The 288,358-nt window shown below is 40.7% G+C and overlaps 5 protein-coding genes and 1 long non-coding RNA gene across 6 annotated transcripts; 3 read left to right on the forward strand and 3 right to left on the reverse strand.

Moving 5' to 3' along the window:
• Window positions 1-10,020: 10,020 nt before the first annotated feature.
• Window positions 10,021-13,240, reverse strand: LOC132228680 (uncharacterized). The gene is made up of 3 exons (XR_009451402.1): window positions 12,498-13,240; window positions 11,671-12,374; window positions 10,021-11,531 (listed from the first exon to the last, which is right to left on the reverse strand). It is a non-coding gene; the product is annotated as an uncharacterized LOC132228680 (long non-coding RNA).
• Window positions 13,241-16,937: 3,697 nt separating this feature from the next.
• DUSP4 (dual specificity phosphatase 4) lies at window positions 16,938-32,869 on the forward strand. Its single transcript, XM_059685509.1, has 4 exons — window positions 16,938-17,802; window positions 26,817-26,962; window positions 28,158-28,377; window positions 29,025-32,869. The coding sequence occupies exons 1-4, from the start codon at window positions 17,394-17,396 to the stop codon at window positions 29,408-29,410; spliced, it is 1,161 nt and encodes a 386-aa protein (XP_059541492.1). The 5' UTR covers window positions 16,938-17,393; the 3' UTR covers window positions 29,411-32,869.
• Window positions 32,870-38,344: 5,475 nt separating this feature from the next.
• TNKS (tankyrase) lies at window positions 38,345-188,565 on the reverse strand. Its single transcript, XM_059685511.1, has 27 exons — window positions 187,844-188,565; window positions 170,008-170,232; window positions 144,943-145,038; window positions 113,042-113,078; window positions 112,208-112,283; window positions 91,306-91,400; window positions 89,771-89,837; window positions 89,322-89,508; window positions 87,566-87,687; window positions 86,089-86,180; window positions 85,921-85,999; window positions 77,620-77,791; window positions 73,155-73,234; window positions 69,972-70,117; window positions 67,664-67,829; window positions 66,053-66,272; window positions 65,662-65,771; window positions 60,926-61,114; window positions 58,693-58,930; window positions 58,013-58,095; window positions 55,920-56,040; window positions 54,611-54,708; window positions 52,282-52,356; window positions 50,702-50,807; window positions 49,721-49,907; window positions 46,908-47,064; window positions 38,345-43,870 (listed from the first exon to the last, which is right to left on the reverse strand). Exons 1-27 carry the CDS (start codon window positions 188,514-188,516, stop codon window positions 43,784-43,786), a joined length of 3,984 nt encoding a protein of 1,327 aa, XP_059541494.1. The 5' UTR covers window positions 188,517-188,565; the 3' UTR covers window positions 38,345-43,783.
• Window positions 134,929-135,644, forward strand: GARIN6 (golgi associated RAB2 interactor family member 6). Its single transcript, XM_059680861.1, is given in 2 exon segments — window positions 134,929-135,406; window positions 135,409-135,644. Coding segments are annotated over 2 exon segments (714 nt in total).
• Window positions 188,566-252,812: 64,247 nt separating the features above from the next.
• On the forward strand, window positions 252,813-255,585 carry LOC132228683 (zinc finger CCCH domain-containing protein 11A-like). Its single transcript, XM_059685512.1, has one exon. The coding sequence runs from the start codon at window positions 253,078-253,080 to the stop codon at window positions 255,547-255,549; it is 2,472 nt and encodes an 823-aa protein (XP_059541495.1). The 5' UTR covers window positions 252,813-253,077; the 3' UTR covers window positions 255,550-255,585.
• A 28,917-nt stretch (window positions 255,586-284,502) lies between these two features.
• LOC132226457 (HIG1 domain family member 1A, mitochondrial-like) lies at window positions 284,503-284,988 on the reverse strand. Its single transcript, XM_059681103.1, has 2 exons — window positions 284,707-284,988; window positions 284,503-284,552 (listed from the first exon to the last, which is right to left on the reverse strand). Exons 1-2 carry the CDS (start codon window positions 284,936-284,938, stop codon window positions 284,503-284,505), a joined length of 282 nt encoding a protein of 93 aa, XP_059537086.1. The 5' UTR covers window positions 284,939-284,988.
• Window positions 284,989-288,358: the final 3,370 nt, after the last annotated feature.

Genomic DNA, 288,358 nt, shown 5'->3' on the forward strand with positions numbered 1-288,358 from the left:
TTCCTACACTTAGGGTTCCGAGGTTGCCAGCAACAGAAAACAACTCTGGAAAATCTAGGCAAGAAAACAAACATCTTGGACAGACACAGGGAGTTCCAGGAATGAGAAAGAGAAATGAATAATCAAACTCTAAACGGACAGGAGCCGGGGCCACCTGGGACCTGAGTGGCAAAATCCTATCAGCAGGCCCAGTGGGACAAATCAGTTCCAGCGACCTCATGTCTGGAGGGAGTCTGATAGGCCAGCTTGGTGGCTGTATCCATTGCAAGCAGGCTGCTTGTTTGACAGTCCCACCAGAACGGAGGGAAATCATGGCGCTGTGGCCAAAGAAGGAATACTGGATAGATGAAATGCCTGGCATGATTCCACTGCCCTCAGTTTGTGGTCTGTATCCTCGTCTGCCATCAGGCACTGTCCAGGTAACGCGATATTATGGAGCACGTGGCACTCTGCACCTGAGTGCACCAGCTGCGCGCAGCTTCCTCCAGGTCCTCTCCCCTGCAGTCTGCCAGCTTGGATTTCAAACAGGAAGCAGGGGAACTGGAGAATGTAGGTTCCAGAATATAATTGTCTCCAAAGCCACCAGCCAAGTTATGCTCATAATTGTGTGTCCCAAGTCCTGCAGTTTGAACCTAAACTGAAATTGAGTAGGGGTTGTCCCTGAGCAATCACTGGAGGACTTGCCTCTGTCTCCATGGGGCTGAGCAATTCTCAAGTCTTCCCTTGCAAGGCCTGCCCCAAGCGGGGCTTTAGGGAAGGCAGTCATGTGTCTTCTGCAGGCCGGGCTGGGGGTGTATGCAGGTAGGAGAAGAGGGCCTCGGGACTGAAACTAATCTGAGCCTCGCCTGTAATCTGTGCCAACTCCCAAGGTGACCAGGACCAGGAGGCAGGACCAGGTTGGGGGAGGAGGCGGGGGTGGGGACCACACTCACAGGATGATGGAATGCCCATCAGCACCATCTTCAGGCTGGAACGCTTAGGAATCTGGTTAACGAAACTCATTCACCCAGCAGAAGGCGAGCCCCTGGAGTGCAGGGTTGCTCCTTGGTTTTGTTTACGGCTGCGCCTCCACTGCCTAGAGCAGAGCTGACCCATCTGGGAGTCATGAAGTGTTTGCAGCACGCGTGGGTAGCACTGCTGTGTGTTTACTTCAACGCTAGTTGGGGGTCTTCTCACCCAGCAGCAGGGCCTGCTGTGAAGAGCGGCTGGACAGGCACCTCTGCCATTCGGTCCTGGCCATCGGAGGCGGCTGGGAGACCGGGCCAGGCAGCTGGCCAGCTGCTCTGCAGAGCTCAGGGCTGGGGTGAGTCAGGCGCTCCGCCTTCAGCGCTCAGCTGCAGAGGCCGTGACGCAGGCCGGTGGCCCCTCTGGGCAGCCGCTTGCAGCAGAAACACACAGACAGACACACAGAGCCCTGAGCTGAAGAGGCCGGAAGCCGAGCGAGCAGGATGGTTATGTAAGAGACAGAAGATGGGGCATCAAAGGCCTGCTCAGTGCTCCCCCACACTGACTATTCCTGGGCGCCTCGTCTTCCTTCAGCTCCAGAGGATGTGATGAAAAGGAGGGAAAGAACCTGCCCTGCATGGAGCTTCATTCACCGAGCTTGGGAGACAAACTCACACCCTGAAGAACTCAGGCCCCTCAGGGGCTGAGAGGGAGCCCCTTCCCACACCACCAGGCCCCTGGAGCCCTCTTTGCAGGGGTGGCTTCCACCCCAGCCTCCTGCCCCTAACCTGTTTGCTAAGCCCATGGTCAGATCTCACCCTGCTCCCCACTCCTCACCCCGGGTTTTAGGTGTGTCTGGTGATTATGGTCCCTTAGCTGCAGCCCTTCTCAGCTCCTGCTTTCTCCCACCCCACCCTGCCCCCCAGAGCTTCCTTGCTGTGCTCTGAAAGCACCTCCCTTTGACCGTCAACTGTCCCGGGGTGTTGAGAGCTGGTGTCAAAGCTGTCCCCCATGAGCCTGGCAAAGCTCATCTTCCTCTTTGCCCGGCACAGCCACTCGGGGCCAGTGGAGGACGTTCACTGCACCCCAGACGGACACCTGAATCCCCTTTAGTGCCATTTCCATCCCCCTCCACCTGTACCCACCAGGGAGGGGGCTCAGAAGTAGGACCCTGGACCAGACACCTGAGTCACAATCCTGGAATATCCTTTGGAGTTCCTACCAGGGAACCTTGAGAAGGGTGCCCTCAGCTGTCCTCCTCTGTGAATTGGGCGCATTCGCAGGACCCACCTCACAGACCTGCTGGGAGGTGAACTGGGTTACTATAGCACCCAAAACAGCTCATGGCATGCAGCAAATGCTTGATAAATATTTTTAACTATTACCACACCTGTCCTCATCCTGCCTACCCTTCAGGGCCTAACGGGAAGTCTCATGAGTTCTCTCTCTTCTTTGAACTCCCATTGCAGTCTCCTCCGAATCACACAGAATGCTTTGTGTCGCACATCGCCAGTAGCTTTTACTCCATGTGGTTGCCTTTGCTCCTCAGGGAGATGTGAGGAGCAGCGTGAGCAGCTCAGTGTACGGCCTCTCTCAGTTGCCAGTCACACTGCACACCACCAAGATGTGTGTGGGGGGCGGGGGGGCGGGTGGGGGGAGGTTGGAGGGCTGATTTCTTACAAACTGATTTCAAAACTCTTTTAGGCTTTTCATATTTGAGTTCAAACAACCAAAGGAATATTTTTCACAATCTATTATGTGTAAAGTACCATGGAGACAAAAAGAGTAATCAACCCATCTGCTCAGATTGAGCCAGAAACCTTTGAGTCATTCGTGCCTGGCTCTCCCCAGTCCCCATCTCAAGAGCACTCACTCGGTCCTGTGGCTTTCACCGCTTCCTTCCCCTCCTGACTTCTTCACGGCATTGCCCTCCTCTGGGCCCCTCTGCTTCTTGTCTAGACTGCTGTGAAGGCTCCTGGCAGGCCTCGCCTGCTGCCTCCGGCCTCTACCTACAACCCCAGGCATCTCCTACCAAAATACAAACCAACCCTGTCACTCCAAGAGTTAGAAACGGTCAGTGTTTCCTATTACCCATGGAATAAAAGTTCCAGTTCCACACAAAGTCACTATCAGTGTGGTCTACCACCTTAACACACTCAGCTCCTACCATCCTCACTGCACACCTCCCAGATATCTCATGCTCACACCTTGACAACTCTCTTCCTTCTTCTGAGAACAGCTCTCTTCCCCCCTCTGCTTGGCAACCACCACCCTTCCTTCAAGGCCCGATCAGATGCCCTTCCCTCAACTTCCCCAAAGTTTGTCTCTGCCTCTTTCTGCTCCCACAAACTTGGTGCTTTCCATTATGAGAATGCCTGCCACTGTTTGTAAATGAACTTCTTCTACTGGGTGGATACTCCCAGGGGAAGGCATGGCTCCAGCTTTGTTCTTTTGACACCCTTCCCTGGCCTGAATTAGATGATCAAGAAATATGGGATTGCCCTAGCTAGTTTGCTCAGTGGATAGAGCATTGGCCTGTGGACTGAAGGGTCCCAGGTTCGACTGTGGTCAAGGACACATGCTGGGTTGTGGTCTCGATCTCCCTCCCTCATTGACTCAGCTTTAGCCACACTGGCCTCCTTGCTGTTCCTCACCCAGGCCAGGCACATGCCTGCCACAAGGATGTTCACTTACTCTTTCTTCAGCCTGCAATGCTTCCCAAAGGATGCGTGGTTCACCCCTCTACCACTTTCAAGCCTTCCAATAGGTCATTCTTCCTGTGAGGTCTTCCCTCAGAACCTGTTATGATATTAGCAATTTACTTTAAAATACTTCGGTATGGTCAGCATGTGCCAGCTCATTTGAGTTTTAATTCTAGAGACAGTCTGCAACCAAGAGTGCTCGGCTGGCCTCTACCAGAAGAGCTGTACTCTGAAACTGCTGTTCTGGGAGCTTCTGTTATCCACCCACATCTCAAGCAACAACCAACACTTCAATTAGCACACTAAACTAAAAAATAGGTCTTTATCGGTGAAACTAGAAACATGTTAAGTAGTGTAGCCAGAATGAAGAATTTGCTTTCTTTGGTAAAATTAAAAAATGATTTCTGTGAATGGCCGCCAGTAGTCGGCTATTATCATTTAGAGACTCTGGGCCATTCCCTGCTCTTACTATATGTAAATGGGGTGTATGAAGCACTGAATATGAAAGGGACAGATAGAATGTAGGAAGGAAGTTTTGTTCAGAAGGCTTGTAACCTGACTCTGCGTCCATCAGGAGAGACTTGTCCCATAACCAGATGTTGATTTGAAAGGATTTGTGGTGCATGATTCCAACATGGAGGCACAGAACCTCAGAAATGTGGACAGGTCCATGGGAATTCAGAATAGGCTACATGAACAATTTGGGACCTGCTTCAATAACATTTATCCTACATAATAAAAGGCTAATATACAAGTTGTCCCCTTGACCAGGAGTTCGACCAGCCTGCCAACTACCTGCATCCCCTCCCCCTGGCCCTGACCCAATCGGCCCCCCCACCCCACCCCTATTGGGGCGGGCTGGCTGGACCTTACCTGTGCACGAATTCATGCACCCGGCCTCTAGTTTGGTTAATAAACCTCATAAGAGAATCTGGTTTGAGATGTGTTTTGATTATTCCCTGATAGTGACATTATGCGGGAGTGGCAACCCTCACTACCTCAAACTTAGTAGCTTCCATTATTTACCCCAAAGGTCTTAAGAATCAAGCATATCCAAAACAGCTTGGGTCAAATTTTAGATGGTCTTATTTTAAATGTTTACCATCCTCCCAGGCTCTGTATCTCTCTCTATTCCTGTGTTATTTTTGTCCATGACCTATACTCAACATCTAACATGCTATATATGTTACTTTTTTTGTGTTTGTTGTCTGTCTCTACCTGCAGATGATGTAAACTCCATGAGGGCAAGGTTTTTTTATCTTTTCTTGTCTGTTTTGTTCATGACCATAACCCAGTGTAAATAACAGTGCTTGGTATAATAACAATGCCTGGATGTCTGTTTAATAAATGAATAAAAAAAGATAAGGGAGTACTTTGAGAGAATAGACAAAATGATGACAAAGTTCAAAAGGAAGAGGATTATTTTGGGCTGGAAAATCAAGGAAACATGAATTTGATTGTGCCATGGGACAAGGAGAACCAGTGTGGTCTAAATGCATAGAGATGAATTTATTGCTTGCCAGGGAAAGAGAATCGCATCGTTTCAGAAAGGTCAGTGAGTCTCCGTGAACTGAAAGTGAAAGGGACAGAGCTAATGTGGAAAAGAAGTTTTGTCTAAATTTCCAACTGATTCAAAAGTGAAGTTTGAAGTCTCCCCTGAGATGGGCTATTATTCTGGTTTTGCATCACTCGGACATGGGGCAATTCTCAAGCAGATCCAGGATGGGTTGCCTAAGGGCCTGCTGGGAGTGAGCTGGGGATTGCACAGAGGGCACATTCACATGTGCACGCTCAAAGCTTGGCGAGATCTTTCTCAGACTGTCTCAGGAGACCCAGGAGCAGGGCATTTGGGGCAGAGAGAACAGTGTGAGCGGAAGCACTCAGGAAAGAAAAGAGAGAGCTGATCTGGGGAAGACACAGGCCAAAGGGTGATTGCAGACGAAGGGTCAGAGATGTTGGGGGAGGAGGTAGAGGTTCCACTGTGGAGCCCTTGAATGTGGCCGCCAATAGAGTCATCAAACATTTGTAATCAGAAAATATGCCCAGCTGTGTTTAAGACGATCGATCCAGCAGCAGCGTGCAGCAAGAAGAGGCGGGGGTCAAGTTAGGAGGCTGGTGTAATATCCAGATGAGAGGTAGTAAAGGCAGAAAGACTAGAGCAGGCTGTCAGGGAGGTGGTCAGAGAAGAGGGCACGAGAAGTCACAGCCAGCTCTAGGTGAGGCCATGGTCAGTCTAATGCCCACTGCTGTGTATATCTCCTGTGTTGACACTCTCCCAGATCCTAAGGCTTGGGGGCTCAGCCAGGAGGCCACCAGCCTGTCATTGTGGTTTGGCTGGCCAATGGGTGGAGGTGGAGGGAAAGGCAGGAAAGTACAAATTCCAGTTGTCAGTGGATAATGTAGCTGCTCCAACACCCCCGCCCCCCAGCCCTGGCCACCCCCCAAGCCCGCACTGACATGCAGAGGTGGTCACGCTGGGAGTTCAAGGTCTTTAGGGCCAGCAGGTGGAACAACCTTCCATCTAGGAGGTGAGGGTTCAGTGAGCAGCATCTAGCCCTACCACCAGACCCAGCCAAGGGAAACAAGATTCAGCCAGCAAGAGCCCAGGCCCAGGAGAGGTTTGGAGCTGAAATCATGGTGAGAGGCCAGACCCAAGGTGAGGCTACCGAACGAACCACAGGGCCTGCCAGCTGGTAGGGAAGGGTGCCAGTCACAAAGCCAGGATTGGTGGAGGGACAGTGGGGCTCAGAGACATGTGTGTCTTAATGAATATGCTGGGGGAGGCTGGGAAGCCCTCTTTTTACTCAATCTTTCCTTCCCCACTCCTCAGCAAAGCTTCTGGCAGACACTCAGCTATGGAATGGGCAGCGCTTATTTAACCTGTGTCGTTTTCTGTTGCATTGGGAAGAAAGGGGGTGCTTCTGAGTCCACGATACCCAAATAAGCCTAACACAGCTTCCCCTGCCAAGCAAAACAGGCTGGCTTCTCTGTAACCTCGTCCCCTTTCGCACCTTCTGGAGAAGATGGGAATTCGCAGTGAGAGGACAGGGAAAGGCACCCAAGGGCCAGCTGCCTCCACGCAAAGCCCTTCGCATGACTGACCTCTTCTTTCTCTTCATTCATCTGCCAGAGGGTGCTGCCCACCAGAGCCCCGACCTCAGTGGATGGTGAGCGTGGGAGAGACGTGGGGGTGGCCCTTGGAAGGCACTGACTCCGGCAGCTCTGTAACAATCTTCTGATTGAGAAACTCCGTCCCTGTCCTCAGGGACGTCCTCCACACACTGCCATCTAGAGCAAGGAGAGCCAAGCTCTCCCAGCGAATCTGGCCCTCTCCCATCTTCTTCCCCTTCTTCGCTCTCCACAACTGCTCTTAGCAATTGCTTCTGACTCTCCTGACACGCCATCAGTCATCCCGAGCCTGGGAAACTGCTCATCACTGGAAGCTAACATCTAGTGCAAGAGGCTTTTGCCTTGGTCCCACTCCCCTGTCCCTCCCCGTGATTGTTAGGGCAATGCCCTTAGAGATGAGGCGCCCTAGACCTCCCCGACCCTCAGCCCAGCAGGAGAAGGAGCTGTTGTGGGGAGGGTCCAGGAGTACAAAGCAGGCTCAGCTGTGCATGAGGGGACCAGGAAGGGCCCCAGGAGAACAAGATCCTGTCCTGGAGGTTCTGAGATGCCATGAGGTGGGCACAAGGGATTGACCCATCAATGCATCCATCTGATCTCTGGATTGGCATGTCTTTGGGGACTTAAGAGAAGTGAATGACTCAAGAGACAAGACAGGGGAGCTGGGTATTGAGTCAGGTACCACGCCAGGCTCTTTCATGTCATCTCACTGAATCCTCGGGCTTGCCCTGAGGTGTGTGCATTTCATCTTTGTTTCACAGCCAGGGAAACCAGGGCTCAGAGATATTAAGAAACCCACCTACGGTCACACTGCTAGAAAGGGCCAAGCTGGGGTCCAAATCCAGCTCTGGCTGACTCCAGAACCTAAGCTCTGTCCATTCCCTGAAACCAGCCCCTGAGGACAGAATGTCAGGAAGAACAATGGTGAGGGGTTCAGGTCTCTTTCTGGGGAAAGCTCTGGTATGTCACCAAAATTCATATCTTAAAGTTCTAACTCACCCGTTCCTCAGAATATGCAGAATAGGATGCAAAGCCATTGTCTTTAAAGAAGTAGTTAAGTTAAAATTAAGACTTTAGGGTGGGCCCTAATCCAATATGACTGGTGCCCTGAGGAAATTAGGACACAGAAGAGAAGAAGGGCATTGAGGACACAGAGAGAAGGCCACGATCTACAAACCAAGGAGAGAGGCCTCAGGAGAAAGCACTCTTGCCAACCCCTTGATCTCAGACTCTGGCCTTCAGAACTGTGAGACAAGACATTTCTGTTGTTTCATCCACTCCGTCTATGATCCTTTGCCATGGCAGCCTGAGCAAACTAAGACCAGCCCCCATTCACTAAGCGGCCTTTGTTTTCTAGACCTTCTGCAGGAATTTCACACTGAGTTATCTTCAGAGTGGAGGCTGGCAGGGAGGCTGAGCAGGAGGCTGGCAGGGAGGCTGAGCAATTGCTGGTGTCCACAGAACCCCTTCACTAATCGTATACTTGGGCTACAAAACTCAGCACATGACATATGCCTTTGTCAACTATCTTTCCGTTGTGATGATCATGGCAACCACCACCTCCGCCTCCCCTCAAAGCAGGACCTGTGAGAGTGTAGGAGAGTGTCAGGTGGACAGATGCTGACCTCCCTGACTGCAGGCGTAGCTGACCTTCAGGCACTAGCTGGGTGGGGGGCCAGGCACTTCCCCTGTGGCCTAATTTGAGCAACTACTTTTCTTCTGTAATGAGCACAGGGAAACAAAAGATGCCTCACTCCCGGGTGCTCCCTGGTCCTCTCCATTCCTGCCTGTCAATCATCACTGCTGCCGCCCTTCCAAACTGATAAGTAACTGATGATGCACTGATGGCAAGAAAACCCAGACTGGAGGTGGAAGAAAATCCGTCTCTGAATTTTTTGAACATTTAATTTGAATACATCCTGTCACAAGTGAAGATGAGTTAACACTCAACCAAAGAGAGTGTGGGGGAGGGAGAGAAAGCCCCTTTGAATTGCAAGGGCTGGGAGAGGAATAAAGTGGGTTTACAAAAATGAGCCCAAGTATAGAGGGGGAGGGTGGAAATAGATGTTTCAAGAAGAAAACATATATGTTATACACAGATGTATGTGTATGTGTATGCATGTATATGTGTACATGCATTTATGCATGTAAGTGTATGTGTGTGTGTGTGCACACGCGCACACACACACACACACACACACCACACATCTCTGCAGTTCAAGGCCTTGGGGAATCCCATACAGGAAAGGGCCTTTACCAGCTGTCCCCCAGGGGAGGTTTAACCCGCCTCCAACATTTTTCTTAATTCTTCTGTCCATTGGAAAAAAGGCACAACAACAGGAGCCCTCATAAATAAGACCGAAAAAAACCCTACATTTTTAGCATTCTGTGGTTTATTATTCTTCAAATTTGATAACTTCCAAGTGGAAATCCTGATCATTTTTAGAAACGATTTCTTCTGTGTTTTTCATAACCCTTAAACCCACCACAAACACCCCCAAAGCAGTCTGCTCTAGAATTGCATCTCTGACATATGTGTAAAATATTGAACAGCAGGCTTTGTTTACTCTATTTTTATGCACATGTATAAAACACGAGAAGGACAAACCTCTGCCTGACTGACCTAAGATTCTAGACGAGAATACATTCTGACCACACTTCATTTCAAGCGTGAAAAATAGCCCTCCGAAAGGGAAAATATATGCGGTGTTTATGCCTCAGGCCAGGAAGTGTACCCTTTCGCTTGGGTTCTGCTCTGAATAGTCATCTAGACACATCAGCGCCTCTCAGTGTGACCGCCCTTGTGAGTTTCAGTTGGGCGGAAGCAGTTAGTTTGGTCAGAAGTTCCTCTCAAAGAACATAAGAAGATGAGATCTGCGGGTTTGGGACAGGGCTGGAAAGCGCCTGGTGCTCCTGGACTGTGCACCGAGCAGAGGAAGCCTCGGGGCAGTTGTGGGGGTGGGGGGCAGACTAGTCAGCGGCTGAGGCTCTGGATGGGTCTCTCCAAAGAAGCGAGCTGCAGCCCTGGGTACCAGCAGCAAACATCAAAACCACATAAAAGGAGCAGGAAACGGTGGCCAGAGGAGCCGGCAGCAGTGGTGGTGTGGTAGAGCAGGTAGTGTTTGCAACAACGTGAAGAGCACAGATGGAACAGAGGCTGGGGCGTGCAGGGTGGAGAGATGGGAGGGCTTGTGGTGTTTTTTCTGCGCACAGTCAGAACAATTAATAAATGAACTGATCATCGACTCTGGCCTGAGGACTGTAGAAGTTTTGTCAAGATCCAAGAGCAGATCTTACAGTGTTGCTAGGCAGATAATATGAACAGGGGTTATAATGTGAATTATACAAGTATACAAGACTAGTGTGGATGGGAGAGTTGGAAGGGGTCGACCTCAGCGAGTGTACCTCAATCAGATCGAGGACGTTTTTACCAAAGGCCAGCTTAGGAGTACCCTAATTAAGTTAATAACAATGTACCTACCTATATAGTTTAAGTTTTAAAAATGTGGCTCTCAAAAGAAATTTCAATCGTTGTACTGTTGATATTTGGCTCTGTTGACTAATGAGTTTGCTGATCACTGGTCTAGGTGTTAGTGACATTCCCATTGGAAAGATGTGGAAAGTGAAGAGCAGAACTTACCCAAAGTTCCCCAGCTGCTAGATGGCAGAGCCCACATTGAAAACCACATTCGTCAGCCCCAAAGCATGTGTCCGTTCTCATTGCACCAAATGACACCCAGGTCTGGAGAGGACGCGGCTCAGACTCAGGGTGGCATCCAAAGGGGCCCTGAAAAAAAGGGCGTTGGTGGCCTAGAGGACAGACCTCGTCACCTAGTTACTTGGTGGGGAGGTTCAAGACTGTGGCATAAAGGACACAGGGCACCGGGAGTTAGGGTTGGGGTGGGGGTTGGGGGAGAAATAGATTAAAAATAGAGTTGGCAGGGTGCTAATTAGTTAAGCCCTAATACATGGGATAAATAGCAGGATGTAATTAACCACTGCTTAAAGAGGACCCTAGGTATTCCCCTCCGAGAATAAATCGTGTGGATTGTTATGCTAATTCCTGTTCCTTCTGACGCTGGTAATCTGAGAATTCCATCCAGCTGAGAGAGGCTGTTCAGACCCTGACTTCAGAAAACCATTCTTCAACTGAAGTGAATTGATCAGTCTCACGGGGTGTCAAAGGCCTTGGGGTTTTTGCTAAAATAGTTAGAGATGACTATTTAGGAATTGTTGGTTCTAGGCCCCTTCCTTCTGTCTACCAGAACATGCAGAAGTAAGGACTCTCGGGTTTCTAAAGGACTAGTTTCTAGAGCCACTGTTGGCGGAATGGGACCTGCTCCTCATTCAAGCAAAGTTCTAGTTGAAATTCTGACACCTTTTTTTGCACTGCCGACCACCTGGTCAAGCTGTGATATGGCTGTAACGAGGATAGAATATGCCATTCTGGCATACGGGTTATTTTGAACTAAAGGCAACTGGAAAAAGCAGACATAAAAAGAGCTCTCCGTCACCCTTCCCATCTGCCTAAAAGCAGGCCGTAAATTGCCCGTGTGCAGGTGTCTCCTTCTGCCCCACCAGGAAGCGATCAATCTTTATCACCAGAGGCAGTGATGGAACCAAGATGAGTCTGCACAAATAACCTTACTAAATAGCCCTTATGTACCATTACTTCCCCCCATTTATTCCTACTCACCTTCCCACAACTTATCAGCTCCAGAAGCCCAAAGCCCCTTTCTTTTGTCTAGTCCAGTGGTTCTCAACCTTGGCTGCACATTAGAATCACCTGGGAATCGTTTTAAAATCCTGATTTCTGGGCCTCATCCTCCAGAATTTTAAAAAGATTCCCAAGTGATTCTAATGTGCAGCCAAGGTTGAGAACCACTCGTCTAGTCACTTCTTGACAATTTATTGTCCTTTGTTAAAATGGCGTGTAAGCCCCTGGGTCTAACTACTTCTTTGGATTTTCATTTCTTTTCTGGGAAGTCCCTGTGCACCTGTAAAAAAAAAAATTAACATCAATTAACATTGTTTGCTTTTCCTCCTGTTAACCTGTCTTTGTGAGTTTAATTTGCAGGTTCCGGGTACAAACCTAAGAGGACAGAGAAAGATTATTTTCCTCCCCTACAGGTATGATGAGAATTAACCAGCCATCACAGAAGAAGACCTCACGGAGGCCAAGATGTGGAGGTGAAGGACAGCTGAAACATCGGAAAGGCTCAGGTCATACTCTCCTCACACTTGTGAGGCAGGAAGGACTGTGTGCAGGACGAGCCAGCAGCGGATAATGATGACCTGGGGCTGCGGTAGCAGGCAGGCAGCACCACAGGGGTTTCCTATACATTTGTTTTACAGTTCCATCAATGAAGAAATCATGCCCCAAAGCCCAAGATTTTCTTTGATCATCTTAATTTTGGGTTGTTTCATTGCTTTCAATAACAGTTTTGGAATATGCATGAACAATGTGATTTAATGTTTACTTCTCAATGAGAATTTTTATTTAATAAGTTCACAAGTCCAAAACTCTTTTCTGACCTCATACTCCAACACATTTGGAAAATATGTTTATTGCTGGAACAATGATTCAGACATTTTGTTGTCCTGAAAAAAAAAACACCAAAATAATTACATTATTTTTTTCTAGCTTGACAAATGGTAAAATTAAGGTATAGAACAGCTGACCTGCTTAAGGAGACAATGAAAGTTATAGAATTGGGCCCACACCTAGGTCATCTTGCATCTAGGTCAGCTCACAGCTCATGGTCCATGGCATAGATTTTCTACAGCCTTTGCATCATCTTGGCTCCCTTGCAGCTTCAGACCAATTGTTCATCTATTTTTAGCAGGCAAAACCACTGGGGAAGAAAGAAGCTAACAAATGAAAGGAAAAGATATAAGGCACAAGGGCAGAATGAATATCAGAGGTGGGATAAAAGTTAAAAAAAAAAAAAGTACCCTAAAATAAATCCAGGGTAACATGTAAGTAGATGAGATGTATGTTATGCGCAATGGAATTTTTCTTTCATTCCCCTAATCCCACAACAGGGCTCAATTCCTTTCTTGACTGAATCCCCCTCACATTTTGTTTGTTCTCCCCCAAGGACATTTATTAGATCCTGCCTCCCATAACATACCGTGACAATCACACCCTGACCAGACCAACTAGGTTATAAACTATTTGAAGGCATAGACAAATTTCTTCCCCCCATTGAATTTAACATGTTTGTTGGATAACCAGGAAAGTATTCACAGCTAGAGTGATTAACAGCAACAACAAAACTGCTGGGTCCATTTTTATCTTCTATTTGGAAAAGCATTTGTTTCCAAAATGTGATTTTGCCGAAACCAGTTTGGCTCAGTGGATAGAGCGTCTGCCTGCGGACTGAGAGGTCCCGGGTTCGATTCCGGTCAAGGGCATGTACCTGGGTTGCGGGCACATTCCCGGTGGGGGATGTGCAGGAGGCAGCTGATCGATGTTTCTCTCTCATCGATGTTTCTAACTCTCTCTATCTCTCTCCCTTCCTCTCTGTGAAAAATCAATAAAATATATTAAAAAAAACAACAAAAAACAAAATGTGATTTTGAAAAGCTGAAGAACTGGCGTGGGACATTACCGCTTGCTTGACTATACAGATAAATAAAAACCACCAACTTTGCTCTCCGTGAGCACAGGAGGGACAGAAAGAGAGAGGAGTTTGAGCCTGTGCTTTGTGTTGTGGCATTTGAGTGCGCCTGGCGTGGGGGAGGGAGGGGGGAAGGCTGCTGAAGCTTGGCTTGGGGTTGACAGGGGGCTCTCCTGCTCAGATCACACCGGGTTGGCAACAGACCAGACATGAGGAACCCACAGGACCTCTCTTAAACCTTTGTCACCTTCATTAATTCAATAATGATTTTTCAGGCAAGTTTCATTCAGGCACTTTGGGACAGGGCAGTGAGTCAGAGGTTGGCATTAAAACCAGAATAGAAGCCATTGTCCTCTCTGGGGAGCGTCCTCTGGGCTTTAAATTCCCAGATCACACAACTTCCTAATTGGTAAGAAATGTTCTTAAACAAGAACGTAGATTTCACCAGGCCTGACAGTGACTCACCAGGTGCTCCAAGGACTGTCTGATGAGAAAGAAGTTGGATGCACATGTCACAGTAAATTTCTAAAGTATTTTCCACCCGGAGGTTTATTGCTAAATATAAATAAAATATCTCTCCTTGGGCAATCCCATTCCAGCTCCAGCAGATATGCCTTCGTTAATTAAATTAACTTTGAAATGACATTCAGACAATGTCTTCCTTCCAAATGCCTTTGTTTTCTCCAAGATCTTACTGTCAAGCTGTTTCACAAGTTCCCGTGTCCACCGATTAAGCGCCCCACCCCCAGCCCGCATACTAATTGAGACGTTTTATCCTCTCTGTGTTCGGTAGGGGTAGAGCAGTCCCCACATTGCATTCATTTAACTGTGTTCCCAAAGGCCCACACACTTACAATACCAAAAATTTAAAAAAAAGGAAAAAAAAGATCCAGGGTGCTTAAAAAGGATCCGGATAAATGCAAAATTTAAATCTCATTTACTGAAACGCACACAACTGACAGCAAATTCCTGAGTTGAGGAGAGAGGATTTTTTTTAAAAAGTAGTCTCTTTCCAAAATCAGGCATTCGCGTCCTTATTACAGGGGCTCTCCGCTTAAATCCTTTCAGTCCGAAGCTGATCCCCGCCCCCCGCCGGCCCCCCCGGGCGCGGGCGCGCAGGCGCGGGCACGCACACGTGGACACACAATCACTCGCACGCGCCCGCCCACACCCCCTTCCCTGCGAATCTCCCGCGGGATTTACAGGTTTCGCCGCCGCGGATTACTGTCAGGTGCAGAAAGCAAGCCTTTGTTCCGTGAGCATCCTGCCCCCCACCCCCCGGATTTGACTTATTTACTTGCCACGTGAGCTCTGAGCCGGGGCCGGTCCGGCGGGGAGGCCACCCCAGCGCAGGGGAGACAAAGGCTGGAAGCGCGCGGCCAGTGCGGCCCGGGGACGTCCCCCCAGCTCCGGCGACACGTGCGAAATTGGCCTGACCTGCCTGCGACTGAGCGGCTCTGGCACCAGACGTTCTGTGCCAGCCCGCGGGAAGGCGTCGGTGTTCCGTTGCGCGGGGAGAGGGCCCGGCGGGGGCCAGAGGATCCCTGGATGGTCGGGGCAGGGGGACTCCGCAGAGAGGCGCGCTCCCGGGGTACCAGGTAGAGCGAGGCTTTTAGACGGAGCCTCGCAGCCACCGCGGTCTAAGAGAGACCGACAGTGGCCCCCTTTGTCCTCGGGAGGGAGTACGACCCCCTCCATTCCCGAGAGGCCAAGCTCGGAGAGCCTTGGACCGCTCTCCTCACACAGTGCCCGGCGTGAGCGACGCGCCTCGGGCGCAGAAGTTAAGGGCACCAAAAAGTCAGTGGTCAAAATACGTATCCTAATGCAATGCTTTCTGAAGCGATTAAAATTAATGCCAAAAAAGTATGTTGAACAAAACAAACACTAAATTCTAAATAGAGACAGGATCAGTGCAGTGCCCTGCTGAGCCAGTTTGTAGCCACAGGTCAAGGGAAGATTCCCCGGGTGTCGGGAATTTGTGGTGCAAGGGGAGCGGAGCGCGGGCCACAGGCGTCGGAAGTGGAGGCCCTGAGAGCCCGGTAGGGGAGTGGCGGGGTGGCCCCGGGGGCCGGAGGTGAGAGATCAGGAGGGGAACAAAGGCGGGGCGGAAGGCCAGTCGGGGGTGGGAGAAACGGGAAGGGTGCCGTCCTTCGTTGCCGGGGTCGGGCTTCCACTTGGACCTGGAGTGTAAGGCTCCGCGCCGCCAGCGAGTCCTGCAGGGTTCCCGCTCGCTGGTTAATTCTCACTAACAAGACTTGGCAAGATGTCGGGCGAATAATTTTTGGCTTTTGTTGTGTCCGCATCGCGATGCACACAAACCCCCTGACAAAAGCGGCTTCTGGGAAATTAAATGCATAAGTAAAAAACGGGGGGTAGCGGGAAAAATGCTACCTGACCCGGAAAGGGGACGCTGAGACCTGAGTCTGCCCCAGAGCTTATTAAGCCCTGGACGGTAAATTTCTCAGGGTCTAGCTTCGCACCAGATGTGGGCCCTCATTGTTATTTCCTGAGAAGACAATTTGCACATGTGCAATACGGGGTGAGGACTTTTCCAAGTCACATAAATAAATAAAAAAATAAAAATCGGATTTTTTTTTTTTTTTTTTTGGTCTACTAGGGTTAAACAAACATCTTTAGGAAGCGTGGACGCGAGTAGCACCCTGCCTTCCTCCAGAGGAGCAACGTTCCGGCAATGAATGCCTCCCTCTGGATCTTAAAGCAACTGCCCCAACACCCCGCTCCCATTACGGGACTTCGGGGCGGGAGGGCTTTTCCTTTCATCTTCTAAGTTGGGGCTTGCCCACGTCCTCGGGAAGCTATAAAGCTGATTTAATGGCGCAAGATGAAAATCGATCACGCTAATGCATAAGCTAACGTCAGAGGAAACGCACTTGAAAAAAACGGCTAGCCGGGCCCAACGCACTCGGTAAATCTGGAGCGAGGAGGTTCCGGGCCCTGTCGGGTGGACGGCGGCATCACGGTCCCCACTCTGCTTGGATGCGGGGAAGGGGACTAGCGAGGCTGGGAGGGGGGAGGGGGAGGAGCAAGGAGGTAAAAAGGATCAAACCCGATCCCTCGCCTCCGTTAGGCCGGGCTCTCAGCCGGCTACTTTCTTCCTGCCAGCGCCGCAGCCCGGGTGGAGTGCCGGCACCGCCGCTCGCGTTGGGTAGATCGCGGATGGCGGAGGCTCGCGCCCGCGGGCTGACGACGAGAGGCGCCGCCGCGCTCCATTCACAAAGTCCCTGCGCGCAGCTTGCCTGCGGGTCGGCGGCCTCCTCCCTCTTCCTCTAGGTCCGGGTTTTATGAATGGGCCGGGCGACTAGCGCCCAGCGGCCTGTTTACTCCGCTCTTTGTGACGTCGCGGCCTCGTGACTGAGCGCGAGCGGCCCGCACTCCATTCACCCGCAAGGGAGGGGGCGGGAGGAGAGGCCGGCGGGGCGGGCGGAGGGGGCGGGGATGGGGCGGGGAGCCCGAGCTGGGGGCGGGAGGCGGGAGGCCCCGAATGGAAAGGGGCGGGGCTTCGCCAGGTAGTACTGAAGCTGCCCTCTCCCGGGGGAGAGCAGAGGAGCCTTAATAAATCTCTAAGCCGAGGAGGAAACTCTGGCTGGGGCAGCGCGCCGAGCTCCGGCTGCTCCTGGGGTGCGGCGACCGAGCGGCGGCGCCGGCGGCGGCAGGAGCAACACAGCGGGCAAAATACAAAGAGGCCACGACAGAAGGGAGCCCTCGGCCCACTCGCGTAAACACAGCCCCCTTCACCGTCGCCTCCCCCTCGCACCGCGCGGTGCTGCCGGGTGCCCGAGGCCTCTCGGACTGTTCTGTGCCTGCGAGACTGCGGAAGGAAGGCTACTGGGGACCAGACGGTCTCCAGTGCGAGTCCCTGAGGGCCAAGTTTCTGGCCACTTTTGCACGCGCCCTCCTTCAGCCCTCGCCCGCCCCTTCCAGCCGCCCAGCTGTTGTTCGCCGCCTCGTGTGCCAGCGGCCCCGGTTCCCAGCCACCATGGTGACGGTGGAGGAGCTGCGGGAGATGGACTGCAGCGTGCTCAAAAGGCTGATGAACCGGGACGAGAACGGCGGCGGCGCCCTGGGGCTGCTGAGCGGCGGCAAGTGCCTGCTGCTGGACTGCAGACCGTTCCTGGCGCATAGCGCGGGCTACATCCGAGGCTCGGTCAACGTGCGCTGCAACACCATCGTGCGTCGGCGGGCCAAAGGCTCCGTGAGCCTGGAGCAGATCCTGCCCGCCGAGGAGGAGGTGCGCTCCCGCCTGCGATCCGGCCTCTATTCGGCCGTCATCGTCTACGACGAGCGCAGCCCGCGCGCCGAGAGCCTCCGCGAGGACAGCACGGTGTCTCTGGTCGTGCAGGCGCTGCGCCGGAACGCCGAGCGCACCGACATCTGCCTGCTCAAAGGTAAACGCGGGCGCCGGGGTGCGGGCTCCAAGGGCGGTGTATCGGGGCTGAGTGTCCAGGGGAGGAAGTGCCGGGGCGGGGGGGGGACTCGTGGCGGCGGGGATCCCCGCGAACTCCTTTGTGCGCGTCGGTGTGCACGGGTCTGCCCGGGGTTGGGGCGCTCGTGTGCAGTGCGAGCTCCTGGAGTCCTCGGGACGGTGAGCGCGCGTTTCCTCCGTCACCTGCCATGCTGCACCCTTCCTGGCAGTTCTGCGTTTGTTTACACTCACTAACGGTCTGGCCTCGCGGGCGAGGCGCCTCTTCCGCGTTGCTCACCTTCCAGGGAAGCGCTCCTAAGTGTCACTGTGCGGGTGGGGACAGGTTAGGCCTGTTAGTTTGGCGCGCCGAGGCCCTGTACCGAGGTCCGACCCCGAGAAGCCAAGAGGCGGGGAACGGGTGAAAGACGGGGAGCGCCAGTTCGATGGTACACCTGCCCCTCGGAAATGCGCCGGGAAGGTCGGGTTGTGGACGTTGCGTGGAGCGGTCTGTACCCCCGCCCCCCTTCCCCCGCTGCCGCCCAACTCGAGAACCTCCCGGGAGAGGTGGTCCACTCCTCCGGTGCCGAGCTAGAGCCCGCCGGGGCGGGAGGCGGGAGGAGTAGGTGTTTGGGGAACGCGAGGCGGGACAGTGCCTCCCTAATATTCCGGCAGCGGAGTAGTACGACCTTTTGTTCAGGCGCGATTCTGAAGGATCAGACGGAAGGCTTGATGTAGAGAACCCTGGTGCAACTCTTCGGGGGAGGAGAGTCTTGTCAAAGCTGGAAGCCGGTTGCCGACCTCATACCGTCCAAGTAGCTGGAGGGAGGGTGCGCTGGCCGCACCTGCGGACCCGGCCGCGCCGCTGGCCCTGTCGGCCCTCGCGCGGGAGGAGCCGCAGGACGCGGGAAGGGAGGGCGCCCCTGGCCGCGATGCGCCCCTGCGCCCCTGCCTCCGGCCGCCGCATTCCGCGCATTCTTCCGCCCCGTCCGGTCCTCGCTGCCGCAGCCGGGAGGCGGTTCGGACTCCAGCCTTCAAAGAGCCGCTCGGTTCCTCCTGCCGGCGCCGCTCGCCTCCTCCCTCCTTTCCCTTCCTCTCCCGACCGGCTCACCCGGGAGGAAGGGAGACGGTGGGGGGAGGAGGGCGGAAACCTCTCCCCGCCGCCCTGTCCGAAAGGCTGCGCAGAACTGCCCAGCGGCGACGGGCCGGGCTGGCCCCGGTGAACAGCGGGGGGCTTTGTTCTCCGCAGTTGTTTCCTGGCCATTTGACCTGTCAGCTGCTGGGGAAACGCTGCCGTTGACCTGTGGTTGAACCGCTCAGGCGATTTTGCTGATGCTTCTTTCCGTGGGAGGCTGCCTCCTGCACCTCCGGCGGAGCCCCGTCCTCCTCCCTCCTTCTCAAAGCGCTTTCAGAGAAAGTGCCAGGAAGGGGCCGGCGCCGCAGGGACCGCGCGCGGAGCTGTGTCCGGTCCGGGTCTCGGTTAGACCGTCCGCGTGGGGCCAGGCGGCGGCATACGCCCGCCTTTCCGTGCCTGGCGCTGGAGGGAACAATAAGAGAAGCTGCTTTGGGGCGAAAGTCCCTTCGCGTGGCCGGGGGTGGACGGGTGTGCTCCTTGCTGCGCTGCCCTGGGGCTCCTCCTGATTTAGAGGCGCAGCGCGTGCCTCCCTCGGGGGCTTCTGAACCCAGAACCCTTCTCGGGGGGAGGGCAGACCCACGTGGAGTCTGGGTTCGTTTTGTTTTATTTTTCTTCCTGGAAGAAATCCGGAGGGGACCGCCCTAGAGCGGCAGCTGGGGACCTTGGCCCTTGGGCTTCCGGGCGGGCGCGCAGACACTCAGGCCCCCCTCCCAGGGAGGGAAGCATATTTTTAAGGTTTCCTCCTCCGGCTTGGGGCACCTCCCTGGGTCCCCCAACCCCATCGGGAGAGCCCAGAGCCAGATCGATTCCGAGAGATGCCTCCCGGACCAGCCACTCTGCAGGAGGCAAATGCTGATGTAAAGGCTGGGTAGGACCCGAGCTTCTGGGTAAAATGACAGTCCCCTGGCGGTTGGTGAGGTGCCTGGCCCACTGAAAAGCAGTGTTCCAGGGGCTGCTGCCTCCCAGGTCTGCACTGCCTCCTGTTGTCGGACCTGGTGCGGCCGGGAGGACGACCCTGTGCATCTGAGTCCACAGACATCCTCCCTCTGAGATGGAGAGTGTCTGGGCCAGGGTCTCAGGTTCAGCTTGTCTCTTCAGGAGCAGGCCATGGGCGTAGCCAGGAAGGGCCTGGGCTGCATGAGCAGAGGAAGCCTGCCTTTGGCAGCCAGGCCTGACATTCATTCTCAGGGCAGCCTGACTCTTCCAGCTGGTTCTGTGGGCTGGCAGGCTGTCTTGGAGGTTGTTACCTGGGTCATAATCTGTTCAACTGAGCTTATTGTCATATATGTGCTAAGCTGAGGCCCTCTTAACACAGTTCCTCTCCCTTCTCTTTGCCTTTTCCTGGAAAAGGCTTTCACCCTGAGGACAGAAAGAAATTGGGCAGCCTCTGCTCCCACACCCCTGGGGAAGGTGCTGTATGGGGGAGGCAAGCAATGGATGCCTCCTGCACCCCCAGTTGAAGGCAGCGGAGTGGAGGCCATGCGGGTTGTGGGGTGGGATAGGGAATGAAATAAAGGGAAACACCAGAAACAGCCTTAGATGATCTTTAGTCAATCCCTGAATTGATTAGGGGTTGGGTCATTTGGTTCCCAGTGGAGCAGTTCATCTTATTTTGTAGCTCATGGGCTTTTCTGTGTGTCTCGCGTCATGTGTGGTGCTGGGTGTGGAGTACACGTGGTTAGACATGAAGCCAGTCATCCAGTTGTTGGTGTCCGCCATCTGGAGGGACCATAAAAACAGCAGGGTATATGTTCACAAGTTATATTATCCTTCCTGGCCAAAGGCTATTTAATTCTACCAATTATAATTATGTTTAAAATTTTGATTTTTCTATTTCTGTCTCTTTGACCCGGCAGTTGCAGGTGGTTCATAACTAATACCACAGGTAAGAATTCAGAGTTAAGAGTAAACTTTACTTAATACCAATAAAATGCTGTCAAGTTTTGCTAAAAGCAATAACCCAAATCACTACATTTCTCTGGTCTTTTTTTGCGATTAAAATTCCCATTGGGGTAAACTTTTTTAAAAAGCGAAGTTTATTTAAAATCCTATGAGGCATTTTTAGGGACAGTTTAGAAGTTTCAGTTTTTCAGCTTTTATTACAATACACCTCTCCTTTCAAATCCCTTTCTCCTTCATAAATCCTTGGATTAGGGTTTTAGACCCCCCCCCCCCCGTCCCCCCAACACACACCTTGGTCATTAGAGAAAGACAAAAAGAGAATTTTTTTTATCCTAATGGAAGTCATTCCTTACCTCCCATCTTCCCCAAATAACAAATCAGCCTGTTAAAACATTATCTTTCCCTTTTCCTGTCCAAAATTCATCTGAGCTCATGACCGTTGTCAGTTCTTCAGGTTCTGAAATAAAAGCTGAGAAAGTGGGAGGATCCACCAGATATTCCAGCTTCTCACTCCCAGTTGGAACTCATGGGCCCCTTGGGCCCCAGGCCTGGCCAACCATTCAGAGGCTGATATCACACTTTATGCAGAAAACAGCCACCGAGGGAAAAAGAGAAATGGTTTGGGGGCGTGATGGGGCTCAGCCAGCAGCCCTGGCAACTCTGGTGACTGTCTCCTGCCTGGTCTCACTCTGTCCCCACTTGTCCAGCCCATCTCAGGTCCCCAGGAGGTGAATAGCATAGCCCCGGTGTGTGTGTGTGTGGGGGGGTGGTGAGGAGGGGAGGAGGATGCTGAGTGAGGTCACATACCTCCTCCACCCAAAGGGACTGGCTTTTCTCCTTACAAATAAGACTCAGAGCCTGTGACAGCCAAGGATTTTAGAATTAAAAAAAAAAAAAAAAGGGTAGGCCCTAAAGATAATTTCTACCCCCTATTTAATTTGTTACAGAGTTACAAAGAAGGAAGCAAACTCACTACTTTTTGCATCATTTGAACCAGATGCTTCTAACACACCAGTAACCACAGACAGAGTGTCCCCGTAAATGGAGAGTGAAAACATCATCCTTACTAAGCCCATCGCAGCTCCCTGGGGCTTGTCCCTGGTGCTTATAAGAGAGCTGGGCTGCACCCACCAAGATGGGCTGCACAGACGCTGAGGGGCGGAGAGAGGAGGGCGGCCTTTTTTAAGGAGCCAAGACATTTCTTTAAAAAGGCAGGACATCTGAAACCAGATAGCTGGTTTCCTTACTGGGAGGCAGTTCCCGCCTAACAAAGAGGAAGTTTGACAGGAAGGAAAGTTCCCTGAAACGGAAGCCAGCTTGCTGAACGCAGCAGACAAAACAGGACTGGGAAGGACTTGCAGACAAAATCCAGCCGAGTGGGGCCTCAGGTGTCAGCCAGCTGTCCCAGGACAGGCAGCTTTGTGGTGGGAAGCCCACTTAAGTAAACTTTAATAACTGAAAACTGCTCAGCATTCCGTGGGTGCTTACTAAGTCAACACCCACCTCAAGGGAAGTGCTCAAAGCCAAATGACCTTCAAATGACCTCAGACTTTCTTGCTGGCAACATATGCCTTGTATTGATAGGATGTCTCTGGAGAGCCGGGCTGGGAGCCCTGACTGTGAACGGGTGATATGCTGAGTGTTAGGGGGGAAAGCAGCAGCCACATTAACATTGGCGAACTCGGTCCCACCAGTGCCAGCCTTCCCCATCACAGACCCCATTAAGGGCCCTATTATGGTGATGGGATCAGCACCGCATCAGCCTGTCCTTTCTGAAGCGCCCTACACACACTCTCCCAGCCCTGCATGGACGGGAGGCCAGTCGGCCGTCATTGCCAGTAAACTCGAAACGTTCATTGCTGTGCGAGTGTGAGGAAAAGGGGAGCACAGAGTTGAACTAGAAATGTTCCCGAAGGAAGTTGGCTGAGAAATTATATTCCCCCCCCACCCCGCCCCCCAAAAACCCAACCATTCCAGTTTTAAACGTAAGATGAGAAAACCAGAACTTTAAGACTAGGAAGCGTATTATTAAATAAGAACATGGAAGACACAAACAGGTCAAAATGAGTCAGAGTCTATTATGGGATGACATTTACTAGGGCATAGAGAAAGCAGGTGGAATCAGTAATGAAATTGTTTTGAGATAACAATGAAGATCTTGAGCACGTAATGTCAGTTTGTAGTTCGAAAATAATTAAATTGGGGAATTTAGAGGTGATATAGTCTGAAATCCTTCCGTTCTGAGGGCGGGAACACAAGGGTGAGGAGAGAGTGTGCTTGCTCAAGCTCCCACTGGCGCCCGCACCCTGCCCTCTCTGTGCACCTCCAGGAGGCATGGGCTCCAGCCCGGCCCACGGTGTCCTTTTGGAATAAGCCTTCCTCTCCTAAGTTCTGGATAAAACTTGGTCATTTAAATTGAGCCCTGACAGGGCTGTGGCTCTGGTGTTTGCATGGATTTGGGAGTGTGGAGGGGAGGCGCTGGGACGCTTGGGAGCATATTTTGACCCTCCCCACCCCGCCACAGTAAGAATTCATTTTCATTTCCATCCTGACCCAGTACAGGGATACAGACACACCTGAAACCAGAGTTCCGTGAAATTATAGCGTCTTTAAATGCCAGTGCATTCTAGCAGTTTCTATTTTATTGCGTTAAATTTAAAAGGCTGGTCACAGCTCCTCATGACAACCTGGAGGTAGGAAAGCACTGGGAAGAAGTGGGGTTCGGTGAAATGCCAGCAGTGTTCTGCCGTGGAGTTTTGCATGAAAAAGGTGTCTTTGCATGTTGCAACCAGCAAGCAGGCCGTGCCCTGGAGGAGGACCACCAGGAGGGCAGAGCTGGGTGAGCAGCAGGGTGGGCCCCAGACAGCTTGTTAGAAGCCGCCTTTGAGGCCAGTGGTCTGAATGCTGGCTCTGCCCTTTCCTGGGGCTGCCCTGCACCTCAGCTTCCTCTTCTGTAAAATTGGAACTAGCCACACCTTCCTCAAGGGCTGCTGGCTGGACACATGTATGGGAAGAGCCTGGCATGGTGAGCATTTCCTCTCAAGAGTGCCCATCATTTTAATTAACACGGATCTGATACCCAGAGGCGGCTTCCTGCGATGTGGCCTGGTAGGGTAGACTTGGAGGTTCCTAACGTGCACGATTCCATGTACCCCGCTCGCCTGCATGCTTCCGGCCTGAGGGCAGCCACTGGCCCCCCAGAAGGCCCTCCTTTGTAACAACCAGCCGGACCCCCAAAAGCCACAGCTCCGGAGTGAAAACCCCTTTCATTGCTGCCGCCATCACAGATGTGGCCCTTCTGTGCTCCTGTCCCTCCGGCTGATCTGCTTTCTTCACTTACGTCCCTTTCTGCTTGTTCTTTAAAGATCCGCCAGAGGGCACTGACTGTTCAGCATGTTTCTGTTCTGTTCCAATAGTGTCTTTTACTGACCATTTCGGGTCTGGCCTCTGGGTCACCTCTGTCTTGTCCCCCCACCGGCCACTCCCCCGGGGTCAGCCTCTGACTCGGGTTCTCTGCACCTCCCGGTTGACGGAGCCTGGGAGGCAGTGGATGTCCCAGGCCCGGGAGGGTCTCCAGCCCAGAAGTGCAGGACCTGTCCTTCTGCTGGCTGAGTGTCGGGTCTGAAGACTCCAGCTGGAAAACACAATGAAGCCCAGGAGGAGAAGGGGGCCCAAAGTCTGGGAAGGCCAGGAATGCTGGGGTCCCCTGGTAGGTGCCCAGAAAGGAACCTGCCTTATGCGTCTCCCTGAGGCCAGGCGCGCACTGGCCGTCCCAGTCAGTCCTGCGAGGACTGCTGGCGTGGGTGCTCCATCCCATTATATGGACGAGGAAGCAGCTCAGAGCGGCTGAGTGCCGGCCCCAGACCCGTGAGTCTGACTGCAAAGGCTGTGTCCCCTCCAGAACTTCAGTCTGGTGCCCTTCCTGTACCTTCTCGGCAGTGGGAAGAACATTCTTTTTTAAAAATATATTTTTTATTGATTTCAGAGAGGAAGGGAAGGGAGAGGGAAAGAGAGAGAGGAACATCAATGATGAGAGGGAATCATTGATCAGCTGCCTCCTGCACGCCCCACACTGGGAATGGAGCCTGCAACCCGGGCATGTGCCCCGACCGGGAATTGAACCGTGACCTCTTGGTTCATAGGTGGATGCTCAACCACTGAGCAACACCGGCCGAGCCACGTGCTGACTTTTTGTGTAGGTGTTCAACGTGGTCTGTTGACTGATCCATTTCCCTTTCTACTTTCTCCGAAGGGGAGGAAGCATTTACAAGGTTTCCCGTCTCAGATGTTTGGGGGGCAGTGGTGTCGGCAGCTTTATAAGGAAAGAGGGAGCAGATGGGGGTGATAATGGGAGGGAGAGCTGCCCTGTGCTGAGGTCACCGCTCAGGCCACCGACCGCTGAAACTGGCAGCACGGGTGGGCCCCTCCGCAGGTTGTCTGTCCAGGGAGGCTGGTCATTATGACTCAGCAGGAGCAGGTGCCTGTGACTGGAGAGATAGCCATTTATTATCCCGGTGAGGGAGGGAAGCAGTGGAGGGGAACAGAGCCTCCGGTCAGGGAGGAAGAAGTGCAGGCCCTGTTTCTGTAAGCCTTATGATGTGGCAAAGAATCATGTCCCTTCCTTTCTGAAGCAGCTTCTAGGGCTGGAATTCTGGGCAAGAAATTGACTAACCATCACATGTCAGCATATTGGAAGGTTACGATGAATGTTACAGGGAACAGTGGCACCAGGTCACTGAGTCACCAGGACTTAAAGGTACTAGCTACACACGTGACCATCAGTTCAAGGGGTCCATTAGAATACTTGTTCCACAACATGCAGGCCCTACTGAATTATTTTTAAGTAAATTTATGGTTTAAAAAATTAGATATAATTGACATGTAACATTAGTTTCAGGTGGAAAACATAATGATTCGATATTGACTCTCTTGCTAAATGATCACCACAATAAGTCTGCTTAACATCTGTCACTGTCTAGGGCTTAAAATTTTTTTTCTTGCGATGAGAACTTTAAGATCTAGTCTCTTATCGAGTTTCAAATATGCAATACAATATTAATAGCGATAGTCACTAAGCAGTACATTACATCCCAGGACTCATTTATCTTACAACCGGAAGTTTTGATCCCCTTCATCTATTGAATTAATTTATAATCCATCTTTGGTCCTACAGAAACTGCCAAGTGAAAACACAAGCGGGGCCAAACATTGACAGTAGTTGGCAAGTTACTGCAGGGCCACGTCCAGAAGTCACAGGATCTGAGTGGAGGCTCGGAGTGGTTTCCTGCCTGCCTCTGCCCAGCCAGGCCTTTCTGCTTGGCACGGACACCATCCCACGTTTAGCTCTTTTCACGGAAAAGATCTCCCTTCCCCGGAAGGTGATCTCACAGATACCCATCCCAGGGCTTAGCAACGCTCAGGTCAGGAAATCCTCCCTCGCCCCAAACCTGTGTGTGTAGCAAGAGGGTTTATTTAGATTGAGGCCCATTTCCTCTTGTTCTGGCCCCTTGTCGACGGAACAGCTGTTCGCAAGGCTGGTCGACTGGCATCGGCTTTGTTGCCGAGATCCAGAAGGGCTCGTGCCAGAGTAACATTTTCCTTCTCCCCCAACTGCCCCTCTCCAAGGGAAGGGCTAAACTGGGGAAAGACAGACATCGTTGCAGGTTTCTTGTGCTTATGGACACCCACAGCAGCCTTGGCCTGCCCTCACCCTACGGGGCTCCTCTGGAAAGGGGCCCTTCTGCATGCCCCCTGCACATCTTCCTCTGTGTGTCTGTATCCCTGAACGTGGACTCGGCATCTCTGGAAAAGGCTCCGTAGCCATTTTCTCTGGGCCCACAGCGCCACCCAGTGGTAAATGCAGGGACAGCTCGCCTCACTCAGTGCAGGGATAGGATTCACGTTCTTTGTGGTTCCTGGCTGGCTTAGCGACTCCATTAACCTGAACTTCTTTCTCCTCGCAGGTGGCTATGAGAGGTTTTCCTCCGAGTATCCAGAATTCTGTTCCAAAACCAAGGCCCTGGCAGCCATGCCGCCCGCAGGGCCCCCCAGCACGGCCGAGTCCTTGGACCTGGGCTGCAGCTCCTGTGGAACCCCACTGCACGACCAGGTGTGTGGGGGCTTCTTTTCAGAGCTCTGCTTTCAGAGGCTTTGGATATTGGGATGGGTTGTAAGGTAGGTTAGGAATAGGTTATTCCTTGGAATTCTTCCTCTTCCCTCTTACTCCCCTAACTTAAGAAAAAAATAGAAAGACATAACTCCTGCCCTAGCCACTTTGGCTCAATGGATAGAGCATCGGCCTACAGACTGAAAGGTCCTGGGTTTGATTCCGGTCAAGGGCATGTATTTTGGTTGCAGGTTCCCCAGCTCTGGGGTGCATGCAGGAGCCAACCAGTTGATGTGTCTCTCACATCAGTGTTTCTCTCTGTCTCTCCCTCTCCCTTCCAATCTCTAAAAATCAATGGAAAAATATCCTTGGGTGAGGATTAGCAAGAACAACATTTAAAAAGACGTTACCTCCCTGATTAGTCTCTAGAGTTACGTGTAGACAAACAAGGAGGCTGCTGAGGCTGGACGTGTGACCTGCCCTGCAGGAAGCTGAGCGAACACCCTTCTTTGAAGGAGTGGCCTGTGGACCCCACCCTGTCCAGAACACTCAGGCTGCCCCCACTTATAAATGACATAAATGGCCAGCCAGCTCTCCCCCAAGAGAACCGGCATAAGCCATTCCATTTCTTACAAGCCCATCCCTTCCAGCCCTTTTCATGTAGATGGACAGGGGTGCACTTATGGAACCCAGCAACTCTGCTCCCCAAATCTCAGATTGCTTAGGAAACCGTCCTTCATTTAAGCCAAGGTTACCTAATTTTGCCAAGATCCCTCCTTTTGTCTGTGAGGCCGGCATGGCATCTATTTTTGACGTAACAAGTGAAGAAGTATCCAACCTAAGAAGTCCTAAACCACCCAACAGATAGCTTGGTGATGGGCAGGTGTAAGCTCTTAAAGTCACAAATGGTGGACAAGCCAGCACCGTGTCTGTCTCCCTTTATCACGGGGGAGCTGCTTGAACAAGGCTTTCCTGTCCTGGCTTCTCTGCAGAGGGCAATGTAAAGGCGAGAGGAGTCCCACTGGGCCACTGCTCCCTTCAGGAGCCTCCTCAGGATGAGGGGAAGCCTAGAAGGGCTGTGTCCAGGCATCCTCCCCAGGGCGGTGAAAGCCCCTCTCCCTGTCCCAAGCACCCCAGCCCTCTTCCTGCCTGCTTTGCACTCATGATGTTGGGGGTCTGTTTTCCCTCTCTGGTGCAGGGGGGTCCGGTGGAGATCCTCCCCTTCCTCTACCTCGGCAGTGCCTATCATGCTGCCCGGAGGGACATGCTGGACGCCCTGGGGATCACGGCCCTGCTGAACGTCTCCTCTGACTGCCCGAACCACTTCGAAGGACACTATCAGTACAAGTGCATCCCCGTGGAGGACAACCACAAGGCCGACATCAGCTCCTGGTTCATGGAAGCCATCGAGTACATTGGTAGGTAGCCTGGCCCTGGTGGGGACCGGGCCCAAGGCAGGGTGGTAGGGACCGTTTGTAACTCCTGTGGGGGAAGGAGGGATGGAGAGGTGGTTGCCAGGGTGTACTCTGCCCCCCCGCCCCCCTTCCATAGGAAGGCCTGCCTGTTGCATGGTGTGTTGGGCAGGGATGGGAAACCTGATCCTAGCCCGCGCTGTAAGCCTGCAGAGCCAATAGCCTTTCCCTTCCATGTCCCCAGGTTATATTGATGATAAGGCTCCTGGGATGGGGAGGAGGACAAAGAAAGGGAGAATTGAGTGATTATTTTTATTTCTGCAGAGGAAATCCTTGAATGTATTGGGGTTTAGCATGTGTTTTTTCCCCAACTCAATGCATGGGTTAGGTTGTCTCAAAAACAGCCTAGAATGGTGGGGATTCGACAGCCCCTCCATGTAGGTATCCTCCCTGCCCCCCTTCCGTGGGAGTGCCCTTCCTCTGACACCTGTCCAGCCCCCTCGCCCTCCCTCTCACCCCCACTGCTGGTCCGGCCGCCTGCCTAGGCATTTGGGGTGGCCTGTGTGGGGTGGGGCGGCCTGTGTGGGGTGGGGTGGCCTGTGTGGGGTGGGACGCGGCCGCGCAGGCGGGGCACTGACGGTCGCTCCCCGCAGACGCCGTGAAGGAGTGCCGCGGCCGCGTGCTGGTGCACTGCCAGGCGGGCATCTCGCGCTCGGCCACCATCTGCCTGGCCTACCTGATGATGAAGAAGCGCGTGAGGCTGGAGGAGGCCTTCGAGTTTGTCAAGCAGCGGCGCAGTGTCATCTCGCCCAACTTCAGCTTCATGGGGCAGCTGCTGCAGTTCGAGTCGCAGGTGCTGGCCACGTCCTGCGCCGCCGAGGCCGCCAGCCCGTCGGGGCCCCTGCGCGAGCGCGGCCAGGCCACCCCGACGCCCACCTCGCAGTTCGTCTTCAGCTTCCCGGTGTCGGTGGGCGTGCACGCGGCCCCCAGCAGCCTGCCCTACCTGCACAGCCCCATCACCACCTCCCCCAGCTGCTAGGGCCGCGCGCGCGGGGAGCCCCCGAACCAGGGGCCTTCAGCGACAGCCCGCCCCAGGCCCCTGCCGTCACTTGTCCCCGGCCGGCCGCCGGGCCGCCAGATGGCAATAAGGACTCTGCAGACCTTTCACAGCCGGCAGAGCAGCCCTCCGACTTCCAGCAATAACGCCGCCCCCGGGCCGGGAAGACCTGGGCGTGGTGTGTGAGTCCCTGTGACGTGGCGGATGGGAATCTCTTACCTCATTTTTCTAAGCAGTAAGGCTTGAAGTTCGGAAACCCACAGGTCCTGGCCAATGTGCCCACGCAGTTTTACGAAAGGGCAGGGGAGGGGGGAGGCGGGACAAGACAACGACGAGTTGCCCGAAGTGCCTGGTTCTGTGTGCTTGGCCCTTTTTGTGGTTGAGGTTACAGGGACTTTCCTCTAAAGGAGTCTTCGAGGACCCGGTTTTCCCTTCTAAGTCACAAACAGGTGAAAATTCTGCTTCATAATAAATAAAAGTATTTATTAAGAGCTTCCGCGAGAATCTAAGTACAGGGGGTCTAGCGCAGTGACTGAAGGATATGCTTTTGTGACGGCATAGCGGCGGCTGACGTCACAGTGGGCACAAGAGGCGGCTGACGTCATAGCGGCCAGGAGGTCCGTGGCCCCCGCGACGGGGCCAGGCTTGCATCTGGTCCGCCCGGACTGGCGCTGAGGCAGGCAGGGTGCGGTGGAGGAGGAAGAAAGGGACTGCTTTTTAACAACTTTCCAAGCTGGTTCCTGGGCACGTGGACCCCGAATGACTTCAAACCACAACAGCACAGCCTTTTCTCTCTGATGCTCAATAATTCAGTTCGGCAGGTGGGAGCATTTTTCTCAGCCACCTGCCTGAGGACTTGCAGACCATCTGTGACAAATGCCATATCCTATCAGGTGCTCTAGACACGCTGGGTGCAGTTCAGCTTGTCCCGGGCCCTCGGGGAGGCCAGCCAGCTAGAGGCACACGGAAACGAATCCTTTTGGACATGGAAATACCACCTTTTCTCCTTTGCATACGTACGCTGGAGATTTTCATGTTCGGGGGTTACTTGGCATGAAGTGCAACCCACAAGTTTAAATTCCTGGTTTAGGGGAATGTCTTCAATGGGGCGCTTTTGAATAAAAAGGGGAGTGGACCCCGCATTTCAGGTCTCCCTGAAGTCCAGGATGGCAAAAGCGTGAGAAGGGAGCTGGGGTAGAGACTTTGCTTAGGAGGTGGCTGTGGGCTCCGATGAAGGGCACCATGGGCATTTGGGTGCCGTTTCAGGGTCCTGCCTTGAGATACTGCCACGGGAAGGGGCCTCCCAAACAGGGGAAGGACTTCTGGAGGGAGAAGGGGCTTTCTGTGGGTTGGGCTTGCGGGGAGGGAGAGGGAAAGCAGCTACGTGTTACTTTGTAGTTGTGTGGAACAGTGTTGTTTCGGAGTGCTGGATTAGAGGTAATTGCAAACTTGTCTAGAAATGAGAGCATTTTTTTTTAGTCCCTGGAGAGTCTAGATCTAAATGGACATTCTTGCTCGCCTGTAGATAACGTCCAGCCTGTGTCTGGGCGGTGTTGGGATGCACTTCTCAGCCTGGCGGTCCAGACAGGGCCTGGTTCCTACATTTCCTTCGCGAACGTGAACCCGTGTTGGCATTATTCATCCTGCCTCTGTCAGGCCCTGTCCTTGGGTGGTGATGGCCGAGATTCCCTCCTTCCCCGGGAGCTGCCCAGCTGAATAGTCAGGGGCGAGGGGTGGTGGGGCTGGGGTTCCTGGACAGTGGAACTGTTCAGACACAGCACAATTGGACGTTCCCCCCTTTTCCTTGATTCCTGGAAGTCCCTTCGTGTTTTGTGGTAAATGAGGTCAGGTGGGTTCTGCAGCTGAAAAAGCTATGGATTCCAACAGTGGGTAGGCCTGGAGGAGGGCTGCTCGAGGGGGGAGGGAAAGTATACATTTGCCAAAACCTATGTATCCTGCTTCCCCAGACGATCCCAGCCCCATGGATGTCAGAGCTCGGGTCCAGCCCATTCAGGCCTTCCCCCGCCTTGCAATGCGAGTCTTCTAGCGCAGTGTCAACTGCTATTTATAAAGCCATCTTCTGGGTACTGGTAACAGCGTGAGTCCCCAGACTCTCAGAAATAAAGTAGAGAATTGGCTTGATTGGAAAAGGGGGTTTGGGGTTATTCTCTCATCATCAGAAGCCACTCGGATGACTTGGAGTAGCTCCATGAAGATATCACCACAGGGTCAGTCCAAATGGCCAGTGGCTTTCAGTCGCCATCCCTCCCATGAAGTGGCTCCTGGTGATGAGGCATTTCTGTGATGGCCGCTTCCACTGATGACCAGCTGTGCTGTGGGCTACTAAAGTCAGTGGACCCTGTCTTCTGTAGAGACCAAGGTGTGCTGCCAGTTGCCTTTCAGAACCGGTGCGGCGTAAGGGTGTTTTTTATGGGATGTCAGTTATACAACCAATAAGATGTTCACTACCAAAAATTCAAACAACACAAATACATGAGTAAGGGAGCAGCAAGGGAAATGGACCTGGCTTCCCCACGGAGCAGCATCCTGCTGAAGTCACCGTGAGCAGGTGGCCTGGAGCGCCCAGCTCAGTCCTCTCCTGAGGCCCTTGTCCTCAGGTGCTCATTCCAGGTGGATTCCAGATGGATTTCAACAAGGTCGGGAAGCCACGAGGCCATTTTTAAAATCCTTGGAAGGTGGACAGAGGGAGGTGGGATGGTTGATTCAAATGTGAGGGGGAGGGGCTGTTGGCCACCAAGCCCACCTTAAAGCAGTGGTGACCTTGCCCACTCCCGTCAGTTGGGGAGCTTAGAAAACCCTGCTGCCAGGCTATCCCAGACCAATTCAGCCAGGATTTCTGGAAGAGGGCCCCAGGCATCAGCATGTTTCAAAGCCCTCCACGCCACCACCAGGGGCTTGTCACTGGTTCAGCCTGGTCTCACTTGCAGTCCCAGCCTGGCTGAGGATCAAGGCGGTTTCTCTCAGGAGCTCAAGGAGCATGTGACCTGAAGGGGCCACCATTTCATGCTTGAAAGCTGATCTGGGGAGTATTGTTAGGGAACTGAATAGTGTCTGCATGTTGATGTTTTTCCTGGGAAGTCTCCTTGTCTGTCAAGATGGAGAGTTTCACCTCTTTGAAGATGCCCCTCCCGCCTCCCAGGAGCACAGGGGCGGCCAGCGTTCCTCAGAGTTTGAGTCATCCCAGGGCGAGGCTTCTTCACCACCGAGCAATGCAATACTTGTAACTTGTGTAAATAGCCCCACCTTCCGGAGCGATGTCATTTCTACATTTGATATGCTTGTATCTCTGTGGGATGCATATAGTGTAGGGGATTTTTTTTGTTTTGTTTGATTTCGTTTTTTTAGAAAAGTCAACATGTCTGTTTTTATTTATTGCTTGAAAAAGATCATTTGACAAAAAAATAAATGCATTTTCAACCACCTTTGGCTCAGGTTATCCTTTCCTTGGAAACTGCTGCTATGATGACTTGGAAGGGGAGGAAAGATTTGGGCTATTTAATACTCTTGTGCCCTTGGCAATATCTACAGTGGAGCCCGGCTCAGCGAGCCCACTTCTGCTCTCTGACCACCACTCGAGGATGGTGACAGGAGAAGACCGATAGAAATCTCCAACAATCTGATTTCTCTAGGCAGAGAGACCGCCAAGAATTGAATGATAAGAGACAGGGAGTGTCTTCCATCTGAGAAGGTACTGTGCCCGCACAGGATGGCGCGATAAGGATGGCTCCCCAGTGGCAGACGTCAGTCTTAAACAGCCCAAGCACCAGTGACTAGGGCTGTGACAAGAACGTAGAAGGCAGTCGCACTACCGGGACACCCCTCCCCACGGATAACATTCCCACGCTGACTCTATGTCACCACTTTGGTTGGCTGTATACAGCTTAAATTTAGTAAATTTACTAAAAATCACTGAATCGCTTCAAATGGGTAAATTTTATGGGATGTAAATTATACACCAATAAGATGGTCACTACCAAAAATTCAAATACAAATAAATGAGTAAAAAGTGAAAGTTCCTCTGCCATATCTCCACCTTACATCCCACTCCTTTTATTTTTAGTAACCGAAAGGAACATTTGGTGTAATGACTTTGAGACATTTATTTATGCATTTTATAGCTATGTGTCTGACAGGATACTATTCGAGGCATCAGCCAGGATCTTTCCCCTGGGCGTTCCCTGCCCTCAGTCTGATCAGCCATTTACTCTTACTGCCCCACGTTAGGGATGGCGCTGGAGAACACAGACATGGAAGACTGATCTTGTCTCTTGTGCTGCCAAGGCACAAAGCAATAGAGTTGGGCAAAGGTGCTTGCTCAGTCAGGCCCTCCTGCGCAGGTGACGGTGGTGCACGCACACACGCACGCACACACGCACGCACGGGAATCCCAGCCGGCTTTCCCATTTCAGGATGCACGGCTGGCCTGTGTCTCACACAGTTATGCTTCACCCTTTTTAATGGCTGCATAATATATATTTATATATCAAATATATACCAAATATATAACAATTATACCAAATATATATACCAAAATATATATTTGTTGCCGATCTGACAAAAAAAAGTATAATTAAAAATACTATATATTTTTATTGATTTCAGAGAAGAAGGGAGAGGGAGAGAGAGAAACATCAATGAGAGAGACTCATTGATCGGCTGCCTCCTGTACGCCCCCCACTGGGGATCTGAGCCCACAACCCGGGCATGTGCCCTGACCAGGAATTGAACCATGACCTCCTGGTTCATAGGTCGACACTCAACCACTGAGCCACGGCAGCCGGATTTCCACATCTTTTCCTGGCTTGATAGCTCATTGCTTTTTAGACTGAATATTATTCCATTGTGTGGATGCAGCAGTTTATTTATCCTTTAACCTAATGAAGGAAAGGACCTCTTGGTTGCTTCCAAGATTGGCAATTATAAGTAAAGCTGCTATAAACATTTGTGTACACAGGTTTTCAAATATCGAGAAGCATGCTTGCTGGATGGTATAGGAAGAATATATGTTGAGTTTTGTAAGAAACTTCCAAACTGTCTTCCATTGTGCATTCCCACCAGCAATGAATGACAGTTCCCACTGCTCTACGTCCTCACCAGCACTCGGTGGCGTCCATCTTCCACAGTTTGGTCCTAATAGGCGTGTAATGGCATCTCATTGTTTTAATTCGCATTTCTCTGATGACATATGGTATTAAACATCTTTTCATTTGCTATTCACCATCTGTTTATTTTCTTTGGTGAGGTGTCCATGTTTGGGGCTATTTTTCACTTGAGTTGTTCATTTTCTTTTCTTTTTCTTTTTTTTATTATTAATATATTTTATTGATATTTTTATAGAGAGGAAGGGAGAGGAATAGAGAGTTAGAAACATCGATGAGAGAGAAACATCGATCAGCCGCCTCCTGCACATCTCCTACTGGGGATGTGCCCGCAACCAAGGTACATGCCCTTGACCGGAATCGAACCTGGGACCCTTGAGTCCGCAGGCTGATGCTCTATCCACTGAGCCAAACCGGTTTCGGCAGAGTTGTTCATTTTCTTAATACTGAATCTTAAAGAGTTCTTTGCATGTCTTGATAATAGTTTTCAATCAGATGTCTTTTGAAAATATTTTCTCCCAGTACGTGGCTTGTCTTCTGATCCTCTCCAGTCTTTCACGGAAGTTTAACTTCAATGAAGTTCAGCTTATCAATGTCTTCTTTTCGCAGCTCATGCCTTTGGTGGAGTGTTCTAAAGTCATTGTGGTGTGGGGTTTCCAGTTCTGCAGCTAAGCAGCTTGCAAGCTGCCCACCCTGTCTTAACAACATGTAAAAGGCTGAACAGACTGAAAAGTCAACTCTCCTCAGATGCATAAGAGAGGTAAGGACACAGGGAAAATGACTGTCCCCCAGATGGAGAGACTGACAGGAGAATACGGAATATAACAATTTACTGGACACGAGACACAAGTGGAAACCGCTGTGGGAACCAGGGCTGGGTAGGAAAAGAAGGCCATACTTAACGAATTGCTGGAGGCTCAGGGTGGACAATTCTGGGAGTTAAAAACTCCAGGGGGACCCAGTCAGAGGGGCCACTGTAATTTTGTGAGATTTATTTCTAGGAGCTCTAACAGATTCCCACAGTAAATACTGGAGAAAAATCTCCTTGTGCTTCTGGCAGGGGGAGAAGAAACTAGCTTGAAATATGCCTGAGCATCGCTCCGAACAAGTCCTGCCCTTAGCTCTATTCATTCTCTTAGTAACTCTACGAAATAGCCGGGGCAACTACGGCCCAGGGCAGATGAGGAGCTTCCTAAGGTCACGGGGCCAGTAAGTGGCCGAGCCAGGCTAAGAGCCAGACAGGCTGATGGCGGAGCCGGTGGTCACCCCATACGGTTCTTTGGCAAACCTGCTGCACTAAAGGGACTGTCCCGTCACCTAAACTTCTTGCTCCACTTCCATTTTCTTCTGGGACCCCAATAGCATTTGATTGGCATCACCTTGTACATCTTCCAAATACTCCTGTTAAATAACTATTTGGCAGACAGTATTCCTACTTGGTAGACATAAGAGTAGAGACAGAGCCGTCACAGAATTTCCTCGGAGTTGTGAAGCAATTTAGTGGCATACGTCATGGTTTCCTGACAGCTTCAGCCCCTACATATGGCCAATGATTCACATCCATGCTTTGTATCACGTACTCCTGACATGTAAGCAGGATCAGGACAGTCAAGATGAACAGACTTACTTTACAAGTCAGTTTCTGGCCAGGAAAAGTATGTGAAGAATCATATTAACAAAATGAAAATGTTACCTACATGTTGTCTTACTTAAGCTGAGCTGTTTTATTAGCCAGACGACAGGTGGAAATTAGTCACAAATGAAGACATAAACTCACCTCCCCTCCACTTCTGTTGCTCAGTCCAGGTCTTCAGGGTAGATGCCAACACAGAAAACCTGGCAGCTAGTCCCGACTTAATGGGAACAGATGACCTTTTATTATTCCTAATGTAGCACCATATGCCCCTTCTGCCTGGAGGCCTATTGGACTGCCTGATGACCCTAAAATCATGAGGAGAAGTGAACAGTGCAATATGGTAAAGGTTCACAAGTGCCATCACAATATGGTGGGCGGGCCCTAACCTGAGAACTGGGCCACAACAACCAGGTACTCAGTGTGGACAGTATCATTCAAAACCAGTTCTTCAGCTGGCCAGTGTAGCGCAGTGGGCGAGCATCGACCCATAAACCAGGAGGTCATGGTTCGATTCCTGGTCAGGGTACATGCCCAGGTTGCAGGCTCAATCCCCGGTAGGGGGTGTGCAGGAGGCGGCTGATCAATGATTCTCTTTCATCACTGATGTTTCTCTCTCTCTCTCTCCCTCTCCCTTCTTCTCTCCGAAATCAATAAAAATATATTAAACACACGCACGCGCGCGCGCGCACACACACACACACACACACACACACACACACACAAAACCAGTTCTTCAAAATTTGCTGCCCAGGAAGCACCGCCCCTTTATAGTAATAGGACTTAGTTTCCTAGGAATTTCCTGTAGAAAATACATCCAATCCAGCAAGTGATTTATAACCATTCCCCCCGCCCCCTATAAACACTTCCCCCAGTGCCTCTAACCCAGCCATGGGCAAACTACGGCCCGCGGGCCGGATCCGGCCCGTTTGAAATGAATAAAACTAAAAAAAAAAAAAAAAAAAAAGACCATACCCTTTTATGTAATGATGTTTACTTTGAATTTATATTAGTTCACACAAACACTCCATCCATGCTTTTGTTCCGGCCCTCCGGTCCAGTTTAAGAACCCATTGTGGCCCTCGAGTCAAAAAGTTTGCCCACCCCTGCTCTAACCCATAGGAGTTCAGCTATAAAAGCAGGCCCTTGGAATCCTTCTGTATCAATGATCAAACCAAGTTGCTGATATTCCAAGTTGTTTATTCATATTCCACTTGCTTTTAATGCACAATTCAGACCATTTCTATTTCTAACACAGCAGTAACCAAAGGGGAGGAACTGAGTCCAATGGCATTCAGAATCTGACCTCACTAGACACAGATGATAGAAAACCTTGCAGTAGCAGCACCTCGCTGTCCTCATTCCTGCTTCAACACTCACACTCCATACAGTCAGGGTTTGGTGGTGAGTATCACTCAGAACCATAGTCTATAGTGGGAAGAATTCTGGGATATAAAAGAAATTATTTCACAATTTAGTGTCAGTTTCTTCATCTATACAATGGGGATTAAAATACCCGCTTCTGCAGGGTTGGTAGGAATGCATACGACACACCTGGTTCACTGTATGGGCTCAGGGAGAGCTACTGTTATTTGCAGGGCTGTCAGTGCTTCCAAGAACTGAATTTATGTCTCCTGGCGGCTCTGACAATCCCTCTGGCAAAGAAATCTGATAAAATTCTAGCTTCCAATTTGCTATCTAGTGAATCACTAGGTGTGGAGAAAGGAGAGGGGGAGGAAAGAAACCATTTTCTCAGTGCTATGTGCCAGGCACTGTGCGAGGCATTTCATGGTCACCATCACAGGAGGCAAGCATCCCCTCTCCCGCCTCCAACAGGACAGGTGGAGCCAGGGGCTCTCTGAGCACCAGAGGTGGGCAGGGCCTCCGATCCGCCCTGCTAACTGGTGCGAGGTCTGGCCTTCCCCCTCTGTTGCAGAGACATTTCTAAAAGCAACCTGCGCTCACTGACCTTCTGTAACTCTCGCATGAGCTTAGAGGTGAGGACAAGGCACTCCCAGCACAGACCACACTGGAAAGTCAGGAGGGAGAACGGTTGTTTGGGTTCTGACAGTTTTAGGTCAGTTGTGTTAAGGTTGGTCAGGTTGAAATGAGCAAAAAGGGAAATGAAAACACTTCAGAGCTAACTGCTGTCCACATACAGGATATTTGAAAAATGTTTTTATTGAATATTAAACAATTACAAGTACTGTAAGTTAGACATTTAGCCAAAGCACGATTACAGGTTAAATACAATCATAAAGATGCCTTAAATAGGAACCCACCACGCAGGCAGGTTAGCTCCTTGCTGCCCTCTTTTGGAAAGTAGAGGGGGACGGAGAAAAGGTCTTCCATTCCACGTGAAAGAAAGTGAAGGCTAGAATTACATGCTGTAAGCCATCTTCCATGACCAAATCGATAGGGTTGCCAGATTTAGTAAAAGAAAACACAACAAAGCAAAAAAACCAGGATGCTCAGTTAAATTTGAATTTCAAATAAATAATAAAGAATATTTTTACTGTAAATATATGGCAAGTAACGCACCAAACATAGGTAAGCTAAAAAATTATTTACCTGAAATATAAATTTAACTGGGTGTCTTGTATTCTCTCTGGCAATCCTACAGATAGACAAATGCAGAGAAGAAAGGGGAGGGGACCGAAACCCTTGCCACAGTGGGTCACACAGACAAAATAAAACTACACCAACAGGGAACCAGAGTGACTCCACTGGCACCACACAGAGCACGACACCAGGAGAAAACACAAGCACTTCGCTAAATGCGGTCGCCGGGAAATATTGTCGATTTCCTCCCGGCTGGTTTTGTAAATGTTTTTGAGAAACCTTGTTGAAAAAGTACCTTTTAGTCTGTAGGTATCAAAGACAAACACTACTATCACAAAGACAGGATGAACTTGAAACAATGGCAGCAGAAGCAGGCATATATGCACATGAAGAGTTTAAATATTTCGTATAATGAATAAAAGGGTTATATAGTCAAGGTCATCTTCTAGCTCTAGGCTGTTAGCCTTGCAGATTTGGGTTCCTTTCTAATTTTTACTGTTGTGTTTTCCAGCTTTTTTATCCTGAACCATGGGAGGGGCAAGGAGTGTGTAAGGGACCCCACTGTCAGAGTTTAACTGCATTTCTCTGCAAATGCTTTCAGGGTTGTCTGCAGAAATAGGCAGACAGATAAAAAAAATAACAAAACCATCTGAATTCTGGAGAATGAGAAATCCGTTGGAAAAGATGGGTAGCAGGGTGGGGTGTGGAGATGTGAAAGTGTAAAACAGAAAATAGAGCCGAAATGCAGCCATCTCTCCAGTGTGAATGCTGTTTCAAAGGAGGCAGGCCCATGGCGGATGCACAGAACCATCACACACAAGCATATCTGGTCTTAGAAAGTATAGGGAATCTTTAGCTTCCTACTGCTCTTCACGTGTCACCATGGTTTATGTTTTAAAATGACTGAAAAACAGCTTGTGCAACACTGAAATTCTACAGGGTATCGCTTTGTGAGTTGTTGCTGTATTTCCCACATACACAAAACTCAGCAAGTTCTGAAATCTTTCTACATTTCTCCAAACCAGATGATTTGGCAACTGGAGGATTTCCGACATAAAGAAACTGAAATGGGCTGATTGTATTAGCTCTCTGCATGGAAGGGAGCATGACCTATGAAATATACCCTCATCACATAAGCCTAACAGGTGTGAGATACACAGAGACATAGCCACTCACTGACACCTTTCAAACACCAAGAAATGAATTCCAACTTTTTATTAGGATATAAAAGGTTTAAAAGTTTCTGCCATAGTTAAGGCTTTCGTAAGAAATATTTAATTGTATATTAATTTCAGAATCCACAAAGTGTCTGAAGAAGCCTCACCTTGAAGGGTGGTTTTTAAAAAAATGCATTTCCTTGTTGCTCACTAGATGTGCCCAACCAAAGCTCAAACATTGTCTTCACAATTACTTTCTTTTCGTTCCTCTGTCACTGATTTGACATCAAACAAGTTTAACTTTAGTCTTGAAATAAATTTTTGACACATGAAACCCTGTATTAATGTCGGTTTTTAGTGTTCCCTGAATGACTAAAAATCTCTTTCACTATGCAATATATCAGCCCAAAAGAAAACTGTCACGCCATGGGCATTTTTGGTAAGAAGGCAGTTTATCACAGATTATCATACAAATGGGGTCTGGACACACTGGGAAAAGGTGCTTAAAATACACACCATTCCTGTTTCAAAGAGTTTACAGAAATCTAGAGAGTGCACATGTTTAAAAAGAAGGTGCGTGACATCCAATAAAACCATTGTGCAATTGGGAGATGTATGAAACAGAAAAACCCAGGCAGCTCACTGCATTCTCACGCTGTTCTTCCAGAGTACGCCAAGTTTTGTTTGTTTTTGTATAAAGGCTGTAATAATAGAATATTAATCGGTGTTACTCTATTTGCCACATTCAGGCATTTCTCAGTGTCTTATCAATGCACTGAGAGCAAGGAGAAATTAGTCTAGCCTCCAACATCAAGCTCAAATGAACACGAGGACGCTGTTTCATGGAAACATCCCAATGATGTTTATTCTATTTATGTTATTGAAAAGCTAGAAACTCTACATTCCAAGTAGGAAAAGGTCAGTAAAAATCCTGGTTGTACTGCTGTTATTTTGCAGGCATAGAATTAAAACTCTGGGTTCCATACTGTCATTTGTTTAACGAAGTAGCAGGCCGAACACCTGGGTCTGGGTGTGATATGGAGACAGAAAGGTACAGTCTCCTTTTGCAAGATTCAAAATGAAGACAGGAAGAAAATGAGTGGAGTCAAAGGTAACTGCTGGCGCTATCTATAATTCCAGACGAGCAGCCTGGGGAAAAGGGGAGGCCAAGCAGAGGGAGAAAGAGTCCAGTCCAGAGCACTTAACCTGTCTGCCTCCAGCATCCAGGCTGGCCATGCCTCGTACCGTCAGCACTGCAACAGAGCTGATGGTGTCCAGATTCTCCCTCTCATTGTTTGCGTAACAGAGCGGCCAGTTCAGGGGAGGCCATGCTGGAAGTCCTCAGCTTGCTAGTGTTTCTGTAGAGCAGGTACGTATACAAGAACCTAAGTGGACTTCAGCCTAGTTCAACGCCATGCTTTTACATCCCAGAGGGTTTTCACAGTTCTAGATGGGAAGCCCAAATGTAACTGACTTTTGCTAATTTGAGTTCACTCATGATGACCTTTGGTTTTCAAGTTGTGAAGACATGTATTTGGTTCCTGTGAGATGTTAATGAACCCATTCTCTTTAGCAGATGAATAATATGTACACCTTCTTCCAAGAACTACTATATACTTGAATCATTACAAGACAAGAAGCACTGCAAATGTCTCCCTTACATGGTACCTTTACTTGGCACACGGAACAGACGATACATAACATCGGCAGTTTAAATACTGAACCACAGTTTAACTTCTTAAGTGTAAGGCTGAAGTTTAAAACTGGCACATCCATTAATCCAGTTAGCATGATGGAAACGACATACAACCACAGTCGGGTAATGGCCTTTTTTTCAAAGCTATAAAGCTTTCGATATCTATACCATATTAACCCTTTTACTTAACTAAAGATCACAGCTGTGTTTACCATTTTAAACTATGTCTAAGTGGGGAGGTAATATACACTTTCACAGCTACTGAAAACTACACGGATGCCAATTTCACCAACCCACTGTTACACAGAAAAACAGAAGGAAAAGGGGGCAGGGGGAGAAAGCCCTCTTAATGAATATCGAACTTCAAAGCTCCATATGGAATTCTAGGGCTATTAAATAAGGAGCCAAGACACACACTGAAACTTGATCAGTAGCAAAAACGGAGGCTAATTCTTGATTTAATTTTGAGCTAGAAAATTCAAACTAATGCCCAGTGCCTAGTTCTAGCAATGGACTCAAGCCAGAGAGAAAGTGAAATGTATATTTTAAGCGCCATTCTAGGAATTTTGCATGTAACTATTTTATTTTTCTTTAGGCAATTAAATGAGGTCACAGCTTAATCAGCCTGCATTAAAAAACAAATTAGTTTTCAGGACTTTAAGTTGAAATGGCAAGTCTGTGCCACCCTGTTTTTCCTTTTCTTTACCACATATTACTTTGCTTCAAAGCTGAGTAGGTGCACAGCATGTGAAAGTAATAAACCAATGCACTCATTCGATGTTCAGTTAAGTGAAAAGGGCGAGCGTAAGAACTATAATGTCTAATTTTTCATAAATGTCTATGTGCACTTAGCAAATGTTGATTAAACAAGCTAAACAAAGTAGTAATTTCATGAAGTAACAGTATGGTATTTCTCCATCTTCATTAAGAAAATAACTGAAAGAGCTTTGGTTTCAAGTTTTTGTTCTCCTTGTCTATAAGATGTTTGAAGAAACCACTCTAAAATTTAGTGCAGGGACCTATCTAAACTATCTGAAGAACATCACTCAAAATAAGCGCCAAATCTTGAGTAAACAAAAAAGTCCTTGCATTTGTGCCTATTTATCTGCTAAATAGGATTTAAACCCTAGCTTTCTAACATAGAGAAACAATAAGTGATATTTCTGTGACTCCAATGAAGCACAATATTTTGACAGAATTTGGATAAGGCAGCTGTCTGGAGCAACGATTCTGGTGGTGCGGATTAAATGAGGATTTTTTCTCTGAGGCGTCCCCGCAGTCCCTTTCTGCTTCAACAGCCCAGAACCACAGGCTCCCCGTACGGAAGGAAGCGGCTTCTCCTTCCCAGCCCTCCCTGGTTGTCTCACCTCCAGGCTTGATGGCAGCGCCCCTTCCCTGGCTGCGCTCCGGTGGGTCCCAGCAGGTCCTGAGGCCTCTGAAGCTGGTACTGGAGACAGCAGGCTCTCACCCTCTGCTTCTCACCTTGGGAGCTCCAAGCCAGGCTGATGTTTGTGCCTTTCCCTTGTAAGACTGGCCAATCAATAAAAGGACTGAAATCTGATGTTTTCCCTTTCCATCTCAATTTATGTTTATAAGCAGTACACATATAAAATAAATCAGAGTGAGAAAAGTGGAGACTAGTCTTGTTCAGCCAGAAGCTTAGGGTGCATTGCTAATGATTTTAGTCAGTGTGACTTTGTGCAAGACATCATCAAGAGGCTCCAGCTTATGATCAAAGTAAGAAAAAAAAAAAAAGCCAATGACGCCTGTTTAGAAAAAACTAAGAATGAGCCAGGGTGTGCGTACTTGTTATATAAATGCCATATATAACAAAGCAAATGTAGTGTGTGAATTGTGAACATTTGGGAACATACTGGTTATGTTTTCTTCTTTTCCATTTCCAAGTCTAGATCAAAGCAATCTTATTTTAGAAATGGATAACTGCAATGAAAGTGAGCCTGAGATATATTAAAAGGCCGCCCCTGTAAACATTTCCTCAAAGGGAACAGCAGCAGTTGAGTATGTATCAGTTACTCATACTATATCCATCACTATAGCAATGCTTCGTAACGACAAACAGCTTTTCTAGGCTGTCAGGGATTTATAGAATGTTGGTTTTGTTGGAAACAGTCCATTCGAGTCCAGTCCTAGGTTTCAATCTGATCTGGCTTTCCCAGGGGGCATTCACTAGGTCTTCTGCTCCGCGGCGGTTGCAGTCTGTGAAGGAGCTTCCGGCTTCATGATCTGGTACGTGATGAGATACTCGGGGTATGCCTGGGGGACAGGAAGGAGAAAGGTCACCCTTTTGGCAGCTACAGTAGTAAAGCCTTACTTGATGTGAAAGCCTCAGAAGCCGTTGATCCAAACCAATATTCTACTCCATATGCTCAAAGTCTACAAAGGCCATCCCATTAACAGGTGCCCGAAAGAGGAGATGCACCTATATGTCTGCATATACACTTACAAATCCTACAGTCTAGTCATTGTTAAAATGTTATGTGTACTTTGAATACTGTACATTGGTTACACTGCATTCCTCCCTCATTAGAGAGCCAGGTGCCTTAAATAAGAAAACCAAGGCAAGAGAACAACTCTCCCTTGTTCACCTCACCTAGCACAGTGCTCAATATAGCATGTGTTCAATACAAGTGTGTTAGATGAAAGAATAACTCTGCTGAATCAATTTTAAATTCATCACAAATGATGATGTAACCCACTGATCTATAAGAAGAAAGGAGGAGATATGTTGAGTCACCAATAATGTAGAGGCAACAGTTTGAAGATACTTTTTAAAGCCATCCAAATATGAAAGAAATGATCTTTACACTAACATAAAATATTGGAAAGTATATGGTAAAATAAAACTGAAATTACTGTCACACAAATGCATTTTTTAAAGTCATAGGCATAAAAATATACTCAGTTATGAAATCACTAGAGGCCTGGTGCACGAAATTCATACACTGGGGGAGGGGGCGTCCCTCAGCTCGGCCTGCACCCTCTCGCAGTCCGGGAGCCCTTGGGGGATGTCTGACTGCAGGAAGCGGGCCTAAGCCAGCAGTCGTATTTCCTTAGCACTGTCACTGCGCTCACCAGCCATGAGCCCGGCTTCTGGCTGAGTGGCACTCCCCCTGTAGGAGCGCACTGACCAACTGACCACCAGGGGACATCTCCCGCATTGAGCGTCTGCCCCCTGGTGGTCAGTGCGCATCATAGCGACTGATCGTTCTGCCATTCAGTCAATTTGCATATTAGCCTTTTATTATATAGGATTTTATTTTTGTTGAATGTTTAGGTTTACATTTTCCATTGTGATTAGACAGTGATGGGCCCTACAGGTTTTTTTTGTCACCATCACTGATTATATTAATACAAATTTCTAGAAGTGGAATTATTGAGTCAAAGTGAAAGTATTTTCTCTAGAAGTCTAGAGTTTCTAATTTAAACAAAAATTTGACAAATTTATTCTTTGGTAGCTCTTAAACCTTTTTATTTAGAAACAACTGCAAAGACTATACTTTCAGGGATCATTTCTATAGTTCGTTAGAAACAACTGCAAACTTACACATTAAGTTGCAAAAGTGAAAATGGTACCCCAAACAACTGTATACCCTTTACCCATTTCCATTTATTGTCAAGGTTTTATGTCTTATTTGCTTAATTATGTACACTTCCTCCTACCTCTATATATACCAAGCAGACAGATAGACAGATACACAGACACTTTTTTTTCTGAACCATCTGAGAGTAAGTTATATATATTTTCACAGTTCTTTATCCCTAAATACGCCAGTATTTATTCCCTAAGAAGAGAGATATTCTCTTACATAGCTAGGGGTGGGTGGGAAGAATTAACCAAAGAACTTGCATGCATATATGCCTAACCCATGGACACAGACAATGGTGTGGTGAAGGCCTGGGGCAGGGGGCTGGCTAGAGGGATCAATGAAGAAAAGAGCGACATCTGTAATACTTTTAATAATAAAGATAAACTAAAAAAACCACACAATTTCATAATGCTAGACTTCTATCTATCTACCACTCACATTCCAATTTTGTTTGCTGATTTAATTTGGGGGCAGAACATTAAGTTAGTTGTCCTGTCTCTTGGGTTTCATTTAATCTGGAAAGTTTTCAAAGCCTTTCTTTGTTTTTTATAACATTGATGTTTTTGAAGAATCCAGTCTTCCCACATTTTTTATTAATAGAACACTCCTCATTTTGATTGGATGAGATTATGCATTTTTGGCTGGAATACTACACGGATGATGTGCCCATCTCAGAATGTCACACCTAGAAGCACAAACTGTCTATCTGTCCCTCCTTGGTGATGTTAATTCTGATCTGGTATGCCCCCCCCCCTCCAATGTATAATTACTATGATTTTTTCCCCTCTTTTCTAACTAATATAAAGACCATGTAAATATCCTTTTCCTTGTTAAAAATCCCCTTGATTTAGCATCCATCAATGATTCTTCTTCCCTGGTCAAATTTTTACCACAATGGTTGCAAGATGATTGTTTTCCCAAGCTGGTACTCCCTCCACATACACCCATCTATCTGCCCATGGCTTTCTACTGTAAGCAAAAGCAAAAGCCTTCTTTTCCCCTTCACTTATTTATCTATTTGTTATCAGTAAAGCATTATGAATTCCCATTTTTTTCCCAATGGTTTAAAATTTATTACTGTGCTTATTTGGTGTTTAAGTTGTCGCAGATCTGGCCAGTGGGATTGCCTTCACGCTGGCTCAGTGTCCTTGTAACCAGCCCCCATGATTTTTTTTAAATTATTTCTTTTTTAAAAATATATTTTTATTGATTTCAAAGAGGAAGGGAGAGGGAGAGAGAGAAATATCAATGATGAGAGAGAATCATTGATTGGCTGCCTCCTGCATGCCCCCCTACTGGGGATCAAGCCTGCAACCCGGGTTTGTGCCTGTGACAGGAATTGAACCCGGGACCCTTCAGTCCACAGGCTGACCCTCTATCCACTGAGCCAAACTGGCTAGGGCCCCATGATTTTTTTTTTTTGAGCACTTCATTACTTTCTGGCATTCCAGATGTTCCAGGCTCACCTTGTTCCTATTCTGCCCTCTTGTTCACAATGTTACTTGGTTGACAGGTGACTAATGGGTTTTGTGTGTAAAGTTGATGCAAAGAATTTTGTTATCTTCATTCACAACCTGAAGCAACTAATGCTATCAGACTATGAGGTAGGTATTTTATTAAATGGCTTTCTTTAACTCTTACCTGGTATAAGTATACTGTATTGTGTTTAGTAACTGTGTATGCTCATCTGATGAGTAACATACCTGTTCTCCTCTGTAGATGACGTATTCGGCGTACGCCAGCCCATTCACACTTGGTCTCCCAATCACTGAGTGATGTCCTGGAGGGGCATGAGCCATTTTCATGGTGCTGAATTGCAGAAAGGATTTTCCAAGGGTCACTCGACAGAAAAGCATTTGTCTAAAGGAAAGAGGAAAGCAATGCCTTGAAGGAAGCTTTAAGTCTCAAAATATAATGCTTAGGTTTGATTAAAAAAAAAAAAAAACTTAACACAAGGCAAGCTAACTTAAATGTCCCTTTCATATTTATGAGTAGAAAGGATGAGATTTGACATACTGATTTATCATAAACAGTAGGCGCAACAGTTACCCTTGAAGTTTAAAGTCGTTTTGGTGTGGTTTAGAAATCAATCATAAAAAATACCTGGCATGTTTTGACCAGTGGAAAAGGAAAAATACTTGTGAAAACCGTGCGCTTCTATGGAATAGTAGGAATAAAGTGAAGAAAATAAGCAAATGGCAGCAGCAGCTGAAGTTAAGATTTGGCTTTACTCATTGTGAAAAGTAAAAACTGGGATGAGATAATAACAGTAAGAGTGGCTCATATAAAAAAAATACTTGCTTAATCACAAGGCTGACAATTACACTACCTGGGCAAAACATGAATTGGAGCAGGTGTTAAATATTATAGAGGAGAAGAAAGGTTGGCAAACTATGACTCATGAGCCAAATCCAGTCTGCCACCTGTTTTTGTAAATAAAATTTTATTGGATCACAGCCACACACTCATTTACATATTGTCTATGGCTGCTTTTGCACTGTAAGGGCAGAGTTGAGTCATTGTGATAGGAATCATATGTGGCCCATTAAAGTTCACCAACACTTAATATAAACAACGTTTAAACTAAACAGTAAGGTTGGTCACACTGTTAAATGTAAGTAGTTATTGAGACAGTTTGTTTTTAGGAAAGGAGTCTGATCTTTGCAATCTGACTGATGGGAGATATTATTTTCAGTCAATTAAACACTGTGCCATACTTAGTATAACTGGGTCCTTTCTAGGCTGGCTGTTTTAATGATGCTACTGATGACCCTCTGGGACGCTGGCTTGGTTGCAACTGCATTCTCTTGGACCCAGAGGAAAGGGTTTTGATCACCACAAGAGGGAGGCTTTCTGAGCTCCATACCCACATTGTGGCAGCATCATGGTATCATTGGCCTCTGCCCACTAGGCCAGCTGGGCCCAGTGCCATGGCCACTCCCAGTCCATATGTCACACGAAGCCTGACCTGACAGGCTTGCCTCCTACCTTCTGCTTCCTGCCCCAGGGCTTCACTTTGCTGCGGAGGTGGGAGAAGCAGCAGGATCTGCCCAGCGGCCCATTGGGCTGCAGGGTGTAGTGCACAGGTGGGGAGTACTAGTAATGGCTCCGGCCTGCTCACCCGCTTGCCTCGTGCATTGTCCTGCATTCCAGAGATGCAGCAACCCAAAATGGGGCTTGAAGGGATTACCAAAGGCCTGTGGAGCAAATGTTGACCAGCGCAAGACAGGAGCCAGCAGATAAATTCGTCTCTCTTCTCCCACGATGTTCTGTTCTGAGAGGCTTTCGTTCATACGGCTTCTCTGAAGATGACTCCTGGCCTGAGCAACCAATTGCACTCATCCTGAAACTGCCCAGCTCCCGATGAGCCTGTCTATCCTGCCTCCCCCTGGACCTCACTTCTTTTTATGCTCTCATTCCTGCTTCCCTGGGATTGCACTCCCAAGAAAGCGCTGGTGAATAAACTTTCGCTTCAGGCTGTTTCTAGGGAATCCTGGCTAAGACAAAAACCATGGTTCTAATTTTAATGAATGACTGTTCATCCTCATCTAGGTTCACTTTTATTGTTTATTTTGGTTCCAGACGAGTTAATTTGAAGCAACAAAGAGAAACTTTTGCATGTTACCAATCACAGTAGACTTAATGAAATTTCTTTCTGTATATGGCATCCATCTTAGAACTGCTGACCGCTGCAATTTGTTTCAATGTAACTGAGAGTGGTACGTTTTAAGGTCAACAATTACAATGAATTTCAAGGTTATTTGGGTCTTTTTTGAGGTTTTAACTGAATTATAAGATTTCTTATTAACCCAACTTTGCAAAAATAAATATATTTGATTAATTTAAAGAGAAATGTAATAAATTGCAATCTCTGTAAAGTACAATTCCTTGTATTTTTTTCTATTGGCAAGGAAGGGGGGGGAGGGAAGGGAATGGAGAAGGAAATTCTTTTTTCACTGACTTTAGAGAGAGTATACTATTATTCTCTCCAATTTGAGCTTTAAAGTCCTATTTAAAAAACTAATATTCAATTGTTTAATAGTTCCAGTTAATATTCTGAAGTTGGACTTTTTAAGGCCTATTATATATCCTGCCTTAAGACATTACTAGCAATATCAGAAGCACATTAAAGATTCTACTTGTTTATAGAGTTGTGTGTCTTAGTTCAACATGACTCTCTAGTCAGAGCTAAAGGTTCTTTGTTCTAAAGAAATAATTCTAACCCTTTTCTTGTTGATTCTGAAGCAAGAAATGTGAAGCCCAGGGAAGAAGCCAAAATGGAGGGAGGTTCATTGTAATCTATGATTGGTTGACATATATTTGGTTTTATCACCACTAATATCAGCCCTGTTATCATTGCTCCTGTTAGGGTTGGCTTATCAACTATTCCTACCCAATTTCCAACCTGTGTGATTCATTAGGACTAAGACTGAGAACAACTGTGGCTTCTGCATAGCCTGAGAAACTGTTCATCACCTGAGGACAGCAACCATTCCATGAAAACCAAGATGCTCACCTGTGGCATATATAACATGACCGATCTTTGTGCGTGGGGCAACCTGTTCCTCCTCCAATCCCATAAACATACTGGTTGCTTTTAGAGGAGTTTTCAGCAAAATAAATCCCAGCACCAAACATTCCTCCTATATATGCATGTCGCTCATCAAATCCTTTATGAATAATGGCATTAATGAAAGGAGAACCTAAAAATATAAAGATAGTAAAATTAGTTTTTGGACACTTTTCTAGAGTATCAATTAGTTACATACTATTTAAACTTGGTAGGTTAATACTAAGCAATTAATATTACATAACTGAAAAGTTTATTTTGTAAGATGTCTATTATACATAATTTATAATGTACTAGAACAGCGGTTCTCAACCTGTGGGTCGCGACCCCTTTGGGGGTCGCCTAAGACCATCGGAAAACACATATATAATTACATATTGTTTTTGTGATTAATCACTATGCTTTAATTATGTTCAATTTGTAACAATGAAATTGGGGGTCACCACACCATGAGGAACTGTATTAAAGGGCCGCAGCATTAGGAAGGTAGAGAAACACTGTACTAGAATCTTATCAGGACCCCTAGTGCTCACCAAGCTATTATTTTGCAAATGGCATCAGATTTTTAGGCAGCAAAGTATAATGTGGCTTTGAAAATACAGATTATTTTATACCCAATCTTTAAGCAAACACAGATAATCTGATAAACTAAAACAATTATGCTAAACTATAATAAAAAATATTTCGTTTTCTACGTGGCTCAACTTGTAATATAAGTTCTGAAACAATTTCAGATCATTTGTTTTCACTTTAAAAAGCCCATATAAGAATGTAATGCATTAGAAAACTGGAATTGACTGTAATTATTTGGGAAAAAACCAACCCATTTTTAATGTAAGATGAATATAGTCAGTAACACAGGCTTTTTATTCTGCTGGAATTTGTGAAAGCCTGAGAGATGTCTGTAATTACTGGCATGACACTCACCATGAAATAACATGCGCTCATTGTGATGGTTGTGATTCTCTTCAGACACTTCCTTTTGTCTGTGACAGAATCGTTCCCTCAACTTCTTGTTGACAACTTTTTGAATCTTTAAGGATGAGGAAGAAAGAAGCCATTGAGTGTAATGTACGTTAATTGGCAGTTTATGATTTAAATTAAAAGTATGTTAGAGGAAGGTCCAATTTTTGTTTTGTTTGCTTAAAACATTACTAAAAAACTAGAGGCCCGATGCACAAAATCTGTGCAAGGGCCTCGGCCCTCGCAACCCCAGCTTCGTCCGGAAGGTCTTCCAGACAGTTGTTCTGCTGTTTAGTCTAATTAGCATATTAGCTCTTTATTATATAGGATAATAAAGATGCCAGGTTAGTGTAATTCAGTTGATACTCTGGTTTTTAGTGACGTACTTTTTTAAAAAAAATCTTTATTGTTGTAAGTATTACATTGGTCCTCCCCCCCACCCCACCCCCGCCCCATTAACCTCTTAAGCTTGCTCCTGCCATACCCTTCCCCCGTAGGCCCTTAATGCCCCACTGTCTGTGTCCATGGGTTATGCATACAAATTCATTGGTTGATTTCTTCCCATCCACCCTCCTCTGCCTTCCCTCTGAGGTTCAACGGTCTGTTCATGCCTCTATGACTCTGGGTCTATTTAGTGACATAATTTTTAGGTATGGTTTTTATTTGTATTCTGCACTAGACCTTGCTATACTTCAGAGCTACCTGAGGAAGAGAAGGAAGAGGTGGAGGAAAGAAAGGTGGAAGAAGATGGAGAAAAGAAGAAGAAAAAAAAGCAGGAGGAGGAGGAGGAGGAAAAAAGAAAGGAAAAATGAAAGAAGAGGGAAAAGGGGATATCTGTAATATTTTCAAAAATAAAGATATATTTTTTAAAAATTAAAATAAAAGAGGAGGAGGAGGGAAGAGATTATTTCTAGGCTCCTCCCCAGACTTATTGAATTTTAGGATACAGGGGCCTGTCAATCTGTATTTTGCAAAAAGCTCCCTGGGTAATTCTGATGAGCACTGGTATAACTTCCACAGGTCTATTAACCCAAAGGATTAAATTAATTCTCAATAGGCTTTATTCATCTTCATGATATCCCTTTGGAAAAAAGCATACAGCAGTCATCTATTCCATATTATTAATTAAGGCACTGAGATGAGGAGATATATGCATTCTGATATAATCACTGACTCAATTAGATGGAAAAATCCAGGCCTTTATTGCTACTTTGAAATGGTGATAAAAATGAGTGTCAGCTATGGTCTGAATTGATGGATGAGCAGGGAGTCTCATCACCATATCTGCATCACCAATACCAGCTGACCTGGCCTGTGTGTGTAGCTTTGATGTTTCCTGGGTGTCTCGACTTCTAATGAAGTACGATCATGAGGGTTAAGACTGTATCGTAGTGAGGAGGGTGACACGTGACTGCAGGGCAATGGGTGAATGATCATCCTTGATTTGAAAACATGACTTTAAAAACCAATTTTAATCACTGTTTATAATTGCTTTTCAGAAAGCCTTGCAATCCAATTTTCGTCCTGAAATTTTAAAAACTTACTCGAATGACATTGTATCTGTTGAAGATGCCGCCGGCATTACCACCATCTCTGTGTTCTCGAATCGTACTTTGCATCTACAGAATAAAATAAAATAACTTTTGAAAATATGCCAGTGTATATTCTAAAGATACTCTTTCTGTTGTTAACATTTCAATTCTATTATACTGCTTCACTGATTAGTCTAAAATTTAGCACTTATAAAAAATAAATATGAGTCCACTATAAATTGATCAATAAGTTTAGTAGGTAAGTATTTCTGGTGAGAAAATAATCATAAACATAAATATTAAACAGCTGCATTTTCTTTTCCTTTTTTAATAAAAGCTTTGAAAGATTTTTCAGTAAACACAATGGGGAAACATAAAACATCACATTAAGTCACCTACATGACTATTTTATGTTATTGAGAATGGAAGCAACATTGTGACTAAGTCAAACTAAAACTCCTCATATTCTATTAATATCTCACTGGACAAATGCTAAAAATAAACAAAGAATTTTAAAGAAATCCATAATTTTTGTTTCCTAGGTGAAATATTCCATATTCTATAGACCAGGGAAAGTTGAACATCACATGTAACTAAGTGGAATAACTTTCTTCTCAACACTACTCATCCTTCTTCCACTTTCCAAATTAAAAAGAATTATTATAGAAAAGTAAAATGTTTTGAAGACCTAAATTTCTCATAGAATTGACTCAAAGAGTTAATTCTCTAACTTACCACTCCATTTCTGAAGTTATTTACCACATTTTGACATTATTATCAGAATTTATTAACTACTAGGAGATTAGGCAATAAGACATTAGGAAACATGATGCTTTCCTGAAAAACTGGTTCAGGATGAGCTGAAATACTAGCCTAAGGTAACTGTCCTGAGTTTCCAGAATGGGAATAACAGGAGCACTATTTAAAAAAAAGAAAAAAACAAAAATGTAGGCATGTCTTTCCATGCAAAATAATGCCATTAGGCACCTTGCTTATTCTGTGTCAGAGCGAGGCAGAAGCCATTGGTAGAGAGGGATCTCTATGGCACCCTTCTACCAGCAGGTTCTGACAAACTGCCTTACTATGGTGCTTTTAAAAGCATTGTGACTGAAGAAATGAAAGGTGACTCCAGTCATGAGGCATACTGTCTAAGCATATGTGAAAATTAGGCATATTATTTTATAATCATGTTCTGTAACACTCCATAAAAATATCAAGATGAAAATATATTTGCTATCTAGGAAGCAAGATCCTTACTCCACATCATTTTTATGTAGCATTTCAGCAATATAAAAAAAATAGTCCTAATATGCCGGGGTCCAGCCCCAGCGGGTCCAGGGGTCCCCAAAGGCGTGGACAGAGTCGGCGAAGAAGGAATGACACGGAGACAGCGTTCAGTTGATCAGCAGCCCAGCCAGGATCTCTAGCCAGGATCTCCAGCCAAGTTCTGGTCTGGATCTCCAGCGAGGTTCTGCTTAGGATCTCCAGTCAGGTTCTGTGTCCATGTTCTCTTGCTAGGTTCTCCAGGTTCTCCAGCCAGGTTCTGTAGCCATGTTCCCTCGCTAGGTTCTCCAGCCAAGTTCAGTCACCAGGTTCTAGTCAGGTTCTCTTGCCAATTTCTGTAGTCAGGTTCAGTTCAGGATCTTTTGCCATGTTCTCTCCAGCGAAGTTCTTCTGTCTTCTAAGTTCTGTGTAGGTTCTGTCTTCTGAATTCTGTCTGTTGTTGTCTTGTTGCATCTGTATTTATACCAGTTGATTCCAATCCTATCAATCTCTATTCCAAAGGTTAGGGCGTTTCTTATCTCCATTCCAGGGAGTAAAGATTATGTAGCTTAAGCATGATTGTTCTTAGTTAAAATGATTAATTACCCACCTGGCACTTAGTTAAGAGGTTTTATTCCCTCCCTAACTTCAGGGGAAAATCCCTACCTGGGGATTCAACCTTTCTCGGAGAGGTGACCTTGGTTAAAACACAGCGCCAAGAAGGTGAGCAAACATATTAAGAACCGTATGCCATATATGCCAGGTCCCTTGAAACAGCAAGGATGGACCGGCTCCCGGCACTAATAGGGTCCTTACTTACATGGTTTTCAAGAAAGTCTACAGAATAAAGACAGATCTGAACCATCCAATGGAAACCCTAGGCTCACGATGAGAAGCCATGTGGCAGAGTTCTAGTCCGCAGTCCTATTCTAATTTTGGCAATACTCCACCACAATGGCTAAGGGAGACAGAATACTACACAGGCAAATGTAAGTAAGTCAAAGTGAGACAAGCTTACCTAATCTCCTGGAAAAATAGGTTTCAGGAAAAGATAACTAAAAATTCTGATGTACATTACCTCTTCTTCTACTGACTGATATTCCTTATCCTCTGGAGCAAGATCCAGCAAAATAGTTCCCTGATTAACACAGTGAAAAGTCAAATAAGGGTTGGTGCCTGTAGGAAAGAAAAGGTAACACAGTTAACAGGAGTCCACATTATGCAGGTTCTATTTTAGGGAAAACTTTGTCAAAAGTAATTGATATTTTGGAAGAAGTCTAAACTATTTGTAATTTGAGCCTAATTATGTACAATTATATAAATCAAGTAAATCCAAAGACATGTGAAATAATGGAGATATGTTTGGGGATCAATTTTATCTGTTCTTAAAGAGTTCCTTGTACACACAGCAGGGTTCAACAATTACTTGTCTAACTAAATTTGATCATAAACATTCATGAAGTTATGCTTGATACAAAAGAAAAACACATTGTAATTATAATGTATTCAGGTCTAAAATATAAGAAGTATCCTTTTCTAAGAACTCTGTGAGATGGCTTGAAATGGTCACTCATAATAAGTTTAAAATACATTATTATTGTTAATTTCATTATCCTTGTTCCTTTAATACAGATAAATAAAAAGACTCAAGATCAAAACCACTAACATTTAGTTTCATGTCATTCCTGAAATTGTATTAGCTCTGCAGACTAATTGACTAAGTCCAGTTATTTCTTTCCTCTCCTCTTGCTTTCCTACAGTGAAAGCACTTCTAACAAATAGAGAAATGATAAACACGGAGGCATACAAAGAACAAAGATAGGAGGCTTGCAACAGCAAAGTGTGATGGCAAAAGACAGAGCTGACAGGTGTAAGGGAGGGAGAAAGGTTCAAGGTGAGGTAAGAGAGGAGGTCAGATTATGAAAAGCCATGTTGTGAATGTCCGACTTTATCCTAAAAGTAACAGGATTCTGTTGAAGGGTTATTAGCAATGAAATGAAATGATATGATCCCAATCATGTTGAAACGAGTCTTCTGGTAACATTGCAGGAAAGGTACGGAAGGGAGGAGAAGGCGAAGGCCGAAGATAAGCTGGAAGGTGGTTGTGATATTCCAGAAGAGAGATGATGGTGACCTGGATTAGGTGACAGCAGTGGAAAAGGACGGAAGTGTAGATTCGGAGACATTTAAGGTATAAAGTGTGTGAGAGAGGAAAAACTGACTCAATCCCAGCTAGAGCAATTAGAGGAGAGCAAAGCCAGTAAGTGGGATGGGGAAGGCAGTCGAGCACATGAGCTCTGGGGTCAGACCACCTGAGTTCAGATGCCAGCCCTGACGTTTATCTTGCACCACAAATATCTGAAATTTATTTTTTCTGAATAGCTTACCTTGTTGTCCACCTAAGAGTCTTTCTACTCCTTTGATTAGTTTATGGCGGTGTCCATATGCATTGATGCCTATTTCTTTCAACTCTTCATGACCCATATCAGCCAATACATCTAGGGTAATCTGAAAAGTGAAACAAAATTAATTGATTAATCTTTAATAGTTCCTCAGATGATGAAAATTCTTCCATTTGTCTTCAATGCTATCTATGTATCTATTCAAATTAAGAAAATTCTGTTTCCATTATAAGCATGAACTTAAAATTTTCTTAAAGTTTTCTTGATAATTTTATCAGCTTTCTGCTCACTTTAAATACTCCTTAATTGCGTTTAGTAAATGGAGAATTAAAATGGGACAAACAATGCTAAAGAAATAAAAGATGATCATTGCTGTATTTCCTTTTCATTTTTAAAAACCAGCACCTTTTGCTTGCTTCAAGATACAAGAGGGAACAAACGTAGGCCTGAAAATGGGGAAATACCAGACACTAGTATCCAGCAGGTAGCCACTGTGAATGGTGAGGAAATGGAGAGGTGTTTAGCACAATGAAACAGAATGTGGCAAAAAGGAGTAAGTGTATTAGGTAGTGAGGACTTATATAAAAGTAAGGAGGTATTCCCAGAGCTAAGAAATATTCAAGCACACAAAAAAAGACTGCCTTACAAAGTAGTGAAATTTATATCATAAATATGTAGTTACCTTATAGACCATTTTATATAGAAGCTATGTAAAGAATTCCAATTTGAAGATGAGAGTTGATGGATTTTAAGTTCTCTTATAAATTCTCAGATTTAACAATTCCTGAAGCCTAACATACATTCTATATTTGTACAAAATAGTTATTGTTAATTTTTGGTTATTCATCCTTATAAATGCAGATGATTCAAAATTATCTAATTCTTTGGTTGGCTAAGAGTAACTGTGACTGACTCCACAGCCACTGAGTGGCAGTGCTCTGAATGCACAGGGTGAAATCATGGCTGACCACATTTCTTGAGGGCTGAACATGCAATTTTCCAGCTCAGAAGAAACTGGTTCTGTGACCATCCAAATACTACTTCACAAGATTAGCCTTTGATTTTTTCTTTCCTTGGAAAACTGAGAAATCTTTTTACAGATACCCCTTTTTGAACTCAAATGAGATACTTTTTATCTATCCATAGCTTCTCTACCTTTACACTTGTATATAATATTTAAAAGACTGATAAGTTAGGCCTGGAGCTCTTCTGATTTTTATTGTTAGAATGAAGTATTATATAATGAGTCTGATCTTCTCAGTACAACAAGCATTCATCACTCAGTCTTTGGAAATAATTTGCTATATTGCTCCTAAATGGCCATTTAAGAAATAATTGCTCCACTGCACAAAATGGGCAATTTACTTCCCATCACCCAAAGGAAGTTTTCAGCAGCCTTTAAAAAGCAACAGTTCTGAAATATACATCTTTGAGACAAATAGTTCATTATATAGTAGGAACCTTTATATGTTTAGCTAGATGGGATTTTAATATAATTTGGAACCATGCACAAGGTTTTCATTATTAACATCCCACTGTTTTCCTTCTAAATATTCTAAACTTCAGTTCAAATAAGGATTGATGCAAAAACAGGACTTAATATCTATGTGGTAGCTTTAATTCATACAATGCTTAAGCTTTTCTGAATTAATACATATAGTACATATCTGGAAGCAGAAACCAGGTCAGCAAATTACAGTATTTGTCCATTATATAGCTCCAATCATAAAATAATTACCTCATTTATTCCTCAAAATAACCCATCAATAATGAGATGAATAAGTGCCAACAATTTTTGGAAAGAAAATAATGATTTTTAAAAAATTCTTTTGAGGCAGTTTCATAGCCTAAGTTCTGACTTGTAATCAAACATATTAAACCAGACTGCTTATATAGATGTGACAAATAACAATGAAAGACTCCCATTATCTGTTAGACTATTTGGGGGAGAGATATAAAATACTGGATTTCTCCTGGCTTCTTTAGAAATTTGTTGTGGGTATAAAAATAGCAGTTTAGAAGAAGAAGGAGAAAAAAGTGAAAAATAACTCAATATTAAATGACTCAAGAGAGCTTACCTGTTCTGTTTCAAAGATGTCCCGAAGGTGTTCAAGACCAAGGCTTTTTAGAAATTGGCTGATATTCATGTCAAGACCCGCAACTAAAACAGACATAAAGTTTCAGAAAAAAGTTTATCAATCTAAAGGAAGTTCCAGTATTTTTTAAAGCCATGGCTCTCTAACACCTGTGGCTGTGCAGATGACTTTACATAGCATAAAATAATCCTAAGTTTCATTTAGACACTTCAAGTTTTTTCTGAATTTGGTTGAGAAGTAAAAGCAGTTATCTTTATCAAGTCAGTAGTATTTATATTAATTTTAATATTATAGTGCATAACATAATTCTTTTAGTGTAATATTCAACTGTAGATATAAAATTCCAAACTTATTCAGCTACCATTTTAGTTTTCATTCCTTAAATAATCTGTTTTTCCTGATATATTTCAGTAATAAGACCCAATTTCCAATGGTTGGAAATTAATGTACTGAGATATACACAAGTAAGGACAATGTAGATGCCAAGACATTTATTCTATGAAGACATATTTCTCATAAGCTGCTATATATATGAAAACCTACAGAGAGTTAAGATATCTGTAAGTGAGGAGTTCAATTATTACCAATAGAAAAAAAGGGAATCTGTTAATTAAAACAAACAAAAGACAAGAACCAAATAAGTATCCCCAGGGCATACTCACCTTCTCCTTCCTTCCTTTCTGTGCCTGCTGCACCATCCCCCGTGTTGGATGCCCCTCCTACTGCCAATTCCGCTAAAGGGACAGTGAGGTTATCTATGCTGCTGGCAGCGGACAGGCAGGAGGGGGTGGATGCTGGTGAGATGAGAGAGGCACTCACTACGGTGGCCTGAGGTTTAAAACAGGTAGGTAAGGCCTCTGGGGGCATGGCATCTATCAGCAAAGCTCTGATATCATCAGCCTAAAAATGATACAAAAACACAAAAATACCACATTTTAAAGTGGTAAGCTTTTCACTAAAGACCAAGTGCTTTGTGAATTTTTTTCTCCTGTTTGTTTCTAGTCATTTCTTCCTCTTCCCTTCCCTTATCCACAGCTCTGGAGACTATAGTAGTTTCGGTAGGTAGAACTGGAGAAACTATTAATTAAAAAAGTATTTCATTTTTTGAGCACTGAATGTACAGTTTGAAGGCTATAGTTAAGAACACTATTAAACCTATACTTGAAATATGCTGAGAGCAGAGTAAGTGTCCTGGCCAGACTACAAAAAAAGAGTTAACTATGAGAAAAAAATCTACGAATGTGAACTATGTTGACTCCTGAAAACACTTTTAACATTAATTGAAAAGTGTACACATAATTGTTCAGATTACACGTGTATTTAAAGGATATGCAAGTTAATAAATATGTGAAGAGTTAAAAATATTTCATCTTTCATTTTAAAAAGCACATTTCAGAGTGTTAATTTTTAATCTTTGCTTTAGAAGTAGTTTCCATATTTATTTACTGTATTTTGTTTATTCTTAAGCAACTATAATAGTTTTTGTTCAGCTACTTAGTGCACATGATTTAATGCACAATTAAAATCTGCTGAACTTTTAGAGGAACAGTACTTTAATTTGGCTAGCTACTCATGAACTTCATAGTTTGTTAGCCATAACTGGTGTCAGAGGATGTGCGAGACAGCTTCCAAAGACAGCCAGACACCCATCCATCCCTCTGTATGCATGTCTGTTTCCCTTCTCTAGAATCTGGCTTGCCCATCAGTTGCTGTGACCAATAGAATGCAGAGGAAGTGATGGTCTGAGGCTTTTGAGCCAGGATTTAAAAGGACTGACAGCTTCTACTTTTCCTTCCTTAGAAGCTATCCTCCATGCTGTAAAGAAGTTTGGGGTAGACTTCTGAGTGATGCATACCATGCAGAGAGGCCCTTAGGATGAAAGGCCATCCTGGACACTGCAGCTTCAGCTGAGGTCCAAGTAAGGTAAGTGCACAGACAAGCAGAACTACATCGCTGAATCCAGTCAACCCAAAGAATCACTGTATTAAGCCACTCACTCAATTTTGGTTAAGCTACTAAGTGTTTTGGAAATCATTTGTTACTTAGCAATAGATACATGAAACAGAATGTGTCTTGGAAATGTATTTCTGGCTTAAAAATATGGTTAGTTAAGGTGACCATTATTAACTCACTGATTTTCAGAAAGTTCAGGAAGATAATGCGTGCTTTAACTTTGCAATTAAATAATATTTAACCACAAAAACTAAATTCTTAGTTTTGAAAATATTTCTATAGTATATCAGTTTATTTTTCCATCTTCAGATGAATAATATACTGCCCAGAAGTAAATTTTTTCTAACTATCCCAAAGCCTCAGGTAAATTATCATGAACAGCAGTTGCTCTAGAGCAGCGGTTCTCAGCCTGTGGGTCGCGACCCCTTTGGCGGTCAAACGATCCTTTCACAGGGGTCGCCTAAGACCATCCTGCATATCAGATATTTACATTACGATTCATAACAGTAGCAACATTACAGTTATGAAGTAGCAATGAAAATAATTTTATGGTTGGGTCACAACATGAGAAACTGTATTTAAAGGGCCAGAAGGTTGAGAACCACTGCTCTAGAGTAATACACCTAATATAGAAGGGATAAGATATTTTGTGAGTATAATTCTTTGAGAATACACTCTACGTATTTTTCTATGATTTATCTTTTCCCTCCAAGTTAAACATGGAAAAAAGAATTACATTAGCTTACACTACTTAGTTTTTCTTAACAGAGTTTTAAAGTATATTTAAAAAGCAAATTAAAAAAATTTCAGAAGGAAGGAAGTCTGTTCTTATTCTAAGTGAAAAATGCATTTTAATACTAAAGGCCCTGGTAGGCCCTGCAATGTAATATCATCTCTGAAAGTATAAAAAGCAAGTGTGAGGATTTTGAAATGAGGACTTACTGTTGCCAAATCTAAAGGTGTCTGACCTTCTTGGTTCTTCATAGTTGGATCTGCTCCATGTGCTAGGAGGAGGGCACATAACTGGGTCCTTCCTTTTTGGGCTGCTTCATGAAGAGGAGTAAAAGCCCACTTATCTGTTGCATTTACACATGTGTTGTATTTTATCAATAATGCTGCTATGTCCACATGCTGAAGAAAAGAAAGGGATGTGAAGAGTTAAGAAAGATTACCTGGTAAAGCTCCATCACAGACACTTCCTTTATTTCACATTTCATTCCCTCTAGATCTCTATGAAGAAGCTTATTCTATAAAAGGAGTATTTACCCTACCCGCCTCCCCTGTATTCTGGACTACATCCTGCCTTGCCTCCTCCAGGACATCAGTTCCAAAATTATTATTTTGTCCTGTAATCCTAACTCTTCATGGGAAAATTTAACATTTTTATTTAGCCTTCTAACATATTCAGGCCTATCTTAAAAACAAACATTTCTCTTCTGACCCATTACTAGTATAATCTGGTTTATTTATTAAAATAGTCATCTCAAAGCTTCTTAGCCTTTGGGAACGTAACATAACACAACAAAACCGTATTTTACAAAAACTAGTCTGTCACGTCCAAAATGACTTGGGGGGTGAGGTTATTAGCAGCAGACACATTACTAATAACCTGGGCATGAGATGATGAGATCCTGAACTGTGGACTGTGCCGGTTGGAGAAGGAAAAAGAAGAGCTAAATCTGAGATATTTTGAAGGGGAAAAAATATTGGCATTTAGGAAGACAAATTAACTACAGAGGAAGGAAAGAAGAAAAGTCCTTTGTAGGAAAAGTTTAAGTAGGAATCCTATCTAATAAAACACAAAAAGGGTCATTGACCGTACCTTTGCTATGCTTCCCATTGGCTAATCAGGGCGATATGCAAATTAACCGCCAACAAAGATGGCGGTTAATTGTCATATGTAGGCTCCAAGCGGTGGAGCGAAGCCAAACGGCCCCGAAGCCGGCTGAGCAGCAAGGCCTCACGGCCCGGGAATCAGCGGAGCTGCGAGGCCTCATGGCCCCGGGATCAGCGGAGCTGCGAGGCTCATGGCCCCGGGATCAGCGGAGCTGCGAGGCCTCATGGCCCCGGGATCAGCGGAGCTGCGAGGCCTCATGGCCCCGGGATCAGCGGAGCTGCGAGGCCTCACAGCCCCAGGGCCAAGCAGAGCTGCGAGGCCTCACGGCCGGGGGGGGGGGGGGGGAGGGCCCTGGCCGGAGCCCAGCCAGAGCGAAGGCCTGGGTCCCGGAGGAAAACTGGTGCCAGCAGCCAAAGGAAGGGAGGGCCTATTGCATGAATCTCTTCATGCAACAGGCTTCTAGTCTATTATAATAAAAGTGGAATATGCTAATTAGACCAGACAGCACAACAATCTTCTGGGAGTCCTTCCAGATGACCTTCGGGACGAAGCTGCGGCTGTGAGGGCTGAGGCAAGCTGCCGCTGCTGCGAGGGCCAAGCCCCTTGCACGAATTTCGTGCATCAGGCCTCTAGTGAAACTATAAGAACAGTAAGGTTCACTTGGGCTATACAGTTTTTGGGATAAAATATCAAAGCCATGATGTTCTGTAAATGGTCAGACACAAAAGGTTGAAGCACAGATAAGAAGGCATCGGTTATTCATTCAATTACCCACTCACCCATCAACCAAATATTTATTGAACACCTACTAAGTGCTTGGCACTAGAGGTAGGAACTCCAGGGGAATGACAAATTGGAACACTGAGCTGAAAGCTATAGCTACTTGATAAATGAGCTCATTAAGAAAAGGAAACAGAAAGATAATCACAAGGGGGATAAAGCCTTAAGAACAACAATATTTTGGGAAAGGAGAGTGGAAGACAAAAGGGACAATAATAACAGCAGAACTAAAAAGAGGCAGGACTATGAAAAACAATGTAGGAGAAAGTTTCAGGAGAGTAGGTTCTCTCAAATAATACCAAAGATTTCAGCTTCTTTAGAAAGTCCTTATAAAACAAGCTTAAGACAATGGATTATGCAAAGGTGATACTGATGCATGATTAGGCTTTTGAGAATAATAAAAATTAACTTTATTCTTATATACACATTTAAGGATGCTAGTTTGGTTACCACTAAAGTACGTCTGAAACCCTTTTCAACACCAATATTCTATAATCTTTGTGCAATTGGCACATTGGTGTTCTTTATGGATACATTTCCTGGAATAACTTGATTACTTTAAAAAAATATATCTCTTTTTATTGATTTTTAGAGAGAGAGGAAGGAAGAGGGATAGAGAGAGAGAGAGAAACAATGATGAGAGAGAAACATCATCAAATGACTGCTTCCTGCACATGCCCCACTGGGACCTGAGCCCGCAAACTGGGCATGTGCCCTGACGGGGAATTGAACTGGTAACCTCTTGTTTCCTGGGTTGACGCTCAACTGCTGAGCCACACCAGCCAGGCTGACTTGATTACTTTTGATAATTACTCAGAAGATTATCTGTTGAGAATAAATTTCTAACTCTCGCTATTGCTCAACTTCAATATATTGAGTTATCTAAACTGAATTTCATGAGAATGGGAAGAGATGGTGAAAGGGAAGACAAAAATCCCAAGATGGGATTTTGGACATGTTTTTTCCTATTTTCCTTAAGACAATTTTGGCTCTCTTAAAGGTACCTATTTCAAAAAGAAAAGGCACTTTTTTTTCCCTGAGGTATCATTAAAGTTTTGTTTGTTTTTTTTTAACATAATACAACTACTTATTCATTTTAAGAAAGGTAATTTGATAATACAAAGAGAAGGAAACTTATTAGAAAATACAAATCAGATTTGTATAGATTTCTAATAAAGATTCCATATTTACTTTGACAATATAAAGATTTAAAAAAAGCATAATCAGGGGAGAATTACTGAGAATAGGATGTTTTGTGATATTTTTGGGATTTTGAATGATATCATCATTATAAAGCTAATCTTATCACAAAGATAAAAATAGGCACCATCTATACTACTATGTCAAAATCACTTAAAACAAAACAAAACCTAGTCATTTATCTCCCTTATTAGAAGAATACATCTTAGTTATTTTGTTTAGTTAACCCAAAAGCATGGGATAATTTCAAGCTTCTTCACAGTAAAGTTACAACTTGAATTGTGTTTCTGATATTAATTTTACTCTACTCCCATGGGTACTGAAAGAATAATACAATTTGGTAGACTAATTTTCACAGGCTTCCAAAATTAGGTAGTCCAAGGAAAATTATGTGTATGTATATAAAGTGTATTACATATATGGTGTGTATTATTAAACTTTCTTTAAATTTATAGTTTATGTTTGGGGAAACCAGTTAGAGGCTTTAAAAACTTGCTGACAAAAGTCTGACTGAAAGAGTGATAAATAAAAAGGAGTATATTACTACCTACGTACACTAAAAACACAATTATTAAGTTTTTTAAATATCTACACCACTGAGGCAAAAATAGAAACTGAAATTTAAGGCTGACACATGCTATAAATAAGCTACAGGTCAGTTCTATACCACAGATAAGAGCAAAGTCCTGAAAAGTGAAATGGTGAAGATACTAAGTACTGGCAGGCCTAGAAAAGGAACTGAACCCTTAGAATGTTTCCAGGAGAAACAGTCCATTTAATATGGTTTCAGAATCCAGCTTTCAAATGTTTTAAATGACAAATACAATGTAAAAAGGGCCCTAATTTAACGTAGGTGGGAAGCAGAAGAAAAACATGCTTGGTTTTTGCAGGGGGCCTGAGGGAGTCAGGATATTCTCATTCTGAAGGGCACGGAAATCACAGAGAATATGAAAATCACAGTGACTAGTTTTTATTTATAGTTTGTCAGGCGTTGGTAAACCTGGAAACTGTCCTCATCAGTAGTGATCCCAACTGTGAGACCCCTGGTACGCACAATCTGGCATCTGTGAGTTTTATAGCCCAATCGGGACTAAGTGGATGAGCAGACAAGCAGCAGCGTTCATGCTCTCCCTGTGTGATTCCCTGGGCCTGAAGCGGCCGTGGTGACTCCGTGAGTTCCAACATATGGCACCAAGGCAGCCGATACATTCCTCTTCCTCTTTTGGCTGATGATTAGTTACAGTGTTTTGAGAGCATGGCTGGACTTTCACTGTATGGTTTTAGCTAGTCAATCCAAATTCTATGAAACTATATATACCAATAGCTCAACAATTTACTTGGTTATTTTAAAAATGTGGATGATAAACATAAGCAACCACAATTTCCATGTCTACAAAGGATTCCTGGCTTTTATAATTTCTAAAATCTACTTGCAGTAGAGTATTAGCTGTATCAATAAGTATTAACTGAGCTGCTATTATATATTTATGATTTTTTTATAATAATAAAAGCATAATATGCTAATTAGACTGAATGTCCTTCTGGACATCCTTCCTTCTGGACAAAGCCGCAGCGGGCAGGGGCCACAGCAGAGGTGGCAGAGGTCCCCAGCCATGGCAGTGGCAGGCAGGGGCCAGGCCAAGGCTCTTGCACAAATTTTGTGCACTGGGCTTCTAGTTGTACTATAAAAAGTGAGGTCCTTGGCCAAAAAGAGAGTTGAGCTTAATTGGGGAGGCTAGAAACACTCGGAATAGAAAATTATAATTGTGCTAAATTATCTATTTATTTCATATACAGTATACATTTAACAAAACAGTAAATGTCAGTAAAGTTTTCTAGACTTGAACTTTAGCATGCTCACCCCATAGGATGCTGCATTATGAAGAGGAATTAAGCCACCTTTGTCTTGGGCATTAACATCTGCTCCATGCTCTAGAAGATATTCTGCTACTTCCAGGTTATTGTAGCCGGCTATTAAAGTAAAAAAAGGCAAACATGTCAGTTTAAAGGGAAAAAAATTGTATATAAATAATAAGGATCGAAAAGATGCTGAAGTTGTAGTACTTTTTGCTTTAAAAGCTAATACTATTATCACATAATTAAGAGACTTTACAGTAAGAAATTATATAAAACTTTGTCAATCCAAAGCATTTACTAAGTAGTACTCTTTATGCTCAGCATTCATCTCCCAATAATCTGTCGTAGGTACCAGAGAAGGGACAGTGAGGCTTTGGCATGCTCATGATGCTGACCTGCCAGGTGCAGAGGGGTTGAGTTTCTACCCTGGGTGTCCCTGCAGTTGATATTCTCTGGGGTGCAGAGCTTTTGCACTCTTGCCAGGCAGCCCTTCTTGGCAGCATCCAACAAGGCAGCATCTCCTCTCAGTAAGTCCTGAATATCCGTGTCTCCTTCTTTAACCAAATCTAAAGGTGTATTTCCATCTCTGTTCTTTTTAGTTGGATCTGCTCCATGCTACAAAGAAAAAACAAATGGGTTTGTATTTTCTGTTGTATCTTTCTTTAAGTTTGTTTATTTAACTTCACCTTCACTCCTCCAAGGAAAGTTATCTATTCTTCATGCATTTTGAACAACAGAGGAAGTATCCTGTTTTATTTTTCAAATTCCCTACTTAGCAGTTTACTGGATCAACTTTCTAACTACTACTAAACCAAAGCCATAAGTCTAAGGATGGTGAAATGGCGAAGATACTAAGTATCTTTTACTTTTTATCCAATATACTTTCGCAGACTCAAAACTGTCTTTAGAAACACCGTTTCCTTTTAAGAATAGTCTGGATGTTAAATTTTGATCAGATTTCAATTACACAAAGATATTCAATGAATAGCATGAAAAAGAAGTAAAAAGAGGAGCACATACAGGTAGAAAAAGTACTTAATTCTAAATGCAGAAGAAAATTTGGTGATTTTAAAATATTTTTATTATAAGTCTTAACATCTATCATGAAATGAGGTATAAATATATTAACAATTAATTTGCTTTTAAGAGTTTAATCATATATACTATGAAATAAAGTAAATAAAAGTCAAGAATCTTTATTACGACAGTCTGCTATTGGCCCACTGGAGAAATTTGAAAGATACAAGCTAGACAATGAATTCAGTGACTTACTAACCAGTGATAATAGAAATGTGCATCAAATACAGTGTTATTCTCAATATTCATGATAATATATTTGATGCCATAAGAATGGTGGAAGAAGAATTTTATTTATATTTAACCAAGGACAAGTTTTTCTCTAGTTAAAAAGAGAGAGAGAGGGAGGGAGAATGAACTACATGTCCGGACATTTTTCACATCCTTTAAAAAGAACACAAAATTATTTAGTTTCACATAACTACTAATTTCTACTATTTCATGTATATACCAAAAATTTATATAAATAACTTTGTTTAGAGATTACCTTACATTTTAATTAAAATCTGATATTAAAATAAAGTTTTTATAAGATATATTAAATAACGTTTAATAATGAGGAGTTTAACAATAAAATAGCCAGTAAAAAAAATCAAACTTGATAAAAAAACTTGTTTTTCTTTGTACAAATGTTTTCTGATATCAATACTATAAGTATTAGATAAGCAATGCAAACTAATTCAACTCTTTCCAAAACCTACCTTGATGAGCTATAATTATCTGAACTTAATCAAATCAGTTCAGAAGGCACTTCAGACACTACTCAAAGCTATGTAAGTATCATGATACCACACTTAAACATCCTCCTAAAAAGGAAAGTGGAAGCGGCTCTGTAGCACTTATTGTACATAACAGAATTTACCTTGAGGTAATTTTATATACTAACCAAAAATAAATATAATTACTTTATAATTTTTAAAATTACGTACTTTTAAAAGGAGCTTGCAGATTTCATATTTTCCTTTAGCTGCTGCTTCATGGAGAGGGGTAAATTTCCATAAGTCCGCCACATTGACAGAAGCCCCATGCCTTACTAAAAGCTCAGCTACTTCATAGTGTCCATATGAACAAGCATTATGAAGGGGCACCAGGCCACTAAACAGAAAAAAATTATTTTTAAGACATATGACAAATCTTTTGAGTTAAAATGATAATTATGAAAATAATAATGAAATTCTTCTATGGCATTGACCATACTACAGACTCACTTAGAAAATTCTCCTCTGGTCTTGAAGATATAGTCATCCATTTCCAAGTGAGGCTTAATAATTTTTAAAATGTCCCTTTCAATATAAGGACTTTCCATAGTTTCTTAGTGAAGGATATAAATTCAGTAATCCTTATCCTTAAAATACATATATCCTTGAAATACACACGCGCGCGCGTGCACACACACGCACACACACACAGAGAAAGGTTGCATCACAATACTTTCTTTTTATTTTATTGAGTTAGAGAAAGAGAGAATCAATGTATGTGCCCTGAGTGGGGATGGAACTGGCAACCTTGGTGTATTGGGATGATGCTCTAACCAACTGAGCTAACTGGCCAGGGCCTCCATCACAACACTTTTCATTTAGGTTTCATCCCCTGGCAATATAAAGCAACACTACAAAGTGATTTTAGGAATAACTACTTAATAATTTGGTTTATCCTCTCTCAAATTTTCTTCCATTTGGGTTTTCCTAACGATAACACTGCAATCTTATAAAATGTACAATGCAATTTAGGTTATTTATTTAGGCAAATTCTACCTTTAGGTTTTGGTTTTTATTTTTATGTTTTCTGTGTAACAGTTTAAATATTTAGGTGCCAAGCAATGAAAACTCAAAATCTTAAGTGACAGAGAAACTTAAGTATTTGTTAAAGAAAATAATGGTGTGAACCATAAACTCCAGTCAGATGAGAAAATCTAGCCGCCTTATTATGAGCAAACTATTCTGAGATGACTCTAAGTTCTGCTGAGAAGGCAGCTGATAGTCTAAAGGGACCAAAAATGTTCCCATAAAAAAGGGTGCATCAAACGGGTAAGTTTAATTTGCACTTAAGACATGGAACAAACTAGGTACAAGTGCCTTTTTATTTAGAGATCATGCTTTTTTTTTCTTTTTAATGTTTTGAGATCAAAATTCTAAGTGCTAAAATGGGCAATATTAACAAATGTTGCTCTCCGTACACTGTAATACTTTGAAAGAGCTAGTGGTACTATTACTGAAAATTATGTCTGATGTGTCCCATAACAGTTAATTGAAGTTTGAGTTGTATGGTTTAATTCTATAGTATTGCATAGAAATGTGCTTACTTATATTTTGAGATGACGTGAAATTAACTCAGAAGAAGCTCATTTCAATTAAAACTTCCTCTTGCATTTCTAAATAGCTTTCATGGTTGCTTTAAAAACTCTGTCTAGCCCTAGTTGGTTTGGCTCAGTAGACACAGTGTCAGCCTGGGGACTGAAAGGTCCCAGGGTCTATTCCGGTCAAGGGCACATGCCCGGGGTTGCGGGATCAATCCCCAGTAGGGAGCATGCAAGAGGCAGCCAATCAATGATTCTCATCATTGACGTTTCTATCTTTCTCTCGCTCCCTCTCCTTTCCTCTCTGAAATCAATAAAAATATATTTAAAAAATAACACAACTCTGTCTAGATAAACAGACATAATTTAGCAAACTAATATAAAAATATAGATGTGAATTAGTAAAAAAATAAAATGTTTCTATTTTAATACTGATGACTTTGGGATGGATGGCTTCTTTTTGGAAGAGATTATACATTTTTTATGGCAAAACAAGGGTTAAACAATAAATTACAAACTATATAAACACATTCATACTATATATAGGCATTAAAAGGATGAGATAAACTATTAAATACTGATATGGAAAGATATTCAAGATATACTACTAGATGAAAAAAGGAAATTGCAAAGCAAATTGTCTGGAATGACATTATTTATGTTAGAAACAACCACAACCCCCACAGCAGCATACACACTAGTACATGCATTTAAAAAATTGGGAGGATTACAACAAAATTTTAATGTTGTAATTAATCTCTAAGAGGTGAATTTTCACTTTCTATACTATACATTTCTATGTTTTAGTTTATACTTTAAACTTTAAACACTTGCATTACTTTTTTTAAATAGGAAAAACAATCAAAGACCTAAAAAATATTAAAATACTTTTTTTAAGTCTCAAAAGAATGAATCCCAAACAGTTGGATTCTAACACATACCCTTTGTCTTTGGCATGGACGTCGGCACCGTGGTGTAGAAGGTACTCCACAACAGACACACGATTATAGCCTGCCGCAAAGTGTAAGGGTGTAGAATGCCGACCCTCTAAATCTCGGCAATTCACATTTTGAGGGCTGCAAAGTTGCTTTTATGGCACATACACACAGACAAACATAAGAGGAACATTAACATTTAGTCACAGACTTTGCTCCAAAATACTACAGGTATCTGGATAACTTGTAATTTTCCAATATTTATTTCCAAAGATTAGATAATACAAGTGATGTTTAAAAATCAGTACTATGTCTAAAAATATTCTTACTATTTACAGAGCAATTGACTCTCACAAAATCCTAATAAAAAGGAAAAACCCATAATAAAGCAAGCATTTGCAAGGCAACTGATGCCTTACTTTTTCATCTTTTAAGGCGTTTGCTCCCCAAGACTGCTAGTCACAGCATTTTTGCATGCTCTTAGCCATTCTTCTCTCAAATAAGAGCAACCCCACTTGACTGCAGAGTTACCCAGAGTTCTTGTCTCCTCTGTTGGGGCAAGAAAAAGGCTCTGGAAAAACTGTATTAATTCTGCTTGGGCCACACACTTGGCCCTTTGATCCAAAATACAGTTTGCTTATTAATAAGTGACAAAGTTTAGTTTGAAAAAAATAATCTGGTATGACTGCCAATAACAATATTGCAATTGGCCTTTCTTAAAAAACAAAACAAAAATATAATAAAACCAACAAAGCCATGCAGTCCACAGTGCTTTACTTGGTCTTTGGGGGATGTTTGTCTAACTCTACAAGTCGAACTGATTCTAATCGTATTCTAGTTTTTGGTTTTACTTCCACCTCTTTCAGCTATGCCCTCCAAACCTCTCCTCTATCTCCTTTTCTCCTTTTGAATGTTACCATTTCAGTACCAACGCCACTCTCCTTGATTACAAGCAGTAGAAGCAAAGTAAGGGCTGACAGGCTGCATCACCAGTGGTGACAGACGAAATACAATGATATTGGAACAATCATTTACACTTTGTAAAAAATGTCATATTCTTTCAGTAAATTGCTATCTGTGAAGTTGGTAATTATCTCCATTTTATAAATAAACCAAGGCTCAGTGAGGCTAAGTGAATTCCTTTTTCATGGGGTTGGTAAGGAGTAGTAAAGACTCAGACCCTGTTCTGATCTTTTTGGTGCATGGCTGGTTAAAAATGAAGAACCTGTTTCTATTGATATACTCAGTAGGGGCTTTCACACTGGTAGGGTGAAAACAGGACTTTTCAGACGGTACAATTTTTACATGACGGAAACAAGTCTGGGCAGTATTAGGGAGAGCCTACAATCGTATTGACTCTATGTGGAAAAGCACCAGACTCTAACTTCTGAAGAACATTATCATCTGATCAGGTCAAACATCTTATCTTTTCATGGTGAGTCTGTGGCAACATTAACACAAAAATTAGAGAGTAAAAATATACAATTAAATAAAAACGAATAAATTAATACATAAACTAAAAAGAAAGGATGCAAAAATTGCTAGTAAACACCAGTGGTGTCTTACATGACTGAAGCACTTACTCTTCTGGTTCTTATTTTTTAATTTAACTTTTTTTTCTCCCCAGAGAAGACTGGCAAAATCGGAATGAGGGAGGAAATGAAGAAACACAACTCATTTTACCAGGTTACAAAAATAAAACCCCTTTCTGCTTATTAAATACTTGCTTTTCGATATTTGGATTTTTTAAAATCTCTAGTCTGTTTTACTTTCTTTTTGAATGACAAAGCAATTTCACATCCTTTCTAGTTGCTTTATATAATGTCAAATATGTTACTCAGCAAACAGCTTTTCTTCTAATATCTAATTTCTAATACTTTCTAAAACCTCTACGGAAAGAAATTTATGCAGCCTAATTCTCACTTAATTTGTGCTTTTTCTTCCACCATTTTGATTCCATTCAAAAAAACATAGTTGGTCCTTTATTGTGAATAGACTGTTTAGAAACCAGAAAGGTGCAGTATATTTACACACAAAAGATAATGGAATTTTGTTAATTTATTACATTAAAAAAGTTTTAATTTCATTATAATGGGTACATCTAGCAATTCTAGTGCTGAGATTACCATGCTGTGACACAGGAGTCCTAATCATTTTTTATATTTAAAAATTTTCCTTTATTAGGATACACTTCAAATTACAGAGTATTTTTAAGAAAAAAAGAAAAACACACTGTAATTTTAGATCTAAGAGAACTTGAAATTTTCTCTCCAGTGGCTATTTATTTACTATTTTCTTTAAGTAACTTAGATATTATTATATGATGAAAGAAAGACTGAAAGTGACCACATATTAAAACAAAAATAAAATTTCTAGGCCACAGAGCTTAAAAAGTGTGTACCGTCACTTTCAAATAGTATACGTCATCAAGAGTGCTATAATTAGTTTACTAAAAGTCACAAAAATAGAGTTGGCTTATTAATAAGTGACAAAGTTCAATTTGAAATAAAATCTGGTATGACTGGCAAGAACAATATTGCAATCGGCCTTTCTTAAAAACAAAACATAACGAAACCAAAAACTGTATCCCTTTCTTCTATCTTAATCTCTACATGAATGATTGTAGATGGGAAGTGTGTATGTTTTTAAAAGTATATTTGATATTAGAATATACTTTTCATTTGAGAAACATTAAATTTATAACCATTGTTTATACCACAAATAAAGGTTGATTAAAATTTTCTTAGCAAGCAGAGTTACATAAAGAGGAAAACCCATCTTCTGCATATAAATAATTCCTAATGGTTGCAGGATCATTCTTTCCCAGAGCCAATGTGAGAATCTCATGGAAAACTTTAAGAAACAATGTTTTAAACATTATTGTACTACTACATGGGCTTGAACTAGCTTAGAAATTTATGAACGCAGCCAAAAGTAACAATTTAATTAATGTAAGTGAAAATAAAAGAGCTATCACATAACCACAAAAAAAGTGACTAAAAAAGAGTTTAATGAAGGTAAGGCACATACTAGGAAACTTTTTGTGGTTAGAGATCTCTCTTGTTTATGCACCTATTCTGCTCATTCCTTTCATTGTTTGGATTTGAGTAGTTTCACTTACAAGCTTAAAGTGAAATGGTTAGCAAAGCTTCAATAGTGCTACTCAAGACATTAAAAGCATTAACTTACCTTCACAGTTTCCAAGTCTCCAGCTTTAGATGCCTCTAAGAGTCGATAGTCAACATCAGAAGTACGCATAGGTGTACTTTCTGCATAAAAGGAAAGACTAGTGTTGACTTTCAAGGAATCACAGAGTAGTTAAAGAGGGTAAATTATTTGGTGAAAACAAAGATTAAAGGATCAGATTCTGAGACCTATCTTTTTCAAACAAAAGATAAGTGGTTTCTTACTTCAATCTATATCCATCTCATCCTAAGCCAAATTTAAATAAATTCTAAGACACATAAATCCGTCTCCAACCCTGCTACTCTATTCTTCAAACTTTCTGGTCAATACTTGGCATAGGGGAATGAAGATACAAAGCACCACAAGACCACGATCACCTTCATGACAGATTGGTTTTACAAAGTGTTGTAGCAAAGCTTTGCCATGGATTTTGTTATGCAAACCTAAGGAAGCCACTCAGCTTTCAGTACTTAATGTTCAGCCCTTCTTTTGGGCCTCAGTTTCCTCAATATGAAACAGAAGTACTACTCCTTAAATCAGTGATCTTAGAAAACATAATCAGTGTACAAAAAAAGGCCTACTAAAAAAAAAGAAATTTAATTCACATTTATTGAATGGCTTTAAGGAAATACAATTCAAAATGTCTGTAAAATGGAAGGCATTATGCTAATTGAAATAAGTCAGTCAAAGAAAGATAAATATCACATGATCTCACTCATTTGTGGATTATAATGAACAATATAAACTGATGAACCAAAACAGATCCAGAGACAGAGAAGCATCAATCAGATGCTCAAACCTCAGAGAGAAAGTATAGGAGGGTGGGGGTAAGGGGGAGAGATCAACCAAAGGACTTGTATGCATGCATATAAGCCTAACCAATGGACACAGACACCAGGCGGGTGAAGGCATGAATGTGAAGGGGGAGGGGGGGGGAATAGGGGGATAAGGACATATATGTAATACCTTAATCAATAAAGAAAGGGAAAAAATGTCTGTAAAATGAGAGGTGTGATATAAATACTAAGTAGAATATAATTAAATTGGGCTGTTAAGTCTATAAGTATGAGGCTAACAAATGGAGTCTTTTGATTAATCCAATATAAACAAAACAAAAATGCATTATACATTGGCCTCAATGAAAACGTTTTTTTTAAAAAAATGAATGTACTATATCACTCAAAATACATTTATGAACAATAAGTGCAACTTTTATAATGTGTACGCACATTCAGATAATAGAAATAAAGGACTGAAGTCCAGGAGAATGGGTTTAGACTGGGCTCTATTAACTGTGACAGACAAATCACCTAACAGCTTAGTTTTTGCGCCTATTAAGTGATTGCTGGTTTCCCTTAAATTCCTTTCAGATTTAAGATTGCATTACTTTATGATTAGAGACATCTTTATTCAGTCCACTGTGCAAATGGGAAGATCTACTGATGCTAAAAAAAGGTTTTAGATTTCAGAAGAAATACTTCTCTTTCTACTCTAAAGTGCTTCGTTCAGGAAAAAGATTTTTACAGAGTGAGTTATGAGAACTCTTTAACGGAAGACAAACTGCATTTATTTAGTCATAATAATAATAGCAAATAAAATGTTAAGATTAAAGGGAGGAAAGAATAGAGTATTTCATCTAATAAAGTACATTTTTGAGATATCAAAAATTATTTTTCTTTGAGCGAGATTATTACATTTGTTAGTTAGGAAGCGTTGAGGAAGGGAATTAGGTTTTGCTCATTTTTATATTCCTTTTTACATGGAGATCATTCAGAAGGCATCTGCTGAATTGACTTCCATGCTATTCTATGTTGGGTCAATGATGTCAAATCTTAACTCATTGGCTTCCCTTATTCTGTCTTTCACATCTCATTTGCCTCCATTCTAACTGTGCATGGCATTACTGCATATAAGGTGTGCATATTATGTCCCAATGATAGTGATTCTGGTAGTTGGTAAAACTCATTGAAATAGCCTTAGGGAATCTATAGATGATATTTTTAGTTTATCATTTCAACAGAATAAAATGACAACTGTTTATGTACATAGAGTTAGAACTTCAGATATTTTCAGATTCTAGCATTTGAAGGATACAATTACTATGGTTGAATTTTTAAATTCTAAAAATGATTTGAAATTGGCACACCTGTCTATGCAGACTGATTTATAAAAGATATAATTTTACAATCACACAAAAATTGTTATCCTATATAATAAATAAAACCCTAATATGCAAATTGACCAAACAGCAAAACAACCGGTCTCTGACGTGCACTGACCACCAGGGGGCAGATACTCAATGCAGGAAGTCGGGCTCATGGCTGGCGAGCACAGTGGCAGTAAGGAGCGAGGGGTGTCCCGGACTGTGAGAGGGTGCAGGCCAGCCAGGTTGAGGGACACCCCCACCAACCCCCCCCCCCACGCCCAGTGCATGAAATTTCGTGTACCGGGCCTCAGATGCTTCTGAAAACTATGAGAAAGACTTAGTCCTAATCAAAGAATAGAGTTATTTAAAGATATTGGTTAATTACTATACAAATAATGCATCCATTATAAATCCTGAACAGGCTTAGATTCATTTTTAGAAATAATGTGAACGAAGTATTAGCTGAAAGGACACACACACAGCCCAGGACCATTTATACAAAGAGATGCACAATTAAAAAAACACACATAAAAATGAAGTTAAAAAGGAAATACAGTCAAAAGAAGACTAGCTGATATGCAAAACACTGTATTAATAGAATTCTTTATAAGCACACTGACTTCAAAGAGGATGAAAATAAATATTTCACCTAGGGTCAAAGGCTAGAGATTGGTTTCTAATTTTTTTTAGAAACCCTAATTCTTTCTGTCTCACCAAAATGAAAAAACAAACAAACAAAAAGCTAAATAAGGACACACACAAAAAATGTCAAATATCCACTATACTATGTTAAAAAAAGCTAGAGTTTCAAAGCCTGAAAGGCCGTTGGTTATTTTAAAAAATCTCCTGTAGACTTGTTTAGTATTGGACTACAAAACTGGCAATAGGTCTGAACGGCTTATTTCAAAATGCAAATAAATGCAAATGGGGATTTCAATTGTAATTTAGCTATGATTAATTCCCCAAATCCTTACTTCTGTAAAGGATTAGGTAAAAGCGATGCAATAACCACAATGGAATATATAATCAGAAGAATTCAAGTTAAGATCTGTTCAAAAGAACTGTCTGTGATGCTAGTAATACTCTATCTGTGCTGTTTAATACAGTAGCCACCAGCCACGTGTGGCTATTGAGTGTCTGAAATGTGGTTAGTACAACTGATAAATGATTTAAAATTCTAATTTTAATTTTAGCTAAATTTAGCCACATGTAGCTAGTGACTCACAATTGGATAAAGTATGTTTAGAAAGAAAGGTCCAATCTTCTAAAACAATTTTAAAATGCTCATTTATAAAAAACTGCTTATTTTCTTTAATCTGACATTAATTTTGACATAAATATTGCCAGTAGTTTATAATTAAGACTTACCGTCATTTTTTTTTTAATGTTATAGTTAGGACATTTAATGTAGATTTTTGGAAGGTATCCATATAGTTAGACCATATTATTTATGAATTAACTTCTGGATAGTAAAAGGGATATTACAAAATATTCATTATAAAAAGGGGGTCCTGCACCTGATGGAGTAAAGGACTGGGCTACAGGTAAGAACAAGAACTAGGACTTCTGAGTTGTAGTCTGTTGCTTTCCCCATTTTACTCTTCCACTTTGTTATGTTATTCTGGAGCAGATAAACTCCACAGTCAAAATTAAAGAAATGAGAAATAAGGGTCAGGTATAGGAAATTTCTGTTGTAGCAATTTCATCATTTTTCAGTAGGTGGACTGTGTTATTTTGTCTGATTTTGGGGTTTTGGGAACTAGTGTCTATTTTTGTATCAGTCTTATGTATATTCTTCCTCAATAAACTAAGCACTTAAAGTATCAAACACTGTACTAGGTGGGCACTGTTAATACTCAGCCAGGTTTTATAATTATATTTAAGCCAGGAAAACACAAGATAATTTCAGAAAAGTGCAATGAAGTTAAATTACAAAACACAGGTCAGAATATAACATTTGTAAGAACAATTAATTAAAGATCCTAACCAAATGAATGACCTGAAATTTTCTCTATTGACAGATTTTAGAGCTACCATAATTCCACACTGTTTATATGAGCTTTAACTAACCTTTGATTGTAACACACAAGTCAGGTTTTTAATTTAAACCTTTTTCTCATGATACCTACTTCACCTCACCAAAAAAGCTGACAGAGAGAGCCACTGGCTAAACTATAAGGAAGGAAAGGCAGCAAAAATATTCAAACAAACAAACATTCCAAGGAGTTGCTAAAAACAGGAGGTACAAAGTTTGTCTGTGTTAATTAGTGGATGGGACATGGGAGAGAGAGAATAATGCAATGGTTAGCGATTTGAACTCACCACTCAGGATCTGCTGCACTGCTTCGTTTCCCATCTGCGCTGCAGTAAAGCCTTGTAAGGAGATGATGGAGGGGTCAGAGCCATAACTCAGCAGGAGGCGGCAGGTCTGCAGGTGACCTGCGAGGGCAGCTCTATGCAAAGCAGTCTGACCAAGAGTGTCCAGCGCATTCATCTGTAAAATCATTGATGGGCACATGAAATCGAGTATCTAATTTTGTTCCCTTTTATACTCAAGCAAATAATTTCAAATGAGAAAATGCAATTGACATAGCTTTTGAAAAATGCCAAAGATAATTCATTATTAATTTCGCTCACTGATTCTGTAGAAATATCATCTTAAGTTAGCTTTCTCTGATCACCTTACTGAAAATCATAACAAACCTATTCTTTCCCTAAATGACCATCTTTCTGTCCATCTTCTACTCCCTGCCATTCCCCTCAACACTAGAATATGGCCAGGACTTTGTCCGATATCCACTGCCTATCACATTAAATACTTCTGGATGAATATGTTTTATCAAACTTGTTCTCAGATATAAAAACAACAGAATATGTAAACAAAGACAGTTAAAGTGATTCATTACGTTTTTTTCTAATTTTAGTAAATAATTATAATAACATGCCCTAGTTGAATTACAAACACATTTAACAAAAAGAATAATAATTCGAAGATTCACATGTTCCATTTTTAAAGGTTTGAAGAGTTGTAAAGAATAATAATTTAGTTAGTTTTAAAGCTAGGATATTAAACTTCTGGACCATGCTCATGATTTGATCAAACCTTACTGATCCTAAGCTGTTTTCCAGGATGCCATGTAAATACCTTCTACTCCAGTCAGCCCAAGTCCATGTTCATTGTACATATTGCTACTTCAGAGAAAAGCCCTTCTTTCTGCTGCTCTGGATTATGAGATCCAGTGAAAGTCCCACTCTTCTAAGAAGCCCTCCTTGAGTATTTGAAGCCTCGATAATTTCTTTCTGAACACCTATGTCAAGTCAGTGCTATCTGAAATATTATAACATCGTGATAGTTTGCTTCCCAAGTAAAACTAAGGTTATTGACAATATGGACTATATTAGGTTTTCTGGATCCTCTATAAATTCCTGTTAATGGTACATAGTAAATTATCAAATATCTGCTTGCTGGTTATTCAAAACATTTGTGCACACCTACCAAATGCATGAGTAAGAAAAAAAGGATTTAAGACAATGAGTCTCCCTGTCTCCAGTCTTGCATCGTTACAAGTAAGGCCGTCACACTTGGTTAAGCAAGGGTTCATCTAGATTCTTAATGGTGGTTTACAAATTTGCCATGAAATACTGACATATTTAATTACAGCAACTTTGCCATCAGAAAAATGACTGATTATACATAGACAGCATAAAAGCACAGCCATTAGCATGTACTGATGGAAAACACAAGCTGCCAAAGTAAACTTCTTGATTTTTTTCCTATGAATATTTCTTTATTATTTCTTCACCACAGGAGAAAAACTTAAATTTGAGAATATTCTAATCACTAATATTTTTCTGGAAATTAGATAAGAAACCCACTAAATTCTTCAATTATAGTTATGAAAATCCTCAATGCAGCTTATTAAATCATGGGAACATGGTTTGAGAATTATTACTCCAAAATACTGATCTTACCAAGTTATTCCTCAGCTTAGTGACTTATTCAAATAAACCTGAATGAACCCCTCAGCATCATTTAAGGCAACCCACAATTTACTTGTGTACCACCTTGCTTTCTGTATTTTTCCATCAGCGTCTGATATGGCTATGCTCCAGCTTTATCAGATTATGAGAAGCCCTATCTGCTTTATGAAAGTTAGTTTCTAAAGTCACTGCCAAAAGTAAAATATGCCTTTGGTCAAGATTATCCTTGAAAACACCGTAGCAGTACAATAGGAGAGACGGATGTAAAGTTTCCCGGTAAATCTAACACTAGCTAGCTTACCTCCAGTGTCTGAGCAGATTGACTAAATAGCAGATGAAGTATAGAAAGTATCTTAAACATTAAAAACAGTCTATGTGTAATAAGAGGTCCTCTCTATAAATATGTATCTCACTTCTTCATGGGCATGCACTCATGGAGTGAAACACTAGCCAAAAATCACCACTTATTAAAATTCTTTAAATTAATATTTCTTGTTCCTCTTCTTTCTCTCCATGTTTTGAAAGGGGTGGCCCTGAGTGCAACTCTACTGTGAATTCTGTGTTCTCATTTCTCTACTATGCTCTTCTCTCTGCTTCACATTCCTTCCCTTCATATATACCTGTCAAAATCAGAACTAAGAATTCACTTAAGAAAAGGATGCAACTAACACAACTACTAGGCTCTGTGTTAGATGCTTTTTGTAAATTGTCAGCTATTTAGAAGCAATGATTATGACAATCTGCAATGTTACTTTTCCTGCACTTTCATCCTCCCTAAGAACATAGCTGGAGCTTCAGAAATGCCTTCTGAGTGAATGAAAAATAAAAATAGAATAATATGTAAATGGTTACTAGAATTAACTTATAAAAAGAACTTTTTAGCTAAAACAATTCCAACCATTTGAGGAGAACTGATTTGTAACCCTAAGCTAAAAACTTGACCATATATTGAAGCTCTATGTCCTCGTTCCTATATTTATATATAAGGCATTTACTAATTTCTATAAGTAGAATTATATTCTAATATTTCAGAAAGCCCAATTTTCTTAGACAAAGTACACGTCAGACCAGAATAACACAAATTCTTCGCTTTAGTAAATGTATGCATTTTTTGTTATGAAAGAATATTATACTTCTTCCCTCAAATTCTAAATGGTACTAGTAACAAAAGAATATCTGTGGAGTGCTTTATCAGACAACATAGTGGAGGCACTATAAGAAGTCACTGAAAGGTATTAGCGAGTAATGTAATAGAGGCACTCATTCCATAGAAACAAGTAGAACAACAAAGCTAGAACAATTTGGTGATACTTAGTACAACCCACTTAGAAAGAATAACAATGGAAAACGGGAAAATATTAAACATTCTATAAGGGTTTTTGTGAGGAAGAATTATTTCTCACTAGGTACAAATGTCAAATTTCTCAGGTCCACCAATCTTAGGACTCCAGGCTTACCCCTCTATTGTCAAAATATGACTGGCAGCTCCATGCATCCATCACTCCATATATTCTCATCCAAGGCCAAAAGGCAAGTTTTTTACATCTATTTTAAAAGAGAAGAAACCTTTCCCAGCAGACTTCTCTTTATGGTTGGGGCCAGAAATGTTCCCTAAACTCATGTCTACACCAGCCACTAGCTAAGAGAATGAAATTACTAAAATTGTTTCAGATCCAGCCTTCCCTGAAGCTTCCATATACATGCAAAAAAAAAAGTTCTATAGGATCCGCAGGTCAATTTCCACCAGTGGCTATTTTATACTGCCTGCAAACTAAGAATGGTTTTCACATTTTTTTAATGATTATATTTTAAGTGGCTATATAAATATCTACATAAAATCATCAATTTTGTCTCTTGGTTTACAAAGCCTAAATATTTGCTATTTGGACTTTTAAAAAAATGTTTGCTGACCCCTGTTCTGAAGCAAGGAAGAAAGGGAAAAATAACCACTGGGTGAAAAATCGACTATCTGCTTGAGCCATTACAGATCTTTAAATTGATTCAAAATTGAAAAAAGTTTAAGGTTCCCAACTTCCTCTTATATTTAACTTTATCAAAACTGCTAATGTGCTACATTTGTTTATCCTTTTATTCAGTCATGGGATATAATCAGGGATCTCTAAAAAGTGGCCAACCTCATTTTTTATTCCATATTTTCTGAAGTGGCCCAACACACAGAAGAGCAAAACGTGCTTGCCATCCACAGTAAGTGTACGTTGTTTTCAGAGGGCAGCAGTAACTGTTCTACGTGGCTACAGATCAATCTCCATCCCCCGATTTTTAAAAGGACAATCTGGAAGGATTTGTGTTACTGCTCTAACTCCATTTCCCAGTGAAGAAGAGTGATATTTTGGAGCTAGTGTAACTTTATTTCACTGTGATCCCAGAAAACTGTTTAAAGGAGGCTCTCCTAAGTCTGGATTTATTATTCTAATCTCTTATCATTCTATAAGATAAATGATAAGTGATAGTAATTCACTCGATTGTTGGAGAAATATAGAAGATTAAATGACTCATGCATGCCACCCACAATAGCAATAGCAATACTGGAAGCACTAAAAGAAGGCCAACTCAAGGACAGAATATAGCCTATGACCTGGAAGATCTCTGAGACAACACTGTGTTTTATATTCTTGGCTTTGACAATTCTGACTCACACACTGACAATTATTCACTGAGGCAAAAAACTTGGGCTTAATTACATTTAAAATATTCTTTATATATAAAAATCAAACTCTGAAAGAAACAAAGAAATACAGTCTAGTATCTACACTAATAAAAGAGAAACATGGTAATTGGCGTACGACCGCTACCCTTTTCATTGGCTAATCAGCGAGATATGCAAATTAACTGTCAGCCAAGATGGCGGCTGACAGCCAGGCAGCTTGAAACTAACATGAGGCTTGGTTGCCTCAGTGACGGAGGAAACCAACGTTCCCCGCCTGTGGCTGCAGGCCTCTGAGCCTGCAGTTTCAAACATTGTAACAAATACCGCTGGACTTCAGCCAGCAGATTCTCAACATTGTATGAAAAGGACAGAAACCTACTTTCAGGAGCGGCGGCCTAAGAGCTGGAGCCAAGCCTCAAGCTAAAGCTGGCCCAGAATAAAAAAGAAAAGGAAAAAAGGAGCGTTTGGGAGTTCAGTCACCCCCAGCCTGAAAAGAGTCCTCAGCCCCTCACCCAGACTGGCCAGGCACCCCAGTGGGGACCCCCACCCTGAAGAGTGTGTGACCAGCTGCAAACAGCCATCATCCCCTCACCCAGGCTGGCCAGGCACCCCAGTGGGGACCCCCACCCTGATCCAGGATACCCTTCAGGGCAAACGAGCTGGCACCCACCCATGCACCAGGCCTCTACCCTATATAGTAAAAGGGTAATATGCCTCCCAGCACCTGGATCAGCGGAGCCGAGAGGCCTACCGGCACCGGGATCAGGGCCCAAACATCCTGATCGGCCCTGCTCTGTGTGTGACAGGGTGCGGCACCCCAACCCCACCCCCCTGCCCCCGGGCCCTGCTCTGTGTGTGACGGGGTAGAGCCATAACCTCCCCATCGGCCCTGCCCTGAGTGTGAGAGTGGCGGCACCCCAACCCCACCCCCCTGCCCCCGGGCCCTGCTCTGTGTGTGACGGGGTAGAGCCATAACCTCCCCATCGGCCCTGCCCTGAGTGTGAGAGTGGCGGCACCCCAACCCCCTGATCGGCTCTGCTCTGTGGGTGATAGAGGGTGACGCCCCAACTCCCCCCCCGCCCCCCCACAGGCCCTGCTCTGTGTGTGACGGGGTAGAGCCATAACCTCCCCATCAGCCCTGCCCTGAGTGTGACAGTGGCGGCGCCCCAACCCCCTGATCGGCCCTGCTCTGTGGGTGATAGAGGGCGGCGCCCCAACCCACTGATCTGCCCTGCTCTGTGTGTGACAGGGGACGGTGCCCCAACTCCCCTATTGGACCTACTCTGTGAGTGACAGAGGGGAGCTCCTCAACCCCCTGATGGGCCCTGCTCTGTGCGTGACAGGAGGGAGCTCCCCAACCCCCTGATGGGCCCTGCTCTGTGCATGACAGGGTACGGAGCCCCAACCCCCCTGATGGGCCCTGCTCTGTGTGTGACAGGGGGCAGTGCCCCAACCCCCGGATTGGCCCTGCTTTGTGCGTGACAGGGGGTCGCGCCGCAACCTGACCATCGACCCTCCCTTGAGTGTGACAGGGGGTGGTGCCCTAACCCCCCAATCGGCCCTGCTCTGAGCCCGACCAGGGGCTGCACCTAGGGATTGGGCCTGCCCTCTGCCACCTGGGAGTGGGCCTAAGCCAGCAGGTCGTTATCTCCCGAGGGGTCCCAGACTGCGAGAGGGCACAGGCCGGGCTGAGGGACCCCCCCCCCCCCTTCACCGAGTGCACAAATTTTTGTGCACCGGGCCTCTAGTTATATATATAATTGCCTCAATGGTGATCAAGCTGAATTATCAAATAAATGAGATTGCCACTCACAAGGATTCTTCTAGAGCTTTCAAATTAAAGTGTATGTATGTACTGCTATCCAGAATTTGTTCTCAATCTAAAATATATATTTGACAGATTTATTTAATATACATCATCATTAATTTACTCTCCATATTTTAAAGACATAAAACTTTAATTCTTAATATTATTTGACTACCAACATACATTTTATTGAAGAAGTCTGGGAATGTTAAATCAGTTTTTCTGATCAAGTCATTTTTAGACCCAGTCCTCTCTATTTTTCTCTATCAAAATATCCACTATTAGGATATGATAGAGGATGCCATCAGAAATGCTTACTCTTCAGCACTAAAAAGGCTATTTTCACTAAAGTACAGAAACTGCCTCAAATAAGAAAAATGCTACATTTAATGTGTTATACTCCAACTGTATAAGGTGTCAGAAAAATAACAGACATCTGGCAGTTTTAGAGATGAAACATTTTCCCTCCCCATCTCCCTGCTGTATCTACAGATAGCAACCTGAGGTATATATCTTTATTTCTATCTGAGTAGAATAATAATTTTCCTAAAGAGGTTAATTGGATGATAGAAATTTCAAAGGTATTTGGCTTAAAATGTATAGGACATAAAATTATGATTCAAACATGCCAAAACAGTCCTGGAAACCAGCAAGCAGACTATAAGGAACTGGCTAAGGGGAATCTTTCAGTGTGAAATAATCTAGTCTCAAAGAGCTAACCTAGAGGCTGAGTTCATTTCTCTACTAAATTTGAAGCTATCATTGTCCATATCACTCATTTGGTAGGTAATCATGAACTGTTCCGTGACATTTCTGTAATCAAGCATTTACTATTAACTCACATTGGAACTCTACTTTAATTAAGAAAACATATGTATGTCTAAATCTTAACCTGATTTTAAGTACCTGAGAGTTGACACTAGTCTCTGTATTCCTTTAGCTAGAGTGACAATGTGTATCCCACCCCCCCCCCCCCCGCCCAAACCAAGACACCTTGTAGTGAAAGTGTACAAAAAAAGAAATTAACAGGTGTTAATGAACATACAATAGAGCAGTGGTTCTCAACCTGTGGGTTGTGACCCCTTTGGGGGTCGAACGACCCTTTCACAGGGGTCGCCTAAGACCATCAGAAAACACATATATAATTACATAGTTTTTGTGATTAATCACTATGCTTTAATTATGTTCAATTTGTAACAATGAAATTGGGGGTCACCACAACATGAGGAACTGTATTAAAGGGTCACGGCATTAGGAAGGTTGAGAACCACTGGCTTAGGATTATGTCCTAATGTACGGATTAGGACACATGTAAAGTACAATGTCACAACATGCTGAAAGTGAACAGATGAGTGAGTTTTCCCCTGTCTGGGTTATGTTTTGTACTGCCAGTGTATTTAGGAGGAATTTTGATCATCTTCATAATGTAAAATATATAAGTGTATTTTGAGATAACAATGTTCGGCACATTGTTATTTAATTCAGAAATCTACTTTAAAATAGAAGTTTATTTCATTGACTTTTATTCACTTTACAGCACTGTGCTGTGGCCTCCCTGTCAATCCCTCCCGCTCAAGCTCCCATTTTGCCTTAGGAAACACCTTGGGCGTAGACGTGACTCAGGTTGACACATGGACCTAAGGAGGTTGCCTGCAATAACCTGTGTACTAAGTATTAATACATTTCAAATTCTTTATTCTTAAATAAAGATTAGTATTTTAACAAATTAAAATTCTTTAGTGTTGAGGTTATTTGAAAAAAATTACCAGTATGAGTGTGAAGGAATATAGATATTCTTTAAAATAAGTGGGCGATATTTTGACTATCATTCCCGTAAACCATCACTGATGTTAACTATAAAATACATTAATTCCAGTATTAACTTAAAACAATGTAAAGCTGAAATATATTTCAAATGATAAGACCGTAGTTATATTTTATTACTTTATAAGAGAATAACAGTAAATTACAATAAAACACAAATTATTTTTACTAGGAACAAGACTTAAATCAGCTTTTAAAGGAGAATCAATGAATTCAAATACATGCTAACAGTCTTATAAAATTACTTTCTCTCTGATTTTCCTGAAGAAATTAACAGTCTTAATTAAGAGCACCTCGCTACTCAATGCCAAGTCTGGCACTTCATTTCAGGTGTGTGCCTTACCTTTGCTCCGTGCTTATGCAGAACTTCCATGACATCATTGTGAGCTCTTTCTGCCGCAACATGCAGTGGAGTCATGAAACTATGGAGAAGGGAAAAGGAAGAGGTGATTTACGAACTTTTATTGCATTTTCCCTTTAGGAATTGAACAACAACTGCAATTACACTTACTCTTTATTTTTTTCATTAACATTTGCTCCTTTTCTAAGTAACAATTCTGTCACTTGCTTTCGTTTGGGATGCAGGGAGGCCACAGCACAGTGCTGTAAAGTAAATAAAAGTCAATAAAATGAACTTCTATTTAAAAGTAGATTTCTGAATTAAATAGCAATGTGCTGAACACTGTTATCTTAAAATATACTTATACATTTTACATTATGAAGATGATCAAAATTCCTCCTAAATACACGGGAAGGACAAAACATAACCCTGGCAGCAAGATGAAATTATGCTCTTGGTTAAGCACTAAGAAATACTTTCATCTTTTCCGATAGCCAATAAATAATTATCCAGTCCAAATTTACTGCCTCTCCAAAGCTACAAAAATCTGTAACTAAATTTCTCAATTCTTCATTAGAACGTCAGCCACATAAATCATTACTTCTCCAACTCTTTCACACAGGTCCTCCTAGCACTGCAGAAGAATAAACAAGGCTTTATGCCCAGGGGCAGGCACGAAGGTACGAGACCTCAAAGAGCTTAGAGGGAGACGTATTCTCAGAAATTCTGTGTTTTATCCTATATTTACATAAGTTTTATATTCATCTTTGTTTTATATTAATGTCTGCATTAAAATTTTAAAAAGTAAAAAACTAATTTCTAATGAATAAAATGAACACTCCAAAAAGCAGGTCAAAGTTATTCTGTGACTCTGAGTATCACCTGGAATAATGCTGTATAGCATGAATGTCTCTGAACCCGTTTTAGAGCCATATATTTAGATGTACATAGAATTGGCCCCTTTCAGTTTGGTAACTCTTTTAATGTTTCCACATGTTTTGATGACAGTTTCACTATTTTTGTGTCAGATATATGAGAGAATGTTAACTGAAGTATATTTAGAGGTCTGTGAGAGAGGCATCACAAATGTTTCAATATTAAAGACAATTGGTACAGTCTGGAACAAAAAATGCACACTCTTACCATTTTCTATAATGAATGTAATAATTCTTTGAATGCGATTGCTCAAAAGAATAATGCAAATATCTTTGAAAATACTTTAATCTTCTATAGAAAACAAATAAATACGATTACTCAAAAGGATAATTGAAGTATCTCTGAAAATATTCTAATCTTCTATAGAAAACAAATATATTTATCTAGTAACCACAAGAAAAAGAAGATTCTTTAGAGAAAAATCACATCTTATATTTATGAAAGCACTGGCCACAAAGGTGGATTTGTTACAATATGGTTGGGTAAAGGCAAATGTAAAATTAATTCCCAAATCAAGGTTGAGCAAGTCTATTCTCTCACCCATGAAAGCAATAGCCTCCTGAACCAAATTAAAAACCAGTGCAACCATTAAAATGCAAATCCCTGTCACTTCAGATACCACAGTTACTTTAAGGTTTCTGAAATAAAAATCATATTTTGTGCTTACACTGCAATTATCAACCCACAGAACGGATTAACAATAAAATCTTACCAGTGCAGTTTCATGAGACTGTGGTTGTTTGAAATTAATGATTTCCAAGGCAAGTGTTTTTTTAACTTTGGCTAGGTCTGCTTCTCTGGCTGCTTGCAGTAAAGAATGACCTTTAAATTCATCTGTTAATAAAATAATAGTTGAAATAAAATTTTTAAATTTATAAAAATCATTAGCATAATTGTGAATTAAGACAATTATTAACTTCACACAGTCCTCTACTTTAGCAACATCAGCAGCATGGTGATACATTAATGAAGGTGCAAAAGATGAGGGTGTAGGTTAATGAAAAATTATGAATTATGTATGATCTGAAATAAGGCTTTTTAAACTTATACTCCTAGAGTTCATAAAGATACACATACCAATATACTCACTCCAGGAAAGTTTTCAAATAAGCAATCTAACTGTCCACCAAATGGAAACTAGTTAAATAATTTGTGAACACTTATACACTGAAATACTTTACAGCTCTTAAAAAAAAAAAAAAGACCAACATTTACTGACATAAAAGCATATATTAAATGAAAACTCAAGTAACGAAAGAGGAAGGGCAGTCTGATCGAATTTTTGTATGCTGTACTACCATTATTGCCTCCACCAATAAATGTAAGTAATGATTATTGCTATAAGCAAGTAAGAGATTTTTTAAAAGATATTTCTAAATTAATTACATAAATAAGAGTCTAATACCCTTATTTATTAAAAACATATAATCTTATTTTCTATTTTACAAGTTGGTTTGTATTCTGATATGACAACTTGTTAACAAAAAGCTGAAAATTGTTCTCCAAAGACACAGATGACCAACAGACATATAAAAAGATACCTGAGAGAATTATAAACTGTCATATGTAAGGAGTAGGATCCTGACAACTGCAAAGTAAGGTGATGTACTAAGAACTGATTTCAAGTAAAAAGTATGGTTTTGCTTGGCTTATCCATTAGTCTAGAGAAATTTAAACTGAATTCAAATCATACTGAATTCAAATTATCAGTATTTTAGATTACTTCCACCAAATCATAAAAATGATCTTATGTAAATGTGGGCATGTGATTTCACTTTGGCTATACCACACAAAAGAAGTAAAACAGAATTGTGCAAACTTGATGATATATATTATTACCAACAGCACAGGAATATAAGCTCTAAGAACTCAGAGATATTTTTCTGGTTTTATTCAGATGTATTTCCAGTGCATGGCACATAGTAGGTATTCAATATATGGTTTTTGTTCGACTCATCCTTTACAAAAAGGGAAGGGGGAGCCTCAACTTGTGAATTAGAATTAGGCTTGAATAAACACAAAATATATATAGTATATAAATATAAGATTCCTATGGAATCATGAAGACAAGTTTAAGATCAGAAATGAGGATTATAAACTAGTGTACGTATAATAAATAGGGATATCATTTACAATATTAAAAAGTGATTTAGTGCAACAGAAAAGTTAGAAAGGGGATAGAAATTGCTAAGGTGGTGATGGTGTAGAAATTTGAAATAGGATAATCAAGAAAAGTCTCACTACAAAGGTGGTATTTAAATAAAGACAAGGAAAGGGGAGTAAGCAATGCTGAAAGCAGAAGGAACAGCTAGTGTAAACTCCCCAAGGCAGGGAGGAAGGAAAGGAGAGGGAGGAAGAATGGAAGCATATTATCCAAGTTAGACAAAACACCAGCCCTTATAACTAAACAAAAGTGAGATAGTCTAATCTGCACCAAATAATTTTGACTTCAGGATATAAATACATACAAGTCAATCTCTCCCGGAGCTCAGGAGTTGGCGCCATATCCACAGCACTTTTCCCATGGCAATTGACCAGTGTAGGATCAGCACCATGGCTAAGCAACAGAGAGCAGACTTCTACACGATTCTTGGAAGCAGCCTCATGCAGAGGAGTGAACTGCCAGAGATCCATGGCATTAACACAGGCCCCATGCTGAATTAAGAGAAAAAGTTTTAGGTCAGTAATCATTTTGCTGGATTAAATAAAGCTCAGAAGACATTTATTTCACTGTAAAATTCAGTTACAGCTCTTTGAATGTCAACAATATTTTAATTTCAGCTTTTATAAATAGTTTAAGCAATGATAATATTTTAAAACTGCTTTTCTTAAAAATCTTATTCACTAATAAACACATGAAACCTCATGACGATTTAAAAAGAGCAAATGAAATTCATTATTTTTTTATTTCTTTTACCTTTAGTAGCAGTTCTGTGACTTCATAATGTCCATATGAACATGCATTATGAAGAGGCACAAGTCCACTAAATGAAAAAAGGCAAAGTAAAATACTGAAATTTCAAACAACTTATAGTTATTTATCCACGAAGTGCTAAGCAACAAAAATCTAATAAATCCTAATACAATTATGTTAAAAATATTTTAAAGTATTTAGTAAGATGATTCAAAGCACAGATAATTTAACCTTTTGTATTTCCCTTGTATTCTGTGTATACAATCCTTAAATATAATGATAAAAACACCAATTAGAAAAGCATTTAGGCAAAATGAAGAACATGTGCTGACAATTGCATGCTTTATATAGGAAGTGTTTACATTAAATAAATGTTAATTGATAGAGAATTGAAAATTCCTACTCTTTTGTTTCACTTTCAAAGTAAGTACCAGCACAAGAATTAAATACCCAAACTACTACAACTTGCATTTTACATGATCTTTCTACATGAGTCAAAGACCCCCTTTTTTGTGCTGTACTTCTCTTGATGACTCACCTATTGTACACCCATCTGTTTTCAGACATGCACAAGGAAATAGAGATGTACAAGAGCATCAGGCATTTGTACCCCTATACTATCGGGACACCATTCACATATGACACAAAACCTGGCGCAGGCGAGAGAGAACAGAGTACGGAAAAGAGCAGATTTGGAATGAATGGATTCCCCCTCGGGTAACTGTCTCAAGTACTGAGTTCTTTATTCATTTCTATGTTTCCTGACATGGAAAGGGGCAAACTGAAAGAAACCTCCTCCAGGGCTTCTCTTCTTTATGCTGCCAATCACAAGAGTGTAACATGAATTTATTTACCTGAGTAGTAAGGTCAAGTTATCTTTTAGATCTTAAGGTGGGATAATGAGAAATGTTAGCCCATCACGCAGGACAGCAAACTTGATTCATATGTCCCTGGAGACTAGATAGAAAACTCGTACAAAGTTTTCCAAAATACACTTACGCATAAAGTAAATGACGTGACTGCTTTCTTAGTCCCTCTGCCATAACCCTCCAACCCCCACCACATCAACCTTCATACAGATCTTTTAGGTTTTCCAAGTTCAGATGTCCAAGATTTCATCAGAGAAAAAACAAATTAGAATACTGTATAGTTATGATTTTGGGTTATTCATAAGAGATAATCTTTTCATTCCAGATAAATGATAGCTATATTAATAGATTATCATAATTTTCAATTTGTCTTATCTTTCTGAAATGCAACTTGAGTTAGGAAATAATAATTGCAATTGAAACAAATTTTAAATAATAGAATTTCAATAAAATTAAACTAATTTAGGAAACTATTATGAGACGTAAGAAGTAGTATATGAAAATAAAATCGAAGTTGCAAACATTCTTAAAATGCTACACAAGCTGTAAAGAAATGGTCTATATGACTTTCTTTGCCTAGTGTTCAACAACTTCAGCATATAAGATGTTGAAAACAAGCATAACAATCCATGAGCAAAACCATTAAAGGAAATAAACTGCTACACCTACCCTTTGTCTTTTGCATGAACATCAGCACCGTGCTGAAGCAGCAGCTGAACTATCCGAACTCTGTTGTAGCCTGCGGCAAGATGTAAGGGCGTCGACTAGAAAACAGAAGAAAAACACACCCACTCCTTCAGGTAAATAATTCTTGCTTTAGCATTTAATCTGTATTTGTTTAGATTTAAACACAATGAATGTTAACATACACAAAACATACTGAGTTAAAGTGTCAAAAATTCCTATTTCCTAATTGAATGAGAAACAATTCACTCACTTCAGGAGTAAATTCTAACTTCAGTGCCATGCACCTGTTTTCTCCTACTTTTTTTTATTGTTTAAAGTATTACATACAGTATTACATATGTCTCCTTTTTCCCCCATTGACCTCCCCCCCCTCCCCCGGCCATCTCCACCGCCCAGTACATGCCCTCAGCCCCCTAGTGTCTGTGTCCATTGGCTATGCTTATATGCATGCATACAAAGGCCTTCAGTAATCAAGCCCTACCCTAATCTCTCCATATTATTTCTTTCTTCTTTCTAGCATGAACCACTCTCACTATTCTCAGAAGACATGTCAGGGCTCACATCCCTCATAACCAAAAACATGCTTCTTTGTCCTACTTAAAATCTTGCCCACCTTTCAAGTTCTAACTTTTCAATTACAATTCTATCAAAAAGACTAACTAAAGATGCAGCTCTCAAAATTTCTCTTTAATAGGAAAGGTTGAAAAACCTCCCTAAAGAACTATTTGAAGAAACTTTAGTAGAAATAAAAAGGACAATGGACCATATTCATTCCAAGCAGCTGATAGCAATGGGTCAAAATTAATTTGCTACATTGGATGCAATGAAATATGCCAAGGTAGTATTTACGCCCTCTAGTTCATACACTACACATGCAGTATTCAAAAGGAAAATATCGTTTCTTCCCAACTAATTTCTGCCACTCTGTAATTTGAACCAAATTAAAAGGTTCTCTATTAAAACTTAATAATAATTTTTAAAAATCAAAACTCATCTTTTAAAAAATTAGAAATAACATTATTTTAATTAAAAGGTTCTTTACAACCATAGCGATTTTCCTACTTGCTCATTTACTTAAAGTTTAAATACTGCAACATCTTTTCAAACAGGGTCTAATATACTTTTATGTACTCTCACTTTTCCTGTTTTCTATTTGGGCCTGAGAACTTAATATAATTTTCAATTTATTTTCTTTATGTATTACTCCAAATATCAAGATACAAAAGAATTACGAAATACTGTATTATCTATTACTGTGTTCATAGTACTCCACACATTTTATATATTCTGACAGCCTCTAAATTTAAGAAATATTTCTGAGCAATCTACAGCTAATAATGAGGAAACCATCCAGATTTTAAGAATCCTGAATAGGAAGTCAGGAAACCCAATTATAGCCTTGGATCTTATGAAACTGTGAAAGTCATATTACCTATGTATCTCAGCTTCTTCATGTGTAAAACAGAAATAAAATAAAAAATTTTGTATATAGTTGATTCAATAATAGCTTTTATTTCTTATTTTTGAAAATGAAGTAACTAAATGAATACATATACATATACTGTTTATTTAGAAGGACAAAACATTAAAAATATCTAGTTTCTGGATTTTTAAAAATCATTTTGAGATTAAAAATTATTTATAATGCTTTAAAAATGGTAATATATTTAGTTTTTAAATGGCTAAAATTCAAATAACAAATAAATTAGAAGGCTCTGTAACTAACAAGGTAGAAGGTAATAGGAGGCCTGAAATAAAGCAACTGTGAATAAATGGAGTTAGGGGCAAGTGCCAAAAATTATTAGGCAGCAGAATTAATAGGATCTGATAATTGACTGATATAGATAGCAAGGGGTACAAAAATTCCAGTTTGGAAATGTCAGTGACAGATGAAAGAAAGGAAGGAAACAGGGGAGTGAGGAAGAGAGAGGAGAGGAGATCGAAGGGGAGGAGAGGAGAGGAGCTGAGAGGGAAAGAATCTGAGGTCTCGGTTTATTGAATTTGAAGTGCCTGATACCCTAGTGGTAATGGGTCTAGAATTCAGGAGAGATGAAAGTTGGGCACAAATTTGGTCATCACAGGTACTCATAGAATGTCAGCATCTGCCATGTATCTGGCTGGCACCATGTTAAGTGCTAGGGATAGCATGGACATAAGAAAGGTTCCATACTGTGCCCTTAGGAGTTTTCTTATTCCTTAAAAACAGAAACTCCCTGCTGAAACCCGTTTGGCTCAGTGGATAGAGCGTCGGCCTGCGGACTGAAGGGTCCCGGGTTCGATTCCTGTCAAGGGCATGTACCTGGGTTGCGGGCACGTCCCCAGTAGGAGATGTGCAGGAGGCAGCCTATTGATGATTCTCTCTCATCGATGTTTCTAACTCTCTATCTCTCTCCCTTCTTCTCTGTAAAAAATCAATAAAATATATTTTAAAAAAAACAAAAACAAAACAAAACAGAAACTCCCTAAATGAAATATATATAAAACAATTTTTGATGTAGGAGGACAAAGAATGAGGGGGGGAAAAGTCTAGTTTCTGAGGGGTCAACTAGAGAAAGCAGACAAATACAATTAAATGTGATGACTACAAAGGGAAGTTCAGGATGGCATGAGAGGCTAGAGGACATACACCAAACCACTCCAGAGGTGAGTAGAAAGGAGTGGGGTCAGGGAAGATTCTCAGAATTGCTTCCAAAAGGAGACGAGCATAAACACAAGTCACTGAGGCAAAAGGATGGGGAACTTTATTCCAGGCAGTGTGGAGAGCACATATTACTACCCAGTGGACATGATACAATTGAGGAACTCAAAAAATTTCAGTGGTTAAGTATAGTATGAGATTGGGGGGATTATAAGAACAATGGGAAACCCCTGAAAGACTTTAAATAGAAAATTACTTAAGACTAAAGTTTTGGAAAGATCAGTCTAGTTACTCTATAGATAATGCACTGGAGGGGGAGGGCAAACCAAGTGACAAGCAGACATGAAGAGAAGAGTGCAGGACTAATATAGGAGAGAGTTAATGACAGTGTCAGTCAGCAAAATTGGTAGCAGCATCCAAGCAGAAGTAGCTGAGCTATGAGAGTGGATGAATTCCCAGGGAGAGTGGGTATAGAACAAGACAGATGAGATTTTCCAAGCAGTCATTCTAATGTGAATGCTAATTATGCAAACTAAATAGTATCACTAGAAAGCACATAAAAATCTGTAAAACGCATGCAATAAATTTGAGGAAATGGTAGAAAGCAAAAAACCCAAAAAACCAAACAGTACAAATTGAGAACAAAGGATGATTTAAACAAGCTAATACTACTAAGAGCCCAGAAGTATTTCCTCCAGAAAAAAATTTACAACTAAACATTATACACCAAATGCTATCTTCTGATACAAAACAATTAACTTCATGTGGCCTAGACTACATTTTGTGAATTGTTACCACATAGTGCCAGCTTTACATCCCAATTGTCAAGTGGCAAAGCGATGATAAAAGTAATTTTCTAAATGCTAGGATAATTAAGAGTATAATTTCAGTTTTTAAAAAAATAAAGCAGACCCGTTTGTAAAATACACGTTATTTAATATTTTTTTGGTGTCTGTAAACTAGTAAACATAAGAATCCAACATTTAAGACATTATACACTGCCAGTTTATACTCCTCAGATTTATTCTTAAGAGGTTTTTTTAAAAAATGTTTTAAAAGTCAAACATGTACAGTGATAAAGTATGGAACAACTGTAAATACAAAAAGTCTTTCTAAAAATTTACCTAAATATTATTTTGCTGTAAGAAAAATACTATTACTAATATTTTCATATTATATAACATTTATAAAAAAAGGATCCTTACTTAAAGAAACCCCCAAATTCAAAGTTTTCTTCTTAAAATCAGGCCTTTAAAAAAAAAGTCATTTATATCTTTGCTTTTTCTGATACAGATCTTCAGGGCAGTAGAAAGCATTTAAGGTAGCTTTAAGTTATCCTACATGCATAGCTACAATAGTGACAACTGACAACTGTTATAAAACTGTGGGTGTAACTTTAACATAGGTCCAGGTAGCACAATATAAGGAAATGAGTAAAGGCTTTAAAGTCTTGGTTTTGCATTCTTGCTTTGGTATTTGATTTTTTAAAAACAAAAATATGTGCTTGTTTAGTAATTAAAAAGAAAGATAAAAGTGCTTTAAAAAAGTAAAATACCTTCTAAAAAAGTTAAAGGCCTTCCAGTAACAAAATATTTTCCCACTTAAATTTAATTTTACATATGATTTCTTAACAAACTCAAGCAACAATGGAAGACAAAATATTCCTGAGGATTAAAAAGAAAAATAAAAGAAAAATCTTACAGATCAGTTATTAGCTTTGGAAAACCTATATACTATCATGTGTCTAGAATACCAAAATTTAATTTTTGGATCTTTTGTTTCCAGTGAACAAAGAAATCATGATAACTATTTTTCAAGATTTAAATGTGTTATCACATATTCAATCCCACGGGAATTTTAGCATTTACATTTTAACACAAAGCACATATTGCTATCTCACAAATGACAGCTGGGTACAGGGGAAAGAGTTCCCTGGTCTAATGGTGCTGAGAAAGCTTCTGAGGTTAACAATTACCATATAAAAAGAATATCTCAACCTCTGTAGCACTTTTAATCTAGGAAGCATAAAATATTATAAAATTTAATTCTGAATTTCTTGAGATTATTATTATTATTATCCTATTTTTATAAAGTACAAAGTTTGGGACATTCCTTAAACAAGATTTTAAAATGAGATTCCAAAATATCAATACTCCAGAATGATTTATCCTTTCCTTTTATTCAGTCTTTGGACAATACTTTTGCAATAAAAACACAAAAAAAGATTATCAAAGACTGGTCCTTAAACTGCCATAATCTTTCCCTAACACTTGTCACAAAATAATATAGTTATTTATTTATGTATGTCTCCTATAATCCACTCTGAGCTCACTGAGAATGGAGAACGTATCTCAATTTTGTTTTAAGGCAGCGGTTCTCAACCTGTGGGTTGCGACCGCTTTCGTGGTCGAACGACCCTTTCACAGGGCTCGCCTAAGACCATCCTGCATATATGTACATTACGATTCATAACAATAGCAACATTGCAGTTATGAAGTAGCAACGAAAATAATTTTATGGTTGGGTCACAACATGAGGAACTGTATTTAAAGGTCCAGAAGGTTGAGAATCACTGTTTTAAGGGCTAACATAGTATTTCATATATAGTAGATGTAAAAAAAAAAAAAAAAGAAAGTTATTGCCAGCTTTTGATTTACATTACCAAGAAATTTCTGAACAGAAGACACGAATACTTCAGCTTGGTGAATCTGACTTTAAATCTGTGTGAAAGGTTTACAACTATATTTCTATGCAGGCCTGTGTGATGTTTGCTGCATTCCCTAGGAAGGACAAACCACAACCGTGAAGCCATCATGATGTAAGTCATCGGAGAGCTGTCTAACCTCATGGTGTATTGTGTAGTTTGGTTTTCTTTAAGATGGAGATTCAGTTTGAAATAAATCATACCCTCTGGGATTTTTCAGACTAGGGTGACCAACTAATGCTGGTTTGCTGAGGACTTTCCTGGTCCCAGGAAACCCATGCAAACTGAAATGGTTGGTTACCCGACCTAAGCCAGACTTAATGCTAGATGAGTTTCTTGGTTTCTAGAGCGCTCTCAAGTCAGAAAATTGTGTGTGCCTGTGTGGGGGTACACATGTGCAAGGGTACACATGCATTTGGAATAAGGCAAGACTTATTATTACTTTACCAAATTGGGAGAAGAAACCTATTAGGAATCGGCTCAAGAGATAACAAAAGGTACTACTCTTTCTATCTAACAATTCATTTCTTAAATAAGACTCAAGTGTAGTTTTTTTCAGTTCCATACAAGCTCAATAATATAACATGCTATTCAAATTTTTCCTCCAGACTCCTGCTCTACAGTTAAAATTACCAAATCCTAAATAATAAAGAGCTAATATGCTAATTAGACTCAAGGGTGGAACAACCTTCCAGAACGACCAGTGGGCAAGGGGCAGGGCAGGGAGGCGGGAGGACTGCGAGGACCGAGCCCCTTGCACAATTTTCATGCATCGGGCCGCTAGTGGTTTCATAAGATAAAACTTCATGATCTTTTCAGCACTTGAACACTCATGTACTCATCAACCAGATTCAACATACATTGATTATTAAGACTTCGTTACACTGGGCTTCTGCTATCACTTTTATCTTTTCTTTTCACCACTGAAGTATTCCAAAGCAAATTCAAGACACAGTAACCTACATACTTTTGTAGGTGCCTCTAAAAATTATAGGCATTTTCTTTCAAAACCCCTAATATTTTTATTACATCTAAGAGAAGAGTGTAATCCTTGGTTATCATCTAATGCCCATGTCAATATTCAAATTTCCTGATTACCTCAAAAACTTTTAAAGTTGGTTTGCTGGTCAAGATCAATACATTTGGATATTGTGCCTTCAACAGTCTTCATCCTTTTTGTTTGTTTTTTTTCATAATACTGCCTTGTTGAAGAAACTGTTAGTTCCCTTTTCTTGTGATTATTTAACTTGTGCCTATATCTTCTTGTATTTTATGTAATAAGGAAGTTAATTTTCCTCCTTCAAATGAAACTTGAATATTTCATAGGATAGTACTTATGGTGGATAGCAATTATTATTTTTTAAAATACATTTTTGTTGATATGGGGGGGGGGGGGGGGAGAAAAGAGAGATGTGAGAGACAAGCCCTGACCAGGAATCGAACTGGCAATCCTTTCGTGGAGGCGACGATGCTCAACCAACTGAGCCACACCAGCCAGGTAAGAGCCGTAATTATTTGCCCATTACCTATCAATGGACATGTAGGTTGTCCCATCTCTGTTCTGGCTAACTTAACAAAACATCTCTTTCAAATTTATTTGGTTGAGATACGTCAATGTTTCCCTTCTACACATAAAATAATATATTTTCCATTAATACAAAATTCACAAGAAAATATAAGCACATTATCAGAGCTTATTAAATTTCTTTTAGATACAGAGACATGATCAATTTAAGAATTTCTTTGAGACAGTGATACTTAAATCAGAATCAAAATAAAAAATTAAAAGCTAAGGAATCAATATGGGCATGAGTCCATGGAAATAAATTTATCTCATGACTGCTGCCTATATTTTGAAGGGATATTTTCAGTAGTACCATAATGAAGATTAGACAATATCCTTGAAGTTTCTCAACTCTTGGGCTATTATAAAAATAATTTAAAAGAGAAACTACATCTGGAAAATAAAAATTAATGAGCCAAAGAAGAAATAAATTTTTAAAAAGATATTTTATTCACAACTTTCTTACAAATAATGTCTTAACTTGTTTTTTTTCTACAGATAATACATTATTAGATCCTCTTATAATAAAGTTTTATTTCCTATTATGAATCTTTTCCTCTAGTCCTTGGTCTCTTGGTCAACTGTTTACTAAAGCACAGTGCCTAGAGCTAACCACACCTAACCATAGATATGGTCTCATGTCAGTGGACTCTATCAGTACTATTCATGAATAGACACGATACTATTCATATACTTAAGAGTGTTTAATGTTTTTAAGTCACAATCTTTGTAATGGGGAGAGTTGGGTGACAACAGTATTTGGCTTCCTCACATAGTTATTTTCAGGCTAAAATGAAGTAGAAGACACAAAAACATTTTGAAAATACAAAGTATTTTTTTTGAAAACAATAGCAAAATATTGTGGGTACTTCCTATGTAACAAGTACTATTCAGAGTGTATTATATGTATTAACTTGTTTACTTTATACAACTGCTACCAGAGCTAGAAACTATTAGTATCTCCACATAACAAATGAGGAAACTGAGGCATACGGGGATTAATACAGTAAGTTAGCAGATTCAGAGATCAAACCCAGACAGTCTGACCTCAGCACTCTCCATCACCCTCTTCCTTTTCCTTTGGCTGGGCATTCTGGATAGGATGTTTAGAAATGCCCTAGTATGGCTAAGTGGCAGGAAGAGTTATTTTTGGTGGCAGGATTGCCTTAGTAGTTCTGACCACCTTAGTTAGCTTGCTGATGCACAGGGTACCACATGTCAAATGCTGTCAATAATGAGTGTGTTCATACCACTGGATGAGCACCCTAGACATGTATAACTTCTTAACAACAATAGAAATTGTTTAAAACATAAAACAGTAAATATTGGAGGACAAGGAAGAATAGAAAAATACTGAAATTGGAGAAGATAATTTATCTGCCTCTTTCCCAGTGCAGGATTTTTCTACCTATCTCTAACACATAGTCATGTGGTCTCTTTTTTGAACTCAAAATGTCCAGCTGTCTCAACTGTTTTACATAGACTAACTTCCTACCTACCATACCTCCTTTAAGTGTGAAACCCTAAATTCAACACTAAATCCACATATGGTTTGGTACAAACAAGTGCGCGCTCATTTTAAAAAAAAAAAAAGTGTTCAAATAGAGCCAGATAATACAGTTAACTGTCTGTCAGAGTTATCACAGTGAAGGTTCCAATACAGTCCTCTTCCAAAAGAGTTTTTCTGAATTCTCCATAGACTGTGTGACCAGAGGTACACTAATGCTTGACATTTTACAGCCTCAGAAAGAATGTTCTTTCAAAGTAACATATATGGTCATCTTTAGAAAGGGATCTAAAGCATTTGTAAATTTGTTGAATTTATGAAATATAAAGCAATATTTCTATACTTCAACTGCCTTCTATAGTAAAAATTTATTTTTAAAGTGATAATGTAAAGGACTTAATCTTTTCTTAAATATATTTTTATTGATTTGTAGAAAGAGGAAAACAAAGGAAGAGAAACATCGATGTGAGAGCAAAACATTGATTGGCTGTCTCCTGCACGCTCTACTGAGGATCCAGCCTGCAACACGTGTGTCCTGACTAGGAATCGAATTGGCAACCTTTCCATGCACAGGATGACACCCAACAAACTGAACCACATCGGTCAGGGCAAAGACTATCTTTATATCAAGTGCATGTACTGGGAAGAGAAAAAGAGGAAGAAAATGAACAAACAAAAAAGAACGGGAAATCCACAGGGTAATCTCTGTGAGAATAACACTCTGAATACCAACTTAATTCAATTTTAACTTAATATTATCATTGTGGAAACTCCAAGGGGATTCTTCAACAGCCAGAAATTTGTTTCTCTTTTCCAGCCTCATAATCAGCAGAAAAATTGAAATGTATGCATGAAAATGAGTTTCTAGCATGTTCTCTTAGGGTTTTATATGAAAAAAAATGCTTAGCACTCTCAGAGGGTGCAACATTAATTTTGCATTGTTTAATGAGAAACAGCTGGCATACTTTATGGAAACCAGGTTTCTTGGTCTGATGTAACATGATGTTTTATACTTTAAGAAGAAAAGTGTTCACACTACCTAAACCTCACAGGAATTCCTTTTCATAATTAATATTTATAATCTTAGGTTTCAAATCTAAACATCCAAGATTCTAACTAATGTTCAACAAATAACTTGTTCTTGAAACAGGAAACACGTTACACTGACAGGCACTTAAAGATTATTTATGAAAGAATCATAAAGAATCATTCCACCTTGGATCATTAGATAGCTCTTTTAACTGTGTAAAGAGGGAGAATGGTAAATTCCTTTAGTTGATTTCAATGTGGCTAAGACCTCTAGGACTTTTGAGATATGTTGTCACATCATGTTCCTTCAATGACGAAGCCCTTGTTGTTTCTGGGTTTGCATATGTGAATTCAGGAGCCAAAGGTAGAAAGGAACAGAGATCTCTAGCTCTGCTCCCTGTCCACAGGTCCCTCCCCCAATCTTACAGGTTTCGAACCCTCTCTGAAACTAAAAGATTAGTTTAATAGACATTATCGTATTCAGAGTAGGATATATCATGTTACTATTAAAAAATTAAATATCTTAACAAAAGGAAAACCAATATATGAAATATAGTATAGTTAGAATTAATCTATTTCCAAACTTACTAATTTGGCTACCCAAATATGCATTTCAAAAGATTATGCAAGGTACGTATAGTGTTTTTAAAGTTTTATTATTGATGCCATTATTAGTGGAGAAAGATGTTTTCTTAGTCACTGAAAACAATCTTTTTTTTTTTAAACAGTAGAATATTATGAAAATTCTTGATGCTTTTAGAAACTTCCTCTTATAATTCTAATTTAATTGAACAAATGAGTGAATGGATAAATATGCATATGATGTGGAGAGGGGAAGAAGTAGGCTTCCTGGGTGATTATACTTCGTTAAAAAGAAAAAAAAAAAGGTAGTGATACAAAAATAAGCAAGTGTTACAATGTTTGTCACCCAGTCCCCTGAACTCGTAAGTTGAGCCCTAACCCTCAGTGTGATGCTACTTGGAGAGGGCCTTTAGGCGGCCTCCCTTATAGTAAGGGGAGTGGTGTCCTTATAAAGAAGAGACACCCCAGAGCTTGCTTTCTCTCCATAAGCCAGGACAAGAGCCCCTCATCAGAAATTGACCATGCTGGCACCTTACCCTTGGACTTCCCAGAGAAATAAGTTTCTGTTAAGCCACCCAGTCTACTGTATCCCAGCCTGAGCACCATACAACTGGTAAACAATGAATTAAGAAGTCAATAGTTTATGTTGGTTTTGTATTACTGCCAAACCACTGTTCTTAATGCTAATTCAAAGCTACAGATAGCTTCAAAGTCTTAAATCCCAAATCTTCACTTTTTCTGCTTCTCATCAGGCCAGAAGAGTTTCTGAGATCAGACTTTTCTTTGTACCTAAGTAAGCCTTTTTACTCAGTAAGGTTCACCCTTTACTAAAAACATTTAAGAGTTTTTTTCAAAATACTGTCAACTGATGTTAACTGAACAGTTTAAGCTAAAGAAACCATAATCAAATAATAATCATTATAGGAGTATTTTTAAATCTCTTTATCATTTAATAATTGATAAATAAAAATATATCACCAGGGCCTGGTTGGTGTGGTTCAGCGGTTGAGCACTGATCTATGAACTAGGAGGTCACGGTTCGATTCCCAGTCCAGGCACATGCCTTGGTTGCGGTCTCGATGCCTAGTGTGGGGCGTGCAGGAGGCAGCTGATCAATGATTCTCTCATCACTGATGTTTCTTTCTCTCTCTCTCTCTTTCTCTCTCTCTCTCTCTCTCTCTCTCTCTCTCTCTCTCTCTCTCTCTCTCTCTTAGAGGCCTGGTGCCCAAAAATTTGTGCACTCGGGGGGGGGGGGGGTGTCTCTCAGCCCGGCCTGTGCCCTCTCGCAGTCTGGGACCCCTTAGGGGATGACCACCTGCTGGCTTAGGCCCGCTCCCCAGGGGATTGGGCCTAAGATGGCAATCAGACATCCCTCTGGCAGCCCGGCAGTCCTCGGGGGATGTCCACTTGCCAGCGAGGAGCGGGCATAAACTGCAGTCAGACATCCTCAGTGCTGCTGAGGAGGCAGGAGAGGCTCCCACCACCAACGCTGTACTGGCAGCCACCAGCCTGGCTTGTGGCTGAGCAGAGCTCCTCCCATGTGAGAGCGCCCTGACCACCAGAGGGCAGCTTCTGCATTGAGCATATGCCCCCTGGTGGTCAGTGTGTGTCATAGTGACCAGTCATTCCCAGTCCTTCTGTTGTTAGGGTCAGTTTGCATATTACCCTTTTACTATATAGGATAGAGGCCTGGCACGGGTGGGGGCCGGCTGGTTTGCCCTGAAGGGTGTCCCGGATCAGGGAGGGGGGTCCCGCTTGGGTGCCTGGCCAGCCTGGATGAGAGGATGATGGCTGTTTGCAGCTGGTCACACCCCCTTCAGGGTGGGGGTCCCTGGCCAGTCTGGGTGAGGGGCTGAGGGCCATTTTCAGGCTGGTGGGTGACTGAAGTTCCCAACCTCTCCTTTTTTTTCCTTTTTTTAATTCTGGGATTTATTTACTTTCTATGGCTGTCACTGGAGCTGAGAGCCGGCTTTAGCTCTGAGCCTCGGTTCCAGCTCTGAGACCTCAGCTGCTGAAAGCAGGTATCTGGGTTTGTTTGGCTTCTATAATTGAAACACTGTTGCAGCTCCAGCTCCGAGGCCGGCTGGCTGAAAGCAGGTTTCTGGGGTTTGTTTAGCTTCTATAATTGCAACATTATTTCTTAGAGTGTAGCTCAGAGGCCGGCAGTGGTAGGCGGGGAACCTTGGCTTCCTCCATCACTGGAGCAAGCAAGCCTCCTGTTCGCTTCAGCTTCCTGGCTGCCGGCCGCCATCTTGGTTGGCAGTTAATTTGCATATCGCCCTGAATAGCCCATGGGAAGCGTGTTGGAGGTACGGTTAATTACCATGTTTTTCTATTATTAGATAGGAGATATATATATATAAAATCACCCAGCACCCATTCCCACTCACCTGAAGCACTAGGACAGCAGCAATGCCACTGAGGCCACTTAGTGTGTTTCTTCCTGATCCTCCTATTCCCTTGCCACTCGACCACATGAATATTTTTCAAGCTACTGCTGCAGTTATAATCTACCCTACCCTATTAAGATTTCACTTGTAGAGACAAAAAAAGTACCTTGAACAGTAGATTGTTACAATTTTAAAAAGAGATTCAAAAGTGTCAGTTTTGTAATTTGGCCTCTAAGTCAAATTTAACAACGAATCACACACACAGCAAAATGACGTAGTTATTTTCTATACCTCAACTATAAACTCAGAATGCAAGAAACTTGTACTCTTTGGTTATGAGTATAGGAGAAACCACAGTTAGGAGGAGGGTGGCTAAGCAGAACTAAAATGAACTCCTAAGTTTTCCCACCTACTTTTTAACACTATGGTCTCTTTCTACTAGAAATTCTTTTCTCAAAGAGAGCACAGTTGGCATAGGTACTAATTACCCTCACTAGCAGAAATGTCATGCTTGACAAAATAGAGACTGTTTTCGTAGAAGTGATTCCCTAATGAAAAATAAAAAAAAGACATTTTCAAGGCCTTATTGTTATAAAATGAATATACATAAGCATAAAGATTTTATACAATACATCCCAACATAAGTAGGCAAGAAAACTTGCTCCAAGGGATTTCTGCAATATAGTAAGACATGCACCACTCAGCAAGATTCCTTAAAGATGTGAAGTGATTAGATATATAATTAAACCTAAAGCACTTGAAGAGTTCCCTAATGCAGAGTTACTGCATTTTGACCTTCTTGTAATCCCAAGTAACATCTGAAGTATGGTCTATGAAAGTTGAAAATTAGAATATGGTATGACCTTTTAGCTACCAAGATTTGGCAAGAACAGAGGACGATGCTATAGGCCACTAAAGGCCATAGGGAGCCAGGCATGTGCCCACACTTTCTTAAAGGAGAAAAAGGTTCCATATAAACTTTATTAGAGATACCAGGAGACTTTTACTAGTGTGACTCTATGGGCTCTTAAATATTCCAATTGTATATTATGGTAATTACTACTTACTGATAAAAAAAAAACAACCTATATAATAAAAGCCTAATATGCTAAGTGTCCAGTCATCCATTCAACCAATCAAAGCGTAATATGCTAATGATATGCTAAGGCCACTCAACCACTTGCTATGACATGCACTGACCACCAGGGGGCAGATAGTCGATCAATCAACCAGTCGCTATATGATGTGCACTGATCACGTTAGGGGGCAGATGCTCTGACCGGTAGGTTAGCTTGCTGCTGGGCCAGCTGATTGGGACTGAGCGAGATGGGCCGGACATGCCATGGAGCACTCCCACGGTCCCTCCCCGGCTGGCCAATCTCCCATGTCCCTCCCCAGCCCCGATCGTGCACTGGTGGGGTCCCTCGGCCTGGCCTGCGCCCTTTTGTAATCTGGGACCCTTCAGGGGATGTTTGAGAGCTGATTTCGGCCTGATCCCGCAGGCTAGGCCCAGGGACCCCACTGGTGCACAAATTTGTGCACCGGGCCTCTAATCCTATCTAATAAAGTGGGAATATGCTAATTGACTCTCACACCGTCACAAAGATGGCGGCACCCACAGCCAATAAGGAGGGAATATGCTAATTGCTGCGCCCTCAAAGATGGTGGTGCCCAGTCCCCTCAGCCCTGCCAGGGTGGCAGCTGCCCAGGACCATCCAGAGGCACAGGCAAGCCTCGGATGGCGGCTGCCTAGCCGCCCAGGGCCGCCTGAGGCTCAGGTAACCAAGGCCAGCCGAGGCTTGCGCTGCCAGCAGTGGCAGCAGCAGAGGTGTGATGGGGCGTTGCCTTCCCCTGATCACTGGGTCGCCTCCCACCCCTGAGGGATCCCGGATTATGAGAGGGAGCAGGCTAGGCTGAGGAAAGCCCCCTCCAGTGCATGAATTTTCATGCACTGGGCCTCTAGTAAATTATAAAATGCATTATAATCTTAAAATGTTAAGAGTTGAAAGGTATCTTAGAGCTAATGTGGCCCAAACTGTTATTTTTTAGACTAAAAAAAATTCAGAACTCAGAGATAAAATAAAATTTGCCATGATCACATAGCTAATAACAATATTAACTCAAAATGGTCTTTAACTTTCAAGCTCCTGCTTTTTCCCATAACACCACAATCCCAAAAGATGCAATTGGACATATCTAAAATAATGTTTGGGGCCTTATTTTGAAACTAGATCCCCGGTGCATGAAATTCATGCACTGAGGGAGGGGGGGGGGTCCCTCAGCTGGCCTGCACCCTCTCCATTCAGGGACCTCTTGGGGGATGTCCGACTGCCAGTTTAAGCCTGATCCCACTAAACCGGCAGTCGGATATCCCTCTCGCAATCTAGGACTGCTGGCTCCTAACCGCTTGCCTGTATGCCTGTCTGATCGCCCCTAACCTCTCTGCCTGCCTGCCTGATCGCCCCTAACTGCCTCTGCCTGCCGGGCTGATTGCCCCTAACCACCTCTAACTGCCGGCCTGATCTCCCCTAACTTGCTCCCCTGCTGGCCTGATAGCCCCTAACCGCTCCACTGCCTGCCTGATCACCCCAAACCATCTCTGCCTCAGCCTCTGCCACCATGGTTTTGTCTGGAAGGACGTCTGGAATGAAGTCCAGAAGACGTCCAGTCTATCTGATCTAATTAGCATATTACCCTTTTATTAGTATAGATCTTCACTATTTTCCCAAGGAGCTATGAAAGAACCACTTTCAGTAACCCACCTGAGAAATGATGCAACAGATAATAAGCATTGATTGAATTACATTTTCTCAGACTAGAGGTAATTTAGTTATCTATTATTAGATAACAAACCACCTTCCAAATTACCTGGGCAGTATTACCCTAGGGTGCTAGGATGGCTTATGTCACCTGGAGGCTGGACTAGGTGTTCAAGCAGAGGCCAGGATGTCTGGGACCCCTGGCTGGTTAGGTTCACTGAGAAGCCTAACTGAGCTCAGGTGGGTCTCTGGTTAGAGGCCTTAGTTCTCCATATGGACTTCTCCACATAGCTGCTTGGGCTGCCTCATGGCATGGCAGCTGGGTTCCAAGATAGAGCATTCCAAAAGCAAGAAACTGGCAGCCGCCACACCAATTCAGGGGCTAGTCCTGGAAATGGCATAGGAACACTTCTGCTTTATTTTATTTGTCAAAGCAGCCCTGAGCTTAGTCAGAGTCTGTGTAGGAGAGGACTAGATAAGGGCATAAATAATGAGAGGTGCAATTCATTGAGGGGTCTTCAAAATAACAATCTATCATAGAAAGACTGTTAAAATGCTGGTCAAACATGACATTCAAGGAAGATTTACACTGAAGGAGAGAGCTGTTAACCAATAATACTGTATTACAATATGACAAATGTATATAAACCTAAGTTTAAATATAAATACAAAAAGTTACCTAATCCCATATGTTCTTTGTGCTTCATGGATGTGCTTTGGAATTTAAATGGATACCGAAGCATTATTTTCAGCCAGATATTAATTTTAGTAAGTATGTTCTTATTAAAAAATATATAGCTCAAGAACATATTTCTGAATTTATAAGCTGCTAATTTAAACAAATTTATTAATTCAATGAGATGTTGGGTGGTAAGGGGACAATGGCCAAGCTCCAAAATAATTAATTCAATTATATGCTTTGTAAATTACCTGCTAACCTCATTTTATCCAAATGCTACCTGGGACTGAGCTTAGATAATAAAGACAGTTTAAGTGGGGAACACTAGAGTACTCAAAAGTATGTAGGTGTCCATTATAAATATGTTCAAAAGCTTCAAAAATGTATCAAGGGAGTAGGAAACTAATTTACTGAGGTTCTACCATGTGCTACAAATTGTATACAATAATCACATTATTTTACTTAATCCTCTCAAATGCTTTGTGGAATGGGATGATTATTCCCATATGAATGAATATACTGAAAACTGTACAGGCACAGTCACATACTTAGAAAATAAAAGAGCAGAGAATAGAACCCAATCTGTCTGACCTCAGAGCCTATTTGCTCTTTTAATTACATCACACAATTTTTTATGATGCCTTCAAGGGATGGTACTAAATTTTACTTTATTTCTAATTGATCTATATTTTAAAAAGTGTTTAAACACTTTACTTTTTTCTGTTTCCACAGTCTTATAAATTATTAACTATTTTATGGAAGCAAAGATTTACACAGTAGAAATATGACATTTAAAAAAAACTCTTCAGTTAATCTTTCTGAATTTAAATCATGTTCTTCCAATTGCCTGTTAATCTAAATTTGTGGTTTCTTACAGAAGAGCATACATGTCTAAATACTAATGCTTTGAAAATAAAAGGGCCAGAAAACAAACCCCACCTTAAATCTACACTTTATAATTGTATTACAGGCAAAAGGAATCATACATTTTTTAGTGTGTTAGCTTCAACGTATTGGATAATGTCTTAATCATTCTATCAATTTTTAAACTCCCTGTAAACCAATACCACTAAACACATTTTTATCTCCCATGACACTTTATTGAGTAACCTACATATGTAAGTACTGAATGTTGGTTAAATGAGTGAAAAGAGCAGAAAAAAATCTGAAATACCAGAAATTACATTTAATACTTTATAAAAATAAAGTTCCAACCAAATGTCAGTTACATTCAATATTTATTGACATACAATCATAGCAACAGGAGGCATTGCAAAGATACATAGTACTCCTATTTAGGAGTATGTACAGTAATGCCCAACTCCAACCTCCTCACTGTTATAATTCTGATAAATTTAGAATATTTATTCTGAAAGAGGATAAAGGCAGCCAGGAAAGGAAAATAACAAGAGAGGGACCTAAATGAATTCTGAAGAAGGTTCAATGTTAAGATAATTTGAGATGTATTCAAATATTAACAAGAGACCACCACATCCTTAAATTTACATATCAATCAAGGCCAGAACATCTGTATAACTGCTAATAAAACATCTGATAGAGCAGAGCCAGTGTGGCTTGGTGATTGACCATCAACCTATGCACCGGGAGGTAACGGTTTGAGTCCTGGTCAGGGCACATGCCTGGGTTTCCGGTATGCAGGAGGCATGAAGGAGGCAGCTGGTCAATGATTCTCTCTTATTATCGATGTTTCTCCCCCTCTCCCTTCCTTTCTGAAATCAATAAAAATATATTCAAAAACAAATAAACAAAAAACATCTGAGAGAAAATACTGTAAAGGAAGATTAAATGAAAACAAATTTAAGTTTGAAAATACAATCTGTCTTAAGGATCTGGTTGTATTTCACTGCAATTTAAAACAATTGTGGAATGTTGTACCTAATCATTCTGGACAAAAGACACAAAAAGAATAAATTTTATCTGTGCCCCCATGTGTCTAAAGTGACCATCATTAAAACATGTATATAATTCTATAAAAGTATCATTGCAGAACAAAGTTTTAAAAAAAAAAAAAAAATCTGCCTTTGCTCTTTAGGGAAAAATAAACAACTGCAAATTTCTAAAGTAGTCAAGTTCCACTTGATTTACATGTAAAAGAAAAGATAATATAAAAATATAAATTACTTAAAATCTTAATGATACTTTACTATTTTCAGAATTCTATAGGTTAGAAAAACAAATGTGTATGGGAAATAAAAATATTAACATTCACATATTAACTAATTAGATAATCATGAAGTCACAGAATAGAATTAGGAGACTATTTAAAATTTACGCTGTCATTGTATAATCCCACGCATTACATTAGAAAGGAATGCTGAAGTCTAAAACCCCCACACATATCTAGGCAAATTCTCCACCTACTAGTTAATGTATAAGGAACAATTCTTTTCTAAAAACATTACAAAATTGACATTTCCATGGGCTTTTAAATGTGTAAACCAGGAATCATAGTAAAAACAGAGAGAGTCAGGGACTCAGTTAAGCATTAATATAGTTATTTAGAAACCCTCTAAAAATGAATCTGATTCTGCACTGTGTTCTAAAATGTAAATTCAAGAAATAAAGCTATATATCTGACTAACTTACTATATGTGTATAGTGCATTTATCTTCTTCATATAAAACCTGAGTTCCTAATTCCAGATAAATACATGCAAATGGATTGAAAAAATATTAAATATATAAATCAGACTTGTAATTTAATAGGTAGATTTGCTTACACATTTTTATTGACATCACTAACGAGAAAACAAAAGATAATGTCATAACTAAGGGAACTTATCCCAATCTCCATTAGCACCCAGAATATTTACTGCTTTGTGGCTTTGCTGCAACTGGCATATTTAGTAAGAACTACTTTGTGCCATAAACAAGGGTAATATTTAAACATAAACATTATTCAATTTTAATTATGAAATTTTATTTGCATTTTGCATATCAATGGAAAATTTTAAATGATTTTTGTTATGTGCAGAAATGCACTAAAACCTAATAAATGCTTGTTTAATACTTTCTAATTTGGGAAATTGGTAATCTAAAAAGAGTACATTTTGAAAAATTATTGCATTATTTATGTTATGAATCATTCAGTAGAATATTTGCGACATGTTCTTTAAAATGTTCTAAACATTAAAATACATGTCACCCTCTATAGTACAATTACTCAAAATAAATAAAATAATACTAGTAATAATATATAATAGAAAATATAAAATCCCTATTCACATATTTCTGAGTTAATTATCTAAATGATAAAGAGAACGGATGACTTTTTTCACTCAGAGAATAAAACTGCTCATCAGGGAACATATTCATATCTTAAGGTCTTGCTACATGCAAAGTGCCTGGCTTGGTCCGATGCAAAATACAAAAGAGAGCTAATATACCAGTGGAAGAAAAAGTCATGTATGAATAACTACAATTCAATAACTCTGGTAAAAGCCATTGAGTAATTCAGAAAAGGAGCCATAGGAATTTGGTTTTAGCTAAAAGGAATGAGGGAAGTATATCCTCTTTTGATAAGAAGGAAAGATAAAGGAGCTCTATATATATTTGTGTAGGGGGTGAGGCAGGGAGAAGAAGTAATTTGTCAATTATTAGTGTTCATGCTCCTTAATTATTAGGATTGCTGAGCTCAAAATGGGCTGTCAAGGTATAAGGGTAAAGATGGAAGAGTAAGGCTGGGATGGAAATCAACTCCTGCCGTAGTAATCGCACATAAATTCTGCAATATTAAAATGGCTATGGAAAACTGAAGTATGCTGGGTTCTATAAAGAGCTCTGTCTAAAGATATTGCTGCACTTACCATTGATAAAAATGCTCTGTCCTGCACTGTGATAAAAGTCACGTTATCTACTGAGAGGATCCAAACAAAATTTGGAGCTTTAAAGTAACTCAAGAATGTTAAAATCCTCAAAGCAACCTCAAAATTTAAGGGGAAATAAGCAGTTAACATGTTTAAAATCTCCACTATTAGTAGTACTTAGTAAATCTCTGCTAGTTTAGAGTTTTATATATACATAATTTAATCTTACATGAAAGTAGAAGTCTCTCCTCAAATTATCCAGAGAAGTGGAACACTCATTAGGCCATGTGAAATAATATACAAGCCGTCTACAATAACAAACAACACATATCCCGAGGATTCAATCCGTGCCACTATTCTATGGATTTCTTTAGAATGGAAAAAAAGTGTGGAAGCAGTCAAGGAAAACTGAATAATTCTAATCTATAAAATCATCACTCAGAAAAATAATTTTTAAAGGCAAAATATGTATTATTTCTAAGGTACACCATCCATCCTCATAGTTTTCATAGCATATTTCAAAATAAATAATCTCAAAGGAATTAATTCTTTAAGTTTTAGGCACAAGATGATTTCCCTCAATATTTGCAGTGTAAATGTTAAATATATTTTAGGTTTTTAAAACATAAAAGCAATCTTTTAAAATTAAAAAATTAACGCCATTTAAAGAAAGACTTTATAGTGTCAATATACCATGTTAAAAACTTAGCCAATAAAAAAAAAATAAACAAAAAGCAGGGCTGTCACAGAGATCTAAAGAAAATCATTAGCAACATTTTCTCAGCTTTAAATTGAAAAAGTATTGGTATCTAGTAAACAAATCTTCTTCTGCCAAATAAATAAAAAATGCATATATCCTAACAAAAATGGGTAAATAGGACATAAACAGATATTTCCAGTTTCCATGATCATACACAGAAAATAATATGTTATTATAATTTTAATCACCTACAAAACTGCAGTTCCATTTAACAAACAACTTTCAGTGTCTGACATTTAAAGAGACAGGCTTAAGATCCATGCTTCACCAGCTCAATGAATATGTCACAACTGCCAATAACAGATACAGCAGCATTTTATGTTACAGTGAAAAGATGCCAGGAAATACGGCTATATATGCATACATATATATGCCAACTTCAAACATTTTAACTGTAAAGCAAAAAGAAATTACTAAAGGGGAAGATAATATTTTAAATAACTTACCTTTCGTCCATCACTTGCATGGCAATTCACATTGAGAGGAGTCAGTAAAGCCATTAGTTTTTCTTCATTACCGCTCCTATAAAAAGGTATGTTATTCTTTTAAAATTATAGAGCTTCTTATGTATATTTATAGATATTTTTCACAAGAAGGAAAATAGTATGGGTTTGCTTCAATTTCTTTTATATGGTTTTAAATGACTCTCTTTTGCTATATTCAATTCAATTAATATATTCCTAATTAATTCCTGTTAATCACCATGTAGTGGTACAGCTTGGAAGATCTAGCTTTCTACATTTTTATGTTTTATTTGTCTGCAGAAAGTCACCTTCCTAATTACAAGCAAACTTTATTCTGATAAGTGATCTAAAACACAGGAGTTAAAATATATACAAAATGCAGTAAAAAGCTAATCAATTAAATTATAAATGAACAAGAACAAAAGAAAATGAACGAGAATTTTAACATTTACTTTATGTCCCTCATTCAAGCTTTTGAAAATTAGAAAAAATTTTAAAGAAAAATGAAGGTATAGATATTTAAATACTCTGAGAATATCATTGGAAAAGCCGGACAACTAAGGTTTGCAGGTACCTTAGATATGTTCCAAATACAATTAACCTTATAATCATCACCAGACTGAGAGACTGCCTCATTTAATACACCTAATCATGTAAAGTAAAATACACAAAGATTTACTATAAGGTCTTATCTGCATTATTGCATAAAATCAAGCAAGACAATACCATGTTATAATTTTTATAGTCCTCCACCTGCCCACCCCCTATTCTCCCTTAAATGCATTATACTCACTTAAAATGAATGGAATCACTTACCTAGCAGCTTCTAGGAGTTCGTCTTTCTTGTATTCACCTAGATGATTACAAAATATCATGCTGTTAGCATTTGGCAGAAGACAGATTAAGAAATGCAGTAGGCAGCAAATAGAGAATTAAATAGAGAAGAACAGAAAAAGATAGTCCACACCCCGCTGGGTGATGGAGCCGTGACGTTAGCCAGCTTGTGAAGGCAGCATCACCAGTGCCTTGGAGACGGGCAGCAAATTGACGCAGCTTCTTGTCCAATCCTCAGATGAAGTAGCTTTCTTCAGACAACCAATGAATGCTAAATCTCATGTCCAGAAACACATTCCCTCTGATAACAGCATGCCAGCTGAAGACAATACGCCCTTCCCCCCCTTTTCTATTCAGCCTGTCACAGTATACTTGTGAAGCATAATACATTCTGAGACAAAAGCAAAATAATGTGGCTCTTTAAAGGTACACATTACTTGTCTTTAAAAAATTCGGTTTTTTGGTAAAGACATGGAAAGTTAAAACACACACAATAATTGCCATTGCTGAGTTTTATAGCAGCAGAAAAAAAATCAGAACCTTGAAGCCTTTGCCTGGATAGAGTAGGTCTGTAGACTAGAAATACATGAACTATGTACCAAATGCTATGAACCTCTTGGAGGCAGAGCTCCAAAAACCAAAACAGTGAATACATTTCTAAATGACAATAATTTTCTAACATGCTATAATCTTTATACTTTATACAAATCCAGTACCAAGTTGTAACAAACAATAAACCTTAAAAATATTTTTAAAGAGCAGTCTGGGGTCTCTGTGAATGAGCAGATATCTAACTATTGAGATGTGAATACATTTTTTTCATTCTATTTTTTAATATATCACAGACTAAAAATAGGTATATAATTTAAGACCTTAAATACAAACTTCCTAGGGCATTCAAGATTTAACAAACACGTTTCTTTTGAAAGCTTAATTAAACAATAAGAAATTTTAATAATATAGCGTCTGTTCATTCAATAGAGAAAAAGAATAGCCAGGACTATGATTCAGCTTTAATAATACATGGACTCAGTTTGCTATATCACTGAAGAAATACTTATGTTTAATGCTATGAAGAAATAAGCTTAAATTATTTTTATAATCTTACTGTAAATATAGATTTCTTTGCATTTTGTTTCTGTTTTGCTACAGAATGCAGACTATTGATGCAAACACTATAAAGACACTTCGGGACCACCAAGCACATGTTTACGTTCTATAATCCATCATTGGTAAATATTCTTTTAGTTTAGACTCAGTCTTGCTTCTCAAATTAAGATTACATTAAAATCTAAGAACTGTGAAAAGTTATTTTCTAATAAGGAAATCATTTTTAAAAAATCTATTCTTCCCTAAGGAAATTTTATATACCAATAAAATCATAGGTTCAACAATAAACATAGATAAGCTAGAATGCATGATTCCTAATAAGAGTTGACCTTTCCTATTTCCCATATTTTGCACTCCAGATTCTTTAATTGATTCACAGTTTAAGATTTGTATTATTATATCCCTCGCCAATAAAGCTGTTGACTTCCCAAAACCAAACACCTATCTTTACTAAACATTTTAGTTGGCAATATGGAAGTTGGTGAGTTAATCATAACCTCAAATATCTTAAATATCAAGAGCAAAGAAAATCACATTATGGAATTATCTATAGAAGTCTTTCAGTCAATGAACATTTATTTGAAAGGCCTATATGCCAGCCAGATTCAAAACCAAGAGAGACACTATCATCTCTGTAGTCAAGGAATTATTAGTCTATCAAATGAGACAGACGAGTAAACAAATGATTACAGTAGAGTATAAAAAGAATCATATGAAGTTCTATACAGAGTGTAAAGACTAGTCTAAGTGGGAATTAATAAAAGGCAGGTAATTATAGTTCAAGGAAGATTTCTTGGAAGATGGGAAACTTGCACAGAGTTTTGAAGGAAGACAGGTGATCCTCAGGTAAAGAAGGCTGAGGGAGAAGGAAAATGGTAGCTCTGCAAGCCTGAAACAAAGGACTTGCAGGGGAATGGGTAAGAATGAGGCAGAGAAGAATTAGAAAGATCATGAATGACCCTCTAAGAACTCTGAACATTATTTTGAAAACAATGAGGAAATATTAAAGTATTTTAACAAAGGGAGTACAAGTATATTTAAAGATCTGCAAGTTTCGTGATTATGTAAACTATTTCTATGCTCTACTCCAGTGAACTTTAGTTGGGAAGAAAAGTGGCCCAAAGCAAAGAGGAGGTGGACAGAGTAGGACAATGAATTTTGACATAGTTTATATTTTTGAGTAAGTATAAATTCCCTTATATACAGTAAAAACATTAAAATTGGGGACTGAAAGTAGCTACTATTGAAATCTATGTCATAGTAAAATGTGACTCCAATAAGCTAGGTAGTAAAACTGCAAAGTATTTGGGATCTTCAAAGCTAAAAATCAGTCTACCTACAGTTTTCTCCAAAAGGCACATTTTTGCAAAAATGTTATTCCCTCATAGATAAGCTGATAATAAACCAAAGTGTTCAAAAGAAAACATTTACATATATCTGACAGAGTCAGACATAGGTGTTACAAATGGCTTTCTACTCTTACTGTTAGGGAGCCTAGTACTTTAATCAGCTTTGCTGCAATACATTCCAACATCCACTATCTGGTGCCCAAGGACTACAATCCATAAACAGTCTAAGCTATTTTTCAAATGCTACATCGCAGCTACAACCAACATAATGAATACAGGAGGTCTTTACGCACTCTGACAACAAATCTAAACTACTTATTTAACAAACCACAGGTTCTGTTCCATTTTAGCTGAGAATCTGAAAATATTCTGGCTGAGACTATGGTGCTCTATGGAGCATTTATATTCTTTAATAACATTCAGATAAAGGCTAGCAATAGATCAGTCGGAAACAAAACTAGACAATTATAATCAAGATAATAGCAGCCAGGAATGGAGAAAATGGATGGCTTAAAATATTTTTCTTTGATTAGAATAAAGTAAGTGGGATAAAAAAATAAGCAAGCAAAAAGTTTATTTTCCAAAGTCTGAATTTTTATTATTAGTAAACTAATGATAGGATACACGTAAAGATAAGCGCGTGCGCGCGCAAACACACACACACACACACACACACACAGAGGGATATAAGTTAATGTGTTAAAGAGGTATGTTATCAGAAAGAAGGTTGAAAATAAAGGCTAAAACATAAAGATTAAAAATAAAACTCCCCTTGTATTTCTCTGAAGTAGTTAGAAGACAAATTACTTTTTGAATAAAAATGAAGAAAACCTACATCAATAAATAGAAGTCATGATTATTGACATCTCAATTTTAACATTTTAAGGGGCTTCTGACCCTTTTTTCAGCAACTGACAGGGTCAAAGTAGACTTGATTTTGTAAAAATGAGTTCATTTGGCTTTGCTGAGATGGAAGAGCACGGAAAGATTATGATCATGAAATCACAAGTTCTTAAAGCAGTAAGGAACTAAAAAGAATTATGACCTTTCTTTTCTCTACTTTGAAACCATGCATAATACATGCCTATCAGTAACATCTCTTGTTATATGGCATGAGGGGGGTGTAGTTTGAAAGTCACCTTTCTCCTGTCACCTCACCCCCAATTTCAGTCACTCCCCTAAGAGACCATCTGCAACAGATTCATTTACAGTTAATGAAACTGACACTAAGGCAGTTAAGTGAACTGTCTAAGGTTTCATGAGTGTTATTCACTATCTGTTAGGCCCTGAACATGGCTAATATATGAGTAAAAATGAAACAAATCTGAGCTCTCAAAGAAGCAATGTAAACAAAAGAGTAACAAAACAGTAACAGCAAAACAATTTTAAAAAGCAATCCCAATAACTAGTTTTAAACAGATAAAACATATTTATATAATATAAGCCAAATATTTTCATCAAAACTATATTAAAGCATTGGAGCTTTCATATGAGCTTGTAAACATGGGCAAAAGAAGAAAAGTTATTTTAGTTAATATTTTGGGCCAAGGGACTAAGAATGAAGAAAATCCATCCCGAGACTATTCAAATGATCAATGCATTTTGCATTCCCCATAACATGCTTTAATTCCTCATGCTTTAGGTATCTCAAGGGAAGAGCTATGTATAGACTTCAATCAAGAAACAGATTCATAGATACAGAGAACATTTTGACAGTTGCCAGATGGGAAGAGAGTTGGGGGGCGGGGGGGGGGGAGGGAATGGGTGAAAAAGGTGAAAGGATTAAGAAGTACAAAGTGGTAGTTACAAAACAGTCATGGGGATGTAAAGTATAGCATAGGGAATATAGTCAATAATATTATAACTACATTCAGATAGATTGATTGGGGTGATCACTTTGTAAGTTATATAAACATCTAAACACTGGGTTGTAAACTAATACAATATTGTCATCAGCTGTAACTGAAAAATAGAAGAATATTATAAAACAAAACCTGTTATCAAGGACTTTATGTTGCCAAGTATTAAGTAGTACCATGAGTTTATAATTTTCATACAAATATTTTTTCATCAAGATACTGACAAATATAAGAGTTGAATTGATTCTTGTAACTAAACTGACAGCCTATATATAAAATAAAATATTAATTTAGGCGATATATTCCATGTTTTCACTAATAGTTTGAAAATTTGGAACCAGCTATGTAGTGATAGAAGGAATTTCACTAAAGCACCAGGGGATAATCTAATCTCAAGAAGTTGAAGCTATGTCTTCCACCAAAATCAATTTCAGATTAACTGATATCCTACTATATATAAACGATGACTCTAAGAATTATTGAATTATTTTTTTCTCCCTATAATCTTTCATGAATATTTTCAGGACAATAGGGGGAAAATTACAGTTATCAGCATTCTCAATGCTTTTTACTTACTTCTGCATCCTGTCACTCTTCTCATTCATTTTGCTACTTGCTTCAAAGTCTAGAATTATGATCAGACTAAACACTCAACAGTCATTCTAAACATAGAATAATTTGGGGCTTTCAAAATCTACGCTTGAGCAGAGTATTTTCCTGGTGGAGATCCTTTCCTTCTCTTGCCTCCTACAACTTTGACCTTTTTAAATAGCCAGTATTAGGTAACATTAAACATAACCTGTGCTATAATGTTATCATAACAAAGTATGCTGTCTAATACAGTATCCACTACTCTCACATGGCTACTTACTTTTAAGTGAATCATAAAAAAATATTTTAAAAAGACAAATTCTGTTCCTCGGCTGCACTAACCACATTTCAGGTTTTTCAATAGGCACAGGTGGCTAGTGCCCACCACACTGGACAGACAGAATGTCAGACAGACGGTTGAAACTTTTTTTGGACCATGCTACTCCACAGTGTGTTTATGACAATTTAAGAAGTCATCTTTTACTCTAATAAACTACTTTTCATATACTATTACTCTTAAAATTGTTACTGCCAAAACTCTATAAACTTTCCCCCCCTAACTGAATACCAAACAACTTATTCATCAGTATAAAATACAGGGGGAACACTGGACTGTGTGATAAAAGATCTGGAGTGTGTGCTAGCTCTGCCATCAATTTCCTGGTGTGACCTCGGGGAGAGTCACTTTAGCTTCCTGGAAGCCTCCATTTTATTGTCATTTGGAAAAATGAGGTGGAGGGTTAAATGACCTCTAAAGTTTCAGATCTAAAACTCTTACCTTGTATTTGATTCTCAATACTGCTCAGATCTTTTTCTAAGACAATTTTAATGATGCCTGAACAGAATTTAAGGGAAAACAAAATTATCTTGGGAAAAATCTCTACTAAACTATTATAGAAAGTAGTACCTGGAATTATAGGGTAAGCATTAAGCAATTTTATCTAAACGGCACTATTATCTATTGTGTTGGTAAATTTAAAAAAAAAAGTTCACCTAAGTATGGAAGTAGACATAAACCAGGAAGATTATTATTTAAGAAGAATTTTCCAATTCATTAGGAAAATGGAGATGTGTCTCACTCCCTGAAGGACAGCTGAAAATCATTTTTTCAAAGAAAAAAAAAGACACCCCCCCCAATATAATTATACTATCCTGTGCCACAATATTTAAATAATAAAAATTATATTACACGCCAATATAAAAATCTAAACCAATATCCTAAAACATTTAAAAAACACAACATAACATTCAAACTTAACAAAACTCTGAAAAAAAATGTAATCAATATATGATTATTAGCAACCAATTTCTTGGTATGCAATGACATGACTTTGCTTAGCCCCAATAACATCTAAGATACATATCCCATTTATAAACACTTATCAGGGTTTCAAATGATTTATACCTGTTTCTGATATTCTGTTAACTGTATTTGAAATGTGACTCGACTTTTTGCTGAAATTCATTTTTCTGTTAAAATGTAAGTATTAAAATTTGGAACATAAATATAAATACACACTGGCTGAAAAACTTTTAAGATATATACATTCTCTAAAGTTGGATATTAAAAGCCAAGAGGCATGTTCCTCCAGGACGCTGTTAACCAATGAGACATTTGGCAAAGTGTGCCTATCAGTATATTGGGGGACAGCACACATATAAAACTATCATGTGCTGAAAGGTTACAAAACTTAGCAAACACTGTCACTAAAGTGGGAGCAAATTCTCTGAGTGAGATAAGAAGGGCGCTCCAAGATATAAGGAATTTAGTATGAGATCCAGAGCACAACTTCTGGACAGTTATTTGGTAGGATAGAGTGATGATGGGAGAGAGAAGGAAAGGGAAGGGAAGAGGGAAAAAGGAAAAAGTCAGAGAGAAGGAGAGTAGTAAAATAAAGGCAGGAATGAGGTTAGGAAGGGAAAAGAATCCAGTAATAAAGTTTATGAGGTAGACACTGAGAAGGCTAGAGACTCAGGAGTGAGTAAAACTTAAGAATACTGAGCATTAATGATCAGAATAATGCCGAAATGAGGCTCTTCTCAGTAGGTAATCTAGGTTCTTAAAGATACATGCACTAATGATGAGAATTCACGGGTATTAAGGAACAGTGATGATTAATGATGATTTATAGAGGCAGCACAAGCTTTCTATAAGACTACTCACTCAAATGCATATGCCAGGAAGTGACTGAGAATATGCTTGGATAATGTGTCAAGCACACCACTAATCACTTTTACTGAATTTTGTAGAAATGAACAACTTTACCCAAAGAAATACCATGTCTAGTGCCTCTGAAGTCCTGGGCACGGGACCAAAAGACTTGGTAAATTCATCGTTTTTCTTGCTAACTTAAAAGAAATGGAAGTTTGAGGAAAAGGAGCAGCTGGCTATCCATGAAAGAACAAAATCAGTCTTGATCTTAGGATGCAAAATGATGACAATTGATGATGAGTATTAAAAGAAGAACATAAAAAAATGAGGATCAGATATAATGTCCTGCAATTAGAGATAAAAAAAATGTCAACTGTTCAAATATATAAATCAAGATTAAAAATTAATTTAAGTAAGACTAGCCCAGATTAAACTACTCTGAAGCTGGTTTGACAGGAAGCTCAGTGAATCGATGTGACAAATTTACAAAAAGGTAAAAGGAAACTTATGTCGTATCAGCAGAATAAAAAAGCGAATGGGGTTATTTAGTCTCCAGTATAAAAGACTAAGGTGGTAAGAGAAGGTTATAATTATAGGAAGGGTTCTAACTTCTATTGTCAGTATTTCAGAGGAACTCTAAAAAAGAAAAATGCTTAGCCATATACAATGTAGTTCCAAAAAGAAGTGACATGTACTGTATTTGGCTTAACAAATGGGAGAAATATTTCTAACCATTTAAGTTATTCCACAAAGAACTAATTATGGCAGAGAGCTTGTAGGGCTATAGCACAGAAATGCCAGGTTGGAATATAGCATAGAATCCTTATGGGGTAATGGAGTAGATTAGTAACCTCTAAATCTAAGGTCCTTTCCAGATCCATGGTTATATATGTGACTTTCAGGATACAGCTGTATACTTGTTAATTATAATAAATTTGGACTTAAGTTACACATGATGTGTTCTTTACTATCTACTCTTCCTGAGATCCAACCACTGCTCTCCAAATTTAATTCACATATAAAATTATATATAAAAATCTTATTTGACAGGCACTTTACTTGAATGAACTAATTTAATCCTCAAATAATGCTTCTGTTCTATTATTACTTCCATTTTACAGATGAGAAAACTGAGCAATAGAAGGTCACAGAGTTAATGTATGAGGTTCCTTATGTTATTGTAACAAATTACTAGAAACTTAGTGGTTTAAAACACAAATTTATTCTCTTACAATTCTAGAGGTCAGAGGTTTAAAATGGATCAGCAGGGCTGTATTTCTTCTGAACACTCTGGGAGATAATCCATTTCCTTGCTTTTTCTAGCTTCAAAAGGGTGCCCACATTCCTTGGCTTGTGGCCCCTGCATCACTATGACCTCTGCTTCCACATCACATCTCTTCTCTGTCTGACCCTCTTTCATCCTTTCTATAAGGACCCTTGTGATTTTATTGGGGCTACCAGAGAACTTAAAATAATCTCCTCATCGCAAGATCCTTAACTCAATCACACCAGCAAAGTTCCTTTCACCTCATAAGACAACAGTCACAGGTGCTGGGTATTAGTGTATGGCCATCACTGGGGACCCATTATTGTGCAGATCACAGCTAGTATATGGCAGATGGGAGATGTTTAACCACAATAAGTGCTGCCTCTCAAACACTGCTCCTCTAGAGATGGAAAATAGAATGACTATGCCTTCTAATGTATTCCCTAGAAGCTGGTAGGAATAAAGAATTTTCTTCAATAGGGCATGTGAAATTTAACATCTAGAATCATAGGCTGTAAAGCAACATATGGAATTCTACTTGGCATGACCTTCTTTTTGGAGAATAAGCTGTTTAAAAAAATATGTGGTGAACATCTAAAGAAGGCAGCTACTCTACTTTTTGGTTGTTAGCAATAATGGAGAAAACATTCTTTATCAATAAAAACACATTTGTGTATTCTGGAAGAAAAAATCTGGTGAAATTCTGAGGACCCACATTCATATCTCCTTTTCCATTGCAAAAGGAATTTAATTTCTTATGAAATCATGTTTTTATAATGTAAGGAATAGTCCATTTCTAGCTATTAGTACTAAGTTAGAACCAGGGAAAATATAAATCTAAGGAAAAAAGCACAGAGGACATGCGATTTTTGTCTGCCCAAATGCCATTCCATCCTTCTTCTGGGAAGCGTTCTGTCCCCCGTTTGGGGGAATTGCTCCTCCTTTTCTATGGTTATGTCATTCTGGTAGATTTTCCAATCACAGAGTCCTGCTCCACCCCTGACCAATAATCACAGTCCAACCACAGACCAGTGATTGGTCAGTTTAGAGTTCTTCCTTGAGACTTTTCATGAAGAGCCTTCTTTTTACATTAGAAAAAATAATAAGAGCTTTAGTGTTGTATCCCCAGAGCTGCCAATAGCCATGCTCAACACAAAAGAACCTAAGAAATCAAAAACACACTGACAGAAAATGGAGAACAGAGAAGGCAAAGAGAAAGAACAAGAAGAGGGCAGGAGGGAGAAGGTGTAAGAGTGAGTGAGGGGAAGGGGACAGAGAAGGCAGCAGAGTAATGCTCAGGAAGTGGGACAAAAAGGTATCGGGTAGGTGGGTTAAAGAAACAGAAACAGTCAGATACATGATATAGTTTGAGTCTCTGGATCCAGCAGACTCTGATGTCAAATATATCTTTGCCTTTATGTGGTTTGTACCCTTAAACAATAAACTTCGTCAGTTAAATAATAGCAATTTGATTCATGAGTGTTTTGAGCAATTTGATTCAATGTGCTTTATTATATTCCCTATAATTCCTCCCACTTCACCTTAAATAAAACAACTATCATATTCAAACCAATCTTTAGCAGTGAAGCCTCCAACCTACTTTAAAAACATGGCCTTAGGTAGATTCTAAATAATTTAACACTGATATAATTTAGTTCGTTTATTTGCTTCATATTGGTTTTTTTTAATGTTTTTATTGATTTTAGAGATAGCGGAAGGGAGAGGGAGAGAGAGGGAAACATCCATCACCTGCCTCCTACATACCCACTACTGGGGATTGAATCCTTAACCCGGGCAAGTGCCTTGACTGGGAATCAAGTCAGCAACCTCTCAGTGCATGGAACAACACAATAATATATCCAACACAAGATAATAATGATGGTGATAACAGTAATGCTTTTCAAACTTTAAAGCACTTGATTTGCTAACAATTATTTCTCCTATAAATCACCAGGGAGATAGAACTTCATTTTTATTAACATCAGTGAAAGAATTTTAATTAAAAAACTTAACATTTAAGGAATCTCTCAGAAAACAGATTTCTCCATTCCTCTTTATAATAAAACAGCTTTTATGTAATGAAAATGGGGCGTGTCATTTGATCTTACTATCCTAAAAATTTTGCTGGGTCACTAGAATATTGTAATCACACTATGTGAAGAATAGAAATGGATGTATACATTCATAAAATAGTGGATAAAGTAGAAGGGCTTAAGTAATTTCCAAGAAAAAGTAAAAGCTTCTCAGAGGAAGGTAATGAGAAAAATCATGCAGATGAACTTTCCCTCTTCTCTACCAAAAGAAACAGAACCTTACAAAGAATAAACCTCTGTTTTCTCATTAGATAGAAAACCTCATGCAAAAGGAAAGATCTATGTATTGGTAATAACTTCCTATCATACAGATATTTGATATTTTTTACTATACTAGTTGGTGACCTATTGACTTGTAGCAGCTTCAAGTATATCCATGTGTCAACAATAAGCCATAGTGAAAAATATAAATTTGTTACTATATTTAATATATTTTGCTTTCTGTTAGTTTTTATCTTTAAATTTACTTTATATATAATGATTTCATGAAGTACATATAGATTTTGGCCTATTTTTATCTACTGTAGAAATGGACCGACCCTTCAATGTAGCAATCCTTATGAAACTTGACTAAAGATTAATATGCAAAAAAGTAGTATTTTAAAATATGAAGTTTGAGATAAATTAAAAATAAAATTAATCTAGGATTAGTACCATATTTAATATTGAGGAAGTTTAAGTCGGCCCTACTGATAATGGCAGTTTCTAAACAGACATGGACAAGGCCATAGAAAACAATGTCCCTCTACAAGTCCATTCCACAGCTATATAAGTGACCCATAATCCTTTAGTAATAGAGTTAACTATTACTTTCTTAATAATGACATCACAAGCCTGGCTTCACGATCAGTTCTGCTAGTCACGGACTACCCAAGGCCTCTGTGTATGTACATGTGTGTGTAGGTGTATATACCTCTACCAGCAGCTAGAGTAAACACTAAAGCACAAAATTCTAGGATTTGCAGATTGGAGATCTTGCTTCTTTATTAGCAAGATATTAATTAACACCTTAGGAAAACTAAAGAAAGGACACTTTTGGAACTTGAGATAAATAAGTTACTGCCTATTAGCATCTTCAGGAAAAAGTTCCAAGGTTATACAAGCTTTACCTTTAAAAAAATAACCAGCAAACCAGTTCATGCACATAGGCAAGCACACTTTTACCCTCATTCTAGACAGTAAGTTCCTGTGTTCACGTTTTGCATAATGATTCTGATCACTTGATGCCTCCTGCCTGACACAGAAGAAAGTGCTATCTATTTGGTAGAATGATACTGTTGTTGAGAACAAGCTAGAGAAGAATTGTATATTTTCTCCTTTTGCTTAGTTGTTCATTTCATTTATTTTGTGTCAAGCTTTTAGATGACCCAGAGCAACTGGAGAGTGAAATTGAATAAGATCATATAAGGCAATATTCTTTTGACAATGTCAAGCAAAAGTATGGAAAAAACAAATATTCTAAATGGAAAGACACACAAAAATGTTAGACTGAAAATACTAAGCCTCAAATGTGGGTAGAGAACAAACCAGGAGCAGTAAATGCTGAGTTCTTGCTTTAGTAATTTCTGCAGAGAATCAATTGCTCCTTCCTCTGTGCTTCATAACACTTCCTATATTGTATGAAAAATCATTTGTGGTTCTGTTCTTCTTTGCCCAGCTTGAGCTCCTAGAAGTCAGAGGGACCATATTTTATATTCATTATTATATTTAAAAAAGAATACCTATTTCACTTTCCCATCCTGGAATAGCATATATTTCTTAAAAAGAATGTCTTATCTAGAGGAAAGTCTGTTGTAATAACAGAGGGCTATATTATATCTAGGCTTAGAACAAAGAATAAAAGTATCACAACATCACACAAGAAACTCCTGAAAGAAAAAAAAAGTTCCAGTAAGAAGAATTTTAGAATCTATCTAATTGAATTACTGTGGGAAGAAAAAGAATTTTTAATAGCAATCAATAGACTAATTAAACATATAGCTATTGAGGTTATGCAAAAAGAACTTGTTATTTTCTTCTCTTTTCTCCAGGAGAATACTGGACTAATTAAAGTAGTGAGCTTTTATAATAATGAATAAAATTATATTTTTATATATAGCACATTTTATTTACCCATTCATCTCTTAATGGGTACATGGTTTGCTTCCACCTTTTGGCTCTTGTTAATATGCTACTATGAATATGAGTGTACAAATCTCTCGTACAGTTTTTGCTTTCAGTTCTTTTGAATATATATCCAAAAGTTGAATTGCTGGATCACAGAAATTCTGTTTTTATTTTTGAGAAACCTCCATAGTGTTTTCCATAGCAGATATGCCTTTTTACATTCTCACCAATAGTGCACAAAGGGTTCCAATTTCTCTACATCCTCACCAATATTTGTTATTTCTGTGTTTTGTTTTAATAGTAGCTATCCTAATGTGTGTGATGTAGTACCACCCAAAATTTCTATTTCTTTTTAAAACTATGTCTAATGAATAAATTTTTAATAAAAACTGACTTCCCAAGAGTCTGGGACTTCAAAATATGGGTAAAATGCAAACCTAGCTGAATAATTTCTCATTAAATTATTTTAATAAAGCAAAATTGGTTATTACTTGGTCTGTGTTTTCCTCTCACTGAGTTAAATTTATATGAAAATAGATAAAACATTCATATTTTCTTACTATTATGAGTATAGTATAGCTGCTTTATGATACCAGGGTATAAAGCAGTTAAGTACTAATACACTTTTAGTAAGACTGCTATTATAAGTCCTGCAACAGAGGTAAAATAATGAACTTTCTATGCTTTGAGTTTACTTGAATTTTTATGAGATTCTAAAGTATGTATGTTTACTTAGTAGTATTTTCTTTGAAGGTATAAACCAAGGTTCATATGCTAGAAAGAGTTACATTTTTAATAGAATTTATTGGGGTTACACTGGTTAATAAAATTATATAGATTTCAGGGGTACAATTCTATATTACATCGTCTGTACATTGTATTATGTGTTCACCACCCCAAGTCATGTCTCTTTCCATCACCATTTACTGCCTTATGACCTAGCAATTCCACTTCTGGGGATTTATCCAAAGAAACCTGAAACACTAATTCAAAAGAGTTAACACATTTTTATTAAAGACACTATTAATTCATTAAAAAAACTAAAATATCTCCAGAAAAGACTTGATAAGAAATTAGGTTTAAAAAATTGTATTTTGATATTCCAAACTAATTAAACTGAGTCATATTTCAAGGAATAATATTAAAAGACTTATTTTATACATAAAAGAACAGTCTGACAAATTACACCTAAATAGTTCATGGCTGCACATATTTATGAAGGATGACATTATTTTGGCCCATTTGCCACCATCTCAGATTATTTGTCCCTAGCCCAAATAGCATATAGACACAACAAAACTGAAATTATGCTTGTGGAAGTCTTAATATGACAAAAGTAGACAATTATTTCAAATAAAATCACATTTCTAATTTGTGATTATAAAATAATAGTTATACATTTTAGAGAAAGTTATCGTTAAGGGTAGTTAGCACTGTTTAAATACTGAAATGATTCTTCCTTTATATAATCTCTCATTCTGTGCTAGCAAAAGATACTATACATTCATTTTGAATAAACATGACTTAATTGATAGAACCAAGAATTTGTGTAATAGCTTTCTGCAAATAATTATCCAGGAATAGTGACAAAGACTACCTAAGAGTGAGTTATTATAAAATTTCAGCAAGCTATTTTCAGATTCTTGACAGCTTAATGTTTTCTCATCCTAATAACCTTAAAAGATTTAAGCCAAACACTTCTACATCAAGTTTGTAAAGAATTATCTGTTGTTGTTGGAAATTTTTACCTTGGAATATAAGAAGACTTGGCAAGATTATTTGCCAAGGAATGAAACTAAAAAACATTTTAAAATTCATCCTCTGCTTTGTGTAAGGTGAATAGACTGAACTAAGAAACTGTCACATCTTACAGAAAACAACTTGTGGAGATATATCCTAGGGCATATGTTGAAACTAACAGTAACTCCAGAAATTATTTTAGAAAAGGCACATAATGTATCAATGTATCATCATAACTGACCACCAGGTGGCCCTGTGTATCATTATGACTGAGTTACAAAATAAATGTCTTTCTGTCTCTCCTTTGTCTCCTTCTCTCTCTCTCTCTCTCTCTCTCTCTCTCTCTCTCTCTCTCTCTCTCTCTCTCTCTCTCTCTCTCTCTAAGAGGTTGTTTTATAATGTTATGAATACTCTGTGACATTAGAGTTTATGTAAGCAAATCCCCAAAATTTAGCTCTTGTCAAGATAGACAAAGGTAACCAGAATTCTATAACTTATACAAAATTATCAAATTCTCGAGCATTTTTGTCTTTCAGTTGAAATATGGGAAAAATGAGTATAATCTATAAAGAAAAGAAATTTATAAATAAATCAGACTCACTGCTATTATATGAAAATATATCAATTGCTAAGTTTGACATCTCCTAGAGGGTAGAGACAGTACCTTATTTATCCTTATATACTTAACAACTATCAAAATATCTGACATGTAGGTGCTAATATAGTGAATTGGAAATACCCTATCTAATAAAGAGGGAATATGCTAATTGACCATAACACCCTCACAAGATGGCAGTGCTCACAGCCAATAAAGAGGAAATATGCTAATTGATTTCCACGCCCTCAAAGAAGGCAGTGCCAACAGCCACAAGATGTCAGCACCCAATCCCCTCAGCCCCGCTGGGGTGGCAAGCGCACGGCATGGCCGGGCCTGCCCCCGGGAAGGTCCGGCCGCTCCACCCGCACCTGCCTCCAGAGTCCCCCAGTCCTCTCAGGCCCCCAGCCACCCAGGGCCGACCAGAGGCGCAGGCAAGTCTCAGATGTTGGCTGCCCAGCCGATGCCCGAGGTGCAGCAAGCCTTGGATGGCAGCTGCCCAGCCACCCAGGGCCGACCAGAGGCGCAGGCAAGCCTCAGATGTTGGCTGCCCAGCCGATGCCCGAGGTGCAGCAAGCCTCGGATGGTGGCTGCCCAGCCACCCAGGGCCGGCCCGAGGCGCAGGTAAGTCTCAGATGGCAGCTGCCCAGCCACCCAGGGCCAGCCAGAGGCTCAGGTAACCAGGGCCGGCCAAGGCTTGCGCTGCCAGCAGTGGCAGCAGCAGAGGTGTGATGGGGGTGTCGCCTCCCACCCCTAAGGGCTCCCGGACTCTGAGAGGGGGCAAGCCAGACTGAGGAATTTTCATGTACCAAGCCTCTAGTGAATGTGTATGTGTGTGTGTGTATGTGTGTGTGTGTGTGTGTGTGTGTGTATAAATAAAGTTAACAAAGCATTCAACTCTTAAATGCTGGAGAAATAATTTGTATTTTAAGAAATATCTTTAAGGAAAGCGTTAATGCCTTCCAGCCAAAGACCACCAGAAACACGCCCATAGTAGAACACACTGGGCTCGTTACTTGCTACAGAAAGGGAGAAGACACGCCATGGGACCAGTGGGGCAGCTCAGGAAGAGGGTATTAGAAAGAATCTATTCTAGCACGTGAGATTTGTTGGAAGTTTTGGAAGGGGGGCGCGCCTAAGAAAACAGAGGTTAGTTCTAGATTGGATGCTGTTAGAAAATGGGGGTTAATTCTAGGATTAAAAACAGCAGCTATCATTCATATTAGCAAGATGATGATGTTTGGTATTTTATGAGTTCACAATGACCTTGTTTTTGTCTGTGGCCTGTTACAACAGTTCTCATGTATAAGGCACTATTTTCTTTCTCAAAAAAGTACATTTAATTGATAATGAAAAAATTATTCCTGAGTACAAATTAACAACAACAAAAATTTTTTTTAAAAGATGAACCTGTTTGGAGCACTCTTAGTATGCCAATTTCACTCTCAATCATTGCCAACTAATAACCAAAAACAGATTCTTGAATCTAATGGATCCAACCAGATACTAATTTACTTACTTTCTACTATTATAGTCTAACTGAAAATGCTAACGGGTAAACAATTCTCCAAAAAAATAACTCAAATATTGTAGCCTTGTATTTAATGATAAACCTAACGCTAGTATGGTCACAATGTAAAAATATCACAATTACTTGAGAGACCTTTTGATATATTCCTGTATAAGTAAGTACTTGTCCATGATGCTTTTCTACAATTACCCTTTGGTCAATAAATAAAAGCACATCTCCCACTGCTCCTAAACTTCCCTGATTGTGTTGAGACATCCAGCTTTACTAGTATAGAATTTACTGGAAGACATGTAGAGATGTGTGTCTTAAAGGAAAATGAGGCCTGGCCAGTGTGGCTCAGTGGTTGAGCATCAACCTATGAACCAGGAGGATCAATTACCAGTCAGAGCACATGCCCAGGTTGCCGGCTCGATCTCCAGTGTGGGATGTGCTGGAGGCAGCCAATACATGATTCTCTCTCATCATTGATGTTTCTCTCCCTCTCTTCCTCTCCCTTCCTCTCTGAAATCAACAAAAATACATTTTTATTAAAAAATAAAATGAATGAAAGATACTAAGTATAGGGCTGCAAGTACTCAAAATAAATCCTTTTGCTTCTGCACACTCCTTCAACTCACTCCTCACTGTAATATCCTCACAACAAAAACCAAAATCCCCTAACTATGATACTAAGAACTCAAGGTAGTTTCTGAGGAATACCCTCAGTGGTTACTTAATCCATTTAATTAAATCAGAGATAAATACAAAAGTTATTGAACTGCATTAAACACATAAAACATAGTAAGTATATGCTATATTCTCCTACAGAATAAAAAAAATATAAGGTCTTTCATTGAAAAACACCCAGGAAAGTCATACAAATAAAGGACTAAATGAACAAGATTATATAATGGAAAGAAAAGAAAATCAACTATGTAATGTATTTTAAAGTGATCATATATAATTCATCATCCCAATTAAAAAATGTGTTTTTTTTGTTTGTTTGTTTTAGACAATGGAGAAATGATTGGTCAAAAATCAAAAGAAAGGTGCTCTTACATCCTACCAATAAAAATTGTCGATAGGCTATTTTTCTGTATATGAGCAACTTACAGTTTGGAAAGTTTAATTGCTTTTTAGACCAATTAAAGATAGGTCTATTTAAAAGACTAAATTAGTGGTCCTGAATTTTAAACTTCAAGAATTGATAAGGTAGCATTCTGGTTTCCTTTAAATAACACAGAACATTCAGACTTTATTATGTAACATTATGGACAATAGCAAACCTGTTTGTAAAGTGTGATGATAAAAATCTAGCAACATTTTCAACCAGCTTCATAGGAAGAAAGTTAATTTAGTAATAGAAGTCGGTAAGACACCGATTTGTTTTGAGGGTAAACTGTTAGAAGGCAGCCATTTTGCAAACTTAAGTCTTTCTTCAATCTATGTAGCTTTCTAAGGACTTCACTCACTTTTTTCTCTCTGACTAAAATTTTAGGACATCCCCACCCCATTTCCATCTCTTTCAATTAAGTTTACAGAAAATTTTACAATCATTCATTATTTTAAGTGCTCTTTAGCCCTGTAAACTGGGCACCGATTTTAAATAGATATACATTCATTTCTCCTGTGCGGCTTTCTGTACATTATCTTCCTACTTTTTGTCATTCCAAATAATATACTAATCTCCTTTCTGCTTCCATAGCTTGTAGCACATTTAAAAGAATTTCCTACTTCACATTTTCAAATATTTCTTAGGACTGTCTTTACCCTCATACTTCAGCCAACTCATGTTTAAAAATATAATCTCAGCCCTGGCTAGGTAGCTCAGTTGGTTAGAGCGTCCTCTTGATACGCCAAGGTTTCAGTTTCAATCCCCTGGTCAGGGCACATACAAGAGTCAACCAATGAACGAATAAATAAGTAGAGAAACAAATTGATGTCTGTCTCTAAAGTCAATCAATCAATTAAAAAAATAATCTCAACTTTGTTTAACCTTTTTTCTCTGAAAAGTATCACATAAGGACCTAAAGTGAAAAAATATTTGGAATACTCTTTTCCATTCTCTCTTCTTTCCGAAACAAAATGTGTAAGTATCATTCAATAAAATTTAGTACCATTTCTTCCTTCTGAAAAAAAAAAAGTAATCATGTAAAATGTATGTGTGTGTATATATGTTGAGACATGGACATGGCTGTATGACCATGGCTATTTTCTTCTCCAAGAGATTAGTAGATCTTTAGGTCTAAAACCCGCTATAATTCACCAACAATATTTAAGCATGGCATTTGGCCCAAACCATACTTTAAATCAGGGGTAGGGAATGTCCGGCCCACAGTCTGTATAAGGCCTGTGAAATCATTTGGTCTGGCCCTACCAAGGCATTAGGGGGGATTTAATGAAATGTTTGACCAACTATAGCAGGCTAATTTTTAAGTTGATAATTTTGTATGGCTCACAGATGTCATAAATATCAAAATGGTCTTGGCAGAAAAAAGGTTCCCCACCACTGATTTAAATAATGGAGAGAGTAAGTAGCACTCACATGAGAACTGTGAGTAAGGTCAATATAATGAAATATAAAAGGGTCAAAGAACTTTCTATGAAGCACTAGTCCTTTAAGCTGTCAGATATTCCCAAATCCCATATAATAAAAGCCTAATATGCAAATTGCCCCCTCAGGCAGTTGTTCAACTAGTAGTTCGACTGCTCACTATGACGTGCGCTGACCACCAGGGAGCAGCGTGGAATATGGTGGGTGTTGGCAACGCAGCGCTGGCAGCGGGCGGCAGTGGCGGTGCTGCCAGCCCCAATGGACCCCAATGAAAATGGGATAGCGGCAGGATAGTGGAGCAGGTGAGTGGGCGATGCCAAGTCAGGGTGGGTGTGAAGAGGGGCACAATAGCCCCACAGATGGCGACCAGCAGTGGTGGTGGGGGGCCCAGCTCTGATCAATCAATCCACAGGCAGGATGGTGAGGGGGTGGCACCAGGCCAAGGTGGGGTGCCAGATGGGGCTGCAGGGATGCGAGGCTGGGGGCGTGAGCTAGGACTGAAAGGCTGGGGGCAGGAGCTGCAGCCCGATTTCTGCAGGCCACCCCAAGGGACCCCATCCGTGCACGAATTTGTGCACCGGGCCTCTAGTATATACATATAAAAGCCTTAGTGACCGTTATGACCGGTCAATTGAATGACCAGTCGCTATGTCGCGCATTGACCACCGGGGGCAGATGCTCAATGCTGGAGCTGCCACCTGGTGGTCAGTGCACTCCCACAGCCAACCTCCCACACCAGCCAACCTCCCACACCGACCCACCTCCCGCGGTCCCTCCCCCTGGCCCACCGGCCCCGATCGCCGGCCAAGGGATAACATCTGTGCATGAATTCGTGTACCGGGCCTCTTGTTAAGAAATAAAAGCCCTGGACTGGTGGCTCAGTTGGTTGAGCATTGTCCCTATACACCAAAAGGTTGGGGGCTTGATTCTAGGAAACATACCCAGGTTTCAGGTTCAATCCCAGGTCGGCATGCGTATGGGAGGCAACCAATCAATGTCTCTCCCTCACACTGATGTTTCTCTCTTCCTTCCTCTCTCTAAAAATCAATAAATATATCCTTGGGTGAGGATAAAATCTAAATAAAATATCAAGATGGACATATATAAATATATATCCTTAAGAGAAAGGAATAAGCAAAATCACAAATTTTGGCATAGTAGTACTAAGCATAAAGCATTTAATTAATGCTTCCATTTTTAATTTTCTTTCCCTTCTGTATTCCTAGCTAGCCTTCTCTTTTATAAATCCTCATTAATATTTCTACTTGGTATGTTTTTTTGTTTTACAAAGAGTATGAGCAAGTAGTTATTTTATGTTCCATTATTAGGTTTTAAAAATGAAAGAAGACTTATTTTGCAAACAAGTTCACAAAATTTGTTGCTCTTCTGGAGAAAAGGATATTCTCCCATGTCTGTCTATTATTGCCACTGGCATTCTAATAACTTCTTAAAACAAGAGTCATTTTTATGTCCTGTCATAAGCAATATATCATTCACTTTCAGTGCAATGGAGGGTAATAGAATAATAAAAAAACAACATATGGAAAGCTTAGAACATCAAGAGAGAAAAAAGACTCTTTTTCACCCACCTGGGGCCTATTTCCAAACACTGAAGCCCAACACATAAAACTAGAATTGTAAAGAATAACGAATTTTTCCACCCAAAGAAAAAAACCAGAGGGAAAGAACATAAATAAAAACTGATACACAGAATGTTATTCCTCTTCAGAAAGAAAAAAAAATGATACAAACTGGCAAAAATACAGTTCTGATCATCTACAAATCAATAGGCATCCTATTTGTAAAGCACTTCTTATCTAGCACTGATTTCCTGTCTAATTAATCTTCTAAAAACTAAAAAAAAAAAAAAAAAAGATTCCCACACATAAGAAAATATTCAGTCAGTTCAGATAATTAGACATTTTTCATTTTCATTCAAAAAGACTTGAGCATATGACTTACTGTATGTTTCTCCATGCCCAGTCGGGCCATCAATTCAGAAGACTTTCAATGTCCACATTCAAAGAGTCTAGCAATTCTAAGACTGTAGGAGGATGTGCTCAAATAAATGTACAATGTTAAGATGCTCAAAATCACTGACACTCTAGGTAAGCTTCACTCTTTCCCTGAGAAAATACTGGTCACCTCCCTATCACAGTCAGATGCACAATCAGGCTAGTCTGGTTAAAAAGCTTCCTGGGAAAACTAGTTAGTACCCACCTAATGCCCACTAAGGTAATGCATTCTCATAAAATGATGTGAATATATGCTTTCTCAAATCGGAACGTTCATCTTTTTGTGTTCTTGAGTAAAGGAAAGGAACAAAAGGGGTATAGATATCATTTGTTTCAAAACAATCAACAAATTTAATGCCCAGGAGAACAATATAGAAAACAAGGAGGTTAACAGTTATAACAATATCCTTAAGATGGTGTTAATATGTTAATTCCTTATAGGATACAAATAGCAAACAGTATTTCCAGAAATGAATGAAGAAGCCCAATAACTGAAATTCTAAGAAAGCAGTTTATAGAAATCTACAATTAAGTGCAGGCTTGATAAGGAGATTCTTAGGAATGTTTTCCCGGTTAATCCCTTATGTATATTCTTAAATTCAAGTTTGGTGACTGAAGTTACTATTTCACAGAAATTCTATGATAACTATTAAGCAAAAGCTCAAAAACACATTCAATTCTTATAAAGCCTTAAGTATTTGTCACCTATTAGTATCACCTTCATAGATTAATAAAGACAGTTTTCCTGGGACTGCTAATCCTTTACACTCATTGCCTGTGGTAGCTACATGAACACACGTGGCCTGAAGAAATATATTTGTGTTTCACATAACAAAATAATTTGGTACTCCCTGCCCCTTTGTAGGGTGGCTGCTTGCAGGAGGATGGTGTCTCTTCCGGGGGGCGGGGGGGGGGGGCAGCTATGAGGATGAGGACACAGTGCTGTGTGGGGCAGCTGACGGCAGGTCACAATGGACAGTTCAGGCTTAAAGGCAGCTCAGGAGGGGCTGCAGTTCAGGCTGAGGCAGAGGTTCTGGCGAGGACATGCAGCAGTCTTCATGAAGGACAGATGAGCAACAACACAATGCTATGGCAGGGCAGCGCCCAGAGCAGCCATGTGCTATACATGTTCCGTGGCTCCATGGGCAAGCTGCAGCAGCAGCTGTGCAAGGCCGAGTTCGCCATGTTCACACGCATTCCCATATTTGAGAGTGATTTCATCCAGATCAGTAAAAGAGGAGAAGTGATCGATGTGCTCAACTGTGTGCAAATGGTCACTGTGGGCATCGTGTACACCAGCCCCGACCTCACAATACCTGACGTCATGCTGCTGGCAGGCTGGCAGCAGTGCAGTCGGTGCCGAATACAACCGACACACCCAGAGCTCCACTTGAAGCTCGCCACTGGCACTCTTTTTACCTACAATTATGCCCACCTTAAGATGCAAAAGAAGATGTGTTTGCACACTAGGACAACCTGGTGTTCTTCGTGAGGCTGCCAGCGGAGGCTTACAGTGGCAACCACACCATACCAGCTTGGGACATGATGGACATACCTGTGCTGGAGGCAGAGGACAGGAAGAGCCCAGCAGTAAGGTTTTGCAGAGATTCTGGGAGGGCCTGTGTGCGTCAGGAGAGCAACTGAAGGCTCTTGGGCTGCTCTCCTGGGCTGCCTGGATAAACACTCATGTGGAAGGGCTCAGGCCAGAAGAGGCACTATGTGGAGGTCTTGTCACACTGGGGAGGCCCTGTGTGCTTCTGAATATCCGAGGTCCCTTAGATGTCAGCTCCTCTACCTGATGTTGTAATGCTGTCAACAGCATCCTAGTGTTGTCCAATCTGTTCTGGAACACTTACATACTACAGTGGACTCGGGCAGTCTGATCTGCTGTAGGGTGCCACAGGCCAACGCTCTATCCACTGAGCCAAACCAGCCAGGGCCATATCAGACCAATTTATAAATTCTTTATTTTTTTAAGGATATAGCAGGCATTTATTTGTTTCAAGAAATGAAAGAATTGACCCACTTCAGAAAAGTTTAACTCTGCTGAAAGCCCTTTTTAACTCTGAGAAAGCCCTTACTTTATTTCAGCCATAAACTGATTTTTGTATAAATCTGTGGCATTGTAGCATGCTTTGCACACTGGTGAACAATTTGTTAGTAGCTCTCAGAAGGTAAGATGGACATAATTTTTGCCCAGCAGTCTTCCTTTAGGAATCTGTTTTGTAGAAATGCTAAGACAAGTGTATAAAGTAAAAGTGTGAGGATGTTCACTGGTGAATTGCACTAGTGCTCTCCCTGGTACTGCAACTATCAAGGCAAAACCTCAGTGATTCTTGTGGGGTGTCATAGGGGGATTTCTAGACTTGGTGACTTCAAAGGTGGTTCTATTCTAATGCTAAGCTCTTAAAGACAGGTGACAGCCCTTTCTAGTCTCACTTTATTTTCTTCTTTACTTCCCTGTTTCTTCTATTGACACAGGCCATGGAGCTCCATGGAGAAGGTGGACAAGACCTGCTCAACGTGAGAAGCCTTTCCACAGTCGCTGAGGTATCTGGGGCCACCTCTCTTGCTTATGCTGATGGGGAAGGAGTCCAACAACCTGCTTCATGCAAATACTCTATGCTTAGGGACACATTGTTTTTCCTAACCCCGGCACCGGCAGGGCCTGACCAGGAGGCATTACCAGGAGCAGCAGCAGTAACACCCAAAGACAATGTGAGTATGGTTGCAGGAGGGGAGATGATCAACAGGCCTGTTACAGAGACCATGGAAGGTCCAGGAGCTGAACCCTTCATCTCAGTCTGGCAGAGTAAAGAAAATATGAGTGAACAGAATGGAGGCCAGAGAGTCTCCCAACGCTAGGCTGAAGCCCTTAGGAGGACACTCCCACCAAAAGGCCGTCTCATTCTGGTGGGAAGTGGGAAGACAAGTCAATCCTAAGATCCCAGGGACCACTCAGGGAGATCAAAAGGAGAAGGACCAGAGCAGCCCAGGGGGCCAAGGACATGGCTCCGCCCACCAGAAATACAACAGCCTCAGCATCTCTCCAAAGGGGTCTAGATCATCTCAAAAATCAAGATGGAGCTGATTTAGAGCTATTTGGGGGAGAGGGATAATCCAGAGATCTGTTCCCTTGTCCCTCCCCCATTCTGCAGCTCTCCCAGGTCTAGAAGGGAACACTCTAGACCAGTGGTTCTTAACCTTCTGGCCCTTTAAATACAGTTCCTCATGTTGTGACCCAACCATAAAATTATTTTCGTTGCTACTTCATAACTGTAATGCTGCTACTGTTATGAATCATAATGTAAATATCTGATATGCAGGATGGTCTTAGGCGACCCCTGTGAAAGGGTCGTTCAACCGCCAAAGGGGTCACGACCCACAGGTTGAGAACTGCTGCTCTAGCCATTCATGGAACTTATGCATACAGACTGGAATGGATCTCCAATGTTATGATCCACCTACCCATTTTAAGATAGGAAAACTTAACTTTTCTGAAGTGGGTCAATTCTTTCATTTCTTGAAACAAATAAATGCCTGCTATATCCTTAAAAAAATAAAGAATTTATAAATTGGTCTGATATGGCCCTGGCTGGTTTGGCTCAGTGGATAGAGCGTTGGCCTTTGGCACCCTTTGCATCTACAAATCGTGAGGGCTTGTGTGAGGCTGAAAGCAGGCTTATCCAGAGGGAGGATAGACACTAGCATTAGGTAACTGGGCTTCACTCCAAGCTTTCCCATTCAAAGGCTGTCTGACCTCAAAAACGACATTTAACCTCTCTGAACTCCCGAGATAATAATCTCTAACCAACAGGGTATTATTGTAAAGGTTCAATTAGTCTCAAGTTTAAGTCAATTAATCATAATGCTCAGCTCCCAAGATCCTTAGGAGCCACCAGGAAGACAACTTGAGAACAGAATCAGGACCAGGTGAGTTGGTTTCAGATCGGGTGGTCGCTTCAGAGCCCCACTGGGGCATATGGAATGTCAACCAAGGGTCACTGGTGCCAATTCAAATGCCAACAGGAGCCACCAACTTGGGGGCGGTAAAGAAGGAAAGTTTAGTACAAAGAGCTCGAGGATAAGACAGTATGGCTGTGAAAATGGCACTGCTGTGGAACAGCTGGATAACACTATGGAGCTGCTAGGAAAACAGCATGGCCCTGAGGCCCAGGCCCCTCTTCAGCTAGCCAGCTCCGCTCCACTTCATCCACTCCACTTGGTCCCCTCCCAAGCTAGGCCCTCTTTTATTTTTAAATTGAATTTATTGGGGATGACATTGGTTTTTAAAATTACATAGATTTCAGAGGCACAATTCTATAATGTATCATCTGCATATTGTATTGTGTGTTTACCACCCCAAGTCACATCTTCCATCAACATTTACCCCCCTTTTACCCTCTCCTACCTCCCCCCATCCCTCTTCCCTCTGGTAATACTTGTCTGTCTATGAGGTTTTGGGGTTGTTGTTTTGTTTGTTTTGGGGCTTAACCCTTTCACCTTTTGCACCTAGCCCTCTCCCCGCTTCCCTCTGACAGCTGTCAGTCTGTTCTCTGTATCTATGAGTCTGTTTCTATTTTGTGTGTTAGTTTATTTTCTTCATTAGATTCCACATATAAGTGAAATCATATGGTATTTGTCTTTCTCTGAGTGCTTATTTCATTCAGCATAATACTTTCCAGGTCCATCTATGCTGTTGCAAAGGGTAAGATTTCCTTTTTTTATAGCTGAGTAGTATCCCATTAAGCTAAGGAGCTCCACTCCACTCTGCCCAGCTCAGTGCTACTCTATGCTAATCTGTTCCACTCTGCTCTGGTGAGATGTCTTTGGTGTTTCAGCTCCAGCTGGGGAAAAGTAACCTTCAGTTTTTGGTCATCGTGGAAAGTATATTTATTTTAAATGCAGATGGTTCATTTGTTTCTGTCTGCATTCAAATTTTAGGGCTTTCCCCCTATCCTTGATTTAATTTTGTGGGTTTTCTTTTAAATATGTAAAACATTAACGTACTTCTAGAGTTAAAATTATAACCAAAAGGTATACTCTAAAACAAATTGCAATGAATTTGCTATAAAGTTGCTAGTTTATAGGGAAAAATGACGGGTGCACTCAGGTATACACTAATAAGTTATTATGCTTCACAAATATGTCATTTTTGATGAGTTGAAAAATCATGCTGGCTTTAATGATGTAAGCCTGCTGGCTTTAATTACATAAAAAGGTTGATGGGAGGAGCTTGAAATATTAGAGTGCTGGGTTATCTAAACAGAAAGTGTTTCTATTCCCTCCCACTCCATTAACTGCCTGTAATTTGTGTAAGACTTACATTATTTGAGCTGCCTTTTACCAATAAATAGTTCAAACGTTTTGAATATTACATCTTTCCTTATAGATTCTAAATATTAATGTTTGAAATGAATGTTATTCAAGCCTATTGACTAGAGAGTAAAGATTTACGAATAGCATTTATAAAGTTGGATAAATCAATTTATTACCCAATTAGTAAATTTTATTATGATAATATGATGATAAATCACGCAGGTATTATTGAGTTAAGTTTTTTTAAATAACTATCTTTAAGCTAAGAAACAAGTGAGATATTATATTGGATTGGGTTTAAGCTCGTGAGTTTATGGGTCAGTCCAATTTTTTAAATATGAGCTACACTACATCCTTCTCAATGAATGAGTAGGTAAAAAATGTGATCTATATCTATCGCAATCCTGCCTGCCTGATCACTCCTAACCACTCTGCCTGCCTGGTCACCCTTAACCACACTGTCCGCCTGCCTGATCACCCCTAACTGCTCGCCTGCCTGCCTGATTGCCCCTAACCTCTCGCCTGGCTGCCTGATCACCCCTAACCACCTCTGCCTCAGCCCCCACCCCTCAGCTTCGTCTGGAATGATGTCCGGAGGGTCATTTGGCTGTCCAGTCTCATTAGCATATTATGCTTTTATTATTATAGATGTTTCTCTCTCTTTCTCCCTCTCCCTCCCTCTGAAATCAATAGAAATAAACACAAACACACACCCACCCACAAATACAGCTACTAAACAAATTAAATAGGTGCTAATTTAATGTGACCTAGTCCTATATAGTCTTTTAAAAAGGTACTAGTTTTTTATTCCTCTTCTAAATTATTTTCATATTTTTAAGGTTTCAAAAAGTGTTTCAATAACTTTTGATAATAAAACCTTAAATTTTTCTATTCATGTCCAAAATTATAGACAGATTAAACCATTAATAAAACTTTAACAGTTAGGGGATTAACATTTACAATCTATCTTTAAAATGAGTATTCACACTATTTTATTGCAATGATAAGTTTTAACTTTCTTGCCTAGTACTAAAGGGAATTTTTAAAAGGAAATTCATGCTAATATAACAATAATTTTCCCCTGATAAAACTGAGATGGAGAGATGTACAGCTTTTCTTGAAAACTAAGGTATTACCTCTTACGCTTTCTTTTCTAGGAAGAATGCTGTAATTTTAGGCTTCCTAATAACTGATAAACAATAATTTCTAAAGTTAAAATTAAGAACATGAGAAATCTGTGTTTAACCATGTAGGCTAATAGTAAAATTACACTATACATGATATGAAATATGCTACATTGTAGTATAGCTATTGTGCAAAACAATGCATTAATAACAAAAGAAAAGAGTAAAAAATAGGCCCTGGTCAGGCATCAGGAAGTTTGATGTGACAGCTGCACAAAATTTGATCCTTTCAGAATTGAAATGTTCTCAATCAAAGGAGCCATCCAAGAAATCTGGTGATAAAAGGTTCAGTACATACCTCACCCATCATACCAATTAAAAAATATTTTTAACACACTGTTTTAAGAGGTATGCATGACTATCAGCAATTCAAAACAATTTTTGGAAAGTAGAAAATGTAATAGACTACTACAATATGACATGAGTATTTGTAAGACTTGGGAAATATGCTGCCTTGTTACCAGTAATCAGACCCGAGATGTATTTGTTTACTTAATCATGTTGTGAACTTGTCTAAGTCCTGGGCACAATAAAGTAAGCAAGACAGATAAAAGTCCAAATCCTTATAAAGCTTTCGATCTATTGGGGTAAACAAACAATAACTTACAAAAAAGATGCAACTTCAGATATCAATAAACCCATGAAGAAAATAAACTTTATTGAGGATAAGATGCCCTGTCTGAGGAGTAAATCTTTGAGTGGAGATTTAACAGATGAATCACATTAAATTCTGGGGCAGTGTTCCAGTTTTGGTAAATAGCATGTGTTAATCTAGACACAGAAAAAGGCTTCATCTGTTTGAGCAACAGCAATCATCCAGCTGTAGCTGAAGCAGAAATCAAGGACAAATACAGAAGACAAGATCATTGGTATGTAAGGAAGGCGCCATATTATGGTAGGCTATGGTTAGAGTTTGGATTTTATCTGGGGGTAATGAGAATATATTACAGGGTTTTCTAATCATACGGCAGATTATGCTTTAGAAAGCCCACTCCAGCTATAGTAAGAGCTGAATGAAGTATAAGTGGAGACACAGAGATCCATTATGAGACTACTGCTGTCATGAAAGAAAAATGATGAAGGTGGGTAAAGGGCTGAAGCAATGAGGCTGGTAAAAAATGGTGGGACTGGGAATTTGAAAGCATGGTAGACCAAAATTACTGCCAGGTTACATGCAATGTGTAAGAAATAAAAAGGAAAACTAGGCTTGAGCAAAACCTAGTACTCAAACCTATATAGGCAGGGTCCAGATCACCTAAATCCTCACTGATCATGTTGAAGGCTTTAGTGTTACCTGAAAGCAGTAGGAATCACTGGAGAAGAAAAAAAGAGGTAGGATTCCAGATATAGTTTGTTGATTTAACACACCAGGGTCAGCAAGCACATACTGACCCCTCAACACTGCCTCTAGCCTGAGCCACAGCTGATTTTTCCTGGAAAGACTGGGAGCCTGCCAATCAATCATAGATTAGGATTTCCTCAGAGGTGCAATGAATCCAGATTAAGCTTATTCTTATAAACTTATTCTTATATTTACTTGGTACAAATATATCTTTCTTCCCTACTCCTGTACCCCCAATTCTACTAGGAAACTGCTGGGACCAATTATCATGGCAACCCTGTGATCATCTACACTCACCCACTTTACATCCCTGTCATCCTTGGTTCTGCTTTGGTCATCTATTCTTTCTCAAACTCTCAGACTCAATCTATTGTCACTTCTTCTCCTGATCCAACTTCCCACTGTGCCCCACAGAAATCCTCCTCACATGATTAACAAAGACCTCTACATCTTTACTCTCTTCAATAAGCATTCCCTTTGTCAACCACATTTATTTTCAGTGTGGCTCTCCCAAAATAATACCAAGAAGCATTGCAGCCCGTAAAAAGGAAGCTCCTCCTTCTCCAAATCCTACACACGCCAGCCAGGAATGGAGAGATATAACATGCTTGTAGATGCTAAGACTGAATATGGTAAAGAAGTGCAATTCCTATGGAATTGATAAAGTGACAAATTCTCAAGGAAGCAAACAACCTACCTAAATGGTAAACACTATAGGATTGGCTAAAAATAACCTAAAATATATCCATAGAAGGATATTATAAAGTTGTCATAAATTCATGTTGCAGAAGAATACTTAATGCCTTTTAAGAATATTCATGTAACTATTAAGAATAGAAACTTCACTCATAAGGTAAATAATGGTGCCACAATTCAATCTGCCATAAAAATAATGACACATCATCCAGAATAATCTATAACAATAAAAGCATAATATGCTAATTAGACCAGAAGACCTTCCGGAGGAAGCCACGGTGGCGGGGGCTGAGCCCCTTGCACGAATTTTGTGCAGCGGGCCTCTAGTCTCTAATAACTCTAAGTCATTCCTTTCAAAAGATTTCCTTTTATCAATGCTTAATCTTTTAAATTTAGCTTCAGAAATAGTACTTTCATTATAATTCCAAAGAATTGCTTAGAAGAGAACCTGCATGGGCAGAAATACATTTGGAAATACATTTCACTTAAGTGTTATTTCACTACATTATATAACATGAATGTGTAAATATCAATAGCTTATATTTTCCACAAAGGTAATTACTATTACCAGAATGTTCTAGAATGTTTTTTTAATCATAACTGAAAAGTTGTATGTCATTTCCAAAAAAAAAGTAAATATTCTTGAAAAGAATAATTAATGAACAGTATTATGATCAAGAAGAATGAATATCGTCCTTATCTAAGCAAGGTGCAGTGATAGATGCTTTTTCAAATCAAGTCTAACATATATAGTATCTGCTCCCCAGGAATCTTCAGTCTCCATGACGTATTATGCCACAGCTCTTTCCCAAACTTCAACAGCCAAGATGATCTCCCCTAAAATCCATTCCAAATTAGGAGGTAGCTTCTTCTTGCTAATTAACTTATATTTAAAACTTTCTCTTAGAAAAATATAAGTGGATCGAAAAGCAGTGTTGCATTAAATGAATCGAACAAATGGACAAGACAGGTGTTGAGGGCTGAAGAGAAGGAAAGGTCAGAAGGAGGACACTCAGATATAGAGACAGTCACGGTCAGCATTTGTAATCTACCTCCATTACTCTGAACCATATTTCTCCTTTCGTCAGAGACCAATCCAAAGCTGCGATTGTTGTCAGGGCTTTGTTAAAAGAAGACACTGAAAGGCTGCAGAGCCTAAGCAAGCCTGAGGCTATATATTTTAATTTCATTATTTAAATTTTATAATTATATTTAAATTTCTTCTTATCTACACTGGTTTAAAATAGCTTTATTTCTCTAGTGTATGTTATCTTGATTCAGTATCCCAATCACCTAACCTTTTAATTGAGAAAAATCATATTACTCTGATTTAGCAGAGATTATATTAATTTTAGCACAGTGGGAAGTTGTCTTCTATACAGAATAATTAACCAGAATTCCGCATTTTTTCAAAGCTTTCTGTATATAAATGTTTTTCATTCACCTCAGAATCTTTGTTTAAAATGCACAGCATGACACCAAACTTAAAAGTGAACAAAACAATTTATTTTCTTCAAATATGGGCAAATTTAAATGAAGCAAAAAGTCATTTACTTGCACACAAGCACTAAAACAATACTCTTAGCACTGCAGTGACTAAGAGGCTCCAAATTTCAAAGGTCAGTTAAGTAAAAGAAGGCAAAGGCAGCAAAACTCAGATGCTAAGAATAAAAACAAAAATAGATCCAATGCAGCATTTTGAGAATGAAGATCAATGAAAACAGTTGCACAATGCCATATTACTTATAGCATTACTTTCTATACAAATTATGAGATATCATTTCCTCTTTGGTTGTTGACATTTGTCTTAATAAAACCAATAGTTAAGCCCCAAATTTTCATTATCTGAAGTAAAAAGGACATTGCCTCAGTTAAAAAGTAGTTAGGTAACATGGTAAAATGAGAAGATGCAACAAAAATATAATCAGGGTGGCAAGGAAAAAGCAGCATCATATTTTATTTAACTATTAATTTAAGTAATACGGCAGCAGGTTGTCTTTCCAATCAAAACTACTTTTATAAAGTAATACAAATGCCCTTGTTTGCTCCATAGTGAAGGTCTTCAAAAGAGTCAACTAGAAGATGAGGTACAAGAAAATTATGATCTAAACAACAAAAAATGACTACAACATTAGTGAGTAACATATGTTACCATTCAATGCTATAATTCTCAGAAATTCTAACTAGAATAAACAATCCTATTGCTTAATGCTTGTAAGAGCAAGCATAGCAATTAATGAGACTGTTAATGTACCAAATCAATAATGAAGTAGAGATAACGGCACATATTTTTGTTGCGCTTAATCAGTAGAAACAAATAAAATTCAGTGCATAAAGATTTTTCTAAAATCAAGCCAGTAGTTCCACAGATGAACTAATTCGGTAGCTCTCGGTTTCTTACCTGTAAGAACAGCTTTTGCTGAAGGATCTGCCAGGTCCAGGGCTGATTTCCCATCAGTGTTCCGAATGTTTGGATCTGCTCCGTGCTGCAGCAGCACTGTGCAGGGAAAGCAGAAACAGTATCTTACCTCAGGGATACAAAGATTATTTACTGGTAAGTGTCGTCTCGGCATGGTGTAGGCATACACATACATTGCACAATTTTTTTCTTTTTCAAGAAAAAAAAAAGAAGAAAGAAAAAGAACGGGGGGAAAAGCACTGCAGCAAAGGATCCTCTCTAGAGTAAAGCAAAGTTGGCAAGTTATGGTACAGTATTATCACATGACTTAACATCATAAACACGAAACCAGAAAAATCTTGCAACAGACAGTTTGGGTTTGCCTCCTTCTGGCAGCAGGATGGGGAGCTGTGTGCTCACTGCCTCACACTGTGCAATACGCAAACAGTGAACCTGCCCTATCTTTACTTCCACTGTGGCTGCTTGTTGCTGTTGCTGCTGCTGCTTTACTGCTGAATTTCCTAACACTTCCTCTTCTCAGAAGAGTTGTAATACTGTGCAAGCCTTTTAGTGGCTCACCGCTTACATATGAATCTCTCACCCTAACATACTGGCTTGCTTCCAAGAAGTTTCACAGACATAGTAATGCATGCAACTCTAGTCCCCTGCAGTCAAGCTGCAAAAAAGGAACTGCCTTCTACACTAATTCTTTCTACCGAAAGTGTTTAGAAACAGAAACTCAATCACTATAATAAATGCTAAGGAATAAATGTGGAACATGCTATACTGGGAAGAACTTAGCTATAGAGATCGTTTAGATAATGGGGGCTCCCAAAAGACAATCAATGTTTAAGTAAAATCCAGATATAATAATTTGTTAACCCCAAACATTTCTTAACTACATCTGATATGCGGGGCTGGGGAGAAGACCCAACCAATGGTTAAACTAATAAATATATTAAAAACTAGCCCAAATAAGCAAAGCTCAATCACAAATTATTCTACTAGTTCAAATAGTTAAGATTTTGTGTACGCCTGGAGAGAACAGTTGTTACCACTTACCACTATACTGTAGCATAAATTTAAAACAAAACAGAAATATTTCATTCAAATAAATATTTGAAAATGTGTTATATATAATGTCTAAAAACACCTACTGCTCATGAGTCCCAAATTTTCATTCATTAACAGTTCCATGTTAAAGTACTTACATTCTTTTGGAATATTTGGAAAGTGATCCTCTTCTGTTACTAAATAATAAGTCCTGCTATTTATTAAGCACTTCATCTCTCTTTAATGCACAGCAATCTAGTTAATGACTTTGTTATAACATACAAAGGAAGAGCCCTATCTAGAATTAGGACACAGCTGCTGGGCAGTATTTACCAGCATCTCCTGCATTAAATCTTTGGCACTCTCAGATTTGGGGAAGAAGAACTAGCCATGGCTTGAAAAGATACAGTGAGATTTTGCCAAAACTTTCTATATTATTTTATTCTCATTTATTTTATTCTTCATTAAGCAAGAACATAATTATTGTTTACAAATAGACATAAGAGTAAGTAGAATAAAATAGCAAGTAACACAATATCAAACTATAGTTACTTTCATCATAATGAATAAGCTTTCAGAGCAATAATTTCTTTTTTTATTTCAGGAAGAAACCCCAACATCAAGATTCAGCTTTTAAAGGGTCCTTATCATGAAGCGACTCATGTATCAAATGTAAAGCTGACAGCTATCGCAATATATTTATAGCAATATATTGCTGAGTGATTACAGACAAAGGTAGAAAAACAAAGAATTAACAGCTACCATGAAAAGCAGTTTTTTACTGCATACATCAAGAAATAGCCCTAGCCAGTTTGGTTCAGTAGATAGAGCACTGGCCTGAGGACTGAAAGGTCCTAGGTTTGATTCCAGTCAAGGGCACATGGCTGGCTTGTGGGCTTGATCCCCAGTAGGGGATGTGCAGGAGGCAGCTGATCAATGATTCTCTCTCATCATTGATGTTTCTATCTCTCTCTCCCTCTCCCTTCCTCTCTGAAATCAATAAAAATATATTTTTTAAAAAAGAAATAAAACAATATGTTAACTGACATATTGGCTTGACAACAATATGATGGGAACTTTCGTTTTGCAGCTTAATGTGTGGTAGAGGCAAAACACTGAAAGCCTGTTGTTCCTCCAAAAGTCACTTAAAATCTCAATCTTTTTTGTTGTAACCAGGACCTCACCTATTATATCTTTACTATTTTGCAACAGAAACCTGCCATTAAAGTTTAGTTGAAGTATTGCTTTTCTTTAGGTGATAGATATTTAAAGGAGCAACCTTTTTACTAGAAATAACGTTTTTCTAAAGATTTCTGAGTCATACCTAACTCTTTCATTGGACTTGAACACAGAAACATCCACTGTAGAGTAATGTGCAACAAGGAGGAAGAAGCTGAATATTCTGAACCAGATGCTGATAACAAAATCCACATTAGAAAATATCTAACCATTTTTAATTCACCACATATGAGTTAAAAAACAATAACACACCAATAGAGTTAAGAGTTTTTAGGAGCAAGAAAGGTATCTAAAACTAGATCAGAGGGATCTAATTAAATGAGAACAAAAATGGCATAATATGTATCAGCTAATAATAATATTTAAAACACATTTTAAAAAATGTAGGCCCTGTTTGTACACGCAACTCTATCACTAACTACTAATTTTGTCCTAAAGCCAGATCTTCAGATCTTAACTTTTTCTGTAAAGGACCAGACAGTAATAATTAGGGTCTATAGACCATATGGCCTCATTCTCAACTACTCATCCCTGCCTCAACTCCAATATTACAGGGGGAAAAGCAGCCACAGACAATACTTAAAAGAATGTGTGACTGTGTTTCAATAAAATTTTATTTAAACACACTGAAATAAGAATTTTGTATAATTTTCATGTGTCACAAAACATTGTAAGTCTTCAAAAATCACTTAAAAATGTAAAAATAATTCTCAGCTTACAGGACATACAAAAAACAAGTTGGATGTAGCTCATTGATCATAGTTTCCCAATCCCGACCTTAGGCAGTGATATACTAGTACAAAGTGAAGTCTATGGACTATTCTAGTCCCAGAACTTTTTGTAATCCACCTACATTAAGATAAACACAGAAATTAAGAGGAAGCATTTAGAATTATACATGTCATTTTATAATCACTTTTTCTAGTACTTCATTTTTATTATAGTTTACAAAATGATTGGCCTGCCATGCATTGGGGATAGGAAGAAAAAATGATTATCTACCACAGACAGTTTGAGAAGCACTGAGCCAGGGCACCTGTAAAAACTCTGGGCCTCAGTTCCCAGATCTCTGAAGTGAATGAGTTGAACTAGGTAGATGATTTCTACATATCAAATCCCTGATAATGCTCGTTTAGAGTTACAGCCAAACACTTGAAGCATTAATATCTAATTTTTTTTTAAAAAAAGGAATCTTCTAATACCAGAACAACAGCACATACATGAGGCGAAGGTAACAACAATGGCTTTTAAAACTGCCCTATGTCCTTGAAGTGGTGGCACGTAGGGCTCTTTATTCTGGATGCTTCAAAGTGCTTTCAAAGTTCTTAGTTACTAAAGTGAATAATAAAATGTGACTACTAATACATAATATAATTAGAAATTCATCTTGTAAAAATCAATATAGTGACAGCACACTATTATCTTTTAAAGTAGCACAAATGTCTGAAGCAAAATTCCCAAAATATACAAACAATATACAGAGTAAAGTTTCAAAGAAAAACAAGGAAATTAAAATCTGAGTAACATCCAGTACATAAATGCAAGACTACTGTGGACATTCGAAATCTCCTTGTACCAATTAGGGCATTATCAGACTTCAAATCTCAAATGACTTGGCTGTATCCAGTGGTTCTACGGATGCACCTCAAATCCACTGATCTCCTTTTGATTTGAGAAGGATGGAGAAAATACAGTAGCTGGTACAAAAACAGATTGTTAAAACTAAGGTAGGCTCACAATATTCAAAATGTCATCTGCAAAAGAGCTTATGGCTAGAAGGACATGTGATTGTCCTATTTCTGGTGCAAGCGTTTAGCTACAGTGAGCCTGATTCAGAAAGCATGCCCTTAGCCTGTGACCAATGGCAGTGAAGACTAAAATTGTTCCATTTAATTCCTCAAAACTGTTACATTTAAGCATTCACATCATTTTAATTCTTCCAAATAAAAATATTTCTACACATATGTAAATTCATCTTGTCAACTTCCTATAGAAGCATACAAAAATGCTATTATAAATTGCATTTAACTATAGAAATATTATTAACTGATTTAAGAAGATAGAAGTAAAAACAATGTGAATTGCCCAAACTAAAAATGTAACAAGCCTGTTAGGTAAATTATCAAAATGTGTTCTGGTATAGTTTTCACTTTAAAATACTGTAAGTTCTTGGTTTGTTATGTGAATTTTAGAGCTACTTTAATGGTCTAAAACTGCTCCTCCTTACAATGATAGTAAATTTTAAAAGAAGTTACATTGAAGTTAAAATATGTTAAAATATCACTAGGTTTTAACTTATATAACAATTCATTTTATTTTAACTAGCAGGTTTTTTGGAACAAGTCTGTTTTCAAAGCTCAAACACAAATCTAATAAAAAATAAAACACAATATTTAAAAAACAACAACAGGAAAAGGCAAGTCATAGACTAGAAAAAAACATTTGCAACAAATTTATGTGATAAAGAACTCAGATCCAGAATATACAATGAACTCCTACAAATCATTAATAAAAAGACAATCAACCCAATTTGAAAAATGGGAAAAGACTAAGATACTTCATAAAAAATATACAAATTACTAATACTTGAAAAAAGCTCAACAACATGAGTCAACAGAGAAATGTAAATTTAAAAGATAGGCAATGCCAATTGTTAATGAAGATGAACTAAACTAGAACTCTCATATTGCTGGGGGGCATATAAAATGGTGTAACCACTTTGGAGGTCAGTTTGGCAGTTTCTTATAAAGGTAAATGTACATCATTACTGACCCTGCCAGTACCTACTTTTAGGTATTTATCCAAAAGGGAAAAAGTGGTCTACACAAAAGACTTACACATGAATATTCATATGCTTCTCTATAATACAAAATATTGGAAACAATCTCAATATCCATCAACAGACAAAAGGTTAAGTAAATGATGGTATAGCTATACAACAGAATAATGCTCAGCAATAAAAAGAAATGAACCACTGATGCATACAAGAGAGATGAAATCTCTTAAACATTATGCTGAGCAAAAGAAGCCAGACAGTGAAGAACTTACTTCTAGAATGGAAAACTAATTTATAGTGACAGAAAACAGATCAATTCTTGCCTGGGGATGGTGAAAGGAAAGAAAAAAACTGACTACAAATGGGCACTAGAGAACTTTTTAGAAAGATGAAAATGTTCTATTATTTTGATTGTGGTGGTGGTTACAAGGGCATATACATTTGTCAAAACTCATCAACTTGTACACTTAAAATGGATGCGCTTTATTTTATTATCTCAAACTCATGTTATAATTCAATAAAATTGATTTTTTTAAAATTCAAGAGTGGTTTAACTGCAGCTTAGAAAAATTAACCTGAAGAGAAAATTATTGAACTGTAAAAGATGTCAATAGATATTTCCAAGAATGCTGGCTGGAGAAATTATCATAGACAAAGCACAGAGTGAGAAGGTCTAACATGTTGTAATCAGTCTTAAAAAAAAAGAAAAGAAAATACACACATATGTAAAGAGATATTGCCTAAGATTTTCACAGAACTAATAAAAGACACCAATCTATAGGTTCAAGAATCCCAAACAAGATAAACTCAAGAAAAAAAGTTATTATACATATAAATTAAGATCAACTACAATTTTAAAAAGCTCTTACAAGAGAGCATGTAAGTAATAGTATACAAAATAATGAGGGATAATTTGTGAACTATTCTAACTATAGTAGTATATATTAAATAATATAGCATATGTTAAGCAATAATTTAATTATGTTTCTATTTCCATGTATATTGCAAAAGGCCATTATTCTGCAACTGTAAAATATGCCACATTCCTATTCCTAGAAAAAACTTGACTTATGTAATATCAATTAAACAATGTTCTACTTTTAAAATTGTTTTAAATAAATGGCAATAGTAAAGTAGAAATATTCAAAGTTTTTCTACAATACTACTCTGCAACCAAGGTCTGGTTAGCCAAACCAAAGAAACTCTTTGATATAAATTTAATACTTATTTTCATTTAAAAAGTATTTTGGTTTCTCTTTATATTTTTAAAAGAATTCTCTTTAGTTATTAAGATCCAACTTTTTCACAGTAGTTTCCACCTCTATATAAACTAAACATTTAAATTCTTCAAATTCTAACATTCAAAAGAGATAAACACTGGCTCTGTATAAAATTAAATTTGGTAGTCAAGAAAAATGATAAACTCCTCTTTTAACATACTCATGTTAATAGGTTTCTCTTAAGAACATAAGTTAGACATTTGTTTGATGCTCAGTGGTGTCTTTTTACTGAATGAGTATTGACATTCATTGAGAGAAATAAGCTTCTTTCATTTTAATTAGTATCCTTTGGAGAAATCTCTGAGAACCTCATAATATGAAAGCATGGCTAATGTGACTGACTTATAAAGATCTTCTAAAATGGAGATTTAAGAACAGGTATTCTAGTAACATAAACAGAAAACTGAGCAAGCTGGGCTTCAGGAGAAAAGTTTTGTAGTAATGGTTCTGTGGTCTTAGCTTGGTCTTGTTAGACAAATAAACATAGTGATTTCCCACTAATCATATGTGGGCACTGGGTGCTTGGCTGATATCACTTTCTACTTGTAATGAGTACAGGGCTTTCTTTCTTCCTCTCCCCTTATACTGGCTCTTCAGCAATAGGCTTTCTGACAACTCATGCTGCAGTCACAGTCCTTTTTCTTTTATTGTCATCCTTTTTGGAGTGTGGTAAAAGGATCAGAGGGAACAGGCACCATTTGGCTTACCCTTCTTTTCACTATCTATATATAAGTAATAAACTATCTAAATCTAAGAGTGGCTTGTTGCTTCTTTACTGGTAAAATCAGTCAGGTCTTGGCTTGTCCTGCAGTGTGTACTACAGTGGGGAGCTGTCCCATGCATTAAAGGATGTTTAAGAGCAACCCTGACCTCTATCTCCCCTGCTGTGACACCCAAATATGCTTCTAGACATTGCTAAATATCCGCTTAAGAGGCAAAATAGCTCCTGATTGAAACCACTCTCTTTAGGTTCTTAAAGGCCCACACCCACCCTCCTCACACATATACACACAAGGTAGAATACATGAAGGTCTATACTTCTTCCCACTGTCGGAACATTTTTATACATATACTAGGGGCCCGGTGCACGAAATTCGTGCACTGGGTGTGGGGCGGGGGGGGGGGGGGGGAGGGGAGTGTCCCTCAGCCCAGCCTGCCCCCTCTCACATACTGGGAGCCCTCAGGCGTTGACCCCCATCACCCTCCAATCACAGGATCGGCCCCTTGCCCAGGCCTGATGCCTCTGGCCTAGGCGTTCGGCTCAGGCAGCAGGGACCCACAGCTGCAGCGGCCCCGCGATCGTGGGCTTCGCTTTAGGCCCAGGCAAGGGACCCCTAGCTCCTGGGACTGCCAGCTTCGACCATGCCCAGCTCCCATCGCTGGCTCCACCCCCACTTCCTGCTATCACTGGCCAGGGCGGAAAAGGAACCTGATTCTCCCTGGGGCCGCCTTTGCCCTGCCCCCCAGCTCTTAGCTCCCCCCTGGGTTTCCGATCACTGTCAGTGGCAGGGGGCTTCTTCCTGCTTTCCCTTTTGCCTCCCTGCATTGTGCCTACATATGCAAATTAACCGCCATCTTGTTGGCAGTTAACTGCCAATCTTAGTTGGCAGTTAATTTGCATATAGCCCTGATTAGCCAATGAAAAGGGTATCGTCGTACGCCAATTACCATTTTTATCTTTTGTTAGTGTAGACTAGAGGCCCAGTGCACAAAAATTTGCACACTCGGGGGGAAGGGGAGGTCCCTCAGCCCGGCCTGTGCCCTCTCGCAGTCTGGGACCCCTCAGGAGATAACGACCTGCTGGCTTAGGCCTGCTCCCGGGTGGCAGAGGGCAGGCCCAATCCCTAGGTGCAGCCCCTGGTCGGGCTCAGAGCAGGGCCGATTGGGGAGTTGGGGCGCCGCCCCCTGTCATGCACAGAGCAGGGCAGATCGGGAGGTTGCAATGCCACCCTCAGTCACGCTCAGGGTAGGGCCAATTGGGGGGTTGGGGCACCGCCCCCTGTCACACTCAAGGCAGGGTCGATGGGGAGGTTGCGGCGCCACCCCCTGTCACGCACAGAGCAGGGCCAATCAGGGGGTTGGGGCACTGCCCCCTGTCACGCACAGAGCAGGGCCCATCAGGGGGGTTGGGGCTCTGTACCCTGTCACGCACAGAGCAGGGTCGATCAGGGGGTTGGGGAGCTCCCCCCGTCACGCACAGAGCAGGGTCGATCAGGGGGTTGGGGAGCTCCCCCCTGTCACGCACAGAGCAGGGGCCATCAGCGGGTTGGGGAGCTCCCCCCTGTCACGCACAGAGCAGGACCCATCAGGGGGTTGAGGAGCTCCCCCCTGTCACTCTCAGAGTAGGGCCGATAGGGGAATTGGGGCACCGCCCCCTGTCACACACAGAGCAGGGTGGATCAGGGAGTTGGGGTGCCACCCTCTATCACCCACAGAGCAGGGCCGATCAGGGGGTTGGGGCGCCGCCACTGTCACACTCAGGGCAGGGCCGATGGGGAGGTTATGGCTCTACCCCATCACACACAGAGCAGGGCCCGTGGGGCGGGAGGGTTGGGGCACCGCCCTCTATCACCAACAGAGCAGGGCCGATCAGGGGGTTGGGGCGCCGCCACTGTCACACTCAGGGCAGGGCCGATGGGGAGGTTATGGCTCTACCCTATCCCACACAGAGCAGGGCCCGTGGGGGAGGCGGGGGGGGGGGAGGGGATTGGGGCGCCACACCTGTCACACACAGAGCCACAGGGCGATCAGGGGGTTGGGGAGCTCCCCCGTATCAGGCACAGAGCAGGGCTGATCAGGAGGTTGGGGCGCCTTCCCCTGTCACGAACAGAGCAGGGCGGATAGGGAGGTTGTGGCCCCGCCCCCTGTCACACACAGAGCCGCAGGGCGATCAGGGGGTTTGGGCGCTGCCCCCTGTCACACTGATCCCAGTGCCGGGAGGCCTCGCAGCTCCGTTGATCCTGGTGCTGGGAGGCATTATTACCCTTTTACTATATAGGATAGAGGCCTGGTGCATGGGTGGGGCTGGCTGGTTTGCCCTGAAGGGTGTTCTGGATCAGGGAAGGGGTCCCCACTGGGGTGCCTGGCCAGCCTGGGTGAAGGGATGATGGCTGTTTGCAGCTGGTCACACACCCTTCAGGGTGGGGGTCCCCACTGGGGTGCCTGGCCAGCCTGGGTGAGGGGATAATGGCTGTTTGCAGCTGGTCACAGACCCTTCAGGGTGGGGGTTCCCACTGGGGTGCCTGGCCAGTCTGGGTGAGGGGCTGAGGGCTGTTTTCAGGCTGGTAGGTGACTGAAGCTCCCAACTGCTCCTTTTTTTTTTTTCATTCTGGGCCAGCTTTAGCTCTGGCTCCAGCTCTGAGGCCTTTGCTGCTGAAAGCAGGTATCTGGTTTGTTTGGGTTCTATAATCGAAACAATGTATAACTCCAGCTCTGAGATCCCGGCTCGCTGAAAGCAGGTTTCTGGGGTTTTGTTTAGCTTCTATATTTGTTACAATGTTTCAAACTGCAGGCTCAGAGGCCGGCAAGGCAGGCGGGGAACGCTGGAGTCCTCCGTCACTGAAGCAAACAAGCCTCATGTTGTTTCAAGCTGCCTGGCTGCTGGCCGCCATCTTGGCTGGCAGTTAATTTGCATATTGCCCTGATTAGCCAATGGGAAGGGTAGCGGTCGTACGCTAATTACCATGTTTCTCTTTTATTAGATAGGATTGATTTTTAGTTTTATATAATAATTGATTTAGAGAGAGAGAGAGAGAGAGAGAGAGAGAGAGAGAGAGAGAGAAACATCAATATGATAGTGAAACATCAACTGGCTACCTAGCTCACAACCCAGGCATGTGCCCTAACGGGGAATCAGATCAGCAACCACTCAGTGAGCAAGATGATGGCCAATCAACTGAGCCACACCAGTCAGGGCTGAACAGTGTTGGGTTTCTGCATTTGATTTAATTTGAAGAAAAGAGTTCTGTGGTTTAAAAACATAATAGGAAATAAGTAAATACTAAATCAGTAAAGTACAATAGTAACTAATAAATAAGTTCCTAAAAAATAATCATAAATAGTAATAAAAAATGACCTCCAAGGATCCTTCTAAATTTAAGATACTGTAATCTATGAATATATCTTTGAGTACTGACTTTTTCAATTAGAGGGTTTTTAATTAGTGAGGGAGAAAATACTTTAGCTAGCTTACACAACAGGAAAGTATATTAAAGAATATAGGTGTCTCAGTTAAAGCAAATGCAAAAATGCATCCAAAAATTTATCCTGCTTCTGTCTATTCTATCTCTCAGCACCATTGCAACCCTCCCTTAGATACAAACACACACACCTGTATCATTTGAATCTTAATTTCAAACTCTCACTAAAGAGACTCTGGTCCAACTTGCCACAATATCTGGTTCTGGACTTCAAAAGTTTGGCCAAAGAAGACAAAAGAGCCAATAAAAATGAGGCATTAGTTCTTGTGCCGACACCTCAATGGGTCTCTATTGCAATAAGTATTGTGTAAATGTGTTTACTCATGGTAAATTAATAAGTTTACAAAAAGTATACTATCTCTGAGTGAAAGATTTGGGACTTCCATTTTCTGTTTTACACATTTCTATACTGTTCTGTTTATAACACATATGTATTATTTTTCCAATAAGAGAGAAATGAGAGAGATAATTCTTTTCAGACAGAAATTATCTTTATGCATGCTGTTTAAGTATGTTTGCCAAAATAATACTTGTCTTAAAACTGCTACTTAAAGTAATTAATTTGTAACCAATGGAGAAATAATTGGATTGTTCTTCCTGTCAAGTGAACAACATTAAATAGGGTGACAGCGTTAGACAAATAAGACCAATATAAAAAAAAATCCATTAATTTAAAATCTGTGATGATTCAGAGGCTGTAGAAATAAGCCTTAAGTAAAATAGTCAAGAAGTAATTTTCTACTGTGTAAAAGTCAAGGTTTTTAAGACAACATTTTAGTCTCTGCCTTTCATACAAAAGTCACCAACAATTCAGAATTCTGGCTACATCTGGGGCTAGCTTACTTGTGATACATTACTTAATTTCACCTCAGTGTATACCTTGACTATAATGTGCCTCAATAGATACCCATTTATAACTTTTCCCTTGTACTTCACTGGAAAAAATAAGATAGCATTCAGTTTTTTAAATTCTCTACTAACTCTGATTCACTTACTAATGGCAATATGCCATGGCTAAGGTGAAAAGCAAAGCTGTGGTCCAGAGCTGGTCCTCTGGAACCAGACTGTGTGGGTTAGAATCCCAGTTCTGTCTCCTCCTCATTTTGGGACCCTAGGAAGCTACTTCATCTCTGTGTGCTTCCTCTACTGTAACTCAGAAGATAATAATAGTATCTACCTCACAGGTTATTAGGAGGACAAAACAAATAATATTTGAAGAGCTCTTAGAACAGTGGCCAGCATATAGTAGGCATGAGTATAGAAGAATTTTTAAAAGAGACATTAGAAAATATATGATTACTCGCTCAAAAAATTAATCCAAGTAAATAAAATTTTACTGAATTTATGTGGGAGAGCTGTTTTGCTTTAAAAAAAATTTTTTTTTAAATTATTATAGAGAGAGGAAGGGAAATGGAATGGAACCATGACCTCCTGGTTCATGGGTTGATGCACAACGACTGAGCCACACCACCTGTGTGGGAGAGTTGTTCTTTATGACCAAACTTTGACATGAAAATTTATAATTAAAAAATCCCCCAATTAAATGTTGTTCCTATTGTCAAGTTTTCCTAGAAATATATAAAATCAAGATTTTAAAAAATATATATTTTTAGGAAATTGAGAATATTTTAAAAGGCCATTCCATCTTGAGTAACTTAGATATAGATTATTCTATGTTCAATATTCTATATTACATTCAAATCAATTTTATACACTTTTTACAAAAGTGAGTTAAGCCAGTCCACAATATATTTGTGAAATCAGCATTATCTGCTTACACAAACCACAATGCACTGGAAGATAAAGTAGGCACTGGAATAAATATGAGAATGATTATAATAAATCCTATGTCTCTACACAGAAATCCCCCAGTCTAGTCCAAAAGAAAAAAAAATACTGTCCAGGAGTCAGACAAGCGTGGGCTTTAGAATGCTCCTCTGTCCTTAGCAATTGTCCGACCTCAGGCAAGTTACTTCGCCTCTGTCAATCACACTTTTCTCTTTCATAAAACACCACCTACTTCTGAGGATTGCAGTTATAATTAAATGAGACAATATATATATAAACCTAGGTTGGTACTTGGTGCATAACAGGGACTCAATAAATCCCCTGTCCCTTCAACCAGGATTTTTCATCTACTTTCAAAAATAGAATCATATACACAGAGAATGGTAAAAGAAGATATCTGTTGGGTTGAAATAAAGACAAACTGGCAACAGTCCTAGGAGCAATGAATTCACTTGTGCTAAGTCAATTATTGTTTTATGCTCCCTTTTATTTAGGGAGAGATTACTTTTTCTATAACTTGACTAGATTCAGCTAAGTGAAACACTAATAAGAAATTAAACAGATAAATTTACAGTCTATATAAGTTTATTACATGATCACAAAGTTTTTACTGTTCTGAGGGACAATGACTATATGAAAAAAGATGCTTCCAACCTGTTTCTGGCAGAGCCTTTCTGAATCATTCCTTAAATTGTTAACTCCACCTGCCCTCTCTCAAGGCCTCAAGACTTTACTAGTATTCCATGCAAGCTCCCCATTAGTTTTAAAACATTAAGACCAATTAAAATAAGTTTTAATGCTACTAGTTACTGGGTTTAAAATTAAACATATAAAAGCATTTTTTGCAAGTAACACAGGACTGGACCTGTATCATAACATTCTGATTCTGCTTTGAACTTCAGTTTCTTAAGAAATGATCTCACAATTATTACTAGTATTCCCCTATACCTCTGAGAACTGATACAACAGCTTGAAACTTAAATATATTGTTGTACTTTCAATTTGAAGGAGCCAAAGAATAGAACTCTTAATTTTTCATTTCTTGAGAAATTTACTAAATAATTTTTAAATAATTAGTTTTCTTTTCTTGGATTTAATAAATTATCCTATTAGCAATTATTCTTAGTGACAGTATTCAATCACATTTTTTATATCCCACCTCAGCTCCTTTCCCCTATGTTGAGGAGAAAAAGACTGTCTTTTTTTTTTTTTTTTTTTTAACGTAATCCCTCCTCTACTTTCGCTTCTCTCATTCCAAGTGCATTACAATTTTGGCAGCTTGAAGAACTATCTGCTCATAATTAATTTGCTTTAAAAATATTAATCATTATTCATAGCTATGCTCAGTCATAGCCAATCACTATAACTTCATACTTCAGCTATTAAAATATTTGTGGGGAAAATGTCGGTTACACTATAATTTCCCATTATCCTATCTGCAACATCCCCACTGAATAGGTTAAAAGACCTAAATTGCAATGGGGGTGTGTGTGATTTTATGTCTTATTAAATCAGAATTCAAGTTGACGACATTACAAAGGATATGAAACAACGGATATAACACTAATTCACATTGATGGAAACAAAGAGCAGCATATGGTAACTGCCAACTAGTCAGTCACTCAGCTTTTACAGTGTCAGTATACAAACCTGATCTATGAGAACACCTGACTGTTACCACCCAAGGGAAAAGGGAGTGGAAGGAAACAAGCATTTACTGGGGCTCTTCCTGCTTTTTTACTTCACTGTCTTCCCATAACAACCCAAAGCAGTAGGTATGATGCTCACTGAGCTTCAAGGCAACTAAATTATTTGTGCAAGATCAGTTTTTAAATCACATAATGGAATTCATACCTACTTCTAAACTCATTTAATTTCTATCTTATCCTTCTACACAAGTGCAAGCCAAGGTCATCCCAGAACTGTAAAATTCAAGTTTTCCCCCCTTATGTGAATTCTGAAAGGCATATATTGGTCATAAATACCTTATCTACTCCTATGGCCAATATTCTCTTCGTATCTCATCAAACAAGCCCCTGTAGGAAAATGTGAAACCACAACTTGGAAATGACATGGAAAACAATCCATGACAGCTAGAGTTCCATTTTAGGTGAGCTACTAGAATATTTCCATATTTCCCACTCTTGTTCCCGCAATCCTCATGCTCAAACATATTCTTTTCAAAAGGCCAACAACACAAAGCTGTGCCCAAACAGGCAAAATAAAATATATTCCCTCTATCTCTAATCACGATTACTTATATCAGAGCAAATTTTGAAATTTTTAGAGGTTTGACATAAAATAAATATTTGGACACACAGTGGGATTTCTTAACGTTTTACTTATACTGTCATATCCGAGGGCAGAATGAAACAACTCACAGTGAGATTTACATTCTTCATCCTGGGTTCCGTTAAAAAGCCTAACACTCACCCCATTTTAAAGACAATCAACAGATTCCAATAATTAAAAGAACAAAGTGAGTACATAATATATTTTTTAAAGCCTGAAATTGCAATTATTACACTTTACAACTTTCTACTTTGGTCAGCTGGGAAGGAGTGAGAAGGACTCAACAAATCTTTATCATCAATCTGGACCTCCTCTGAAATCTCAGTTACTGCAGAACTGCACAAAGTGAGGACACAGTCCTAATACGAAACGAGTTTCAGATAACATGATAACCTGTAAAGTGAGAACTGACTGAGTTACATGAGCCATTTGCCTCAAATACCATTTTCATACAACCTCCAACTTAAGCCAGGCATCTCACTGAAATCCACAGATTGTTCTGAGCCATCATGGTTAGCTTAGAAGTAAATGCAAATGTATAAATAATTCCTTTAATGGGCAGACTGAGCAATAAGCAAAGCCTTTTATCACTTTTAAAAAAATAAATGTGGGTTTTTTTTCTTCTTCTTCTTTTTTAAACAATTTCTCCCTCTCTCCCTTCCTACTTTAAGTACCTTTGACTTATTTCTTAAGGCCTTAGGAGAATAAAGGCATGCATACTGGTGTTTTTCTGGTTATTCTAATAAAATGCAATATACAAATATGAAACTCAACACACATATTTGCCACCATTATCCAGAATGTCTACTTAAGTAGTTCCAAATTTATTAGGTAAATGAATAAATATTCTAATCTTCTTGAAAACAGCTGAAGATAAACAGGCAAGTCATCAAAATAATGGTGCTCACTATCAGTGGGGATTATTTCAGAGGGGAAAAATTACTAGCATTCTTGGCTTGTCTTCTCCTTTATAAGTATACAGGTATGGAATTTTGCCAAGTTTTATTTTTTTATGAAAATACTACATTGATCCCAATTCAATTTTTATATGGAAAAATGCAGTTAAAAATGCCAAAGGAAGGTATTTTGGCAGGATAAGGGAAATGAGACAATAATGAAACAAAAGCCAGTGAATCAAATTCTCAAGGCTTTGCTGAATTTTCAATGAATTTTTATGAAGAGTAAGGAAGGTGTGGGAAATGATTTTTCTTAGTCTAGCTCATTTATGGATGACATATGGATAGATAATATGACAGACTAAATAAAGAGCCCTGGCCCTGCCGGAGTAGCTCAGCTGGTTAAGTGTCCTCCTGTGAACCAAAAGGTTGCTGGTTCAATTCCTGGTCAGGACACATACCTAGGTTGAGAGTTCGATTCGTGGTCAGGGCACCTATGGAAGGCAACCAATCAATGTTAACCCTCCCTCCCTCCCTCTAAGCATGTCCTTTGGTGAGGATTAAAAAAAAAAAAAAATTAAACTTGCTTTTTAAAAAAAATTTTAAAGTGTCCAAATGTCGAGTTCTCCAACAGCCACAATTTCTTTAGCTTTTATTAAGAATCTGTGATTTTCCAGAATTTATGCTAAAATAATTAAGGTTTAAACTTATATTTACTAGTAATGAAAGGGATAGTCATTAAGTAATGCTTATAAAACAATTTAAAAATCAAAAATAGTCTAAATTGCCTAAAGTAGGTGACTGATTTAAAAAATAATGGTTATCTATATATATAAAAGGCTAAGTGTCCACCCAACTGGTAGCTATGTTTATATATATAAAAGGCTAAGTGTCCACCCAACTGGTAGCTATGTTTATATATATAAAAGGCTAAGTGTCCACCCAACTGGTAGCTATGTTTATATATATAAAAGGCTAAGTGTCCATCCAACTGGTTGCTATGAGGGGGCCTGACCACCAGGGGGCAGACGCTTAACACAGGAGCTGCCATGACGCGCACTGGCCATTTAAAAATAAAGGGCACTATGGACCTGGTGCTAACAAACCAACACTCAGCTTCCCCCAAGTGGGACACAGGCCCTGCCACCACCCTGGAGCAACACCCCACCTTATTGCTGCCAACACTGCCAAGACCCCATGGCGCAAAATGTGGCCCACAGCCCAGCCCACCCGGAAATGGTCGCTGTGGGCACCAGGTAATGACATCACGTAGCAATGCTCAGCTTCTTCTCCCTAGTGACTAGCCCACTTGGAGTTTCTTCAGCCCAGGAACATGACTTGCTTTATAGCCAGGTGTAAACATTTTACACTTTAACCAAATGTTTGTGAAGTGTTTTCCCGTGCCTCATCTCATTTGATCTTCACAGAAGTCCTGGAGTAGATAGATAGGAAACTCAGTAGAATCCTTTTTTCTTTTCATTAGCGAGATGCAAATAGCAATAATAAAATATTTCTTCTAACTAATTTCCTTTCAATGTGCATGAATCTGTGCACCAGGACACTAGTTTCTATATAATCCTTCACAGCCTTTAAAAATGAGATTAGATAGAAATATTCACTGATAATGAAGTATGTTCACAACACAATGTGAAAAAATGAGAAAACAAACAGTATGCATGGAATGATCCTAGTTTAATTTTAAAAAGGACTATGTGCACAGGTACAATGAATCTACCAGCACTAACAGAACTTACTGTAATGATAGAAATTTCTATGTCTGAACTCTGTAATAAGATAACCAAGAGACAGATATGGTTATTAAACCCTTGAAATGTGGCTAGTACTACAGAAGAACTAAATTTTAATTTTTTAAATTTTAATTAATTTTCATTTAATGGCTATAATATTGGATAGGCTAGGTCTAAACAGACATATAACAAAGTCTGACAGTTTTCTCATTTTTCCTTAATGAACATTTATTACTTCTAATAATATTGTTAAGACAAAACTAGAAAATTGTTAATCTTTGATATACTATACTTACATTACAGAAGGTAAGAATATACCAGAGGCAGTCCAACACTGATCCTACCTTCTGTTCCCCCACCCCAAGTTCCAGGACTTTTATCAAAGTACAAGTAACCATGGAAGTGATCAGGTAATTTAAATTAACACAGAGTTTGTACAAGGAAAGTAAATATATCTTTCTAGATAGCAGATATACAAAATGGTATTACAAGGAAATTATGAGAGGGATATTACTTTAGGACTGAGTTATAATAATAAAAACAGTTTAAGTTTCAGTAAATAGATTATTTTGGAACTTTGTTTTTATTTTAATTTTTTTGTAAAACTAGGTAAAGTAAATCTACCACTGTAAACTTGCTAAATATTAGATGATCTAAAAAGCTAAAGAATAAAGAAGAATTTGACAGACTTAAAGAATGAACTTTTTTATGCTTAAATAAATGTACTCTTTGTTTTCCTTTATTGATCAAGGCATTACGTATGTGTCCTTATCCTCCCATTGCCCCTCGACCCTCATGCCCTCATGCCCTCACCCGCCCTAGTGTCTGTGTCCATTGGTTAGGCTTATATGCATGCATACAAGTCCTTTGGTTGATCTCTCCCCCTTACCCCCACCCTCCCCTATGTTCCCTGAGGTTTGACTGTCTGATCGATAAACATGCTCTTAATCTCACTAAGCAGAGAGAATTTTTAGTTCTCAATTAAGAAGAGATTTCTTTTATAACAACTCTATATCAGCTCTATAGAAGGTGGCAAACTAAGAACCTTCTCCTTTCTTCACTGGTAAATGGTAGGGAATTTGAATCATTAGCCTCAGGCATAGTATGAAAATATTATTAAAATTATTTAGCTAAGTACTTTGAGGTGCCTCATGGGAAAACTTTTCATTATTGTGTATGTATCATCTATCCACAGTAATTCTGGGTAAATTTACCAGCGTCACCTTTTTCTCTCTTCTTCCTCCCTACCTCAACTCCTCAGTTCCTGACAGGGACTCTCATGGGTTTAATCTGCAAGTAACAACAACAAATGTTTGACTGCCCATTCTTTATATAAAAAGTCCATGGTAACCAGAAGTCAATGCTTGATTAGAATCACCATTCAACAACCCATCCTAATGAAGAATAGTAATGATTTGACAAATGGCAGATAATGTGACACAATTTATATCTGACTATAAAACGTGTTTTATATTTGTATTTGAATATGGGTGCGTTGGACATACTGCAAATTCACATTACTTTAAAATGAAAGAACCTCAAAATATCATCTAATCAAGAAGAAATAGAAAATTACTCAGCTTCATCACCCACACCAACACAGACTAATGCAAAAAATCTAGATAGAACTGAGCCGCCATCTTGTGAATTTGTCATTCCACACACATTTCTTGAGTATACAATTAGATACCAGTGATAGAAATGAGAACACAAGAAGGAATAAGATTATTGTTAGTTCCCTACCACAGAGAACTAACAATCTACCAGGCAAAAAGAACCAAGTAAGACCTAAGCAGAATACTACAGGAGCATATAAAAAGGTACTAACTTATTTGGAGCATGTTCAAGTTCACACCTTACATGACTCGGTTTAAGAGACTGTTACCTGGTCCTACAGCCAAATTAGAAAGTAAATATATTTTTATTACAGCAACTGTAATTTAATTCATTACTAAGTATGTATCAATTGCATGTGCTAATTAGTAAGCAGGAAGGTATTTTATACTGTATTTTGGACCCTGGTTCACTTGGGGATTACCTCCAAGATATACTTTTCTCAGATAAGTCATTGCTCTTAAGAAATAATTTCTTTATTGTTTATCTTTAGTTATGAATTTAATTTCATAAATAATGTGTTATCAGTCAGGGTAGTCTCGATTATGCTGCTATAACAAAGTGCTCCAGAATTTCATAGGCTTATTAGCAAAAAAAGTTCATTTCTTGCTCACAATACAAGTTGAGAAAATGACAGCAGGGGAGTTTCCTTACTTACAGGCCCAGACACTGAAGAGGGCTCTGGGTTAAAATGTGATTCCCTAAATAACCAAGATAAGAAAATACAAAATATGGTAACTGTGCTCTTATTCTTAACACTTCTGCTCAGAAGTTACATATTTTGTTCCCACTCACATTTTGTTAGGGGAAAAAAGGGGAAGTAAATATATTTAGTGGACAAAGGACTACTATATTTCTAGACTAGTCCTTGCCCATGTGGTGTGACTGAGTTGCTGAGCATCTACCCATGGACCAGGAGGTCATGGTTCCATTCCCAGTCAGGGCATATGTCTGGGTTTCTGCTCAATCTCCAGTAGGGGGCATGCAGGAGACAGTCTATCATGATTCTCTCTGATCTTTAATGTTTCTATCTCTCCCTTCCTCTCTCTGAAATCAATAAAAACATTTTTTTTAAAAAAAGAGTAGTCCTTGATATTTTAAACTGCTCAGACTTCCTGTCTCAATACTATGGGAATATGAAAAGCTATGAGAATTCTACCAAAGTCAATGACATGAAGAAATAGCTCAAAAAACATCTACGTGTCTTTTGATCTCAGAAAGCAGAGGGAAAGCACAAACCAAAAAAAAAAAAAAAAAAAAAGTTTAACTATTAGGAATTAATGAGTGCTCCTTTATGGAATGATTCAGGCAACACAGAAATAACCATGCATTTTAGGTAATTATTTTCTAATTAAACAAGGTATACTTAACTTTACTCTTAAATCTTAAATATAAGCCACATAATATGTTCAATTTTTCATTATGGAGTAGCTTATTCTTTCATTTTAATTAAAAAAATATATCCTAAACAAGTTGTTATAAAGCACTTCAGAGACCCTTAAACCAAAAAACTGCTTTCTGCATTTCCGCAATGTAATTAAAACTATAATCTTACTTCACTAGAAACTGTTTTTAACCTAAAAATAATTGTCTAATAAAAATCTTACTTTATTATTCCAATGCTATTGAGACACCAAATACATTTGTATTTAACTGACAAATTGGGTTTTACCAAAAATAAAATCCTTTGCTTGTCTAAAGATACCACTAAGAAAACGAAAGTCAAAGTACTGACTGGGAGAAAGCATTTAGAATACACACATCAAACAAAGGTCCACGTCCATAACACAAAAGAGCTCTCACAAGTCAACAATAATAATACCCCCCAAAAAGGTCAAAAGATCTGAACTGAGACCACCCAAAGAATAAATATACACAAATGACCAGTAGTCACATAAAAATATGCTCATCACCTTCAAACATTAGAGCTTCTTATCAGGTTCAACATATACTTATCATTCCATTCAGCAATTCCATTCTTAGGCATCCACTCAAAAAATGAAACAATATGTTCACACCAAGACCTATAAACCAATGTTCACAGAGGCCTTCTTCAGAACACTCAGAAACTGGAAGCAACCCAACATCCACCAACTGTGCTGCATCCGTATGATAAAACACTATACGTCATCAACAAATGGGAATGAACTACTAAGGTGCACAATAACGTATACTAACAAACTTCTAGCTTAAACAGACCCAGAAAAAAATAAGACTCAAATAACTAGAATCACACATGAAAGGGGTGCATTACTCCCAAGCTTACAGAAATAAAAGTGTTATAAAGGAATATTATGAACTGTATGGAAAAAATGGGTAGGCACATGCAAAAGAATGAAGTTGGACCCTGTATTTCACATCATATACAAATATTAACTCCATATGGATCAAAAGACCTAAAAATAGAGCTAAACCTATAAAACTCTTAGAAGAAAATAAGGAAAAACAGACAACTATTAATCAAATCACCAAAACTAAAAAAATGTTTTTTTGCTTCAAAAGCCACTATCAAGCAAGTGAAAAGACAACACAGAGTGGAAGAAAATATTTGCAAATCATTTATCTGGTAAGAAACTTCTATCTAGAATATATTAAAAAAAACTCTTACAACTCAATAACAAAAAGACAATCCAATTTAAAAAATGAACAAAGGATATAAGTAAACATTTCTCCAAAAAAATGTGTACCAATAGCCACAACTAGCACATGAAAAGATGCTTGGCAAACCACCATGAGGTTCTGGCACAGAATAAACATTTTACTCTGAGTTGACACAGAGAATATTACAGTGGGGATACAGTGCAAGATAAGGTAGACAAGGTTCCTGTGTTTCTAATTCAGGCACAGAATAGAAATAGAGTACACATAGAGATGAAAACAAGCAAATAAATATCTACAATAATAAAAGGTAAATATGCAAATTAACCATCACTCTGTCACTCTGCTACACCCACCAGCCAATCAGAGCGACTATGCAAATCAACCCAACAAAGATGGCGATTAATTTGCATATGCAGGCACGGAGCAAAGACTGAAGATGACTGAAGATGGCAGCGGCCACGGAGCTGGAGCAAGCAGGAGGCTTGGGTTGCTCCCGGTGACAGAGGAAGCCAAGCTTCCCGCTGGCCCTGGACTCCGCTCAAGGAGGGGCTAGGGGTCTGGGCCCGCTCAAGAAACTGGGGGGGAAAAAAAAAGAAAAAGAAAAGGAGGGGCTAGGAGCAGCTGGAGCAGAGAAGCCAAGCCTCACTGCTGCGGCCGGACCAAAGGCCTGGGTCCTGGGTGCTGGAGGAAAACCGGTGCCAGCAGCTAGGGGAAGGAAGGCCTATTGAGCGAAACTTCGTGCAACAGGCCACTAGTATAACTAAACAAATATATAATATCAGGTAATAAGGGCTATGAATTACAATGAAACATGGTTAGTAAAACAAGATATGGTTAAAGAAACCAGACAAGCAGGGCAGGGTAAGAAATTATGGCAGCACTGTCTACACAGATATTACATCAAGGTGCTTTACTTGCATTTTCTTCATTTAAACTTCTTAACACCTATATGAAGTAGTTATTACCCCCATTTTAATAGCTAAAGAGAATAAGTAATTTGCTCAAAGACCCAGGTATCTTTGACTTAATGCCATTGAGTGTAATTTAATGCGAGGGATGAGGACACATTTGTAATACCTTAACTAATAAAGAGTTGAAAGAAAGAAAGAGAGGGGGGGGGGAGGGAGGGAGGGAGGGAGGGAGGAAGATAGAAAGAAAGAAAGAAAGAAAGAAAGAAAGAAAGAAAGAAAGAAAGAAAGAAAGAAAGAAAGAAAGAAAGAAAGAAAGAAAGCTATTTTTTTAAAGTTCTAATTATTAGATTTTAAGTAGCAGTTTGAATTTTGGGCTCCCAAGAATTATTTGAAAGAAAAGAGAAAGAAAAACAAAACAAGTGGCAGGAACTTCATTTCTCTAAAATAATGTCACTTGCTCTATTCAGTCTTTCTTACACCCCAAAAGCTAAAGCACTGCTCTTTATGAAGAGAATTACAATTTAATCCTTCTCTTCTATTCTTTTTAGAAGGTGTTCCACTGTCTTCAAGCTTTCAAAGTTGTAAATGGAAAGTCTTTTATCTCCTTTTTACCCCTTTGTAGGCAACTTATTCTTTCTACAGGGAAAAGTTCATACATCTTCCTCAGTGTTTCTTCTCATCAATACAGCATGAAACTCCATAAGCCATTTCAATCTCAAGACCCAAGTTTTTCTCTGCTTATCATTTAATTATTATTAATCTCTACATTGGTTATTTTTCCCTCCTCCCCACCCCCTACCTTCTGGAACTTATACATATGTAAGGTTTTAAAATAATGTTGACTTCTTGGGTTTACTTATTTCTTCCTTTATGATTTCTATATTGGGGGACATTTCTCACAAATGGTCTTCCAGACAACTAACATGGTCTTTCTTTAATTTATCTATTGAATTTTCTATTTTAGAAAAAAAATTAGATATTTTTTGGTCCCAGGAAGTTTCTTTCATACTACACTTTCATTTCCCAGAGGGATCTTTTTATTTTTATCTTTCATTCAGGTATTTATCTGACCTCTTAAGCAGTCCTGGATATGTATTCTGATTGTTCATTCAATCTTCCCCTCTTTAGCTGAGAAACGTTGCTATTTTTCATTAGGCTTTCTGGGCTTCAAATTTAGATATTAGAGTATTCCAAATATTGAAAATCCCATAAGTGTTAGAAGACTATGCACCTCTATTATCTTCAAGACTGTTTGCTGTGGAAGCCAGTAAGCTCTCCATTCCCCGCTGAGGAACCCAGAGGGAATATGCTCTTTCCCCTTTTTCCCCTTCTCACTGGAGCATCACAGACTATAACGAGAGATGGGAGTATGGTAAACATGTAAAGAGTGTGAAGGCAGCAGGAATTTTTAAATCAAGATTCAAGAGATGTCTTTGTTAGTTTAAAGGTCCCATAACAGAACTTCTATTTACCTATCTTCTCAAGATCTCTACATCAGTCTATTCATTTGGGAATTTCAGAAACCAACTGTGCCTACCTAAACAGAAATGGCAGGAGGATGGAGGACCAATCTCAGAAAATAAATTAAGCCAAGCCAGCATGGCTCAGTGGTTGAGTGTCAACCCATGAACCAAGAGGTCATGGTTTGATTCCTGGTCAGGGCACATGTGGGGGGTAGCCATTCAATGATTCTCTATCATTATTGGTGCTTCTATCTCTCTCTTCATTTCCCTCTCCTTTCCTCTCTGAAATCAATAAAAATATTTTTTAAAATGACATATACATTTGAGTTTTATAAATATAACTAATTAAACTGAAATGGATGCCATCCAGGAAGACAATTATATAAACCAACTAGCCATGGGTTAAACAACCATCCACTGTCTTAAGTATGAAGAAACAGATGATACACACAAAAGAAACCAGGCTTGTCCTCTACAAGCTTTAGATTTTAAAATGAAAAATATTATACACTAAAGCAAAATCTAAAGTATACATATATATACTTAGATATCTATAAAAGAGAAAGAAATGCTGATTAAATACAATTTCATATAATCTCAATATTTAAAATGGTTGAAAAGTTCAATTTTGTTTGAAATTGCTTTTTCTTTAGACTATGGCACATGTTGAAAATATTAAGCCTTGAATAACTATATTTGAATTACTCACTCAAAGCATTCCAGTCCTAATAAAATAGCTGGTGTTCAATTTCAGCAACATAAAGAGAAAAGCTTTGATAATGTTCCTTGAATCAAACTAAAGCATCCAAATATGTCATCCAATTCAGTAAGAATTTGTACTTTATAATGGTTCTCATTGATGCAAGGATAGGAAATTTGCAGTCTTTTAAAGAGACTGTAAATTAACTAAATGTGATAACAGTAATCTATCAAAACTGAGTTCCATACCAGTTAGCATTTGACTTGCATTTGGAGGGTTCATGTTGTGAATCTTGTTCTTAACCAACTTTAGATTGCTGTCTCTTTACTTCCCTTTTAATGGAAAATAATCGCCTTCAAGAATAAGAAGTAATAAAGACCACCCTGCTAATTCTAATGAAACGCTATTTCCATCATAATAGGAAACGAGAACAGAAAACTTTATTTAAAATTTTATACCTCTCAGGTTGATTGATCTTACAACTTAGTTATCAGCAAATAATACTTACCAATGCATACATCGATTTTCCCTTTAATAGCAGCTTCATGCAGAGGGGTATAGTTCCAGTTATCCCTGGCATTTGGATCGGCTCCTTGGCACAATAACAGACTCACAACCTCCGCATGGCCAAAAGAACAGGCATTATGAAGTGGGATGAGACCTCCATCATCACGAGCATGGACATTAGCGCCCATCTGGAGCAAATGTTCTACGACATCCTTCCTTCCAAAACCTAAAAATAAAGAGGGAAAATATCTTACATTAAAATCAATTTTGCAAAAAGAACCATTAGAACTCCTTTAACAATATCAACAAATAAGAACTGAAGTGCTATATTCTATAGCAGAAAAAGTAAAAAAAAAAAAAAAAAAGGCTAATATTCAAATGGATTCTTTCATCTCAGAAAATTTAGAACTAAGAAAGCTCTTCCTTTAGTATTTGGGCAGTTTATTAAAAAAATTTTTTTCAATACCTCTGTGTGCTGGACAACACATGGCTCCTGTCCAAGGCATTCACTTTCCCCTCATGCTTATAAGACAAAATCAAATGTATAACTATATTCTAAGAGATAATGGTTATTTAAACACTGCTGACAACCAAATCAAACACTCAACATAACAGTACGATAATTGGAGAAAAATGTATGGATACTAGAAATATGTGGTGATAGTTTGTTGACAAGTTATTTAAAAAGTAACAATAAAAGATAATGCCAAAACATTTACTCTTGGGACTGGTGGCCAAACTAAATGAAATGGGTGGTTAAGTGAAACAATTCAAGCTTGGATTTACTGAGTCTGAGGAAACAATATGACAAACAAGTGGAAACACAGATATGTGAAAATGCAGAACCAGAACACTGACAAGAAGTATCATAATTTTTAGACAGAAAAAAAAGGGGGAGGGGAGCCAGAAAAGATCTGCAGCAGAATGGGGCTAGATAAACACTGAGAAAGGTAAAACATACCATGAAAGTACAACTTTATGGAAGTCAAAGGCCACCAACATTATGCAATGTCCAGCATGATGAGGATTTTAATGAGATCAATAGACGGGAAAAATAGCCAATGACAATTTTAAAGTAATTGTATTATGGTGATGAAATGAGCATTCTAATGATTAAACTTCCAGACTTCTTTCTTTGTCCAAAACTGTCCTCTAACTCAGTCTATCAATTTTCATTTTCAATCGAAATGCTTGAGAATACTCATTTCCCTACTCTGTATATACATTAATATAATTTATAAGATTTAAAGCAGAGAGGCAAAAAAAAAATACAAATGCTATTTACATTTTTGGTTCAGGTATTTGCATTTTACTTTTGAAAATAAAATAATTGCAATCTCTCTTAATCCTAGTCATCAACTTTCTTCTCTAGAGATACCATTACATAAGTCAATGTTTGTTACACCCCCGCATATTTTTATACTTTTCATGTTTTTAAACACGTAAGTTTATGTATTTAGATATTTCTTAATTATATTTGAATATTTCCATGTATTTCATGTTAATATATTTGTACATTATATTCCACATTTCATATTATTAGAATATATTACATATTCATATTATATCATCAATATTGTTTGGTTCAACCTATATTAATGAGAGGCTAATAATTACAGCAAATATCTTCTCTTCTTGCTGGCAAAGAAAAACTCAATTTTCCTCAGGTAGTGAACAGAAAGTAATATGGTCAGAAAAGGTAATTCTTTCTCCAGTTCAGGGAGTGAATCCTGATTACTCTAAGCTGTAAGGGTGATTCATTCCCTTCTGTCAGTAACTGGCAATGAGACAGAAGGAAAAATCTAGAAGCTTATGGAATGATTTTTCTCCCCACTAAGAGAAGGTGTATGGAGGATAAAGGTCCCTTTCTCCTCTTTCCTCTCTACTTTAAAAAATTCTCATAGAAGGTTATCACATTGGAGCTGCTGATACCATGATGGGAAGGTCAAGAAAACTATGAAAATGCTGGCATGTAACCCTACTGTGCTCACAGAGTGCTAAACCAACTCTTGAACTTCCTACTTCTAAACTTGTCAAGGAGGAAAAAAATATCCTTAGGCTTTATGTTTCTGTTAGCTGAAATTTTCGATACTTATAGCTGAACCCATGCAAACTGATACAATCATCTGTTCATATGTTTACTGACCATTCAAGTTTCATCTGTTAAGTACTGGTTTGTTGTCTTGACCCAATTTTTTGTCTTTTCTTATTGTTTTCTTATTGTCACCTGATCGGGGCCTGCTGGCCAACCTCTCAGTCCCTCACCCTGGCTGGCAGTCTCCAACTGCCTGATGGGGAACAGGGAACCAGGGGTGGATGGCAGCAGACACGGGCACTGCCGGGGCCCTGACCAGCGGAGGTGGCGGCAGCAGGGGGCAGGCCCAGCTGCCAGCAGCCAGGGAAAATCAGCCCTGATCGCAGGCCAGCACGAATTTCGTGCATCAGGCCTCTAGTAAGCATTATAAATATACTCTCCCCATTCATGGCTTGTCTTTAAACTCTGTTTACAATGTTTTTGATTTCATACAAGTTTTAAACTTTAACAGAGTAAAATTTATCAATCTTTCCCTACAATGTTTGTGCTTTCTACATGGTCTTTAAGACATCTTTCCTATTGCAACATTTCCTTCTAGATTATTTTTATAATTTTGCTTTTCACATTGAGATGTTTAATCTACTTATAAGTGTAATGTGAGCTAGAGATCTAATTTAGAGATCTAATTTTCCATATCTTTTCTGTCAATTTGTTTAATAGTGTAACTTGAAAATAAGTCTAGATATTGAATAGGGCAATGTCAATCTACTTTGTTACCCTTAAAAAATTACCTCGAGCCCTAATCAGTTTGGCTCAGGGGATAGAGCGTCGGTCTTCGGACTGAAAGGTCCCAGGTTCGATTCCAGTCAAGGGCATGTGCCTTGGTTGCGGGCACATCCCCAGTAGGGAGTGTGCCGGAGGCAGCTGATTGATGTTTCTCTCTTATTGATGTTTCTACCTCTCTATCCCTCTCCCTTCCTCTCTGTAAAAAATCAATAAAATATATTTTTTTAAAAAATTACCTTGACTATTATTGCTCTTTGATATTCAAGTTCCATGAAGAAAATGTTAGAAATTATTTTTAAAAACTCACTGCTTCGAATTAATCCTAGAAAGTTGACAAATTTACAATACTGAGTCTTCTAATCTATGTATATGATACACCTCTCCTTCAATTCTGGTCTGTTAAGTTCTTCTATTTTGTGTTTACCTTCATTAACATCTTGCACGTATTTATCAAGTATTATTGGATATTTTAATGTTTTGTTGCTTTGGGGTTGGAGAGGGCAGTAGTGCATTAGGGAGGTCAGTAAAACCAGATCAAACGGAGCCTCTGAGTCCTAAGTAAGGAGTTTGGATTTGAGCAGGGGTTTGTCTGCTAGCTGATATGGCTGGAGTACAGTGATAGGGTCAGAAAAATGGGCAAGGGCTAGGTCATATAGGCCCTTTATATCAGTTAGGAACATATTTGGCTGCAAATAACAGAAAATAGTAGAGGCTTAAAGAAAATGTAGAGATTCACGTGTCTCTCACAACTTGTCAAAGCATTCAAGCTGGCACAGTTTAACAATGGTATTGAGAGCTCTTTAAAACTCCACTTTGGCATCCTTAGCATGTGTAAGTTTTCTTCTACTAGCTTGTCACTTCCTCCTGTTTACAAAAGAATGCTACACCTCTTCTAAGCCTGACTGCATCCAGGTTCCCATACAAAAAGGGAGAGAGGGCAAAGGGAGAAAGGGCTTTCTTCTCTTAGCTTTTTATTATTAAGGAAGCCTCTCCAGATACTTTCATCTATATCTCATTAGCTGGAAGTGTCTCATCTATCCAGTTAGTTACCCAAAATGTATGAAAAATCAAGACTTTTATAGCTGGGTGCACTGCTGCTAAACAAAATCTATAATCTCTTAGTAAAGATTAAGAGATGCTGGGAGCCAGTCCATCCTTGCTGCTTGACACAGTCGCTGCAGGGAAGAAACATCTGCACAGCATATGTTTCAAGGGACCTGGCGTATATGGCATACTGTCCTTAATATGTCTGCTCACCTTCTTGGCGCTATATGTTTTAACCAAGGTTACCTCTCCGAGAAAGGATGTTTCCCCAGGTAGGGATTTTCCCCTGAAGTTAGGGAGGGAATAAAACGCCTTAACTAAGTGCCAGGTGGGTAGTTAATCACTTTAATTAACTATGAACAATCACGCTTAAACTACATAATCTTTACTCCCTGGAATGGAGATAAGAAACGCCCTAATCTTTGGAATAGAGATTGATAGGATTGGAATCAACTGGTATAAATATAGATGTAACAAGACAACAGGACACAGAACCTGGAGAAGAACCTAGAGAGAGAACCTGGCGACCGAACCTGGTTGGAGAACCTAGACAGAACTTGGCTGGAGATCCTAACCAGAACTTGGCTAGAGATCCTGGCTAGAGAACCTGGATAGATCCTGGCTAGGGAACCTGGCTATGATGATCACCTGAACGCTGCCTCTGTGTCATTCCCTCTTCGCCGACTCTGTCCTCACCTATGGGAACCCCTGGACCTGCTGGGGTTGGACCCCAGCAAAGAGAGAAAATAAATTGGGTGGATAACCAACCATATCTACCACAACTTTGTAAATCATGAGTAACAAGTTCTGACTTTATTATAAGTACTCAGGAAGTCATTTATAACACAAATTACTTGATTCTATCCAAGTCTTAAAAGGATTATCAGTCACTTTATAAAAGATAAATTGGAGAAGGTCAAGAGCAAAATCAGAGAGACAGGTTAAGAAAAATTTTGCCATAGTCTAGGTAAAAATTGACGGTGGCTTAGAATAGGATAGTGGCAGTGTAGATGGTTCAAAAAAGAGAAAACTGGGATTGGCTTTAAAGCCAAAAGGACTGACCCCCAAGTTTCTGGCTTAAGCAACCCAGTTCCTGGAGATGCCCTCTGGGGAGGGTCAAGGCAAGCAAGGAGCAATAAAAAGTTCACCTGATGAACTGTTCTTCTCCAACTACTAAACTAAGTACCACAAACCTTTTTTAACTTCAGAAATTACATTTCACATATTCAAGATATTTTTAAAATATGCTATTCCAGAATTACATTATTTCACATATTCAAAGAAATTTTTTTAAAAGCATTGTTGCTGGCACTGTGAGAAAAACCTAAATTTTTAACACATAATCTAACCTCAATATACTCAATAATTTTCTTTATTATAATGTTACTAGAGGCCCGGTGCATGAAATTCATGCATGGGAGGGGGGTGTCCCTCAGCCTGGCCTGCACCCTCTCTAATCCGGGATCCCTCTCGCAATCCGGGACCGCTGGCTCCTAACTGCTCACCTACCTGCTGGCCTGATCCCCCTAACTGCTCTCCCCTGCCAGCCTGATCACCCCTAACTGTCTCTGCCTTGGCCCCACCACCACGGCTTTGTCCAGAAGGACATCTGGTCTAATTAGCATATTACCTTTTTACTAGTATAGATAGAGGCCTAGTGCACAGGTGGGAGCCAGCTGGTCTGCCCTGAAGGGGGTCCCGGATCAGGGTGGGGGTCCCCTTGGGGGGTAGGGCCAGCCTGGGTGAGGGGCCTGGGGCAGTTTGCGGGCTGGCCACGCCCCCATTGGGGTGAAGGTCCCCACGGGATGGTGTAGCCTTCCTGGGCAAGGGGCTGATGGCTGTTTACAGGCTGGCCACATTCCCATCGGAGTAGGGGTCCCTGCTGGGAGGCGTGACCAGCCTGGACAAGGGACTGAGAGCCGTTTGCAGGCTGGCCACAGCCCCACTGCGGGGCATGGCTAGCCTGGGTGAGGGGCTGAGGGCTGTTGGCAGGCTGCCACACCCCCAATCAGGGTGGAGGTCTCCGCTCGGGGGCGTTGCTGGGCTGGGCGAGGGGCTGGGGGAGGTTTGCAGGCCGGCCAAGCCCCCAGCTTTGTCCAGAAGGAGGTCCAGAAGGTCTCCCAGTCTAATTAGCATATTACTCTTTTATTAGTATAGACAGAGTTTCAATTAGGGCCATTCAAAACATTTCAATGTCAAAAGGAAGGTCACTGTATCTATTCACCCGGAATTTAGGGACAGAAAATTGTTTCACTTATGTTCAGCATTTTACTGCCTAAAATTAAAGCTTCAAAGGAACAACTTTGTCCGCTATTAAATTTGTAACAAACAACTATGACTTCTAAAATTTAATAAAAGAAAAAAATTGAAAGTGTTTGCAGTATTTTAAAGTGATGTTTTTGTTTATGGTAACAAAGTCACAGCTTAAAGACATTTTTCACTCTAATTGTACTGCCAGGAAAGCCACAACCACTGTACTTCATTTGAATTACTAAATCATTGATCTATACTTATACACCCAATGAGAAAATGTGTATTATCTCATATCTATTTATTTTTAATTTTTCCCCTTAAGTATAAGAAGATTATACACAAAAGATACTCAAAGTGACCGTAAAATAAGTTTGGGATTGTCTGGGAAAACAACTCATTGTCTTTTTTTTTCTTTCTTATAATTGTTTATTGTTACAGGCATTACATATGGGCCCCCCTCTTTGACTCCTCCAGGCCCACCCCAACCCCAGGCCTGCCTTCAGCATCCTACTGTCTGTGTGTGCAGAATCTCAGAGGGAAGGGGGGGGGGGGAGGAGTAATAATCAATTTTCTTAATTTTTAAATGACATCTAACTTACTGATAATATACAGATCTTTTTTTAACAAACCAAAATAACTCATGAAGTCTTATACATATTGTATCTATTTTCCAGACAAAGGAAATCACAGAAGGTAAGTTGGGAAAGACAAAAAATGTACTTGGTGATAGAAGTGACTCGTTCACTATTCTCTCTAAAAACATTAGGAAAAACTAGAATCTAAAATATTAAAATGACCTACTTACTTTCTTAAGCATTATCAATTCAATCCACTTAAATAAAAAAAATCTCTTAACAATGACAAAATTACTTTCAATAAAATAAAATTGAGCTATGATACACTTACGGAAAAGCTATAAAATTTTTAAAGTAATTTTCTTTCCTGGCTAACAGACTCATCATTCACCAAGACAACACTGGTGATTCCAGATAGCTGTGAACATCTCCAAACATTCATTAAACACAGTAACTTATAATTTTACTGAATTAAAAATCTTAATCATACTTTTATCTTGGCTGCTGTGCCCGAGGCAGCCTCAAAATTAGAGAGGGGTACCTAGCAGAGCAGACCCATCTCAACATGATATTCTAATTCTATTAACTTTCTTGTACAGGTATACCTTCTAAGGTCTCCCAACATTTTCAGTTTTATTGCATTTTAAGGAGAAAATTACATGCCACAGTTTCTCTAATCTGGGGATTGAAGAAAATTTTGTGATATATTCTTTAAAAGGGGTTTTCCATATACTGGGTTAAATCTGTGCAGTCCAACATACTTAGAACCATAGACACCCAGTAAAAGATTCCTGCTTAATTTATAATAAATGTTCCAAGACAAAGAAAAATACATTTTCTATTTAATATTCAGTCATTACTGGTTCCTCTTCTGATTTCAATTCTAACTATATTAGCCTTTAAATAAAGAACTATTTTATACTTCATTAGATCAGGAGTCACTCCCTGTTGTTTCTAAAATAACAGTTTAGAAAACAAACTACAAAATGACTTCTATAAAGTCAATGAAGCTGCATGTTTTTCATTTGTCAAAGGCAGACTTGGACAGATTAATTTTTCCATTTTACAGACCTGATTTAAAAAGGAAACCGTTTATACTTAAAGAAAATTATTTAAATAGCAAGTGTAGTCAAGAATGTGTGCCTTCCCAAACCCAAGGAGAAATCACCAGAAGCAAAAAAGGATAAGAAAGGAATCCCAGATTCCAGCCCAAAACAAAAAAAAACAAAAACAAAATGAACAGTCCTGGCCAGATTTCTCAGTGGTTAGAATATCGGCCCCAGGACCGAAGGGACACGGGTTCGATTCCCGGTCAAGGGCACGTACCTGGGTTGCAGGTTCAATCCCGGTCCTGGTTGGGACACAAGCGGGAGGCAACCAATCAATGTGTCTCTCTCCCTCGATGTCTACCCCTCCCCTCTCCCTTCCGCTCTCTCTGAAAATTAATGGGGGGAAAATCCTCATTCCTCAGGTGAGGATTAAAAACAAACAAACAAATCAACAATGAAAGAAATCATTCCTCCTTGGGGAAGAAGGAAAAAAGGCTGAGTGCCACTGAAAGAAGAAACATCAACTTAAGAGCTGAAGATCACGTATTCTAGACAGGCCAGGCCAGAGGAAAGTGTTCGAATTGTGTCCTTCTGACTCCCTAACATTGTCCAATTGTCCCCTATGCTATATGTGGAATATGAAAGCAGTATCTCCAGTGGAGCTCTAGCCAAAAAAAAAAGAGAGGAGGGTTAACACCAAGGCAGATAAAAGTTGCCTGAGGTGGGAAGCAAAATACAGGTAGACTCCCAATTGGGCATTCACAGGAAGGTGACAGAACTTAGAAAAGGGTCAGAGAAACCCTGAGCAACCGGAGTGCACTGAGCAAAACTCACCAGCCAGAGCCTCTCTGTCCTGAGACAGGTCCCTATGTGCCTCACACCTGGAGGACCAAAATCTAAGAAAACAGGCTTCACCACCCCTAATGCCAATGCCCATTTAGGAATATATGTACGCATAGCACTGTCTTAAAAACTTTCAGCAATTTGAGTTCATTTCACAGACTCAAGGCCCAGAGTTCCTATAACTCTAAAACTTGATTAATACCAAGGCAGTTTTTCCCCTGAGATAATAACTACCTTATAAGCTTATAAGTAGTAAGTAATAACTGTACAAATACTTTCTAAATCATAAAAGGTTGCGCAAATATTAGATGTTCTTAATCTCACTAGACTTGAGAATCTTAACCTGGGTTCCATGTGTCCTAAAGCAATGATTCTCAACCCTGTCTGCATTTTAAAATCACCAGAGGAGTTTTAAAAAAATAAAAAGCCCTACCCCTACTCCTGCAATTTGATTTAACTGGTCTAGGGTTGAGAATCATTGCTCTGAAAGTCATTATCAGCATTGGCATGCTGATGGGACTTGTTAAAAATGCGGATTCTCAGACTCTACTCCAGGCCAGCTGAATGAGAAATTTGGGGAATGTGGCCTAGCAAGCTATTTTAACAAGCCATCGGGTGACTGATGCAAAGTTTGAGAACCATAGTTCCAGTGCTTCTGAAAGTTTGTAATCCTCTGAAAATTACATATAAAATTTGGTACTTAAGTATATCTTTCTGGGAAAAATGTCTATATCTTTAATAGATTCTCAAAAGAGTGTTAATAAAATTAAGAACCACTTGTTTAGCTCAGCAGCTTTCAAAGTGTGGTCTGTGGACCTCTGGTAGTCCCTGAGACCCTATCTGAGGATCTAAGAGTTCAAAACTACTTAAAAGTAATACTAATATGAATTTACCTTTTTCACCATCAGGACAGTGCTTGATTTTATATCATGTGTTGGTCATTTGGAAAGTGTACACATAGTGTTCTTGATGATACAAAAGCAATGGTAATAAAGCTGCTGACACCTTGGCATGAATCAAGACAAGTGGCACCAAACTATGGTATTAGCCATTGTATTCTGCACCACCAGGCCCTCAAAGTTAAAATAAAATTTTTTAAGAAGCCCTCAGTTTCACTTAAGAATATCCTTCACGAAAATGTGAATATTATTGTTACTAAATTCCAACTCTTGTGTACATATCTCTTTAATATTCTTGTGACAAAAATGAGAAATACACACTAAGCACTTCTGCTACACACCAAATATGACTGTCTTGAGGAACAAAACATATGCACTTGTTTGAGTTCAGTTTCATCTGTGTATTTGGCAGAAAATTTCTTGAGAATGAACAAAGGGAGCCTGTCCCTCCAAGGAAAACAGTAGATAGTATTTGTTCCCAATGATAAAATTTGAGCTTTCAAATAAAAATGAGAATTTTATAAAACTGGCATCTGCCACCATGAGCTTAACAGTTTCTCAATACTTAAATACTTTTACGATAAGGTTGATGATGATATTAACAAATGTGTTTATTATATAAAGTGAAATGTGTCAACATTTGGAAGATACAGAGCTCAGTGAACTCATATTTTTCAAATTACCAAACATGAATTGGTATAAGATCCTTTTGTGCAAGATAGGCTAATGAATTTTAGCATAACAGAGTATGAAAAACTTATTAATATGGCTTAAAATCCCATACTGCAACTAACCTTTAGGAAACTGCTAGTTATCAACTTTGGGTGTAGTATCAAAGAAAAAAAATCTAAGGTTATCTGAAAATGCTATTAAAAGATTCCTTCCCTTTTCAACTATATAGTTATCCAGGATTTAAAGCTGAATTGTTTTCATATACTTCAAATAATAAAGTGCAACAAATGGCATGAAGAAGCAATGAAAATTTGCCTGTCTTCTTCTATTAAGTCAGACATTAAAGTGACGTACAAAGGTAAAATAATGCTTCTTCTCAACTAACCTTTATTTTAGAAACTAGTAATTGTTCATTAAAAGTGTGATTTACAAGTGGACCTTGAGAAAGAAGATACATACCAAGAAGGGCTCCTAGTAGCTAACTGGGCTCAAATTAAAAAACAAACAAAAAACAGTCTAGCAGCCAGTTCTAAACAGGGGACTCCCACACATGCCACACTTCAAGGAGAAAGCTGCAATGACCTGCTGCCTCCCGCAATGAACTACCTACCTGTCTGCACTGTGTGTCTACCCACTGAGCAAGCCTTTATAAAGGAGTTCCTGGAATTGTATTTCAACCAATAGGACTGAGGCTTTCCCCCCATCCAATTAGAGCTGCACAGCTATCTCCATCAGCATATTTACTTAACAATCAGGGTGGCTCCATTCTGACCAATCAGGACAGTGCCTTTTGGGCCAATCATACTGCAAGGATTTGGAATTCTCATTTGCATGAGGATGGACCAATCAGGAACTGGGGGGGTGGGGACTTCTGCCTATATCAGCTCCCTTCTGGCTCAGAGAACACACTTTCCCTTTCCATCAAAGGCTGGAGGTAAATATCAAAGGTTGAAACAGAAACACTGAAGATGCCTTGCTGGACCAAAGTGGAACAGACTGGCACAGGCCAGAGCAAAGCAGACCAAAGCAGAGCAAAACTGTCCAACCAGGGAGGAGCCTCACCTGGAAGACCACCTTGTAGCCATGCTGTTCCATAGCCAGTGCTACCTCTTAATTGAACTGTAACACTACTGAGCTGTTCTCAGAGTTGTGCTTATCACAATTGAACTATCTGCACTTAATAAAGCTTCCTTTCTCCACTCCATCTCAAACTGGGAATTCCTGTTGGTGTTAAATTGTCACCAAGAACCATCGGTTGACACACAAAGTTTATTATTGTTACTTCTTTTTTTAAAAAATATATTTTATTGATTTTTTACAGAGAGGAAGGGAGAGGGATAGAGAGTTAGAAACATCGATGAGAGAGAAAAACCGACCAGCTGCCTCCTGCACACTCCCTACTGGGATGTGCCCACAACCAAGGCACATGCCCTTGACCGGAATCGAACCCGGGACCCTTCAGTCCGCAGGCCGACGCTCTATCCACTGAGCCAAACAGTTAGGGCTACTAACCAACTCTTGAACTTCCTACTTCTAAACTTGTCAAGGATATTTTCTTGCAATGACGGAAAGTGTAAGTTGGCATCTCTTCTCGAGACATTAGAACAAAAGAGTAAATGTGCTCATTAACTATAACCCCATATCATTTCTTTCTTAAAAAAAAAAAAAAAATAAGACAAATTTCCAGAACCAACATGAGAAAAAGCTAAGCTTTTGGAAATGGAGAACTGCATATTTTATTAACGAGATGGATGAGAATGTCAAAATGTTTTTCATGGCTGGTGAACATATCAAAATGAAGGCATCTTTTCAGTGTCTAGTTATACACATACATATCCTAGGTTTTCAAAAGCATGATAACTGGGCATTAGCTGGACATCAGGAGGTTTAGGCGATTTTTAAACTATACCTGATGATACAGGGGACTTCAACTTTAAGGATATGTGGTAGATCAGTAAATTCAAAACCATGTTTTTTCAGTTTGTAGTTAATAAAAATTATCTGCTAATACCAAAGAAACCAACAAACAGTTGCCACTGACCATTAGTTCAGTTTGTGTTACACCAAAAAAGCAAGAGGGAGAGGAAACTTTACATTATTTAATTTTTTCCTTTGCTAAAATTTAAAAAAAAATCACTAGTCTAAATTGAATAGGTAGCTGACACAGAAAACAGTTTTTTGAGAAAACAGCCTCAAAAAAAAAAGTTCAAATTCACATTGCTGATTCTACACACAGATACCTGAGCAAACAGGCAAAACAAGTTTCCACTTGACCAAGAACCCAGCAACACACAGTTAGGAAAAGCAATACTGGAGAGCTCATGAAGCCTTAAAAGGAAAACTCAGTAGGCACCCAAAAACAAAATACTTAACTTGCATCAATTACTCAAAATCAAATGATTTTTAGAAAATGATCCTCAAAGTTAGCCCTGAGCACCTACACTTTAGTAGAAATCCCCAAAACCCACCCTACTCAATTCCTATTATAAAAAATTGGTCCCTCCAATCAGGGCTATATCCTACCTTCCTGAGAGATTCCGTCAGAAGAATAGACATAGGCCAAAGTAATTTCAAGGACCCTGACATAGAGGAAAAATAAAAATTTAAAAGACACTTGTCTCTTCAACTGTGTTTACTGTATATTTTATAATCAACTACAGAAAAGATTTATTTGTCCATGAAGCAAAAGCAAGCTATAATATATATTTAAAAATAAGCCACTCTAGTGTTTACATCAGCATTTCCTCACAAAGATATTTACGCCTTTCCAAAACCTAACACTACAATGAAATACATTTTCTTCATATTAGTTACATTCCTAGTTATACACATACATATATGTGTACATATGTAACCTCGGCTCTAAACTGAAGATTCCATTTTTCAATATATTTATGCTCACAATTTCACCCTGTATATCTTCTATCAACCAGATGTACTTCTTTGGCCTTTTAACTGCCAAAGAATCACCTCAAGTCTGAAAGGAAGGAAATGCCCAGAGGAGAGAAAAAAAGGCAGGTGACCAGACTAAAGTTGTCAAACAACCTTCTATGTAAAAAGACTGTGAAGAAATCATTTCACCTATAAAATGTCCTTAGCAGAACGTCTCTGATTAAGGTGCCCTACAAAGTGACACATGGGCTATTTAAACTGAGATATAAAATGGTGACACTTCATAATTTAAATGCTACTACTGTAAGAGATGATCCTGCAAACAACTGAGAGCCTTCATCTAGTCTAGGTCAGAGACACCTATGTCCACCATCAGAAGAGAGGACAAACGGAGTTACCCTCAACATCTCAGACCTCTATTTTTGTCCTTGCAATTATTTAGCAATTAATTCCTATAAAAATGAGCAACGGAAAAATATCGAGGTCAAATACCATGCAAAATTCTTCTAAAAAGAATTTGAGCCAAATTGGGCCTCTATAGATAATATATACCGTAAGAAAATGCTCACATCATAGACAAAATTATGATTTACTATTTCAACACTAGATAAAAGACAATATGAAAAATGATACAAGTTGGCATATACCTGAACTAGAAATAAGATGGCAGAACTCAGACAATAATTCAAAATTAAGAAAAATCATTTCAGAAATAAAGACTAAAAAAGGAAAACAAAAGTGAAAAAACCCCACAGGTAATGCATTATAATGGGGATTAGCAAACTATGACCCATGCACCAAATCTGGCCATCACCTGTTTTTACAAATAAAGTTTTATTGAAACACAACCAATGGATACCTTCATGGTGCAAAATCACAGCTGAGTATTTGAAACAGAGACCATATAGGGCACAAAGCCTGAAATACTTATTGTCTGGCCATTTACACAGTGTTTCCCAACTCCTACAATAAGAGAAATGGAAGGTAAAAGAAGAAATATTTTGAAAAGCAAAAATAAATGAAGATATACTATATATATATTTTTTAAAGGATACAAGAGTAAGTGACAGTTATCAGTGGCTCTGGGGAGGTAACTACAGCCAGTTATTATTTAAACGGGCAGGGTTTCTATTTAGGATAAAATATTTTAGAAATGGACAGTGGTGATGGTCTTACAACACTCTGAATGTTAATGCCATTGGAGTGTACACTTAAAAATGGTAAATTTTATGTTATATATATTTTATCAAAAAAAAAAAAAAGAGGAAGTGGCAAATTTGGAAGACAGGCAAAGTTCCAATATACATAAAACCAAGAAAATACTAAAAACTGTAATTTAATAAAACTTGAATGCATATATGCATAACCCATGGACACAGACAATAGGGTAGTGAAGGCCTGGGGCAAGGGAGTAGGGGCCACCTTAATGTGGTCAATAGGGGGAAAAGGGAGATTTATGTAATACTTTCAACAATAAAGATTTAATTTAAAAAATAAAAAACTATGAAATCTCAGAATTCAATGTTTTTTAAAAGCCTTTTTTTAAAGACCTCACCTGAATTTTTCTTTAAAAAGGAGACCTCATCAGAATATATTGACCCTTTAACAAAATTATGTCACTACGAGGCACTGAAATAAGAAGATATCATCACTCTAAATTTATATGATTTATAAAGTTTTGACTACTATCCTTTGAACAATAGAAAACTGGGAGTCAAGGATCTTACCTGTAGAAGAGAAAGTCTTACATAAACTCTAGTCAACAATATAGGACTGGGTCATTTTGATATAGCCATCCTAAGAAGTCATTAGAAATAGTGTTTTGAAAACTGTATCAAAAATGAAAACTGAAGATTATGTTTCTAATTGTGGATAGGGTGATTCGATTGTCTCTAAGCCATATTTTAAACAAATAATTATCACAGTCCAAGATAGGATAGAAAGGATTCTTAATTGTGCTGCTTGGAAAGAATTTTGGTTACTCGTGGTAATATTTTTTAAATGTCATAAGGTTTAAATATGATTTCATATGATTTCTGAGATCTTTAAAAATTGATTCATTTCATTCTATAGAACTGTAAACTCATTTTAAAATGGAAATAAAGACATTAATTAACATCCTTCCAATCTTTACTTGGCTAGCTAGTTGGACTCATCTTTTAAATCCCTGCTTAAAAATCTCTATCTGGAAAGACAAAAGTCCCTATTATCTGCCCCAACAGATAGTATAATAATGTACTTTTTCTATCACTTTAGGCTACATACTTTGGGGGTTTTTGTTATTATTGTTCTTGTCTAGCTGTCCCTACCAGACTGTAAGCTCCATAAGGGTAAGGACTACTTATTTGCCATTTCAAAATTGTATCCGTATTTAACACCTGTTCTATGATAATAAAATATTTGTGAAAAATGAACTACAAGTTTTAAACTTTTCCATCCATCCAAGAGATTGTACCTATTTCCTATCTTTAAAACAGCTATTCAGACAATTCAATGAATAGCATTCCAATCAACTAATCGTCAACTGAGAATTACTTTTAACTACTCAGACTATACATGATGAAGAAGACTAGATTTAACAAAGCTTTAATCTAAACATAGAAACATAAAGTATGGTAAACTGACTATAGGGTGGTTTGTTTTTATACCATGGAGAGTTTTACTGTTTTTGTTTTGTCTTGTTTTCCACAAATGAACTAAACATTTTTTTTTTTTCTGGTAACAGCCAGTTCAATAACTACAACATAATTACAGGACTAAAACAAAATACAAAGTAACTGTTAAGACAAACAGAAGTAATTTGGGAGATATGCTCTACTTCATGTGTGGCTAATCCTAAACAAGTTCATTATTACACAAATAAAAAATGTAAATATCATCTGTGATTACTTACAATGCAATAAGCTGAGAAGTGACAAGATTTGTGAAACAATATTAAAATAGTAAAATTTGGAATAAAGTATGCAAAAAAAACCCCCAACTTTGGTTAATTTATAACACCAGGCATAGGACTTTCATTTGGCCTAAAGAAAAAGAAATGTTAATTCATCTAAAATAAGCAGTATCCTGAAGCAAATATCTAGTTAGATGAAAGCCTGTTTATGATTCAACTCACTACATTCCCAATAGTAATGTCTACTTGCCAAGAATGGATCCAGTAATCTAATAATGATTTCCTATGTTTCTCATATTGTTGATCTGGCCCATTAATGAGTCACAAACAGCATTTGTAAATAATGAAATGTAATCGGATATAAAATATCAGAGTACAACACGTGTAGTAAGGGAAAGTATTGTTTCCTGAAACTTTTGATTCAGTTTGGGTGTGTGACAATGTGAAATATGTTTTTAATTATTGGTTGCAATAAAAATTGTGTGAATCTACTCTAGAAATATGTACCCCCAATTAGTTCCTTTCCCCAAAACTGAGAAAGTAGAAATTCTCCATCACAATTACTCACAAAAATTAAAAGTGATATCGTTATAGGTTATAATAGTTGAAACTTGATGTCACAAGCTAGTCTAAAATCAAACTGCTTTGAGTTCAAACCCAGGTTCCACTACTTCCTGTGTGAATTTTGGACTTATTTAAACGGTATGTGCTTCACTTTTGTCATCTGTAAAATGGGGATAAAAATATCTTGCAAGTTTTGGTAACAATAATAATATATGTCGTAAGTTCTTAAATCTTTTTCCATTAATAGAGCAAATTGAAGGCATGACATATATTAGAAACAGCAAAAAACTTAACAGGTATCTTTGGCTTGTTACCTCTGATGTCTGTGTGTGTGGTGCTTTTTAATTTTGTATATTTCTGTCTTATATAAATTGTATAATGAATAATTTAACAGGTATATTTCTAATGTCATGTTTCTGATGTAGATAACATTATAACCTTTATTTTTAAATACATTAATAGTAGTTAGGCTGTGAGAATATGTCCTTTGCTTTTGTTTTATATTTCTTCCGTTTATTAAAATATACTAGATGTTTTTAAAATTAAAAACCTAATTCCAAGGTTTTGGAATTATAACTTTTTCTTGAGAACTTATGTGCCGAGTGCTTCTCACTAAATACTCACACCATCTTAGTATATAATTTTTGCCCATGAGAAAACGGAGGCAGCTGAGATGAGCTAAGCTGTCTCTGTTAGACAAGTAACAAATAGCAGTGGCCAGGACTGCAAATCCTATTATTTCTTCTATTATCACATAATGCATCCAAATATTCTTCTCCAGTTGTTTCATAGAGAGATACTGTGATCTACCAATTAGACTGTGCACTTGAGAAAGGGGGAAAGTTTCACAAACTTTACTACTTTTGTCTCCCACTGGTTTACCAAGACTAGGGCAGATCCTTGAACACTTGTGGGGTCGCACTCAACTTCTTTTGTTCCACGCTCTCCTCAAGGGACAGACATACCCTTGTAAAAACGAAATAAACCAGCAAACAAACGACAAAACTACTCTAAGGCTGCCCAAATCTGACTCTGTTCCTACACAGACAGAACCGAAAAAAAGTTTACGTATACCCATATCCAGGGACTACCAGGAAGGGGGTTCGGGAATGAGTACAAATGTCACTAAAAAGAATGGATTCCCACGTCCCCCCACCACGCCCCCGTCACCCAGGCGCTAAGGAAAGGAACCTCCGTGCCTAGTCCCTCCGCGAGGGGTTCAAGAGCCATAACCACGCCCCCATCTTGTTCCATCACAGTAACTTCTTTTTCTTTCCCTACCGGGCTCCTAACTTCAAAACCCTTACAAAGCAATACTGAAAAGTTTCTGACCTGCGGCGAAGTGCAGGGGAGACGATTTCCGGCCGGCCATGTCCTTGGCGTTCACGTTGGCCGCGTCCACCAGCCGCTTCACCCGGGACACGTCCCCATTGCGGCAGGCCTCCAGCAGCTCCCGGAGGGCCCCGCTCACGGCCGGGACCCCGGGACCCGGCCCCGCGGACCCCGGCCCCAGTGCGGCTGCGGGGCTAACTCCCGCCGCCTCGGGGCTGTCCGCCAAGCTCGATCCCGGGGACGACGGAGAGGAAGAGGAGGAAGAAGTTGGGGAAGAAGAGGACGACGGTGAATTATTGCTGCCACCGCCGGCCGGGTTGGGAGGAACCCCGACGGCAGATGAAGCGGAAACCCCCGGTACCACGGGAGCGGTGGCGACGGTACAGATTGTGCTGGTGGTACTGCAACAGCTGGTACTGTCCACCGGGTCCGGGGATCGGGGCCTGTCGGGCGGATCCCGACTGCCATCCCCCTCTGGCAGCGCTAGGCCGTGCCGCGGGGAGGCGAAGGGGGCCAGGCCGCCCGCCGTGGGAGAGGCTGGGGTGGTCCCCGGGGCCAGGCCCGGGCTGAGTGGTGGGGGAGGAGGTGGCGGCGGCGCCGAAGCCCCCGGGGCGGGCTGGAGCTGCTGTTGATGATGGTGGTGATGATGCTGAGAGCGACGCGACGCCGCCATCTTCGGACTCCCCCAGCACTGTCACTGCGGCAACGGCCCCACAGCCCGCCCTCACTTCCGACTTCCGGACCAATCAGCATCCAGCGCACAGGAAATGATGCTTGGCTGGGTGGGCGGAGTCAAGGAGAAGTAGGGAAGTATTGGGAGCTCGGATGACGGTCGCGGAAGGGGGCGTGGCCTGGTGGCTGGGAGGCGGGCTTTGTGACGCCTGGGCGGGCCGGCGGGGAGATTTGAAAGCTGCAAGCAGTGTCTACCTAAATGGGAACTTTCCTGCATTTCTCGCTTTCATCTGGCTTACACACTGCCCTGCTCCGTTCTCTGGTCCAGTCTCCTTTAGTTTTCCTTATCTTGCCCAGAGCCTGCTCTTCAGGTATAACTCAGTGCAAGAAGAAAATGTGTCGTTTTTCATCTAGCAAGGGGCCTCCTTTGAAAAATGGAATACCAGCTACCTCACGGAATTGTTAGCGGGGTTCAATGAGCTAACATATACACAAAGCGTTGTGTCCGTTAATAAAGCATGACTATAATCAGTCCATTGGTAATTCAGTCTTCTCTACCTACCCTTCCCCAGTTATCCCCTTGATCTCGATATCCCTTCTCTGTAAGTTTTCTCACTCTGTACTTTTTAAAATTATATATGTTTTTATTGAATTTTGGAGAGAGAGGACAGAAAAGGGATAGAGAGGCAGAAACCGATGAGAGAGAAACATCATCCATCATCATCCTTTGGCTGCCTTCTGCACACACCCCTACTGGGGATGGAGCCTGCAACCCAGGGTATGTGCCTTGACGGGAATTGAACCCGTGATCTGTTGGACCCTGTGTTTACGTTCAACCGCTGAGCCACACTTGCCGGGAAGTACTTTTTTTATATATATCTTTTTATTGATTTCAGAGTGAGGAAGGGAGAAAGAAAGAGAGGGATAGAAATATCAATGATGAGAGAGAATCGTTGATTGGCAGCCTCCTACATGCCCCCTGCATCCCTCCAACTGGGGATTGAGGCCACAACCCGGGCATGTGCCTTGACCAGGGCCCAACCCTGATCTTCTAGTTCATAGGTGGATGCTCAACCACTGAGTTACACTGGCCAGGCTGTGTACTTTCTTAATACTCCCTTTTAAAGTAGTGATTCTGATTTCCATGACTGGAATTCAAGCTCTCATTTACTAGCTGTGTAAACTAGGCAAGCTATTGAACTATGTGGTGTCTACCGTTCCTCTCTGCAAAATCAAATTCGTAGTTGAAGAGATGTTAACTATTAAAGTTATGATTTTTTTCTGTTATCTCTGTACTTTTATTTCTCACCTTAAGCTCGACTCAAATAATTGTGGATATGTTCCTTTCTTTTTAATTCTTTTTAACTAAATCCGTCCTCTCCTTTCACCTCTCCTCCCTGTCCCAAACTAAGATAAAAACCTCACTGCTATCCATCACTCTTCTTCAAATGTCATTTTCAGCAACTACTTTTTCTCTTCTGTCTATGCCTACTATTTTTGTCTGCCATCAAAAGAGGCAGGATGCATGGAATAATCTTAGTGAGATCTCCATTTCCAGCCCCCTGTTCAATAGTAAACTAGGCATTGTGGGAGTTTACAACAGCATTATTCCAATAGAACAGACACAGATGGAGATTTCTGTGTGTTAAGGAAAAGCAAGGTTTACATGGGTCAAGCAGAAATTTAGCATTGAAGAATATTGAAATGGGTGATAAATTGTGTCACATGTTATTAATATAATCCTATATAATAAAAGAGAAACATGGTAATTGGCATACGACCGCTACCCTTCCCATTGGCTAATCAGGGCAATATGCAAATTAACTGTCAGCCAAGATGGTGGCCGGCAGCCAGGCAGCTTGAAACTAACATGAGGCTTGCTTTGCTTCAGTGACGGAGGACTCCAACGTTCCCCACCTGCCGCTGCAGGCCTCTGAGCTGCAAGCAACTATGTAACAAACTTAGAAGCTAAACAAAACCCCAGAAACCTGCCCAGCTTCAGCCAGCAGGATCACAACATTGTAAGCAAAGGCCAGAAACCTACTTTCAGCAGCGGAGGCCTAAGAGCTGGAGCCAAGCCTCAAAGCTAAAGCTGGCCCACAATAATAAAAAAAAAAAGGAGCGGTTGGGAGCTTCAGTCACCCCCCAGCCTGAAAACAGCCCTCAGCTCCTCACCCAGACTGGCGAGGCACCCCAGTGGGGACCCCCACCCTGAAGGGTGTGTGACCAGCTACAAACAGCCATCATCCCCTCACCCAGACTGGCGAGGCACCCCAGTGGGGACCCCCACCCTGAAGGGTGTGTGACCAGCTACAAACAGCCATCATCCCCTCACCCAGGCTGGCCAGGCACCCCAGTGGGGACCCCCACCCTGATCCAGGACACCCTTCAGGGCAAACCAGCCGGCACCCACCCATGCACCAGGCCTCTACCCTATATAGTAAAAGGGTAATATACCTCCCGGCACCGGGATCAGCGTGACAGGGGGCAGCGCCCAAACCCCCTGATCTCCCTGTGGCTCTGTGTGTGACAGGGTACGGCGCCCCAACGCCCCCCCCCCCCCACCCACGGGCCCTGCTCTGTGTGTGACAGGGTAGAGCCATAACCTCCTCATCGGCCCTGCCCTGAGTGTGAGAGTGGCGGTGCCCCAACCCCCTGATCGGCCCTGCTCTATGGGTGATAGAGGGCGGCGCCCAACCCCCTGATGGGCCCTGCTCTGTGCGTGACAGGGTACAGAGCCCCAACCCCCCTGATGGGCCCTGCTCTGTGAGTTACAGGGGGAAATGCCCCAACCCCCTGATTGGCCCTGCTCTGTGCATGACGGGATGGCGCCGCAACCTCCCCATCGACCCTGCCTTGAGTGTGACAGGGGATGGTGCCCCAACCCCCCAATCGGCCCTACCCTGAGCATGACTGAGGGTGGAATCACAACCTCCCGATCGCCCTGCTCTGTGTATGACAGGGGGCGGCACCCCAACTCCCTAATCGGCCCTGTTCTGAGCCTGACAAGGGGCTGCACCTAGGGATTGGGCCTGCCCTCTGCCACCCGGGAGCAGGCCTAAGCCAGCAGGTCGTTATCTCCCGAGGGGTCCCAGACTACGTGAGGGCACAGGCTGGGCTGAGGAGCCCCCCTTCCCCCCGAGTGCACAAATTTTTGTACACCGGGCCTCTAGTATATAATAAAAGGATAATATGCAAATTGACCCTAACAGCAGGACAACTGGGAAGGACCCGTCGCTATGATGTGCACTCACTACCAGGGGGCAGATGCTCAATGCAGGCGCTGCCCCCTGGTGGTCAGTGTGCTCCCACAGGGGGAGCTCTGCTCAGCCACAAGCCGCCTCCTCAGTAGCGCTAAGAATGTCCAACTTACACTTAGGCCCAATCCCCCAGGCAGCGGGCCTAAGCTAGCAGGTGGACACCCCCCAAGGGGTCCCAGACTGTGAGAGTGCACAGGCCCGGCTGAGGGACCCCACCCCCCACCCCCGAGTGCATGAATTTTCGTGCACCAGGCCTCTAGTTAATATAATAAATGTGATGTTTATATTCCTACCTTATAAATAGGTAAGTTTATTTAGAACTACCATCTAAATACAAGGTCAGGAGCATTTATTGTCATCTAATATGGCTTTACAGATTATCACTATAACATTATTCATCTTTCATAAATGTGTGTCATTGTTCATAAATTGACAAATGTGTGGCTGGATAGGAAAACTCCATCAGCGCAACTAAAGTCTGTCCACAACACACATTCTCCTTGTTTTGGATCTTAAATTAGTGCACAGCACAGGTAGCTTTAAAGAGCAGTGGTGAATCAACATAATACCTCAGATGTTTTTAACTCACCTGGGGAGAAATAAGGAGTATCTCATCTTGATCCCCTGTTGGCCAATTATTCATAGATCACGAGAAGTAGTAATGCTCGCCTTAATTTAAAATGCATCTCTCATGTCTGTTTATCAGTGTAAAATAAATAAGAAGATTTCTGCTGCATAGAGATAAAAAGGCTGCATTGCCTAAAACTACTGGTAAACTGTCTGAAAATGCATTCAATCAATTGGAAATTGCTTTTTTCCCCTCCAGTAGAAAGTAGTAAATGTACTTAACATTAAGTATTTATATGGTTTAGGTTTTTATGGCCTAATGTTGAGTTCTAAACACAAAAGGGCAGATATCATTACTTAATATTTTATAGCTAAATGCAATTCCATGAAGAGTGCACAATAACCTAGTGAAAAAAAAACAAAGTATGGTGTCAAACAAACCTGGGCTAGAATCACATCTCTGAAGATTACTAGTTGGCTAATCTTGGCAGATATACTTCAGCTCTGTCATTCCAAACTTCTGACTTCATTGTAGCATAGCATGAGGATTAAAAGACCTAGGTATTTTATAAGTACTCCTTGGCTGTTAGTTTCATTCTCTTATGTGGCATAGTTTCAATAGGAACTCATAGCCACTATTAATAGCCATCTCCTCACAACTTCCTTTATGAAAAAGATAGTGACTGGGAATAAATACCCACCATTTTACACGTAACAGGAATTTTAAGAAATGAAAAATCAGGTTTGTTTCCTCATCTGAAAATTTAAGATTTTATACAGTCATTAATATCTCCAAGAATAATTGTTGAGGATCATTATTGTGTAGTATCTGATCATTTTGAAAACTGTTTTCAGAAAAATCATGTCCAAGTGGTTTAAAAGTGTGAGCACATAGCCATATTGTTGATGCAAAAGAGCCACCAACTCAAAGGGCCCTCTCCTTCTGGACTGCGTCAATATGTTTGCTTTTCCCCAAGGGGATGGTATGAACACACTTTGTCAGTTTCAGTCATAAACTTGCACAGTCTTCATATTTCACTAGATTTGATATTATTATTTCATCCATATACTTCTCACTAATCTTTCCCAAATCCAAGTTCTCTGGTAGAAGCTCGGATTTATTAAGCCCGCCAAGCCATGACACACTTAATGCCTGCAGGTTGTGGAGCACCAAATACTGACCATGGGGAAACACTTACCCCTGTGAAGATTGGAGCAAAGACCTCTGTGAACAGAGACCACCAGATCGACTGGCTGGGAATAAGTGGCAGCAAAACAGTGAGAGACACTAGTCAATGCCTAACACGTGGTGCGTGCCTTCCACCCACTGTCTCTTCTTGCTTGCTTGCAGTTGTTTGGCTTGTTGAAGGAAATGAATGGAAGCCATTTGAGTTCCGTGATGTTTGTGTGCAATTTCTCTTGGTATTGCCCACTCCTTCATATCTTGTCTTTGTTTTGATGTTGTCGCTCAGAATTAAACATTAAGTAATCCAGGAGAACTCGTAACCTCTCTGTAAACTCATATGCAAGGCAGGGATATGAAGCGTCATTATGAGACATAAATGAATGAATATATGCCAAGTGCTTAGAACAGTTTCTGACACAGGACAAATGCTATGCCAATGTCAGCTGTTATTATTAAGAACTGGGGAAGGCTGCTGTTATGGGATGCTAAAGAGTTACCTCGGAGACATATTCAGCACGAGAACTGTAATAGGGTTAACGTACATCCTACCTCAGCGATATATCAGCTTCCTACCCTCGTGTGATAATTTAGTTCACATAGATTCTGATTGCCTTTTTCTTTCATAAGACATCACACTGGCCCATCACATTGATGACAGTGTGCTCATTGGATCTTGTGTGCAAGAATTAAGAACTACTATAGACTTATTAGTAAGACATTTGCCTGTCAGAAGGTAGGAAATACATCTGACAAAAATCCAGGGGCCTACCACCTCAGTGAAATTTCTACTGGTCCAGTGTTTTGGGGCATGTGATGTCCCTTCTAAAGTGAAGGATAAGTTGTTGCATCTAGCCCCTTCTACAATTAGAAAAGAGACACAATGCCTAATGGATTTCTATGGATTTTGGAGGAGACATATCCTCAGAGTATGTGACTCTGGCCTATTTACTGAGTGATCCAAAAAGTTGCTGAATTTGAATTGGGTCCGGAAGAAGAGAAGGTTCTGCATCAAATCCAGGGTGCTATGCAAACTGCTCTGCCACCTGGGCATATGATCCAGCAGATGCAATGGTGCTTGAAGTTCATGGCAGATAGGGATGTGCCTTGGAGCCTTGGCAGGCCCCTATATATGAATCACAGAACAGACACGATTTTTGGAGCAAAGTATTGTCATCCTTTGTGGATAATTACTCTCTTGTTTAGAAACTTAACATGCTATTGGGTCTTGGTAGAGACTGAATGTTTACACATGGGCTCACCAAGTTACCATGTGATGTGAGCTGCCCATCATGAACTGGGTGTTGTCTGACCCACAAAGCCGTAAAGTTGGGTATGCACAACACACTCCATGATCAAATGGAAATAGTGTATATGAGATGAGCAGGCCTTGAAAGCACAAGTAAATTACATGAGAAACAGCCTTACATGAGGAGCCAAGTGCACATGGCTCCCATTACTACTACATTATTCTCTCCCAGCCCACATTTGTGGCCTCATTGGTAGTTCCCTTAAATCACTAAACTGAGGAAGAGAACATTTGTGCCTAATTTACAGATGGTTCTGTACAATATGCAGGCACCACCTGAAAGTGAAGCTATAGCACTGCAGCCCCTTTCTGGGACACCTCTGAAGGACAGTGGGAAAGGGAAATTCTTCCATTAAGCAGAACTTTGAGCTATGCACTAGATTGCTCATTTTGTTTAGAAGAAAAAATAGGTAGATATGCACTTATATACCAATTCATGGGCTGTGGTCATGGCTTGGCTCAATAGTAAGACTTAGAAGGAATGCTTGGAAACATAGTACCAAAGAAGTCTTGAGAAGGGGTATATAGATCCATCTCTCTAAAGTGATGAAAAAAACAAATGTAAGGATATTTGCATCTCATGTGAATACCCACAAAATAGTGTTCTCAGTAGAGGAGGATTTTAATAATCAAGTGAGTAGGAAGACCCGTTCTGTGGCTGCCAGTCAGCCCTTTCTCTCAGGCACTCTTGTCATCATCCAATGGACTCATAAACCAAGTGGCTATGGAGGCAGGGACAGAGGTATGCCTGGGCTCAGCAATATGAACTTCTACACACCAATGCTGACCTGGCTATAGTCACTGCAGAGTGACTAATCTCAACATCTGACACCAAAATGAAGTCCCCAATATGGCACCATTCTCTGGGGTGATTAGCTATCTGGTGGCAGGTTGATTATATTGGATCACTTCTTCATGGAACTGCTGGGAGCCGGTCCATCCTTGCTGTTTCAAAGGACCTGGCATATATGGCATACTGTTCTTAATATGTTTGCTCACCTTCTTGGCACTATGTGTTTTAACCAAGGTCTCCTCTCTGAGAAAGGTTGTTTCCCCAGGTAGGGATTTTCCCCTGAAGTTAGGGAGGGAATAAAACCCCTCAACTAAGTGCCAGGCAGGTAATTAATCACTTTAACTACGAACAATCATGCTTAAGCTACATAATCTTTACTCCCTGGAATGGAGATAAGAAACGCCCTAACCTTTGTAATAGAGATTGATAGGATTGAATCAACTGGTATAAATACAGATGTAACAAGACAGAAAGACACAGAACTTAGAAGACAGAACCAAGAGAGACAGAACCTAGGCACAGAACCTACAAAGAACGTTCTCTAGAGACAGAAGAACTTCGCTGGAGAGAACATGGCAAAAGATCCTGGACAGAAACTGGCCTCAGAACCTAGAGACAGAACCTAGCGAGAGAACATGGCAAAAGATCCTGGACTGAACCTGACTACAGAAATTGGCAAGAGAACCTGACTAGAACCTGGTGACTGAACCTGGCTGGAGAACCTGGACAGAACCTGGCTGGAGAACCTAGCGAGGAAACATGGTTACAGAACCTGGCGGGAGATCCGAAACAGAACTTTGCTGGAGATCCTGACCAGAACTTGGCTAGAGATCCTGGCTAGGCTGCTGAACAACTGAATGCTGTCTCCGTGTCATTCCTTCTTCGCCGACTCCGTCCACACCTTTGGGGACCCCTGGACCTGCTGGGGTTGGACCCCAGCATGGAACGGGCAGTCTTTTGTTCTTATTGGAATAGACACTTACTCTAGTCACGGATTTGCCTTTCGTGCACACAGTACTTCTGCCAAAACTACCTCTGTGGACTTAGAGAATGCCTTATCCACTATCATGCATTGTAATAAGCATTGCTTCCAGTCAAGGAACTAATTTCACAGAAATGAGGTGTGGTAATGGGCCCATTTTTATGCAATTTGGTGGTCTGTCATGTTCCCCATCATCCTAAAGGAGGTAGCTTGATAAAATATTAAATGGCCTTTGGAAGACCCTCGAGGATAGCACAAGCCAGGTGGCAATGCTTTGCAAGCCTGTGCATTGTTCTCTGGGCAGATATATATACTATAATTCAGTGTCTAATATATGGTGTTGTTTCTCCCACGGTCAGGATTCACAAGTCTTAGAATCAAGGGCTGGAAATTGAGTGGTACCATTCACTATTACCACTAGTGACTCACTAGCAAAATTTTTGCCTCCTATCCCTGAGAGCTTATGCTCAGCTAGTCTAGAGGTCTTAGTTCCAGAGCAAGGAATGCTTCCACCAGGAAACACATTAATGATTTCATTGAATTGGAAGTTAAGACTGCCACCTACCCACTTTGGGTACCTCATGTGTCTGAATTAATAAGCAAAGAGGGGAGCTGTTGTATTGGCTAGGGTGATTGATCCTAATTACCAAGGGAAATTGAGCTGCCACTACAAAATGGAGATAAGAAAGAATATGTCTGGAGTACATGATATCCATTAGGGAATCTTTTAGTACTACAAGCCCTGTGGTTGAAGTCAATGGAAAAACTGTAACAGCCCATTTATGTAAGACTACTAATGGCCCAGACCTTTCAGAAATGAAAATTTGGGTCACTCTACCAGGCAAAGTACCATGACCAGCTATGGTGCTTGCTGTGAGTAAGAAAAATATGGAGTGGGTGATAGAAGCCGATAAATACAGCTACAATCATTTGGCCAATTGTAGAAATTAGGACTTAAATATTACAAGTATTTCTTCCTTGTTTTGTTATGGATCTACATATGTTTCCTTCCCTCTCTTATCCCCTTATCATATAACATAAGACTTATTAATAACAGTTAACTTTCTACCACAGTATTTAAGTTACAATATTTTTTATCAAGGGGAAGAGTAAACTGAATCATCCGAGAACTCGGCATCGTCTTCTAAGGAAAGGGTGAGCACATTTTCAGTTGTACACAGTATAGGCTGAAGTATGATTTCCTCATTGTATTTGGAGATTAAGGACAGTTTAAGAAGATGGGTATGGATGCCAAGTTGACAGGAGGTGGATTGTAATGCTTAGTTTTATATGTCAACTTGGCTAAGTTATTGTACTCAGTTATTTGACCAAGCAATAAGCTAATGTTGCTGTAAAAATATTTTGTAGATGTTTTTAACATCTACATTCAGTTAATGTTAAGTAAAGGAGATTTTTTTCTTTCATTATGTATGTGAGTATCATCCAAGCCGCTGAAAGGAAGCAGATTCAACCTGGATAAGGGGGTATTTTTAACATTCAAACAAGTCCCATTTACATTATTTGACTATTCTGTTCATGTGTATTATGAAAATGAGACTATCTTATTTTAATTACGCTCTAAATAGACATCATTGTTTATTTTCTGAATAACATCTTTTTAATAAATAAAAAGGAAGTCCTTGAACATTATCCCTGTTATATATGTGTACTCTATAATTGGGGGGACTACTTAATCTTATTTGCCTTCCAAATTTTGAGAAAGTAGGGCCTAAATCTCATTCAGAATGGATTTCTCTATTACCACCAGCTCCACTACACTGCTTACTCTGGGCTTCTCCAACTTGCCGTGGTGAGCCTTGGTGTTGAATGGTGTCCCACAGTGAATCAGTGTTTCGCTCATTCTTTCAAGAAGCTTGGCTTTCTCCCACCCCATACTGCTTTCTGCATTCAGACTTCCTGACATTCAGAATACGCAAACTATACATGCAAAGCTGACTTTGAACAGGAGTAATTCTGGATCTCACAGACGAGTGGGCAGCTATTGCTGCAAGAAGGCACAGGAAGGAGTTAGCCCCCTCTCCAGTTTCCTGCTGTGGCCTCCATCTCTCAGAGATCCTGTGTCTGGCTCAGGAAGAAAATGTGTGCAATTGGAACCTAGTCCCATGTGAGACCAGCATGGCTATGTTATCTCCTGTCCCAGAACCTACCAAGCTGGTCTAAACTTCTGCATTACAGCTGTAGCTGGTTTGGCTCACTGGGTAGAGCCTCAACCCAAGGACTGAAGGGTCACAGGTTTGATTCCAGGCAAAACATGTACCTCGATTGCAGGCTTGATCCCTGGCCGGTCTGAGCCTGTGTAGGAGGCTACCAAACGATGTGTCTCTCTCACATCAATGTTTCTCTCTATGTGTCTCTCCCCCTCCCTTCTACTCTCTCTAAAAATCAATGGGAAAATATCCTTGGGTGAGGTTTAAAAATAAATAAATAAACAAATAATAAACTTCTGCATTACAAAGAAAGAATTGCTTCTCTAGTGATAGAATTTGATTTCTTCCTTTAAATTGTTTTGCTGAAATATCTGCTAAAGTGAAGTATACACAATGTGAATTGTTGTTGCTACAGTGGGACTTCTCTTCCTAACAAGAGATTCTATTCTTTCAAAAATTCAGAGGGGCCTTAAAGAGAAAATTTAAGCCCCTTTCTTCCATCCCTTATTTGACTATTCAGCATCTACCTCTGTAGATCATTTTACCTTTAGGGTTGAAGAGCTCAAGAGGATTTAGTCTTCTTCTTTGGATTCTGGGATTGGTAACATCTTTATGGTGGAATTCCTATAATGCACCAGATTCTTTTGTCTATAATCCAACATAAGCAGAGCTGATGTTCAGCTAAAAAGCCGTCATAGAGCTGCATCGATTGTTCCTGACTAACATCTATCTAACTGATTGGTGGCTGAGCTATACAGGTTGTTAAATATTTTTAACATCACCCTTGCATATGAGTCCTCACATATAGAGGGTTGCAAATAGAGATAACTCTATTATGTTGAAAGCTTCATGGAACCATGCCTTCAATAACTGTAGTTCAATTGTTTGATACAACACTGAAAACATCATAGACATCCAATAAAGACTAATCAGCCAGTTAGGTGCAGTGTGTATTCGTGAATTATCAGTATTGATTACCCAGACTTTATTATAAAGCATGAGTGGTATTAATGGCATTATAAGCATTGGAGGAGCTATCCCTCTGGGCACCCAGGTCTCCTGTGCTTCAGGGGTAGACAGAATGCAGCGTAGTTGGTTACACTCTGTAAGCAGAGTGCCCAGAATCTTACCACACACCCTCTTGGGAGAGCTCCATGCCAACCCAAGGTCACCCAAGGAGAAGTTCTTATGAACACCAGTGATCTGTATCTTTATAGAGTGTCATCTCAGCACTAAGTTGTACATAATATTTGAACACCAGCTGGCAGTTATAGCATTGCCATTTGAATTTATATCTCAAGTGTACTTACACTTCACAAAGGGCTCTGTTCCATTATCATGGAATTTTTATTGGATTCCCATTCTAGTTTTTTAGAAAAGAAGCAGAGAAAGAAAATGGATAAAATGTGACTAATGTGGGTAATTGCCTTTAAAATTTTCACCAATACAGTACTCTCAAGTTCTTTTTATCGTTTTTCTTTGGCCCTCTGAGAAACAAATCTCTTTAGAAATTTGAACTTATTGAAAATCTTTAGACTTCAGCCAACCCTTTCTAGAGAGCAAGGGCATCATTATGGATTTTCTCAAGCACAAAAAGAGGTGCTCAACCTTAATTATACCAAGCTTTCATTGATTTGGCTGACTTACTATTTTAAGCCTGATTAACATTGGGGAACTTATAATCATCACCACTGAGGCTTGGAGAGGTGGGAGAGACCACAAAAGGTCAGCTACCAAGGATGGTCATCATTCGAGGAAGGGGACACTCCCAAGTGACAGAGACACGTATTAAGATACAAAACCCAGTAGCTCTTGGTAGCAATTGAGAATACTGATGGTGCTTATTGCTCATGTGAAATCTAAGTAGACATTAGTAATCAGAAAGTCAGAGTTTACTAAGAGAACTAATTTCAGAAGTACAGTGCATTTATATAATAGCACTATCAATAGCATCCATTTATCAAGTACATACTACAATGCTTCTCAAAGTGTCCCTAACAAATGTAGAATATGGACCCTTCATGGAACCCACCACTCTCAGTTTGCTGACTTGAAGTTTGTGTTATTCCTATTTTATTTCCAGTTTTACTTTCTTTAGAATGCCTGGCTTCTAAGGAACATTGCCAGGGATATTCATATATTACTGAATCAGCTTCAGAGACTCTTTTTCTATTATGATTTATTACACGGGCCACAGAAAACAAGTGATTTATTACAAGGGCCACAGAAAACAAGCGTGGGCAAGAGAATAGTAGGAAAAAAATACTTGCTGACAACCACTTCTCACTATTAGTTCCCCTTACAACATAGGAGTCTTGGCCTTACCCAGCTGTGTCCACAGAATATGGCCACACATTTGCACCCAAATTTCTACCCTTCCACTTGCCAAGTGATTAATAAATCCAGACTTTTCCTAGGTTTCTCCTCTTCAAATATTCTTAACTCCCAGGGTTGCTTTTTTCTGCTAATGAAGTCAGTTTTTCCAGCCTGCCTCTGCTACTGGGAGAGTGAGATTGTTGAGATCAGACTCCACTATCCTTTGACGATGAGAAGGCCTGCTCTGTTTGTCTTGGTTGTCTCCAGCCCTGTGGTCTTGCTGACATCACTAGGCCAGCAGCAGCCAAACCCCAGCAATCCTACAAAAAACAGTCCCTGGTTAGGAATCACTACTTGCTGATGGGACTACCTGAGTCTAATGATTCAATGTGGAAAATAAAATGGGAAGATATATAAGGATGTTTACAGAAGCTATTTCAGCTATCTTGATATATTTCCATACTAATATTCTCGAAAGTAGTCATTAACACAGAAAGGCGAATGCCATAAAATTCTTTATTTTATAGTTTTGGTGGCTTTGTTCCAGGTATGGCACAGCTTTTCTAAATAAAAAATTATGGTAGTCACTGGAAAGACATGGAATGTTAAAACTAGAAGTAATTTTAGACACGATGTTGACCAAACTCCTAAGTTTATAGCTAATATAGAGTTTCCTGTTATGTCTTCGAGCAGTGGTGCATGTCCTGAGCGCAGACATTAGGGTACCTATCCAGAAACGATCTCCTAACCTCTCCAGTCAACACTTGTTTGAAGACAGAATTGAAAAGTGCTTCATGCTGTGAGTTATCCCATTGTTTAACCAGCCTGGCTTTCCAAGTTCAGGTTTTGGAGAGGGACAGAGTGATGTCGATAGGAGAACAGCGTTCTGGTTCTGCTTTGGAAGGTTGATGGTGGTTCCTTAATTCCACTTTCTCACAGTGGATGGAAATTTCTTCAGAGCATTTGCTCTGCTTTTAGCAATAATGTCACTGTATTGATATGATGGTCCACATTGGACAAGCATGTGCACACGCATTCTTCCCCTTGATAATTACAATCCTGGGAGGTTGACCACATAACTACCCCTAATTTTCAGGAAAACCTGAGTCTGGAGGTGAATTGACTTGTTCAAATTCTTTCATCTCATAGATGACAGAGGTAGCCCCAAATGTAAATGTTTTGGTTTCGGGTGTGGTATTTTTTCCAGTAGAAAGAGGTGCATCTCCATTGTTCATGGTATATGTGCCCATTAGCTGCCAGTTTGACCTCATATCAGCTTCTTCCCTTGCTCTGCACTGCACCACATGGGACATTTCCCAGGCTCCTGAGCTCCCTGGTGGGTTCAGTCAACTGGAGATACTGACAGGAGAGGAGGAAGAAGGGAGAAGGCTCAGCTTCCTGTGTCTTCTCTGGGTAGTGGCCTCCATGGTCTGTCTCCTGCCAGGGAGCCCCTTCTTCACTGGAGCCAGATCCCCCTGAAAACCTCCGGTCAGACAGTGCAGGCTTCGGGGCTTTGGTGATATCACCTCCTCCTATTGGACCTCTAGCCCCAGCCTCAGGAGAGGGTGCTCATAGAGCACTGCTCCTAAAGGTGACTGACACCTTTATTGGACAAGCTTTGGACATGGGAAGGAGCTGGTCATTTTATGGGCACATATTTTCATCCTTGGCTTTAAAGAAACCACTTTAATAGTGCCATTTTCTACACTGGAATTTCTTGGTTACTTGAAATTATACAAAATTGAACAAAATGCAGTTCCCTTCATCACCATTGTCACTCCTGCCCCCTTATACACACAGTGGTGGTTGGGTCTTTGTATTTCATGAGCACAACTAGCGATTAGCAATAAGGGTACAGTTGCAGTCTGTATTTCATGGTAGAAATTTTGTCTGCCTCCATCATTCTAACTTTGACACTAATTCAGACCTCTTTGAGTCAGTGGCTGTCAGACTCCAGAGTGTATCCGAACACCTGGAGGGCTTATAAAAGCACAGATGGACAGCTCTTCTCCAGAGTTTCTGATTCAGTTGGTCTGGGGTGGGGCCTAAGAATTTGCATTTTCATCATGATTCTTTTATTATAGTAAAATACATATAACAAAACTTACTATTTTCCCCATTTTAAGCATGCAATTAGGTGACATTAAATCCTATATAATAAAAGACTAATATGCAAATTGTCCCCTTGGGCAGGAGTTTGACTGACCGGGAGTTTGACCACTTGCTTTGACATGCACTGACCACCAGGAGTGGCACAGAACATGGCTGGCGTTGGCACCATGGCACTGGCAGCGGGTGGCAGTGGAGGTGCTGCCGGCCCCAATGGACCCCGACTAGACCGGGACTGTGGCGGATAGTGGAGCAGGTGAGTGGGCAGAATCAGGCCAAGGCTGGTGTGAACAGATCCCCGACTGGTCACCCCGCAGACAGTGACTGGCAGTGGCAGTGGACGGGGGGCAGGGCTGGTGAGCAGGTGGTGCCAGGCCAAGGCAGGGTGCCAGGCAGGGTTGTGGGGCTGTGAGGCTGGGGGTGCAAGCTCAGGCCCGATCTCCACAGGCTACCTTGAGGGACCCCACCCATGGACGAATTTCATGCACAGGGGCTCTAGTGTATTCATAATGTTATACAACCATCACCACTATTACTTTTAAAATGTTTCCATTATCCCTATCAGAAACTCTGTACCCATTAAACAATAACTCCCTGTATCTGACCCTGCCAGCTCCTGGTAACCTCTGTTATACTTTCTGTCTTCATTAAATCTAACTTACATATAAGTGGAATTATACAGTATTTGTCCTTTCATGTCTGGCTTACTTCATTTTACTCCATTTAGCATAAGATGTTCAAAGTTCATCCATGTTGTATCACTCATCTGTTTGAGTTCCTGCTTTCAGTTCTTTTGTATGTATACTTAAAAGCGGAATTGCTAGATCATATGGTAACTCAGCTTACCTTTCTGAGGAACTATCATTTTCCATAGTGGTTGCCCTATTTTACATTCCCACTAGCAATGTATAAAGTTCTTATTTCTCACCAATATTTGCTGGGTTTTTTTCTTCTTTCAAAAAAATTTCCTTTCTAATGGGTGCGAAGTGGCATCTCATTGTGGTTTTGATTTGCATTTACCTAATGACCCACCTAGTGTTCCACAGGTGCCAAGCCTATTGATGGTAGTGCTCTAGGTTAGATATGCTTGAGGACCTTGCCTGAGTACACTTCCCCCACGGGGGCCCCTATTTTTGGCTGAGCTGAATATTGTGGTTCTTACTATGATAGCAGGACACACTTCAGCAAAAATCATGAGAGAACTTTAAGGAACAAGGTCATGGGGGTAGAGAAAGAGAGAGAGAGAGAGAGAGAATGAGAAGAGAGGGAGAGAGTGGGGGCTCTGCTTTTATTAGGGTCTGACAGTGAGGTATCTGGGGTTCTATAGTTCACTCCTTGTTGGGAAATTTAAGCCAGAGGAGCCGGAACCAGAGCACCGGAAGGGAGAAGGGGGGGGCACTCAAGTGGTCAGTTATCTAGGTTACCCAGGGATTTCTATAAAAGGATCTTCATGGATGGGGCAGCCTGGCTCCTTATTTAGTTGGTTTGCTAGTAGCTGTGTCATGCAGCTGGCAATATGCTTATTTGAGATGGATGTCTTTTGACATGAATGCTTCAGCATCCAAAGGCTTAATAATGTCAGGCTCTGACACTTCAGCTAATGATGCTGAATATCTTTCCATATGCTTATTGGCTATATATATGAAACTAGAGGCCTGGTGCATGAATTTGTGCACGGGTGGGGTCTGGCCAGCCTGCCCTGATGGGGGCCAACCAGGGGCAGGGCTGGCCAGGGGGAGGGGTTGCAGGCAGTTAGCCAGCCGGCCCTGCCCCTGATGCGGGGGGGGGGGGGGGGCAATCGCGGGTGGGGCCAGCCAGGGGGAGGGGCCACGAGTGGTTGCAGGGGGGGTGGGCTGGGGGAGGGCCAGTCGGGGTTTGGATTGGGCCAGTTGGCCACCACAGTGCACGTCATAGCAACCTGTTTTTCCAGTCATTCCATTGTTTGGTTGCTGGGCTTTTATATATATATAGATGACTATATAAGTCTTTCGCCCATTTTTGAGTTGAGTTGTTTGTTTTGTTGTTGTTGACAAATAATTTGTTCTTAGCAAGTTCCCAGGTGATGATGGTCTGAGAATCACACTTTGAGAATCACTGCTTTAGATTATATATGTCAAGGGATTGAATGCCAGCCTTGTTTGTGATACAAAGTTGGATAAAATTTTCTTGGTGTGTGCTTTTAATCACTTCCTGGGTATAAGGCTTTTGACCAGTCATCTACTGTGGAGGAAGAATTGCTGGGTCATATGGTAATCCTGTTTAACTTTTTCCCCATGCAACAACAGTGGACGTGAAGGCAGCCCTAAAATGAAAATTCCCAGCACTAAGTCACCCAACACCTTCAAACTCACCAGAGATTGTGTCTGGATATTATAAGGCCTTGGGGATACACATTTTACTAAAGCAGGACTCAAAAGGATGTTAATACTCACCAAAAGATTTAGAAAACTCTTGTTTATATAGCATCATGGAGCCTCAAAACTGCTGACCAGTAGAAGTCACTTTATACTTTTTTTTTTTCAGTTTTGTTACATTTTTTTTTTGTTTTTAATCCTCACCTGAGGATATTTTTCCATTGATTTTTAGAGAGAATAGAAGAGAGAGAGGTAAGGCAGAGAGAAATATTGATGTGAGAGAAACACATCGATTGGTTGCCTCCTGCATGTGTCCTGACCAGGGCCTGAGCCAGGGAGGACCCTGCAACCAAGGTACGTGCCCTTGACAGGAATCAGACCTGAGGCCCTTCAGTTCGCAGACTGACGCTCTATCCACTGATCCAAACCAGCTAGGGCAGTTTTGTTACATTTTAATAGAAGGTTTTTAGAGGGATAATTTTTTAGGTCTTGTCTGCACCATCAAAGGTACTGAGTACTCCACAGGGTACACAGTGCTGCCAAGCACCTTAGAGAATTTACATGACATGGAAAAAATGTGGTTCTTGCTTGTTGAGGAGCTTACAGTGTGGGGGCTGATAACTCACAATCTAAGGGATGCGTGAACAACAAAGTTATTTAAGACTATTCCTCATCCCTCATGCTATTGTGGTTTGAATCATTTGGAGTTAATCTAATCAGGATGAGAAACAAGACTAAATTTAGTTGAGAATTCTTTGAGGCTCATTAAGTTTTTTTTATTGAATTTATTGGGGTGACATTGGTTAATAAAATTATGTAGGTTTCAGGTGTACAATTCTATAATACATCATCTGTATATTGTATTGTGTGTTCACCATCACCCCAAGTCAAATCTCCTTCCATCACCATTTATCGCCCCTGTACTCCCTCCTACCTCTCCCCACCCCCTATACATTTTTTAAAATGAATAATTATCTTAAAGAACTCTTGCTTAATAGACTGAGTTAGAAGAATTATGATTGGCTATATGAATATGTAATTAACATGATTTATTTGTCAATTACTGAATATACATACATTTCCTACACTTTTATTGAATTTGAGAAGTTAATTAGTATGACCATTAAGCAAAACCTAGGGATCATTATGCATGAACTATTTCCTTATAATTCCAATAAGCTGATTTCAAAACCTATTAGGTTTGAAATTTCATTTACTAGTTCCCAAACATTTTCCCCTTTGGTTATTGGATCTCTGTACTTATCCTTCTCACTAAAAACAGTCTAGATCTGTTTAAATGGTTTACAACAGTTCTTGCTGGGCATACATAATTAAGTTTGTTTCCTATGAAAATCTGTGGAAATGTCCTGTGGAATTCATTAGAAATGTAGAATTTGTCTTATTATTGTTACTTAGTATTTATGTAGCAATTCATATTTCCAAAATACTATATAATCACTAGTTCCTCTTGAGCTATTTTAATGTTACTAATTATAATGTCCTTTGGATACAATATGTGATTTACTTGCATTACGCCTTTCAATATTTCGAGGGAAAGGGGGAATAAAATGGACTCTTATAGTACCCTGCATCGGGGGTCCACTAAATCACCCCCAGGTTTGATGATTCACTAGAAAGACTCACAGGACTCTTTAGTCAAACTCATAATTATGATTTATTACAGCAAAAGGATGAAAAGCACCATCAGCAAAAGGAAAAGGCATATGGAATGCAGTCTGGGGGAAACCAGGTGCGAGCTCCCAAAGGTCCTCTCTCAGTGGATTTGCACAGGATGTGTTTACTTCCCCCAACAACAAGTTGTGACAATCCTTGTTCAATGTTATCTGCCAGGGAAGCTCATTAGAAACTTAGTGCCTAAGGTTTTACTGGGAGCTGATCACAGAGGCAACCTCTGTCCAGCATGAACCACATATATCCAGATTGCCAGGAAAGAAAGCAGGGGTTCAGCATTGTAAATTTATGTCAACTGACTGGGCCACAACACCCAGATATTTGGTCAAACATTATTCTGGATGTTTCCGTGAGTGTGTTTTTGGATGAGATTTACATTTAAATTGGTGGACAGTGAATGAGGCAGAATACCCTCCATAATGTAGGTGAGCCTTATCTAATCAGCCAAGGGCCTAAATAAAAGAAATTCTGCCAGCAGATGAGCTTTGGGCTTGAACTCAACATTGGCTCTTCCTGAATCCCCAGCCTGCTAGCCCATCGTGCAGGTTCCACAATCATGTGAGCCAATTCCTTAAAATACGCCCCCTCCTCACACACACACACACACACACACACACACACACACGCACGCACGCACGCACGCACGCACGCACATCTTATCGATTCTGTTTTCTGGAGAACCCTGACTAATACAAGGATAAACCATATAGTTTGTACAAACACGTTAGACACAGCAAGCTGCTCTGATTAGTCAATGGTGGGGACATTCTTGAAATCGAAATTCCAGATGCCAGTCAAGGACCAATCTTGCAGCAAACCAGGTCTGCTGTGCTAACTCCATTCTGCATATACCCCCATCTCATATACTTTATATAGAAAGAGACAAAAAGGAAAAGGGAGGGGTCTTGTCTCTGCTGGATGCTTGTGCATGTATACCTTGTTTATAAATCAAGGGGGGTTTCTTATGTCCACAGGGCTGGGGGAGCAGTCTTTTTCCAGATAAAAGCCTGAACGAGCTGCAGCATTCCTATGCTTTCCCCCTTGTTACTGTTTAGCATTTCCTGTCTATCTTTTCAGACTACATTCCCCAGGTAAAACAGCTGGTGTCAAAAAATGTTGATCCAACTTTGTAGTCCTCAGATCTGGGCTGTTTGCAGTTTCTGTCCTGTGATTTTTGAACAGATAACATAACTTTTTCTTTTAACTTCACAGGAAATTTCATGCTTGACTGTGCCCTGAGATATGAAGCATGACAAGGACTAGCACCCAAGAACTTGTCAGAATAAAAACGTTTTGACAGTGGTCCTCCAGGGGGTCGTCCCCCTCTCGCGAGCCATCAACAGTGAGGATGCTCCTGTGATGGAGATGGCAACTTTCCAGGCATAGCCAATCTGTACTTCTTCACTTAGCAGGTCCAGATGAAGGGTAGGCATGGATGAACATGGGAGAATACACCTTTTAATGCTTCACCCCATCAGGCTTTCATTCTTCTCTCATTATTGTGACAGTCTTATCTAGACTCCCTGTGTCTTTTCTCCAATTTTCAATTTCTTTCATATATTGCTATAAGAATTTTTCTAAGAGCGTTAATCTGGTCATATTGCCTCACTCAATCACAACTGACTCTATGGTCTACTGAATAAATTCTCAAGTCCTTGACATTACATTGAAAGAACGTCCCAGTGTGGCCTGGATTTATCCTCCCAGACACATTTCTAGCCACCTCTGTGACCCCCCCAAATCTACGAATCCACCATATCATGAAGTTCTGTGGCTTTGTAAGAACCACTATGGGTAAGCTATGCATTCTTTGAAGTAAACTTTGTATTGAAATACACAAACAAATAAGTGCACAAACCTTAAGTGTAACCATCACCCAAATCAAGATATAGACCATCGCCAGCATTCCCTTAAGTCTCTTCAGACCCTCTCCCACTCACTTCCTGCCCCCCATGACTTCATTCACCTGTGATTCATTTTTCCTGTTTTTCAACTCTATGTAAATGGAATCATACAATATGTACTCTTTTATATCCAGCTTGTTTTGCTCAACATATGTTTGTGAAATTTATCTGTGTTAATGTGTATAAATAATAGTGGGTTTGTTCTCATTGCTTTACTATGTTTCAATTTATCCATTTTATTTGGATGGATGCCAGGTTTTCAAACTTTTTTTGGCTATTAGGAATATGCTGCTATAAATATTCTTGTGTATGTGTTTTGATACCTGCATGTATGCATGACTGTTGGATATATACCTAGGAGTAAAATTACTGAGTTATAGGGTATGTGTACACGTACCTTTAGTAGGTATTGCCAAAGGGTTTGCTAGAGTGGTTGTGTCAATTTATATTCCCAGCAGCAATGAATGAATGTTCTTCCACATCCTTACCAACACTTGTATTGTGGTCCTTTTTCATAGTAACCATTTTGGTGGATATGTAGTGATAGCTCATTGTGGTTTCAATTTGTGTTCCCTGATGACTATTGATGTTTATTGGCCATTTTGATTTTTTATCTTTTGTGAAGTGTTTATTTAAATCCTTTGCTCATTTTTTTCCTACTGATTTTGGGTGTTATTTTTATATTGGAAGTTATATATCCTAGATATAGGACATTTTATACACATACACCCATGTGAATATTTATCTCATTATGTGTCTTGCCATTTCACCATCAAGTATTTTTTGATGATACAAATTCTTACTTTTAATGAAGTCCTGTATATTCAATTTTTTTTTTTTATGATCAGTGCTCTTTTGTGTCCTGTTGAGAAAGCTGCTTGCTCCAAGTTTATGAAGACATTCACCCATGTAGAAGCATTATTGTTTTGTTTTTTACAATCTGAAATCTTCCAGACTTGATTTTTATATGATGTGAGGCAGGATATCCAGTTGATCCAATTTATTGAAAAATCTCTTATCTTCCCCATTGCACTTCAGTGGCCCATTTGTCATAAATCACGTAGCTGTATTTGTTGAGTCTATTCCCAGATTCTCTATTCAGTTCCATCAGTCCATTTATCTGTCTTTGTGCCAATACTGCCTTGTCTTAATTACGACAGCTTTATAGTAAGTCTTGATATTAGGAGTGTTAGTCCTCCAACTTTGTTCTTTAAGGTTATCTTGGCTATCCAATAGTATTTACATTTTTCATATAAGCTTAGAATTAATTTTGTCAATTTTCACAAAAAAATAAACCCTATGGGATTTTGATTTGTATTTCATTGATTCTATATATTCATTTGTGGGAAAATTTATTTTTATAATATAGAATTTTTCCATTGGCGCCAATGGTTTATTGATTTATTTAGGACTGCTTTGATTTTTTAAAAAGATGATTTATAGATTTTTGTGAAGAGGTCTTAGCTAATACCATATATTGTTTAGGATTTAAGCATTTATGCTCATGAGATATACGGTCCTATAATTTTCTCTTCTCATAATGTCATTGTTAGGTGATGCCGTCCTCACAAAATGAGCTGAGAAGTGTTTCTGCTCTTATATTCTATGAAAGAGTTTGTTATGACTGTTATTCCACTATTAATTATGTTTGGATGAATTTGCTGGCGAGGTTATCTAGGTGGTTTTTTTGTGAGAGAGTTTTAAATTACAGATTCAATTTCTTTAATAGGTATATGTTTAAAAGTTTAAATTTATTTTTCTATCAGTTTATTAAATTGTGTTTTTCTTTGGATGTGTACATTTTGCCCAAATCATCAATTTGTGGACATAATGTCATTTATAATATCAACTTTTTAACATCTGTTTAATCTATAGTAACGTTCCTTTTATATTTCTGATATTCACAATTTGTGTCTTATTTCTCTTTTTCTTATCAGTTGTGCTAAATATTTATCATCTTTAAATGTCTTTTCAAAGACCCAACTTTTGTTGTTGATTTTCTTGTTTTTATATATTCTGTTTTATTAATCTTTACTCTTTGTTATTCCTTTTATTGTATGTCACTTGGGTTTAATTTACTGCTTTAAACATTGCTTGTGATGGATACTAGTAAGATCTGCATTGGGAGCACTTTCTCTGTAGTGGTGATAGGTTATATCAGATCATTCACTTTTTCCCCAGTGTCTTTTGTGTGATCAAAGTGTTTTCAAATGAGAGTCTTGTAACAAACTAAAGCTATAGTGTGTTAATATAAAAATCTTATACTTTTTTAGAGGGCAGCTTCTAAGATGCAAAGCTGAGATCATAATTTTAATTGTTAATATAGCAACTCAAAATGTTTCCCAAACATCTGGATGATGGAGATCATCTTTCACACACTCATCTATATATATAAAACCCTAATATGCAAATAGACTGAACGGCAGAACAACCGAACAACTGGTCACTATGATGTGCGCTGACCATCAGGGGGCACGTGTGGAACATGACGGATGTCAGCAGCAGGCAGCAGAGCACAGAACACGGCAGGCGCTGGCCATGGCGGGATGGTGGAGCAGGTGAGCAGGGGCGCCAGAACACAGCAGGGTGCTGGTCACTGTCATCGGGGCGAGCCTCTGATGGTTACTGAAAATTCTTTGCTCCTGTGCACTGCAGTCCCACCAGGTGCTCACACCTGCTGCTGGTGCTGGAGCCACTGCTTGCACCTGCTAACAGTGCTGGCCCTGCTTGCACCCACTGCTGGCACCAGCTCCAATCACTCCCGGCGCTGGAGCAGTGGCAGCGGGGGCCAAGGCTTCCAGCAGAGAGGGCACTGGGGTCCAGGTCAGGGGGGGTCAGGTAAGGGCATGAAGGTTGGGCCAAGACCTGCCCCTGTGCCCACCGCAGCCTCATGGCTCACAGTTTCTTTCAAGGTGCATGAATCCGTGCACTGGGCCCCTAGTATTATTATATATTAGGAAGTGACTTAGCACGAGGAAGAATTAATTACCAGACAGTGGTGGGGACAACATGTCACTTTTCATCTCTTTTAAAAGTAAATTATTAATAGGACTGTACTAGTTCCCTAGGCCTGCCATGACAAAGTACCACATAGGTGGCTTAGAAAAGCAGAAATGTATTGTTTTATAGTTCTGGAGGCCTAGAAGTCTGAAATCAATTCATGGCAGGACTATGTACCTTCTGAAACCCATAGGGGTAGCATCCTTCCTTGTCTCTTCCCAGCTTCTGGGGGTTTGTTGGCAATCTTTGGTGTTCCTTGGCTTAGAGATGCCTCAATCCGTCTTCACACGGCCATCTGTCTCTGTATTCAAATTTCCCTTTTGTAAGGACACCATTATACTGGTTTAGGGCCTATCCTAATGACCTCATTTTAACCTGATTACCTCTGCAACAACCCTATTTCCAAATAAGGCAGTGGTTCTCAACCTTCTGGCCCTTTACATACAGTTCCTCATGTTGTGACCCAACCATAAAATTATTTTCGTTGCTACTTCATAACTGTAATGTTGCTACTGTTATGAATTGTAATGTAAATATCTGATATGCAGGATGGTCTTAGGCGACTCTTGTGAAAGGGTCGTTTGACCACCAAAGGGGTCGCGACCCACAGGTTGAGAACTGCTGCCCTACTGGGTATAGATCTCACAACTTGGGCATGTGCCCTTGACTGGAATAGAACCTGGGACCCTTCAGTCTGCAGGCCGACACTCTATCCCCTGAGCCAAACCAGCTAGGGCCCACATATCTTTTTGACTGACACAATTGAATCCACAAGGAAAACCTCTTTGCTTGTTGGAAAGGCTTCTCAGGTGGACAAATGGAAAGCCAGACAACGGAGAGGGGAAGGACCAACATGCCATAGACAGGCAGCTAAACACTCCCCTTGAATATGTAGACGTACAGCTCCAATAATTGAAAAGCTGCTCCACAGATCCACCAGCCTTCTTTGGACAATGCTACCTCCAGCACGTGATCATACTTGCTTTAGTCCTTGGAGTGAATGTCTAATCACATGTACCTCCCATATGAACAAAGTAATTTGGTCCTAGGACTCAGATAGCATGTAGGAAACCTGGCTCAGTACTGTGAGGCTAAATTGTACAAACTGCTTTCAAACCTATGTATGTTAAACTAAATCCGTGTTTTCAAGGTGGCAGTAACCTTAGGAGAAAAGTCGTTTTTCAGAAAATGGTCAGAAGTTCATGCATGCTCTTCTAAAATACATCAAAGCTTCTCTCTGGCGCGTCTTACCTTTCTGAAATTTAGTACCGACTCTGCTCCCGTGATCCTCTGTGGCTGTCTCAATGTTTCTTTCTAAATTGCACTTTAGCAGTACCACCCTCTAGGCTGCATCAATAGATTTTTAAGACCAGAAAGCAGAGGGGCAAATGAACTACTAAAAATAGGTACATTCCTGGGTCAATTAAATTCAACTTGACATCCTTAGTGCATCTGTAATGTGATAATAGTGATGATCTGCCTCATAGCGATGTTGTGAGAAATAACAAATTAATGATGGGAAAGCACTCTGAAAATAGAAAGGGCCCCATAAAAGCTTGTAATTATTAACGATAGTCATTTGCCAGTGACCTAGAAATTACTGTTAAGTTATAGCATTTGTCTTGTCATCCATTCTTTTTTTGTAATTTTTGGATTTCCAGCCCCAAGCTCTGTGTTGAGAGAGATTATATGTTCCTACACTGCACTACAGGAGCCATCCAAAGAGAAACTTAGAAGCAACACTATCTCTGTATTTTTGTTTTAATATTTTCCTTCCCTGTAGTTGAAATTAGAGGTAAATTCTTGATATTCATTCATTCATTCATTCATTCACTCATTCATCCATCCACCCATCCATCCATCCAACTATTATTTATTGAGCATCACAAGCCCAGACCTGGGTTCTGGGGATACAAAGATGAAAAAAAAAAATTGACATGTTACCAATTCTGTTGGAGTTTATAGTTTATAGAGTTAAAAATGAAATCTGGCAATTATACAAACTATGCAAAGTATACTGAGATGGGAATAGCAGAGGATGCTAGCAAGGGGCAAATAACCCAGGTACAGGAGTATACAGCCAGGGAGTGGATTGATAGATAAGGTACTGTTCAGCTGAAACTTTATGCCTCTCCCTTCAGGGTCATTCTGCTCCTTTCTATCACACTTTCCTAAAAGAACTGTGCTTATATATAAACTGCCTTTCTGCCATATTTCTCCAGGTAATTAACAGTTCATCAATGCTTTTTGTGATTACTCTTTAAAAAATTGATCAGGTGAGGCAGATCTTTTACCAAATGAAGAAGTGTTTGCCTTATCCCCTCAGCTATTCAGGGGGCAGAATGAATAAATAGGAAACTAGCCACCAGGAAGATGTACAATAACTGTTAGGTTTCCATGTCTGCTGAACCTCGAGCATTTTCTGTGAAGAGTACAGAACTCCTCCTGCAGGTTCAATGTTATCCTGAGACTAGCAACGGCACCAGTTAAGGGAATATACTAGTCAGGATCTTGCTTGTTAGTCCTGCTATTCCCAATGCCTGCACATCCTGGTACTCTGGCCTCTCCTCTTTCCTGTGTCTTGGTGGTTAAGATTCTAAGTAACTTTCCAGTTCCTTGGAGGTAGGATGTATCCCTTGTTCTTTCTACACTTTCCAATAACTGGCTTTTCCCTCTCCCACCCCAGCCTGTCCTTGTGATTGAGGAATCCCTCAATCCACATCTCCTAGTGACTGAGCCCTCTTGTCTGACTGTAGCCATGACACGCTGGGGAGTTCAGCTATGGCTTCCTTTGTCCTTTTCTGACAAGCAACTTTGGACCCCAGACTTGTTTGGTATGACTTGTTAATGGTACTTGAATCTGGTCTATTCACTGCTTCCTTCCTTCCACAAATATGTATTGAGGCCCTCCTCTGATCTAAGCTTGATCCTGGGGACACAGAGGTTTAAACTAACCTAGACTTCCCTATACAGCTTTTTTCTAGAACCTTCCCTGGGAGGAACCACGCAGCTTCTCAGTCTACTAGGGGGGAGACACATTTAAAAATAAGGTCAGGTAAGGCCAGGGTTTGAAGCAATTACTTCAGAAAAAGACTGCTCCCCAGGGAACTTAGCAGAGCAGCTGTCCACTGGCTCTGCCCAGCTTGGATCTCTCTGTTCTGACTTTAGACTCATTCAGCTTTGCTCAGCAATTGTCTCTCCTGCCAGCACAGTCTGACCCAACGGATGGCTGTTCTTTCTGCTCAACGCATCCTGTAATTCCTGTAATGGGCTCTGATTGAAACCATGGATATGTATTTTGGGTTTGGCTTTGCCAAGGGCCTAGAGGGGATTACTTTACTCTGCAATTTCTTGGATATGACCTGTTGGGCCAAAGTTTCAGAGCTTTGTCAAGAAGGTGGATCTCAGCTTCCACAAATACAGATTTTACTGCTTGGCTCATAACCTGCGTCACCAGCTGGACCTGTCCTCCTGCTCCCACCAGAGCATGGCTTTCGTGGAGAGGGGTTGGGGGGGGGGGCGGGGGGGCAGTAATGGTTTGCCTGAGAGTTGCATCAAGTTATAAAAAGGACCTGCTCTGAGCTACTGGTTTAGAGTCTGGCTATGCCACCTATTTACTAGCTGTGTGGTCTTGGACAATTGACTTAACATTTATAAACCTCAAATTCTACTCTGTAATCAAAGGAGGTAAAAATTGATTTCAGCAGGTTGTTGTGAATATGGAATAAGACAGTAAATGTAAAATACTAGCATAAAGCCTGGCATACAGCAGGTGCTTAAAAATATCGGTTCCTTCATAATATTCAGAAGAGGTGCTTCAAATATGGCATCAACTTGATCTCTCAAATCTCCAATTAGGTTAGTATTTTATTTACTTCAGTTGGCACCAAGTTATTATCATCATCAAATACATTTCTGAACTAGACACAGGAAAAAAAGAGACAATGGGTTAAAATCAACCAAGATTAGCAAACTCAAGGGAAGAGTGTGGTTTTATATATGAATTCTTTAACTCTTATCACTCACAGAAATGTCACCTAACAGTGCTTTGTAAGTATCTGTTAACCCCCAGCAAGGAGTAGAATGCTTTATGTAATTTAGAAATCAACCTTTAGGTCTGGGTCAGCTGTGCCCTTCACTGCCTACTTTCTAAACTCCAGGATTTGGAGAGAATCAGATTTTTTTTTTAAGTGATCGCTAAGGGAGGCTTGTAAGGCTGTAGGTGAATGCAATTATGAGGTTAAATTCTAGGGCTGCTAACCTGGCAGTCCTATTATCCCCAAGGATGAATTAATTTAAAGTGAGTGAAGAAGAGCTACAGTGATCACTGTTGGAAGGGCCAAGGAGTGCTTGTTAGGAACGGAGTGTGCAATGGAATGCTAATGCTGGCCGTGTAGGCTGAGTATTTCTGAATGCTTTAGGCACAAAATTGCTTTTGTTGATGTAGCTCTGTCTCTTGTGAAATTTGCTCCTCAGGGGAAGTGTAAAAGGAAAATGTAAGTCTTTCCTAGGTCTGCTGTTCAGGGGGAAATGGCACTGTTTTCACACAATGAGGAATATAAGGTAGGAGAGGGTGATGGTTATAGTGCAAGTATTCATCTCCATTTTGTCATTCAATATTAGGCATAGCACAGAGCATGTGACTCTGAGAGCTGTTATGGAATACAATGCTGTTCATCAAGTACATTACAGCTGTTATTTTGGGGATATAAATCTTCAGATGACGTAGCAAAAATATGGTGAATTCCTTTGAATTGTCACCAAAGGAAGATGGAACCCCAATTTCTCACTCTTCTAGACAGAGCTAGCACTGTGCCCCTATCACCGTTCCCCTGAGGTTCAGTACTATGCTGTTTATGGAAATGCGAATGGTGCAATACTACAATAAGCAAAAATTAGCCCTGGCTGGTTTGGCTCAGTGGATAGAGCGTTGGCCCTTGGACTGAAGGGTCCCAGGTCAAGGGCATGTACCTCGGTTGCATGCTTGATCCCTGGCCCTGGCCAGGGATCATGTGGGAGGCAATCAAACAATGTAGTCTCTCTCACACTGATATTTCTCTGTCTCTCCCTCTCCCTTTGACTCTCTCTAAAAATCAATAGAAAAATATCCTTGGGTGAGGATTAAAAAATAATAAATAAATAAAATTTTAAAAAGCCACAATAATTATACTCCAGATTTGTGAAATATTTTCCTTTAAAATAGTTCCATATGCTTTCATGTGTTTTCTTCCTTTAAAAACCCTGGAAATCTTCTCCACACGTGCTTCTATATGTTAGAACAGCAATTTTCAACCTTTTTCATCTCATGGCACACAGAAAGTAATTACTAAAATTCGGTGATACAGCGAAAAATATATTTTTTGCTGATCTGACAAAAAGTAGGTATAATTTTGATTCTTTGCAGAGAACAATTATTGTTGTGTTGGCTGTTGTCGTTTTTTAATGTGACAATCGAAGGGAAAGGAGGTCAGTGTCCCTGACTAAAGAGTCAGGTATTGCCTGTTTTAAAAATTCTTGCGGCACATCAGTGTGTTTTCTTGAGGCACACCAGTTGAAAATCACTGTGTTAGATGAAAAGTTATTGAGAGTTTTATTGATCCTACAATTATGAGCTTATTCATTTTAAGGTACTCCTATAGCTAGGAGAACAACCCTTTTGAATGCTTAATCAAGGGGCTGCAATCTGTAACTCATAGGTTTTAGTACTTTTTCAGCCACCGCCTTGCTTCAGGTGGATTTAGGGAAGTACTTTCACCTCCTGTGGTCTCCATTGTCTGATCAGAAAATAAGGATTAATGTAGAACAGGCCATCCAAATGTTTGGCTAGCACTGTTTCCTGAGCAATGTTGCATCCAATGCCCTAAGAGTTCCACATGGGCCTCCTCCCAGGTTGTGAGGAGGGTTGGTGGTGAGAAAATGCAAAAGATGCTCGTGGACACCCTCACCATGAAACTGCCCACCCTTGCCTTCTGTAGGTTCCATTGGGCACCCCAGACTCCTCCACGTGCCTCTAGGTTCAGATAGGAGTAGACACCTGAGCTTCTCAGTGACTTTGGTGGCAACAGCCACCCAAGCAGCCCCCACTAGAGACATGGGCATGCATTAAATTGCTGTGTCCTGTGCAAGTGCCCATGTGATTCCTCACAATGGCTGCTTTGCTCTGTCACCTTTAACACACTGAGACTTGTGGCCATCTCTGTGGCTGTGCTGCAGAGTCAGGGCCAGGCTCAGTTACTCAAGAGATCTTAGCAGGTCAGTTTTCCCAACCCCTTTCTTCATTCCATCATCTCATTCTTATTTCCTTGAAAGTGAAGCTTCAACAAAATGCTCATTGCAAAGATAACTCAATAAACAGGCCTAATAGGTTCACAATTTCATACCCAACAGACTACTCAATGGTGTATGCTTTTGAAAGCCACGTTTTTATATTGCATGTGGTTAAAAAAAAAAACAACTCAGACCTACAGAATAAAATTTCCTTTGTTTCTCATTCTTTCTCCACTCCTCCTATCTTTTAGGATAACAAAACAAAGGATTTTCAAATTAAAAAAAAATTCCAAGAATGGACTACACCAACTTACCATTTAAATGCCATGAATTTTCTTCTCTTCTAGTATCTATTCGTCAGTTCACATTCACAATGTTTTAAGTTCTGAATTTCAACATATCTTAACCTGGTTCACGGGTCTAATCCTTATCACTAAATCACAGTCCTGAGCTGATGCTACAGATTGAAGGGACTCAACATAGGAGGGTCCGTGAATCAACAGTTTTCTTTGATTTCTCTAAGAATCTGAAGTTAGCACACTTGCCTTTGGAATTCTGCCTGTCTTTTATTTAAGAAATCCATACACAGATCTCTCCTTTTGACAGTATATACCTCAGGGAGACTTCCAAACAGCCTCCCAAAAGACAAAGCTGCCAAGAGGTAGTAAACAACATTCAATAAATAGAACCTGTTTGGGTGAGTGCCTTCTGGTGCTGTGTGTTTTGATGCAGTTCTTGGAGATTTTCCCAGTCAGTTAATAATTGATGGGCTATTTGAACATATCGAGGCACAAATATACAACTTTAGATGGGCAATCTCTTATTTGTCCTTATTCACTCCCCAATTGCCTCCAATCATAATAGTTCTAGTGGTGTCCTTCAGAACTAAGTCCAGAGTTTAAGAATTGATTAAAAGAGTTTTCTGATGGGTTTCACACACTTTCCAAGGAACTCCTCAGGGTTGACCATACCAGGTATTTTAGTTATTCTATTTAAAGGGACAAATCTTTTCTAATGCTTAGCTAAGGGACTAAATGCTTAAGAAGGGAACATTTTTAGAAAAATAAGCCTATCTAATAATAGACAAACAGGGTAATTGACAGTACCTTCGCTATGCCTCCCATTGGCTAATCAGCATGATATGCAAATTAACTGCCAACAAAGATGGCGGTTAATTTGCATACATAGGCTCCAAGCGGTGGAGCAAAGACTGAAGGCGAGCTGGAGCAGGGAAGACGGAAGGCGGCTCCGGCCGGGGCTGCAAAGACAGAGGACGGAAGGCGGCTCTGGGTGGAGCCACAAAGACAGAAGATGGAAGGCGGCTCTGGCCAGAGCAAAGGCCTAGGTCCCGGGTGCCAGAGGAAAACCGGTGCCCGCAGCCAGGAGAAGGGAAGGTCTATTCCATGAATCTCTTCGTGCAACAGGCCTCTATTTATTTATAAAATAATGTCTTTAATTGGACAGACAAGTGAGACGATGACTTGTCACCTATGTTCTTGGCAGATAGGGGGGCTTTTTTCAGAGTTCTGGAAAGTTCAGCCCCAATTTCCCCTATTCTGGGATGGGGCTGACCATGGCTGTAGAAGCAGCAGACGGCCTTTGTTCCTGAGGCAGGACTGTGGCTGGAAGAGCTGACAAGCCTCCAGTGTTCCCAACAGGTGCGTAAAGGAAGAGCCTGGTGCAGATCTGAGGGGAGAAAAGCAGGGAAGCCAAGTTTTCATTACTCAACAGAGAAATGAGGTAGAGTACAGGGTGGCTTGCAAAGGTACATAGCACACAGCATTGTGGGCACTAAGCAAGGACATGAAGAGGAGTGGTGGGTGACAGAGAAAGAATGTGAAGAGAAGAATTAAGATGAAACTAGGGCTGGAGTTGGTACCAAACATGCAGCTAGAAAGCCCAGGACACATAAAGAGGACAGTGTGACCGGTGCACTTAAGACCAGCACGAGCCCAGCCTCCTGGGAAGCAGAGCTGTTCCCATCTTCTGACCACAAAGACATTCCTCTCAGTTGTTATCTGGGATATCTGCAACCTCATTCCTGCCTCAGACAGGGTGATCAGGTTTTCTGTGGTCCTTCAGTCAAATAGGTGTGACAAAGCTTTCTCTCTGAAACCACACAATCCAGCTCTGTCTTCTTGTTCTCTCTTGCCTCTCTCTTTAGTTCTCTACACAGGAGGGAGGACAAAGAAAAGGAAACATTCGTATTTTTGTTACGTGTATGTTAAGTATTGGACCAGGCGGTTTGTTTGTGTTATTCCACTTAGTCCTCACAATGAACCTGTGATGCAGGAACTATTTCTCCTATTTTCTAGATGAGGAAAGAGGCCTCCAGAGGTTAATAAATTTACTCGATGCTGGTATGTGTCATAGGCAGGGTTTAGACCTGCAGGTGACTTAGATGATAGATCGGGCATAGCTGTAATTTCTGCTCAAATCAATCAGCCAACAAGATCTTTTTAAGACCTACCTTGTGCCCAGCCCTGGAGATGTTCTTTAACTCCATCAGGATTCCCTGTCTATTTGCTAACTCTGAGCATGGGGAAAAGGCAGCAGAAGATATCTGTGGCGGAAAGAAGAGTGGAAGGGATTAGATCTTTAATATATTACAGTGATGTTTCATCTTTTTTCTCCTGATCATCCTCCCTTAAGCAGTGTATTAGTCAGGATATGAAAAATGAGAAGAAAGCCATTTTTTCCCCCAGTTATTCTTTTTCTAAGCAAGGCATAGCTAGCTATAAGTAATTTTAATCCATTTTGGAGAAAAGACTGCCTGCTTGGCATGTTTTTATCCATAACACCACCAGGCTGTAGGTGAATCCAGGACAAAGTGTCTTCATTGTATTATATGGGAGAGAAACAGAGTCAAAGTCAATTTTCACTCTGTACTGAATAGCATTATGAGAGAGTGGGTAGTTGGCTCATGGGGAGTTAAAGGAGAAACAGGACTAAAATGCTTTAATAGTCTAGAGACTAGCACAGTGAAATGAATTTATTGCTCCTAGTAGGATCCCCAGTGGATGGCATGTAATGAAACTCGCTATCTGATAAGGCCGCCTTGGTGTAGGAGCTCACTTGCAGGCGGGAGCAGCATACTGAACACTGGCTGTCAGGGAGCCTGAGGTGACCCTCACACCTGGAGGAGAGGTGGCCGACTTCTCCCCTGTCTGGGTGAGCTGATACACAAAATAAATGTGTGAAAACTCTCGAGGAGTGGGTCATAGGCCTATCAATCACACTGGCCTATCAATCCCATCTCCAGGGGTGGCTGTCCAGATATGAGACTTACTCCAGCAGTCTGCCTGGAGTTGATTAGCCATAAAATGAATCACATCAATTTGTTTTCTTTTCTCTTTCTGTTTTTAACAGACCCAGAGGCTCAAGTAAGATCTCTAGATGCTGAATAACAAAGTAAATTAAGTTGGCACCTCTGACCTCCAACCACAAGGCCATTCACCAGATAGAAGAAAATTGATAAAAAGGTTTCCATAGCCTCTAAGATGGAAAGGAACTCAAGAGACTCACAGAGTGCAAACAATTTTAAAACTACAAAAACAGGAGTAGGAGAGAAACAAAGACATCTATCTAGACATAACTCCAATGAATGTCCATGGAGAGGGGCAGACAAATCCATTTACCACTTTCTCCTTGTCACTAAGAGGTAGATCTTGAAGCTTCCGTTCCATTAGTCACTCTATTTATGTACATGTAATATTAAATCATTTCATTAGTTTTTCTTACATTCTACTTGATCGAGTGTTGTCTAAGGATAGAGATCATATTATTGAGGGGATTACAAATTGACACAACTACTTTGGAACACAACATACCCTATGGACCTTAACATACCCTAGTACCTAGCAATTCCACTCCTAAGCATATAGTCCAGATAAATTCTTGCACATATACAACAGGAGAGATATGTACAAGAATGTTCATAACACTAAAATCTGGGAACAAATGCCTATAAATGAAGAGAGCAAATGACTGGTAAATTCACATAATGGAATATTACACAGTAATCAAATAATTTTGCAACAGTATGGGTAAATCTCTGCAACATAATATTAAGTGGAAAAAAACCAACACTGGTCAAATGAATCTACCCTTTTTATAAAGTTAAAAACAATTCAAAAATATTTTAAAGGATTACCTGGAAATACAAAGAACACACAAACATGGGAATGATGATGACAGAATTCAATATGATTTGGGATTGGGTGGGAAGATCATTGGGTTGGATGTGGCTTTTATTCTGAGTGGTAGGTTTGCAAGTGCTTAATACAATTACTAAGTAATAAATAAATAGAAGTGGGCCATGCATGGTCCAATAATGAGAGTATAACCAAGGATTATGATGATGACTCCAGTTCTGGCCACCTGTGATCCAAAGGGAAGAAAGAGATAAATAAGAATAAATTATGCTGAGCCCAGAGCACTTCATTTAGCACTTGATATTTAATAGGATTTCATAGCCACTATTATAGAATAAAATATTAGAATCAATCTGGCTTCTTGGTAATAGTATTACTCATCATTATTACTCCAAGTAGAGTGGTTCTCATATGCTGATCCAAGTTTTTGAATCTTTAATCAAGCACTGACATAATTCATATGCAGAAATTATTTTTGAATAATCCAACATTTATTATTTTTAACATTTTATTATGAAAATTTCAAGACCACAGTAATGTTGAAAAAATTTTATAGTGAATGTTTATATACCTACCATCTGGATTCTACCATTAACATTTTACTCTTATTTTTCCACATATCCATCTAACTATCCTCTTATTGTCTATCAATCTACCTCAGTTTTTTGTTGTACTTATACGTAAACTGCAAATCTCAGCACACTTCTTCCTAAATTCTTCAACATTTAATGAGTTCCAACATTTATTTTCATTTCTGACTTACAGAAGGCTGTAGATGAAAAAAAATCAAGGCATTTTTTTTTTGAGTGAGAAAGAAAAGTGAATGTCAAGTCAATTTGAATCTGAAAGCAATAGAAAGAATGTGTTTTTAACCGAGCTCCAGCACATCAGGAGCAGCATGACCAGAAGACGGAGTCGATTTTAAAAGTGGCCCCAAAGAAACAATCCTGAGCCAGGCAGTGCAAAGGTAAATGCACCTGCAGAACTGTTGAGAGGCCAAACCAAATCCCAAAACTCTGAATGGCCCACCTGTCAGCGCATGTGGCCTCTACTAAAGGAGCATCCGCAGTCCTCCTGGGGCATTGTTGCTCAGATTTTGTTCCGAGCTTCTTCTACAGGTAGGAGAAGCCTGAGCACAGACTCTTACAAGCAAACATGGCAGACGTTGGCAAGGCATTTCTACCCCAACACCACATCATGAGTATCTGACCACGGGGGCAAGATCATTAGAGATACCATCTCCCAAATCTGTGCCCTCCTGCCTGGGACTTCCAGGTGCTTGGAGGATCTTCACTTCCTTGCTCTTTAAACCCCAATGCAGAAGAGACTATAGATTGAGTTACTGTCGTCCCAGTAAAGCTCATTGCATAAACATTTTGCCTCCCACCAAATAATCACTCCCTCGGTTCAGCTCTACCAAAAGCCATCTAGGAAAACCAATTCTTGGTATTGTGGGCTGTTATCAGAGGGCTCCAGTTACACACGTAACTTGGAGAGCACGGATATAACTTGGATGAAAGTTAAACATAAATATATTTAGCTTGTTAGATGAGCAATCAATCATTTAGGACAGGGCCCTGCTTTAAAACAAGAGTCAGCAAACATACGCGGCTCACAGCCTGCTTTTGTAAATGAAGTGGTACTGGAACACACTGGGCTCATTCATTTACGTTTGATCTCTGGCTGCTTTCATGCTCAACAGCAGTGTGGAGTAGTTACAACAGAGATCCGATGGCTTGTAAAGCCTGAAATATTTACTCATTGGCCATTTACAGAAAATGTTTGTGGACCCCTGGTTTTGTGATGTGGTTTTCAGAAAGGGTATATTTTGATGGAGTGGGGAAGTGCCCATGAAGTGGAGTCTCCTATGGAGATGCGTTTTCTTCCAACTCACACTTCATCAACCAAAGAAACTTGGCTCCAATTTCTCTTATACTTTGGCTTTTTGCATAAATGTTCACTTGAACAAAAAGTTCTATAGCTTTTAAAAGTTCAAAACAAAACAAAACACAACACTGTCTAGAGCAGTGCTTCTCAAAGGTGGCGGCACAATAAGGTTGCCTGGGACCTTTTAAAATATACCAACACTCTGCCCTGGAATTGAAATAAAATAAAATAACAGACAAAATTGAGCTTCCCAGGTGATTCTACTGCACAGCCAGGCTTGAAATCCTCTGGTCTAGGAAGCAAGGAGGCGAGTGCCAGGTGAGGTGCCCTGTAGAAGCCTCGGAGAGTGAAGGGGTGGACGAAGAGTGCTGAAAACCTGTGGGGACTGACAAGAGGGAACCTGAAGGGCTAAGAGAAACACAAAATATAGGAGTTGAATCAGAACTTTTGTAGGTCAAATCTCTTAAAATTAATGTATAGCTGACCCGGTGTATCTTTATCCATAATGCAAGTCAGCTTAATATATTCCCCCCAGGCCACTTAAGCCAAGATGACTGCAGTTAAAAGGTGCAATTCAGAAACATATTTAAAGTTGGCCTTGATTAAAAGAACAAGGTAACCAGGATTTTTAAATACGCGATGCTACCACACAACTGCCCTGTACCTGGTCCAGTCCTTAGGGCCTTGCGGAAGGTCATTTCACTCAGAGGAGTAGCTGATGAAAGGGCAGTGAGAAAAACTGAGCTAAAATAACACCTTGGTTTCCACTGGTAGGAATGTAGATAGGCTACATTCTCATTTTCTTGCAAGGTTCTCGCTAGCATGTTTCCTAGTGATGCTCTGGAACTGTTGCCCAGGCATCTTTGGAGCTCAGAGTGTCAGCTACACAGAAGAGGGTCGGGAGGGGGGCTGTGGAGGGGCTGGGTTAGGATGTTCCTAAAGGCTGCTCTAGTCAGAAGAATCTCTCATTCTACAAATAAGCAACCAGAAACGGTCTCTCAGGGATACCACTTGCAGCCAAGGGGAGAGGGTTTTACATTTCCGTTAGAGAATAGTGCCAACAACTGTGACGAGATTCCTTTTTCTCCTTTTTTTAAATTGAGGTATAATTGACATATAGCATTATATTCGTTCAGGTGAACAACATAATGATTTGATATTCATATATATTACAAAGTGATCACAAGTCTCGTTAACATTCATCATCATATATAATTACTAGATTTTTTCTTGTGATGAGGATTTTAAAAATATATTTTTATTGATTTTGGAGAGAAAGGGAGAGGGAGAGGGAGAGAGAGATAGAAACATCAATGATGAGAGAGAATCATTGATTGGTTGCCTCCTGCACGCCCCGCACTGGGGATTGAGCCCACAACCCAGGCATGTGCCCTGGCCGGGTTGAACCACCACCTCCTGGTTCATAGGCCAACACTCAACCACTGAGCCTACATTGGCCAGGCTGATGAGAATTTTTTAGATTTCCTCTCTCACGCAATACAGTGTTATTAACTAGTCACCATGCTGTACATTACAGCCCCATGATATTTATTTTATTACTGGAAGCCTGTAGATTTTGACCCACTTCATCTCCTCCCACCTTCAAAAATTCCTATGGACCCCCACTGGGAGAGATTCCCCACCAAATGTGTTGTTGGAGGTGGGAGGGTGAAAGGAGAAGGAGGGGGGACACATACAAATGGGGAGGGCAGGCACACAGCCTTAACCATGTGTTCTTCTCAGCCCTTTCAGGATTGGAACTTTTATTTTCAGAAGTGGTTCCTCTTCCTTAGAATGCCTTTTGTCTTCCTATACCTGCCACATTTTACCATTTTTCAACACCACTGAGGAGTTTTCTCAGGTGGTCCCTGGCAGAGTCACTCACTCCCATCGTGCTTCCGTAACACTCGATTTACTTCTCTATTTTAGCCTTGAATTGATTCAGCCTCATGTCTGTCCCCCAGTGGGCTCCTTGGGATGGAAGCAGGGTCTCAGTCCTCTTTGCACCCTGGTTGCCCGGCCCAGAGCAGACATACAATACAGACTTGTGAAGCAAATCTTCTGATGGTTGTTGTTGTTTGTATCTTAAAACTATTTTTAAATTGTCTCTTTAAAATGATAAGGCAAACGAAGATTTAGAAGATACTTTCAACTATAAACACTTACTAAGAATCAACATTGTTGTTAAGAACCAGGCATTGTGGCTATACTGAGGATGCAAAATCGAATGGAATAGTTTCTGGCTTCCAGAGCATTACAGTTTAGTGGGGAGACTTAAATAGAGGAAAGTGACCTGAGCTACCTTAAAGCATGAGCAAGGCAGTGTGGGAGCCAAGAAGGATGCATTTACCTCCCCTGAGAGTTTTAAGAAAGCTGCCGAGAGAGAGTAGCGTATGAGAATCCAGGCAAGCTCCTAACTGAGTCTTTGTGTCCCTGGGAGAGAGGGCATTTTGGAGGCTTTAGGTCTAGAATCATGGGGGGAAGAGTACAAAAATATACTTCCACCTCATTACTTTTTGGGGAACATACTTTCTTTTCTTGGACCCCAACTGTTTTGAAGATGACCATTCCTTAAAAAAAAAAAATAAAGGAAGATGAGCACTCCTTCAGCCCACTTGTTTGACCAAAAGTTGGCAACCCCCATTTGAAATGATCATAGGATAGAAAAAGCTATTTTTTCCCTGTAAAATTAGTCTGATTTTACACAGACCAGCAGGCAATAACAAGGCTCCCACATCATTTTGTCAGAGAGAGGCCTGTAATTTTAGGGTGGGAACCCATCCATTTACACAACCAGAGAATTTCCCTCGTGCGCTGTGTTCCATAGCAATTTGTGGCCTCACGGAATGCCATTTATAGTTCCCGCAGTGGCAGGAAAATTAGGGGGCAGAGTGCTCATTACTCTAATGGCAAAGCCAAAGGGTACATTGGTCCTACTGGTCTACTTTACCTTTATGCTAGCAAGGAACTTCTCCACTTGGCTTTCAGCATTGAAGAAGCCATGAGTCGGTCAGTGCACCTCTTAGGTATTATGTATCAGCTTGAAATTCTTCTCATCAGCTGCTAACTGTGGCCTAAGGTCTGCAGTCATTACCCAGATTAATGTTCTATTTTTATTTTATTTTATTTTTTAATGTCTTAAATCCTTCTTTGAGGAGTCAACAATCTGGACTCAGGAACCTGGGTCTCAATGAAAATGAGTTCCCCAAAGAAGCCCTGACTGCATTGTGTATAGCCTCCTGTCATCATTTAAATGCTCTACTTTATTCTCGCTAAATACTTGGATGGTTCCCAATTTGCGCGTTGAAAGGAAGAAATAAACATGATGGCCTTGTCTGGATTGTGGGGAGAGGAATTCATAGCAGGTTCCCCCTTGGTTGTGCTCAGCTAATTGCTAATTATGCAGTGATAGATGTAAATTGCACCGTAGGCATTTCAGGCTCACAGGCTCACTAGCCATTCCTTCCACTGGAAGGAGAACGGCTGAACTATAAAGAGATTGTCAATCCTGTCTTTATCCACAAAAATAAAGTCTAAATGGGTCAAACACACCTTCGGAAGAGCAGAAGAGGTTTGGGGAGGAGGACACCAGAGGTGGGTTCTGACCGGACTCTGCCCTCATTTTACAGTAGAGGGTTATGAGGAAAATGTTCTGTGAGTCTCAGTTGACACGTAGGGAAGAATGAATGGTCTTGCTTGCAGGGGAAGCAATGCCTCGAGTCTCCTATTTTTGTTCAGAGCAGAGTAAGAGGTTGTAAGAGTGATGCCATGCCTTTGAAAGGCATTGCATTTTAAGCCTTTCTCACATTCTACCTCCTTAAATAGTCTAATGACACAGTATTGAGTGTGTCATATTTTTTTTAGTTCCTTTTCTTTTAATCTTTATTGTTGAAAGTATTACATAGGTCCTCCTTTCCCCCCCTCCCCCCATTAACATCTTCTAGTCCGCTCCTGTCCTCCCCTCCTAGGCCCTCACCACCCCATTTGTCATATTGTTAACTGCATGAGGTACAGGAGGAAATTAAAAACCCGAGAAAAGCTAATGATTCAGCTAAGCCACCCTGCTAATTAATGGTAGCGTAGATAATCCCCAATATCCAAGTAGCCATCAGTCTCATGATGATGTGGCCACAGCCAAACCTCTGTCTGCCTTAGCATTATATTTATGTGATTTGGAATTTTGGATTTTAGGCTCATTTTGAGTATAGAGGTTTTAATTTATAATGGTCTTCTTTTCTCTCTATTATATCCTTGATGCTGGAAAAGTAAAAATTAGCTCAGATTAAGAAAGTGAAATATCTGCCCTGCTATACATCTTTCTGGAGTAACAGATAGCAGATAGAGCCAGATGCCACAGAGTCCTGCTCAGGGTTGAGCTTATCAAAACACTGCTTCCTTCCACAGTGAGATACCGCTTCAGACTGACACAGATGGCTGTCATAAAAAACGTGCAAAGTAACGAGTGTTGGTGGGAATGTGGAGAAATTGTAACCCTCATACATTACTGGTGAAATGTAAAGTGGAACAGGTTGGTGGTTCTTCAAAAAGCTACACATAGAGGCCCTGCCCGGGTAGCTCAGTTGGTTAGAGCATCATCCTAATATGCCAAAGTTGCAGATTCGGGGCACGTGCAAGAATAAACCAATGAATGCATAAAAACGTGAAACAACAAATTGCTGTTTCTCTCTCTGTCTCTCTCTCCCTCTTACTATGTCTCTCTAAAAAAAGGCAACAACAACAAAAAAAGAAAAGCTAAACATAGAATCACCATATGGCCCAGCAATTTCACGTCTGGACACATGCCCAAAAGCATTGAAAGTAAGGACTCAAACAGATATTTGTACATCAATGTTCATAGCAGCATTATCCCAATAGCCAAAACGTGAACACAACCTGAGTATCTATTGATTGATGAATGGAAAAACCAAACATGTTATATACATACGATAGACTATTATTCAGCCTTACAAGGAAAGAAAATTCTGAAACATGCTACAATGTGGATGATCCTTGAGGACATTATGCTAAATGAAACACAGCAGTCCCAAACAGACATATTGTAAAAATTCTGCTGATATGAGACTAGAGGCCCATTGCACAAAATTCATGCACTGGAGGGGAGGAGGGGAGTGTCCCACAGCCCTGACCTGTAATCAAACTGTGATCTCCTGGTTCATAGGTCAATACTCAACCACTGAGCAACACCAGCTGAGCAGTTTGAAATTTTGATTGTGTATCAACCTACTATTCAGATGGTCCTGTGATTTCCTTCTCTTTTAACAAAGCACATTCTGTGTACCTCCTCATTTTCCTTCCATTTCACTCTGCTGTTTATTTATGACTTCCATGCTATACATTGCTTGTGGTTCAATTTATGTTGCTAAATAATACTGTTGTAAATGAGGTACTGCTATTTCCTGGTCTTGTTTAGATCTCATCAGTGGAGCTCTATTAACTCGCAGATATTTTCAGTCACAGATAAATTGCTCTGTTCAATTTGCATTTCAATAATTTTTTGATTTAGACATGGGGTTGGTAATGGGCATAATAATTCAGGAAGGGTGAATTGAAGGGAGGGACTCTCCTGAAAGGCTTGCATCCTTAGCAGCATTTCCAAATAGTCACTATGTTCCAGTGTGCAGTATCTTCTTATATCTGAATAAATAAAGTTAATTATCTTTATAAAGCAGTGTTGGGTATGCTATCAGCTATTTTCTTCTCTTGATATATTCTGCTGTTGATTTTAATTCAAATTGGTTTGGTAAGGAGTTTTTCCCCAAGGGTCCATTTTAATAGAAGCATTTTTGACTTGTCATAATTTACTGGAGTGAATAAACTATTAAAATCATGATTTCAAAGGCCCACTCTCAGAAGAAAGGCACTGATCCTTGGCTATGTGGCTTGATTTCTGCTTGTGGCCTCTCAGTCTTCAAACTTTCATTAAGTCTTTCCTTTGTGTTTATACTGTTCTTCCCACCTTTTCAAAGAGTGAGAATTTTGAGGGAGAGACTTAGGTTTGTTTACTTAGAGGACCTACCCAGGGCTGGACAATTAGTAAGTACATGGAAGATTAAATAGACTTATCTACTTAAAACCTAAAACATAATACTTCTTGTTTAAAGAATATCTCTCTCTCTCTCTCTCTCTCTCTCTCTCTCTCTCTCTCACACACACACACACACACACACACACACACACACACACACACAGAACTTAGAAGTCATTTTATTTTTTTAATGTATTTTTTTATTGATTTCAGAGAGGAAGGGAGAGGGAGAGAGAGATAGAAAACATCAATGATGAGAGAGAATCATTGATTGGCTGTCTCCTGCACATCCCCTAATGGGGATTGAGCCTGCACCTGGGGCATGTGCCCTGACTGGGAATTCAACCATGACCTCCTGGTTCATGGACCCATGACATTCAACCATTGAGCCCCAATGGCCGGGCAGAAGTGGTTTATTGATTGGTTGCTTTGTCTTCGAAATGCCAAACAAATGGTCTAAATGATTTTTTTTCATGATCGAATTTATGGATGTTTGTGCAGGGTGAGGAACAGTTCATCAACTATCCTGACAGGTTGTTTTCACCTTCTGAAAACAGTTTTTAAACAAATGAACAAAAAAACTGGATCCATTTACTGCCATGAAATTGCTTTAACCCCATGCACTGCAGAAAACATAAAAGTGTGTGTGTGTAAATATATTGACATACACACAATATTGAAATTATAACAGGGAAAATAACTTGACCACTATCTTTTAAGGTGTTTCTCTCTCTTTTGAAAAAATAAAACAAAATAGTCATACGTGAAAAGTAAACACTGTAGAGAAGAATAAAACAACAAAAGAACTCGCTTTCCTCGACTCCCTGGAACTACTCTCCAGAAAATATAATTATTAACTGCTTTATACAGCCTTTCAGAGATGTTTAATGGACACACACACACACACACACACACATACGTGCGCACGCGCCATGCACTCTATAGACTGCTTTGTTCATTGCTTGAATGTTGGCTATAATGAATATCTTTTCATATCAGCAAATGAAATTCCATCTCTTTCATTTTAATGGCTGCAAAGTATTTACTTTTATAAGTGTACAACATTTATTTTTAAAGTCTCATATTAATTTAAATTTAATATTTTCTATTAAAACAAAGTTGTGTATGAACACTTGTGCAAGGTATGCTTGTTTTAGATTTTGGTAGGTATTATCAAAAGAGAACGCCAATTCACACTTCCACTAACAGTGTATGAAAGTGACTGTTTTCTTGCATCCTCACCTACACTGAGTTTTATCAAGATGTAAAAATTTTGATAACTAAAATTTACTATATCTTTATTGTTTTGAGTTGTCTTCCTTCAATTACAAACACCCTTTTTATATTTATTGACTATTTATATTTCTTTTGTCTATGAGCTTTCTATTCATACTTTTAGTCCATTTTAATTATTCTTTCTCTTATTGATTTGTAAGAGTTTTTGTGTATAATAAGAAATTTGGCCCACTCATATTCATTTGTTAATTAGTAGAAAAAATGTATTGAGTGACTATTATGTTGCAGGCATCAGAGATGGTACAATGAATAAAATAGATAAAATCCTTGCTCTCTTGTAACTTCCATTTATTGGGAAGAAACAAAAAAATAAACAAGATAAATAAGCAAAATCGTAGTAAGCAGACCAGGCAGGAAGATGTGGTGATAACTTGAGAAAGGTCTCTTCTGATTACTTCTATTCTCTCAGCAAGATAGGAAGCAACATAATTCATGAAGATGAGGGTCAGGGAGAAGATGCTGGAGATTTGTGTCTGAGAGTGGGAGAGTAAATGGATCACAGACATGTGGAATGATGTCTGAACACCAATACATCACATTATTAGTCTTGACTATAATGTGAGACCAGTCAGCATGTTTGAGTGTTTTTTATTGTTGCAGCAAAATTCAACTGAATGGGTACACATGGGAAGTTAGCAGAACAAGAGATTTAACTAAGGTTGGGATTTTTCCCGGATGTATTCATGTGCTATGGCTACTATAACAAAATACCATAGGCAGGTTGCTTAAACAACAGATATTTATTTCCTCACCGTTTTGGAGGCCAGAAGTCCAAGATCAAGGTTCTGGCAAGGTTGGCTTCATCTGATAGCTCTCGCCTTGGCTTGCAGATGGCCACCTTCTCACTGTGTCCCCACGTCCTTTCCTCTGTGCTCATGCATCCATGGTGTCTCTTCCTCTTCTTATAAGGACACCAGTCCTATTGGATTAGGGCCCCGTTTCCTTGACCTCATTTAACTTTAAGTACTTCATTAAAGGCCCTATGTCCAAATATAGTCACATTGGGGTTTAGGGGCTCAACATATGAATTTAGGGGGGGACACAATTTGGTCCATGACACCAGACGTGTTTGAAGAAAAAAGAGGGGACAAGAGAAGTGAAGACAGATGCCAGCTAGTGGTTATAATGATGGAACGTGGCATTTAAGTTAAGTAAGGAATTAAAAACTCAAGGTGGTGAGACAGTAGGCTTAATGCTCTTCTTTATCTCTGTGGTAATAGTTAAACGCTTGTTTAAGATGGGATACCAGAAAAAGGTGAAGGGATTAAGCAAAAACAAACAAATAACCAAAACACTCATAAACACAGATATTAGCATGGTGATTACCAGAGGGGAAGAAGGAGTTGGGAGAGGTAGAAGAGGGTATAGAGAGGATAAATGGTGATGGAAGGAAATTTGACTTGGGGTGGTGAACACACAATACAGCGTACAGATGATGTATTATAGAACTGTACACTGAAACCTATATAAGTTATTAACCAATGTCACACCAATAAATTAAGTTTCTTTTAAAAAATGGAACACCAGAGAAAGCCAACTGGAAATATAGAAGCACGTGGTAGAGGAGAATGCCTGATATTGAACTATACAGAGGTTATAGTTGTTGGTAATGAAATGTTTGACCACAGGAGAATCAGTAACTGAGATAAGGTGAATGATATTGGAGGAACCAGATGCAACATGTCACAAGGGTCATCTCTGCACGTGTTGCAATCATGAATAACTATGACAGGAGTAGTATTGAAGAGAATGGAAGTGAACCAGGACTGCAAAAGTCTAAGCAATGGAGGGCAGTAGCCAATGAATGACTGTAACATAGAGCACTAGTCCTAGGATATGACATCTGAAGTTGGGGAGAGACAGCTGGTGATCTGGTCATGGCAACGAGAAGCCGAAGAGCTGAAGTACACCTATGCGAATTTCCAGGTCTAGTGATTAAGGGAGAGAAAACAGATGCCCCTGGACAGCCTGTGAGGAAGCACTGAGTTCAGGGACAGCCAGGTTGTAGTTAGAGCAGGAAGTTGATGGGAACGCTCAGAGAAGACGCCAAGCATGTAGGAGACCTGCTTTTGAGTGACAGTGCAGTGGGACAGTTTTAGGAATGAGGGTAAGGTGTGGGGTCAGACATGGAATGTCCGGGCCAAATGGGAGTGAGGGTCCAGATAATGGGGGAATCTGAGCTTTTGAGGTGATTGATAAACAGAGATAAAGGTCAGGATGAAGATTAGTGTTGATGATCTCAAAGGGGTTAATGGTGTATAGGGGGTGCTATGAAGGTAAGGTGGAGGTGCTGAGGACTGAAGTTGGTGGAAGAGGGAGCTATGCCATGAGTATATAAGGTAGTAGGGAGGTTTTTAACTCCTGCCAATAGAGGTGTGAAGTCCAGGTGAGAGGTGGTCATATATGCTGCAATTGCTTTTTAACTCTGATTATTGGTCTTTTGACTTTATTAATATACTAGAGGCCCAGTGCATGAAATTCATGCACTTGGGCGGGGGGGGGGGGGGAGTTCCTCAGCCTGGTCTGCACCCTCTCTCAGTCTGGGAGCCCTCAGGGGATGTCCAACTGATGGCTTAGGCCCTGCAGGGAGCAGGCCTAAGCCATCAGTCGGACATCCTTAGTGCTGCCGCGAAGGTGGGAGAGGATCCCGCCACCATTGCTGCACTAGCCAGCCGTTAGCCTGGCTTCTGGCTGAGTGGTGCTCCCCTTGTGGGAGTGCACTGACCACCAGGGGGCAGCTCCTGCATTGAGCGTCTGCCCTCTGGTGGTCAGTGTGTGTCATAGAGACCAGTCGTTCTGCTGTTTGGTCAATTTGCATATTAGTCTTTTATTATATAGGATATTTATAAAACTTTTTATTTGTCATATTTTCAAATTTATCAATCTTTTTCCTTCATGACTTTTAGGTACACTTATGCTTAGGAATGTTTTCCTTATTCCAAAATCACAACCCTCTTTTTAAAAGGAGAACATTTTAAAATGTTTTGCTTTAGTATTTTTATTTTTAATTTGGAGTCTATTTTGGATTGATGAGTTTGTAAGAATCTGGATTTTTGTTTTTTCTACATGACCAGCTTAAGGTTCCAACATCATTTATCAAATAGTTGACCATTATTCTATGTTTTAAAATATCCTAAATTTCTCTTTGAATCTTTATTTATCATATATTCACATCATCTACTCTTAGCTCTTAACCAAGTCTTGGACTAAAAATTTTTAAAGTTTCTGTGCTCTGAGCATTCTCTCTCTTAGTTTATAATAAAAATCTGAAAACAAAAGTCTTCTACCTTTAAAATTCAGATGTATCCTTGGACATTAAGAATCTCAATGAGTTGAGTTTAATGGCACCTGGTGCTGGGACATTCATGCTAATCCTGCCATTTGTGTTTTGGGGGCAAAGTTGTTAAAATAACTCCTGAATAAAGCCCCTCTCACTCTCTTTTCTAATGACTTGATATTTGACTAATACACTTTCTCCAGAAGAATGTTTGCATGCTGAGCCATGGGAAAATGGCAATATGAAATTCACAGTTCATTTACAGAATGACAACTCCAATAGCTGTTTATATTTCAAAGTATTATAAATTATATTGACGGTATGTTTAGAGTAAGGCAGGAGGCTATCCAGCTCAAATAACATCATGGTATTGCAAACCCCACAAAAACTACCATTATTTCTTGTTTGTTTCTTATATTTAGAGTCCTCTCACTTCTCAAATTCTGAAATACTGCAGTAAACAGTATAAGACATTTGATTCTGAAAAAGAGGATGAATCACAAAACAGCATTGCCCTAGAGAAATGAGTAACAGGCCTGCATCACTGACACCTACAGTTCATCCTGTCGGACTAAAGCTCTACTCTCTTCTCACACTCTTGTTCATCCGTTATGTGCTGGGGAGTCACAATGGTCTTCCTGCCTCCAGCTCTGTCTTCTAATCCATGGTCAGATGGCTTCCCCAATTCTCTTTCCAATATGCAAATGAGAACACGTGACTCCCCCTGCTTAGGAAGGTCTCCTGACTCTCCACTGCCTAAAGAATACAGCGCAAATTCTGGAGCCTGGCATGCTGGATTCTTCACATTCTGACTCTAACCTACAGCTCTAGCTGGATCTCCTGCCATCCCTTCCATGCATCTTAAAATCACTTCCTATCTGGCTACATAGTATCTCATTTCAAATCTTGTTTACAGAGTTCCCCATGCCTGTGATACACCTCACATCTCTTCTCCCCCAAACTGGGAAAATATGACAGATCCTGTAAGGCTCAGCTCAAACATCACCACCTCTTGGGAGGTTTCTCTAATCCCTCGGGCAGAAACCATCACTTTCTCATTAGTATTCCTATAAAACTTACTTTATGTCATTATTAAACAGTGCTCACTGGTACTTAGAGGGTTGATTACGACACTGGTTCTCTCACTGAATTGGGACTGCTCCATCAGTAAAAACATATTTACTAGTAAGCATGTTGTACTGGCATAGTTGCACTGAATTGAGCACAAGCATTATCTTGTTTTATCGGCGGGCACTTTTATAATCTTCATTTTCAGATAAAAAAAATTGAGCCTTACAGTGATTAAGTAAGAAACTTGCAGGCAGATTAGATATCCACTCAGAATATTCTGTGCCTGAAACTCAATCCTTTTGTTGATTCCAAAGCCTGTTAATGTAGGAAAGAACTAGCCCATGTGCTGCGTGCAACTTGACTTCTCTCAAAAAGATATTGCCTTGTGTGGGAGATCCATATGGTGACGAAAGCTTCTTACAGCCTGTGTGACCTTGGGCAAGTTACCGAATATCTCTGAGTCTTTGGGCTTACATCTGTAAGACTGAGATAATGAACTGCTTAACTACCTCTTAGGGCTTTTGAGAGGATTAAATGAAATAATGTATGCAAAACACATAAAAGCTGGCAGAATACATTAGTAATGGATATCTTCTCTTCCCTTTTCTCTCCATGCCTTTCCCACAAATACAACAGAACATCCTCAGAGGCCTATCTGGCTGCCCTGACCAGTGAGAAAACCAAGCAGGGGCTAGAGATACAGAGATAAGTGACCCGAGGGATGACAGGTTTAGACAGAATTATCCATAGCTAGAATCATGCCACTTCCATGAGGACCTTAAATGAATAATGACTTAAATATATTATACCATTGCTTTTATCTCCTGTATTTATTTGGGGTGGGGGGTGGGGAGAGAAATGGCCTCATAGAGTGCTACAGAAAGAGGGAAGCACTTCATGGGAAATTATCTCTTTTCTGTCCTAAACGAACATTTCTTGCCACAAAAATCTCAGAATTTGGACACTGGCTTTCAAATTCAAAAGAAAAACAACCCTAGTTTAGAGATTCTTTTGATTTGCTTTTTGGCACCACTAACACCATTATCAAATGACTTCAAAGCTCTGGGCTTCAGTGATAAGATCACAGCTCTCATGGCCAGTGAGAAATTGGGGAAGGAAAATTGTTTTAAGACTTTTGGGCGGTCTGGTTTTATAGAACTTCTGTGTTTATTTCATTCAACTTCCAGATATCAAGAATATGTTTAACACCGATGACATGTGTGGAACTAGAGTATCAGGGTGAGAGGCAGTTTCTGGACTCTTCCAAGCTCTTCCTGTTCCGTGGCCAAGGCAAAGAGGTAAAACACAGCAACTGATTTGAATGGCTGGAGTTGAGATAGGTAAACACGGAGTGTCAGGAGAATGCAAGAAGTGATGCCTAGCCCATAGGGGAGTCAGCAAGTGGGTTGATAGTGGTGACAAGTTGCCCAGAGCAGATTTCCCAGAGTCTTGGAAGATGAGAAGGAGTTAGCTAGACTAAGAAGGAAGACATGGCTTTCTTATCCTAAGACTCAAACCAGCTACTAGAAATTAAAACAAATCTTCACTGAGTATTTTATCTTATGAGTTCCTCAGACAGTATTTCAATTAATCTTCATATGACCCTTGTGGGATATGCAGTTTAGAAATGAGGAAATATAGAGAGCTTTTGAACAACCTTCCTAAGGTTCCACTGCTAGTTCATGGAGAGGTTGGGATTTGAATCCAGGTCGGACTCTAAAATAGTTAGTCTTTTTTATTGTGCCAAGCAAATTTTATATAGTTCTCAGTAATATTTTCATTCACTACGAAACAATTATATTGACAACTGTGACATCATAGAATTTAAAACTGGATTGAGATAAAACATATGTATGTATGTATGTCTTTAAAAGAACAAGAAAGGAATATTTCTTGTGTGAGTAAAAGTTGCAGCAATACAATGGCATTTATGGGAATATGATTATTTTGGCAAAAGACATGTAAGGATTAGTTCTATAAAAATAATGCGGAGCACATGCTATTGTGGAGTTGAATTTGTGTTATTCCAATTCTGTACCCAATGCTAATAATCTGAAGCCAGTTAAGCATATTATTGTGAATGTGCCCTTACCTTAAAATTTGGATTAAGATCCATATGAATCTCTCTTTTTCCCTGCCAAATCTCATAATACTCCAACCTCTTATACCCCTGTGAATGTCCTTCTTACCTGTTGATAAGGCAGGTGTCATCTTCACTTTACAGATGAGGAAACTGTGGTTGTGTAAGTCACTCAAAGTCTTAGCTGCGAAGAGTGGCAAAATTACTGTGAAAATGCAGGACTTTCAGAAGCAGAAGGCACTGTGCTTGGAACTTGCACATAATTTTATATTTAATTCCTGTAATAATCCTAGAACACGAGTGTTTTCCCCACTTTTAGAAATGAGACACTGAGGCTCAGAGATGGACTATAATCCAGTTAAAGAGCTGAAAAGTGGCTGAGTTGAAATTGGAACTTGCTTTTCAAAGCCACATGTCTACACATTTCTGCAAGCCATGTATGTTTTCCTGCCATAGTCCAACCTTGAGCATAGGGCCTGTCACATTGTGGGTACGCTTTGGTGCCCACTTTTGTGGAGTGGTGATAAATGGAATGTGTGTGAAATATTCCTAGATAAAGTCTTATTTGGCAAAAAGAAGTAGAGAAAATCTTACTGAAAATATTCTTGAGTCTTTTCTCCAGAGTCCATAAGCATGATATTGTATGAAGTGCTTTCCTGGGCCCCCAGCTGCCTTATTTATGGAAACATTCTGGCTTTGTCCTTACCCCAAACATCTTTCTACAAAACAATCTTGCCCTTAGTCTGACCCTGTAGGCAATACATGGCCTCTCCAGTTAATATTTGACTAGAGTCCAAATGTGAAATTCCTTTCCTTATTTATTTATTAAGAATACCATTTGTCATAGATGACCATCTGCTAATGAGTCACATTGGCTTTGAGTTGGATTCTCGGTTATTCAGCAGATATTGATTAAATAGCTATTATGCACAAGGGAGAACATTATTAAGTTTCCATGAGATGGCAGAGAAAACCTGTTGTCCTGTGACATTCTCCAGACTCAGAATTCTAGTCCTGAGCTCCAGTATTGCCTCTACCACCAATTACTATGTGATGTGGCCTGTTGAGCATCTTTGGACATCTGTAAATTTAAGATGTTCACCGGATCTCAGTCCATGGCCTAACGGTATCCTTAAGGGATATTTGAGAATGTGTGGAAGTCTGGGGTCATCAAAATGATTGAGGGGTGCCACTGACCTTTAGTGGCCAGAAACTGGGGATGATAAATGCCATGCATTGTAGGGATGAGTCCTCCACCACAAGAAAACATATTCCAGCCAAGATTGTAATTGTTTCTCCACTGAGAAACAATGATTGAAACCCTTCCCAGGTTTAGTGTTCTCTAATTCTAAGACAGTGACTGAGAGGCAAATTACAGTTCCATTAACTTTGACAAAGTCAACAAGCAATGATGTTAAATATAGACAAGCTACTGGCAAATTGCCTTCCAAGGAGCAAAAACGAAAGAGAAAAAAAACGTGGGTATGAAATATTAGTGTTCTTTGCAATGCATGCTGGCAAAGAAGTGACTAAAATGCCATTCATGATTGTAGCACATTTTCTATTAATTATCTTAGATAATTTGTAAAGCAATAGCTTGCATGCTACATGGAACGTTAATTCTGCTAATGATTTGTGACTGCATTTTTCCTTGATTATCACAATAATCTTAGCTCCACAGCACTTTGTTTCTATGAAAGGGCCCTACACTTGGTCCACTGGCCTTTATATATACCACTGATTTGCATTTGTAACAATAACGGAAGAGCTATATGCTCCAGACTTACTGTTGTCTATTTTGTTTTGCCAATTAAAGCTATTTAGTAATTTAGTAAGGATAATGAACATGACTCCCAGACATTTTAGTAGTTTGAATCATCATAAGCCTCTTGGTAGCATGGTGCTGGCTGGCACCGCCATCCCAGGCCAGCTCTACAGCTGTGTAGAATGCATTCCCTCTGGCACGGGCCCATCTGTGTTCTCTGTGCCTTGTGAGATTAGAGGGTTCCATAGCTCTTTGCAGACAATAGAATCTATGTTTAAAATATGAGCATACACAAAAATGTTTTTATTGACCAAATCAAAGTTTTGAAATTGTTCTCCCATTCCACTGAGTTCAAGAATAGGGCCTCAGCCAGTTTGGCTCAGTGGATAGAGCGTTGGCCTGCAGATTGAAAGGTCTCAGGTTCAATTCTGGCCAAGGGCACATCAAGTGATTGCCTTCTGCACAAGCCCTGACCAGGACGTGGGCTGGGAAGGAGCCTGCAAACAAGGTACATGCCCTTGACTGGAATTAAACCTGGGACCCGTCAGTCCAAGGGCCGATGCTCTATCCACTGAGCAAAACCAGCTAGGTCCTGACAGATTGATTTTAATGAATTTTCCTTCGCCAATGAATTTCCACCAATCTTTAATTATGATCTGGAAGCATTTATCTGAAGGAATTAATCTTGGAAGAATTTTTTTTTAAAGGAGTCCTTTTAAATGCTATTGTAATCTGTTTAAAAGCTCAGATTTCTGCATAGTGAGCATTTTTACACAGGGACTCACCTACAATGGGTACAAAGTTTCAGGCCACCAACTTTAAGATCTGTCTCTATATCCACCTTTGGTTAGTCTTAGTCAAGCCGAGCCATTGATGAACAAGAATTCCTTTTTGTGGTTGAATAAAAGGACTAGGGGAATTACCCTTAAAATAGAGACAAAAAGAAAAAAGAAGGGAAATGTTTTATCCCCTGTGTATTGTCATTGGAGAAGAGACTAGGACACAACAGCCAAGCTAAAGAACGGATGTCATTGAAACAAGAAATCTGGGCCAGACCAGTCCAGCACACAAGGAATTGTGGGAATCCGATGCTTTTGAATATCACTTTAAAAGGCTCCACCAGACACACACACCTTCAAATGATGTTCCTAATTGTTCTTCCTATTTCTTTTCCTTTCACAAGTCACAAAGCAAAAGGGGGAAAAGCCCAGCGGGAAGAGCCAGCTGCTGAGCCTGTTAGGAGAAGAAAGAGCATGGATATGATGTTAATTTTGCTTCATTATCTTACACTCTACAAACTGGCTGGCAGGTGAACACTGCCTAGAGAATCCAGGAAGTTTTCATCAGGAACAACAGTATGCCTGGTGCGGCCATATTATCTAAAAATATCCATGAACAAGGGTAGGAGAAAGGAACAAAAGCCTATATGTGTTGCATCCGTTCTCCAAGGCCATAGATTGCCAGTAGATTGGGGAAAGATAACAGGCTCTGTCTGCTCTCCTCAACTGAAGACATTCAGCTTCCAGAACACAGGCACATTACAGAGAAGCTGAAATGCGGACTGTGATTATTTCTGTGAGCTGTAGCTACATCTATATCCGTAGCATAGGAAGGCTTTGCACAGCTCTAAGCTATTGTTCTCTCTCTCTCTCTCTCTCTCTCTCTCTCTCCCCCCCCCACCCCCTCCACATACACATTGTTCAAAGCACAGTGATCCTGATCTGCCACTCATGAAATGCAAATGCCGACATTGGGGGAAAGCCAGAGAATGAGAATTCCATTTAAAGCACGAGGCAGAGATCCCCCTCCCACGCCCCCTCAAATCTTCCCACGGGGACAGAAAGAGCAGTCGTATTTTTCTGCTTTGTTTGTTTTCCAGATGGGACTGCTCAGACCACATATCTGGCCTAACCAGCTGGCTTTGGGACTAATTCTGTGTTTGACTGAAAATCATGCTAGACATGCCAACATTTCTTCATTGTGTTTCAGACAATTCATGCATGCTACCACCACTTTTTAGCTCAGACAACCACCTCATCTCCAAAGATTAAAAGACACATTCCTGGGTCACGTCTGGCAGTTTAGTAGCTCATGCTCAGCAGTGCACCTTAGTGCTCTGTTCTTGCAATTTCTTCTCACCAGCAAAACCACTGGCCTGCTGAAGGAAGATGTTAGCCCCGGCCTCTGCCAGCCTCAGTTAAGACCATGCATTCACAGTCCTATTCCATCCACAAGTCAATCTTGATGCGGGTAGAAGAGTCCACTGCCAGAGTGGGCAGATCAGTTGGTGGGGTACAGAATTAGAACTGCTGCTGTAACCACACTCACTGTCCCGAACCTTCGGTGTGACCTGAGGGAACCTGCATGCCTGTTGGGTTGAAGAAGTTTCTTGATCACTGAGATCTTGCTTTTCCTGCATCAGAATCATTTAGGCGTGTTAAAAAAAAAAATGCAGATCCTGGATCTCACCGCAAATTTATTACATGAGGATGGGCCTGGAAATCTGTATTTTAACACTAAGAGACTAGCTTATGAGAAGTATAATGCAATGATTAAAAACACACGCTCTATTTGTGTGATGTTGGGGAAAATTACTTAACTTTACTGTCAAATGGTGATTGAGGATTAAATTAGTAAATCCATTTAAAGAGCCTAGAACAGTGCCAGGCACATAATAAGGCTTAGTACATGCTGGCTACTACTATTATTATGTAACAAACATCCCTGATAATTATTTAAAATCATGTTTGAGATCCATAGGCCCAGTGTGTTCATCTTGGATTCTAAATCTGCTTTTTGCTTATCCGTCCTGATTTGCCCTGAGTTTGGAGCTCTGTATTGTTCCTCCAACCTGTTTTCCTCAAACATAGATCCTCTTGACTCTTTGGTGTGCCAGGAACTGGTATCTTGTCTAGTTATCGCCTGTCCTCCCGTCAAAATGGACTGGCCACTGAGAATAGGGATGCTGCTGTTGGCTTAAAGCAGTAGTTCCCAACCTTTCTAATGCTGTGACCCTTTAATACAGTTCCCCATGTTGTGGTGACCCCCAACCATAAAATTATTTTTGTTGCTACTTCATAACTGTAATTTTCCTACTTTTATGAATCATAATGTAAATATCTGATATGCAGGAGGTATTTTCATTGTTACAAATTGAACATAATTAAAGCATAGTGATTAATCACAAAAACAATATGTAATTATTTATGTGTTTTCCGATGGTCTTAGGCGACCCCTATGAAAGGGTCGTTCGAACCCCAAAGGGGTAGCGACCCACAAGTTGAGAACCTCTGGCTTAAGGGGTACCCACTCTCCAAGTTGGGGCCCAACCATAGAATTTAGGACTCCCTAATCATTCAACATAATTCAGTGTTGATAACTGTTCAAGCCTAGCCAAAGCTACTATGCTGTTTTGGACACAGTACATTAGAAAAGGGGTCCTTCCCTTAGGGACTTGTCCTCTGGTGACCAACTGTCCCCGTCCTCTTGGACTGTCCTGGTTCTTGCACTGAAAGTCCTAGGTTTCAGGAAACACCTCAGTTCTGGGGTAACCAGGAAGGTTAGTCCCCCTGTGCCTGACAGTTGCTGGGTCTCCAGTAGGCTGAGTAGAAATGCCCAATTGGACTCTCCATTTGAGGCCTTGACAACCTTCAGAGGTATGAAGCTCAGACCTAGAGAGCCCCCTGATTGTGTTGGTTTAGGACACTGCGATCTGAAAAATATAATAATACTTTCTATTTGCAAGGCTGACAGTGGAGCAGAATTGTATTGAATGCCTTGATAGGGATCAGAGGATTTTCACAATAGGGTGCTTCATGTAAGGCACTCAGAACTGGTATCTTCCGGTCTGTCATGTTTCAGATGTGAACAATAGCAAGAGCTATAAATAGCATTCTTCCCTGGGTCTGAAGCATTATATGCTAATTACATTTCAGTCGGAAATTGGCAGAAGAGCTTTCTTTCCTAGTTCCCCAAAAAGGGATTTGGGAGGGAGAAAAGGAGGGTCCGGATTTTATAGAGCTGTAGAAATTGCAAATGTTGCCAAGGTAGTTAATCAACATCCAAAGACAACATCAAGCCTCATCCTGCATCTGCACATCTATGCCTCAAACCCCAGTGGGGTGAATAATAGCGTGGAAATGAAGGAAATTACCTGAAGGAAATTGCTTGAATGGGACTGTTCTAAGAGGAGGGTAGGGCTTACTTAATTAAAGTTCAGTTTAATTATTGCTATAACTTAAGGAAATGGAATGCCATGCAGTAATATGGGAGTATGAGAGGTTTGGGCTTTGTTGTATAACAGTTAATTTCAAATAGTTTGCTGGGGAAGGCATGATTAAATGCAGGACCAGGCTGATAAATGAATCATTCGGGAAGTGCATTTTTAACTAAATGGAAATGAGTCTAAGAAGAATTGGGGGAGGGGATCATTATAATTATTGTGTGGCCTTAAAATGCAGAAGAGGGAGGATGGTCTCTGGGTCAGAAGAAGAGCAGAAAGGCTGAGCTCTGGGCTCTGTCTCTTTAATGGGCCCCCTCGTGGTCCAGAATACAGCGCAGGAAGTGGTAAATCCATTACAGCACCAGGCTGCTCATAAAAACCCGGAGCGTCCTCTGTTCTTGGGCTCACATCCTACTCCAGGCCACCACTAAACCCCTGCGGTTTCCAGGAAGCCAACAAGCCCTCCTGCAAAATCCATATAAGCCCACCATCTCCCTACTCAAATCCTGGCATGAATACTCTCTTCCTAGCACTTCCACTGTTTTCTTTATTTCATGTGTCAACTGGGGAAAAAAAATCTCATTTCTTACCTACCTCAAAGTAAGACTCTAAGATAAGACAACATAAAGGTATCAGTGAGAAAAGAGATTTATCTAGTCGAGAGAAAGCTGAGAATCAGAATATAAAATATTGTCTTTTCATTTATGAGAATCATCCACAGTGAATGAGAACAAGGTGAGGGGAAAGCCCTCAACCCATGCAGGCCTTTATATGTATTATGCAATATATATAAATCCTCTCTACATATATACACTATACATAAATTTTATATATAAATGTATAACTTTAATTAAGTTTTTACTTTTTATTATATACATAAAAATGTATAAAACTTTAAGTAAGCCTTGCCATTTTCTTATAAATTATCTAAAATCATGAGTTTTTACTGATACTTTCAATTCCAATAGAAGCCCATGGGGTTTTTCCTTGCTTTTTTCCACTCTACATTTCCATGTCTTCCTTCTTCCACAATGAAAATCCAGGCTCCCCCAAACATGATCACATATATTTTTTGCTCAATCTTATAATCTACATAAATAGCTATTTTTTTTCTATTTCTATATGACTACAGAAAACAAAACGAAACAAAATAAAACCAAGAAAATCTCTAACTTCAACATTTAAAAAAAAATAATTTTATTGATTTTTTACAGAGAGGAAGGGAGAGGGATAGAGAGTTAGAAACATCGATGAGAGAGAAGCATCGATCAGCTGCCTCCTGCACACCCCCTACTGGGGATGTGCCTTCAACCAAGGTACATGCCCTTGACCTGAATTGAACCTGGGACCCTCCAGTCCCCAGGCTGATGCTCTATCCAGTGAGCCAAACCAGCTAGGGCTAACTTCAACATTTATGTGTCTGTTTTTCCCCCTAGACTGAGGACATATAATCAAAGTACTATGTTTGACCGTTTCCTGCATTAATTAATTCACATTTTGCCCCATCATTATGGTTATGCTTTTCATTTGTAACGCTTTTAAGATCATTTATTCCCATTTGCATTAAGTTTTAGGTTTTCCCCCTACCTTGTTGACTTAATTTTTTAATTTGTTGACATGCTTTTCAAAGTCACACCTATATTAAAAGATCTGCTCATTAATGTTTTATTTCTTCCCTTAGCCTTTCTACTCCATTTTCCTTATTTCTTAGAGGTAACACATTTTATTATTTTGTGGTTCATCCTTTTGATGTGTGTGTATTCCCTCCCCCACCAAGTCAACACATTTTGTATGTTCTTTGGTTTCCCCTTGTTTCTTACATGAAAAGGTACTGTACTATATAAACTCTTTTGCATTTTGCTTTTTTCTTTTAACAATATATCCTGGAAATCACTTCATGTAGGTTTATAAAGATCTTCCCTTTTTTCCCCTCATTGCATGCATGTTCTATAGTATTTCACCAAGCCCCTATGCTTGGGCATTTAGGTATAGCCAATAATTTACTATTACAAATGATGACTAACCTTATGCTTGTGTATTTTGGATTATTGTACCTTCAGGAGGGGCTGCAGGCTGAAAATGAGAGCTGTTTCCTTGAGGACTTTGTAAGATTCTGGCATAGGTAGTCCCACCCTGGGACGCAGAGTGGATTGTGTAATACAGGTCTGGGGAGAAGGGTATCACCCATTTCCATCTTACAAATGACTGGTTCTAGGGGTACAGAGGTGACTTGAGGAACTTCATGCCCTTTGGCACCTTGAGTCAGCTTTGCAGACTCCCAGAGACAATACTAATCTTGGGAGAAGAAATTTCATTCACTGCTGTGATACCCAAAACTGTGGTCATGGCAAAGGCCAGGCACTCTTGAAAGTGACTCATGGACAGTCAACATTTTAAAAGAGTCCAGAGCAGAGGACTGTGTGCACAGGTCGCATCCCCCAGACAAGACCAGGAAGACTTAGGGGTAGGGGCTGAGAGCTGCCTCTCTGTACCACTGGGTTTAATGAGAACATAACCTAATCCATACTGTCTGTGGGTTTGGGAAAGCTTAGGTTATAAACGAAAGAGGACATGAGTAAAACATAAAAAAAATTACATGCTATTAGAATTATGATGTGAAGGTGCTTTTGTAGATATGTCAAAACATTGATTAGGTAGCTCAGAATAGGGGCAGACTTCCCATTTCCTGTTTATTACCATGGAATCAATCATTTGAGTGGGCATTGGACATGGAGCATTCATCTTGAAAGATTAAAGTCCAGGAGAGAAAGGTGTTCAATGGGAGAGGAAAGCTGGCTGTCCCTCTGCCTGCCACTTCAAAGAGGGATTTACCTTGGTGATTTCACCACAGTCCAAGGGCTGGCCCAGAGCTTTTCAGGTTCAGAAACTGAGAAAATTGGATTTGTCAGCACTGAGGTAAGATCAGTCAATCGGGCCCTCAATCTTACTGACCAAGTTCACACGGCAGATGTGTAAATCAAAATGCCATTTTATTAATTTATAGTAAGAAGTCAAATCAGCCAGGAGATCAGACAAACATTCTGTGTCAAACACCTTCTCTCCCTGTGCTGAAATATGCGTGGGAAGTCAAATTGTCATCAGAAGACAGCCAGGCGAGCCTGGGATCCGAGCTGCAAGAGGGAGCTGGCCTTCTGATTGGAATGTTACACAAGTCAGATGCTTCACTCCCCACCAAAGGATATAGCTAGAGAGATTAGAGGGACCGAATTCTGGGCACAGGTCACATGCTGCAAGACAGACCTGGGTGTCCACAACTCTCTCTTTGTCTTTTTGTCCCACACGGATCACACCTCTATGCTACATGTTCTTTCTCCACCTGTGTCTATTCCATTGACGAGGTTATAGCCCAGGTGGCTCTCTTTTTTGACCTTGCCCTTGCCCTCACCCCTGCCTACTAAGTGAGACTGAGAAATGGACAATTGTCCCAGTGTGGCCCTAACCTAGAATTGGTTGGCAGTGCCTGCTGTGTTCTTCTGAGGTTAGAAAGCTTCATATAATCATGTGTGATTAGTGTGCAAACCAAGCAAGGCTTCCAGCCTTTGTCTGTCAACCTTTAGGCCAGATCCTTGCCGCAGAGGAAGCTAATGAATTGTTAATGATGGTGATCAATGCCTTTGTCTCAGTACAGGGACTGCCTCTTCTCTGTAAACCATTTGCTGCCTTCATTGAACCCAGAGTAAGATGCTGTTGGGGGCTGGGCTGAGGAGAGAGGGTTGCCGCACAACCTAGAGTTACAGGTTCACGCTCCACCTTGGCATTCACATGTGATATTTGAAATGCTCAGGATGTTAGCTGACACCTTTATGGAAGTAAAGGAATAGCCTAAAGGTAACAGGTCTGGTTTGGTTTGTGGGGAAAGAGATATTCACTGCTCTGAGTGCTGCCCTTTGTTCTAAAGTGTCTATCTTCCCCCATCATGCCTTCCTTAGGCACCGCTCTTAAAAACAGAATGACCCGTGAGAGCTTTCACTTGACTTCCACCAGATTAATAGATGACAGTTACTGAGAGCTTGTCACGTGCCAGACTCTGTTCTGAGCCCTTTACATATTAATGCATTTAGTCTTCACAATAATCCTGTGGGGTTTGGTGCTATTATATCTCATGTTATAGATGAAGAAATGAGACATTGAAAAGTGAAGTAACTTGCCCAAAGTCACTACTGAGTAAATGGCAGAGCCAGAATCCAAACCCGGAGTCTGATTCCTGAGCCTTTCCTGTTACCTGGTGTGTTAAACAAAGCTAAGATGTGTCTTTAAATGTCTCCAATTCTCTGCATTGAATTGTTTAAATATCAGCTGACTATACAAGCTCTTACTATCTGAGTTTATAGGAATCTGCTTATATATTGGAGTATTTTTTTAAACAATAAATACTTGATTCTACCAGTTATACATCCTTACATGCTATTTATCTCTCTGGAATGAACATAGTTTGTTAAAAATAAGGGGGCTACCCTACAGAATTTCTATGTCCCCTCCCAATGGTGACTTTCTGAGTTTACTACCATGACCACTGCTACTACTTTGTATTTGTAGAGAATTTAGCAATTTACATAAATTATTTTATTTTTCCATTAAATGGCCATGGAGTCAAGAAGTAATACTTGTTTACCTTTATGTTTCCAGAAATAGCTACTACAGTATTGGACATAGTAGGTACTGCTTATACATTTATTAACTTGAGCTCATTTTCATAATTATCTTGCAACATGGGCAGGCAACATTATCTTCATTACACAGATGAGGAAACAGATGCTGAGAGAGTTTAATAAATGACCTAAAACCAACCGTAAAGCTCACTTTTGTGCCCTTCTGTGTTTCCACTCCTCCCTCCATGGTGCTGCAAATGCGCCTGTTCTCCTACAGCAGCAGATTCTGAAATAATAAACAACAGTACAGAGTGCTTTTCCTAGCCAGCTATCTGCCAGAGAAACCATACAATTGTGCCTGGTTTAATGTAAGTTTTCTAGCTCATTTAAGAGAACAAATTGTTCTAAGGTGGGTTTTGTAGAGCTACGGATCAGCTGAAGACTGTGGGTACATGTCATTTTTAAAATGAGTAATAGGCAGTGAAAGATGAGCATTCAATTGCTTTTTGTTGACTGAATTAGAAATTCTCAATGTTGAACAATGACTCATGCAAGATCACCCAGGAATTTGATGTAATGCAAAGGTGCTCAAGTGACTCATGCGTTAACATTGTGGAGCATGACCACTTTTTGTTAAGGGGGAAAGTAGTGCGAACTTCTGCAAACCACAAAGCTAATGGAGGTGAAAACAGCTCATCAAGAATTAGATTCATACTTTTACTAACTAAGGTTTTATTATTTATTTATTTTTAATTTCCTTTTATTAAAAAAACTAGGGTTTTATATGTGACCATGAAATACTTTTGGTACCAAACATTTTCCAAAGAGATACTCTGTGCATGGAGAAAAAAAGAGTGCTGATAATGATCTTAAGACCATTCTAAAGTTTTATGCCTTGAGGCCCTGTTCTCTGGGAGCTATTTGGATTTCAAGCTTCAGATTCTCCAGACTTCAAAAGGGTGTTGGCTTCAGATGGGACTAACTACTGGGAAAACAGAGCCCTGTAAATGAACTCTAATTATCAGTGTGAAAATCTTCCTTGGAGGTGGTTGGGTAGAGTCAGGACTGAGAAACATGTGACAACAGGAAAGGGCTGAATGAGATGAGAAAGTGAGAGAGTCACTAGCTGAAAGCTTAATGTGCAGGTTGAACTCCTGTGGCCCACTAAAATGAAAAGCCTAGACACATATGTCTGGCTATGAGGGGCATGTAGATTTGCTTTTCGTCCTCATGAAATGGCTAGGCTTCTCCACAGCTGCAAGACATAAATGTCTAGACATATTTATAATGGGAGATTGTTTATCATATTCACCCGCAGAAGTTCTTATCTCCAATAGATCATAAGCAAATAAGGAGAGGAACATTTTTCTTTTCATCTCTAGCTCCTTTTCTTTCTTTCTTTTTGTTGATTAATTAAATCTTTCTTTTTCAGATTATTACAGTTGTTCCTCTTTTTTCCCCCCATAACTCCCCTCCACCCAGTTCCCACCACACCCTCCTCCCTCACTCCCCACATACTGTCCTCATCCATAGGTGCACGCTTGTTGTCCAGTCTCTTCCCGCACCCCCCACACCCCTTTCCCCCCACCCCCAAGAATAGTCAGTCCATTCCCTTTCTATGTCCCTGATTCTATTACAATCACCAGTTCATACTGTTCATCAGATTATTTATTCACTTGATTTTTAGATTCACTTGTTGATAGATGTGTATTTGTTGTTCATAATTTGTATCTTCACCTTTTTCGTCTTCTTCCTCTTCTTAAAGGATACCTTTCAGCATTTCATATAATACTGGTTTGGTGGTGATGAACTCCTTTAGCTTTTTCTTATCTGTGAAGCTCTTTATCTGACCTTCACTTCTGAATGATAGCTTTGCTGGATAAAGTAATCTTGGTTGTAGGTTCTTGGCATTCATCACTTTGAATATTTCTTGCCACTCCCTTCTGGCCTGCAAAGTTTCTGTTGAGAAATCAGCTGACAGTCATATGGGTGCTCCCTTTTAGGTAACTGATTTTCCTTCTCTTGCTGCTTATGGATACGTTCTTTGTCTTTTGCTCTTGGCATTTTAATTATGATGTGTCTTGGTGTGGTCCTCTTTGGATTCCTTTTGTTTGGGGTTCTCTGCGCTTCCTGGACTTGGAAGTCTATTTCTTTCACCAGGTAGGGGAAGTTTTCTGTCATTATTTCTTCAAATAGGTTTTCAATATCTTGCTCTGTCTCTAAAAACCTGCACTTAGTTTCTTTGTGTGTGTGTGGGGGGAGGGGTGTTGAAAATGCTTTACCTGTATTAACTCACTTAATCTTTCCAATGACTCTGCAAGATGATTAGTATTTTTCGCTCCATTTAACAGATAAGGAAACAGACTTTGTACTTAGTTTCATCTATTGTAACATTCACCCAAGACGATCATTTCTTTAGTCTAGAATTTGCCCCAGATCAGAAGTGTACCTCTGAATTACCTGTATGTGTCCTAGATTCCTTGGGGTCAGATTTTTAAAGTCCCTTGATAAACATTTTGTCCATTTGATGCCACTGTTTAGCATCTCCAAGAAAACGTTCTTTCTTACCCCTCTCTCCACAAAAAGACTGAGGAGAGAGAGAACCAAGTGAAAGGATGCAAGAGAACTTGGTGACTCCTTGAGGTGTTGTCAGTTTGGGCAAATTCGCCCTTTTTTATTTTAGGTTAAGCCTTGGAAACTGGCCTGTTGGCAAAGTCACAAACAGGTCTTCTGAGTCTTTTATTTTTTTTTTTATTTTTATTATTGTTTTCTTGCTTAAAGTATTACAAAGAGTATTACATATGTCTCCTTTTTTCCCCCTGCCCTTGACAATCCCCTGGCCTTCCCTACCCCCCAGTGTCTTATGTTCATTGGTTATGCTTATATGCATGCATACAAGTCCTTCTGTTGATCTCTTACTTGCCACCCTCACCCCCCACCCGCCCCCAAACCCTCCCCGGCCTTCTCGCTGTAGTTGGAAAGTTTGTTCGAGGCAGCTCTGCCTCTGTATCTATTTTTGTTCATAAGTTTATAATGGTCTTTATTATCCACAAATGAGTGAGATCATGTGGTATTTTTCTTTCCTTGACTGGCTTATTTCACTTAGCATAATGTTCTCCAGATCCATCCATGCTGTTGCAAATGGTAAGAGTTTCTCCTTTTTTTACAGCAGCATAGTATTCCATCGTGTAGATGTACCACACTTTTCTAATCCATTCACCTACTGATCTGATGGGCACTTAGGCTGTTTCCAGATCTTAGCTATGGTGAATTGTGCTGCTATGAACATAGGGATGCATATATCCTTTGGGATTGGTTCTTCCGAGTCTTAAACAACCCAATCCGAGAGGTGGCTGCTGATTTATACGTGCTATCCTTTAAAAAATAAAAAAGGAGGGAATTTGCCGGAAGCTGGTCCACCCTTGCTGCTTGACACAGTCACTGCAGGGAAGAAACATCTGCACAGCTTATGTTTCAAGGGACCTGGTGTATATGGCATAGGTTTGCTCCCCCTCTCGTGTGTTTTAAACAGGACCACCTCCCGGAGAAAGGTTGTTTCCCCAGGTGAGGATTTTTTTTCCCCCTGCACTTAGGGATTAACAGGAAGAAGGAAGGGCACCAGTGAAACCCCTTAACTAAGTGCCAGGGGGGGGTAGTTAATCCCTTTAACTATGAGCAATCATGCTTCAGCTACATAAACTTTACTTAGGATAATCTCCTTGAGTTACTTCCTTGTAGCTTAGAATGGATAGGATTGAAATCAAATGGTATAAATACAGATGTCACAGGACAATCAAACGAGAACCTGGCTAGGCTGCTGATCAACTGAAGGCTGCTGTCTCCGTGTCATTCCTTCTTCACCGACTCTGTCCACGCCTTTGGGAATCCCTGGATCTGCTGGGGCTCTACCCCGGCAGTGGCGGAGGGCAGCGGCCAACAAAGAAGAAAGACGTGGCAGCAAGCGGGAGCCGGCGATAGTGTCCTCGGTTCGATTTGGGGATATTGCCTGCCCAGAAATTTCCTGGAAAATTGACTAGTACTAAGTGCGTGAGAGATTGGAACTCAGTGAAGACACAGGTGTTCCTGTTGAGGGCAACCAGCTAATCATTACATTTTAAAGGCGATTTCTGTGATTGAGGTGTCTTTTGGAGGACTAAGTCCACTTCAAGAGGACTCGAAGCTGCTCCTCACCTTGAGAAAGCAGTGCCTTGTTTTCAAGAAGACATTCCTGATCTCAGGATCTACCCAGCATGCCTCATCAAGGAGAAGACTGCTATTTTTTCTTCTATTCTACATGTACCAAAGGTGACAGCTGTCCATTCCGTCACTGTGCAGCTGCACTAGGAAACGAAACTGTCTGCACATTCTGGCAAGAAGGACGCTGTTTTCGGCAGGTGTGCAGGTTTCGGCACATGGAGATTGATAAAAAACGGAGTGAGATTCCTTGTTATTGGGAAAATCAACCAGGGGGATGCCGAAAGCTAAACTGCGCCTTTCATCACAACAGAGGACGTTATGTGGATGGCCTTTTTCTACCTCCAAGCAAAACTGTGTTGCCCACTGTGCCTGAGTCACCAGAGGGGGAAGTGAAGGCTTCCCAGCTCACAGCTCAACAACACAAATTGTCTGTCCAGTCTGATCCCTCCCCTCAACTGCAAAGTGTGATGAAAGTAGGAAGTTCAGAACATTTTCCTACCCCCACACATCCGCCAGTTGTGATCAATGCTGCAGATGTTGATGAAGACGATGATGATGAAGACGATGATGATCAGTTTTCTGAGGAAGGTGATGAAACCAAAACACCAACCCTGCAACCAACTCCCAAAGTTCATAATGGATCACGAGGGGCTTCTGACCGGAAACCCGGGGTCAATTTAGAACGAGGTGAAAGTTTGAATATTGGATTGAAAACTCTTGAGGAAATTAAGTCAAAGAAAATGCAGGAAAAGTCCAAGATGCAAGGTGAAGGTTCTTCAGGAGTATCCAGTCTTTTACTCCAGCCTCAGCCCCTCCCCGGTCCCGAAAAAGAGAATGTCCGGACTGCGGTGAGGACAGGGACTCTCTCCAACAAACAAGGAGAAGAACCCTTGATAAGACTGAGCCTCACTGAGAGACTGGGGAAACGAAAATTTTCTGAAGGTGGTGACAGTGGTCCTCCACCTAAGCGTGCCCTTGCACAGAGCCTAGGGAAGAAAGTGGATGCTTCAGACACTGACAAAACACCAAAGAGAGTTCGAGTTTCCAAGTCTCTAAAGGAACAAGTAGGTGTGTCAGCTGGTCAAAACAACGAGGAGGCAGCAGAGAGAGTTACTGACCTTGGCGAGATCCACATGAAGACATTAGCAGAAATCCTTCTGGAAAGAGCCAGTGAGAAACGCGGAGAATTGCAACCTAAACGCAAGGCAGGAGGCCCTTCGAAAGCTGATGATCCTACCTCAGGGGCAAGAAGCTCTTCCACCATTCGAATCAAAACCTTCTCAGAGGTCCTGGCTGAAAAGAAACACCGGCCGCAGGAAGCACAGAGACAGAAAAGCAAAAAGAATGTCACCTGTGGCGAGTTAAAGAAGGACAGTGATACTAAAAAATCATCGGTTTTGCCACCACTGGTGGCCAACAAAGGACAATCAGAGGAGCCTGCAGGGAGAACAAAGTCTATGCAGGAGGTGCATGTCAAGACGCTGGAGGAAATCAAACGGGAGAAGGCACTGAGGGTGCAGCAGAGCTCCAAGAGCAGCCCCAGCGCCCAGCCTCAGCCCGAGGCCACCCCGGGGCCGGGGGGGCTTTTCCGAATCACCGAAAAGTCAGGGATGAAAGAAGAGAAGAAACCTCAAGAAGACAGTGAAGTTGCATGTCAGAGCAGTGTTGCTAGAATCCAGGCTAAAGAGGCTTCTGCACATGAGACAACGGGAGGGGGCATTCACATTCCAGTCAAGAAATGTGAGACCATGCGAGGAAAGCACATCCAGAAACAGCCAGCCAGGGGAACCTCACAGAAGGAAAGGTCTGTCCTGCCATCCCCCTGGGGAGACGGAGAGGCGGGTCATGCCCCGCTAGCAGACCCGCCAGTGCTGGCCACTGCGCCGAGCATCACACGGAGCCTGAGCCTGAGCCTGACAAAGCGGCTTCCCACCGAGTCACCCCACAAGGCAGAGGTGGAAACCGCAGGGACTGGCGACTCGACATTGGATGCGAAGTGTGCGGCACAGACCTTGGAGGAAAGGGTCCAAGCGAAACCCAAAGCCAGTGTGAAGCCCTTAGTGGCTCAAGTGGTCTCTTCCCCCAAACTGGCCCCCAAGCGCAAGGCAGAGGACACCCACCCTGCTGTCATGGCAGCGGTGAAGCGGCTCCGCGCCAGCGGGGTCCGGCAGGAAAGCCCGGCCCCAAAAGCAGCCATGGCTCTGGTCCCGCTCATCTCTGAGGACACAGCGGGCACTGGGCCTGAGCCAGAGGGACCCAGAGACAGTCTTGTGCTGCCTCCAGCCCAATCCTCGTCAGAGCCCTCTCCGCCACAAGTATCCGGCCCTTCCTCATCCCGAATGGCCGCGAAAACTCGCCGACTCAGCACTGCTTCCACAGGACAGCCCCCCCTCTCTGTGGAGGATGGTTTGGAGAAACTCATATGGGAGATTTCAGGAGGCCAATTGGAAGCCGAGATCGACCTGGATCCTGGGACACACGAAGATGACCTTCTGCTTGAGCTCTCAGAAATGATTGATAGCTGAAGGTGATAGTAGGACATTTCAAAAAAAAAAAAAAAACCAAACAAAAAACTCACGAAAGCCGAGGCCGGTTGGGCTCGGTGGATAGAGCGTCGGCCTGAGGGCTGAGGGGTCCCGGGTTCGATTCCGGTCAGGGGCATGTGCCTGGGTTGCGGACACATCCCCAGCGGGGGATGTGCAGGGGGCGGCTGATCGATGTTTCTCTCGCATCATGTTTCTAGCTCACTATCTCTCTCCCTTCCTCTCTGTAAAAAAATCAATAAAATATATATATTTTAAATTAAATCTTTATTGTTCACATTATTACATTGGTTCCTCTTTTTTCCACCATAACTCCCCTCTGCCCTCAGTTCCCACCCACTGTCCTCATCCATAGGTGCACGATTTTTGTCCAGTCTCTTCCTGCACCCCCACACCCCTTTCCCCCCACCCCCAAGAATAGTCACTCCATTCCCTTTCTATGTCCCTGATTCTATTACAATCACCAGTTCATACTGTTCATCAGATTATTTATTCACTTGATTTTTAGATTCACTTGTTGATAGATGTGTATTTGTTGTTCATAATTTGTATCTTTTCCCTTTTCTTCTTCTTCCTCTTCTTAAAGGATACCTTTCAGCATTTCATATAATACTGGTTTGGTGGTGATGAACTCCTTTAGCTTTTCCTTATCTGTGAAGCTCTTTATCTGACCTTCACTTCTGAATGATAGCTTTGCTGGATAAAGTAATCTTGGTTGTAGGTTCTTGGCATTCATCACTTTGAATATTTCTTGCCACTCCCTTCTGGCCTGCAAAGTTTCTGTTGAGAAATCAGCTGCCAGTCGTATGGGTGCTCCCTTGCAGGTAACTGACTTTCTTTCTCTTGCTGCTTTTAAGATTCTCTCTTTGTCTTTTGCTGTTGGCATTTTAATTATGATGTGTCTTGGTGTGGTCCTCTTTGGATTACTTTTGCTTGGGGTTCTCTGTGCTTCCTGGACTTGGAAGACTATTTCTTTCACCAGGTAGGGGAAGTTTTCTGTCATTATTTCTTCAAAAAGTTTTCAATATCTTGCTCTCTCTAATCTTCTGGCACCCCTATAATTCGGATGTTGGGACACTTGAAGCTGTCCCAGAGGCTCCTTACACTATCTTCGTATTTTCGGATTCTTTTTTCATTTTGCTTTTCTGGTTCGATGTTTTTTGCTTCTTCATATTTCACATCTTTGGCTTGATTCTTGCGATCCTCTAGTCTGCTGTTGAGAGTCTGTATAATATTCTTTATTTCAGTCAATGTATGCTTAATTTCTAGTTGGTCCTTTATCACAACCTCGAGGGTCTCATTAGATTTCTTGTAGGTCTCATTAAGTTTATCGGCAGTTTCTAGAAAATTCTTGAAAAACCTTAAAAGTGTGGTTTTGAAGGCAGGGCAGTAGGATCTAATTGTTAATACCATTTTAAAGAAATGCTTAATATACTAATGATTAAGGTCTTGTAATAAGAAAGATTTGGGCTTGAATCCTTGGGCTGACACTTCCTACTTGTGTGATATCAGGCAAATTACTTAACCGCTAAGCTTCAGTTCCTTCATCTATAAAATGAAAACAATAATAGTGTCTATCTCTCAGGACTCTCATTAATATTACATGAATTGATGTTTATGAAATGCTCATTTCAGTTGTTGACATAAAACATGGGCCAAAAAAATATTACCTGTTGCCGGGGTCCAGCCCCAGCGGGTCCAGGGGTCCCCAAAGGTGTGGACGGAGTCGGCGAAGAAGGAAGGACACGGGAGTCAGCGTTCAGTTGATCAGCAACCTAGCCAGGATCTCTAGCCCGGATCTCCAGAGAGGTTCTGCTTCGGATTTCCAGCGAGGTTCTGTAGCCATGTTCCCTCGCTAGGTTCTCCAGCCAGGTTCTGTCCAGGCTCTCCAGTCAGGTTCAGTGTCCAGGTTCCAGTCAGGTTCTCCTGCCAATCTCTGTAGTCAGGTTCAGTCCAGGATCCCTTGCCATGTTCTCCCGCTAGGCTCTGTCTCTAGGCTCCGAGGCCAGTCCCTCTCCAGGATCTATTGCCATGTTCTCTCCAGCGAAGTTCTTCTGTCTCTAGAGAACGTTCTTTGTAGGTTCTGTGTTCTGAGTTCTGTGTGTTTCTGTCTTGTTACAACTGTATTTATACCAGTTGATTCAATCCTATCAATCTCTATTACAAAGGTTAGGGCGTTTCTTATCTCCATTCCAGGGAGAAAAGATTATGTAGTTTAAGCATGATTGCTCGTAGTTAAAGGGATTAATTACCCGCCTGGCACTTAGTTGAGGGGTTTTATTCCCTCCCTAACTTCAGGGGAAAATCCCTACCTGGGGAAAACAACCTTTCTCAGAGACCTTGGTTAAAACACAGCGCCAAGAGGGTGAGCAAACATATTAAGAACAGTATGCCATATATGCCAGGTCCCTTGAAACAGCAAGGATGGACCGGCTCCCGGCAAATTCCCCCTTTTTTATTTTTTAAAAGCAAGCATTAAAAAGAAAAACCTGAAACGCTCTCTTGTATCCATTTTAAGAGTAGGATTGGCGCTTTCTGCTATTACCTGAGTCCTGATCTATCACCCCAGGGAGAGCTTGCCAATCCTGCACTTTCCCAGGGTAGAAAGGCTGCAGTGGGGTTAAGGATAAGGCTCCTTGGGCCTACCTTCTCCCATGCCATTACATTTACCTTTCCTTCCTCAGAAAAGCATGGACATACTTCTTGTATAAAATGTTCTGTCTGACTGGGAGTAACCTTAATTCCTCTGCTAACAAGCATATATGTTAAAAGATCAATACGGAGTCTTTTTTCTTTAGACTCAGTATGGCACATCTTCTTAATCTAAAGATCAATACAGAGTCTTCTTTCTTTGGACTCAGTATGGCACATCTTCTCAATCTAAGAATCAATACAGAGTCTTCTTTCTTTGGACTCAGTATGGCACATCTTCTCAATCTAAGTTCTGTACTATCCACCTTCTTACCCTACTTATCCTCTATAGGGGGGTCTGTAGCACCCTGGTGGAGTCCTATCCGTCCCGAGTGTGGGGTTCTCAATGGGGGGGGGCTTACCTAAGGGAATCCTGTTCCAGGGGTTCCCAAAGGTGTGGACGGAGTCGGCGAAGACTATCCACCCTCTTCCTATGGTGGAGTCTGATCTGTCCCGAGTGTGGGGGTTCTCAATGGGGGAGGGGGGCTTACCTAAGGGAACCCTGTTCGGGCGCCATATGCCGGGGTCCAGCCCCAGCGGGTCCAGGGGTCCCCAAAGGTGTGGACGGAGTCGGCGAAGAAGGAAGGACACGGGAGTCAGCGTTCAGTTGATCAGCAACCTAGCCAGGATCTCTAGCCCGGATCTCCAGAGAGGTTCTGCTTCGGATTTCCAGCGAGGTTCTGTAGCCATGTTCCCTCGCTAGGTTCTCCAGCCAGGTTCTGTCCAGGCTCTCCAGTCAGGTTCAGTGTCCAGGTTCCAGTCAGGTTCTCCTGCCAATCTCTGTAGTCAGGTTCAGTCCAGGATCCCTTGCCATGTTCTCCCGCTAGGCTCTGTCTCTAGGCTCCGAGGCCAGTCCCTCTCCAGGATCTATTGCCATGTTCTCTCCAGCGAAGTTCTTCTGTCTCTAGAGAACGTTCTTTGTAGGTTCTGTGTTCTGAGTTCTGTGTGTTTCTGTCTTGTTACAACTGTATTTATACCAGTTGATTCAATCCTATCAATCTCTATTACAAAGGTTAGGGCGTTTCTTATCTCCATTCCAGGGAGAAAAGATTATGTAGTTTAAGCATGATTGCTCGTAGTTAAAGGGATTAATTACCCGCCTGGCACTTAGTTGAGGGGTTTTATTCCCTCCCTAACTTCAGGGGAAAATCCCTACCTGGGGAAAACAACCTTTCTCAGAGACCTTGGTTAAAACACAGCGCCAAGAAGGTGAGCAAACATATTAAGAACAGTATGCCATATATGCCAGGTCCCTTGAAACAGCAAGGATGGACCGGCTCCCGGCAACCTGTGACATTATTATTGCTATAATAAGACCACAGTAAAGGACTTGGAAGTACCGGTAGTATTTTTCTGCTGGGACCTTAACAGTGAGAAGATTAGCTATGCAAAGGTTGTGAGATTTTGAGTTTTTATTTATGAGGCATAGTTTAAGATACATTAATCTTTGGGGCATGTGTGAAGAGAAGAACCTGCTTGCCTGGAGAACAGCCAGTTCGTTTAAGAAGACTTTAGATTAAATATAAGGAAGGACCAGATAGAGTTCCCAAATGCAGAATAATAAGGGTTTGTTAGGAAATTCATACAGGCAAACACTGAAGGATCAGAGAGAGTGAGGCAGATACAGTACTTGGAACATTTGACATGTATATACCAACATGAAGAGCCTTGGAAATAAGTGGACATAAACATAAAAATATAATCTCAGGAGCTGATTACCTCAACCTATGAGATGAATTTTAGTACGAGATGGGATGGGTGTATACTTGTGCAAAGGGAGCCCATGGAGATGTGGTGTGTCCCTACATGTCGAGAAATGTTTACTTGTTGGGAGCCACAAGTTTGTGGAGAACTTGTGGGAAGAGGTCAAAGAGGAGACTCAAGGTGGTATTATTATTTGAGTTTTCTTTACATCACATGATTAGATTAAAAAAGGAGAAGGGTACTAGGTCACTTGCAGCAAAAAGCCAGACATAATAATCAAGTTAATAGTGGGAGCAATAGGGGAGGACTTACCCAGGGCATGGAGGTTCCTCATTAGACTGAAAGCAGCAGATATAAGCTTTTGACCTTCCTTAGAAGTAGATGAAGCAAAAAAGAACTTTTAATAGCATCTTATTTTTGCATACAGTGATGAATTTGTTGGGGGAAAGTATACAATATTAATAAACCAGAGGCTCGGTGCATGAAATTCATGCACTGGGGGTTGGGGTGGTGGTTCTTCAGCCCAGCCTGGGCCCTCTTGCAGTTTGGGAGCCCTTGGGGGATGTCTGATTGACGGTGTAGGCCTGCTCCCCGCAGGGAGCGTGCCTAAGCTGTCAATTGGACATCCTTAGCATTGCTGCGGAGGCAGAAGAGGCTCCTGCCACTACTGCTACACTTGTCAGCTGTGAACCAGCTTCTGGCTGAGTGGTGCTGTGCACTGACCACCAGGGGGAAGCTCCTGCGTTGAGCGTCTGACCCCTGGTGGTCAGTGCATGTCATAGTGACCAGTTGTTCCGCTGTCAGGCTGAAACTGGCTCTCCGACATCCCCCGAGGAGTCCTGGATTGAGAGAGGGTGCAGGCCAGGCTGAGGGACCCCACTGGTGCACGATTGGGGCTGGGGAGGGTTGCAGAAGATTGACCAGCCAGGAGAGCTCCAGGGCGTGTCCTGCCCATCTTGCCCAGTCCTGATTGGCTGGACCCCAGCAGCAAGCTTACCTACCAGTCAGAGCACCTGCCCCCGGTGGTCAGTGCATGTCATAGCAAGCAATTGAGTGGCCTTAGCCTATCAGCATAATATGCTTTGATTGGTTGAACGGTTGGATGACTAGACACTTAGCATATTAGGCTTTTATTATATAGGATAAGAGCTGAAATTACTGAGCACTTATTATGTGCCAAGCACTTATTAAATCACTAGAGGCCCGGTGCATGAAATTTGTGCACTCGGTGGGTCCCTCAGCCTGGCCTGTGCCCTCTCACAGTCCAGGAGCCCTTGGGGGATGTCCGACTGTTGGCTTAAGCCTGCTCCCAGTGGAGAGCAGGCCTAAGCCAGTAGTCGGACATCCTTAGTGCTGCTGCAGAGGCAGGAGAGGCTCCTGCCACTACCGCTGCACTTGCCAGCCATGAACCTGGCTTCTGGCTGAGCAGCGCTCCCCCTGTAGGAGTGCACTGACCACTGGGGGGCAGCTCCTGCATTGAGTGTCTGCCCCCTGGTGGTCAGTGCCCGTTGACCAATCATTCTGCTGTTCAGTCGATTTTCATATTAGCCTTTTAGTATTAGGATTACACACTTTATCACATTCAATCCTTACAATAATCTTATAAGGTTGGTACCTTTTAATCTTCATTTTACAGGTGAGGAAATTCGGAAAAGAAGTTAAGTCAGTTGCTGAGGTCACACAGGAAGTGCAGAACTGACTTTTAGGGTGAAGATGCATGCTCTTCACCATTGCATCATCCTACACCCACTGCCTAAATAGTGGATAAATCTCCATTGTCTTCATGAGCATGGGAAAGTTTTGGAGAAAGTGACCCCAAATATCTGGTAGATGTGCTTGAAGCCATCCACTTGGTGCTGAAAGGCCAGGAAATCTGGGCTCAGGTGGTCCAAGAAGAAGGATTAGGAAATCAACCAAAAGGTACAGAAGCAATCTATGCTTTTACCAATTTGCAAGCAAAGTCACACCTTGTTCATGAATGACAGCAGCCCGGGTGTTATGTGTACTCACTCATCATTTCCTGAAACTATCAGTTTTGCACTTTTAAATCTTTGAAAAAGCTGTTCCACTTCTTGGAATATCATTTCATCTCTCTTCTCCCTGGCAAACTTCTATTTATTCTGCAAGGGTCAGTGTCAGTGGCATCCTCTCTCCTGCAGCCTCTCTTCTCTCCCTGACTAAACTGTCAGCTCTTTGGAGGAGAGACCATGTCTTCCTAACCTTGTCTGTTCACTCTAACACTAGCATGGGGCTTGGCACAAGGTAGGTATCCATGCATATACACATCAATATAAATCCACATTAGTCACCGTAAAATGATCAAAGTGAAATAAGCGGCACACTGGGCTATTTGTCTAGTATTTTGGAAGTATGCTATTGCTTATTCTAATTGAAAAGTGGAAGTTAAAGATGCATGCAACCTATTTTCTTTGGAACGAAAATTTGTCTTGCTCTTTTATGCACATATGCTCATAAAACAATTCGTTCTGAGAATGGCAAACATTTCAGGGAAATTTCAATGGAATACGTTCTTTGTAATTTCATTACCTAATCCTCTATAAAAATTATGGAAAAGACAAAAGATATAGATGAGGGGGATGACTCCAAAATATTATAGAGAGAAACAGAATAGCTGAGCAGGAATTTATCATTAAGGAAGATTTATGCAAATCTCAAGAATGTATTAAAACTCAGTCTTATATAAATCCCTTTAGTCTGAACAGATTATGCTTACAAAAATCTTTTTGAGTAAATCCATGGAAAAATTTTATTACATAATCTAAAGCAAAATAGTATATACTCGTTGTAATAGCCATTTAGGATTCATTGCTTCAGGGAAAGTCCTGCCAAAAAATGTTTATCATCACTATATCCTGCTTATGTATTTTCTAGGTTATTTATGAACGTTCTTATTTATGAAAGTTTTTATTTATAACTAAAATATGTTATTAGCCTCAGTGAATCATCTAAATTAATTTTTCAAGAAAAATACTGTACTAGGAATGAAAACTTCTCTCTAGAGGATGAGCCAATTAAATGTTGGCTTGTCTGAGTTCTTAGACTAGGAAATGATGAGATCAAGCATATTTGCTCAGGTAGAGATAGAATAAAAGCAATTCCAACAAAAAAATCTCATTAATTATTGATTTGTATCTTTGCTCTAATCAACTGAGAATAAGATAAGCCACAAACAATTATAAATGTGAATTTTAAGCACTTCTGTATTTCATGGTTCCTGTACAGGGTTTGAAAAGAGTGAACAATCATTTTCAAATCCAAATATGGCCTCCTCAGAAGGGCAGGTGGCTCTGTGCTATTGTCTCTTCTCTTTGTAAGGTATTTCTACTTAGACCTCAAGACTAAAATAGACTAGATCAAAAAATTTCAGAAATGAAAAGGTTTTTAAAGTATTGCAAGAGCTACCACTTATTGAGTGCTTACTATGTTCCAGTCACTGTGGAATGCCCTTCACATACATTATCTAATTCTCAGAACAAGCCTATGAAGTCAATATTGTCTCCAGCTTACAGATAAGGAAACTTAAGCATAGAGAACTAAATGCTACAAGTCTGATAGCTGGTAAATGGTGAAGCTGGAATTAAGATGCAAGTCAGACTTGGGGTCTCCCTTCAACGTGAACACTGCATTATTATTGTCTAGTACTCATTTCACATACAAAAGTCCACCAGATGACCTAGCTCATGTACTTCCATGATATTGTGAGCCCTATTAGATTTTCTTACAATTGTACACAACATACATTGCACACAGCTTTGACAGCTGTTCGTATTTGCTGAATAAACAAACTCTCTTATATGCATATCAAACTTTCATATGTAGAAAATTTGAAAGAATCCATATAATTATATAACTCTTCTGCTCCATTAAAAAATAGAACTTTTATCAGATGGGACAACATAGTCTAAAGAGACTGAATGTGTTGACCAACACCCCACAGCTAGCAGGCAATGGCTTACACCAGGCCACCTCTCTCCTAGGTCTTTGTTTGGTTCCAAAAGATATCCATCTACTCTTTCTCTGTTTTTCTGTCGATCTCTACCTCTGTTTCTCCATTTCTTCCTTCCTTTCGTCTCCCTCTTTATTTTTCTCTCCTGTAAGCCAAAGAACAGACACTGTACCATTTTACATGGCTTTAACCATCTCTGTATCCCAGAACCTAGAAGACTCTCAAAACAATGATTACATGAGTAAATCACTAACAAAGACATATAATTTTTATTGAAAACACCTTCATTTTCATTTTTTCAAATTCAAGGCAGCCAACACCACTTTCTGCATTATAAATGTTTCTATAAGCCACATTTTCATGAAACATTGAGAAATGACAGAAAAAAATACTCACCTGATGTAATTCAATGACCTCATCAAGCCTGTAGTTGTGTATGACGGAGATGTGTTTAATCACTGAGAAATAGTATCTGTTTTAGTTAGTTTTCTTTCTTGCCTCACTGATTAGTGCAGGTAAATGTACTATTCAGGACTCCCATCTTACATCAGTCTTCTAGAGCAGCTCTACGGCAATCAGGAGCAGTGCACAGATGGAGGGAGAGTATGTACAATTGCACCTTTTCTGAAAGCAGCCGGCAGTCCTACATGTGGGTTTCTTGTGTTCTGTGCCGTAATGAAAGGAATTTCCCCTCTACAAATCACAAGGCATCCATTCTGTGAAATTGTAGGCCATGTTTAATAGCAGGTGCAGAATTGCTGGTAGACTTTCAGTTCTAAGGGCCATACTGCAGGGTTTTCATGCTTCTGAATGCGCTTCTTTGATCTTCAGGAAAATTTCAAGGATAAATTTGGGAAGCACCAGAAAGCCAGCACCTTGTGCCCACATGTAAATGGGTTAATTTGTGGATTGTCTTGGCACAGTCCTCTCCTTGGTTTGGCAATGAGGTGGTTAAAGAACCTCTAATGATTCCTGCTAAGTTTTGCCTAAAAGCCTGATTGCAGAAAGCATTAGACATCTGCTGTGAAGTAGCAATGTCAACATTAGTGATAGGAATGAAGAAAGCATCTCAACACTAAACAAATTCAAGAAAACATTAGAGCCGCCATGCCTTGTAGGAATTGCTAGGGAGAGATATTCCAGAGTTTCGTGTCTGTCAGCATCTTCCCACCCTACCTGCCTACAAAGACATCAGTGTTGGCAGGTTGCACACATGCGCACAAGTCAATGTTGTCCCAGGACGTTTCATTCTTTAATCTGAAGAGCTTCCAAAGATGAGAAGTATGGAGCCTGCTTTAGTCCCTAATTGTTTTATGTTACACCAAACCCCTCTCCCCGACCCAAAAACAAACAACCAAAAACAAAGAGGGAAGATAAACCACTCCTCCCACTCTGCAAGTATAGCAGAAAGAACATGGGCCGATAAAACCAAGAGCTTGTGTCATCCAGTATTTGAAAAAGTGGTGAAGGGTGTGGTGAGGTACTTCAGTTGTCACCTTAAGACACTCTGGGCTCTAATGCCTTCATTTACCAGTTCTCTCAGCCCTCCTTCTGTTCGCCTCATTTGACTGTGGGAGCGGAGTGTCCCTGTTCTTCACAACTTTTCCAGGTAATTCTGAGCCTCCAGCGGATTTTCTAGGTCATGGTAATAATAGGCCATTTTCTTGCATTTTCTTCCTCTAGTCAACATCCTGGAAGAGGGGGGGAGAGGGGAGCTCAGAATTGTACAGCACTTACCAGTTTAAAAGTGCTTCCCCACTCTCACTTTATGATTTCAGCCTCATGACAAGCCCTTGAAGTCTGCCTATTGTATGGAAGAGGGAAGAGTCAGGTATTAGATGGTTGTGCTAGGGCCCTGGGGCTCTTGAGTAGCAGAAAGCACTTGAACCCAAGCTACTTAGCTCAGAGATCCTCTAAGCATGTTCTCCCAAAGCGTTGTCTTCCTAACACGTTTTCTTTTCTTATTTTTCAGGTGGGATGTTGGCATGATGATGATTAGGATTATAATGAAAAGGCGAGACCATGAGACTGCAGAAGACTGTGGTTGATGGGTGGCTCCTGTTATATCTGTGCTCCTGACAACCAGCGCCCAGGAGCTTCTCCCCTGCCCTGATCACCCCAGGCTCACTCCCCTGGCTTTGGAAACTGGTCACACCTCAGCTCCTAAACGAATAATCTTTTATTATGCCTATAGCTTGCTGCAGCGCATACCTTCACGAACATCACTCAAAGTCTCTGATGACTCCCTGAATAAAAGTTTATTTTTATTAAATTATTATATGCTCACTGGTTTTTAAAATAATCATACATTACCAAGATGTTCGCCTTGGGCAGGGCATCAGTTCCTTGTCCCACCCTCTCCATCTCCAGTTTTCTTTCCTAGAAACAAGACCTTTGAACTCTTTCAAGTAATTCATCTGTTATTTCTCTCCACATTTTCTAAATAATGTGCATTTTTCTGCTATTTCTTAGTGCATTTATTTTAGATAGTGTCTACAGATCCTGTTAAGGTAGATAAATATTTCTCTTCTTAAATCTCTACCTGTTTACCCTTCCCCTTTCTTCAATATGGTTATATTGTAATTTTTTTTACATTATTATGATTATATAAATAAAGTTTACTGCCGATTTAATACCATGATTCACTTCTGTATTAGCTATCTAATTGCTGCAAAAAATTACATCAAAATTTTACAACTTAAAACAATCATTAACATTTATTATACAGTCGGTGGGTATTACATTTCAGAACAGCTTAGCTAGGTGGTTATGGCTTGGGGGTCTCTTAGGAGGTTTTAGATGTCAACCCCAATGATTCACGTCTCTCCCACACGCAAAATTCACTCACTTCCCTTAGCACCCCCAAATTTCATTCCATTCCAGCATCAGCCAGAAGTCCAGAATCTGATTGTCTAAATCTGGTGCAGAGGAAGAGGGAGCTCCTCAGGGGTGGTTCCTTGAGAATAGCTCTTTAAGTACATTGTATACCCATTGGTTTTTAAGGCTATCATACCCTACTAAGAAGTTCACCTCCGGGGAGGGGGGCAAAAGTGGCTTGTCCACCCTTCTCCATCTCTAGTTTTCTTCCCTAGAAACAAACCCTCAATCTGCAGACCTGTGAATTAAAGAGACAAGTTATTTGCAGTCCACACACCCAACATACATTAGTGGATCAGGCATACGATAACTGCTAGAAATTTTCCTATTAAAAAGAGGAAAACAGGAAACACACAAGAGTCAGTGGTTCATAGCAATTCTTAAATTGAGCAGGACACAGTTGACAGTTCCTTGATTAAGACTCAAAGCCTGGAAAGAATTCTCCATGGCTCTCAGCTATGCTCTCTGAGCACATGCTTCTATTTCCGTGAAGGGTAGCCTGTGTTTGAAGCTGAGAAGTCTTCTCAGCCTGCTTTCTGCCTGTAGAAGTTTAAGGTCCAAAAACATTCTTTACAATTTGTTCTACTTCTGTTCCTTTCCATCAAAGCTGGAAGGTTTTTGTTTTGTTTTGTTTTTGTTTGTTTGTTTGTTTTTTGTTTTTCTTCCAATACAATTCTGATGAAAACGCTATAGGTCATCTCTGAGTCTTATTGGGGTTCATGCCATTAGACAAAAGCCACATCCAGATGCCTCTCTGAGATAAGCCCTTTTCTACCTTGGGCTTTTGCTGAGATGGCTGAGGGACAGTATCCTAAAGATTCTTAGAAGCCTTGGTTGTTTGAACAGTTTTCTGAGGTACTACCTTAGATATTTCTAAAGTTTTAACAGGCGTTTTTGTTTTTGTTTTTTACAACCACATAGTCAGCTTTATTAGTATCTTTATGCCATGCTTTCCTAAATTGGTCCTGGATTTGATCTTTGTCTATGAAACATTTCTTAATTTTTAGGTCATTTGCCATCTGGAAATGCTGGGAATTTTCAAACTATAAAGTCCCATATCATTTTTGTATTAAAAACAAAACAAAACAAAGCAGCCCAGCTGGCATGGCTCAGTGGTTAAGTGTTGACCTATGCACCAGGAGTTCATGGTTTGATTCCAGTCAGGGCATATGCCCGGGTTGCATGGTTGATCCCAGTGTGGGGTGTGCAGGAGGCAGCCAATCAATGATTCTCTCTCATCATTGATGTTTCTACCTCTCTCTCCCTCTCCCTTCCTCTCTGAAATCAATAAAAAGATATGTTAAAGCTGGTGTACTAATATTTAAAAACAAAACAAAGCAAAGCAAATCTTATCTCTCTACTCTTACATTTCACTGTAAGTAATCAAAAGAAATCATGTGACACCATCAACATTCTGCCAGGAAATCTGAGTTAGCCTACCCACTTTATTGGGCGCATGTTCTATTTTCCATGTTGCCACAGGCAACAGCATTGTTAGACTGTCTGCTACTATGTAACAAGGATCACCTTTCTTCCGATTTCTAATAACATTTTCCGACTTTCTTTTAGGTCTTCCCTAGCATGACCTTCAAGGCAATCATGCTTCTATTAACAACACCTCTAATATCCTTTAGACTTTCACTAACATGTTTCTTAATGTCCTTCCAGCTTCTGCCCACTACTAAGTCTAGATTCACACCCACAATTTTAGGTGTTTGTTATAGCTACACCCCACTTCCAGGTAATAAAACCTTCATACTCTAAATTTACTCCCAAATTTAGTGCCTAATACAACAATCATCATTTATTATTTTAAATAGTTTTTGTGGATCAGAAATTCAGGAGTAATTTGGGCAGGTGGTTTTGACTCAGAGTCTCTCATGAGCCTGCAGTCAAGGTGTTGACTTGGGACTGAAGTCATCTGAAGGCTTGAATGGGGCTACAGGATCTACTTCCAAAATGGCTCACTCACATGTTGCCTGGCTCTTGGTCCTAAGGTTGTTGAGTGTCATCATATTATGGAAGCTGGCTTCCTCTAGAGCAATTGATCTAAGAGAGCAAGCTAAAAGCCACCAATATATTTTATAAGCTAGCCTTGAAATTCATATACCATCATTTCTGCAAAATCCTGGTCATTACATAATCAGCCCTATTAAATATGAGAACAGATTATGCATGGGGAATGAACACCAGGAAGTAGGGCTCAAAGAACACCACTTAGAAGCTGGATATTATGATTTTTTTCTCATTAATTTTTCTTGTAATTAATAATTGCCTGTTTATGTGTCTAGTTTCATGTGTACCATTACTTCCTCCCACTTTTTTTAATCTAATGCTTCAACATCTCTCAAGCACCTAAAAATTACTTTTCCAAACACTAACTATATATCATGTTCATTATTACTTATATTTTCCCCCTTATGAACATCTTCTTACTTTGTCCCTCCATCTTCTTGCTTCATCTGGGCTAGTTCCTTCCTATGACTTCCTTTCACCATTGTTTTGTGGTTGTAATTCTTGTTTTATGGATTCCATGTCTTTCTCTTTGTTGAGCTTCTCCTTTATTTTGCCAAAACACAGGCTGCAGGAGTCTGAGAAACAGTGCACGAGAGAGAGCTTTTGAGTTCTCTGTGCTTGAAAATGTCTTTATTCTACTCTCTCTTAATCCTTAGCTGTCCGCTCATGAGCGTGGTGCATGTGGGTGGAGTTTCTCAAATTGTAGGATCCTTCATAGGGTATCAAGGAACCACACGTTTTATTTTTATCCGTTGTTAGACTCAATTTTTATTGTGCAGACATTACTCCTCTGAGGCCACTCGGGTTCTTTAAAGAGGAATTCTTCACTCTCCTCCCTGGGCCCGGAGGGGATAGAACCCTGACTGCTGCCTCCCAGGAGCAGGGCTGAGGCAGAGGACTGAGGACCTCTCAGTTCACTGTAGGCCCTTAATCACTCCACTTACAGCACGCCGCTTCCCCTGCCCTTAACTGTGCCTTGTGCCTCCCAATCTGCAGTTTAATTTCTCCAGAAAATAACCCCAAATTCCCCTTTTTCTTATGGATGATTGAGCAGATGGGTGGTTACCTGGCTCCTCAGATGGGTGGTTACCTGGGTCCTCAGATGAGTGGTTACCTGGCTCCTCAGATGGGTGGTTACCTGGGTCCTCAGAGTTGGGCAGGTCCTTTGGTTCAATAGCTCAACATGGTCTCTTTCAAAGAACTCACCTGTTTTCTACCTTATACCATCAGGATCTGCATTCCTTGACAATCTACCTTCCTCTTCTAAGCTAAGTCTATCTTCCATGAATTACTCTGCTCAGGCTGCCATAAAAAAAATACTATAGACTGGATGGCTTAAACAGCAGAAATTTATTTCTCATAGTTTGGAGTTTGGAAGTCCAAGATGAAAATGCCAACACAGTCAGGGTGTGGTGAGGACCGTCTTCCTGCCTTGTAGATGGCTGCTATCTCCCGGTGTACTCACATGACCCCCTCTTTGTGTATCACATTAAGAAAAATAGTGAGCTCTCTAGTCTCTCTTCCTTTTCTTATAAGGACACTAATCCTATCTGATCAGGGTCCCACCCTGTATGACCCCATTTAACCTTAATTCTCTCCCAAAGGCCCCATATCTAAGTGCCATCACTTTGCAAGTTATGCTTCAACATTTGAATTTGGGGGAGACCTAATTCAATCCCTAGCACCCTATCTGCTTCCTGTCTTCCCTCAACTTATAGAAATATTTTAGCTTCTGTTTTCCCCTTTTCCATTTCCACTTCCATTACCTTTGCCCATGGGTTAATACTTCCCTCCCCCAATTTCTTCACTATTTTTTTTTTTTACTTGGGGTATTGGAAGGGAAAAAGATAAACATATTTGGCCATTTCTCCAAGTATAACTGTAAGTGCAGGTAGATGGTACCAACTTGTAAAATAAAAGTCATAACACAAAAGCTTGAAACAAAAGAAAGTCAACCTCTAAACACTGCAGGTGTGTGTGTGTGTGTGTGTGTGTGTGTGTGTGTGTGTGTGTGTGTTCGGTGGGAGATGGGAGTGGGAGTGGGTAGATCTACCAATGTTGCCCCAAATGAGCATGACCTTTTACAGCTCCAATCTCACAGAAGATGAATATTTACACCTTCACTGAACAAGAAAACACTGTGCCTTCTTGGCGCCCAGCCCACTTTCCAACATCTGTAGCCAGTGCTGCTGGCCTGGATTCCACAGCCAAGGAAAGCAGGTGGCTTTCAGGCACTGATTAATCACTGTTCTTCCCTCACTTAGGTTTCCAGCTGTGGTTCACTCGCTTCTTCCTGGCATAGAGTTATTTCTGCTGGTTTATCTTCTTCCTGGCAAAACTGTAATAAGCACTCCTGACTTTTACTAAATCTCTTCTGGTCATCAGCTCCACATTGCCGGTGGTCAGCACTGCCTTCTGGCTTACCTCAAAGCCACACTGAGGCTGTAGTCTTCATCTTATAGTGTGAAGAAAAATCTATCCTCATCTAGTTCTTTGACCTCTGGTTGCACAATGTGGTCAACAAAAGGAGAAAGTTAAAATAAAGGAAACCTCCACAGGTCAGAGAAGCCATTCTGCATGTCTTCTAGAGTTGGACCCAAGATGGAAATCACCTCTGTGATTTTTAGCTCCTGTTTAGCTTATTTCAAAGTCACATAGCGCATCAAAATCCAAAACGGAGTTGTCAATAATGAGGCACTGGAGTCTGGCAAATGATTGGCCAAATTTGTTAGCACTGTAGCACTAAATAATATATCTTGCCACTTGGATGTAGCCACCTCTTCTTTCTAAGCAGTGGTTCAGAATTGGAGATATACATCAGGATCACCTTGGAACTTCTGTCATAAGACACGTGTCCAGACCCCAGCCTGAGACTTTATTAGAGCCATGATATGTGTGTTTTGGAATAGTCTCTAGGCGATTTTGGTTAGGAAGCATTGCCCTAAAGCAGGGGTGGGGAGCCCTTTTTCTGCCAAGGGCCATTGGATATTTATAGCATCATTGTGGGCCATACAAAATTATCAACTTAAAAATTAGCCTGCTATCTTTGGTCAAACATTTAACTCGCCCCTAATGCCTTGGCAGGGCCAGACCAAGTGATGGTCCGCAGGCCGGATGTTCCCCACCCCTGCTGTAAAGGAACAGCTCTAAAATGAAAAAGGCATCACAGTAGAATAACTATTAAAAAGTAAAGGCTCTGGATACCTGGGCAGGTCCTGGCCCCAGCTGAGTTGCTTCTCTCATTCATAAGGAGGCAATACATTTCTCCTCCACAATAGGATATATTTGAGAGTAAAAGAGGGAGCTATTAATAACTATGTCAGGACGAGAGGCATAAATTGAAACTGTCTGGACAAACCCGTCACCCTTCTCATTAGTCAAATGAGAGATTGGAGCAGACAACTCTGAGGTGCCTTTCAGATTTATGATCCTATAATTCATGCCACAGGGACAAGTGCCAACCATGTATGCATTCCAAATGCATGCAGAACAGAGTTGTTTAGGCATCAGCTACACTTAGGGAAGCCGAAATGGCAAACATTCACAGATGAGAGCCGAGACCTGACGGCATGAAGGCAGATGAAGCAATCAGGAGTGGGTGACCCTTCTAGGGCAAAGGCATCTAAAGGGATCAGTAGGGACAGGTTCACAGTCAGGGCTTGTCAGAGGTCACTGCTATTGCCATCAGAACCCCAAGGATAGAAATGAACGCCATTTGAGGTCTGTTAACACACTTCTGAGTACGATTCCAGTACATTCTGAGACATTTACACACGTCTCTATATTGTCTTCCAATATGATATTCAGAGACATTTAGACACATTTCTGTATTGTCTTCCAATACCAGTATGTTACACAAAGAATTTATGCAGCTATTTTCTTGGTCCCTCTCTGCCATGTGCCACAATTGGAGAAGAGAGTGTGTAGGTCAATTAAATGTCCTGATTGGTTGTATGTTAGTGTATACATTATGCCATACACAAATTATCAATTTTCTAAAAATCAAAGCATAAAAAAATATACCAAATCATGATCATTTTACTTGCATAATTGAAAGCACTTCAGAGCTCTGCTCTGGCATAGTGGAGATCACACCCCACCACAGCTATGAAAGGTCAGCTTAACAGAGTCCACGGGAGCAACATGTTGTCACGAACACAGGAGAGTTAGGCTCAGTGCAGTCTTGTGTCTGCAGCTTTTTTTCCTGCTGTATTTTCCATGTTGCTGCTTATCGAGTGTGTATTAAAGAAAATCTTTAGAGGAAGAGACTGGGATATAGCATGAGAGAGTGAGTAGATGACACTTCCATCACAAAGCCACCACTTTATCATATTAGGGAAGTGGGCTGTACTCTGGTTTGTGCAGCTTTACATATCAGGGGAATTAGCAGAGACGGGGGAGAGAGGCACATACAGACAGGGAGAAGACAAAGAGGAGGAGGAGAGGGGAAGAGAGAGAGGGAGGAAAGGAGGGAGGAAAGGAGAAGAGAGAGATATAGAGACAAAGGAGGAAGGCAAAAGGGGAAGGAGGGAAGAACTCAAATATATAAACAGAGAAGCAAATAGTGGGGCAGGAGCTCAGTGGAGGTGGGCAAAGGGGCAGAAGGGGGACATTTACAATACTGTCAACAATAAAAATAAATTGGGGGAGATGTAGAAAGATGGAGAGAGATAGCAGAGGGGGTTAAGGGAGGCAGTGTACATGAGCAAAATTAGATGTATGTGTGCATACACACAGATTAGTGTGTCTCTAGGGGGAAAAGGTAAATCCTACGTTAGAATTTTTAGTCAAAACCCTGAAGAGTCTTGCATTAGAATGTAAGAAATGGAATGGCTCACATAGCTGCTGAAGTTATTTTGATGCACGCAATCCAGTTCATTTCACGTAGACTTAGGCTCATGCTGTTTGGAAGGAAATTGCACGCTGTGGCTAAGCTTCAGGGGTGTAATCAGAGGGACTGGCATTGACGGAAAGCTCCTCACCATCGCTCTAGGATGAAGCCAGCAGGCTGTGAACAGCTCTGTTTCCGTAACTGCGGCTGTATCATCTGTCTGTTAGAACCTGTGCCCTGCATGTGTTCGGTATGGGAACGTGCTTAGCCCCCGATTAGAATTCTGGCTGCAAAATGGGTTTTGCTTCCTACGGATGCTTACCTGTGGCAGAGAGCAGCAGCACAACAAGGAGGAACTGCTATTGTCTGGCTAGGAGTCATTTACAGAGAGCCGTGGAGAGGGTGTCTGTCTTAGAATCGGACACAGTTTATGGGGCCAGGATGGCCAGCACAAGGCTGGTGTCTCCAGGAAGGGCTTTGAAACACATAACAAACACCTTTCAGCTGAGGGATGCCATGCATACTTCCCATCCCTGCACTTCAAGAAAGGCAGAGCGGAACTGGAGAAGGGCCAGGGATGGGCCAGTGAACTGAACAAGGGATTGGAGGACTGGGCAGATGGGAAATATTGGGGTCTTGAGTCCAGAATGGCAGAGGCTAAGAAGGGATGGAATAGAGGTTAAGGATGGAGAACAGAGTATGAGTGCAGATTCTTGGATATCAAACCCTTGAAGGTTCAGAAAGATCATTTTAGGAGAGAAAAAAAGAATTAAAGCATGACATTTTACAGTGAACAGTAAACTTAGGAAACTTGTAGATGGTTGCTAAACACCACTAATCACCACCCCACTGACTCTCATTGGCTCTGGGCAGGAACTCTCCTGATTAAATCCAAGCAGGTGGTTGATGATTTGTCTGTCAGTGCTGAGTCTGTAATGCGGTATCTTCCCAGGGATATAGGGAATTTTCCCAACAAAATTTGGGCACCTGGTGAACGCGTAACACAGCCAAATGGCAAAGGAAAGGGCCGTGTCCTAGAAGTAGGCTCGATCAATGCCACGCAGAAACAGCCAGCATAGACCACAACAGGGAATCGTGGGATGATGGCTCAGAGAAAGGTAATCCTTGATTCACCGCGGAGGGTGGGAAAATTCCCCTCTCGGGCATCTCAAGACCTTGAGGGTTGGGCATATTCGATATGTTAATGCCATTGTAATTAATGTTCCTGAAAAAGAAGCTCAGATGTATCCAACTCCTCTTGATTGGTGAAGCTATTCTGGAAACAGAGAAAGCATTGCAGGGAGGACAGACAGAACTGTTGGAAAACCCCCAGTCTGGCGTAGACTCGACTGTCTCCATTGCTCCCAGCGCTACTGCAGGCCGACACCTGCCACACTTCATAGCAAAGGTCTGCTTATTTGCCTGACTTTGCCACTAGATTGTGGGCTCCACGATGGCAGAAGCTCTGTGTCACTCAACAGATGTACTTGGCCTGTCCTCAGAGTCTGATGGATGAATAACCAGCGTCCACCTGGCTCTAGACAGGGTATATGGTTGTCAGTGTGTCCGTTGTATGTTTTACCTGCCCTTCTTGGAGCTCCTCCCCTCCCCTGTCCTCAGGCGCAGAAACACCCCCAAGGAGGGTTTGACAGGTCCTTGGAGAACATGGAAGCCCCTCATTTCACAGAGGAGGAAACTGACAAGGAAAATAAAGGTAAGCCAAAGTCCAGGAGGGACTCTGCGGTGGCTGCCAGTGGAACTCAGCCTATCTCTGCACCATCACTCATGTTGCTAGGCAGCGCCCCCTCAGAGGTTCCACGTTTGCTGAAATTCTAAAATAGATCACGTTCATTGATTTGCTCATTTTTTGATGTTGGGGCAGGGGGAGGGTAGAGCTGGAATGGAGTGAGTACTCTCAGAGGTAAGCTTTCATATCCCCACTACATCTGAGCCTAGAGGTGGGTGGTTGGGTGTGGGGAGGGGAGGGGGCAGCCTGCGGGGCCACAGGAGCAGAATGCGCCTGCCCAGGACTCCTCACTGCCGTTCTTTGCTTATGAAGTTCGGTTTTTCCCAAGACACTTCTTCATTAAGTATTTAATGTCCTTCCTGATTTGTGCCAGACCCGCTTTCCTGGTCATACTTTCCATGCAGCAATTTAGCATTTCCCGGTAACGTTCACATCCGCTATGTAGTCCGATCCCTAGGACTGTTGGCGGGAGGAAGGGTTGGCAAGAGAGGAAAAGCCAGGGCCGCGGCAGCCTGTTGTCTCTGCCCCAGGCCCGGACAGGGCGCCAGGCTCCGGGTCAGGTCCGTGCAGACGCCGCCTCTGCCCCCTCTCCTCTAGCCTTGGCCACTCACTCTGCATCCTGGCCTCCACTTAGAATCCCCACCCGTCTCTGCACAGCTGGGTGAACCCTTCTCCCTGACTCCAGAGTCAAGTCCTACTTTCTTTACAAAAATCTTACCCAAAGACTCTGGCCCTTGGAGCTTCCAGTCCTGGCAACTCCTGCTCCTCGCTCCTGCCGCCCTGAAGGTGGGCGGTCTGGGAGTAGTAGGTAACGTGTATGGGCTCATGTCTATGTCTCTTGAGAACGTGGATACAGCTTGCCTTGACTTACCCACAGAGCCTCGAAGGGGCCCGGCACATGGGCAGAACTGGTCGGTGGCTCACACCTTTCCTAGGGATGTGACTAGGAGTTTGTGAGGACCCAGGCAGACCTCTTCCTGCCTTCTAGGGAAACCACCCCTGAGATCAAGACCTCAACTTTCATTCATATTTTCTACTATAACATCATTTCCTACTAATATTTGAGAGTAAGTGATGTCTAGAGGTGCAGCCAGGGGAGGGCTGGCGGGATTATGGCAAGGGAGGTGGGGGGAGGGGAGGGGCGGAATTCATATAACCTCCCACTGAGCTGTCATTCTGGCCAATGGATATAATTCTAGCTACCAGTAGACCAGTGATTACTGGGAGATTAGACTAGAGCTCAGGTAAAGGCTATTTCATGAGTCACCCCGTCTTTAGAGGAAAAGCCAGGCTTGTATTAGAATTGGCTTGTCAAAGATGAAACAGAATAAAAAAACAAAAAACCCGATAATTTAAAACATTCAAATCAAAGGTTGAGATACTTTATAGACTCTGAGGCACGCCAAAGGAAGAGTCCTATCGTTTGTTTCATTTGGGGAAGAGTGTGCTTACAAATAGCATAGATGATTTCATGAATTTTTCATATTTTTATTACTGTCAATCCATTGAGGTACTCATTCCTTCATTGACTCGTTCACTCAACAATGGTAATTTTACGCATTTTATCTGTGTTAGGCACTGCTCAAATATTTGAGATACAACTTTAGGAGATACTCTCCGTGTGCACAAGCATTTTCCACTCTAATAGATTGTTCTTGAGTGTTCAGAAGACGAGGTTATTTCCATTTTACAAAAAAAGAATCAAAATTTCAGAGAAACAATTCCACTGTATATCTCAAATACCCAATGAAGCCTTTAAAACAGTGGTTCTCAACCTTCTGGCCCTTTAAATACAGTTCCTCATGTTGTGACCCAACCATAAAATTATTTTCGCTGCTACTTCATAACTGTAATGTTGCTACTGTTGTGAATCGTAAAGTAAATATCTGATATGCAGGATGGTCTTAGGCGACCCCTGTGAAAGGGTCGTTCGACCACCAAAGGGGTTGCGACCCACAGGTTGAGAACCGCTGTTTTAAAAGGTTCATGTAAGAATGCTCTCTCCTCTTCCTTCAAACCTTGACAGCAGTCCCCAAAGGTCTGTAATTGATCATGTAACCAAGTAGTTCTGAACTTGACACCTCTACTTTCTCCCCCTAAATCACAGATCTTAACCCTTTGCGTTCGTATTAAATTTGGACATGGGTGTCGTACTGGTCGGAATTAATTTCCATTGAAAGAGCAGTGATACATAACATGCAAGATTATGAAGGATAAACAAGATTTATTAATTCTTTTTTGGAACTACGTCACTACTAGTAGAATCACTACAAACGTTATCACTTTATACGTCAGAGTCAGTATTCAAGGTGCCAAAATAAAACTCTTCATCGTTACTTTCAGATTCGCAGTCACTTCTTTCGGTAACTTTCTTTTTGCCATTTTGGAGTATTATTTTGAAATATCTTAACAAGTGAGAATGCCCAATTACAGTTAAACGTAATTTGTAAAGCTTTATTTGAAATTCTGCGAAGTATCTCCAAGCTTGTCGATTTCTTCACTCTCAAAAGGCGACTGACTCGCCACGGTGTTTTGCATGGCGAGTGTGGAACGACCGCGTTTGTTTATATTGAGTTTTGATATCTCCGATTTGTCGGGGCAATGTTTTGGTTCGTGACAAGGTCGCTTAGACACTTAAGAGCTTTCAGAGAAATTATGAACTGATACATGAATGAATAGAGTTAAGATTCGTACGGTTCCTTGCTGTGGTGGCTGAGAGCAGACATACGACCGGAATGGTAAAAAAGCTATGGTGGCTGAGAGTAGACAAACGACCGCAAAGGGTTAAAGCCCAGAAGAAATTGGGGGCTTGAAATCAGGTCTATACATCTTCAGAGGTAAAAATGATATGGCCAAACTCTATTGCCTCCCACAGTGCTGGGGGTGGGGGGAGGGGAGCATGACTTTTAGAGAACAGCGTGTTCCAGATCTATGTGAAAAAGTCATTTTCTATAACAGAAAGAAACACTTTCCTGGTTCCAACAGAGCTCATCTTCGGGTCAAGAATATATTTGAGGAGACATAATACACAGATAAGGTTGTAATACACAGCTATAGAGTGTTGGGTAGCTCATGTTAAGGTTGTATGAGACAAAATTTATTCCTCCCTCATGCTTATTTGGTGCATTCATTTCTCTCCCTCCAGCATCCTGATCTGAAAAAACCCCAAACAAAAACAAAACCCACACAACACAGTTATTACTGACATAGAGGAAAAAAGAATTCTCTCTTCCAATTTGATATTGTATTCTGTTCTGTGAATGACCCAGAAAAGAGGAAAATAAATCAGTTCTGGCCTATTGTCTCTGAGGGGTGCTACACCCATATACAGGAGGAGATCAAGCTATCTCTTCAAAGGACTATGTTGATTTAAAAGTGGACTTTGTCCATTTTGTTTCCTGTCCACAGACTCGAAGGAGCACACCTGTAGTTCCCTTGATTTGGTCGATTCCCAGCTGTATTTTCTTTTTTTTTTTTTTTATTGCTTAAAGTATTACAAAGAGTATTACATATGTCTCCTTTTTTCCCCCCCGCCCTTGACAATCCCCTGGCCTCCCCTACCCCCCAGTGTCTTATGTCCATCGGTTATGCTTATATGCATACATACAAGTCCTTCGGTTGATCTCTTACCCACCCCCTCCTACCCTCCCCCCAACTGTATTTTCATACTTGAAGGCAGAAGACGAGGAAACCAAGTGGAGGGGAAGCTAGTGACTCTGCATTCCCGGACCATGGCTTATTACAGAACTCGATAATGTGATAGTTTCAAACGCGGTGTGCCTGATTGATTTGTCCTTTTCATGTCTTCAAGAATTCATGTATAAATGTTTTGAATGATTGCTAATGTCATGCCGATGAATCTCTTCTAATGCTCTTCTTTTAGGAAATAAATAGCTATAGTCTCATTTTGTCTTGATATTCCTCATATTTTCTGGTGGCATTTTGTGGAGTAAATGGGCAACAATTTTTCTCTTTGACTTCCCTTAGGCACACACACACACACACACACACACACGCACGCACGCACACACACACACACATTCTGGTTCAGATTTTTTGGCTCTTTAGTCTACTTTTAAGATGGACTGTTAATTTTTTACAACCTTATCTGTGTATTATGTCTCCTCAAATATATTCTTTTTTGAAAATTACAAGATTGCAAGTCCAAAGTCTTTTTTATCTTAGCACTGTACTGCGTATAAAACAGGCAATCAAATTATTGGCTGATGGACGCATCCATTCTGGGGAAAACGCTCCCTCCGCCATGTGCAACAAGATGTCTTATTCCTAAAGGAGAAGAGACAGCACCGTAATTTGGGGGAGACTGTTACGGATGAGGGTTCACAGTCAACAGATCACAGGCCCTATAGGAAGTGACTGTTCAGACCAGGAGCTTTGGAATGAAGTAGAAGGCAATTCTAACTCTAATGTTTACCGACATTGTAACCTTGAATGAGTTGCTTAAAGTTTCTAAGCCTCCATGTCTTCATCTAAAAAATGGGAACAATATTACTACTGACTTCATAGAGCTGTGGTGAGAATGAAATGATGTAAGTGTGTAAAGTGCTTAGCAGGGTGCCTGGCATATGGAAAACACTCAATAATTGAGCTCTTGTTGTTTTAATTATCAGAGTAACACAGAAGCCTTCTGGTGCGGTAGAGAGAGCATTAGTCTAAATGACAATAGAGTTGCAAATCCTCTCTTCCTGGCTAACATTCAAGAAGTAAAAAATCAAAGTTTGATGAAGAGTGCAGTAGGCTACCTCTACGGAAGTTTCTTAAAATGCTTTGGGCTGAGTTGGAGAAAAGCTAATGGGAACATTTTCTGGGCAGAGATATTCAGCAAGCTTCACCAGAAGAGATTGGATCATCTTTCTCTTGTGAAAAGCTTTTTGTGAGGAGCTGTGGAGGAGCCACAAAACAGCTAGATCCATCACCTTGGCAGGCTGGTTTTGCAAGGGCCCTGGAGCACTAACTGTAACCCTAAATGGCAATCTCTACTTATCTGGGACAATTTCAGAGCAAAAGAAGAGTAACAAAACCACTTTTCATAGCGTTCTAGCTTCTTATTAGGTCTGTATTGAACTCTCAAACAACTTTAGAGAAAAGGATATAACATTTCAACTGTTTCAATGATAATTTCCTTCTACTGCTTGCCAGTATGCCCTAGCACATTCACACTGAGGACAACTCTTCCCAGCTTCCTTCTCCTATTTGATATTATGTTGTATGTATTTTTCATAAATTGAGCTCTTGTTGTTTTAATTATTGGTGTAACACAGAAGCCTTCTGGTGCGGTAAACTCATTATTACAGACTCATCATGTGTAATATTATTCAAATGTGGGTGTTCTATCTTTTTATCATAAAACTAGAATTATAGAATAATAGAGCTATATTAAATATAATAAGAACCAATTTTTATCAAACTCTTTCTATGTGCCAAGTACTTTGCCAGTGATGGCGAACCTATGACACGTGTCAGAGGTGACACGCAAACTCATTTTTTGGTTGATTTTTCTTTGTTAAATGGCATTTAAATATATAAAATAAGTATCAAAAATATAAATCTTTGTTTTACTATGGTTGCAAATATCAAAAAATTTCTATATGTGACACGGCACCAGAGTTAAGTTAGGGTTTTTCAAAATGCTGACACGCCAAGCTCAAAAGGTTTGCCATCACTGTACTATGCTGAGGGTTTTATACATTTGTTGTATTTAATCATACCAATGATCCTGTCAGTAAAATAATCTCTATTTTATGGATAAGGAAACTGAGGCCAAAGATTTAAATGTCTTGCTCAAAGTCATGCAGCTAGTAGGCCTAAAACTCAAACACAGGCTGCACTGAGTCTACACCATGTTTAATGGCTGTGCTGGGAGCTAGGTATTTTTCAGATAAGGACCCTGGGCTCCCAGAGGAGTAACAAGAGTTTGCTCAGAGCCATCCAGGTGGTGGCAGTCAGGGCTAGAAGCCAGTTCTCTGGCCTCCCAGGCCCCTGAGCCCTATACTATACGTTTCCCTCTACCTCTACTACTGAAAAGCAGAGCTCTTGTATCCTCTGGAACTCTCCTTGTGTCCCTGTGTTTGCAAAATTCACAGTGAGTATTTTTTTAAATTGAAAATTAAATTTTAATATAAACTACTTGTAAAAATTTTAGTTTCCCCTTTTTTCTATTCCTCCTCTTCTAGTGTCATTCTCTTGGGGCAACCTAAGTTTTCAGAATTTTTAGATGCAGAAAATTCACTTTGAATAAGGCATCTCTCCCTAAGCACATTCCCCAAGAATTCCTCTGGATTCCTTAGTAAATAGCAGCTCTGAGGCAGCAGGATCCTTGGGACTAGAGAACAGACCAACAGCTGGTTGCTCTGTTGTTAGACCTTTTTTTCATTAAGAAGCAGAATAAGACATGTCCTGCCTAGAATGGAATCTAAATGAAGAAAATGATAAGAAATATAGCCAGATTAAAATTAAGTTTTATTTGGCTCATTTTCAACCTGTGCTTTGTAGTCTAGATATATCCCTGGTAGATCCATAAACAAATGGTCTTGATATTTATTAAGCACACCTGTCAAATATCTCATCAGATCAGGACAACTCTGGATTCCAAGAGGAGAGTGATGGATGAAATGTGCTCCTGGTGTCACTGTTTGCTTTCTGGATGAATTCATATACCAAGAAGACTCTGGAAGGTTTGTTAATTATTCCTGCAGTCTAATTTATTGCTTCAGGCATCTGATATATTCTACACCTTGGATAATGTTAATTTTGTTCTTTTGTGATCTGATCTTGGTGTTTACGGAAAGCTATGAGATGTAATTTATTTCTCCCCACTTGCCTTCTAAATATTAACTCTTTTGAAAAGCGATTAAATAGATTATGTAAATCATGGTCCTTGCATCTACTTTAAAGGTTAATCCTGCCATCATGTAGCCAGATAATTAATTTGTATTCGTTCCCGAGCACTAATTCTCAGGGAAGCTAAGGTGTAATGGGTTGAGTACCCTATTATGGATGTTGCTCTGTGCTTGCCTGTGATAAAATTTGGAAGAAACAAATCTCAAAGCTTTGAGAACAAAAGTTCCTTAGGGCTACTGAGAGACCCAGTGCATCATAGTATGAGAGCTACACTTTTTCTGAATTTTTGGAAATAGGTTTTATTGACTATGCTCCTATTCCTTGAGTTTTCTTAAGTGTCACCTCCCTTGTTAGGAAGCCACGCCTGGTTTGGTTTGTAGAATCTGGGACAGCCCTGCTGCTTCAAACAGGAAACCTCACACACTTTCTGAAAATTCCAGGCCAGGAGAGACCTAGCAGATGTTTTCATAGCTTCAACTGTCCATTGCTATGCCCTACGCTGGACATAGCCATTGAGTAGCCACCTCCACCTTCTCCCACAGAGAGTCAGCCACCAGCAGGGTCACTGTCCTCCTCACCAGCTGGCCTCTTCACTGCTTCCTGCTGCCAATGCCTCTTCTGTTTCCTCCTTCAGTCGGGTGGGATGTGGAGCTTGAAGTTTTTTAATTCCATGGGCCTACTTTAAGAAAAGGAATATAAACATGTAAATTCAGAATTAGATACAAACACGAACATGTATTTTTAAAAGCGAATATAAACACCCAGAAAGTCATAAAAATAACATTATTTTTTATTATTTGGCTGCCTGAAACAACTTTACAATACATTTTCCCTACACTTTTTGGCTGCCTATTCTTTGATTACTTCTTTATATGACAGTTTTGTGATTTTTTTCTACAGAGAAGTGCAAGATAATTTGGTCTTTCCTCTACTACAGATCATCAGAAATAGTTTTTCATTGATAGTTGGATTGAATAAAAGATACCAAACTCACACACTGACATGCTTGCTGTTTATAGTACTGCTTCAAGTTTGGGTCCTACAAACAGATTTAGGATAAATTCTATTTCATGAAATTCCCATCATAAAAGAAAACATAGATAGAGTTTATAGTTGTGTATGTTACATTACTGTGCACATTCCTGACAAGAGAAGCTTCCATTTAGATTAGGCTATTATAAGAATCAAATCCTCGGCTTCATGTTTATTCATCTGATGATTAGAATGTTCTTACACTCTGACTCCAAACATTTATTTTTTATGTTTATTTTTTTGTGTGTATTCACTTACTTTAACAATACTACATTTACCATGTTATCACCATGGAATGTAATTCAGGTTAGAATTTCACAAGTACAATAAAGTACACCAAAGTTTTTGTATAATGTCTTTCCAGAGCTTGCTCTTGAATCATTCACCACTTCCATTATAGGTAATTTGTTTAGTTTAACATTTATGATTCTTACAGAGAAAATGAACATACTGCACATATTTAAAAACTGTTTTTCATTACCTTTGTGTTAGCACTTAAGATACCTATATCTATTTCAAGGTGACATTTAAAATTATTCTAATATAACAGCAGCAAAAATATAATTCTGCAATTAGAAAAGAGCTAAACTGGGACCCAAATTATCTTATGTTTACTAGTATGACTCTAAAATAAATACTACCTTCTAGCAGCCATTTTCAGCATGTTAGATTTGGTTTAAACACACACACATGTTCAGTTGGGGGCAGGTTTGTAACATTATATGCCATGCATTGTTCTGAAAGGGTTCTTTAAGAGCCAACCAGCCCTAAAAACTGAACTCTTCATTAAAGAGTTCCACAAGGCAGGCAGAAAAAAGTCAAAGTTACTGGGGCAAACAGGATTCCTACATAACATCAAAAGCATGTGAGATTCTGCAACAACTGGGAGTACTTCAGGATTGGCATGTTGTTCTTGCTGAGAACTAATTTCACCAGAAGAGCTTAAGAAGGTGGACATTTCACCACCACCAAGTGCATTTAAAAGTGACATGTTTCTTACGTGCTAGCCCGACTCCCCTGAATGACCTAGCTAGTGAACTAGTCACTAGTAATTCAGTCACCTGGAAAATCAAGCCTGCAAAAAAGGGAAGCCAATATTCAAATTAACATAAATCAAATGATTTATTTTCAAAATAAACATATAACCTCAATATGAGATGTCTAACTATAGCAAACACCACTAAGAAGACCAAGACAGCTTCTCTTCTTCTATGGTTTAGGTTTTGCCCAGAATTCCTTATACATGGCATAGCCCATACATTTAAAAAATATTTTTTATCTTCAACTCAATAAAACAGCAATCATAGGTCTCGTCCAGATAATGGGTCTTACTTCCAACCCTATGCATGTCTAGGCTCTTCAGTGAAATTATAAACTCAGTGATGGACAAGATTGTCTTTCTTCCTTTATAACCAAGAGTCATGGCTCCCGCAACAAAACCTTGGGCTGCCACATGCATGTGGATCAGGTGAAGGGACATTTTAGTATTTCCCCCGTTCTTCAATTTATATAATCCATATGCAATGATTGCTGCAAAACCTGCCATCCCAATAGGGACAAATGGTGCCTCTCTAGCTTTTTGGATAAATTTAGATCCCTGACCTTCATCATATGAAGAAAGAGAAACATCTGTGTTGGTTGACATACTGATTGAAGAATCTTCCAAACCCAACAGGGCCTGCCAAACTCCAGCCGGCTTCTCTGACTCCAAACATTTAGACATTTATTTATTCTCCACTATCCTGATCCTTTCCTGTCCTCCCACTGGAGAAATCTTTCATATCCAGATGTGATCTCTGGCCGTGCATCTTCATTGTATGATGTTGGGTAAATGAGCACACTCAGTAGTAGGTATATTCCTGAAAGGCATTCCTACGTGGAATGACTATTCATGGAAATGACTGAAAAAAGTATTAATATACCCCACTAGACGCAGACTAAATGTATCCCCCAGTCAAGTTCTCCTTAGCCAGGTCTCCAAAAGGGCCCTGGACATTCCAAGGCCAACTGATAAATGGGTTAAGTAGGGCAAGGGGATGTTGGAATAAAGAGAGTCATCAACTCTAACTAATTTCAATTAAAACATTCTCCCCACCCCCATGAAATTTTACCAATCATCTAATCATAGAAATACATTGTCAGTGTCCTTTTTAGGCTCTTGGAAAGGGGTCTTTGGGAATGAGGAACCCCCAAACTCCATCTGCGCAGTGTATTTGTCTCCATGGTCTTTAATATCATGGTGTCTGCTGGGGCAGAGTTTCCTGTCTTTCTTTCCTGCTGGCACCTTCCCTACTCTCAGCAAACGTGTAGCACTGAATTGCATCTCTATCTCCTTGGACTCATTTCTTTTTGTCTCTTCTCTTGGATTATTTCTCCCATCTTCTCCTGGATCTGTTCATTATCTCTAATCTCTGAGCACTAGAAGCATCCCTCAAATCTTTCACCTTCTCTTGAAGCCCACATCTGTTGCTTTGCATCCACGGCATCCATGATTGGTGTATGTCTCAGGCAGGTGACAAACAACCCAGACCCTGCCCACCAGTCGCTGGATGTTCGTTCCTCCATGGCTTCATCTTCTGCAGGCCTATGGAGCTCTCTGGTTTGGTGCCAGGAACTGCTGCAGCAATGCCATTTGGGACCCTGGGAAGGCCACTTTAAGCCTAGTTTTGCCTCTCTTTTAGTTGTGACCCATCTATGAGGCTACTCAGCAAAAAACACTGACTTTCTCCCATAGTCCCTCCCAGCCTCCTTAACAAGCAATAAGAGCAGAGAGAACTTTGAGTAGAATATTCTAAACTTTATACTTATTCCCGCTTTTAAGAGAATTTTCTTCCTCTTAAGAGGTCATTTCCTTCCTCCTGGGTTTTCCATTTTGCAGACTCATTCTGGTCTTGTTAATCTCTTCATAATTTCACTCATTCTTGCAGACAATAGAGCTGCATACAAACAGCATTAAGATAACAGTGCCCCAGGGAATCTTGGGGTGAGGGTGGAGGGTTGGTTCCTGAGAGGACCTGTTATGTCTTATATCCAGCAATAGTCATGAATGTCCACAAATCAAGTGTTTAATAAAAACTCAATTCTCTTTTCTTCCTATTCCCATTTTTTCTCTTTATCTAACTTCTAAATATAATCCAATCCTACGTTTGAGTAATTAAGTTAATTAAATGGCCACCACTTGCTTAAACAACAGTATCTATTCCTGGTTAGCTAATTTATTTTGAAGCAAATTAAACATTTAGAAATGTGGTTCATGTCTGTGTCTGCATATTAACCTTACCTGTGCATAGAAGATGTGGGTTCTAGCCAGCCAGATTCTTGCTGTAACTTGATCATTTCAAGTAACCAAATTTAGAGAGACACACATCTCTCAGTTAATCATACCTAACTTTGGTTCATTGCATTGCAACTTTTTTTTTTAATTAAATCTTTATTGTTCAGATTATTACATTTGTTCCTCTTTTTTCCCCCCCCATAACTCCCCTCCTCCCAGTTCCCGCCCCACCCTCCGCCCTCACTCCCCACCCACTGTCCTCATCCATAGGTGCACAATTTTTGTCCAGTCTCTTCCCACATCTCCCACACCCCTTTCCCCCCCAAGAATAGTCAGTCCATTCCCTTTCTATGTCCCTGATTCCATTATAATCAACAGTTCATTCTGTTCATCAGATTATTTATTCACTTGATTCTTAGATTCACTTGTTGATAGATGCATATTTGTTGTTCATAATTTGTATCTTTACCTTTTTCTTCCCCTTCCTCTTCTTAAAGGATACCTTTCAGCATTTCATATAATCCTGGTTTGGTGGTGATGAACTCCTTTAGCTTTTCCTTATCTGTGAAGCTCTTTATCTGACCTTCAATTCTGAATGATAGCTTTGCTGGATAAAGTAATCTTGGTTGTAGGTTCTTGGTATTCATCACTTTGAATATTTCTTGCCACTCCCTTCTGGCCTGCAAAGTTTCTGTTGAGAAATCAGCTGACAGTCGTATGGGTATTCCCTTGTAGGTAACTGAGTTTCTTTCTCTTGCTGTTTTTAAGATTCTCTCTTTATCTTTTGCTCTTGGCATTTTAATTATGATGTGTCTTGGTGTGGTCCTCTTTGGATTCCTTTTGTTTGGGGTTCTCTGCACTTCCTGGACTTGGAAGTCTCTTTCTTTCACCAGGTAGGGGAAGTTTTCTGTCATTATTTCTTCAAATAGGTTTTCAATATCTTGCTCTCTCTCATCTTCTGGCACCCCTATAATTCTGATGTTGGTACGCTTGAAGCTGTCCCAGAGGCTCCTTACACTATCCTCGCATTTTTGGATTCTTTTTTCATTTTGCTTTTCCGGTTGGATGTTTTTTGCTTCCTCGCATTTCAAATCATTGACTTGATTCTTGCGCTCCTCTGGTCTGCTGTCGGGCGTCTGTATAATATTCGTTATTTCAGTCCGTGTATGCTTAATTTCTAGTTGGTTCCCCAATATAAGATCGAGGGTCTTATTAGTTTTCGTGTAGATCTCATTAAGTTTATCGGCAGCTTCTAAACAGTTCTTGAGAGACCTTAAAAGTGTGGTTCTGAACTCTATATCTTCCATTGACAATTTTGTCCTGTTTCTTTGTCTCCGCATTTTGTTATGCTTCCTTGGTGCACCCCCTAGTGGTCTTTGTTCGCAGTCTTATAGTTAAATCTTGATTGTTGTAGCTAATTCCAGGGAGGGTTTGACCTCCAGGCCAAGTGGCTATGAGAATCAGCTGTGTCAGTAGTGAGAGAACTTCTGTCCTCTAGGGAGGTGCTAATCTAGCCTTTGCCTGAGGCTATCCGGCAAATGCCTCTGTGCAGGGCTTGGGCGGGGCTGGTCGCACAGGATCAACAGGGTGGGCCGGAGAGAGCAGTTATGGCGGCTCTCAGTCCTGTCCCCAGGGGCTCTGCCTCTCTGAGTCCCAGCACCCGCTGCAAAGCTCGGAGAGAAAGCTGCACTCGCTCTGACCGAAGCCAGACAGGCCCGCTTCTCCCGTTTGAGTCTGGGTCCCTAAAGACTCGCCCGGATCTGGAGCTCAGAGTCTGCAACTCCCTCCCGA

This window comes from Myotis daubentonii, chromosome 2 (assembly GCF_963259705.1).
Source record: "Myotis daubentonii chromosome 2, mMyoDau2.1, whole genome shotgun sequence".
Classification (NCBI taxonomy): Eukaryota; Metazoa; Chordata; class Mammalia; order Chiroptera; family Vespertilionidae; genus Myotis; species Myotis daubentonii.

Coding starts and splice junctions, on each gene's coding strand:
- DUSP4 (XM_059685509.1), top strand. CDS start 17,394: ATGGTGACGGTGGAGGAGCTGCGGGAGATGGACTGCAGCGTGCTCAAA. Junction 17,803..26,816: donor CGACATCTGCCTGCTCAAAG/GTAAACGCGGGC, acceptor TTCTCCTCGCAG/GTGGCTATGAGAGGTTTTCC. Junction 28,378..29,024: donor GGAAGCCATCGAGTACATTG/GTAGGTAGCCTG, acceptor CGCTCCCCGCAG/ACGCCGTGAAGGAGTGCCGC.
- TNKS (XM_059685511.1), bottom strand. CDS start 188,516: ATGGCGGCGTCGCGTCGCTCTCAGCATCATCACCACCATCATCAACAG. Junction 77,792..85,920: donor TGCATAAGCACGGAGCAAAG/GTAAGGCACACA, acceptor ATGATTTTACAG/ATGAATGCGCTGGACACTCT. Junction 66,273..67,663: donor TCTGCAAGCTCCTTTTAAAA/GTACGTAATTTT, acceptor TTTTCTTTGTAG/CATGGAGCAGATCCAACTAA.
- LOC132228683 (XM_059685512.1), top strand. CDS start 253,078: ATGCCTCATCAAGGAGAAGACTGCTATTTTTTCTTCTATTCTACATGT.
- LOC132226457 (XM_059681103.1), bottom strand. CDS start 284,938: ATGTCAACCAACACAGATGTTTCTCTTTCTTCATATGATGAAGGTCAG. Junction 284,553..284,706: donor TGCGGGAGCCATGACTCTTG/GTTATAAAGGAA, acceptor TATTTTTTAAAT/GTATGGGCTATGCCATGTAT.